This window comes from Apteryx mantelli, chromosome 14, assembly GCF_036417845.1.
Source record: "Apteryx mantelli isolate bAptMan1 chromosome 14, bAptMan1.hap1, whole genome shotgun sequence".
Taxonomy (NCBI): domain Eukaryota; kingdom Metazoa; phylum Chordata; class Aves; order Apterygiformes; family Apterygidae; genus Apteryx; species Apteryx mantelli.
In genome coordinates, this window is record NC_089991.1 from 14,006,939 (window position 1) to 14,295,296 (window position 288,358).

A 288,358-nucleotide genomic window follows, 5' to 3' on the forward strand; every position below is an offset into this window, starting at 1 on the left:
CGAGTTGATATGAGAAATTAAGCAAGTCTGAACAGCCTAGGATTGCTGACAGGCTTCAGAGGACTTTACGCTGTGCAAGTTTTATGCGCTCATAGCTGACAGCTTGCTGGGAAGATGAGTTCTCAATCTAAAACTGGCCGGGGCTTCACAGCAACTTATTGGGTAGAGAGATAACTTTCAACTGAACTCAGACCGTCTGTGTGTTGTACAAGGAATCCAATCATAACTTGCTATGGAGGATGATTTTTAAGATGAATACCTACTTTAGTGATAAATCCAATTCATCAACACCTGGATATCTGAAAGTGTCTGCACTAAGTAATGGCAATCTTTCTGCAAACAACTCCAATGAGACAGCAAGCAACCTGGATTCACCTGCCTTGGATATCAGTAGGGCTATAATTGTGGGGCTTATCCTAGGTGCCTTTATACTCTTTGCTATTATAGGTAATATCTTGGTAATTCTCTCTGTTGCTTGCAATAGACATTTAAGAATCCCTACAAACTATTTCATAATTAACCTCGCAATAGCAGATTTGTTGCTGAGTTTTACTGTCCTTCCATTCTCTGCAACACTGGAAATCCTTGGCTACTGGGTTTTAGGGAGGATATTTTGTGATATCTGGGCAGCAGTTGATGTGCTGTGCTGTACAGCTTCTATTTTAAGTCTGTGTGCAATTTCTATAGACAGATATATAGGGGTACGTTATTCTCTCCAGTATCCAACTTTAGTAACAAGAAAAAGGGCAATTTTGGCTCTGCTGGGTGTCTGGGTCCTTTCCATGGTAATCTCTGTTGGGCCTCTTTTGGGCTGGAAAGAACCAGCACCCAAGGATGATAAGGAGTGCCGTATCACTGAAGAACCGTTCTACGCTTTGTTTTCTTCCTTGGGGTCATTTTACATTCCTTTGATTGTCATCCTCGTGATGTACTGTCGGGTCTACATAGTGGCCAAAAGGACTACTAAAAACCTGGAAGCCGGGGTTATGAAAGAAATGTCCAACTCCAAGGAGCTGACTTTACGGATTCATTACAAGAACATTCATGAGGACACGTTAAACAACACCAAATCCAAGGGTCACAATCCCAGGAACTCCTTAGCTTTCAAACTTTTTAAATTCTCTAGAGAAAAAAAGGCAGCCAAGACACTGGGAATTGTGGTTGGCATGTTTATCTTGTGCTGGCTACCTTTCTTCATAGTTCTGCCACTAGGTAAGTTGGTAATCAAGGGATGATGCGGGAGGGGAAGAGGGTTAAATTTTACTACAAAAATATCGCAGAAAAAAATCAGGTGAATGATAAGTAGATATCATTTTGAGAACTGTAGTGAACAGATGAGTGAACAGGGAGAGAAATTAAAGTAATTTATTTTTGATGTTGGTTCTTTCAAAGAGTCATGCTGAAACTTTGCAAAGTCTGCAGTCTGCAGAAAGTCTGCTCATTTGTCAGTCATTCTCAGGGATGGAACAGGTGTCAAATCAGGGGATAGCATCTTCAGAGTTTATATATTTAATCCCTGTTTATAGGCTTTGCTTAATTTGAATTAGCTTTCAGAAACATTTTTATGGGATATTATAACAGAAATCCTAGACAGAAACACAAAAAGAGTTTCAGCATTGAAATGTTCTTATTTTATTTTACTGTTAGATGTTCAGACTATAATACAGAAGGTCTTCTGGCATTTTTAGGTGTCTTAAATGGAAATGGGCCTGATCTAAAGATGAGGTGCAAAATTCCCCTGAGCTTTGGGAAGCTGAAAAAAATCTAGTTCTCAGCTTGAACTTCACTGATCAAATCCCCAAAAGAAACGTGCAAAGCCCATTGATCCCACCAGAAATGTTCTCATTGATTTTGGTAGGTCTTAGGTGTTTCAGGAGATTGTCATGTGAGCTTGTGGCAGCCACTTTGTCACTTTCAATTTAAAATATTACTAAAGCATACAGTAGAGCCTCTGCACAGGGCTCTGTATACTCCTTGTGAAGTTTGCCTTTGTCTTTAATACTAGCACCAGCTCTAAAGTGGAACATCTCAAGACCTGTTAGCATTGAGTTACTAAGCTCTCAGAAATATCTGTCCAAAATTCACTCTTCCAAGGCACAGACAATCTGGCAGTCTAAATATGGAAAGAGGTGGAAAACAAAAGGGGGAAAAAAAGCCTTTGTTAATATTCTGTATTCATGTTTACTTAGTTACCCTACCTAAACATTTCTAATCAAGTGGTAAGCTAATATTTTTAGACACAGTCACAGAGAAAACTAAACTGAGTTCAACAACCCGGTACTGGTAAAGTGTTTTTTAAAATAATTTCAGTGAATGTGTAATGTCATTTGGACTAGAATCTCTATTACAAGACAACTACCACAACTACTGCAGGACAACTTCATCATCTCTAGTTTATTGCATCTAAAACAGAAAAATCATTATAATTCAAGACCTACATAAAGCTAATGTTAAGGATGTGACAAATTCCCAATAGAAGGAAAATTATGAGCAAAGTTCTCTTTGGCTACTGAATTTTAAGTCCTTATGGTAGCTCCTAAAGAAAGTCTACAACATTGAACAAGTTGCCTGTTCTTGCAGAAATGCATACCCACATGGATAGAAACATATTTACATTACATAGTATCAGTAATAACACTAGATGTGTAGTTAGTGGGTCAGTATCCCATGATAAAGTAGGTTAGCACTCCCTCAATGCTTTTAAATTATTGAAGGAACTTAGGAGAAAAAAAAGCAAACATGAACACAGTAGAATAGATCCTTATCTAGCAAAGCCAGTGTAGCTACTGATGCTACTCAATGAATACCTGATGCAGACCAGTCCATTAAAAACCTTATGGTCCCAAGGCAAAACCCACTTAAAAGAAACAATCTTCAGCTTGGAACAGTCTTGAAAGAGGGTTTGAATTCCCCTTGAGAAGTTATTGCAGAACTCCTAGTACTCCCCACGAGGTTTAATGGGTTATTGCTTAAGACACCTGCGTGGAGAATTTCTCTCTTGTCACAATATGATTTTCTCTCTCACCTCAATCGTGTCCAAGGCCTAAATGAGGTGACCGGCTGAGAGCCTCCACCACAGCATGCTGTGCGCTGGCAGCGGTGCCAGAGGGCTTCAGCCTGGAGGGCTGCAGGGTTAAACCCTCTGCTCTGGCATGCCACACACCGAGCACCTGTAACTCCCAACACGCTCACCAAGGAGCTGCCAACACCTAGTGCCTCGCAGAGCTGAGCTTCAGAGAGGGTGGCTGTTGTGTCAGTTAATATCCCTCCCTGTTAGAAGAAAATATCACCAGTGAAAATGTCTTGGCACCGCAATACAGACTGCTGGCTCTGCAGCTCTCTCTGTCTAGAAATCCTTTCAAGGGCCCAACTCTTTATTGACAACTCTTTATTGATCTCTTTAGGCTAAGAAAGAAAAAAAGAAAGAGGAGAAATATAGTATCCAAATCCGTTTAAATAGTAGGTGCTTTTCCTTTGTTTTGCTCACCAGGAACAGGGCTGGTTTTGTTCCTTGTCCCTGATCTCTCTCTTTAATTTGTTCAGCCCACTCCAGAATCTTTTGCAGTATTTGTCTCTGTATATCAGTGCAAAGCAAATTAATAATGTGAGGGATGAGAGCATTGCTGACTAAAGCAGGTGGGGAAAACAAAACAATTATAAAATAGAAATCTCTTCCTGACATGCACAGTCCAGCAATTCTTAACTGAGAAGGACGAGGAGAAAGACTTTTTAAGGCAGCACTTGCTGTGTGCTGTATTTTTCATATCAGAGATCTTTTGCTTCTGTGTCCTGAAGTCATAAACTTAAATGAAAGGCTATTAAGAACTCATAGAAAAAGCTTACAGTGGTAAGAAATTAATTTCAGTGACAGAGAAACTGCAGAATTCAAAGAGCTACCAGTGATTTATGAAATGTTCCATAGGTGCCCTGGGCTACCTAAGGACATGCTGTAATCACACAGGCCACTCTCTTGTCAGTGCAGGACAGCAAACTACACCACCTTTTCTACTACTGAGTCCAAACTAGGCATTCAAGCCACTTCCTTCACTATCCTAGAAGGATGGGCTGCTCCTTCAACCTATATTATTCTTGCGTTATATCTGCACCACTAACCCCGGTCATACCTTCACAGCCTCATCTTTACTATCTATTTTCATTCCCTGTTTCACTCAGTAATGTGATGACTCTACAGAATGGTGTTAGCAGAGCAGCTTTGGATTTCAGAGGATCCAACACCACAGCACTTCACAGCTCAGTAATCCTTATTCCTGCAACAACCCAAAACCTTAACAAATCTGCTTACATACAGATGAACTTTCTTCATGTCAAAAGCATTTTCAGCTCTTCTGCTAGCTTCCTGAACAAAATTATAATTCTTTGGTTGTGACACTGCACTAAATTCCACAGCTACCTATTTTGATGTCCCAGACAAAGGAATATTGCACCAGGTGGCAGATACATACTGGGAACTGACTCAATGCTGAAAGCAGAGATGTTGCTTGAATAAATATTCCACAACAAAGGAAAAGATATAATAGCTAGTGCTTACAGGCTGTTTTTCAAGCAAGAATCAAAAGGCTTTGCAAGGAAAGCTCTGTATACACAGCTCTGTGTACAGCTACAGAGAGAGGAATTAGAGCACCGACACTATGATGCGTTGAGTGCCATGAAACTATTCGTATTAAGAACAACCCACAATCTCTTACTGTCCAGGGCTGATTGACTGAATCATGCAGCCTTCACTGTTAAGTACCTGATGATTCAGCAAAATATTGTCAAAGAGAATAATGTGAGGAATTTGTTTTTATTCCAATAGCTACCAGTAGCGGATATTCTTTCCAGATAGGAATAGCGCTATAGCATATCCCTGTTATGCAAGTTCAGAAATGCTCCGGGGCTTTCCAAGCAGTTGTTTTGCCATTTGAAATCACTTATGGTACTGTGTAATGAATAAAGTGAAGACATACATGCCTTTGAGACAACTCATTGTGCTGTTAATTCAGTAACTCTGTTTTGAAGAGTAAATATCTTGCGTCCTTTAAAATTAACGTTCCCCCCCCCCCCCATACAAACACATTCTTAGGCATCAGGACTGTCTTAAAAATCTATTGCTGAAAAATGCTGAGTAAAATAGATGATTTTTATATCAAGACTGGAGCACTGCAGAAATAAGGTAACAGTCATGAAAATTCCCTCCTTTAAACAAAAGATGATCAAATTTTATGCCAATACCTCTATTATGAAAATTAATCCTGAATGAAGGGTCATATATTTCCCCCTGGCTATTAGGTTACAGTTCAGTCTCATTCCTGTTAAGCAAGACATTAAACTGGGCTTGCAAATCCTAGCCTTAGACCTCACTCCACACACACACACGCACGCACACACACACACACTCAGAGTAAGGGAAAAACTCACAACCTCCACTACTATGACCAGAGCATATTAACCTTCACAGCCTATCATCTAACTCCAGTGAAGATCCACAGAGCATCCAAGGAGTTCCTGGTTCAGAGGCTAACTCCCTCTGCTCCCACAAAACCTCCAAACTTATCTGCTAAAGTCAGAAGCAAAATTCTTGTAACTTCACTGGCAGTGGCATAAGGTCCCAAGAGCCTCATAATGATGATGCAACTGTTTTGACTATCCTAAGATATTAAGATTTTGAAACCCTTCTATAAAATAATAAAAAATAATATAAAATAAAAATATTCTGCATGCCACAGGTCATCCAATAGAAAATGATTCCTAAAATAAAATGTTATTCAAGTACAGTATGCAGATTTATGTTACGTCAGGCCAACCTCTGTATCCCTGCACCAAGAACACCAAAATAGGACGCTTAGTTTCCCATGGGAACCACACTTCAGGGCATTAGGCCCAGTGCTGTCAACGCTATTGGGTTCTACTTTCTGCAAGACTTTAAGCCTGGTTTGCCTACCATCTCATTTTGGTCTTGCCTCATATTCTCCTCCTGAACCTAGCTATCTAGATTTGATGTCAAAGTTAATGGTTAAACAGAATTTGGGCAATTTACTGATCTATGTGGCAATCTGATCCTCTGCCCACTTACAGCCCAATCTCTGGTACAACGTTCAATTGTACAGGTGACAGGAGAAACCTGCTTCTGTTTTCTACCCAATGCCTGTAAGACTAAAGACCATAAGGGCACTTCTTGACCAGTACAGCATATTTTGTCACATGTAGAAGTTTAGCATATTTCAAAATGATTCATTTTACTACTGAAATAGCCTCCCTTAAGCTCTGGTTTGAGCCTTCTGCGCAAAAGTAAATTGCATCCAAAGGACTCCAGTTATCAGTTTCTTACAGAGTTCTACTTCTTAGAACAAAGCTTTTTTATCAAAACAGATGAAACTACAAATCTCTGAGGGACTGGGCACTTCTTATGTTGGCTTAGGTTGCCACTGGACAATAGGAAGTCTCAAAACTATTGAAATCAAAGACAGGAGAGAAGTGATACTTTCAGAAAGAATACTGCTAACAGCATCCAGCAGGGCAGTGGACGCAGGGTCTTTACGTCTCAGGCGTCTGCAAGCACGTGTACCTTTGCTCAGGTTGGTAGTCTTGAAAGGACTGAGTAAAGTTACATGTGTGCATATGCTTCTAAAACATCTAGGCCATACCTCAGGATCTCAGCTGCCGGGTCTTCAGTGTCCCAATCTGTGAAATACAGACCATGAACAAAAAGTGAAGGCCTTTTTAGTATCTTCAGTAGGTTCTGCTTCGTAGCTCATTACAAGATTTTGCACTATTTTGATGGGCTTTCAAATGATACCTAGAGACTGAAAAGCAAAAATCATTAGCCTCTAAGTAACAAAAGAGAAAATATAATGGAAGTTAAGGCAATATCTCTGTAGCTGTGCTATTCAATTCCCTCTTAAAACCTTATTGTTAAAACCCTATTGTTTACCAAAGGTGTCCAAGACAGATCACCTCAGTTGTAAGTCAGAAGCAAGAAGGGGAGAAAAAGAGACTAAAGAATACCCAGTAACTGAAGATTTTTGAGTATAACAAATGAAATGTCAGCAAACTTAGATTAGCTTTTCTTGACTCCTTAATCAGCTAATTCTTTGCAAAACAAGCACAAGCTTGGCCATATTCTTTCTATTTAGCAAGCTGCAAAAGTTTGTAACTCTTTTCGACAAAATAATAATAATAATAATAATAATAATAATATCATATTTCTATCCCTATTTAAATCAATTTTAGAGTACTGCACAAGGTTCTTACTAAAATTGTTATTGATTTTTATCTTATTTATATGAGGGAAACACTATGTAAACACAAATTAATTCTCTCCCCAGTATAATTCATCATAGCTATTCTGGATCGAGGGGCGGTAGACTACTATATACCAGGATATATGCAGTTTGTGTAAAAATTTTAAATGATTGGTTGAACCTTTCCATATCTCCTTTTAAAAGACTGTTCTTTAAGTTTGTAAATAAAGGAGAGAAATGAACTTGAAAGAATTTTTTTTATCCAAGAAATGTCCCAAATTTTTGCCAACTATTATGACACTATAAATGGGGCATAAGAAAACCTAAAACTTGTTGCTTTTTTGATGTTTTTTTAAACTACAGCTTTCCTCTTTCTTTCTCTTTTGGGCTGGGGAAAGAAAGCTCCTGTTTGTCTTCTTCATCACTCTCTAAATACCAACTTGCAAATGGTCTGTTGTACCATAACCTCTTTAAAAATCATTTTCCAATCTTAAAGTTTTGCATTTCAACAGCATCTTTTGTATGAAGCTGTATAAAGGACACTCATGGACTGCAGAAGAGAGGATTTCTGGAAATGATAGATTTATCTCGTACCATCTGCCAACCAGAAACAATCTTGCTATGCCAGGAGTGCCAATATTGGTACACAGAGAGACACTGTCCCTTAAAAACGTAAATATAGCTGCTTTACTTTGCAGTTGCCTGTAATAGAAAAAGCTGTAACAATTCCGGCTTGTGGTAAAAAGATTGGATCTATACTACCCTATCTATACTACAACTTCCACCAGCAAAGCTTCAAAGAAGGCAAAGTCCTGGCTTTATTTTGGCCACTATAGGTTAGTCTCTAGTTTTGGGCCTTTAAAAGTACCTCAAGTTTGAGCCACTGTGCATGAAGTTCATGCAAGTCTTGTAGAAGTGATTTGTTCACCTGAAACATGAGGCAGAGATAGATAGCGGGCATGATAAGAAATTGTGGATTTTAATTAGGATAAGAAGATAGAAACAATAACCTCTCCCAGTTTACAAGAGAGCAAGGAAAATCTTTGCCTGAGCTTTTGCTCTTATTCATCAACACATCTGTATGGGGAGGAACTTTTGTTGTCACATTCTGCATTCATGCACATCTCTTAGTTTCACTTACCTGCACAGAAGGAGCAGGATCAGGCCTTAGATCTGCAGGGGCTGTTGAGTATAGTCAATACCAATAATGTATTTGTTTGCAGACATTTAGTTCCCTGTTTGGATGGGATGGAGGAGTGAGTATAACGCACTTACAACCTATCAAGACAGATGGTGAGATTTCTTTGTGCAACTCCATTGACTGAATTGGAAAACATAGAAATGAAAGCCTCAAGAGTCCTGAGGACTAGATGAATGGTATTTTCATCACGCATCACAAGTGTTTGTTCACCCTGGGCTCAGAAGCCTCCAGCAAGAGAATCTCACAACTGGCTATAGGTAGCCAGTTCTAGGACATAAATACTGCACAATCGGGGCTTTTTTCTTAATATCTGGCCTAGAGCCTCTGACATATAAATAACAAACATATTAATACATTGAAGAATGAGATTGCTGTATTTGCAACAGCATCGTATTTCTATTTCTCCCACATTATTTTCTGCGGTATCATTGCCTAGTCAGTTATTGCTTATTTGATATTTCTCCTTGCTCAGTGTATGGCAAGTTGCTCCCCCCGCACACACCCAAGTTACCCCCAAAGACGGGAGTGCGGCTCCGCAGCCCAGTGGTGACTGTGGGGTGGCTGCCGATGCCAGTGCTCTCACCCAGCCCGGCAGCCTGCGCCCAGCCGGGACACGCACACCTAGACTTCCCTGGAAAAGCCACCGTGCTGCAAAGCCACACCCAAATGCTACCACTGTAACTGGTTTGTGTAGTTATAATTTAATTAACTTCCTTTTAGTTTTCTTTACTGAATTTAATTCTGTTGCTTTTGGATGCTCTTCCCATTCCTCAAGATCTTCTTCTCACTGTTATTCTAACCCTCTCCTCCAGTAGGCTTGCAGTCTCTCCCAGCTTGATCAGTTCTTAATTTTATAAGCGTCCTCTCTATTTCGTTCTCTACTGTTTGTAAACTGTGGGGGTTTTTGCTATATTAAATAAGTCCAGGGGAATGTAAACAAACACTGAATGCTGGATGGAAAAAAATCAGGAGCTTTAGAAATCCAATTAGCTTTAAAACCCTGGCATGCTGACTTGGCTAAGCATGTGGTAAAAAGGACCGCAGAAAGCTTAAATAAAAGTCTAACACATCCTTTCTGCATTCTCTAAATTCAAACTCATAACAGTTCTGGTCAGAGGCAGCCTATTATTTTTGCAGGCAGAATTTTACTAGCTATACACATGTAGCACTTGAGATATGCCTGTTCCCGAAGAAGCGGTTAGCACTCAGCCCGTAGCTCCCAGCACCCGCGGCTGCAGCAGGACTCACAGCATGAACTGCAGAAAGGTGGAGGTTCCCGGTCAGGCCATCAGCAGCCGTCTGCTGACTGGCGCAGGGCAAAGTCTCTCACTGATCAAATCACAACTTTGATCGAATCACTTTTCATTGGAAGATCGAGTTCCAGCATCATATCAACTTCTTGCAAAATGATCCTCATTTCTGCTAAAGTTGCCTTCTCGAAAACAGATCGAGAGAAAAGGTTTGATATTGTTGAAGCCTCCTGTTTTTCATGTTTCAGAACTCATTTGTTGTCATTTTGTATTTTGACATGCTTTTCATTGTAAAAGTGATTTTTAAAATGTTGGAATTTTCACTTACGGAGAATGTTCAAATGGTCAGATTTAACCCCATTCACTGCACAAAAATGGAATAACTCTTTCCTGAGTAGGAAGGAGGATATGTCTGCAGGTTACATAAATCTGTAAAATTTGACCAGTTTCTATAACAAAACTTCCAAACATTTATTATCCAATTGTCTGACTACTTCTGTTTTATAGCATTCAGACAAGCAGGTGGTGTTCTCTTAAGAAAACCTCCCATTTGGTGTGTTAAGTTTTGGAACACTTCATTTTCTATTTGCTATGAATAGCGACAAGCAGTTTCAAATTATATTGTTATTTTTTTAATCTTAAAACAATGATAAAAACCTGTCCAGTGAAGCTCTTTCTCCCCAGTTATTGTTTCATGCCATATTTTACTGTAGCCAGTTTGTTATTACTGGTATATCAACTGACACACAGCAAAGCACTGAAACAACTCCAGACTATTCTATTTCAATAAAAACAAGTGTTGTATTTGTTCCAGTAAATAGGAACGTACACTCACCATAGGCTGGCTCTCATCTAAGCAAAACTGGATTTAGAAGATTTTCAAATGTGATTTTTTGTAACCGGTAGAAAACATAACATATGGCATCCCAAAAATCATCCATCAACCCTTTTTTTCCCTTAAATCTAGGAAATTCACAGTACTTCTGCTAAAATGCACAACAGTTGTCCAATCTAAGTCTCAAATACTTCTTTCTAAAAAGATCCAATGATACTATGAGTATATACTTAAGTGGTATTGAATACACAAGTTATTAAAAATAGATGTTTGATAAACAGAAAATCTATTACCACAAGAGAAAATTATTAGAAGAGAGATTAGGAGTTGGAGATAGAACTAAAGAAGATATAAGGAAAGTAGAAATAAGTATGTAGAGTGAAGAGGAAGAAAAATGAAATAAAGGTAACTGGAAAGAGAACATGCCTAGATGAAAAAAGAAAAACCAGAAGAGTTAAAGAAAAGGTGGACAGGAAAGGAGAATGCAGGGAATTTTAGATTAAAAAAATCATTTATAGTTTAAAATTTTCCTTCCACAGGGCACAAATAGTAAATATATGGCATTCTTGAAAACTCACATGCAGAGAATACCCCCTCCCATGAAGAGGACTCACACAAACATTAATGTAGGATGTGTACCTATTCAAATTCCCTATCAGTGAAGAAGGCTGACAGCAGAGTGGGCTGTATCAACAGGAATGTGGCTTATAGATCAAGGGAAGTGATTATTCCCTTTTACTCGACACTCATGGCTGGAGTCCTGCATCCATGGGGGATGCCCTACTATACAAGAAAGATATTGATAAACTGGATGGTGAGGGGGCTGGAGCCCATGCTGTGTGAGGACAGGCTGAAGACATGGGGCTTCTTCAGCCTGGAGAAGGGAAGTCTTGGGGGGAGCTTAATGCAGAGCTGAGCCTGCTTGGAGCAGGAAGCAGGACTAGTGACCCCGTACAGTCCCTTCCCACTGCAATAACTCTGTAATTTTATCACCTTCTTGGCTTCCAATCCCATCAAATATATATGTGTGTGTATGTGTGTATACATATACATATACATACATATGCATACATATATTCCTTGTATGAAGGACGAAGGAAGGGAATATAAGCACACAGTCAGAACCTAGTGATATTTCACAAATGTCTGACTGTCCACTGTATGTTGGCCTTTCATGCACAGCTGTTTATTTCCTCTGTGTGAATGGAAATAGCATACAGGGCTGAATGACACAGGGATATCACAGGCAATTTCAAAAGTTTTCTTTAACTCATAAATAGTCTTGCATCTTACTTTTCAGATTTAAACTCTTGCTAATCCCTGCAGTATCTGATCACCTTGCATATACACACAATTGGATAGCAAGTTTTCTCCCTTCTCCTGGAAGCAGCCTGAGGGTTTTGGTTGGCTGGTGGGTGCTTTGGCTGGTCCAGTTTTGATGCTAAGTTCTTTCTTGCATAAAGTAGAAGAGGAAACTGAAACATGTCCTGTATGCTACACTTCCATCAAGAAGCTCGCCAGCTATTACATTAAGGCTCCTTAAATAGAAGGTCTTAACTTTCCCACCCTCCTTCTGTTCGAATATAGCAGCTACTGGAGAGAAGTAACAAAGCAGTAGATATTCAGATGGAAAAAAAAAAAGAGCAGGAAAAAATATGAGAGAGCAATGCGTGTGCATGTGTATGTGTGTGCCTCCTCTGTAGGAAGCTACATCAAAACTTCCTTCAGTGAAGAGTTTTCCTTAATTAAGAGCATTGGGATTAAGCCAGTCCAGACAATTTTCCTGTTGCTCACCCTGCTATTTTAGGGGTTGTTCCAAAGTCCACTGAGTCATTATGAGCCTTTACAAAGGCTTTTAAGGGCTCCCACTGACTCCAATGGACTCTGAAATTTAATGGCTCCATGACATTCTGGCCAAATATTCTGCAGAATATGTAATGACAACTAATATAGCAAAATCTTTCCCGTAATCTTCCCTAATTTCATTGAGAATGCTTTACATACTTTTAGTGTAATAAAGCATTCATTACAAAACACTAATCAGACCCTAAATGAAATTAGCTTTTACTAGAAAAAGTATGTGTTAATTCCTTATTATGATATTTGCTGTTGCTCACTACATTTCCAAACTGAATAGCTCTATCATGTCTGGTAAGCACAGTTGGTTGAACTAATGTTCAAAATACAATCCAAACTGGTCAAGTTGATGAGTTTCCGAAGTATTTCATGCTCTGCATTTTTGCCAGACACATGCTTTGCAAAATCTTCATGGGTGTCAAAGCTGCAATCAGCAGTAAGCATGTGGTGCTATGTTTAATTAATCACAGAGTTTAACTCAGAGAAGTAAGAGAGGATGAAAACTATGCATTCCCTCAGAGGAAAGCTGTAAAACATGAGCATCAGGAGAGAGATCTTTTGGAGTGGGGAAGTCATTGTGGCTACCCCCATCACAAATAAATCACCGAGGAGATAATTATAGGCAACATTTTCCAGCCATTTTGAAATGCAGTCTAAATCAGTACAGGGAAATATTTAATCTGTTTATCAGACTGCGATGGGAAAATAGCTGGAGATTAGAGGAGGAAATATTAGTTTGATGTTTGGCGAGTGTATCTGGTAGGCTTAGCTTTATCATTTTATCAAGGTACCAAAATAGCCCGCAGTTGTTTGCTCCTGACAGGTTAGTTATGCGGTAAAGCATGTGTACAGTTAAATAAAAGGTATTGTTAATTCCAAGAACAATGTAAGGAAAAGTGTAATGTTAAAAATATATGAGATAATCAAAATATTCTTCATATCTTTATACAGCAAGAGGCAGTGGAGCTTTGTACAACAGTCACCAAATTAAACTATATTTATAAGTATGTGGCATGTATAGGGACGTCCATCTAAACCACCTTCTGGATAATAAAGATCTTTTCTTCCCTCGCTGTAGAAGACTCAGGCTGGCATTCCATCCAGTCAGGAGGAACTGAACACAAAAAATCAGGAACTTCTTAACGCCCTGAAGAGAATAAGTGCCCAAATAAGTATCTGCCTTGTACATTCCATTTTTCTAACAGTTAATCCTCACCCTAAATAACGGATATATTTACCAAGGGCATCTAAGACTACAGTGTCAAGTGAGATTCCAGTTCTGCAAACGTAGGACTCTGCTAGGTTGCCAAAACTTAAGCTATAAAGTTTTCCTAATGAATAAAGTTATATTCTGCAGAGTTAATCAGAGAAAGCAGGACTAGAAGGGATCTGAAGACGTCACTCAGAGCACCCTCCAACCCAAAGGCAGGATCAGCTATACATAAATCAGTAAATGTGCATCTACTGTGTTCTTAAAAGCCTTCAGTGTTGTGTTTTTACACCCTTCTTAGGCAATATATTCCAGAACAGAAAGCATTTCCTAATCTGTACGCTTGATTGCTCTTGCTGCAATTCAAATCAGTGTGTTTCATATACCAGCCACAGTGGACATGGAAAACAATTTCATTCTTTTCCTCTTTGCTGATAACTTTTACGCTTTTCAAGACTAATTGACATGTCTCTCCTCAGCCCTCTTCTTCCATGATGAGAGTTTTATTATGAATATTATTTTTCAGACGATCTGTGGCTTTCACCAGTAGTCCTTTTCATTAGCCATGAACTGCATCATAGGTGGGGTTTTGCTAAGGTCACAAAAGTGACCACATATGCCCACAGCCTCTGCAGTGCCAGCAAGGTATCTGCTCGTGTGGATCAGTTTCAGTTCTTTTGCTAATTTCAGAAAATATTCTTGAATTCTGCTTTTCTTTTGTGGGGAGCAGGGGCAGTAGGACCCACCAAACACATTATTGCAAAGCACCGTACTACCCACAGTGTGTTCTAGCAGTTAAGAGAGTTGTCCTAGGTCTCATGGTTCTATTCCTAGTAAAACAAGGACTTTCTCCCAGGTGAAAATGATTTAGCATGTGACCTTCTGCTGCTCACTTTTACCTTTCCCTGGGTCACATTGCCCACTGGTAAAATCAGGAGGATGGTGTAAAGTATTGCAAGATGGCCAACAGCTGGAAAGTGCTAAGAGCAAATGAGTCATGCTCCTACATAGGAACTTATTTGCACTGGGATTGCAGTGACCTCTCTTTTTGCTAGGGCCTTCTTGAAATAATTGTCCTACCACTGTATTTTTAAAACAATTAGGCAGTAATAGTGCATTATACCATAACTAAATGAAATTAATCTCCCTTCAAAACAGCTGTATATATATATTAGGAAGGACAGAGGAGTTAAGAAGAATTCTATTCAGTTTGAATACATCAGCCAGAAATAAGAGCTATTAGCACAACAGTCTATAAAACAATGGATTATTTATCAAATTAGTATTTCTTGTTGCAAAAAACATACTTCTTCCCCACCTTCTTGTGAAAAATTAATCTTATACCTTGTGTATAATTTCAAAGAGTCTAAGCAACATTCTGATTGTGCTGTTTGCAGAACTGAGAAAAAATGGAGAACAAAGAAGTATCATTAGTGTTGTAATTAACTATCTTGCATATTGTTCTTGAATTTCTTAGACTTTCAAAACCTTTCTACTATCGTAGCTAAATAGTGATCTGTCCTTTATTTTTAAATCACACCACCACATAGCTTTCCAAACTGATATATTTCTGGATTTTCTCTGTTAATCACTCAGCTAGGGAAAGTAAGGATGCACTGTTGGAGTGAGGGAGGGGACCCCGGAGTAACGATGAGTCTCAATATGAGTATGGTCGTTCTCCCTTTATTAGAGCTTACACAAAGTATATATATCGACAAGCAATACGCATGCGCTAGCAATAGTTACATGATTGGTTACAGTTTCTGTCCATAACTATAAAGCGGATACATGATTGGTGCAAGGTTGCTGACCGCGCTCCATCGACATGTATGGAACCTAGTTCCGTCCAGACTTGTTTACCAGTTTTGTGAATACCCTCTTTTGTAGTGCTCAAGGCCGCTATACGGCCACGTTCAGCAGGCCTCAGCAGGTTCACTTGCCTTGGCCTAGATAAGGCCGCTTTCAGCAGGTTCGCTTGCCTTGGCCTAGATTCCTTCCTCTACCCCGAAGACGGGATTGCTCATCCCAATCAGAGCATGCCCGCTCTCAGTTAACCGTTCCTCCACAATGCACCATATCATGGCTTTTAAATGATCGATCGGGGCTCAGTGATATTTCTAGAATCAGGACTCAACACAAGGTGCCTCTCTCAGTCATGTTGTTACTAATAAATTCTCTGCTCTTTTGTGTAGCTGTCCTTTAATATAAAAAAGCTTTAAAAATGCTTGCTGCAACTGCTGAAAATGATCTGCTGTCATTTTTTTCAAATGACATTTAAAAAATAGATTATCCTAAAAGTATAAGATAGACATAAGCTCCTTACCTTCTTTTCTTAAGCAACACACATTTCTTTAAGCACTTAACAAAGATTATCCATTTTTTAACACTTGGCTTTTTACCTTTTTCCCTAGTTGGTCTCTTAGTTTTTACAGTATGTGTTTAAATTCTGTTCATGTGCAATATAGCTTCAGCAAGCACAGCCCATTTATCTGCATTGGTTCCCAGTGTTTTTCTCTATAGCTTAGCTTATTTTATTTGTCCTTAGGGAATTTCACAAAATCTGTCAGTAAGCTTTCTTAATGAATTATTTTTTAATTTTATTGAAAACTGTAAACTGTGCCCTAATATTTACTATGCCCACATTTAACCTGCCTAAAAATATTAAAATCTTGTAGAATAAAGTCCTAAAGTCCTATTTAAAGAATAAAGATTTTCAGTTATTACATAAGGAGAGAGAAGCAAACCCACTGATCTGGAAGAACTCACGACTGCCCATTCAGGACTTGCACATAAGAAAAACTGGGAGCTCTTCAGCCACTCAGTGAACTTTACTGGGCTGTAAGAGATCATCTATATTTTAAAGGAGTTCCAGAAAACAATTTAAGAAATTTAACAATTTGAGCTCCAAAAAGTTGCTCTTTGTACATTATCACATTTTTACTTGTTGTACAGTCACAGAGCTTCTCTTTTCCCTAAATTCAATGGAAAAAAAAGTAATTATTACTTATAAAACTAATCCTGACAAAGTTTGCAACTGTGCATGTGGGGACTTTTGGAGCATCTTCCTCATTTCATCTGCAGTTATAAATTTAAAAAACTTTTAGTAAAGCTTTATAAGAATCTGACACCCAATTAATGGCTTATTCATTAGAATCACATAAATTGTTGCTGAATCTTTCATCGAAGAGTATTTAACACTAACAAAACAGTTTAAGTACTTGTATTGTTTTGATTTGTCTGTTGCAAATTTACTGGATACAATTCATAGTTTCCCCAGTGTTAGATATGTTGTACTCAGTACTTTCTGCAATATCAAATCAGGACCAAGACTTAGGACCTGCATCAAATGGAGAGAAGAGGCATTTGTGAAAACCTGCAAGCTAAGTGCAGCGACAAAGCAATACGGGATGTGGGGTCAACTTACAAGGGTCTTGCACACGGAGAAGTTAGTCAAGTGCAGGAGTTGTGAAAGAAGTACTACGAACCTTGAAATTTAACACCTCCACTTCAAGCTAAGGGCAGGAGTGTTGCTTAGCTTCGAGGCAATAGGCAGAACCGGTGCTAGCCTGCACCACCCCAGTAAACTGCCGAGGGAAGGAAATCTTCCTCTGGATTCACATTATCCCTCCTGGCTCCTACTGCCCAAGTGAGGGGGAGGATGAGACTCTCCAGATGGCCAACACAACAGCATGTTATTTTCTCTTCTGAGCCCACTCAGGGACTAGCTGAGACACAGAGGAGGGCAGGCAGACGCGTGAGGAATGGCACGTACTTACCTCCCTTTGGCTTCCTTGTGAGCTAAGCAGACTCCGACCCCCATAGCCAGCACCAGGCCAGCTGTGTCATCCAGAAAAACAGCAGTATCTGCTGCTGCACATCAGAGCTATTTACCCAAGTAGCTGGGAAGTGCTTTTGCATAGTTTTGAGGCCCAAGCCATGGCCTCTACATTGCTACGAGAGGTGGGAAATATGCCTAGAATGATATCCCTCCCCGCTAAGGCGTACTGACCCCGCTGCTTTCACAGCCCGGGGCATCTGAAACCACTCCAGCGTATCAGGTCGCTGCTCCCAGAGACGTGACTCTCAGGTTTGAGTGTACACTTCCTCTTGAAAAATTCTTAAAATCTAACCCCTGTTCTTGAAATGAGGCTCCTTTCCTAAACCCCTTGTCTTTTATTACTTTAGCCAGGCACAAAGGTGATTTCCCAAATGAGTAACTGTTGAATTCTTCTTTTGCTTAAAAAATTTCAGACATCCTTTTAAAAAGCTACATTTGCTAAATTTAGCTGACCAATTGCATGTTTTTAATGCTAAAAGTACACTAAATGGATTTCCCAGTATGAGTTTTTCATTTGGACAGCTTCTGTAGGGAAATTATTTAGTTGTAAATGAAAGAGGAAGTATTCATGAAATAATCTCATTGTTTGGGTTACGCCATTTCTATGAATGGCTATGTGGACTACCAGAATTAACCTCAGGTTTCAAGAGGTTTGTACTATTTTAATAATCTAGATAAGATGTGGTGATGTTTATGAGCTGCTAGAGAATGTATTAGAAGTGATGAACTATGTCTGAGCACACTCCTTCCCAAGATAAGGGCAAATGAAAAGCCTGGGAATAGTTAGATCTTTTTCTTCAAAAATGATATTCAAAAGCTCTTTGCAGAAAGCACAGCCTTATTCCATGTGTGTATCATGTAGCACCTTGGACAATGGAGGTTTGGTTTTTCTTTGGGATCCACAGATGTTAGTGCAACAGACATGTACATATAAACACAAAGACTGCTCTTTATTTTAAATCTACATTAAGTATGTACTCCTTTAGCTTTTGTATGGTGGATAGAGCATTTCCTTATTAGCTTTAAAAATAAAAATGACATATTATCACCAAAAGACTTTAACAAAAGCAGCAGGCATGAGGGATATCTAACAAAGAGATTCTACTAGTTATCTGAAGAGACATCTGCCTTTCCTAAAGACAGGAAACCAATCACCTCAGGTATTGTCTCTGCTTGTTTCTTCTGGACAGGCTCTGTGTTTTCTGCTCTGAAGCCCCCTGAAACGATCTTCAAGGTGATTTTTTGGCTTGGCTACTTTAACAGCTGCTTGAATCCAATCATCTACCCTTGCTCAAGCAAAGAGTTCAAGAGGGCTTTTATACAAATCCTAAAATGCCATTGCCACCGTCGGAAGCAGCTGGGGTGGTGGGCCTACAGCTACAGAAACTGGAATCGATGCTCCTTTGAACACCCTAGGAAGGACTCTCTGGAAGACAGCAGGAGTTTCCTAAGTGGCAGTCAGAGGACATTATCTTCAGCATCTCCCAGCCCAGGCTACCTGAGCAGAATCACTCACCCGCATATGGAGATGTGCACATTCCAGGAGTGGAGAAACTCCAGCTCCTTCCTGAGCCCCTTACAGGAAGGCAACAGGCAAAAGGACCCGTGCCAGTTCTTTACCTTCAATCTCTTACCAGAGCGCAATGGACACATTGCTGCTGGCAGCCAGGCTTCCAGCAGTAGGGACCGTGAGGCCATGTGTGACACACTGAATGGCAAAACCAACTGCAGAGCAAACATGACGCTGGAATGAACAAATTCAAAGCACTGTCTGCCCGGACTCTGTTCTCCTCTTCATACACTAACTCACTGGATGTTAGCCCAGGTGAAGAAATGGACCTACGCACAGTTTCTCAGTATGGCAATAGCAGAAAGCCAGCGAGGGACAGGCAGGCTCCCGTCACACGAGTGGCAGAGTCTGGGGAATAACCATATTTCAAGTCAATTGCCAGAGAGGCTACAGAATGCAGGGAAGGGGCCAGATAAAGCGAGGGACGAGCAGAGCCAATTATTTAGATATCGTGGAAGTGCTGTAGAACAGCCAAACACATATGTGTATAGAAAGAATGTATAAATATGGGGGTGGGCGGGGGGGATGCGTATGAATGTGTGTGTGTGTACATGTGTGCTAGCCGCATATTTGGATGCCTGAGAGCGGTCGTGAGCAATGCAGTTGTGCAGTATTGTTTGTACCTCTCCAGGGTACTAGTTACCGCTGATTTCGCCTGTAAAATTCTTATTGTTGTTGTACTTCACTGTACATTAGCACTTTAGAAATGGAAAACAATGTCAAAGATTAAAGTAATTTTACAAGAATTTAAACACTTGCACCTATTAATACAGAACTGGAATTCAGCCAGGTTCCCTCATCACATGATTTTCACTTCAAAACAAAACCCTCATAGAGGTCAAGCTGGCCATTGTAACTCCTAGTATGCTCTTGAAGCTCTCTACAGTTGCTTCTCTTCCATGTTTCCCTTATCACCAACAGATGTAAACTCCTCTATCCTTCACCATGTTCTTTTTTGAAAGCTTGAAAATACCAGCACTGATAAAAGCTCACAATCCACATTTCAGCACATTAATAAGTGTCCTGTAAACATGCAGGCTACCAGAAGATCTGATTTCTAAAAGCAACGTTCATAAATCACTCCAAATCCCTCATAAACAGTGCTGTGGACACAGCACAAAAGAGCACTGACCGTTGGAGGCCCAAAACCTAACCTTAAAACAGCTATGCGGAGCCCTTTGTTCTTTCAGCACACTTTGAAAATAGCATTGCATTTTTAGCGGCTTTTACTTTGCCACTTACATCAGAAAAGAAACAGTCAAAAACATGCACTAGAGTAAGAGGTTCACTTCCATTAATATTTTTCACTTCGATACTACACTACTTTAACAGAATTCCTGAGAATATCTTCTAGGACATTTTAGGTCATGTTTGGAAGTTGTTTTCATCTCTTGCAATTAAGTGTGAATCATGAAACTAATGACTGAATTTTTACATGAAGTGGTACAAACCATGAAAATTGGTATTTACCCTTGCCTTTAACTGAGGCTTTTATTATTAGGAGTTTTAGTGACATTTTTGAAAAGCCTGAAACAGAGAATGAGCCATAAACAGATGTATTGAAAATACTTAGGGTCAGTTTAACAATGCTAGATCCCAAGGGAGAGCCATTTCCTTTTGTGTCCTTGAATGTGTATTCTCTCATTAAGTTGACAGGGAGGGATGTGGCTTGTGGTTAGATCAAATATCCCCCAGCTCAGTGAGCAAAGATAGGAAAGTCATGTTCTAAGGTCTTCCCATGGTCATATGTTATAGTGAGACCCACATAAGTACATTTTGAGTCTAATCCTGATCCCATAGGCCAATCTCCTATTTAAGCAATTCCGTTTTGATCATGGGGAAGGCTGTAATTTCCTCTTAAAAGGCCAACGCTTATAAAATTTAAAAGTATTATAGAACAGATAAATTCTTTTTGCTCATTTATTGCAACTCTTTATGGTTACAATAAATCAAGAATTTGTTATTTGGCTGTGATGTACTAGCATGAAATGATCATCTTTGGGCTTCTAAGTGGCAGAGAAATATCTTTCAACCTATTGCTATAATTTTTGGAGTGACCTTACAGAGTGTGCCAAGCATTTTTACTCACATTGGGCTTTGCGAAGCCTCTTAAAAACTACTGTAAATTGGAAGTCAACTTTTTTAATCTAACCAACTGATGGCACACTTCAGCTAAATTTTGAATCACACATGACTTGTACAGAATAAAGTAAATCCAAGTAACATTATCCATATTTGAGAATCCCTAAATGATATGGTAGGTTTCACAATAACTAGCATTCCATTACTCTAAAGCTTTTAACAATGTGGCTTTCAGAGATCGATCATTCTCTTAATTAGTTTCTAGTTCTAACAAAGTTTCTAGTGGTCTCTGATATCATTTAAGCTCCTTAAACAATATGATGTAATTCTCTAGTTATCTATGAAAGCTGACAGGTTACTACCCCATATCAGAGTGACCTATAGGTAGCTGTCATCTCTGTATATTTTTACATGTAATGGTACAAACACTGCAAGGGAATATCCCTCACTGCTTTTTAGAATCTACAAAAAAACAAAAAAACCACACTGATTTCATACTAACTGAAAAAACACCTTTCTCTAAATACCCTAACTGATCAGAGGAGAAGATATATATTAACAAAGGTACAGATCAACATTATGCTAGCCTATGCCATTTAGAATAGCCAGTGCCTCTAACTCTACGAATTACATGCAAAAATCTTCCCAGCACCAAAACCCCAAGACACATGTCCTGTATGCCTCAGAGAGCTGAGGGGGAGAAGGCGTTCCACAGGCAGACGGTAATGTTTTTCCCCAAGAGATCCATCGCTCTTCTGCAGGTTTGGGCTGGGAAGGCTGCTGGGCTCTGCAGGGACTCAGCACCAGGGACGCATCCGCCCTCGCTAGCTTGGTTCCTCTCACAGCCAGCCACAGGCTCGCTGCTCTTCATGTGATAAAGTCATAGCCTGGGAGGCACATTTGAACTGCATGCAAACATATGCGGCTCCATAGCCACAGAATTGCTACCCTCTAGTGCTTCCCTAAGCCCAAGTTCTGCAAGTATGTTAAGGGCAACCTCCTTGGGGACATGACGGGGTTATTCTGCCTTGCCAAGAAAACAGGAAACTGAGAGAGGCTCTGCTTCAGGATCTCTGATAGTAAGGAAAACAAGAGGGGGAAAAAGTTTCTTCAGCATGTTAAAGCTGGTAAATAAGAACCTGGAAATAATCATATGCAATCAAAATAAATACATTCTGCCATTTCTAAGACAGGCATTTCCACCAGGCCCATTTTTCTTGGCATATTCATTAGGCCACATCCTGAGGCTTCATCTCATACCTCCCTGGCATCAGATATATGAGGGAGTGAAAAACTACAGGGTCCAGCACAGCAAACAGTATTAATCACTACCCAATACAATTTTAAGATTGAAGAGTCTGCAGCTTACAATCATAACAGATATAAGATGGAGGGATTCTTAATTTCTCCCCACAATACATTTCTCAACTGGATTTTTTTTTTCCTGGTCATGTACTTATCTTGCCATGCTGGGCTCTTCATGGCCATCCACTAGATATTACATGACTTACCCAGACAAATAGATTACTGCTCTTCCTCTAAGCTCTTTACCTTTAATCTCATAAATTTCCATTTCGTAGGGTCCCATACAGCCAGTTCTCCTTACACTAAGCAGCACTGGTACCAGCAAGGACCAATCCGTGTGAACATGCTAAACTGTATAAAGCTCCAAAAAGGTCGCATCACATCTCCTCATAAGCTACCAACAACGGCTTCTTCACCTCCAGCCACAGCCTCAGTGAAGGTACAGGCAACCAGCTGATTGTAAAATCAGGGAAAAAACTAATATGTGGGCTTGAATGAAGGAACAGAAGGATTAAAGAGGAGAAAGTCTGACATGCCAACTTAAAATATGAATCCCTTTCAGAGTCACTTGGTTTCTCTGGATAAATCTATTCTAAATGTCTTTATTTTTACCACTGGAATCTTCTAAGACTGCCATCAGGCAAAGCCAGTCCAAATGAGCCCCAGGTCTCCCCTATTCCCTTTGTTAGTCCTTCCTCTGTTGTAATGCTTTTCTTTAAACAAGAAACTATTTGGTTCAGGGCATCATCATCAAACCTCATGGAACCAACACATATCAGCCCAATTTTTTAGGATAGCCAAAATTCATCTGAGAAGCAGAATATCCGCAGTCTAGTGAAATGGCAGTTGGCACGCTATGGCAGTCTGTGAGACGCAACTATACTCTATTGTGCATGCTTTTTTTCTGCATTACTAACAGGCCTTCTGATGAACCCATTTGGTGGGCAAATAGATTTGTCTCCAAAGAGGAGTTGCTGCCATTTAGCACAGAAGGTGCTCATAAAACACCATGAATTTCTCCAGGTTAAGCTACTATGTGGAGTTTAATCACTAACTAGGGGCTAGTACAAAGCCATTCAGTTGAGAGGCACAGCTGTAATGGCTCACAGAGTATTGTTACAACCCAGCTGCACATAAATTAAACCCATTAGGCTTCAATGCACTCAGCTATCACAGAAGTGCTTCTTATTTTTTAAAGGGGTTATGGTAAAATCAATCCAACTAAATGAGACTGAAACTCTGGATCATTTTGCATTCTTTATTCTTTGGAAATGCGACATTCTATTATCTTTCCAAATGGGACAGGAAGAGAAGAGGGCACATTAATATTATAAAGTATAGTTCTTGTCTGGAATATGTAAAAATAGCAACTTTCTATTCAACAGATGTGCTCCCTGTTCTCAGTCACTGTGCTTGACTTTCACCTGATACAAATGAGCATAAAATTGCACAATGCAAGAGATGGTAATTCACAGCAGCTATGGTATGAAAGTAGTGGTATACAACAACTGGTCATTCCTATTAGTGGCCCCAAACTAACAAGCTCAGTCTCAAGAGAATAGACCAGATCCTGTTTTGATATGTTCAACAACAGAACTGCTTACCTTTTTTCCAAACCACCATGCTATGGCTTACACATTTAATAGGGCAGACTGTGGCCTCGTGGGGACAATGCATCAGACAAAGAAATGCCACTTGGGTCCTGAAATGGTCATAAGGAAATATTTCAGCTACAACTAATATGAGGACAGGTCATGCTAGTTCTAATCGCTTTAATGGAACCAAAAAATGTTTCCATCTACTAAGACTTTTGGGGGACTGGAAGGGGTACTCGGCATCCTCCTTGTGAAGCATGCTATTGTGTAAAGTGTTAAGTCAAGATTCCCAAGGCCAGGAAAAGCACTTGAACCAGTAACATAGTGGTCAGGGCACCAGCCTAGGAAAATTCCAGTCTCTGCCTTAACAACTGTTTTTATGTTTTCTCTCCAGGCTGTATAATAAAATCTTCATAGACAGTGCAGGGAGAAGAGAACAGTACTCCTCCCTTCCAGATGGCTGGGCACAACACTGTGGCACGGCATTCCCTCCCCGGCACAATGCATCGTGAGGTCCTAGCTATACAGTGGCATGGCTTTTACAGGACACATCCACCAAAACTTGTTCTCTAGGATTTAAGGCACTCCCCAAAGTGAAGAGAAAATTGAGCCCAGGAGTCCTTCATATAGAATGACTATTATGCCAATTGCCATCATATAAATTTTGGGCTTCCTCTAACTTATTTTTTAAAAGGGAGAGTTTTACTTTTCCTTTCAAAGAAGAGCTGAAAGTGCCTACCCTCCGTAGAGACATCAAGACTGTGGATTCTAAGTGTTTGGAGATAACTTCCTGTAGCATACAGGAAGGTCCCTGGAGAAGACAGGATTTCAGGTATGCCCTGTGTCCTCCCAGAATATCCCACTTCCTACCAGTAAACAGCTTTCAGCTCATATTTACTCAGATAGTCTGTATTAGATCCCATTGTCAAACACCTCTGCATGCATTGTACAGGAATCACAGACAACAGCATTTTGTTGTCTTTTGTTTTTCTCCTAGAGAACACTTATTTATCCAGGCTTAATTTTTCCTTTATCAAATGTTTTTCCATATATTTGTCTTACAAGAGTTTAATACTTTCCAGAAGACCTATGTATAGCATTGAGTAAGTATGTTAAGTATGAAAGAAAACCTCCAAAGACTCACATAAGTAAGAGAGGCAGCTATTTCACATATAAGTGGTTCATTAGAGCCATCTGCTCAGCTGACATTACAAATAGACAGAAATGATGCATCTTCCTAAGTTCTCTCTATCCATTACTTCCTATTTCAGGTTTGTATACATATATATCCAAAAAATTCTAAACTCCACCATTATTCTCTTGGGATGTGTAATTAGTGGTTTGTCTATGCACTGGGGGAGATGCTTCTCTCTGAACACATACTAATCAAAGTATCATGAACAATGATTTTTGTGGTAAAAGTATATGGAAATCTTTTACCCCATTCTCCTGCCTATGTAGATATATTTGTGCCAGCCAGCTGAGAAAGTATGATGTTTCAAAGGCACCAACAAAGTTCATATATACTGGACAGTGTGTAACTTTAATATTTTCTGGGAAACAGAGAATGAAATCTAGATATAAAAATAGATGTGGTTTAGCCTGTTCATAGAAAATTCTGGATTCAGGAACAAACTGAGTCCTTATTCTAATATATTATGCAAAGCTGCTTTCACCTTCAGTTATAGATGAATACATGAATATATATGGATGTGAGTAAAACGGCTCATTAACTTGCATGAATCTTTACCCTGGTATTTTAAAGAACTGAGGCTCCCACAATCACACTCTCTGTCCATCCATCAGGTTTCTTCCCCATTCTCTTCTTAATAACCTGGAACCTCTTCACTAATTTCAACCAAATTGAACCGAAAGTTAAATTAAGCAAGAAAATCAATTACAAAACTATTAGGAAAACTGGTGGTTGAGTATGGGGAAGGGACACAAATTAGAGTCTCCTCTCAGGAGAAGACCTTTAGAAGTCTGTCCCTCAACCATTTCCAGAGCCTGCTGGCTACTAAGCTTGTTCATGCTGACTGGCTAGACAGCACACAGGTAGCCCAGAAGCAGCTACACAGCATGTTCCCATTTGCCCATTAAACAGGGATGAGAGGAAGAGGACATGTGGGAGGGAGCTAGAAAAGGGGCCATGTGACAGTCAGATGAGGGTGCTGGAAATACTAAGTGAAAAGGAATGGTGTTAAAGAGACAAAGGTCACAAACCCATAGGAGATCAGCCTTCATTCATTCTGTTGATCACAGGACAACTTTTTATGCCATGCTTATCTGATTGGTTTATAACTACAATGTGGAGACAAGCAAAGCCTCCCTGTAGACAAAAGCAAGACTGATGTCAATTTATGTCCCTGTGGCATGGGCAGATGTATCTACATTTCTCTGTTCTCCCTCCTTGGCTGTAGAAGCATAAGGTTAGGTTCAACTTTATATTCAGTTGTAATCTATGGTTTGGCTTTTTCTTAAAATACCCATAATCTTAGGAACTTTAGATTCAATTTGAGTATACAGTTCTAATAAAGCTTTTATCTGAAACATATTTTTTCTACTTTTCTGGTCATTCACAATGGTATGCTTACTGCTGATTTTGATCAAGCACTGGCTTAAAGTTAAAGCTGCATTTTTGGTTTATTCACGTAACCAATGAACTCCATACAGATTACAAATATGTCTTGGTCACTTCACTTTCCCATTAGCATCATCAAAGGTATAAGCCTAAAACCAACAGAAAAAAGCAGCATGCCCTGAATCAAAGTCATTCCCTGCAAGATGAAATTGAATTAACAGAAACCTATAACATTTACTGTGGCATACTTTACCTGAGACAAATATTTTACTACCAATTTTAATAATTGAAAATATAGATAATTTTACAACTGTCTAATAGTCTTTGTAATGTGCAACCTAAACATACTCAGATTTCATGTGTCAGGATAAACAGGCTGTCTAAGGGGTCCAGTGAAACTTTTTCTCCCAGTGTAGAACATTGAAATTCTACCTAGTTTAGAAATCATTAATCCAAAATTTCCATAATGCAAAGAATATCTGCGAAGAGACAATTCAGTGATGAATACTACCATCTGCCATTCTGCCATCTCTTCTCCAAGGTAGGATTATATAGCATCCTTTTTGTAATTGCTTACATAGAGAATTCATAGCAAAATGTACTTTATCTGTTATTAATGTAGTCAGTCTTTTCTGTTTTTACCTTTGAGAAAATTGTTAATCATATTATGTACTTCTGTTCCTTTTCATATGGGCTCCCTTTTTTTTCAGCAGTAGCATCACATGGCCAGCCAGCTGCTGACCACCTGTGAGAGCGAAAGACTGGAGTCTGGGAATTCTTGAATTAAGTGTACTCTGGGGTTTGTTTATATTAGTCTGAATCCCTCCATCTTCTGGTGTCTAGTATTGTCACTGGGAGGGCTTGCAATCCCACTAGATGAATCAGTGACTCCACCATGGCAAATTCTGGTCTAGATACTCCACAACTGTGTATTGGCATAGTTTTGAGCTCAACAGAGACAAGCTCATTTACACCTGCTGAGCAATGAGCATCCTGTTTCTACAAAACAGCGATAAAGGTAAAGGATAGTCTTAATTAACATAGACTGGACTCTTATTTTATACCTTGTGAACTTGAGTCAAATTGATGAAAACAACGGGAAGCTTGCAAAAATACTGGTTTAGGGTCTTTCAGATAACTGGAAGGTGACAGGGAGAGGAAATCCAGTGCTGTTACTGGAAATTTCTTATTTCAAAATATATTAGCTTGACCAGCGAATAACATGCTCCCTTTTAATTCCCATGCTCTTTATAAGGCTCCAGCCAAGATCCACAGAAAAAGAGAATAGATGTTTAAAATTAATAAGAAGCCTTCCCAATTGCTTTGATAAGTCAAACTGAAAAGTGGATGTGGTAAAACTTTAATTTATAGCTCTGATTAAATAGTCTTTAATTGCCTATTTCACAATTTCCTTTAAAATGTTCTTTGGGAAGCACAATAATTTGATTCCACTGAGACTTGTGTGCAAATGTTTAATTCTAGCAAAGAATCTGAACTTTACATGACCTCTGGAAAATGGTAATTATTTTTTCTTTGCTTGATTTGTTGAGCTTTTGGGTTGTTCACTTTGAAGATCAGAAAAAAATCTCCCCAAAAACTAAATTTAGCATATGCTCTGGAGCCTGAGGTAATTATGGAACAGTTCATCCCTCTTCTTTTAGATAGCTAAGAGTCAAATCCTGCACTATTGTACTAAGTGGGAGCTTCAGCACTGATTTCAGTAAGAACTGGATTAGATTTATAAGGAAAGGAATGGGGACCCTGGCATTGAAGATCCAACATCGCCATCTATTGGACTCACATTCAGGTGAGAGTTACAAATACTTCAACCCATCTGAATTTGGTGGATTTTACACACTACAAATTCAGCCTCTTTAACAGTAAGTCAGGAAGACTTTTCTTTTAAGGCAGCAAAAGGATTTAGATTTCCAATCTTCCATTTCAATTAAGTCCCTCTCAGAAATTATGCATTCCTGATGCTGAGTTGGTTTTGTCTAAACAAGATATTCCTTTTCACAGTAAAATCCATGAAGAAAAGTTCAGATGTAAGCTTACAGACAAAGTCAGGTAACGAAATTCTGCAGGTGCCTTTAAAAATCCCCTTCTCAAATTTCATGAAGTGGCAATTTGGTTTCCATACAAATTCTTATGTCTTAAAGTTTTATTCTGTTCTATTGTAAAAAAGAGAAAACACTGCTCGGGTAACTCAGGACTAGAACCAATAAAAAGTAATGCTGTGAAAAAGCATTCCTTTGATTCACAGCTTCCTGACACTACATGCATTCTTTTGGTAGAAGCTGTTCAGTTTTCATTTCTGAAATAACTCACCTTCCTACTTAAAACACATGAGTTGGCTACAGTAATAATCAAAAAATAAAAGAAAAGCTATTTTCCAGAATGCTGAATAGCAGCAGCACATACTGTACTCCACTGCAGTACGCCCCAAACAGCCCATCTGTAGCCTGTGCCATCAGCTGTGGGTGCAGGATGTATCTTTCCAATGTTGGTATTGTACCAGTATTGTAGCCAATGTGGCTTGACAATCCTTATGGCCTTAACAGCCACACTAATGCACTGTTGCTGTATGGCTGCTGATTTACATTATTCATGTCTCAAGCAGCACAAGTCTGATTTTTTCTCAGGGATGCATGCTTTTAAAATATATTAGAAGTTACCAGCAGCAGATATACTTTATAAACTTGGGTGTAAATTGGCCGTTTTCAACCAATGACAAAGGCTCCAGCTTTCATTACTGTATAAAAATCCAGAGTCCAGCTAAGGGATCCTAATGAAACACTGAATTAAGAGGAGCTGCAGTAAGGTGGGGTGACAGGGCAAGCCTGAAACAGGTTACAGGTAAAAGACCCTTTTAATGTGCAGAATTCATAACCCTCACTTGCACTAGTGCTTCTCCTGCAAAGTCCATGTGTTCTGTGAAAAACGTGAAGCATGTATATATATTGCTCAGATGGTGGGCCTCACATTGGCTCTACCAGGTGAATCATCTGCTGTAAATATTAGTACCTGAAAATGTCTAAAAACTAAAAAATTCAAATGCCTACCTTCATAGCCTCTAGCTGTTTGAATCCAGGGTTTTGGTTCAGTTTACAGGCAAAATTTAAACACCATAACATCATTTATATTGTATGAAACTGAAATGGTGAGAATGAACAATTTTAGGATCACCTCAACATTTCAGGAAAATAAAAATATTTTTGAGATACAAATGTGAAATGTTCACTGGATAAGGGAGCTCAAAACTGGAATAACTCACAGTTCATGGAAACATTTAAAGAAATAATGCAACTTTCTGGAATGAAATACTAGCAAATTATTATTCACAAAGTCAAATGTAATACACGGATGGATATCAGAAGTCTTTAGGAGAGAATGCAAGCTGTAGCAGGAAGAGCTGCTCTTACCACAAAAAACTCAGAATATTGTGTTTCAAGGGTGATTTTTCAAAACACAGGAACAGCTGTTTTGCATGCTCAGCTTTCATGTTTATGCATATAAATCAAGCAAAAGAACAAACAAATGAAATCCAGCAGTTTAGTCGCCCAGTGCGTTCCTGAGGTCACTGTAATTATGCATGTAGATTAGATGCCTCCTTGTGTGCATAGCAGGCTGTCTTGAAATTCTGTCCATAGATATTGAAGCTAGACTCTCCTGGTATGAGAATTAGTTGCCAGGTATTGTTCTTATGAGATTGTTCAACAGAAAACCACCTGATTTGCAAAATTTAAAACTATTTTATGCCTATTATTTTATTTTGTGAACATTTTAACCTTTGAAATATCAGAAATATCAGTTCTGGTTGTCTCTGGTCTTGTCAGAAGACATTTTAGTGAACTCAAGGATATGGGCTATGAATTTCAATAACTTCACTTAAAGAGCAGAGACATTTTACAAAATGCCAAGTAGACAAAATAGAGAGTAACTGATATGAATTTTAAAAATACGTCGTTTTAACAATCTGACTAAAATGCCCTACTCTGCCAGTTTCCTTCTTGTCTTCTGTAATAGTATTAACAGTTGTAAAAGGTAGACAAAAATCCAAGTTCTGAATCTTAAAAGCAGTGAGAAAAAAGTATTTGTATACAACCTAGCAGAAAACTTTCATGTCAAAAAGAAACAAAAGAATATAAATATTTTTTCACATTACTTTTTTCTGTTTCTTTCAGCACTAGTGAGAAAGTTATGAGTCAACCCAACATTCTTCAGTTACTGCAGTTTTTCTTTTGGTAGGTACACTACACTGTACTTGCACGTTGATCATGCCAGATATCATCATCATCAGGCTGTGGATTAATGAAGAAACAGGAAAAATTTTGAAAGAGTAAAGAAGGTCTTGCTGGAGGAGAGTATGGAGATGCAGAATCTTTCTCTGACTTTACCTCTTCAGCTTACGCTTGGCTCAAGAAAAGATACACAGTGACCCTGGATTCTGCTGCATGCTTACCCCGAGAGGTAAACTCTGTCAAGACAGTGAGTAAATCTCACCAATACAAGCTAAGGCTTCCATAACCAAATTCTTATCCAAACATGTCTGCTTATTCAGGATTTTATGTTCTTGATTTTTTCAACAGGTGTTCTGTTAAATAAACATTGCTGCTCTAAAAAATCCCTTAGCACGAAGAAGATTAAACAAATGACACTGAGATTTCATTTTTTGTATATATACAAGCTTCAGCTATTCATACACTTCCACTTAGAGCAATGAATTAGAGGTTCTAAAAGACTGATTAAAGCTGTAACATGTTCTGTGTTGGAACAAGTGACATTTTTTGGTAAAAGCTGACAAGTGCCCTATAACCTCTGGGGTAAGTGATTCTTACTAAAAAGTTTACATTTGAAAATCCTGTAAGAGAGCCTGTTTATATCTTTTTCAAACATTAAGTAACCTATGTACAAAACACTTCCATGAGGAAAGTTAGAGTGTAAAGAAGGGAAAGTGAGACATACAGTGCTAAGTGAGCACTTGGGAACCTTAAAGGCTGAAGTTACACACATTAGCTACATGGATAGCTAATGGAGGTTATAGTCTCTGGCTCTTCATTTGCTGGGTGGAGGATTGGTCTCCCAATGGTGGCGAGAGAGCTCTTTGGTTCTTCTGGTGGGTGTTTAATCCCTGAATAACAGTAAAGTCTTTGGGCTTTTAACTCCTGTTGGCACTCACAGGCATTTCCACAGGAAGGATATTTTATTCAGAGACTTTCACTGAGCTGCAGCTTGCTCAGGGCTAACCTCAGGACAAACCAACAGTACTAAACAGCAGCCATGAGGCTCAAAGGTCACTCTGCTAAAAAGGGTTCCTGGGGACGCCCCAATTTTCAATGGAGTAGGACCATGGGAAAGCTTGCCCTTCTTGCTAGCTCTAGAGAAAAACATTCCCTAAATGAAATTCCTAATGCATTCCCTAAATGAAATCAGGGAATTGAGCTTCTGGTGAGCTGCAGCATGTTCCCCGTTTTGTGTTGGGAGAAACATAATGCTGACTAGATTCCAATTAAATAGTTCATGGAGCCCCGAAGTGTTTCCACACCAGAGGAGATGCTGGCAGAAAATTTTGTTGGTAAAATCTGCTATTTTTTCACACACTTCTTCATGTGAAGCGTCAATGAGATGCTATGTTTCATCAAAAGTGAGGAACCGTAATTATAACTGTGTTGATTAGGAAAAACTGCCGGTCATTTGGGGTCAGCAGCCCCATGGCATGTGTGCCAAAGGTGGCAGACAGATTTTGGATAGTGCTCAGCAGGGCTGGCTAGGGACTGGAGTTGTGAGCCACAGCGTTTCTGAAAAGCAAACTGAGTTTGGGGCTCCGTGGAAGCTAGAAACCCCTGCCTTACACAGAGGCAAGATAATACCTTGCCACTGAGCAAGGTATTTTGAGCAGCAGTTCAAAATTTTAAGGAGTGCCGGTTCCTGTTGAGTTTTTACTGGCAAACAAACTCTTGTTTGGAAAAGGGAAATACAGGCTGGCACACCACCCTGTTGTGCCTACGATTCTTCTTAGGGATGAAACCTCTTATCTTTCTCTTTGCACAGCCAGAGGAGTTTTAAATAACATTTTAGCCAATTCAAAACTGCATGGCCTGATTTTGTACCATGGCTGTAATCTCTTCCTCTCTTTCCAAATGAAATTATATTGAACAGGACAGTGTGAGTGTTCAGAAATATTTTCCATATGTCAAAATAAATTACACAGTCCTAGCAGAAAAACAGCAGAAAAGCACATTTTTGTGGGCTAAATCATTGCAGCTGGGATATTGCAGAACACTGAATCCACTTTTTTATCCAGAGAGGGGAAAAAAAATCAGTTCTAGGCCTCCTGTTTGCTTTCACTATAACTAGCCATTCTCTTGCCAACTTACTATAAAGTGTTTCAGCATCTAATACCCACATCCATCACTGGCACCAACAGACATTTAAAAGATTGTCATTTAGCTTGACGTTAAAACCGTTGAGGTATTATGGATTATATAGTAAGAAATGTTTATTTAGAAACATTGATCAAACAAATTAAGATCAAAAATGAACCTGGCTCTTCAATTTCTACCTCAGCTTTGAAATGCTGAACATCCCACAAGCCCTTCAGGCTTGAATTGAAGCCTGATGATGTCACTGAGTGGATTTTATTTGGAATGAGCCAGCAATGTGCCCTTGTGGCCAAGAAGGCCAATGGCATCCTGGGGTGCATCAGGAAGAGTGTTGCCAGCAGGTCGAGGGAGGTGATCCTCCCCCTCTACTCAGCCCTGGTGAGGCCACATCTGGAGTACTGCGTCCAGTTCTGGGCTCCCCAGTACAAGAGGGATGTGGCACTACTGGAGCCAGTCCAGCGAAGGGCCACTAAGATGATGAAGGGACTGGAGCATCTCTCTTATGAGGAAAGGCTGAGAGAGCTGGGCCTGTTTAGCCTAGAGAAGAGAAGGCTGAGAGGGGATCTTATTAATGTGTACAAGTATCTTAAGGGAGGGTGTCAAGAGGATGGAGCCAGACTCTTTCAGTGGTGCCCAGTAACAGGACACGAGGCAACGGGCACAAGCTGAAACACAGACAGTTCCATCTGAATATGAGGAAAAACATCTTCACTGTGAGGGTGACAGAGCACTGGAACAGGTTGCCCAGAGAGGTGGTGGAGTCTCCTTCTCTGGAGATATTCAAAACCCTCCTGGACATGATCCTGGGCAACGTGCTCTAGGTGACCCTGCTTGAGCAGGGGGGTTGGACTTAGACGATCTCCAGAGGTCCCTTCCAACCTCAACCATTCTCTGTGTGTCTGTGTGAATACAGGACAGATTTCAAAATATTTCTAAAGATCCAACCCTTCCCCAAGATTCTCATATGGGCTAAATACATTTAAATACAGTCCACCAGTGGAGTTTTGCCAGAGGTATTACTTTTGTGATATTTTAGTAATGGTGGCTGGTAACTCCTGAAAGCTGACATGCTTTTAATAGTCTGTCAGTGTATTTCCCCACAGCATGAGGGGGAAAGAAGGGGACTCTCCCTCTGAATAAAAGATGTATTACTGTCAGTTTTTAAGAACCCATATTCTCTCAGGATAATCCCTGACCATTTCCTACTGTCCAAATAGATTCTGCCTAACCAGTATCTAGAGCAGCCTATATAGCAGAGGGGCTTTTTGAATTTGTTGTTAAATTAGCTCTACGTACAATATTTTGAGCAACATTTGAAACTTGATTATCTTTCATCAGAACTTGCTTACTGAAAAACTTCTCAGTATTTGTGAACCTTTTAGAGCAATGGAAACCTCTTAAGATTATTCCTCAACTGTCTCATGGTTTGATGTAGCGATTTACAATAAAAATGCACTGCTTCGTGTGATTTTAACTCCAAAACTTCAGAAAATTCAGTTTCATTTTGAGATTTGGGGTTTAACAATTGTGAGGTACAGAATGAATAAATACAAATCAAAATGAAAGGGAGTTTTATTCCAGTACTTAGCTACATACATCACTACAATTGAGAAACCAAATCTAAGGTCCATACTGGGAACGACCAGCTCAAGATGCCTTCCAAGTGTCATGCGCACTAGAGAGTCACTCCCACTGGGTAAAGGAATCACTAGATAAAGGACAGACCACAGAAGTAGCAACCTGCACTCAGGTCACAGATATGTCACTATACATACAATACCCCTTTTTGCCCATCTACCAAGATTTGCTTCTTTATTATTTTCTCACGTTCTCACCCTCATGTACCTTCCCAAGCCAGGCGGCAGTTGCGTGGGGACAGTGTCCACCTGCGCCACTCTCAGCTGTGCCCTGTTATTTCTCCCCACACGCCCCATCCCTCACCCACCTCCTGTCACGGCTGAGCCGCGCCCTGGCCACAGACGAAACCTCCTCTCCCTTTAACACTTGATCGCTTGAGCTGCCTCTGGGAAGGCAGCACCCAAATGCCCCGCAGGCGGGACGGCCCCTCTCTGCCTCAGGCGACGCCGCGCCTCAGCGGCGCGACAGACCCGCCCCGCCCCGCGCGTGCGCGCGCGCGCCCGTGCCCAACGGTCCTAACGGCGCCTTCCCGCCGCGCGCCAAACGCACCGCCCTGCGGCTGGGCCGTGGCGTCGCTCGCTACGTCACGCATCCCTGCGAGACTACAAACCCCAGCAGCCCGCGCGTGGCTTTCCGCAATTGGCCGGCGCAGGCAGGAAGCGACCTGCGGGGTCAGAGGGCAGCGGGCAGCCGGAAGGGAAGGAGCAGGTCTCTGCCGGCGGCTGTGGGGGGCCGCCGTGGGGTGGGCCCGGCGCGGCGGCGGGGCCATGGCCGCGGCGGGGCGCTCGCGCCAGGCCCCTCGTCTCCCCCGCTGGGGCGGGGGGCGGCTGAGACGGCCGCGGGGCTCTGCCAGGAAAGGCTGCCCGGGGGGCGGGGGCCAGGCCGGGGGGAGCGCGGGGCGGGCGGGGCCCGGGGGCCGCGGGCGGAGCTGGCGGCGCGGCAGCCCCGGCGGGGCAGAGGGCGAGGCACGGGCGGGCGAGGTGGTGCCGAGGGCCATGGGAGCGTGTGACTTTAGGCCCTGCACCAAGTAAAGGCCGCAGCGTGGAGCTGTGCTGTGCTAGTCCGGGGAATCCTCGAGTGAACAAATTGCTTGTGGAATAGCGCAGGGGCCCCGTTCAGCTCTAGAGCGAGTTAGAGAGTCACGCACTAGTTTCTTCATCCCCTGAAGGGATAACAGTCTGCCTGACGTGATGTTGAGAGTAAAATTTTAAGTACCTCGATATTCATTAACTGACAGTGCTTTTATATTAGGCTTATTGAAGGTTATTTCTCTCTTATTTCTAAAAACCTAACCCCTCCAAGGAGTCCAACATGGAAGAATTTAAAGATTCAAGGCCACCTGAGGAATTACTCCATAACTTAAAGCTTTCTGATCAGAAGTCTTCAGAGAGCACCAGTTCTTTGGCAGCTGGCCCCAAAGATGCGCAGAATCTGAAAAACACAGAAAGTGGGTACATACCATCTTCAGCCAAGGAGCCCACAACAGCAGATGAGTGCTTCCATGACTGTCATGACTCCTTTGAGGCAACAGAATCCAAAGTGGATGATGAAGGGAATTTACAGAATGATGAGAATAGCTCAAGGAAGCAGACAGAGCTAGATGAAGAATACTTACTAGAACTAGAAAAAGATATGCCAGAGGAAGAAAAACAGGTAATACAAAGTACCAAAGTTGAATGCAAAAAGATACATTTTCAATGTCACTTTTTTGAATGGTCTCTGACCTTTCTGGCATAAAATTCAGCATGTAACTGGACCTTTAAAACTTCTTTATATGTCTAGTTTTACTGTTCTTAATTTCTTGGTTTTGGTAACAAATATTTTTGTTGGTTTTTCTTATTGTTCTTAATAATCACATTCCTTTGGAGATTTTTTTATGTGGTGCTGGGCTCACCAGTGCATACAGTTACTGTGATTGAAAGAGATTATAAGAAACAAAAATCACCTTGTTTCATGTTAGTTTCTGTGCATTCATTATTTTCCCCTGATTAGCTGCAAGGTGCTTTACAAAAACTCAGAGGAGGTTTCAGGATAGTTTTGATATCTGAAAGGCTAGTTTATGTAATACTTTCAAGTTTAACCCCAATTAGCTGTATCTTTTTAAGATTACTAAGGATTTAAACAAACACAACACTTCAAACATTTGGTTTTTTGCTTACTTTCAGTGCAGTTACATTGGAAAAACATTTGGGTAACAAACTGGATATTGTGATGGGGAGGAATGGAGTAGCTCTGAGGGGAGGTCCAACAGCCTCCTTAATCCTTATTACTTCCCTGTAAGTCTTTGAGTGAATTAGTTTGGGGGGGTTTTAACCCTCAGTCAGTAATGCCATGTGACTAGTTTGTTTTCAGAGTTCTAAGATAGGTATGGTCATCTCGTATTTAAGAAATAGAACATTTTTTCTAACTTTGAGAAAACTTGTAAATCAGTTTCAGGATTCCACTCTGTTCACTTGAGTAATATGGTGAATTTTTGCCAGAAATTATGCTCTCATAGTAAATGATCAGATGCTTTCTGCAGGTATATGATTCCTTTTTTCTAATTTTTTGCAACTTGTGTTCACAAGTGTGGGGGGAGTAAAGGGCATTAAACTAAAACACATGTCCCAATATACAACTCTTATAAAAAATAGTTTTTTCCTAACTTTTGAGCACCCTGCTTCTGGTAAGTTAGGAGGAACAGAATTATGTAGCTTGGCCTCTCAAACAGATCATGCTTCAAAGAACTGATCCCCCCTTTTAGAATCTGATTGGATTATCTAAACAAGCAGCTAATGGTACTGAAAACTGAAATATTGATGAAAGGTGCTACTATCTATCTGTATCTATTCTTGAGCAGTTGGGGAAAGGGGGAATTCTGACCTTTTGTAGCTTATGTAACAGAAGACGTCAGCGAATTTTATTATGTTATACTCTATTATAGCCCTAGAGGTATGAATTAGATCTTATTTAAATAAAAGAAATAGAGTCCTTATTGGAAGCCTGGCTGCATAATTTGGATCACAGGTAACACACTGAATAATTGATTATGATGAGTGAAGGAGAGAGTTGGGTAAGGAATGGCAGCTGACAAAAAGGTAAACAGGTTCTTAGGAAAGTATTACCTCACAGGGAAAGGCAGTGTATTGTATAGCTTTATAGGTTTTTCTTCTGGAAACTCTTAAATTATCAGGAACAGTAGCGGAAATAACAGCTGTAGTGGACAATGGACAAAAACTACTAAAATGAAGAATTTGGTAAAAGATAAAAATGAAGGGTCATATGAAATTATTTTTTTAAAATGTATAAAATACTATGAATGTTGCTAGTGATTCTTTAGTTAAGTTTCAGTAGATTTTTCGGGTTTTATTAGGTTTTTTTGTACAGGCAAGAGGATCCTTTCTTATTTGTCTGACCTGGAAAAGCTGTACTGTTCTTTTATAACTGTTGGCTAGCCCAGTCTATGTTGTAGAAGTAAATAAATGCTGGCTATCCATTGCACCAGAAAGCTGGAAAGAGCGAGAGGCTTGGCAGTAACTTTGCGATGCCATGATCTTATTGTCAGCTGCCGTAAATCGAGCATGATGAGCCAGAAATATGCAGAGCTTAGATCCAAGAGGCAACTGAACAACAAAATTGTTGGTTACAAATCAGTGCAAAGAAGCTTAATCAAGTTGTTGCTCAAGTAGTTCCCTTGCTGGTAGAGTGCTCTTTTGGTCAAAATACATCAGTGAAGGAAAAGGGAATTTTTCACCTGTGTTATGGATATTTCCACATTAACGTGGAAATTCCTTGAGGTGGAAAAGTAATATGGCATTGGGAGAAGGAGGGGAACATGTTAAATCCTTGAAATAGGAATGAAACTAAATGTAACACTTGCCTGCTGCTTGACCGCATGGAAATCACTTCATCCATCTCTCTCTCTCTCCATCTGTAAAATGGGCATAATGACACTTGCCAGTTGTAGTGCTTTGATATCTAATAATGAATAACTGGGAAAAAAATCTCAAGAGGTTATCTGGTTCATCCTTTGCCTCAAGGCAGAATCAGCCATACCCATGTCATTTCTGACACGTTTGTATCTTGTTATTAAGGACCTCCAATGAATGACTGCTTAGACAAGTTATTCAAGTATTTTGCCATTCTTACTGTTATAAAGCCTTAACTTGTCCTGTTCATTCATCATGTGTATGGGCAAAGCACATCTTGTTTGCTTGGGGTTTTTTTGCAACCTTTTACATAAGTGGAATCATAGAATAATTTAAGTTGAAAGAGTCGTCTAGCCCAGTCCTCTGCTCAGAGGCAGGTGAGCTGGATCAGGTTGCCCAGTCCGTTTGAGTGCTGAGTGTCTCCAAGCCCAGAGATTCCACAGCCTCTCTAGGGCCCTGTTCTGGTGCTTAACTACCCTCATAGTGAAAACCTTTTTCCTTGTTTCTAATCTGAATTTCCTTTATTGCAACTTGTGACAGTTGGCCCTTATCCTTTTTCTGCATGCCTAGAGGAAGTCTGGCTCAGTTTTCTCTAGCTATAATATCTCCCCTGAGCCACCTTTTCTCAAGTCTGACAAACTCAGTTCTCCTAGGCCTGTCTGCCCAGGTTATGGCCTCCAACCCCCTGGCCATCTTGGTGGCCCTCCACTGGACTTCCTCTGATAAGTCAATGTCTTTTTTTTTTTTTTTTTTTTGGGGGGGGGGGGGGAACTGAGGAGACAGACTGGACACAGTTCTCCAAACGCAGTTTCCCAAATGCTGAACAGAGGGGAATAGTCACATCCCTTGACCTACTGGCTACCCAGTAAAACCATTATCGCATTGTCCTTGCATCTTCTCCTATTTAGACTAAACAGTTCTTTTTTCCAACTCGTATTTGTTGCTTGTACAACAAAGAAGCATTGAGGTCATGGGTCATGATTAGGCTGCTGCAGCAGTATAACTGTAACTTGCAGGCAGCTTTAGAGTTTCATAGACAAAATGCTAGACTTCCAGGGTAAAAATTGTCATAGAATTAAGAACTAAAAAGAGGGGAACAGGCCTGGAAATGGGGGTGCCTTAACTCTGTGCTTCTCTTGTTTCTCGTATATCATTAGGTAATCATTTAATTTTTCACATCAATCTTTGTCTTTGGTAGAATTAGCAAAAGAACTGTGAATGTTGAATATTTGCTTTCTGCTTTTTGGTATTGCATTGAAAGATGCTATACAAGTACATCTTTCCTTAGTTTCATTTTCAGTGGTGTTGAGAGATTATGCCCTTCAGATTGGTTTATGACTAAAGAAGTAGAGGGAATCTGTGGGTTAGTGTCACCATAACTATTATACTGGCAATATTTTTACTGTGAGCTTTGTAGTTCACAAAGTTCATATAGTTTTCTGAGCTGAGTGTATATATACTGTCTTAAAATATAGCTATTTTCTCTCTAATGAAATATTGTTGGTGTCTGTTATAAGCAGAGCTTGAGAAATCTACAAATGAAGGCTGAATAAGAAGCTCACAGCAGTTGTTATAACTATTGAAATAACCCATATGCCTGTTCTTACTTTGCATCACCTTACATTCTCTGTTTAGTAAAACCAGGGTGATAAGTTAGTGCGAATTCAGGAATGACCTACCTTGAAATTGATGTCTACAAATTTTTTATTTCATTTTTAAAAGTGAAAATTTCTATATCTGATTATGAAGATAATCTGATAATTGATACAGGTTCTAAGGAAATGTACTGCAGTTATGTTCTGAGAACAGCTTCTGTTGCATCCATTTATCCAGAGTTCTTCAGACACTTTTAACCTCCTTCCTGTTACTCAAGAGGTCATTTCTGAGATGAAGGGCAACGTGAATTTTTTGCAGCTGGAGAAAATGAGGCAGAAATATTCAGAGCTTGTTTATTTGACTATTTAGGTTGTGACTAGACACTCAGCAGCAGTGCTGCGTTTGCTGCTTAGGTGGTGCTTGTTCAGTCATTCTCGGCCCCCTGCTGCCTCCTTAATTGTGCTAGCACACCTGTCTGCGTGAATGTGCAGTGGACCGGCTATGGGGACTGATTCAAATGAAAAATAATGCTGTCTTTTTAGATCAAGGACACTGTTGCCTGAAGTAGGCATCAAATGGCAGCCTCATGATGGCATTTATTTATGGGGTAGATGCATTTTCTTCAATTAGATTACTTGCCCAAGTAAGAAAAACTTCATGTGAGCTGTGGTTGCAGCATCAACCATAAATTATGTACTTGGGTCATACAGAGAGTTCAATGTTAGCCCTACTCTATCCAAATTATGGAGCCACACCTCTACTGTATTTTTTAACTAAGGCCACTGTTGTGTTTTAACAGCTTTATTAAATTAGTGCTTTTGAGTTATGTTCTCAGATAGCTAGGCTGTAGAAAAGAATTTTTTTAATTTATTCTGAAGGTGCAGGGACAGATTTTAGTCCTTGCTCTGTGTATTTGTGTATCCATGCACAGGCTTGCACAGCAGAAATTTTCACCCACACAGAAGCTGCTACAGAGATCAAAGGGAAGGAGCAAGTGGTTGTGTATTTTCTTTCAATTATATTTTCATAGCCCTGTATTACAGTGAGATTTCTGATTTTTAACCAGCAGGAATTACTTCCAGGGAAACACTACTGATGCCATAAGAAATCAAGTCTTCTCTGTCCAAAGAAGTAAAATGAGAACTTGAAGGGAAGAGTTTATTAAGACACAGACATGCAATAAATATTCTGAAGAAACAAATGTAGCATAGACAAGAGCCAGGTTACTTGCCTGGACTTACAGCTCTGAGCTTTTTGAGAATAATGCAGCTTGAAACAAAATTCACTTTAAGATTTTTTTTCTTTAAAGCATGCTGATTGCTGCTTCAGCAGAGGCACTGAGAAGTAAATTGCTTTTGATGCATTACAAACAGATTTTCTGGTTAGTTGTCATTGACAGTGATGGCTTTGACGTTGCTCTAGTCTGCAGAATTAATCAGAAGACACCCAACAGCTGTTACATGGTAATTGTTTCAGTCTGACCCAGCCCTCTTCTGGAGGGACACCCATTAATTATGAGTTTATCCAGCAACAAGATTCTGAACCCCTCATGCTCTTCCATCATGACAGATGTTGTCTTGTTCTTTGGGCCTTGTAGGGCAAAGACTTAAGCACCAGACCAAGAAAGCTCTTATGTTTGATATAGAGCCCTCCTTTCTAGCTGCTGAAAGACCCTGGAATAAATATCTAATACTTCTCAAAAGCAGTTCCCTTGGTCTGTTGCATGTGCTTTTAGAGCTACAACTGGCTGTAATCATGCTGAACTTCTATCTTAGCTCTGGGAAACGTGTCAGCAAGAGAAGGAACACGAGTCTAGGAGTTTCTTTGTTAGTGTCTTTTTAGTACTCTTAAAAAAATAAGTGAAACTGACTATTGAGAAATAGCAACCATTTCTGAGTTATGCCTGAGATTTTGTTATTTCTGGACTAAACAGAGTAAATCTTCCTATTTCTTCAGAGGTTCTAGGATGTGTTGGAGAACATCCTTGTCCTCATCAAGAAACTTCTTTTATAGTGTTCCCCTCCTCAAGCTTCCCCCACCCCCATGCTTCAGGCTGATCCCATTGTTATTCCACAGATTGCATCTTCTGTGTAGAATTTGCCTTTCCAAGGTTTGAAGCCAGAAGATTTGACCCTGGGTTTTTCTGAAATGGCTTCTCAGGTGTAGTCATTCATTTCAGCATTTGGTGTTTTCCTAGTTCCAGGCATCTGTCCAGAATATAGTGTAGTAACCTTGACTCCATCCAAGTTCAACTGGTTTCTCTGCAGAGATTACAAAATAAAAGCTAAGGTACAAAATGGAAGGCAGGATATAAAGAAGCTAGTTATAATTTGGAGCAGATTTCAGGTATTGGTCACTAGGAGATGGTCTCAGAACTCTTCTGAGAAAGAATGAAGTGGGAGGACCAGAAAACATAGTTTTAACACATGAGACAAAATGCAGCTGACTGTACAGCAGTGAAACGTACTACATAAAGCATTGACAAATACAAATAAGGAATATCTTTTGTTAACTTTCTCATCAACGTTCAAAATTATTTTGTGTAGCAATGAAATCTGCAAGACAACTGAGTTTTGAAGGGGTCACAATGTAGTCTTGTGAAATATAAAAGGTGATTCCATTATTAAAATGACCTACTTTAATAACCTGAATCTGGTATACAGTATAGCAGCAACATTAAGTAAGTTATTTTGGTCAAATCAGAGGAAAAGATGGATTGTTAGGCTGAAACTGCCTTGTCTTACATCTTGAAAAATAGAACAAAAGATGGCTGGTTTATTTCCTGATTTAAAGCTTAGAGAAGTACATCTGAGAGGTATATCCATATCTGCCAGAGTAATTAATTCCTTATGATGGTGGGAAGAACCTGGATAAAAGCTGGTGTTATAATCTCCCCCTGTGATTTATAATTCTTTGAGTTGCATTTATAAACTAAAAAAATATATTTCTTTTGTTGGATGACTCTTTACCAGAAAGTGTGATAAACTATTCATTTTTCTTTCAGTGCTGCTATCTAATTTTAGTCTTATGTTCAGTTTTACATTTCTCTGGAAGAGGCTGATGCTGTCAAATTGAGCTCTTTGTTTTACAAAACTCGGAGCTTATCTGTGACTAAAGGTTTTGACTCATGTGGTGATGGATTAAGTGGTCAGCCCCACTTTTGTGCCTGAGGCTATTGCATCTCAAGCAGGGATGGCTAAATGGCATATATTGTGACTCAGGAATAGTCAAGTTTTCAGTCTGGCATGTTAACTTAAACTGACTGTCAAGAATGAATGTGACCTATTATCTCTGAAAGCACTGCTTACAATTTCAGGAAAAGGTAGTGATTTGGCAATGGAAAGGTTAATGCATCTTTCCTGGGGACTTGCAATGAGCAGAAGTCTCCAGAGTCTAGCACTGCTTATTGCTCAACATCTCGAGTGTAGAGGGCGGATTTGGCACAGTTTTGAAGCGACAGCTCTAGCCAATTTTGCAAAGATTTCTGAGTGTCTGCAACCTTAAGCTGAAGTTCAAATCATTGAGTGCATGATATAGCAATAACTTCACAAAACTGCAGGGGGAAGCAGACAACTGCAATTGACGTCTTACAAATAGAATTGGTATTTGAATCTGGAAAATATACTCCTTACCTATTTAAATTCTTTGCTTCTGTACACCTTTTGAACCTCAGTAGGTTTAAATGACTGCTGTTTGACCATACAAAAGGGTATACAAGATGCAGATGTGCGTTGCCACACTGTAGGAATAGCCTCGGAGAGAGGAGAGCATGTTTTCTGCTCTTGACAAAACTGGAGCCAAGAACAGTTCCCTAGCAAAGTTAAATCAATTGGTCAAATAAAATGCCTAGGAACAGCCAGAGGAAGCATTGGAAGCATTGCAAGCTGTGATAGTGTTTGACCTCCAGCTCCTACCATCTATATCGGAGGATTTCACTTCCAGCCATTTTATTATATTGGTTACTTCCAAAATAAGCAGTTAAAATGTATAGGTTGCTTTCTTCTCTAATAGTAGAACAAACCTCATTTTAATGCTTTTATTTTTAACCTTGAGCTTTTTGGCAGAGGAGCAGCGGTCAATGACTGTATTTGATGGCCCCTTTTTTTTTTTTTTTTTGAGTTGTTTTACTTCATTGACAGAAGGTTAAGCTGTCTTTTTTCATCACCTCAGACTACTCCTTAATCTTCAGCACCTCTTGCATGCCAGACAGATTTATGTTAAAATCTAATTTCTTCAGAATATGAATGATTTAATTCAGTATCCAAATCTGTGAACCTTTCTAATCAGATGGTTTCTTTAAGAATCGTAGTACCAGTTAAATGAAGTTATTTCTACTAGACTTAAAAAAAACAAAAAAAACCAAAAACACCTGTGCATTAAAAGCAAATGCCTACCACTTGGAATTTGTCATCTTCATGTTAAGAAACTTTGCAAAAAAAGACCTTTAGATCTTGCTTATTTTGGACAGCATTATGCAGTGTGAGTTGGGGAGATTATGACCCAGTGCTCATATATGAGCAGCCTCAGGGAACACAGTGGGTCAAGATGTTTTTTCTTTAGGCAGAGCATTCTAGGAGTTCAGTCTGACCTACTTCCCTTGCTGAGGAATGGGTAGCATGCCCTGCAGCTACTTGCATCTTTTTCTGAAAAACGAGCGGGTGGAGACACTGAAATGACATTGTGCAAAATTTGTCCCAAGGACAAGTCACTTGCAATTTTTTCACTCTGGGCTGATACAATCATAGTAAACTGATGACCAGTCAATTTGCAGTTGGCCATCAAAGCTAGAAGTGCAGCATACTGGGTAAGGACATTATGTCTTCTAACAGTGCTTTATTCTATTTAACCCTTAATTTGAATAGAAAGCAGATTCTGGCAGTGTCTGTGTGTGGATGCAGTGTATGCTTCAACAATCCTTTCAGAATAAATGTAAATTAATCCAAAATAGTTGACTTCCCTCTGCTTTTGTATCAGGACGTGCCTATTAAAGAATTGCACATATATGCAAGAATAAATTATGCATTTATTTCACATATATGTAATGGGCTTTAGAGTCCAGCGCACTTAGGAGTGAACTTCTAACACATGCTTTGACATTCCTCTGGGACAGCCAGGGGAATTTGCTTTTGGGGGTAGTCTGCTGCTCTGCATTGCTAATGGGTGATCCTCCAGATTCAAAACCAGAATGATGCTTGAGGTACTTTCTAAACTTTATCTATTTGAAAAGTACTGCCAGAACTGGTACAGTCTGAATGTTAAGGGACAGCCTGAAACCCATAATACAGGGATGTCTTGAACATGTTGGTCAAGCTAAAACAGAAATTCTCGTTTTGAACCCAGACTGCATTGCTTGCATAGCTGTTTTTCAGAGAGTTGAGTAAGTTGCAAAGCCGTATAAGGTGTTCTTAACAATGCGTCTGGCTTCTGAAACACGCTTAGACAACACCTTTTCTGGTCAAATAGTCAGAAATGACAGCGGGACTGTTACTGACATTTGTATGTCTTTAACAATTATGTGAATAATAGTCCTCCTCTATCCTTCCGGTTTGTGAAGCTTGACTTGACGGCAAGAGGGCATATCAAAGAACAGGCTTAGCGGGGAGGAGAGTTATATGAATTATCAGCCTCCAAGTGCAACAGCCCCTAAACTCGCAGTTGCTCAGAACTTCCATCTCTCTGTGTTTCCACAATAAACATGGCCAAACAGCTGCCTTGGTCTATCTTCTGGGCTGTTGCCACTCTAGCTCACTGTTTTGGATATCTGAGGAGGACACACAATTTTATTTTATTTTATTCTTTTAACTCTTTTTCTTTAATGTAAAGCTTATTCTTCCAAAGCATTCTCACTTCAAAACTCTGTTTTTATATTAGTAATTAATGCTCAACTGGGTCAAGCATATAATTTTTTGCGATGTTTTTAATAAAATGAAACCAAATGATAATCCAGGTGAAACTTGTCATCCAGTGTTCCTTGATTTTTGTGGTTTCTGTGTCAGGAACACTGCAACCATGCCATAGTTCTCGCTTCATAGTGAAACAACCTTTTTTTGTATATATTTTGCACATAACTCTACCTTATGCAACAGTGAATCAGTTAATGGCACTTAAAGGCCAATTCTAAATAGGTCATGAGCAATGAAGTCAGAGGTAGTGTTACAAGCCCCTCTTATGTTGTGAGGGTCGTGTATGTAGATCTTTTATGTTTTCCAGAAGAATCATCATCTCTCTAACCTGTTCTGTGCTGAAATCCAACTTTGTTCACTGGTATGAGACTGACTTCTGTTGTACTTTTACTCTCTATGCATTAAAGATGTTTAAAAATTTTTTTTTTCTATGGAGTGACAAGTGTGTGTGAGGCAGTGACCCAGTTCCAAAGTTTGGGTGCAGCTTTCAAATGTATTTATGTAATCCCTGTACTGAACACCTAAATCCCACATATATGCAAAGAATTTGTCTGTATCTTTAATATAGTTTCTCTGAGGTGCTGAAATTTTGTTTTTGTGCTCATATTTAGACAGCACTACCGGGCTGATGTACATTGGAGGAAATGGCATTGTTGAAGAACTTGTGATGATTTGTCAGTCCACCCTGGAGGAAGCCAATTGCTAAATGGTGGTGCATGTTTTGACCACAATATGTTGGGTTTTTTAAATGTAAGGAGCAATAAGTATTAGGAAGCATATTTAACAGGTGATAGGAAAATTATATTGACATAAGCACATATCCAAAGGGTCAGATGAGATTTTACTGAGTAGTTTTGTGTGTGACAACTGAATGCCATTCCCCTGAGCTTAGTTTTTAGCACACTGTGGTTTCTTATTACTAAGATGGTGACAGTGGTTCATGAATTACTTTCCAAAAGCAATAAGAGCAAGAGGAGAGAACCTCTGATTTTGTATTGTTTGTCAGCTACTTGGCATAGCTGTGAGATGGTGCAGTGCTCTACAAAGAGTACTATATTTAGCTGTTTCCAAGGAGATGTTCTGTGCGATATTGATAATTGCATTAATCCTTGATTTACACAATCTGCAGGAAAGGAAACTGCTCCTTTTCTTACTGTTGGCTTTTTAATTGCTCAATGATCTGCAATATATGGACACCTTGATTTTAAGTCCTTTGTGTGTGCATGTGTGTTGGGGGCAAAATGAGTGGTCAAATGATCATTTTCTACAATAGAAATGATTCAGGAACATGAGTATTGCTTCTTGCTGATGCTGTCTTACCTATACTGCTTTGTTTTTGTTTGTGTGAGGTATGTCTGCATGTGAAAGACTGAAATACGCTGAAGAGATGGCTTGATGACATCCTGTATTTTCAGTGTCAGAGGCTGAGAGCGTTCGTGTCAACTTAGCTTGTGCCAGGAGTACTGTTCGGATATTCACGGCTGAAAAGACACCCTTGCTCAGTGTGTGCAATTTTCACTGTCTAATAGAACAATCTTCCTGCCTCTGGGTTTGATGGTTTAGTCATCAATGAGCAATACTAAGTGTTACAGCAAGGAGAAAGATGAGCTTACTAATGAGAAGAAATACATGTTTGTGCTTTCAACTTCCAGTCACTCAAAGCCTGATAACTATGTTACTTATTGGGGGATGGGGGGGAGTATTCTATATACCAGTCACTTTTTACATAAGAAATCTTTCAGAGCAGTGTTACCTGTGAATGTGATTCTAATGCAGTAAGCACATTATGTTTCCCTGTGTCTCTGGAGGTGACTATAAACTTCTGAGGTGGAATTACTTCAAACAAAACTTTTGAGACTTTACATCTAAAATATGTTCTATGTAGTTGATTTGCGCTGATTGATTTAAATGGAGTTAGAAAGGAAATAAGATGCAAACTGCTAAAAAGCTAATAGTTTAAACCATGTAATTCACTATGAATGTTCTTTGTGCATACTGTTGTCCATGAAGCGGAGCTTCAAATGTCTTGCTAGTATCTTCTAGTGCTTTATGAATCTATAAGGCACATCGTGTCACAGTGACCGCAAGCAAGTGATCATGGTACTGGTTAAAATTCTTCAGGTTATATTTTATTGTGATTTCCATTCATAGTTTATTCAGAACTGCAGCTGACCTACTTGTTCATTTCAGTTAAATACTTTGAGACATTGTCTTTCCTTTTGCAGAAGAGAAGAAAGGAGAGCACAACGCTGAAGGAGAAAGGAAATGAGCAGTTCAAGAAAGGAGGTAGGTTGATAATCTTCTAACTTCACATGGATAAGTCAAATAAACTTGAATTAATACTTAGTCATCATTGTGATGTTGTAGAAAACCCATAGGATGATCTTTCTTTTATCTTCTGTATTATTTTCCATCCAGTTCTAGGGAACAGAAGGAGATAGCAGCATGCCTAAAGAGTTAAGTTTAGATCAGCAAAGACTTGAATTCCTAAAACAGGATTCTCATGAAAGCTAGGTGTTTAAATCCAAAAACATGATACAGAATTGACTGCTTCCGAGTGCCAGGATTTCTTTTACTAATCCAAACAGGCTTTTACTAGGCTCTGAGTTCTTTAATGCACATGCTTAGAAACTTGGATTCATGCTCCCCTCTGGCAGTAGTGCTGAAAACAGCCAGTTTCCACTTCGCAGAAGTATACCTTGATCACTAGACAGTGGCCTTCCTGTTGAAGGCCTTTTTTTATACCCCCCCCCTTTGGCCCCTAACAAGGAAGGGTGCTTGTTTTGTGGAGTTTTAATCCCTGGACTATAAGTTATTTTACAGTCCTTGCATTTTATGTGGTGGCAATTTTATGTAAAAAGTCCGCTGTCTCTTCAGGGCTTACTAGTGTTGTCTTAAATAATACTCTGTTCAGGTGGCTGAAAAATGTTGGTAAGTAAGTCTGCCAGATACTTTATAGTGGATTTAGGTACTTGTTCAGAAGTCACTAAATGTATTTCTATACTTAGTAGCAGATACCATAATACCATTTTGTCTAGCCCCAAAAGGGCAGACTGTATTACAGTAAGTATATTAATTAATGACTCCATGGAAGTAAAAACCTGTGAATAATTAAATAGTAGCCTGCTTTCTAAACTAACTTCTAATGTTATATTAGAAGCATCTTAATTCTGTGATAACCTGAAGACCCTACTGTGCTGCCTGTTTTTTAACCTGACATAAAATTAATAACATGTATCCCTTCCTTTCCATACATATTTTGTTCTAGTTATTAGTACAGGTATATTCTTGAGCATGATCTAGACAAGAACTGCACTCATCTTCGAAGACTTCTGTGCCTACTAGACTTGAAGGGTCTCCTCTTCAGCTTGTTCATTGGTATTTTACAGGAAAACTTTCTGGCAATCAAGATATTGTTAGGAGTATTTCTTGCATAGAAACTCCCTGTACTACTACTTATCCCAGCCCATACAGCCTAATGGAAAAGTACCCATGCTTGATGCCCTTGAAAACAATATCATTATGCTTGGTATTGCAAGCACCAGTGAAGACAACAATGTACAGAAGAGTGGAATACCAAGTCAGAGTAAAAATGAATTCTTTATTTTGGAGGGGAGAAATTCCAGCCAGAAACACAATTGCAAACCTTTCAAGATAGGAGTCTGACAAAAATATCTTTACCTGTCCAAGGCAACTCCAAGAGACTACTCAGTAGGTCTGTTTCCCTTCATCCAAGTTGATGATTCCTAACCAAATGTTTGAGAATCCAGTTCTCTTGCAAGCTTATTACATCTTGCACGTTGTTGTACATAAAGAAGAAACAAAATACTGGGGGGAGGAGGGGGATGTGTGACTTCTCATACTCAGAGCTTCTTCCACAGCTCTATTTAAATCCAGCTTTCTTCCTGTTACATTTGCCTGGATTTTTTTAATAGTAACAGTGGATTTGGTTTCATTTCATGCCTAGGCTGATCTACTGGCAACTGCTGATGAGATGGATGACCTTGTTTCTGTATGCACTTCCCACTACTCCTGCATTCACTGTGTTATATGTAGCAATTGAGTAAATGAAGTCAGCTGACAAATCTGGCAGAAATTCTGCAACACACAAACAAAAGGAATATTTTGTCCATCATCGGCCAATTAAGTTGGTTCATTCAGTGCTATGTGGTCACTAGATGTAACACGAGTGTGCAGGAGTAGTGTCACAGGCTATTTGTTGGGGAGCTGACTGTTAGACAAGCTTAGGTATAATGGAAAATCACATCCTCTGAGAGTGATTTAGATGAGACCGAGTTCTTCCTTTTGGTTGTAGAGCCCTGCTTCCTCCCTTTAGCCAACTCTGGCACTTGTATAAACTTTTGAGCCATTTCAGCTAGCAGAACTAGCAGAAAGTGATTCACCACCTAGGTTTGGGTTTTGTTTTGTTTTGTTTTTTTACTGCCTTATCAATTCAGGCAAGCATCAGAGCAGGCAGAAAGGATCTGCTGGGAGCATATGAGGGTAGCAAGCCTGTAATGTTGGCCTAGCCATTTTGTGAAATCTCATCCATAGGCTCTTCCTGACAGATTCTTTGGTAGATCTCTTCAGTGTGCCTGAGATGCTGGTGCCTGCTGAAGTGCTTCCTAATCGGAAATAAACAGACCCTTTGAAGCACCTGGATGGTTGTTAGCTGGTGTGTGCAGAAAGAATTGCTCGTTTTGAGGAGAATGCACTTGTCAGCTGGCAGGGCGGTGTTCAGAGTCTTTATAGGGCTTCTTCATTCTTTGACTCTACCTTCATTAGAAAACAAATAACTTGATAATCCCATGTGGTTTATCAGTGGTCCTTGTTTCAGGCCAGGCATGATGACTGATGACCTTAGGGTGACAGTGGCTTTGTGGTGACTGACCTTAAGTCAGTCATTGAAGATATTGTGACAAATGAAATATCTTCCTAGCAGCTGTGAGCAGGTGTCAGTGCAATAACATGTTTCAGTACATGTTTTCTTTCAGATCAAAATATGCTGCTTCTTTAAAAAAAAAAAAAAAAAAAAAAAAAAACCTACCTCTCAGGCTGGTATTCTCTTAATGAATAGAATGAAACAATTTCAGGGATGAGAATTATATGCAAGGCATGCTGCACTTGGTACACTAAGCTCAGGACTATATTTCTGCTATTACAAGGGTGTTGATTTTAAAATAATTAATTGTCATTGGTATATGTACTACTCAGTAATGCACTTCATCTGAGAGCAGCTACTGAGTCTTACCACTGGTTTAATATTGCATCTTATATTGGGAAATGTTTCCAAAGAAATCTTAGCCATGTGATTCACTGACTCTACTGCCAGTTGAAATAAATGGTCTGTTTTGTTTTTTTCTTATTGCATCTGCAGACTATGGAGAGGCAGAAGACTCTTATACGAGGGCTCTGCAGATTTGTCCAGCCTGCTTCCAAAAAGATAGGGCTGTTTTGTTTTCAAACAGAGCTGCTGCAAAAATGAAACAGGTGAATATTCTTTTATTTTATTAAACACCATGTATTGATTATATGACAAATCCAATCATAAAGTCAAGTACTAGTGATGCGTAAATGATGGCAAAGGAATTAAGCTGTTTGCAGGTTTTGCTGTTTGCTTGATCTCTCATGTTCCCAGTAGAAATGCTGGTACACTTAGTTTTACTGAGGAGAAATACAAAACTGAAGGTTTCAGTTGGAGCAGCTGTTCAAAATTCCTGTGTTGCATTACGTTTAAAATGCTTTGATTTTTTTCCCCATTCTATTTGTTTTAACTAGATTCAAAGTCTGTGTTGCAACAGCTGTCTTTAAGCATGTTTAGTATATTCAGACCATGCAGTGATTGTTTAGATTTATAGCTAGTCAGTGTTTTGCTAAAAAACTGGATAGTCATATACTTGTCTTCAAATAATTGGCTCAAGCATTTTGAGGCATAAACTGGACTTCCTAACTAGGGCTTTATCAATTCAATTAGTCTGCTTCCTTCACAGTTGCTGTATAGCAGGACAGATCTATATAGTAGGACACTATCTCAATAGAACGAATACTGCTTGCTTTGTGTTTTCTTCTGCCTGACCAGGGATAGGTGCCCAAATGTCAACAGAAGTCAGTGATACACTGACAGCATGGAAGGCATAGAACACAAAATCTGTGCGAACAGAAACTGAACAATTTAACTTGTAAGCTAATAATGAATTTTAAAAAATAACAGTTGAAAGTTCTTGATATAAGTGAGGATTCCATCTTTATAAACAAGCTGTTAGACTGCCCAGTGACTGGAGGATTGGGAGAACCTTTATGCCTCTTTCAGCTCGTGTAGCCTGTGGACATCCTGCTAGTTGGCCTCAGCAGGAGCGAGGAGGACCTAGCAACAAGCATTCAGTGCAAGCATTCATATGCTTTTCTGGCGCGCAAGAGTGTTGGGAGTCTAAATTTAGTTTTCGGAGGCACTTATAGCTTTTCTGTCATGCTTATTATCATGCTTTCAAAACTATTTCTCTTCAGGCTATAAACATGGTGCTAAGTTACCTCTTCTTCCTAAAATAAAACAAAGAATTTGGGAGAAATTGCTCTTTAATTTTGCTTTTGCTTTTAAGATTAAATTATTATAGGAAAAAACAGACAGTAGTTCCTGTTCTCAGGTTACCTCCTGCAAAACGAAGTTCCTCGCACTTTTACTCCAATATTGAGACAGATGCAGCTCTGGAGCAATGTACCTTACAGCCATATTTAGGTGTAAAGAAATAAACTCTGGTAGTGTTGGAGTATTCTTGCTCAGCTAGAATTATCTAACTCACTCTTGGGCTGTTGACTTGTTTGAGCAGACTAGGAAAAATGGGATTCTGTAACAGCAGATGCTGCAACCTTTCAAATATGAAAGCTGTAAACTGAAAAACCTCCTTATAATCCAGATGTTAGCTATTCATTTTACTGGGCAACTAATCCAATAGTTCTAAGGGAGACAAAGATGATAAAAAAAAATGTACGTGAGGTAGTATAGCTCACCTGTATAGATCAGTAGAACCTGATAGACAGATACATTGCCCTGAAATTAAAAAAATTAATAACATCATTATGTCTTTTCTTTTATGCCTGCTGTACCCATTTGCTTTGCACTACAATAGAAGCTTGTCAGGCGTTGTTCTGAGATAGTTTCTGTTTTAGGGACAAGAAAACCTTCCTTTGGTGTAGAAAGGAAGGAACCCTCTACCTTTATCAATACCCTTATCAATACTACTTAGATCATGAATATAAGCACAGAACAGTTTTTTCTCAGCTTTTTTTTTTTTATTCTTAGTTTGAATGAAAACAGGATCTGTGTCTCAGCTCCTTTACTTCTTTTTGTTCCATTATAAACAGATTGCCTGAATTTCATCTTCATTGTCTGAGTGCTCAAAAATCTTGTCCCTGCCACTTCTGGAAGTCCCTCACATTGTCCCTTGTAGAGAAAGTTGTATCAGTGCTAAAGGCAGGATCTGCTTTCAAAATGTCTTGTCTCATACAGACAAGAATTTACCCAGGAGTCCTGGGAACCAGCTATTCCAACCCCTTAATTGACGAAGGTAGAAAGGCTGTAGCTCGGTTAAGCCAAGGCCTGCAGATGTGACTCAGCCTTTTGACTGTAGCTTGCTGCCGGCTGTTCTGTGCAGACTGATTAGTGGGGCAGCCGTGCAATCTGCACGCTGGCAGCCTTCACAGAGGAAGCTAATCACTGGTAAAGAGCTCTGAATCAGAAGCAATGTTATGAAAAGCCTTGATTAGATGAACATCCAAGTTTCTTGGAATGTCTGACAAACCTTTTTGTTTGCAACAGTAAATCAGTTTCTCAAGAAATGACTTAAATATAACTATTTTGTGTTCTAGGACAAGACGGAAGCTGCCCTAAGTGACTGCAGCAAAGGTATGACTTTTTTCCTGTGTCCTACTCTTGTGCCAGATCTTTCATACATAAATCATGCCAGTCAGTGCCTTTCTGCAGAGCTGTAATTTTTGGCATGACAATCTTTAAAGAATTTGTAGAAAAGTTGTGGTGGAAGAGACCTGTTCCTAGGACTTACTTATTTTGTAAAATGTCTAGCAAGCTTTTACTGCCTAAAATAATTTATTTTCTGTTCTCTTGTACCAATAAGACTGCTGTTTGTACTTTTTTAACAGGAAAGTCTTTTTTTTTTAAGGAGGATGTTTCCTTGCACTTGTTATTTTAAACCCTCTTCTACCTGCCATTCCCCCCCAGATCTTGAGTTTAATTCCAGTTTCCAAAGAATTATGTGGCTTCATGGAATTAAAGGCATTATCAAGTCCCATCTATGCAAGGCTTTTGCTTTGTCACAAGGGCTTATGCTCTCCAGTTCTTGTCCTGCTTCATTTTATCTTTGCAGTTCCTGGTGAAATCATTTCAGCTGTGCATTGCTTTATTGCTTCCACCCACTCACCCATGCTTTGAATATTTGTTGAACTCCCCATGACAGCTGGGAAAAAAGTCCAATTTACCAATCAGAAAACTAATCCAATGGCTGAGTGCCAGTGCTGCTTGTACAGTAAATATGAGTTTGTACATGCTGAAAGTATTCTCAAAGGTAGCAAATTCTAGCTGACCTCTGTCATTTTGGGGTTTTGTCTTGCTTTGGTGGTGGTGCATTTTGAAAAAATGCTTCTGTTAGTTTTATAGCGGCTGAAAGGAAATCGGTCCGCTTTCCAGCGCTGAGACTTAAACCGACCATCACTTGACACTCCCCAGGGATTTGGCTTACAAACTGCAATGCAACACTTAAGAGCGCAGCAGAGCAATTCACACTAACCTGCAATTTGCTGACTGTAGCATTGTCTTTGTCCTTCCTAAAGAAATAAGCTAGAATGTTTAGCTGGAGAATCCTAGATTTAATTGTCCTGAGAACAATTTTAATGATTTAGCAGTTATAAAATGGGCAGTCTTTCATACTGCCTCTTTCTATGATGAAAACTGAAGAAATTCTTGAGAAATTACCATGAGCAAGTTACTGTTAAATTTAGTGTTCAGTCCTGCACCAGCAAACATGGTCATGCCTGCCAAGGGAATAAGGAGAGGATAAGCTTAAATTCAGTCAGTGTGCCTCTCTACTAACTCGTAGAGCTAATACAGCCATTTATGGATTCCCAACCCGATTTTGACTGTTTGATATTACAGTAGATTCAGAAGAACACCAATAGTTTTCCTGGAGTTTGTCTCAATTTGCTCTGAGATGAGCAGGGAACTGCTTATTTTCCCTGCTACATCTATCTTTAGGTGTATATATAACTCTAGATATAGCCAATAATGTATCCTTACTATATATACAAAAGGTAGACAAATATATCTTGTGAAGCTTCAGAAATTTGCAGGACACTTCTAATCTATGCATATATATTATTGCAAAATTAAACACTTTTGTGCATTTTAAATCCACTATATGTAGTGGTAGATTATAGGTATTAAATCAAACAGGATTGTTAGTATTAGACTTTCACATGCAGGTGCAAGATATGCCTTTCTGAGTTATGCCTTATCTTTTAAACTGCTACTCTGCTTGATTCTAAGCTGTGTTACAAAGACGATAACTATAAACATCAAGAATTTAATAAGCACTGGTGTTTAGTGGGGTGTAGAAATGTTTCAAGTAAAATATTGTGCTTTGCTTTTGTTTTCTAGCAGTGGAATTAGATCCTAACTATATTAGAGCTTTGCTGCGAAGAGCAGAACTATATGAAAAAACAGAAAAACTAGATGAAGCTCTGGAAGATTATAAAACAATCCTAGAAAAAGATCCATCAATTCATCAAGCCAGAGAAGCTTGCATGGTAAGCTTTTTCAGCATACCTTGGGCTAACTTTAAAACAAGGCCTTTTCTAATCTAAATATTCACTGCTGTTTATGCAAACTGCTTCATTGGCAGTGGGGACAACTTTAGTTTAAGTCAAAAAGTGTACTGGTTTTCTCTTCTGGTTTTATACAAGGAAGATATCTGAACTGCCGCAACTTCCGTGATCGTTCTGAGGTCTATAAAGCATAGTTCTTTTTTTAACCTTTGTAAAATGTGTGTGAAAGTAAATATGGGTGTTCTGAGCTGTTAACATAAAATTACAACTTTACCTGTTGAATAGCCCTTCCCAACCATCCACCTACCAAGTTTATCACTGAATATACTACGGTTCTTTGCTCTAATTTGATTCTCCCCCAAGAATATCATGGAACAGTTTCAGTGCAGTAATCTCTTTAAAATAATTAAATTCCTTTCAAAACATGGTTTGTTAAATAACATTCTGATAAACCTCTAACAAACCTTAGATTTCTGATTCTCCTGGTATTTGCATCTGTGCATGTGCTAGAAATGTAATTAGGCCAGAAGCTATGAGATACTGGCTGTTTTCAGTCCTTGCCTGATCCTAAACCACTGCTGCATTTTAGCAGCCATCACTTCAAAGAGGATCTGCAATTTGGAGATCAGAATATGGGTACTCCATAATACAGTTTTTGCTGGCTATGTAATTGGTTAGTCTGCCTATCCTTCAGTAGGGTTAACTTTCTGATTGGTGAATTTGCAGTCAAATGTCTTTATGGCATAATTTTAAAATAATTACTTTTCTGATGAGTTGATTATATAACATTGGGGGTGGCAAAGAGGTTTCTATCAAAGTCGGTAGCTATGTTTGAATTTTCTGTAAGCCTACTTCAAAACCTTGATATTTATTTTTTTGTTTCTCGATTTGACTGTTTTCTCTTGTCTTTTTGCTATGCCTTGAGTGTGTATTGGCAGCTTTGAGCTGTTTTACTAACACTGGTTTAAATCTGCTATTAATCTTTAAGAACTTAGTCTCTCACTTGAATAAAATGGCACCTTGTGGTCACAAACAGCAGTGTGTCCCGATTCAGCTACTTTCTTCATTACCAAACAAAATGAGTTTTGCAGATTAATACTGTGCTCCAATGTCCGCTTTCAATCAACATTACAAATACTTCAGGATTAAAGGTTTTTTGAGGAATCTTTGTCCTATCTCTAAGTGTAGGAAAATGCTTTAAGAGTTTCCTTGGGTTTTTGGACAGAGCGACTTGGATGAACAAAGTGAAACCCCCATCTGACACGTAAATAAGCCCTGCTCAATGGGGATTTAATCATTCCCACAGCCTGTTGATTTGAGGTTTTTAAGCAACTCTTTGTGTAAAATACCGTCAGGAAGTGATTTTTTTTTTTTCCTAGTGGTATTTAGGATGTTAATACGTAATGTGAAAAAAATAATGGTGGATTTGACAAGTTCAGAGGGCCTTTACACAAGGGAAGGGGTGGCAGGTAGGGAGAGCTCTTCTGGGCAGAAAGCTCCTCTTAAAGGCTGCTTGGTGTTCTTATTTTTAGAAACAGGTTGTAAAGGCGTGTTGACAGGATAAATGGGGTAGAGATAAGGCCAGACAGCCTGTGGTTTTGAAGGAACACGTGTTAATGAAGCTGCTATCAAGAATACAGTGGTGGTCACTTTCTGTGGAAGTGGGAGCTTCAGGTCGTGGTGGGTGAATGGCTTAGCAAGAGCCTGTAAAGAGCTGCCTATCTTCTGCAGGGAAAAATGGAAGTGAAGACAGTTCAGTTTTTGTTTAAAGTAAATGGATATAATTTTAAAACAATGCTTAGCTGGGCACCTGAATCCATATGATGGTGTTTGGTGGTTTTTTGGGGGTTGTTTTTTGAATTGGTTAAACTTTCAGAGGGCACAATTACTTGAGGTTCATCTTCCCATCAGTGAACCTGCAACATATTCTGCACCAGGGAGGAAACAAAAAAATCATGTGTTTCATCCCCAGAATCTTCTCTAAAAGCTCTTTGTATACATTAATGATGAAATCTGTTTGAAAGCCTTAGTTTTAGTTGTTTTAATTCTCCATTGGAGAAAATAAATCATTAGTATGGACTCCCCCCCGGCCAATAATAGTGTTGTAGGTGTCAGACTAGAAACTGCTTTGATAGCATATTAGACAAGAAACCTTGCCCGAAATTATTTTCTTCGGGACTGCATCAGTTACACTGATGGCAGAAAAATATTCTGCTTAACTGTGTAACTCCTATTAGTGCTGTTTGTGCTAAGGGTGTGGTTTCAGAAAACAGCTAAGCTGATCTGCCAGCTGCCTGCCGCTCCAGATGCTGCGCGGGTGCTGGCACTGGTGCTGGTACTAGCCGTTGTCCGACCCTTTGGGGACGGCTGGTCCTGAGTGTCAGTCTGGCAGACAGCTAGCCCTGCCAAGAGGAAAAACAGCAACAGACAAAAAAAACAGCAACCAAAAAGCTCCAAAGTGAATAGCTTTCTACAGCATTGGCTTTCTGGCGTCAGGCAAGTCCTAGTGCAAGTGCCAGGGAGAAGGAAAGAACACGTGGTCAAGGCAGTGCAGGAATCGGGGCCATCCCTTTCGGCGGCAGCCCGTGACAAGGTCAGTGTACTGTACTGTGAAACAACCCCCTGATGCTTGTTGCATGCATGTGGCTGAGAGCAGGGGAGCACTTTAGCACCTAGCTCTTGGCGATGGCCTAGTAAATGACAAGCTTGTCAAGCATCGTTACTGCATGGGTAGTGAATGTGATGGGTCTGTCACAGTCTAGACAAGTGTATATGTGTTGGCCTCATTCAGTCTTCTAGCTGAGACTGTCACTTAACTGATCCAGTAATTCAACCAAGGAGTCTGCTGACATTTGTAAAGGAAATGATAGGGTTTAGTTTTTGTGGCTTCCAGAGTATTCTGTAGTCTCTTAACATCACCCTAAGCCTCCTTCTGGATCTAGCCTAATCTGGTCAGTTACTTGGTAAAATAGTATTAGTGCATAGGGGTGCATGCTCTTAGTGCGTTTTAGCAGCTCCATACAAAGAACAGCTGTGAAGACCAGATGGATTGTCAGGAACCACCAGCCGTCAACTCCACAGATCAAGAGCAGTGTCAGGAGGTGGTGTGAAATGTAAGGGGTTTAAAATATATATGTTTTGGCTGACTGGAAACCTCTATAGTTATAGATACTGGTCCTTCATGCCTCTTGTCACACCATGATCTTCCTTCAGTGAGTATGCCTCATCTCTTTAAGAATCTCGCAAATAAGCCCGTGCTCAGGAACCAGTGGAGATTTGTGCTAGAAGAGAATGTTCTTCCTGGCAATCTTTCAAGAATGTTTTAGAATGATCAGTAATTTGTTCTTATTTTTTGTAGCTGGGAAGTACAGAGGTCGACTTACATATACCTCCTGCTCCTTGGCCTCATTTTATTAGGCAGAGACTTTAGGCTGACATGTGGTACAGAACACATTGTACAAAACGCCCTCAATTTACACCTCAATGGGATTTAGGGCATTCTGCTCTGAGTTGCTCCTGTTCTATGTCAAGTTTCAGGGTAGAGGCAGTCTTTTGAAACTGAAGCTTAAAACTCTTCTCTTAAAGATTTGTTAATGAAATGCTGATGGACAGCTAGTTCTACATTCTTCTAACTATAATGAAATTTCACAATAGAAAACAATCCACTATAATGTTAATTCCATGTATGTAATTAATTGTAATATGCAGGGGACTAAGACTCTGCTTTATTTTAATCTGAAGTCCACTCTTCTCTGCAGAAATAGTGTAGCACTTTCTCCCCCACCCCCACCACTAATAATAAAAATGATGCATCAAGACTATTTGCAAATAATTAGCTTCATTTGTTGTTAGAACCAATCCTTCTTCTTCCTATATATAGAAAATATTTGGCATACTGCTTTCCTGGATATAATTGTGTTAAATGACTTTAAAAAATCTTTACCATACAGTATTTCCCTGCTTTGGTTCTGGTGTACCTGCTCTGTAATTTCAGTGCTGCTTATATTTCAGGAGTTCAGCACTAGTGTTTTGACTCTAAAGCCCTGTGTGGCACACTTTAATTACTTTTGACATCTTCAATGCCAGATTAAAGCATTTGAAATTAGTGTTTTGTGGCCAAATAATCCCTATTGATGCTTTCCCAGAAAGTGTTTAATTATGTGGTATCAATCTTTAGGTTTTGTTTTTAGCAGGTGCATAACAGTGTTGTGTGAATTTTAGCTTCCACACAGCTTCTGAGGGACTGGCAAGCCAGATAAACAGTGTTAATTACCAAAAGAAGCTGTACTTTGAAAGGAGTGTCATAAACACACAGTAAACAGCTGTGCTTATGGACACCTTTCTATAGATAACTAACCTTGCAAGCATTTTGGGGGGAGGTGAGAAATAGCGAGTTTTCAGAATATTAATATTCAGATGGACAAAACATAGAATATGTATTTCAGATCTAGTATTTGTGCCTTCATTTCCTGCTAAAGAGAGATGCTGTATATGCCAAACCAAGATTCAGCTAATCTCACAGCCACAACCTAAACTGTAGTTAGAGCCTGGGGATATCCACACATGTTTTCATGCAGCCAGCTCAGGTCCAGATCTCACCCAACTTAATAAGCCCCTCTGGGTCTGCAGAAGTCAGATGGGGTCTGACTGGGCTAATTAGACCTGGCTCACTGGTGGTGATACCAGGCCTGGGCTGCTTTCAGGCTTAGCTATCCATGTGTCTCTGCATTATATTCCTTAGTATTCATTTATCTGGTTTTCTGGGATATACCACTTCTCTTCCCCATTACTGCAGAAAATGGACTGTATTTGCCAGTCTTCACCAGTACATACTGCTTTGAAAAGAAAGAATAATCAGGCTGTCTTGTCAAGGTGCTTTTTCTTGAGGTGAACATCTTATTTCACTGTAGCAATATCATCAGAATGACAAACCCATACATGATGACTGGAGCTATAAATTACAGGAAGGAACAAGATCAGGAAATTGAGTTCTTTAACTGTGTTCAGAAGCCAATTATCACAAGGGGAGTGTGTGTGGAGTGAATCCCACACCTGTTACCACAGTCAGCAACTGTAATTAATTTACTGATAGCACCATTAGAGCAGATCTGTCTCATTTGCTCTGACCTCCACAAGAAGAGAGAGCAGAGTTACGACTATAATTGCATCCTCAAATGGCAGGATTATATGGTGATAAGCATAGTATTAAAGCTTGAAATAGTTACTTATGAAAGTATGAAAAAGACCTACAAAAAGTGACTGTCATTCATGCTATGTTTTGTTTCAATACTGTATTTAACTGATGTACAGTAAACTGCCACATAATTTAAATGATGCAGTAGTAACTTTAGTTGTAGTGAATGTAAAATTCTAATTAAAAGTGGTCATAGCATTCATTTAGCAAAACACCATTACTGTGTAAAGATGGAAGATGAGTCACAGCTGTTTTAGGCATAAATGGGAATCTAATTATTAGGAATGCACAGACCATGCAGTTACTTAATGCTCATTAGAAGCATTTGCAAGCTTTTTGTTTGTGATGATACAGCAGATCTTAACACTGGTACCTGTTCCAAAGCTCTAAAGAGGAAAAACATGTTCCTGAACTGTTACTCGGAGCTCAAGATTAACTGCTGGACTTTCCTTCGTACAATGAAAATTGCCAGATCAAGGCCCTCATTTGTAATGCTCTCTCCTCTTTAGAAATGTGACATAGATTGCATAACAAGATGCTGCTCATTAAACTACGTCCTGAAGTTCATAGACAACTAATTCCGTGATGTTCTGATAAAATATTCATATTTACATCTTTCTTCATCTTTTCATAATACAGATTTCCTTGAAGTGTCATGCCAGCAAGAGCTGAATTCATGGCTGTGTCTCTCCATACACCTCTGTGTTTATGTTCAGAAGTCAAACGTTGTGCTTGCTAGTTCCTTCAGTCTCTCTTACCAAATGAAATGCATGCAGCACAGGAGATAGGGCTAAAAATATTCTTTAATTCTAAGTCTCTTAAATTCCATAAACTTGTCAATTAAAATACCAGGAAAACATCAGATTTGTTTTTCAGCAGTAAAAATATATGCCTATATGAAACCTGCACTTACAAATTACAGCTTACTGTTTGTATGAACTGAGGTAATAGGGTGAATATAGGTTTCCCAAATAAGATGAAAGGGTCAGTTTGACATAAGGATTTCTTTTAAGCCATGAACAGTGCATCCTGGGTATGGGTATGCAAATCGCCCACAGTAACCCACAGCATTGTTGAAAGCATGCATCTGATTCCAATTTTTCCTCTTGCTTCCCACAGCGATTACCTAGACAAATCGAAGAGCGGAATGAAAAATTAAAGAAAGAAATGTTAGGTGAGTAGCTTGTACATATAAATTGCTTCCATAATAATCTTAATGCTCAACTAGAAAAATAAAAATGCATGACTACACAGATCTCTTGTATAAAACTTAAAGTAAGTCTTAAAGGAATGCTTGTTCTGTATTAAACAAAACTTTCCAGTTCTATATTGCTTAATTTTACCAATAATAAGGTGTAGCCAGATAATGCTCTCTTACTGAGAAAACTATTAGTTAAATTTAAAGAAAAATGCTCAAACTTCCTAAAAACAATTTAATTTTGATGCACGAAAAAGAGAAGAAAGAATTATTTGAAACAGAACTATTATGTCTCCATTCTTTCCTGCCCTGCAAGTAAACCTTTAAAGGAAACATTCCCCTAAAAAAGGCAAAGACAGGGTTTTCATCAAACCTTTAACAAAAAGTCACCCATATTTGATCTTGAGCAGCTATATTTGATCTTGTGTCTGAAGAAATAAATTTGGTTCTTTATGTAGCATTTTCCACCTATAGACTTCCAAGCCTTCATATCTATTCATTTTTCTGTAGTATCTCAATTTTGTTTGTGTGGAGGCTGAAGCAAACCTACCTAGCGCTGCAAACAGGCCTTAGGCATTGCTGGGAATAGAATCAGATCTCCAAACTACATTGTTCATTGTCTGGTTAGTTTTGACCTTTACAATTTTGTACTAAAGCACACTGCTGACTGGAGCTGTTTATCGAAGACAATTTAATTAATATAACTAATTTCAATATGCCCCCCCCATTGTGTTGTATGGTATTGCTTGGATAATATTTGAAATGGAGTGATATATTTCAAAAGGATAACTACTTAAAGCCGATTGTCCAAGCAAGATTGGTTTTAATGCATAATATTAATAAGAATAAAGCACTTCCTTACATGAGTCTGAGCTTCATGGTTAAACTAAGCATTCATCATAATAGTTTGGGGGAGAACCTACCCCCTTGGGGGGGGGGGGGGGAGACGACCCACCTGCAGAAAACTTCTGCCAGCATTGCCTACTGCCTCCTAGTTAAAAAGGATTTATACTTTATTTTAGGTTCAGACACTGCACAAGCCATCCAGACATAATGGTGCTTTTTAAAATCAGTTTTTATTTCTTTTTGTATTGTTTAGAAAATCCACACAAAAGAGCAAGAACAAATGACTATTACTTAAAAAGAGAAACTGACTGTACCTGTCCTGTTTCAGAAATAGCTTTCGGCAGTTATCTGTTGCTAATTCTAGGTGTGACAAGTCATGGCTGAAATACTGTTTTAAGATGAGTAGGCTTGAGGGTTTGTGTTGGGAAAGGGGAAGAGGGTGTCTTTGGAGAATTGGATTAAATAAACTCAGCGTCTTTCATACTATAACACTAATTCTTAAAATACTTGAGCAGACTGTTTCAAGGGCTTCTGCTGAAGTCAGGGTTTTTCTTTAATTGAATGTTTTTTGAATGCAGTGCAGTGAGTCTGATTTGCTCTTGTTTTCTACCTATCTTGCCCTGGTAAATTTAAGTAAAGTTGCAGTAAGGCTTTCTAGAGCTGCTGTCAGGAGCTACTTAGAATAAGCCAGAGGTAAACAAGGTTGTGTGATAGGGGTATAAATAAATGACAAATGCAGAAAACTGTCAAAAGGATGATGCCCATTTGTAGGAGATGAGATTGGTTTCAACACTGAGTGATATGAAAGCAGTTCTTGAAATTCTTTGAATTCTCCCTTTGTGCTATTTTTATCAATGTCTAAAGGACCTCACAAATCACAAGGGACTATACTGAAACAATAAACCTAGCATTATAAACTGTCATTACAGCCCAATCCTAGATTGCTAATTTTTGCCTAGATTTCCAATTAGATCTGATCTTTTTATAAGCTATTACACCAGGGGCAGTTAGAATTTCAGGTTTAGACTGGTCTTTTGGAGAACCAGCTCGGGCTGTCTCTGTTGTGATTCTGGAGAAGGAAATCCTTTCTCTTAAATCCCTTCTTAATGATGTTAAGTATGTGCAAGGAGATGCAGTGATGTGAACAGCCAGGAAGGACAACCAGAGCAAGAGTGAGGTAATACAGCATCTAACCTTATGTGTATCCTTGGCTCTTGTGTGTGAAAGGATTCACAAATTGTCACATCTGTTTTCAAAATTACATGATGTCATTTGGCCGGGTGATGTTTTATTCTTAGCTGTGCTTGCAATCACTAGTGTAACACACAAATTGAGGAATTTTTCCGCAATACATTCTCTTAATAGTACATTTGAAATTAAATTTGGAATATGGTGGTAACCAGACTCATTTTTTAAGTGTTATTAAATTCCCTGTATCCTGTCTGCAAGAGAGGAAATAGTGACATCATGGGTCTAATGATGCAGGCCTGGGAGGGAAGTACTTCCCAGGACTTTCAAAATGCTGCTGTTCTACATGAGGTCAAAGACAGACCCTTACAGCTGCAGGCTAGGTGGGAGCTCTGGAAGGAGTGAAAGATGACAAACTCAAAATAGCTTGGTGGTTGAGACATTTGTATGGATCATTTCTGCTGTACCATGTATTTGTTTTAAGCTGCTTCAACTTTTCTTTTTCAAGCACTTGGTTAATGGCATTTACCCACTGAGTACTGTGGCAGAATAGAAAATTGCTTGCTGTAATCTGTTAGGAGATTATCCGGCTATTGGTAAACAGTGCCAAGGTGTGCGAGCATTCCTCTGCTTTCTCTCAGGGAAGCCAGCACCGCCTGGGCTGTACCCCAGGTTTCCTGGCTCCTGGAGAGCAAGTTGGACACATCCAATAGTTCCAGGCAGAGCCAGGCCTGCCCCGGGAGCACTGGCACTAAGCTTAAATAAATAACAATATCTTTCAAAAAGAATGTCACACTTCATGCTTTGACTTCTTTGAAGTTTGGGATTGCACTGAACTCCTATTGTAGTCAATGAATCAGCCAGTAACATTGTTTTTTTCAGGCTTTTGTTCTTTCAACTAAAAATAAGCCCTGGTATACCCAGTTAAATAACCTGTCATGAAAACTAGAACTGTGTACAAAAAAAAAAGCCAAAAAAACAAACACAAAAAGTGCCTCTTCTTCCTTCTCCAAGTGTTCCTGTTTTCCTGTGCTACAGCTTGTTATCACATAGTCTGTAAGAAGCTGAAACCACAACTTCTTAAGTGATTGTGTGTAAATAAATCGGAGTACACATTCTTGGCTGGATTTTCCTTCCAGACTACCTAACTATGAATTCTCGCATGCAAATGGTAGCACATGTGATTAATGAAGTTGATGACATTTAAATATGTTATTTATATATTTATATATATATATATGTTTTATTGCCAAACCAAGTTCATTCCTACTGTATATTCTGCAAAGGTTTAACTTTTCCAAAGCTGGTGTTGCCACTTAAATTATTTTCATATTTTCCATTCAGTCTTTGCAGGTGAGTGCTGCCGCTTGTCAGTGAAGTTTGCTCAGTAGCAGCTAACCTTGGTTTATTGGAGTTTCACAACGTAGTGAAAGCTTAATTTATAGCACATTTTTTAAAAGTAGTTTTTAAATTCATGTGTCTTTCCCTTTATGCTTTCACAACACGAGCATCCTTTGCCTCAGTAATTGCCCAGGATGTGAACCCATACTAACCATTTTCAGTGTTTGTTTTTTATTTTTCTTCTGACTTTAAAACTGAAAATTTCCAGCATTGTGCAACAAGCTAGTCTTGTTTAGAAAAAAATATCATTTTTGTGATAATGAGGAGCAGCTCCTTTGAGGAGAGCATGGGAGAACAGGGGAAGTCTGGAATTCAGTTTTAGAAAGGTTTAGCAGCCTGGGGTTTGTGATGGCGGTAGAGTTTTCTGCATGGCTACATGGAAGTTAAGTATGTTAGTTATTTAAAAAAAAAAAGAAAAAAAAAGGTATGGAACATATGTCATCTATGTAACCCAGCTTATGCACATGGAATTCATCAAATCCAATTAAAAACTATTGAGACTTTCAATGTAAGTTATAAATGAGTGCATTACAGAAAACAGTAAAATGTATGCGGTTATTATTGTGAATAACAGGAAGGCCCATCAAAACTTATCGCCTAGGTCTTTCTATCAATATGAGCTTTTTCCAGCTACTTGAGATCAGCAAACATATTTACTAGGCTTAGTGCCTCAAGAATAAGGTGGTTGTTTGTTTTTGCATGTGTGGGTTTGTTTTTTGTTTTTTTGTTTTTTGTTTTTTTAATACTGAAGGCCATGCTGTATTTTAAACTAAGAGGCAAAGCCTTGATACTGTATGTAGGGAGAATTGAGGTCACTTGAAATAGTGTAAACAAGAACTGATACAGTTACTTTTAGTTCAGTCCTCACATACAGTTTAGGGAAGGGTAGAAGATTTGCCCTGGCTCTTTCAATTGCTTCAGAAATGTTGCTGGAAATACAGTAAGTTCTCCAAAGATGAAACCTCATTGAGAAATTTCTTAGCCATAATATTTTGTATTCAGCATAAACAATACCTAGCTTTTCAGCTTCCAAACAACACATTAACACTAGCAACTATACTAGAAGAATTACAAAAAAGACTCAATTTTGGTTGTTTCATTACGAACAAATAGTGAGAAACCTTGTGCATCTCCCTTTTGCCAAAGGAAGTTTAGGTGAATAATGAATTACAGATTTCTGAGCCCTATACTAATTTTACAGGTTAGTTTCCCTGTTAACCTGTGAATATTGTTTTGATGAGTTAACTTAATATGTTAGAGTTCCAGGTTAAAAGTAGATGTGTTTTAAAACATCAAGAACAAGAAGATCTCTCAAAATACCATCTCAAAGAGGAGACTGACGCTGCTCCAGGACAAATGAGCGTCCGGCTGCTGAGAACTCCTTGCAGCCAGGTCACAGCTCCACAAACTTGCTTGTTCCTCCCCCCCCCCCCCCCCCAAGCACAATCTCTCTTTTAAGAGAGCTTTTTTTGGGGGGGGGGGAGAAGGGAGGGGAGTGGACTAACTACAAATCTTAATTTAGAGATGAAAGGAGAGTGGGGGAGGACAAATGGTGCTTTCCTACAATGATGGGTTTATGTGCTCAAAGCAGCAGGAGCAGTGCTTTGGGCTCTTGTTCCTGGAAAAGGCAAGGCTTGCTTCTGCTTCATTAACAATTTAATAAATGTGGCTGCACCAAAAGATATTGCTGTATGTGGATTTAAATGATTGAATAGGAAGGTGACCTATGACTGTATTGTTTAATTATTCAATCAAAGCTGGGTGAGATGAAGAATATAGTATTAAATATAACATATAGTCTTTAGCCTCCCCCAAAGAACTGGCTTAGCTACAAGCAAGAATACCAAGACAGTTGTTCTGTGTTTATTGGCTCTAGTATGACCGGAAAGGAGCCATCGTACTAACTCTGATTAGAAAAGACCTTTCACTGTTTCCTGAAACAGGCAAACTCGGCTGCCTGCTCCTGAGCCAGCTGCAAGGCTTGGATAACTTGTAAACTGTTTACAACTGGCTCTAGGAATGCCAGACTATGCCAGGATTCTTCCACTAGCAGACAAAGATGCATCTCAACCCCCAAACTTGAAGCTAAGCAATGACCAATCGTTTGTCTAAAAGTACATAGCAACTATTCATCTCAGTGCTAGAGATGCTCTGAAGAGCTTTACAGTTCTATAACCAAAATGCTTATTGGATGAAATGTAAAAATTATCAGCTTGGCTTAATACTTCATTTATCTTAAATATAGTGTAGCTTTAAAAAAAAAAAAAAAAAAAAAAGACTGGTACAACAAAGCTAGTTTTAGCTGAGCCACTCACTGGAATGACCTTGTCCAAATCACTTGACCACCTCATCTGTTAATCCAAACAGGAAAAAATCTAACTGAAGAAAAATACTGTTCCACCAACTGATCGCTTTTGTAGATTAAGGTGTTTTTTTGTTTGTTTGCTTGTTTCTTGCATAAAACTGCAAAATTTCCATTTTGATCCCCAAAGATTACTCTTGTTTTAAAATAATTACACAAATTTCAAAACTATCCAGTTGTGAATCAGCACTTTGACACAAGCTCTTAATTACATTGGCATACTTAGGAGTGTGGTAGTAATGATAACTGGTAGTTTCTTTATGCAGTATTGCATAAAGATAAAAATGTTTTAGATAAAAATGTTTACATTTTTTCATCTGTCTTTTGTATTTTCTGTGAATCTTTATTCAAAAAAGTTGCCCTGTCCCAATTAAATCTTGCAGAGGTGATGGAAAAAATGGTATATTTTGGTTTATTGTGGTGGTGTTCAAATCAGGTTAAGCTGTTGCCAAGCAGTATGCCCCTTATCTCTTGCATCGATTGGATAAGTTAAGACTTTGATACGATTTCTGTTCTGAGCATGGGCGCAGGCCTGCCGTGTCATGCAAGGCAAATCACTTGATCCCTTTATACTCCGTTTGTATAGCATAAATACTGCTTGTCTCTTTTCGTACAGGACTTGTGTAGGACTTTGCTCCTTATGTTTCTGTACTTCTACATCATTATTGTGAAGTTATTGCTTCAGTATGGCTTAGCAACAAAGCCCTAATTAAATTGAGTGTTCTGTGTGTTGCAGTGAGGAAACCTAGTAAATGGCAGTAGTGATGATTGCACTGCGGGGCAGAAACAAGCAGCTTCAAGGGAGAATTTTTCTTGGATGCTTTAAAAAAAACCCAAAAAACTATATATGGTAGGAGTTCGTATTAGTTTGCAGTTAGATTCCAATATGTCAAATGCGGCTGCTCTTTGAATATATTCAGAGACTTTAGAAATAGAAATAAAGGAGAAGATGCCTAAAATAACGTAGAACACGTGTTTCATAACTGAGGTGGTCTACAGAAAGCATACGTATAGAAGTAGGAATAGGTGTGGCATCTGCACATTTCTCAGTTACGTGATTGTGACCGCTTCAGCGGCTTGACTGGTCTTGCTCCGTGCTGACTTTTGTTGTTGTCACTCTTCCCCCTCCATGTGCACACACAAAACTCCCTACAAAACAAAATCTGTTGTCTTGAAGATCTAGTAACAGTAGAAGACTTTTTGGAAAATGGTAGGTAGCCTGTGGATGCCAACCTAGGGTTGGCTTCAACTTGTACAAACTTCTCTTGGTCCTTGGGAATTAGTCTACAATTCTGCATCAAAGCCAGGAGGAAAATAATGTTTTTCTTTGAAAACCAGCCATCTTCCTTCATCTTTGCTGTGTCATGCCAGCAGCTCAGCTAGCCAGTGTTCAGCCAACATTGAAGCTTCTTGTTTAATTTCTTGTTTAGAGCAACCTCTGCTTCTTGTTTAATTTCATGCATTTTTATCTATTCTGTTTATCTATTCTATCATCTCTATATAGAGATGACTAAAAAAGGGATGTCCCTTTTTTGTCCTCCTTATTTAGGTGGTAGTGAGACTCGTATTCAAAGAGTCTGAAAGCTTTTATAGTATATATCAATAGAAGCCTTTAGATTTTATTAACTATCATACCCTGTATAAATTTAACAATGCTTGTTAAATAATGGTTGCTTAGAGCTCTTAACAGTGATAAATTAACTAGAGAGCTGCAGTTTTGGAGGTGAATTCATGATGTCATGTCTTTAAACACATGCCAAGTTTTTTGCAAGCAAAATGGTTGTAACATTACTGTATGCTTCAAATGTAACTGCAGGTGCAAATGCATTTGCATGGAAGATTTGATTTCATTTTTCTTTATATCAATATACACATGTATAAAGGAGGTTTTAATAATTACAAACAAGCAGAGTTTGGAGCTTGTCTTTCTCTGTTTCTTTTGGAAGTCTAGGAAACTGGGCAGTTAAGTTGAATGTTTACAGAGCTATAGCTACACTGAAAATGGCAGGACCTGAAAACTTTGTATTTAAAAATTGAGTGTTGGCAGTTATCAGAGGTTAAATCCACGGTTAAGCACGGAGGAGAGCAATGCCTTGTTATGAGTTATGAAACTCATGACAAGAGCCTATGATTGAGGAAATTGGACACTTCAGTCCCCGAGTCTTCAGCAGGGCTGCCTGATAGACCGTTCAGGATTGGAGAAGTGATCTGTTTTCAACTGCGAAGTTACTGTATCAGAGTTAGAATTTATTTTTAATTCATTTGAGAGCCTGAATATTTAACAAACTGGAGACACTTCCACAGCGCTCACCTTAAACTTGTACAGTTGGACTGTGTAGTCAGGCATAATTCAGTGGGAGTTTTCCCCTCTGCTTATTTACTTACATATTATTTCTCTTTTTCATTGTAGGCAAACTGAAGGATCTTGGGAATTTGGTTCTCCGCCCATTTGGCCTATCAACAGAAAATTTCCAGATAAAACAGGATTCATCAACTGGTTCATACTCCATTAATTTTGTTCAAAATCCCAATAACAACAGATAACATGAATTCAGTCTAGTTCTGCTGGCTTTCAGGCTTCATGACCAGGTGCTTGCATGTACCAATGAAAGGATTCTGCAAACATTTATCATTCTATCCAAGCAAAGATAGACTCGAGCATATTCATTTCCCTGCTTGTGAAATTACTTACAATGTGGATGTAAAGCAAGTCATTTGACTTCTCTTAGTGATAACTTTGTGTCCAGTGTGTGATTTTTTTTTTCTAATTATTATTTATTATTTTTTCCCCCCCCGTTGTGGTGTTTGGCTTGCCTGACAGCCAGGTTCGTTCCTTGGCTCATTCAATGCTGGCAACAAAATTCTAGCAAGCAATTCAGTTGAATCAAAATGCCCACGCACCTGTAGCCATATACAAAGCCTAATGGTGTCTTGGGGAATTAATGAATCTAGCAGAAGCACTTCTTCACACTCAGCAGGTGAATATGACTGACAGCATGCATGCAAGCCAGCCAGCCTCTTCTGTGGAATAGTTTTTCTTTGTAATAAAGGCTTGCTATTTCTGTTGGTTTGGTTTGTGAAGTTCTTGCCTCATACAAATCCTTCCTATGGTGGCATTGTTGTTAAAAATGCTTATAACTACTCACAAATAACAAATTTGCAAGACGCTATTTTGAGGCATTTGATTTTTTTTTTTTGTCTTGTTTATAGCACTCTCAGTAAATCGACCTTGGGGCCACCCTTACACAAGAGCTTTTCTACTTTTTATTGATTCTTCTGAAGATGACAGACAAGCTACATACCAAGTACATATACTTTGTAATGGTACCATAAAGTTACTGGAATTTGCTTGTCTGAGATTCATTCATATTGCAGATATTCATAATAGCAAATAAATAAGTGACATTAAAGTTGATTGCAAAAGATCTTCATAGTGTACTAGACCCTGAGAATTTTGAAATATCTTTATATATGTGCTGTTCAAGTAGTTCACTGAGATTTTGGAGAAGCAGTATCTTTTGTAACTGCTAGCTACTATTTTTTTTTATATCAATGCTGAAATGTTTATATTGGAGGCAGATTTTTTCAGTTGTCTCTGGGTAGATTTCAAAACATGATTTAATTAAATAATTAGTGGTAGCTGCCTGTTGGCTATTAGTTGTCATCTTATATTTATTTCAGGAACTTTTTTTTTTTTTTGCATGTACTTAAGGGCTGAAATTTTAGCAGTTGCGTGCCTTGAGCCCCAGTCTTTACACTGACCTGCCTGAAAGGGCCATCTCAAGCTAAGGTGTGTTTCAGGGGAACAGTTCTTCATGCTGCTGTTTTTCCTTTTGTCTGGGCAGACATGGGGGGGGGGGGTGATTGCTGTTGTTTAACTCTTGTCCTGCTGCATTTAGTTTTTACTCTATAGTTGCCTGATAGTTTGTAAACTATATCAAGTCTGCAGTGAATATGTTTAAAGGGTTAAAGGAATTCAAATGCCAGTGCTGAAAGGAGAGAGAGGGCCTTATTCACAGCAGGGCCTGCGCAGACTTTCACATCTGCATAATTGAAGTGTCATTTAACTAAACAACAGAAAACAGCCTCTCTGATTTCCACGCGCTGAGACTGTAACTGTGTCATGCTTTACTGGACTGAGGCTTCTACCATGCGAGGCCAAATTTTCTTTACTAGTAAAGACTGGGCAAGCTGGTAGGTGTGTGGAGGGGAGGTTTCTAAGACATTTTGCTCCTCAGCCCAGCAGTTGCTGCAGAGCTGCTTCCCAGCCAGCAGCTGGGTGTGTCGACTCCCAGGGCCAAGGCGGAGGGCTGAGCTGCCTGGGCAATGTGGGGGTGAGGGAAGGTGCGGGCGAGGAGCCTGCTCACACCCAAGAGGCCATGCAGGTCCAGGTAGGCTCATTAGCAGGCTCTGAGCTGGCAGCTACGCAACCACTCTGCTCTTCAGATGCAGAGTGGTTCTTAGGCTTTTTAGGTCAGGCAGAGTGTTGGGACTAGTGTAAATGTGAATAATCTCCCCTGAAACCTGGAGCACTAGGGAGCAGAGATGTCCAAGCTGCTGCAAAGGAGCCCTGGGCAGAAGCAGTGCTGAGCTGGAGCTCGTAAGCCTGGCCAGAGCCCAAAGTGAGGAGCTGCTCAGGTATGTCTGAATCATACTTGCCTAGAGCTCCTAGTTCAGCATGTGATGGGTAGAGATGTCGTGGTTCTTGCTGTTGCAGGCTCCTGCTGCCTGGAAGTGAGCAAGTGGCTGGCCCTGGAAGAAATACAGTGTCTGCACCGGGAGCAGCATGAGCCACTGACTCTTCGTTAGCCAACTCTCCACCTGGCCTGAAGGGCAGGGAGAGGAGCTCGGGTAGGCTTGTGTCTTGTTCACCAGCACTCACAGTAGTCCTCCTGCAGCACTGAATGTGAGGCCGCTTAGGTCTGAGCCCTGCCAAATTCACTGCAGTACTCAACTGCAGTGTACACACCCACAGAACATGTGTAAACGGAACCACTTTGAAGCTACTGTACATACTTTTAATTTTCTATATGCCTTGGTTATTACCAGTTAATTGCTATCTTTACTCACAACGTGTGTGTGTGTTTACCAAAGCAGGGCTGCTGTGCAAAATTACAGCCAGTGACTTAGCAACCTGCTGCTTTGTCTTACAAATGAGTTCAGTGGCAAGTTTTCCTCCTGTTCCAGTCCTGCTTTGAACCTTTAAAGGCCTGGAGGACTGCAGATGTGCCTTCTTAAGTGGAGGCTGGTTAGCTTATTCTAGAAAACACAGGCACAATGAAACTTTTGAAATTACTGACTGATATGCAAACATGCTGTCGAGAAAGGGTGCAACTTTCCTTCATTTTAAAGCCAAAGGTACACAGCAGGCATCCAGCAGGGAAGAAAAAATGAAGCTGAGGGACTGCAGCTGATTTGCTTTTCACACTTGTATTTGTAATTTAATTACGTTGTGTGAAAGAGGCAGGTTAGTGTCACTGAAAATTGGACATACCATTACTGAGGACTCAAATCTATAGGTCATATCTACTCTAAGTGCCACTCTGGCTAGAACAGAAAGCTCTGAAATGTGTTATCCGTCATTATAGCAAGTTCTGTTCTACTTTAAAATTCCAATTAATTGCCTGAAAGAAGTTCTTTTGCGTTGTCCAAATCCTGAGCAATTGCATTTATTTTGCTTTTTTTTAAGAGTATTTTTTTAAATCAGTCTAAACTAGTTGTCGCAGCTGTCTACAGAAAGGTAATTGGTACTTCCTCCTGTTGTAATTGGCCACAAATCCACCATGTTGCTAGGGTGCTTTGAACCACACGTGCTCAGTGTACAACCTCTAATAGGAAAAAACGTTTTATGAAACTTAATCTTTTAAATGTGAGTGCTCTCAACTGACCACTTCCCTTGTTAATTTGTTCCAATGGTTACTCACCCTTATTGTTTTTAACAAACATGTGCCTTTTTTCCACTTTGAGTTGTCCGTTTTCAGCTCCCAGCCTTTGTTCCTTCTTATTCCTTCTCTGTAAAATTAAAAAATTTTTAGTATCTGGCATTTTATCTCCATGGATATACTTACATAGTAATAGCCTGTTGGTCCTTTTTGTAAGCTGAACAGACAGGGTGGCTTTAAGTCTCTCCCTATGAAGAGCTTTCTCCAGGATTGCCACACTGTTTGCGGCTTAGACTTTCCATTTTTTTGACATTTAGAAAAGGACATCAGAACTGGGGCTGAGGTTTGCCCGCCTGCTGCTACGCAGAAGTCATGACATGCTCACTTACTCCTTCATTTATGGAGTATGCAAAGACTGTGTTAAGCCTTTCGGCAACAGATGTGCCATGTTTTGGATCTCCCCAAAGCCTTTTCTAGGTTACCTGTTTCCAGAGATGAAATACCCCTCTTTCCTGTAGCTACAGACCATATTTCTTGCTTGTGTTAATGCAGCTAAATGCAAAATTAAGTTGCATTTGATTGGCCCACCTTACTGAGCAATATATGTTGTTCAGTGTGATTGCCCACCACGCTGTTTTCCAGCCATGTTTTGTTAGCCATGTCTCCCCCCACCCCCTCTTAAGCATTATCAATATTGTATTCTCTTGCATCAAGTTTATAGCAACTACCTATTTTGTCTTTTTTTCTCCATATACATTGCTTTTATTTTTTTAATTGCTCACTAATATCACTGTTGTACTTCCTGGGTTTTTAGCCAAATTTTTCCTCTTTTTGTAATTTTTTAAATTTTCTTTTGTGTTTAGTTTCTTAGAAATTACATTTTTCTTTGTCAATTTCTTAGAAATAAGAGATTGTCTTAGAAATAAGAGTCAAGTTTACCCAATTTTTCCTTCTAGTTTTAGGATTTTTTTTAAAGCAGGGGTAGGAATGGAAAAAAAGTGTGTGTGTGTATATGTGGGTAGATATGCACGTACACTAACCCCAGACTGTCTGTGTGTAACCACCAGCTTGCAGGACACTAGTTGACTTTTGTCTTTAGCCATTATAATGTAGCCCAAAGTAACATATCCAGGATCCCATCTAGGGAATGATTTCTAGAAATAATTTTAGAAAAGTCAGTATCTTTTCATTACAAATGCACTTAAAAAGTAGCTCATCTGTTTCCTGGTATGCCAGGTAGTACTCTTTCCTTAGCTTTATTACTGTGTTCATTGGTACACATTTAGTAGCCTTTTTATTCTAAGCTATTTAATTCTAAAATTGCTGTTTGTTCTTTCTCCTACCTACTCCACCCTTTCTGAATAGGTAATACCCGGTAATTGCCAGTCCAGTCACTTAAGTCATTCTACTACACTACCCTATTCCAAAGCTTGTATTTCTTCTCAGTAGGAGACTGTGCAAACCCTTGTATTGTGCAGGAACGTTAAGAGTATGAAAAGGAACCACAAACCTCTTTGTATTCTCTCATAATTCGGTGCAAGTTATTTGCAACACGCTACATTTCAGATTATATTGCTTTTGCTACCTCATCACTCTTCATGTGTGATGGGAGCAGGGTACCCACAAGAGAAGTCTTCACCCTCTGTTTCTCCACCACCCCTCAAGCCAGCTCCATCCCCCCTGTCAGACCTGGACGCACAGCGCAAGTTCACAGCATGGGGTTTGGGTTAGAATAAAACCTACAACACTGAGAAGCTGGAGCCCTGCCACCAGCAGGATCACTCCCTCCAGCAGGGCTCGCGGCAGGGGGGGAGGGAGGAGGTTCATGCTGCTGACCACAGCGAACCCAGGCAAGACGGCTTTCCGTAGGACGTAGCTTTGCAGGCCATAAATCTGAAGCGTACGGTGAAATATATGGTCATGTCCAGATCTGTCTTTGTTTATTCAAGGGATCAGAAGAATCACGGCGGTATTAGAGATTTCTATACACGATCCTTGTAGTCTCCCATACTTAGTAATTCAATGCGTGTTCATTCCTGCATTGATCCCCAGCCGCAGACGCTTGCCAGGGCTCTGTAACTCACCCAGCCTCCTGGTCGCAGCTTGCGTTTTTGCTCTCGCAACCCAGCGCACAGCCCTGAGCCTTCTTGTGCTACATGCTGCGGTGATGAATATGCTCTGTGCTGGCAGACCGGCAGGGCTGCCGAAATTAATGTTTCAGAAAGCTCTAAGGTGTATACACAGGTTCTTGAAAAGGCAAACACTGTCACTTTATTTATCCCCAGAAAAAGCCCTGTTTTACAGGCTCCTCAACAAAGTGCAGATGTCCAAACAGCTACGTGGAAGGTCTCCACAAACCTTGGCCAATTCCTGTTTGTTTTTAGTTGAAGTTCTACGTTGCAGTGCGCTGCCGTGGGCCTTGGGGCGCCCCAGGAGGTCTCGCCTCCTGCCACATGCCCCGGCAGCGATTTTGACGGCCCACCCTGCAGAGGAACCACACTGCTGGCATGTCAGATACCGCCCAGTGAGTACCCTGGCCCTTCTTGCACTTTCTGCCTTGGTCAATGCACAGGGCACCATCCCCTCTCCCTGCCACCCACCCACATGTGCTCTCATGTCCCTTGAGACCTGCTATTCAAACTACAGCTCAACAGGAGCTACTTAGCCCTAAGGGAGCACCAATCCTGTTATTCAAGTAGCAGGACCTTACCTGCACCCATCCTGTCAAACCATTTTCTCATCTTCCCTCATGCAGAGACGCTCTTGTCATTGCCAAGCATCTTGGGCAGCAGAGCCACGTTCCTGCCTTGCCTCCTGCTTCTCCTCCTCCCCCTTTTCCCTGTTCCTCTAGGACTGGTTCCTCAGCCAGCAAATTAACACAGCTTTACTGAGCAAGGAGCTATCTATTTAGACCAGCTGCAGATGTGACTGTTAGACAGTGGTTGCTGCAGTGAGCAGCAGACTCCCAGGCAGCTCAGCTGCACCTGCATCAGACCCAGCTGCCTCCCCACTAACCTTGACTACCTAAGGGCTGATGGCCAAGGCAGGTACTATAAGTTGGTCCACAGCACAGAGGGGAAGAGGTACAAAGAAAAGGAGGATATCCCATGCAGTTGCAAATTAGGAGTAACCAGAAAAGCCAAGTCCATCATTTTCCCCTAGCAGAGAACAAAATCAGGTCTACAAGATCAGCTCAGCCTGCAAGGCATCTAAAACCGAGGCACCCTGAATCTCATGAGCTTTGCCAAATTCACGGGAACACAGTGTTTCTGGGAAAGACTGCTTGGGTGAAAGCATTTTTTTTCAACTAATTTTGGATTCTGACTGCAAGCGTCCTAAGGCCTGGCCTTCAGAGGAGCTGAGCACCTGCTGTTCCCTCGACTTCACCAAGGATCTGGGGGATTTAGCATCTCTGAAAACAAACACACACCACCTCCCCCCAAACTCTCCATTCGTGTCATGAGACTTGTCTTCTACAACGCCAGTCCTAAGCAACACAGCAGCAGGCAAGACTCTACCGTCAGGAGCAGCAGTCCTAGTACTCACATACTCTGCCCTTGACTTACCCTGCAATGCTGCCAGTCCCCTGTCTCACATCTATTAAGCAGGAATCTGAAATATCTCTCAGCTCATTTCACAGGAATATTTAGGATTTCATAAAGCACCGAGCTTTGAAGCTGAATCCTTCCTTCCCCGATTAGCACATTTCAACACAAAACTTCCTTGAGATCTACCTTCTGCTGACTAGCACAGACAGTACAGAAAGGAGAAGCTGCTAGTCACCAGTTCTTATGTTTTAATTAGCTGTGTTATTCCTAAAGGATTACTGCAACAGCCAAGCTCTGTTGCAGGCTGCTGCAGCCAAGAACCAATTATATTAGCGTACTAGCTCTTTTGAAAAATAGGTAAGAAAGATGTGTATGGGCACATTTAATGTACAGCATTAATACACTGGTCATTCACATGCTTTCCCTGTTTGGAAGAACCCAGCATTTTCTTGTTCAGCAAGAACAAGTCGTGCAGCCTCCTGCTCGAAAGGATGTAATTGCTAGGGAGTATCTTTTATCAGCAGAGGCTCTGGTTAGCCTGTTTGTCAAAGAAACAGTCTCCCGAGGCACAGTAAATTGTCAGGCTCTCGGCTGCTGTGGCATTAAGCCAGAGTCATTACAGCCTACCCTGACAGAGCAAAGTCATTTATAGATTAAACATCTTAAAACAACTGAAAGCTATTAACCACTTTTTTCTGATTCTGCATGTTCAGTGGTAATCTTTCCAATTGGAAGCTTCACCATTTGCAGCTATGACTCAACCCTGGACTCAGCAAGGAGTATCAACACTTGACCATTTCTCGTTAGCAGGTGGTCCTCGAGGAGGAGATCTACAAAGCCAGTATTCCTTAAGTGAACAGAGTGGAATAGCCTTTCCTAGCTCTACGGAGACTGTTAATCACCTGATGTGTTCTTAGCCTAAAAAAACCAGGATTCTGGTATTCCTGCCTGCACCACATCTTTCAGCTGCATTTTAGTGACTGGATCAGCACTGGTATTTGGTTGCCTGTGCGTGGTTCTCGCACTACTGCTGACCAAGAACATGACCATTCAGCAGCAGCCAGCTACAGTAAGAGACTTCTAAGCCCTCAGACATCAGGCATGCCCATTAATCTGGTATAAATATTGATACATTGTTGGGCAGGTTTTTTCTTTTCCAGTTCTAACTTTGGAATGTAAACTACAGCCTGTCCTTCAGGTACGGCCCTGCGCGCAGAAACGCTGGAGGTGTCACCAGACAACACCCTTGCTGCAGATAGACTGATGCATCAGTTATGTGAGGTGTGAGGAAGACGGGGGGGGTGGGGAACAGTATTATCTAGTCTAGTCAGCAGCTTTGTGCCTGGCTGCTGGTGTAGCTTCCTAAATGTATTCCTGGAGTGGTGCTGGCACAGGCCAAGTGCCAAGACGGGCCCCTGGAGAGGCAGCAGGGCTGCTGGGCTCTGCTCGGCTAATTGCGTTTGAGCACAGCTTTTGACCATTGCATCTTTCTCGATCTCTGTGAAGACTGACACATTTCCATTAGCTCGTGTGGGTGTGGCGTTTCCTGCTGAGGCACTTTTCTATGCAAAAATGGAGGAACTGGAATATTTGGAAACTTTGGGGAAAAAAGGAGGCTGGAAGCGCTACTGCAGCACTGAATACCGCTGCAGACACTGTCCCCTAGCCCTTCAAGCAGCTGTTCTCTCTGGGACCCAATGTGCTTGTGCATTCCCAGTCCATGCAAAAATACAGCTGAGGCTATGACACATGGAGCCAGTAGCAAGTTTAATAAGCCAAATGCAACTAATGGCTCTTGATATTGTTTCAGCGTATTAATAAAAAGGTATGGTTCAGGCAGTCCCTGTTCTCAGAGCTCATTTGCAATGTGTTATCTTTTTAAAAGTAAACAGAGCAAACCCAGTAAATCACAAGAGGATTACCCATATCTATCTGAACAGTATTAGTATTTCTTGGATCTTATATTTAGCATGGTCCTTTTACACTCTGGAAACAACAGTCCCAGTGCCTTTCTCTGATGGCTCAAAGTACTTAAGTGTTTGAATGAAGCAGCAAGTAGATACAGCCTTTAGATCAGTTTAATATTTAATGAGCAAGACAACCACATTTAGAAATTCAAGTCCCTAAGCTGTTAGACTGAGAGCTCTTAGCTGAAATTCTGGATTTCAAAGTTAGTGGTATCCCTGCTTGACTTTGAAAAACTCCCAAATTCAGAATTTTCCCCCAAACTACGCACTGGTGTACAGTCTGCCCACCTCAGCCCCTGGCTTGTGCTCCAAATGCAGTGAGTAAATAAAAACAAAAACCACAGAAACGCAAGGGAGAAGCATGAACAGAACCATAAAAACAGGCTGCAGAATGCAAATAAAAAATGCTGCTAGCACTGCATGAATGAGAAAATACAGTGTTTATTTTTCTACCGCCACCCAGTATGCACTGAACCTCAAGGAGCGCTTCCTTTCTAAAGCTACGACTCCACTCAGCCTTTCCTGCACGGAGCCGCAGAGTGACAAATCCATTTACAAGCACGTGAGTGAGGACAAGTGAACAACAGGAAAAAATGACAACAGTGAGTGGCAGTTGATACCAAAGCAATATTCACATTGGCTTGTTACCATCCCTGCAGTTGCTTAGAGGCCTGCTGATATTACTTTGTCATTCTGTTGACAGTCTCCTTGCACGCTCATTAGCATTTGGCAGTTTGAGCATTACTTTGCCATTGATTGAGCAGAGGGACGAGCTGCTTTTTTAAATGGTCCAGATTCTCTGCTGCCTTATGGACGCTCCCTGCAAAGCACAGCTACAGCCATTTTATGCATCGGAGAATCACTCCAACCTTGTTGTGTCCCCAACTGTCCAGTCAGCACAAAAGCATGAAAAGGACCTCGCCACGTAAGCCTCGGCAGCCCCTCATATTCTTACTAGCTCTGGAGGATACTGCCAGTCAGGAGAATGAGCCCAGCCCGACACTCGGGAGCACGAAGGCAGCGTGAGAGCAGCCCCTTGCACGACTTCCTTACTCACAGCCGAGGCTCTGGGCAGATCGCTGCTCTCGGCCTCGCGCTACGCTCCTCACCGCGCGATGCCGAATAACAACGAGCAGGTGGCAATGGCTGAATTTACTGCCTCATCTCTCTGTTACTGATTTACCTACTTCCTGAAGGAATCTGCCCATTGCTCTCACCCCGAAAAGCAGCCTTACTCGGCCATACGTGTCCCTCGTGTTCTGGCTGGCAAGTCATCACGCAACCTCCCTGCGCCAGCAGCTGCAGTAAGCAGCCGCTCCGTGCACTTTTGCCCTCATTAAGTATCACCCTCTGATGCTTCAGGGAAGCAGTAAACACCATTACTGAGCGGTATTGTGCAGGACTGGCTTCACCGCCGAAGGCTGGATTACTGTTTCATCACCCAGCTACTGGAGGGGAGATTAATCAATGGAGTAATTGCAGCCCTCTGAAATCTGTATGGTTAAGGGCCGTGTGGGTGCCATAGTCATGCGGCAAATCCAGCAGGCTCCCACAGCGAGCTGCCACCAGCACAATGTCACAAAGGAGAAGCCATTAGCGAGCAATTACAGTTCAGCAGGATTTCCCCTCTTCACCAAACCCTAATGAGAATAACCGATTCACAGGGAACTGCTGCAAGAGTGAACGAATAATGAGAGAAAGAAAGCGGCAGTTCCTGTAATCTGGACAGGATAAGAAGCAACCCTCTAAAGCAAAAGAAAAAAGCAATATGCTGGATCTCTGTTCCAAGCAAAAGACAGATATGGAGATTCTGCTCACAGTTATAGTAGGCATCAAACTGATTTTAAAAGCATGAAAGCACCAAGATAATAGTTGCTACAGACTGTATACATGCACTATGCCACTTCACTCCAGAAGTTAATTCAATTTTTGGGAAAGACTTTTGACTATTGCCGACAGGTCACTGCAACAAAACACCTTACTTACAAAAGGGCTGGTATTTTTGTATCACCTGCTAGTTCCTGGCTACCGTGAGCCTCAAAAAAAAAAAAAAAAAGACAAATATTTCCTTGAAATAAGAACTTCCTCAAAGTCAGATTTATCTAAGCAGCTTATTTGATGTTTAACCTAAGGGCTCAAGTAAAATTAGGATACCTTTTCTTTAAAGTAATAAAAATGTAAGTGGAAGTAATCTGTATAAATGCTATTTTATATTTCCTAGGAGCACGCAACTCCTATAGATTCTGCCACGTGAAGAAACACTCCCCGACTCGGCCCTGCTGCAGCGCAGTGCTGGAGACCGAAGGCTGGGCCGGGTGAGCCGGCTGTTACAGTGACTCGCTCCCGCTTACGGCGCACCGTGCCCTAAAGCGCTAGCAGGAGATAATGGCACTCGGCGCAAGGCATTTCTTCCCTAAACGGAGAAGTATCCTATTACACTTACCTGCAATGGACAGACTTGTCTGAAACCGCTACTATAACAAGTAAAAACTAGTCAAAGAGGAGATCAGCAGGCAGAGCGCGGGTACTCCAAGGCCCGACGCTTTTGCTGTGCTCCAGCTGCATTGCGCCTTCCCGCCGGAGCGACGGCACAGGCTGCGGCTGGCAGCGATCAGATTCCCTCCGCGCGGCAGCGCCGGGGGACGGGCGCTCGCGCCCAGCGCTCAGCACGCTCGGCACCCCTGGACGGGGCTGCAAGCACCTCTGAAGGGGCAGCAACCTCTTACCATGGCATCCACTTGCCTCCTTTTAACCCGGACTTAGCGCTTCTCAGTCGCAGCTGTGCATCAGAGCCATCATGGTTTCTTTGTACCTGCCTTTACAGAGCACATGTAATCTCTTGTTGCTATTTACACAAGAAGAAAAAGGAAAGCTTCTTCCTATTCCGTGTGGAAAATATCTGGCTGGTTGAGGACTTGATGTGTTTTAGCCACTGTGGTGAAATGCAGGGCTGGATAGAGATTTGTTCAGATGATACACTTCCAACAGTGGATTAGTAGCCTCAGTTTAATCTCTGTTTAATTAAAAACAAAACAAAACAAAAAAAACTTTAAACATAAACCACAGGCTTGTGGGTCAAGGACTAATAAAACAAGGAAGTTATGACATAAAAACATTATCCAACATTATTTCCCTTTAAAAGAGCACTGAAAAAAATCAAGGCTTTATTTGAATAAATGTTACACAACATTCTTTATCATTTACTTCTCAGCAAACCTTAAAAGGTGAATCATATTTTCCTCATTCAAGTCTACAAAATGAAAGAGGCATAGTGACCATTCAATATACAGACAAGAAGGTAGCACGGAGCAAAGCTTAAATATTAAGCAACTAAAGCAAAAAAGTGAAAAGCAATACATTACTGTAATTCTCTATCATTAGAATATCCCTGACAATTTCATTTCAAAATGAAAATCTGGTTTCAAACAAAATGGCTGCAATACTTTCTTGGAAAACAAATGCAAATACAGTTAGCTACCTTGTCTATTTTTATGCTATTTGCTTATATACCCATATTCTCCAATGCAGAGACCTGCATCTCTCTTAAGTGTTTTTTATATTTCAGCTGCTGTGCACAAGTGCTCGTGCAGGTGAGGGAATAAGAGCACTGGTCAAGAGTCAGATGTCACAGGCAGGCACTACTGGCTTCTACTTACAGCATCAATCACTTTTCAATCCCAATGTGCAATAACCCTGCTATTACAGTCTTGGGCCTTTTTCCTGAGCAGAAACGGTTTTGTGCCATGTTGTTTGGTGGCTTCTTTTTTTGTTTTTTCTTTTTATGTGTGGATAAAAAGCACTATTTATTAGGCCAAGACCCTAATTCATTATCCATACAATTGGGGTTTGGTCTCCAGAGGTAAAAGGCGAGCACACCAACTCACTACACCAGCTTATCTCCCCTTTTTTCAAATCCGATGTCTCAATCTTCCTAAATTCTAGTCAAATCTCAGGCCATGGACAGGACCAGACTGCTGATCCTCCTCTTACTATAGTGAGAAGGAAGAGCACTGTAGAACAAATATTAATCTCAAATTAAAAAAGAAATATATTTGTAGTTTATTACAAAAAATGGTACAATTTGAACCTACTGTACAGCATTAAATTTGTTAATTTGTTCTTTAAAAAAAATTTTTTAAGAAATAGGCAGTATGTATTCAATTTCTGATTTTATAAATAAAGAAAATACCTCTAAAAAAAGAACTTGAATAAATACTAAGGCTGAACTGCGTCAGTGTGTGTGCATCATTGATACGCATTTCCTGGACTTGGATCACTGTCCCACCACCTTCCAGCCTCTCACTTCCCTCCTCTCCCATAGTTTAAAAAGTATGAACCTGTTGCCAGTTTCAAAGCCAAACAACAGACTCATCCTAACTTCAAATTCGATGTTTCTTAATTCTGGCTCCATACCTGAAGGGCGTGAAATTGTCTTTGTGCTGGCACAGACACCTCCAGAAAGGTATCTTTGTTTTACATGATCTGGACAAAGACACTTTATTTTCTCCAGTTGAATCAGGATATTACTAAGGACAAAAAGAGTTTAGTACAAGTCTTTCCACTTCTATAGAAACAAAAACTTGACTTTTATTAGATTATGTGCACATTTTCCTTTCTTTCAAACAAATACTTATTTTCCCAGGTTATATAATGATCTTAGCAGGGTATTTATTGTAAGAAGTGATACTGCTGAGAAAGTGTGCACACAATGTCAAATAATCAGTGGCAAATAAATTAATAGTTAATAACTCAGTATTTCAACAGTGTGTCCAGCATTTACCAGGTCCACTGAAATAAGTATTACCAAACACCTTTTGGGGGAGGGCAATAATATGGATAAAACCCACTGGCTTTCTTATTTTGATTTACAGCTTATTCAAAGAAGTCAATGCAACTCAGATCAACAACCATCAGAAACACTAATAAAACCTTTGTTCTACTAGTTACCTATCTGAAAAATATTTATGTCCAAAGGAAAAATTAACCCATGATTGGAAATAGAAATGCCATTCCACTTAATCGCTGTCCATTCATGATTCCCATCTTGTTATAGTATCATAAGCAAAATGCTACTCTCTGTGTTGTAGCCCTTCTTAATGTTTTTCCACAGTCCTCAATTCCCTAAGTGTTACAATAGCATAAATAAAATGCAACCATATTCACACAAGGAGCTTTCCCGTAATACAGAGATATATGGAGTTTGTGGTCACCGTCCTTTCCATCACCTCTGTGGGAAATATTGGTCTCATATAGCAGGACTGTTCATATTTTACAATACAATTGGTTTTGGACATGCTTTTGATCACAGGTCACAGCTCTTCTAACACCTGCACTAAATACTAACTAAGCCTCATAGAATGGAAAATTGCAATGCTAAAGTTAAGAATTAAAATAAAAGTTCAAAAGTTACAGTCAGCTTCCCAGGCAATTGGCTCCACACTGGCACCTATCAAAACATACAAACGTGACTGTCACATTACAAAAAAACCCCAGTTATTTGCAGTGATTCTTCATACTAATAATTCAAGTGGTTCCTTGCATGTAAGTGTCATATAGTCTTTAATAATTTCATGCGTCATTTATTGCAAAAAAGTTTTATAAAATATTTCCTAACATCTTTTTAAATTTTAAAGAAAATGTACATTAGGTACAGGTGACCTAACAGGGTATGAGGGGGTGCTTTAACATATTTCCCCCCTGTCCCCTTCAAAAAATGTTTACTGCTTGGTGAAGATTTCAGAGGAAAAATAGGACAAGTTCAGTCTCAGATTTCTTTCAGTCCTGATGAGCTGGTGCTCTTCGTGGCAGTGTAGTGAGGTTCCATAAAAACAGCAGTTGACTAGTGTCTCTGAGCTGAAAAGGGGAGAGAAAGGGAAAATGGTTAAATGTCTTCCAGCATATATTGCAAAATAGGAAAACAAAATCTGAGATGGCCAAAAAAGCTACCAGTTCACCTGTTCAGTTTTGTGCACTGTGTGCAAAAGACAAAAGAAAAAAATATTTACATTATTATAAGACATATACAAGTGAACAAACTCCTCAGTTGACTGGAGTTTTTGGAGAAGCTACCATACTGATCTATGCTATGTCTCACCCCGTTTCAGCATCAAGAGAATTTTTAAAGTAGTTTAGAGATAGTTAAGGAAGGAGGGAGATTAATATACAAAGTCTCTACAATGACGTACAGTTTATAATATAAAACTAAAGCTGTCAGGGTAGCGGCACTCTGAATGTGTCCTACAGCTACCGAGACCTAAAGAATGCAAGGGAGCACCCAAGCATAAAGCTGCTAATCATGTTTCTTTTCAATTATTGCTTATGTTTCCCCATTTTCCCCATACAACTCTAATAAAATAATGATCAAGCAGATAAAAACAGTCCAAGTAATAAGTACTGCATGGGACCACCAACAGTCAGTAACCATTTAGCATAGTACAGAGTTAGTATAGTCTGCACTGACTTGCCACTTCTGTAACATTGAAAACCAGAGTTAAAGAATAATATAAGTTGGAAGAGACCACCAGAGGTCACCTGGTCCAACCCCTTGCTCAAAAAACATACAAGGAAGGGTACAAAAAAGTTCCAACAGAAGCAGGCCGGCCACATTGATTCCTTTTACAATTCTGTTGAGCCTCAAACTGCCAACATTACTTTAGCTGTATATATACATTTTTCAGCACTGCCAACAGCATTGTGAACAACAGAGCACAGTGCAAATAAGAGACTCAGAACATTGGCATGAAAATCCCAAAGTTCCTTCTAAACAGACAACTCTCCTGAATAATAACCAAAAGAGATATAAAAAATGAGCAGAAGAGAGGAATTGGTGAAAACAGTCCTAACGCAAGAGGAGGCAAGGAAGAGAAGGAGCATAACTGCAATTTCTCGATCGCTGAGCTGCTCATTGTGCCCAGAAAGGACAACATAAAACACAGAAAAAACAATTCATTTTATATCCTATATAATGCAGTAGAAAGAATTAAAACAGGAATGAAATTTTGGGAAACTTGATACAGAAAGGAGGAAATGAGTAATTATGAAATTTAACAGATCCAGACAAAGATGTGTCTGGTTGCTACACATAGACAGTCAAGTTAACCACATAGGCATTTGTTCTAATGCCCAATAGATCCTCATTTGGGTCTGCTATTCAGAATTATTTTACAATGAAGTCCATTTTTAACTACGTGCCACTCCAAGATGCACGATATAAATGTGCAGAGAAGGAGGTTAGATAAAGTTAGGAAGAACTACTGTATTTTTCCCTCTGTACTAGACAGCACTTACTGTTGGTGCAGGTAACTAAACACCACAGTATTCCAGGTTGCAAAACATCTGATATTGGTCATTAAATCATATGGTCAATATGAAATTCTCCAAAATAAGACTAATATTAAATTAGTGCCGTGTATCCAAGAAGCCTTGCAAAGCGAAGCTTTTCTGGCATGTCACAGAACCTAACTCTACTCAGAAATATCAGAAATCCTATAAAAGGTAGGATGACAGTTCGGGCAATATGTTCAAACACATGCACTTCCAAATTCAAGCCTCAGTGACACTATTTTTAGCTAGCAAACTTCTGTGATCTGCAAAGGAATAAACAAGACAAGAATTTGGTTCAATTGTCTGAACATGTATACAATTACTAGCTTGTCTGAATAAATGAGCAGGTAGCTAACGCAAGTGTTTACTCATTCTGACGTATGCGGTTTTACTTTTTACACCTCATCTACCAACATAGCAACTGACAGAGCCACAGCGCTTTCCAGAATCAATAGCTGGCAAAATCTGATCATTACAAACATGGCACTCGTGTTACTAAACAAGCCAGTTCCTACAGTTTGCTGCTACTTTTTGATTCTTTTCATTGAAAGATTCCAGAATACCCTTATTTACTACCAGCTTCTCCTGTTGAAGTTTATACACCCGCTCTAGTGACTCCAGGAACATTACTAGTCTCACATCCTCAGTGATAGTCAAGTCTTATGTTTTACCAGCAACAAATCTCAGATTATAAAAACCAAACCCAAAACATATCTAATATCTAATCCCAAACCTAATGCAATAGGATAGTACTGGATCCAATTCTTTTACATTCATACAGCATGAATTCTTCATGTAAATCAAACTCCATTTACAATAAATATAAGTTCTCCTCGCTGTCCTATTTCCTCTCCATCTCAAAAAAAATGTAAAGACATGCATGCACCCATATGAAATCTAAGTAGTAAATACACATCTAGGCTCAAATTCCCAATAATCTTAAGTATCTTCTTGTGCTTTGAATTCCATTACATTTGGCATACATTTAAAGTTAACCATTTATATTAAGTCTTAACCTAAATACAGGTACTCCCCTCAAATCAGGGCTTTGGAAAGAAAAAAGGGGGGGGGGGAGAAGAAAAACAACTTCATTTTCCCAGAACAGGGGCTCCCTAACTACAGTCCATACACCACTTGTGAGTTTCTCATCCAGAACTTGCTGCTCATGTTTTCAGTTCTCCTCCTTGTTTTATCTACTAAGTTTCATTAGAAGGACTAAAATGTCAGCACATATAATCACAGATAACGGAAGAACTGCCCACAAGGTGGTTCCTACTAGGATGTGATCCACACAAAAATGTTTGAGAACTGCTGGTTTAAGGGATACAATCTTATTTTTAAATCATTCTTTTTTGCCTTTACATTTTAACTGCCATGGTATTTAATCTGATCATGCAATGCAAAATTTAATAAGCAAGTCTAAAGAGAAACTTAGTGTGGATCTTTTCAAGAAAATACATGTCAATCCTGACATCGGGTTAGGTCAGGGAGAACAAGCTGTATTTGAAGTATTCAAAAAGAAGAGGGAAATAAAATAACAGGTAGTTCATTACCTCTCTCCTAACCTGCTTTGCATATGATTAGTTGACAACATAGTGCCCCCTTCTTTAAGGCAGGGCTTAAAACAGACAGACCTGCCAATTTCACTGATAACTTCAGTGCCCCCAATCTGAATCCACAGTGGTCTGTCAGACACTGCAAGGGAGCAGCAGGACTCGTCAGTCTGATGTAAAATGCTGCCATTTGTTGAGACCTATGGTAGAAAAAATCCAGTTAAAAGAAGTAAAGAATTCATTCATGATGGTTTAAAAAAAAAAAAAAAAAAAAACACAGTAAACCCGCTTGCCTCCCTGAATTCCTACTGGGTAGACTTCTTTTGCTTTCCAGAAAACACTGTACCACGAAAAGACGCTAAAAACTCACAGAAAAACTAGATATCAACTTTTTCAAGCTTAAATTGGACTTGACCCGCATGAGTTTATCTTATGCGGAAATAACACAGCATTTAGCAAACAAAACCAGCAGACAGCAAAACAAAGTATATGCCATACGCAGAGACACACTGTACTGCCCACAAAAGAACCGGTGCTCAAAGCCACAGTGATCCTAGGAAATTCTGCTGGACAAAGTAACTGTCTCGAATAAGTGAAACTTAAGTAATGGATTTCAATTCATGGTGACCATTACCTTTCCAGCATCTAAACAGTAAAAAAAAAAATTTAGAGCACCGTCTATTCTAAATTGGTAGCATCTGCATCCATTCTGCAGTGCAGCCAGTGATAAAACAGATTTTTTTCATATACTGAAAAATGAAAAGACAAGGGTGGCAGCTAGGCAGACTACTCGCCATTGCAACAATTCGACTGTTAGCCAAATCTCTAGTCAACCATTACTTTCTTCCATGTCTTAGAGTTGTCTTGCTTTCTAAGAATGGGCTTGAAGAATACCAGCTATTCCTTTCCCTTGTAAAACATGACTCCCAGATGAGACACCATTTTTTCCCTCTAACTAAAAAAGACAGGAGTTGAAACTGTGTCTTCTTTTGGCTTTGTATGTTCACACAAAACAACGCACAGTAGCGCACACTACATTAGTTCTGGACAAACTACCAAGAACTTCTTTATTGCAGCAATTAATTTGCTTAAAAGAGAAGCAGACGGCTCATAGTATATAAAGTATACTGTGGTTTCTTTCAATTTGGCTTCTTGTTCCTTAAAACTTAACAATAAATAAATAAATAAATCCCCCTTTGGTCCCTTGCACAATCTACAAACTGAAGTTCAAAGCCTTTTTCCCAGTGATGTTATATTTACTGAAGTGACTGAAGTACTGAAGAAAACTAAGACAACAAAAGATGAAAAAGCAAATAGTCCAGTTGCTCTCAGGGATATTACAATTCTGAAGCCAAAATTCTTAGAAAAAGAAGTTGACTAAAAATAGATTTATTTCAAGAGAAGGTTTCTAACTATTGCAGAAACTTGCCATTCCAATACATACCAAACATGCACTTGTTATTTGCACGCTTGTCAAAATTAATGAATATAGAATATTTTGTGATGGAATCTTTGTATAGTTACCATTAGGTTGGCTTGAGTGTGCTATATATGGATTTAGCACAGACCAGGGAGGAATAAGCTTGGACTGGATCCAAGCTGCCCAATTAAGATGTAATAGTTTTTATGTTTTATTTGGATCAATAGCAGTGTTTTGTATAGAAAAGGTTTAACGTAGGAATACACAGAAGTAGGCTCCTCAGATAAGGTGACTGAAAAATGGAACGGCGCACGTGCAGTCACCGGTCCGTTAGACTCCTTGAAGCCCACGAAGCGCAGCGCAGAGGAGCCCTTCTCAGCGTGAGGATCTCCCTGGCCGACCGACGCGGAGCCCCGACAAGGCGCAGAGCACAAAGGGCACCAAGAGCCCAGTTGCCACAGAGAACGACGCGTCCCCGGAGAACAAAGCTTCGCCGCGTCCAAGCGCCCGTGTCAGCTTGGTACCGGCGTCGCTGAACGCCCCGGCCCCGGGGAGAGCAGCGGTTCGTCTGTTTTAGCGATCATTCATTCCCTGAGCTCGCTCGCTCCGTTGTGCAATCCTTGATTTGCAGATCAGCCACTGCCGAACCTTCGTTCCGAGGGCTCGGCTCCCGGGTGACGCCAGCACACCTACAGCTCTCTAGACAGCACTTCAAAGTAGTTTTTTCCAACTCCTGGAGGCTATGGATTCACCATAAAAATTACCACCAGCAATAAAGGCAAGCATGGGTGTTAGGACAAGCATCGACAGGGCTTATGGCCTGATATCACGAAAATCTGCCTCACTGAACTCCAGTTTACACAGCTGCTTTCCTGGGAGTTATCACTGTAATACAGATTCTGGGTTTTTAATGGGAAAACTCTCCAGGTGCCTTTGTATTCACCCATGGCCAGAGAGCTGCACAGCCTTTCAAAGCACTTGCTTTCCCTCTTCAAGGGAAGAGCAGAAAGACAACAGCCAAGTCACGGGGAGAAGAAAAGGCAGCCCAGAAGGACAAGGAAAGTAAAACCAGCAAATCTCCCATCACATACTTTAAATGAAAGACACAGTTTTAAAAGTAGATATCCCCAAATTTAAGAATACGTACAGTAACACAGATGCAACTTCTTTAGGAGGCTAACACTTTTGCTATATACAAAACTATGCAACAGAAGAAGCAGCAAATATTGCATAACTGCTACAAATCCAAATCCTACCTAGTTATAAGGAGTGATCATCTTCCAGGTAATGAATTACTAAAAGAAAGCAGAGCCGCTGCGCTCCTCTACAGCCTAAGAGGATCCTTAACAATAGCGTCTTAATTGCCAGGAAAACCAATAGTAATAATACAATCCTCAGTTAACGTGCCTAATTCTCTGAAACCTGTAACACAGTATCAATAATTTCTAAAAACCTGCCCAAACCAGCATCTTTATATAAACTTATCTGAAGAGATTGGGTCCCCAAATCCCTCAATATTCTTGGAAAATCTCACAGAAAGGCTTATTTTTTTCCTAAAATAATTAAATACTGCCAGTATGTATTCCAATCAAAAAATAATCAACATTTAAAACCTTCAGATATAATTATTAATGGCAACTTATAAAGAAAAATCTTTTTTTTTTTCTACTAGCAGAAATACAGGAAAACATTTTTGATTTCTCTCTTTTCTGGGGAGGAGGCTATTTTTAGTAGTAGGACTTGTCTCTTGGCTTTGTTGAAGGACTTGTTGGGAATCAGGAGTGATTTGAGAGCTTTCACAAACATCTTCCCAGTGTCTTTCAAGGCATCCAAGTCAAATGCACATCATAAAACCAGTAACAGTAATCTGATAAAAATTACCTCCTCTTATTGCTCATGCTTCAGCCACTTAATATTACAGTATTACAATCCCTAGCAAAAAAACTTCCCTGGTATTTTTTTTTAACAAAAAAGGAAAAGGAAGAAGCACAAAGGAGACGCAAAATTTATGCCTATTAGGAAAACATTAGAGAGGGCTAAAAGAAAATGATTTTGTTGTCAGTCACCTTCCAATTAAGGTTCCACCTGTGTCATCAACAGAAGAGCATATGATCTGCGAGCAAAAAGCAACTAGACCATTTCCAGTTCTAGCAACACAACGAACTATTCATCTACACCTCAGCACACTCACCTACATCCCTGTAAAAAGTACTAACTGATTTTAGGTCTGATTTTAGTGCTGATGTCTTAGAAAAGTTGATATGATACGCCTTAGTAAAATCAGTATCAAAATGACTTCAGTTTTAAAGATGATCAAACAACCAGCCTACACGAAACAGCCTACCAGTATTTACGAAATGCCCATGCATACAGATAGCTGGCTGCATAGCACCAGGAGTATGTTTTCAGGTCATGCAGAACAGCTAGAGGTTCTTACCCTAACTAAACTTATTTTAGAAATCCAGTTATTTATGGGTTTAGTTCCTTTTCATGAGCTACTATTACCAAAACTTTTACTATATGCTTTGAAATTCTGAACCACTGCAGCAGTGTTAAACACCAGTTACATACCTAATGCTTTCTAGAGCTGAACAAAATCCTTAAGTGTTATTAAAGTTTAAAAAAAAACAACATAAATCTTGCATTACTTAGTAAATATTTGTTTGGAATTGTATCTGCTTACTTTCCTGACAAAGCAAGTACCTTCTTCCCCTTTACGCACCTGTTAGAACAGCAAAGCAAACAGGCAAGGACAGGGGGGCAGCGTCTGTCACCGGAATTGCACTCCGCTTCCATTGCGGCATCTCTCCCCGATAGCACCACGCAAGCCCATAAGAACACAGCTTGCCTTCCCAATCACAGATTCAGAGCACATGGCTGGCCCACATAAGAACATTTCTTATTCATATTGCATATTTGACATCAAAACCATTAGCAATCAAACATGAAAACTGACCAAAACGCTTTATTAAAAAAGGAAAAGCTCATTTAAAGTTGACATTTTAGATAAACAGTGTCATCATCATTTTATATAGAAGCAGCCCCTTGGCAGGAGATAGAGTGCAGTTGTACTGCACATGGAAGCTAAGGACGTATTTTCCGAGGGCCATATTCCCATTACGCCCAGTGAGATTCCTGTGTGGCTGAGAACAGGACCACATGGGGCAGAATACCTCAGCATGTGCACATTGATACAAACATTCGTTTTTTCCAAAGTCAGAATTGTTAATTTACAGAAAGCAGAACCGCAACAGGGTCTGGATAGGTCATCTGTTCGATCTCATACCTGAAGCAGGATGAACCTACCCGACCCATGCCCACCAGAGGTTTGTCTCACCTATTGATTTTAAAAGCTTCTAGTTATATAAATAACGCAACTCCCCAAATGACCTCCAGGGTTTCACTCTTATAACTGGAAGAAATATATATTCTAGTGCCTAATCTTACTTCCCCTTCTTGTATTTTTAACTATTATTTCTTGTCCTAGTTCCAACTAAATGGAAACATATTTCCCCTTTGCCTCTGCACCTATCCTTCAGTTATTTGCAGACTTCCAATATTTGCAGCTCCAATAGCCTTTTCTTCTCTGGACTGAGGAATAAAATCATTGGCATAGAAATCACATTACAGTTGTTCAAAATACATGTAGCCCTGATCTTGAAAATAACTAGTCTAACACGTAGCCCAAATAAACTCCACAGAGCCATTGGTCTTCATGAACTGTTTGGAAGAGCAAAGCCTGAATTTAAACTTGGAACAGGGGATCGTTTGTTCCCTGCTCCAACTTATACCTGCAGCCTGTTTTCTGAACATTATCCTCTTGGACCTTGGGTTAGTAGATAGGAAAAAACAAGACTGTTCATCTCCATCAGCACGAGCACAGGAAATAATAGCAATTTACATCACTGTGCATATGCAGACTATCTGAGAAAGTTATGCAGACACGCAAGACAACCTCTTACTCCCATTTGCCTTCCTGCTGGAAGTGCAAGGTGGCTCAGATCTTCCAACGTACAGAAGACCTTTTCTTATGAATGACATTTATTTTCCATGTCGTTTATCCTACTTCATACCAAGAACATCAATGTTTTTCCTTGAAATAAGTGGTGGCATTGACCTGAGCTCATTTCAAATGTCAATAAATGGGGCTAAGCTAGCCAATGCTGCAATTCTGCCCCAAATACAGCCCAAATACTGTCCCAGCTGCTGAACTTGATACCACCAACAAAATTGTGCATAGATAAAGCATGCTATTAAGCCAGTCTGTAAGCCATTGCCTCCTTAACTATGCCTCAGAACTGCTGTTTTTCTTCCTGTTCTTTTCATAGAGGGCAGTTGGGTCATAGTTTAACTTAAAAAAAAAAAAAAAAGTATGAATTAGTCTAAGTTAGAGTATAGATTAGCATATATTTCACAGCTAATATAGGAAAAAAGACTGCAATGTTCCAGTAAATCATAGGTTAACTATGAGTTACTATTAGAAAGCAACAGTTAAACCAAACCAAACACAGTCTTCAGAGATACTTCTGAGTTAGGGAAGAATCACTGTCATTCTAGAATACTTTTGTAAAACTCCCCTTAAAGTACTGTATACAGTTCTTACCACTGATAGCCAAGAAAGATGAGTTCAAACCAGAACAGGTGCAAAGAAATGCCAGTAAGATGAGCAGGGAAGAGAAAATCCATCTTACAACAGGACGTTATTTTGCCTAGTTAAATGGCTGCACTCTATAAATACACTAGAAGGATAAACACCACAGTAATGGAACTATTTAAACTAAAATATAAAGTTGTCTCAAAGAACAGCAACTGAGGTATTTTAAATGCTGTATAGGAAATTGTCATCATGATTGTTAATGACCATATATCCAAACAGAGGTTCTTCTCACTACTAATTAAAAATGCTTTGAAGCTGAATACTTGCATCCACATCTCACATAACAGGATTTAATGGATCTTTATACAGCTTGACAGCTACTACAAAGGTCGTCAATACACAGGCTTCTAACTGCCTTTACATTAAATGTGGACAATCTCTGATCAATACAGCCATATCGGAAGAAATCCGTAAGTTAGTTATGCTACTGTATAGCTATGTTGCTACTGATAAAACTTGCTTTATTCATAGGGATGATTTTACTGTACTATTGCAGGCATAGCCTGTGTATACCCACAAAAGGAGATCTTTATCGAAAGGTATGCTACTACATCCTATGCTAAAAATAAGTCACACAATTAATATAAGCATAGCCTAAAGTGACATACAATCCTGTAACAAGCCACTCAACTTCCACAGGCTTGATTTAAATTCTGGAAAAAGGTTAAGTTTGAACAGTTGACTTATGTGACAATGACACACATTTCACTAGAATTTTTCTGCAGGCTCTTCCCTCCTACTGAACATGCAGAGTAACGTTATTCTCAGGCAACCAACTCATATTTCTCCTCCTTACAGTATCTCCTCTCTTTTCCTTCAGGTTCCATAAGACTTTTCTATCTACATCCCTACAAAACTAAACTGGAGATAAAAATGGAAAGATACAGCATCTCAACTCTGTACTGAAAGATCACTTTCACTTTTGTTTGTACATAGGATACCTACACTCTTACCAAATGGCTTATGACAAAAATTTTGTCATCTTGCTATCCTTGTAATTATAAGCTTACTATACTTTTCTTCCAATTCACAGTCATATCTATAATAGTTAGAATGAAGTGATTCCACTGCATTGACTGAATTTGCTTATTCTTGTACCTGTTAGAATGCAATTCCAAAGAAAGAGATGAACTGAAACTGCTTTGCCCTGATTATTAGCTTCTGTCTTTCCTGAACTCTCCAGCCAAGCAGCCAGTTCCATTTCCCCACTGTACTGCACAGAGCACTCCTGAGAACAGGCAGTAATGCTACTGAGGACTAGCTACTGAGATTTGTTTGCCAAGGTTCATGTTCCTATTCTACAATGACAACTTACGCAAAAGTTTATGGACAACAAGAATGGAAGTTAGTTTCAGGTTAGCTAGAAAAGAACCTGAGGCTAGCAATGCAAAAAGCAATTCGTATTGCTTCCACTGATATGATCCTTCTTAAATCTAATCACATTTAGGAACTGCTTCTTTTTTTGATATCCAAAACAGGCTGAAAAACAAATCTGCTAGGCCTTGCACAGTTGGCCTAAATTAAAAGCTAAGATCCTTGTGTCTCCCCCCTAAACAGCCCTCTTGGTGAAATAGTTCTCAATTATCTAGCTTCCAAACTAATGGTAACACTACACTGTGTAAAACAAAACACAGTATGATCAGAGATGCTTGGCTTATTTAAGTGTTGCCATATAAAATTGTAACTCTGATTAGAAAAATAAAAAAATGTTCAGTTTCCCACAGAATTCTCTTTAAGAGAAATGTAAGCATGTAACATTTACTTCTAGCTTCATTCATGAAGTTATCATGCTTTCAAACACTCCTTTTAAAGGACACGTTTGTAAGTATTGGAATAACTATTCCCCTGAACATTTAACTGAATTTAAAGATCTTCAAAGGCAAAGTATGCTTGTATTAAAAACTCATCACCATCCCTCACTCTCCCCCCCCCCCCAAACTGAAATACCGGGCATATTCAGCAACTACTCAGAGGAATTTCATTAATTCAAAAACATATCGTCTGCAATTTATTATATTAAACTGATAGAAAACTTACAGAGTCAGTCTTTATATTGATGCTTGTCTTCACAAGACACAGGCTGCTTGCAACAGTTGCACAGCTTAATTACACAGATGAGCTATCCTGGCACTGTAAAGACATGCTCCTGTCATCAGTTATCTGATAAATCATTTATACTGCCAATCTAATTCAGAGATGGTAGACATGTACCAAACTGTAAGAACAGTAGTCCACGCTCAAATGGTTAATATCACTGGGATCAGATGGGTGCATAAGTTGGTGGGTTTTGCAGTTAAAGAACACCAAGCTTTGGCCTAGCTTTAAGATCTTTAAAGCTATATGCAGTATCCATACCACTATAACCACAGTTACTTAGTATAACAACCAGACTTCATGCTAAGCCCAGTATTTACTCAACCAGACTTCATGTCAAGCCCAGTATTTACTCCACTGTCAACTATGTCATATCTAGACATTCAGCTACTCTTCAGTGAAAACAAGGGAGAAAAAAAAATAGGACAGTATGAATAGGATATTTTTGACCTAACAATGTGGTGTTATGTGAAAAAAAATTAGTCTATCAGTTTTGAGACCAGTTAAGCCTAAAGTGATGATGCACATTCACTCACTACAGACTATGAAGCTTAATAACGACTCCCTAAAAGACTGATCAACCAAGTGTCATAACTAAGACTCAAAAGTGCCTTTTCTAACAGTTCTTTTGAACATGAAACAATCTAAAGAAACCTCCCCCCAATACTTGTTTCTCTCCTATCTCAGCTGTGACCACCTGAGCAAACCTTGACTATGTATGCTCTAGCACTATTCTAACTATAGGATAAAGTTAAGTGTACAAAGCCTTCGTGTCTTCAAAAAAGAAAACAAAACAAAGTAAATATTTTTACCACTATTTGGCTCAGAACAACTGTAACATAACCAGTTTGTTTGAGCTTCTGAACCTGAAGAAGCTAGCATCGACATCTAAACCATGTTGTATGGGTTCTCAGCTTCAAAAAGCAGTCTGCTTTAGTAACAAAGGCTTATTTACTTAAATAGAGTAACTGTTTCTGTTTGCAGGAAAGAATACATAGGAGTGAAACAGGATTTTTCACATTATGAAATTTGTGTGTTTATCACATTCAAAAAGCATTGATTTTTTAATTTTTTTTGTAACAGTTAGAATGCCAAGGAAAAGCTAATATATTTGGAAGCTCAATTAGCACCTAACAGAGATTACCATATATTTCTCAGGAAATTTGATCTGCCATGTGTTCAACACTTTAGAGTTCAGATAGTTCTGTGGGCACAACAGAAAAATTTAAAAGGGTTGAAAGAAAGACCACACAGTAGCATGAATGTATAAAATTTAGGATTAAGTTAAAAAGATTTTAAGGGTTTGATGATTTAATCCTTGCCCTCATTTTCATGTCTGTTTAAAATCTAATTTCAGTCTAAGCTTAAATTTTTACATCTGTCATGATTGCCTACATGGGCAATTACAGAAAAAATACTGGATGAAAACTGCTCTAGGATGAAGGTTGACAAATTCTTCACAAGACAGTGCAAGGCTGAAACAGGAGTGGGTGGGAGAAGACAGGGTAATTCATACGGTCAGATAAGGACCAAAACTAGAAGTGGGGAGGGGAAAAAGAAAACAAAAAAAAAAAAAGTGAAGTCAACTGCATGAAATTGCCCAACATTGAGCAACAGACATGCAAGAAAAGCTGAAGTAACAGTGGAGAGTGGGCCTGACTAGCTTTTGACAGATGGAAAAAATTGAAAACATTTCCCCACTGCACAAGTAACATTATCCACAGTCTTTATTCAAATATATGGAATCAAACCTACTTAAGGGAAAATTTTGATGAACCTCAGCTAAAACAGAAAGCCCTCTGCAGAGCTAGTTTTGAAACAAAAGGGACAGATAATTGCTTAATCTCAAAATTAAGGCTTAAGTATACCAATAGTACTTTATATCAAGCAGTTATCTAAGAATGAGTGGAAAAAGGACAATTTACTTTTTAAAAGGGTGTCCTCTATACACGGCATACATATAAAATACTCTAACATCCTGAAATTTTTTCAAAGCTTTTTGAGAAACACACACAAATAATTCAGATTTAGTCAATTTTATTTACAGTTTGTTTTTTTTACATTTCAGAGCATTACACAATTACATATTCTCATTTTCTGACCTGCAAACAGATACCTTAAACGGAAATATTAAAAAAAAAAAGTTAGATACATCCAAAATGCAACAATTACACATCTGACAATTCACAAAGTGTAATTTACTAGGACGTATCCTAAGAATTTAGGAACAACCAGTCAGGAGAAAATCTGACCAATTTAAGCAATCAATTATTTACACATTCAAAACAAAGCCTCTCTTAATCTAAACCTCCAGGCAAATGGCCTGAAAGATTTCTTCAGGAAGAAAGACCAGAAGTTATGATTCACACCTATGCAGCATTAACAGCCCTTGATCCCAAATACTGAGCAACTTCTCAGCTTTGTCTTAGAGCTACAGGCATCCCTCTCAGCTTCTCAGACCCTGAAGTGTTATGTTTGTGCCCCCATGTGCATAGAAAGGCTGAGTGTTTAAGAAGTGGTCACTAAGATAAAACCCCATTTAATCTGGTCTTTAAATTACATGAATTTTTCTTCCTTAAAATTTTTAAGTTTTCTAATGTCATTTAAACTGGCCCTCGCGGTCTTAAGATGTCTACACATGCTTTGGACCCACTTGCTCCAGCCAGACTAAATACATTAGAAACTATTTGAAATAACGTTTAAAGACCATTTAGACAAGGCTTACGTTTCTATACTTCCCTGATGGGCCACAAAAAAATAAAAATAAAATAAAATAAAAATCACAGCTACTACTTTCATCCCTTGTGTTAACCCTTTGCCACACAGCAACTAGGTACATACTGGGTAGAAACTACTAAAAAATTCCCTGCAAATAAGCTGCCTTTCAGCTGAGGCTATGGCTCCTATGCATTGGGTGTTTGAGGAGTTAAAAAAAAACAAACAAAAAAAAACAAACAAAAAACCAAAAAACTCACTTGAAAAATACTGAAATTCTTACTTTAGGCTAATTATGATTGCATGTTCAATTTGTTTAACTTTCAAGAAACTGCTACAAATGGAACAATTTTAGTATAAAAAGAGCAGTCAACCGAGTGCAACTTCTGACTTGGTAAGTCCTTCATGGTAGTTCTTTAACTAGGCTATGAATTTTGTGGAGCCTTCAGATTTCTTGCCTACCTTACTTTCCATGTTCACGTTTCAAACTGTGTCAGCAGGGCCCGAACTTCGGGAGTCAGCTGCTTAGCAGCCTTAGCTGCCTCTGTGATGGCCTTGCGGTAAAGGCCCTTTCTCTTCTTATTAAAGCGCAACTGGAAGTTTTCTAAAAAGGGGGATAGTTGTGAAAGAGCAAGAAAAGATGTTGTTGGGGACCCAAACCACGATATACGAGCCTCCTGTCGAACTAAAAGGCCATTATCTTTCCGGCTCACAGTTATGGTAAGAATACGGGCTGGCCACCAAGGGAAGCCATAAATCTTGGCCCAAACAATGTCCCCTACACATATGGTCCTGCCATCTGGTGTGACACATTTAGAGACGTTTTTGGAAAAGACTTTCATTTTCAAGGAATTACTGAGCTTTTTCTCTTCCTTTGAGGAGGAGGAGGAGGAGGAGGAGGAGGAAGGTGCATGCATGCTGCCTGGAGGAAAATCAAAGCTTTCAGTAGAGCTACACTCAGAGTTGGTAGATTTCAAATCATCTGTGCTATCACTACTACAAACTGATGCACTGGAAGAGTCAGATTTCTTTTGATTAAGGGTCATATAAACCGTTATATTGCTTTTGCTGCCTCTCTTGCCCAATGTCTGGTGTTCATCCTGATCAACAGTTACATGCACTTCACTTGTGTCCTGAACCTCACTGCTGGCCTCTTCAGGGCCTTTTGAGGGGCTCTGATTTTCTGAAGGGGCCTCACCTGCTGAGCGGGTGGAGGAGCAGCGAGACTGGGGCTTGGTTGCCATCTTGCCACTCCGTATTTTCTCAAGTCCTGTCTTGAGAGAAGAGTCATTTTCTTCATTTCGATATCTTTGTGGCTTTAAACGCAATCGGGGTGGGAGGGAACCTGAGCTGGTGTTCTGAAGACGCCGTGTGAAGTGGACCTTTGAATGTGCATTTTTGGAAGAGGAGGTTGCACTCTGCTTCTTTTGTGCCTTTTCTTTGGCCATTTTCAAGACTTCCCGAGCTTTTGCATGATCCATGTTTTTGCTCTGGAGAACTTTTTTTGTATTTAACTGCGCTTTTGAAGTATTTGCTTGTGCAGAAACTTTAACTACTCTGCTTCTGCTGTGGGCAATATTTGAAACCTTGACCACAGCGTTCCTTTTCTGGCTTTCATTTTGGCTTTTTCCATCCACTTTATGGTCAGTCTTAAGTTTTTTATTCACAGTAGTCACACTCTCATTTCTTCGTTTTTTATTATCCTCATATTTTGAAGAGTCACTTGCATTGCCACCTTTTTTAATTTCCTTTTTTTCTGCAACAACACTGTTTTTGCACTTGTCACATAAGACCTGCCTGGGTCGTAGCTTGATAGCATTCATAATAGAAGTGGGTTCCTCCCTGTACATTTTACGCTTGGGCCGCTTAATTTTCCGGGGTGGAGGCTGAGGTATTGACTGGTTATAGGTGTCCCTGATAAACAAAGGAGGAGGATATGGCGCTCCCTCATGAAAGAGAGGAGGTGGTTTAGAAGTCCATAGGCTTTTAGCTAGGCTAGGTTCTGATGGCTGCGTGGGAGAAGAGTCATCAGGGACTGCAGCATTAGATTCACACTTCACTTGTGCCTCATCTTGGAATGGTTTACTTTGGAGCTGCATGGCTTCAGGTTTATCCTTGTATTCCCTTTTAGGAAATATGGTCACAGGGATTCCATGGGGTCCAAACCTTAAAGAGAAAAAGAAAGAACATATTAAAGGTTTTGATGGATTTTTTGCTGTATAAAAAAAAAAGTTTGAGAAGCTGTCTACATTACAAAACTACCATTTGAGAGAGACAGGTGCTGGGCAAAGTCAAAGCATCATATCTGGACTTACTTTAAGTTTTCAAAAAGCAGGATACCAAAACCAAGTCAGCAGAGAATGTGAAATACACAACTTCACTTGCATCAAATCCTGTTGTATCAAAAATACATAACTATAGTAAAGAAGTGCTGAACATGTTACACAAAAAAACCCTCTAGAGACCGCATTAAAAGATCTCTATATTTTTAGAAAATGCTTAAAAACACACAAACTACACACTCAGCAAGACATGCCCTCAACTCCAAACCTGCACAAGATTTCTATATTAAGTCAATTTAAGTGAAGAAGGCATCTTCATTGTTTTATATAATTCTTCAATTTTTGGCATAGCACAAAACACTGAATTTGTTCTAGATTTAATCATGGCAAATATACAATGAATAAATACTAGCATTTTAGAGATAGTGCTGTCATTCCTCATATACAAGAAACATCCATGAAAGAACAGCAGTTGATTATCTGATGCATTACAGCATAAGCCTTTCTAGACCGTTTAAGTTTATTCCAGCAAAAATATCCTTACCATTTCAGTCTGGTACAAATCATTTTCCCCCCTGTTCTGCAAGCAGATTACCACCTCAAACTACTGCCTACTTTTCTCCCGAAAGCTCTAGGCACTTCAAGATCTGTACTGCTCTGTTTGAGACATATACAGGACCTTTAACCACCCTGGCTAGTTCTAAGAGAGTAGAATGAAAAATCCCTTTAAGACTTAAGCATTAGTTCAACTTTCCTGTAGTAACAGAAGTAGTACGTTGCTCACCAGGAAACCAGCGGTTCTTGCAAAGTTTTATGCAGAGGGAAACATTTTATCAGTTTACAAGGCTTCCCTTCTCCACAGAGGGAATCAAACAATAAATACACTCATTTTTCAACGTTATCCTTCTGTCCTTAGGACATGTAAGGAGGGATTATAAAAGCCAGTTTACCCTTTCTTCTGTTCCACATTAGTATTGACCATTTGACACTACACAGAGCTTTAACTATACCATTCAGCATTCTTGAGCTTTGCCTGAATCCAGCTCCCATACACTCAACAGTGTTTGGCTTATATTAGGTGATATTATAATCAGTATGAGCTTAATGCAGCAAGAACATGCAATTCAAGGCTGCAAATCAAATGCCAACCCAACCATTTTGAATCACTAAACGGTGTTTGCACTGTAGGTACTCATATCCCACCTGACAAGAGAGTGGAGTAATTATCAAAGACTTGTCTTCAGGTTAATGCTAGTCCATTTGGCACTGCAGCTGCTTAACTGCAACATCCTCCTCATTGATTAAACTGAAATTTATTTACAGTCTATGGTTGCCTCTTAACTAAGTATAAATGCCAAATTCTTGTCTATTTTCCCCTAACACTTGTGGCTTATACAAGTACCTAGATTTTGGCTTTTATTTCTTGAAAATTTATTTTGAAACAGGTCAGCCTATGTGCTAGCAGAGTCTTTACACCTGGTGAGCAGAGTCACCAAGTCTTCACTTATTTGTGCTTCCACAAACCTGTTAAGTCTCTGTTTACACTTAAAGTTGTAATTGAAGCAAACAAACCATCCAAGATTGAGCTATCCAATCAGTATGCACTTCATAATAAGAGGGGAATAGAAGGAGCAAGCAAGCTACTCGAGGGGCAATCCAATCAATTTTGTTTTCATTAAAAAAAAAAAAAAAAAAAAAGGAAGGAAGGAAGGAAGTTGAACACTTGACAATTTACCCATAAAAAGTATCAACATACACCTAGTTACTCATGCACTCATACATTTGAGCTCTGGAGACAGACACAGGAGACCACAAACAGTTTAAGCACTATTCTGGCATTACACATGGGCTGATGTGTGTGCTCTTTACCACAAAATACTCTATCATCCCAGTAAAATTCATTTCACAGGGTGGGCCCACTTCAGTTGAACTTAGATGTTCCCCAATTAAGAACACTGCCTGTTTATGAAGCACGGTCTACTTGACTACTGAAGGCCACAATGAATTACAAACATTTAGCAGCAGATGCAAGTATTTTTCCAGCCTTCTGAAAAAACAGCAAGTCTGGCATTAATCCATAAAGAATCATAACTAAGTTTTAAAATTGCCTTAAAGTTCCAAAGGTCCACCAAGTGTAAGAAAGTTTATTTTCCACACTTTCCCTTTCATTAACGATTACAAATAAGTAATTCAACTCCAAATAAGGTTTTAAAAGAAAGTATCAACTGATAATAAACTAGCAGTATTTAGAATGTTACTGGCATCCAGATGTTCACCTTTTCCATAGCAATAAAACCTGGATCCCATCCTTTACCACCTGAATAAAAATTACAGGATTAAAAAAAAAAAAAAAAAAGAGTTAACTTACTGCAAGAGTTAAGAACAAGAATTCCTAGACAAGGCAAGAACTCCATTGCATAAATTTCAGTCCCAAACATCAGACCAGAAAAGAAAGAATAGGATTGTAATATGAAGAAGGACAAAACCCATGCAGAAACACATCACACCTTCATTGTTTCAGGAACTGTATTTTCTAGTCCACCCCAAGACATTTCCAGGGACCAGTGCACAAGAATCTCTTCTAGAGAACATTTATGCCGACTCAATATTAGTAAGTTAACCACTACGATCAGTAACCTGGGAAGAAGCAGATCATAGAGACTGCAAAGAGGTCTCCAGTGGTATCCTGTTCTAATGCTTCATTTCTCCTTCCCTAGATTTCTTTTCTCAGCTTCTACTGCCCCACAAGCAAAGCCAGCATGATTAGCACTCCAAGTACATAAAATAGACTAGTGGGAAGTGCAGCATACAACTGATACCATGAAGGAAGCAGAGATTACTACTGTACCTTAGACTGTAATCTTTTCTTTCAAGCATCTGTGTAACACAGGTCAAAGAGCTGATGAACAGGACTGTTGAAGTGCAATTTTTTATACAAGATGCAAACCTGCTTCAGAGTCTTTTTTAGTAAGACAACAGCAACCCATACTGAATCTCTGAAGCTGGGACCTGTATCACAAGAGGTACTGTTCTAAAGGAATGTGCTAGAATTTGCTGTCCCTGTCTACTTAAAAATTAATGAAGTCTAGAATTAGAGAACATTCACAATTATTATCTATCACCAGTTATGCCAAGAGCAAATGAAGACATTATTCCTATAGATTGCGTGTTAATATATAAACACATCATCAGTCAAGACATAGTTCACGTGACCTACAAGATAAATTTCACAAATCAAGAGAGGGAATATTACTTCCAAAAGCTGAATGTACGGCTGCTTTTCTCCAGTTATAAAGCTTGGAAGAATGATACAAAAAATAAGAAGAGAAAACAAGCACAGATTTAGGAATGAAACAGAGTAAATGATACAGGAGAAAACATGAAGACAAAGGAGAAAGGTAAGAAGAAAAGACAAAACAGAGCATGGCATCTCTTCCTTACCACAAAAGATATGATCAGAACAAACCTATCAAAGATAAGACATGGTAGAACATCTAATGAATTTAATAGCTAACTCATTTTCAAGTATTTATTGCACATACTAGAATTTCAAAGCCCATTTTTTGTACCACTGGTTGGTGGACCTTGAAGGCAAATGCTTCTTACAGAATCCCAGTAATTGTTTCTGTTATGCCAACTACACATTAGCTAAGAGTATCACGTTTGTAGTTTAGATATTAAAGTTTCAAAAGCTAGCATCTGGGTCATCTACTGTAGAGACGAAAATGGTCTAAAAGGCTACCATAAAAAGTTTTAAAAATCCAAGCAACACAACTCAGATGTACCATGACATAAATAACACTTACCAATCTACACAGTGTTGAATAGAGACTATATCATCGAAATCTAGCAGATCTGCATTAAAACAAACCATTTCAGTTATGCCACATCAGTAAGACTACCCAAGCATTTCATATGTATCATGCTGCATGTTTAAGTACTACAAGAAGTTGTCTTTAGAGATTACATTCTTGTGGAAAATACTCATCCTGAAATATCACCTGTCCTCACTATATTACTTTCCTCCAGAAAAATCAATTCTTGGAAGACGCATACTGCATTTACTGTTTGGAGAGAGAGAAAAGTGTATATAGATAAAGAAATCTCCGTCTGTGCATAAGTTCAATCTGGTTATTATATATTATGCAAGAGTGGACTATACATAGTTCTTCCTCAGAACATCACTTGAAGGACTGGAAAGGTGCTTTGATAACAGCTCGTTTTCAGACCCCCTAGGAAAACCAAAATAAGAAACAGGTACTAGAAAAATAATGTAATGCTGTTCCAGAAAGCAGTGCATCACTACTTCAAATCTACTCTAAATTAGAATGATTTTTCTGTCTTGCCAAGCTTCCTCTTTCAAAAGATGTCCAGGTTCTTTTTGCTTTGAAAAGGCACCTCTAAGAGAGAAGACTGACAACACTCTTTGTAAGAAATATACCTCCAAGACTGTTAACAAGTAACCAGTGCAATCAGCAGGATCTAATCACATTTCTGCTGTATATATCACTTTAATATACATATGCATTAAAGACAGATACGATAAATATCAACAGGAATAGCAGGAACTATTTCTAAATAAAAAAGTAATGAGGTATATGAGATCCCTTCTGATGGAACCAAGTCCAGTTAGCTTTACACTGGGAAGTGCTTTCAATTGACTAGGATATGCAAGGGCAGAAATATGATAGAAGCAGTCAGGTTTTATTTACACAGTTTGTCAACTGAAAGCAATGAATAGGTAGCCATATCATCTTTTGTAATTATGCAAAAGCTAGTTTTGGTGTCAAACCTAGAAGCCTGACACTTAAAGCAATATAGAATTGTATTATAGATATGTAAACTTGGTTACTTCAGACAAAAGAACGCTTTTGTACACATTAATTCCTATAGCAGGACTATTACAATGAATATATATTACTATTTAAATTGTACGCAAAACAGAGCACAGGGGTGCACGTGCACACGTGTGCGTGTGTGTGCATTTAAAATATGAGATAAGGAACAAGCCTTGATTAAATTTGTAACAATGTGCACATAAAGATTTAAACAATACATCCTGGGGCAGGGGGTTAAGATGCTCTGTGAAGTGTTACACTCTCATCTTTGGCCTGCAATGTCTTAAGTTTTGTTTCTCTAATAAAAGAAAAGCAAAATTGAAAGCACTTTGTTCTACCAAAAAGAACCAAAGAAAAGAACGCAGTGAATCGGTTCAGAAGTATTTCACGTTTGTCTGCAAACACTTCGAATCAGTGTCAATGAAGCACAGTAACTCCCTGTGTTGTGGTGTTAAATCAAGTCTGCTGTAAATGACTATAAACAAAACTGATCTTCACCACCAAGTTGGCCTACAGTAATCTCAGATTACCTTTTTATGCATTGTTCTTGTTTACTCAATAACATCCGTATGTGTTTTTTAGAAGTCAAAACAGGAAATAATTTAAGTGATTTTTATCACCTGGATCGAGGTTCAAAGACTCTAAATACTAGGAATATAACAATATACTCATACACTATAGGGCTAAGTATATTTATTTCACGCATGTATCTAAATTGCATTAGGGATTAAGTTATGATATATAATGTACTATATAATTGGATGATAGCTATTTGAACACAACGTATTTGGGAATTCCTTAAATACCCTGTATCCCAAACACAGATTATGTAATAACCTATTTTTAATATAGAATTTAGTTGGTGTGATAAAGTATAAATATGGAACACGTTGCTTTAAATGGCAGGCACCTTACAGAAAAAAGCATACACAGAAGCCAAACTATCAGCTCAGCAGTTGCTCACCTCCCGAGTAATGTAACACTAGGCTAAATTGACTAGGAAATGCCCATTTCATTTAGAGCTCTAAAAGCATGGCAGAAGACTGCAGTTTAAGTGACTCTCCCAGCACATGTCATCAAGAACACCAGTTGCCTCACCACCACAAAAGTCTGTGCACCAAGAGAAATTTGGCTGAAATAATGACATGTGAAAATCCATATCTAAGAAAACTAGTAGGAAGCTTATGTACTGAAAGATTTTTACTGATCAGTGTTGAGCCTGGTGTTTTCAAGCAGGTACACTTGCCTGGCACCAAAGCTTTGGTTTTTGGCATACTTTCAATGCAGAGGAAAGACAAGAGCAGGCTGTGGGTATAATCGAGTTGGAAACAGTATCTTGAGAAGGCTAGTTAGAATTCCAAGAGAGCAGCTGTTTTTAATCATTCCTAACCACTGTCACCCAGGTCTCCTTCTGCAACAACTATACAAATGGAAAGCTATGATACCAAATAATATGCAAATATACCAAAGAATGTATTAACTTACAGTACATGATCCCATTAAGTTAAAGTCCTTCTTTGAAGGACTTGGACTTCCATGAAACTGAATCACAGAAGTCCACATAGTCCGGATGCTGAAGTAAACTTCGAAGAATTAGCCAATGTAGAGACTGAACACTCTAAGTTGATAAGCCTGAAGGGCACTTACATGGTTCCAAATACCTGCTTTTTCCTCACAGATGTGGGAAGGTATCCCTCACCTTTTCATCACAAAGAATTTACGTGCGAACTCTCAGAATTTCCTTCAGTTTTCTGCAACTGCACCTCCATATTAGTAGGCCTAAATATCAAGAGTTTTATCAAAGATACAAACAAGTAAGCTTATTTAGAAGATAGAATGTATTTTAAAACTTTAGGCCCCCTACTAAGAACAGCAATTTTACTCTGACATAACCACAATGCTGAAGGACCATTTAAACTGTAGCCCTCTAAATCCATCAGCGTTACTAGTTACAAACACCCATTTGGAAGTGTTACACAATTGCAAGGTTTTAAGATAGGATACCTTGAAGATACATTTAAAGAACATCCACATACCAGCCAAAACCAAGAAACTTGGAAGAGAATGGTATTAACAGATGAACTTTAAGCACTTCAGTGTCAAGAGGTACAAGATTCAGTTCCACAGCAGTGGAAAAAACAAACAAACAAACAAACACACACAGTGGCTGACAGCATACTGAAAATTTCACCTCCATCCTTTGTGTCTCAGCACTTCAAGCTAAAATAAGTCATGCTACTCTCAAGAAACAATGGCAGCTCACGCTGTCAGAAGACATAAAGGCATACCATAAGAAGAAGGGACAATTTTACCATCACCCATTACATCTCAGTCCAAGAACAGTGAAATACTGCCATTTTAGGAAAGAGTAGTTTGTGGCACAACCACAGAGATGCCTCATCTACCAGCAAGACTAGAGCTTATTGATTTGAGGAGGAAAAGTCACACTTAGCACAGTATCAGAAACAGAAGCAATTTAGCCTACTGTGTCCGAGTTCAGTATAAGCCGCAGTTATAAAAGGTCTTCTTCCTGTACTAGCAAAATCCTAAAAGCTAGTCCAGTTTTATTAGCCACTTTGGAATAGAAAGTTGAAAAGAGTTAGTCTTTCAAAAAGCATTTGATAAGGGACAACAAATAAATCTCAATAAAGTTTTGGATGTAGGTAGAGGCACAAGAGAAACTATTTTCATATATAGGAGCTTAAATATTATAGAATCATAGAATAATTTAGGCTGGACAGGACCTCAGAAGGTCCTCTGATCCAACCCTCTGCTCTAAGCAGGGCTAACTTTCACACTAGATCATTCGTTATAACTTCTAAGTCAGTCACAAAGCAAGCATATGTAATTTGCTCTTCTAGCCAAACATACTCGCATCACATCTATGTTTCCAGTGTCTTGGAGAGAAAAGTAAGTATCAAAAAGTTATGGCTATTCCTTAAATGCTAGCATTCCATCAAGCTCCTTCACATGTCCAAGAAACAGCTAAAGGAAAGAGGTGATAATTTTAGAAATACCTTGCAAATTTGGCAGAAGTTTCAAAAAAAAAAAAAAGTAACATATACATTTCTTTATCACTGAAAATGTGTATTGTAGAATATTGGTAGTTCTACAGTAGTTAAACTTTCCCCAGACAAGGAAGAACAAATGTCCATATTTATTAAATTAAGTTAGTAGTAAAAGAAAAGAGTCAGGCAGGGAGAAACATGCCGTATCTTTTTCAATAAGAGAGCAAGACTTCTGCTGTTTCCTCCTTTACATCAGCTATACCACCCTTCAACAGCAGATCCTGAACCTTTCGCAATTTGGAATACCTTGTTTCTTTACCTTTCTTGGCACACAGAGTAACAATACAATAGATTCACTCCTCACAGATCATATTAGCAAAATGCTGGCATATATAGACCACAAGCTTCAAGAAGCATTAAATGTAAGTGATTTAAAAATTTAACAGATGTTCTGCAGATTAAGGTGACATAAACTAGGGAAGGGCTGCAACAGTTCATTTATCCTTACACTTTTGCAGTAGAAAGTTCAATGAATAAATCAGGAAAAGCATAGGATTCAGGAGTCTCCAAGTTTTAGCTGAAAAATGATACTAGGATTATAGGAATGTGAAGCTGTCTATACGAGTGTACTTCCATTATATAGTTCATGCATACCTTACTGCAAGAAGTCTTTTCCCTTATCTTTCACAATGAAAGCCCAATTTAGATATAATTTTCAAACACCTGTCTGCTAGCAATCCACTAAATATCTTTTGGTTGCCTAAGATTTTTAAGCCACAAAGCAACTCTCCTCACTAAGAGCTATTATGATCATACACAAGTCAGAAGGGAAGCAGCTTAGAGAAAAAGACAAGAGGAAGACACAAGAATCCATCATATCTGTAGAATTAGAAACAAAAGTTTGGACAAATGATAAAGAGGTAGAAAGTCTGAATCCTGCCTGTCAGCAAAAACAACAAAATATAAATCTATTCCCCTCCCTGCCCATACACTTAACCTTTGGAAAAGGAGGGGAAAATTAATTATCCTCTCTCCAGAAGAGCATTCGAACAGGCTAAAAGCAGGATTTTCTAATCCTACATTAAAACTTGCAAATGCTATGCTCATCAGGTATTTCCTTACTGTCTGCTTCCTCCAGGTGCAGAGCAAGCTTTACAGTAATTCTGAGCCAGCAGGTGGCATTAACATCTCACAGACCCTAAGCACACAGTGTTTGTCAAATGCTGGACACACACAAGCTTAAAAGCCCTGTATCCAACTAATAGTTTTTAATGACCGTTTCAAGAATGGCATGGAAAGTTAGCTACAGTCTTGTTTGAAGCGTTCCACTATCCACTCTGACAAAATAAGATGCGCTTGCCTTCTCCTGCTTGATGGTTGGCTGCACTTCCTGGCTCTCGTATCAGCAGCACTCCATCAGCTACACGTCGAGGAACTCACATCAGAACCTTATCCTAGCCTGCAACAGGGCACTTAAAAGATAATGGCAAGACTAATAGCAAAGTTTAGCATCAGGATCACATTTTTAATCTGTACAATAAGCCCTCAGAGTAACAAAAGTGGAGATATGTCCTTCTTTAAAGGACATACACTCAACACGGAAAAAGAATGTTCTACTGCGTAAGATAACGGCTCAGGAATTGGTAGATGTGGCTCCCAATTTTCAGCCCATTTTCAAAGCTTCCTGTGCAACTGCTGACAGGCTGATGTGTAGTACATCAGGCTGCCATCAGTAGCCATGGAGAAAACATTTCCTTACCTCAAACAAATGCGGGAATAAAGTCCACTGAACACTGAGGTACTTGTATAAATGAAGTGAATTATAAACTCCCAAATGGACATCCTATTTACAGAGCATCACTGGGGGGGTGGGGGTGGGGAGTGGAAATCAAGCCTTTAATACATACACCATCAACTTCACAAAGTCTGCAAGAACAAAATGCAAAGTCAGTAGTGCATCACTGCAACAATGGAAACAGAATGGGGGCGAGAGGAAAGAAACTTTAAAAATGGGAATATATAGGGATATTTTAGCTTCTCTTCCAGCCTGAAGTTTAAGTAATTTAGAACATGACTTTAACAGACTGTAAAAAGTTCCAGTAGACAGAATTTCAAAACAGCCATTAAAATTTACTCTTCTTAGTACTGTATAGAAGTAGGACTTTCATTGCCCTGGAGGGGAAAGCAGAAAGTAAAACCCAAAAAGGACCAGGAATTATTTTCTTCAGAGTATACGATGAAAGCAGTATTAGCACCTGCAATGAACACATCAGCCACTTTCTGAAGCAAGTGAATAAGTTAATCTTAATAAAAAAATTCATTAATGGAATTCTTTCACAAAGTCTTAAGATAGTGATCTACAGGAAACAAAATTTGCATTAGGAAAGTTTTTTGATTATTCCCATGCATCTGGGATGGGCTAAAGGAGACAGCTTCCATAACCATCCCTCTTCTATACTAGAAATCCCACTGTTTTCATGTAAATCCATGCTGAAACTGAGGTAGTTTTGATTTAACCCTCACCCTTCCATTTTATTCTTAGTAATACCAAAGTCTGCTAGGCTCCATTATAGAGGCAGACTCAGAAGGAAGTTAATGAAAAATGTTAATATCCAACAAATCAAGTGCTGCAACACAATATAAAAAAAGAACACATAAAAAGTATAAACTGACACCTGACCAGTTCTATTGCAAGCCACTTACCAACAAAATCTGAAAATCTAGAATAAAACTTAAATATCTTGGGCACTCCTGTAACACCTGTTTTCTGATAAACACTTGAATTTCTTATAGGTAGCAAGTTCTTAGACTATTTCTAGAGTTCACTTACCACTGCATTCCTTTCTTTGGGATATTTGAACACAGACTTCTATTCAACCACAAATATTTACTCATCACCAGCCAAATATAATACCAATAATACCAACCTTATATCTAGAAACTCAATCCTCATTGTCCAGGCACTCTAAAGAGCTTGGTTTTCAGAATTTAAACTTTATCTCTTGGATTCACATATAACAAGGGCCCCTGAAGCAAGTCCAGGATCATATGGATGGAGAGGAGAGTATAAGTGGTCCCTCAACTACGTAAGAGTACCTGAGAGAAATAATACAAGCCTTCATGTATCACTTTTGCACCATTCTTACGATGAAAACTTGCTCCATGGAGTGTGTTTAAAACCAGGGGAAACCGAGATGCGTGCTTCCACTGAAGCCACAATGCAAAAGAACCAGACAGTCTGACTGCCACAGATGACCTTTACTGCACAGGGCTGCATTAGGTCTGCTGTGCAAGAAAAGGATCCTCAGTGCACAAGGAAACCTCAGGCAATGAGGGGATGTTTGTGGTCAATATGCATTTTATAAGATATGATCTTTTTCAGCATGGAGAAGTTGGCATTTTCCTTGTTCACACACACAGACCTCTAGCAGTACTAGTAGCATGTGCTTTGTCACCCTGCTAACCATTAGGGACCAGAGCAATAATACAATTTTGCCGATACAGACTTCAGACCTACAAAAGAACAGATGTTAACCAGCATTATAATTCAACATCTCCTGGCCTGGTTTAAAGCATTTAATATTTCACACTAGAAGTGAATACTGTATGCAGATTTTAGTGCTTGACTTTTAAAGATAAATTGATAACTTTTTATTTCAAACCCTAACAACTTATAAATTTAGAACTTACTTCCATGACATTATCCAGAACTTGGTTTCAGAAAAGGCCTTCTGTTTCAAAACATAAACAAGAAGCTAGGCCCAGACCAAAAATGCAGGTCACTAATACCCTTCTTTTAGAAGGCGTTGACAATATTGATATTACAAAAGAGCTATTAAACAGCTGCTAGTAACCTGAACAGTAGCGAATAGGACATAAGAATACACATGCAGTTTAAACTATGAAAAAAATGCACTTTTTGCATTCCATCTATCTTAAACAGTAAAAAAACCTGGTCAAATTTCACTTTTTTCTCATGTAGTTGCATAGTGCTTATATGTTCAGAATACAAACAGTAAGGGCAAAAGATATTTTCACCTGTAAATGGTAGTTGAATGTTTATCAACATACACTCAGATGAGTTCTTGCCTTCCTATAGCAAGGGGTTCTTGGAAGGCTATGAGAAAAGAAAACCCAAACCTCACAGTGTGAAAAAGCTTAACTTACTTTGTGATAGATATCAGTTCCTGAAATAAAAACCTGGTATTTAAGAACCATTATACTTCACCCCATACATTACATGCAAGGAGCAATTAGTACCAATAACCATACTTCAGGGCTGCAATAACCCGGCTTGAAAACCATTATTCTGAAAAAAATAACATGTACCAAAATATAAGGTTACCTAGGCAATGCACAACACAAGGCAACAGGAAAAAACAATCTCCGGGTCTGAATATACAGAGACTGGAACAGATGTCAACGTCTGCAGCCCAGGTCTTTCTGCCCAGCAGCCAGGAGCCGTGGAGGCCCGACGTGAGCCGCAACCGAGTTAAAAGGAAGCGTCCATGTGCTCGTCCCTCCCCCGGCCCCCGCTTCCCAGGTCCCATTCCGCACCGCTTTTGCGCTACGAAAGGCGCGGGCCAGGCAGCCGCTGCCCCCGTCTATGCCGCTTTGGGGGGGGGGGGGGGGGAAGCGCCTTGCTCCCCCTTCCGACCCGTTTTGCGGGCGAGGCCGGGCGGCAGGGCCGGGGCAGGGGCCCGGCAGGCCCCAGGGCTGCGCGCCCTCCCCGCGGCTAAAGGGGGCCGAGGCAGGAGGCGGCGGCGAGCTCCGGCCCCGAGGGGGCAGAGGCCGCCCGGCCCCCGGGCGGGCGTCCCGGCTGCGGCCTCCCGGGGCCGGGGCTCGGGCTCGGCACGGCTCCGCCGTGAGGTCTCACCTTTTAGAGAGGTCCATGAGGACCCCCGAGAAAAGCTTCTCTCCCAGCCGGAACGAGACCACCAGAGCGTCCTCGATGATGTGATCCAGGGTGACCCGCACCTCGGAGCCCGGCAGCAGCGGAGCCGCCGCCGCCGCCGCCTCCCCTCCGGCCGGAGCCACGGGCACCGGGCACTCCGGCTCGGCAGCGGCGGCATCAGCAGCATCCGGCTCCTCCTCCTCCGGCCGGGACGGCTCCTCCCCGGGCTCCGGCTTCACGGAGCCCCCAGTAGCCGGCGGGCAGGGCTGCGGCTCCTCCTCGGGAAGTTCAGGGTGCCCAGCAGGCGGCGGGCAGGGCTGCGGCTCCTCCTCGCGCTCCGGGCTCGGCGCTCGCCGGTGCTCGGCCTGGGGCGAGCCCACCTCCGGGGTGAAGGACGGCAACTTCTCCGCCGCCGTCCCCTCGGCTTCCGGCTCCCGCGTCCCGGCCGGGCTGCGGGAGAGCTGCACGGGCGGCGGCGGCGGCTGCTCGGCCTCGCCGGGAGCGACCTTCCCCCCGTCGGCCTCCTCCCCATCAGGCACCACCGACTCGACGGCCTCGGTGACGGCAGGGAGAGGGTCCGCGCCGGCCTCGCTGCCTGGGATAGGCTCCATCTCGGGCTCAGCTTCGCCGGCCCCCCCATCGCCCGGCACCGCTGCAGTCGCTGCCGCCTCCGCAGCCATGGCCGCCATTTTCTCTGCTGCTTCACCGCCGCCTCCCTCCAGCAGCGGGATCGATAACCGCGGCCTTCCCCGCCCGCCTGGGAGGGAGGGCCCGCCCCCTAGGGCAGCATCTGGCAGCCTATTGGCGAGCGCGGCTCGATTCTCTACTGCTAATGGAGAGAGGAGCAGTCCGTCAAGCCCAGCGGGAACTTCCCGTTGGCCAGCGGGGACTTCATTCAATGGAGAGTCGGGAAGAGGAAGAAGGGGTGTGGCTTGAAGCTCTACACGCCGTTACAGACTAAAGGGGTGGGGCCTTTGGTGCTATTCCGCCACCCCATTGGCGGAGGGAGGAGCCGCTCCCCTGAGAGGCCGGTAATTGGTGGGGGCTGGCGTCCGTCAGGGAGCGCGAGGCGGGAGCCGCGCGGGGGACGGCATGCGCGCTGCGGGCGGCGGGGCGAGGGCGCGGGGGAAGATGGCGAGGGCAGGAGGGCGGCCGGGGAGGGGGGGGTCGGTCCGCGGGGCGGGCAGCCTCTCTCTCCCCGCTCGGGCCGTGCCGGTTCCGTTACCGTGCGGCCTGTGGGGCGGAGCGGTGCGTGCCCCGCGCTGCGGGGGCGAGCAGGGCCCTTACGGGGGGGGGGGGTGAAAAACCGCGAAGCGCTGAATGTGGCAAACGGGCAGCTCCCTCGGGAGAGGAGAAGCGCGAGGGAGACAGAGGGTTTGGTGTCTTGCGTAGAGTAAATCAGCACTTTACAAGATGAAGCTGCCTACATTAGGTACATGGGGTAAAAACAAGAACCGTAGAGATAAGGGGAGGAAAAAGAAACGACGTTTCCCCTCAAGATGTTTTGAGTCAGTGGTTTTCTTCCTGTGGGTTCAATAGTTCCTACTGTGTTGGGCGTTTTTTTCCACCCATCTAGGAAATCTTGTTTTTCCTAAGCAAAAAGGAAATGTTTTAGGATGTTATATATGTGATTTTACGTTTTTCCTGAAGCTAATGTGTTTGGAGAAAGAAGAGAAGTGTTTAAAAAACAGAAGGAGGGAAGGATGAGAAAGAAAAGTATGAACAACTGGGGAGAGAAAGAGACAAAAGCGATCTTAAAGCATGGATGGTTTTATTCTTCCCTGTGCTATTACCAGAGATACACTGTTTAGTTGCAATTGAAACTTGCTGAAAAGTAATAAACCGAGTCTATAAGACTTTTTAAAAATAAACTATATTAGTGTTTCTTTCAAGTTAGTGACTTTTATTGGCAGATTTCAAAGTTGCTACCAACCATATGCTTACAGTACCCTTGAAACAGCTACACCCCAGGTTGTTAAGTAAAAAAAACCCCAAACTTATAAGTAATGAACCTGAAGAACTAATGAAATTATTAGATACATCCTTGAACAGATTAATGGCCTAGTAGTATACTCACCTTTTTCTTACTTCGTTGTAGGAAAACTGATTTACATGCATTTAAAGGACTATGGTAATACAAACAATAAACTTCTCAATGAGAATGATAAACAACGACTTGGACTAAATCGTCTTCTATAACAACAAAAAAGCTACATATAACTATGCAAATAAAACATGATCTTGCAAGCTGCTAGCTGTAGGATTTTAGCAGGTAGTAAAGGCAAGGCATGAGTAACCTACTCTGTTGCCCTGAACATTGTGTTTTGACTTGTGTTATGGACATGAAGACTCTTTCCCTTTTTGATTTTATACTGCTTTACCTTGCATGATGGATATAATGTATGCATTATCATTGTCGTGAAGTATATAAGGGACATAAGCGAACATCAGGAAGAACAGAGCTAGACACATTTCTTGAGACAAATGCATTAGAAATACAGTCAAGTGAACTTGCTAAAGATAAAACTGCTTATTAGATTTTTTTTTTTTCTTTTACCACCATATTTGTTAAATCAATGGCTTGGTAGTGTGAGTGGGTAGAATAAAATGTTTGTTGGGAGAGGGAGTAGTGGATAGAGAATTACAATTTTTTTTAATTATTTTTTTTCCAGCCATGCTTGCAGCTTCATCAGTCTGTATCGCAGAGAAACAGCAGATGGATTCAGCGTATCATCTGTGGGTTAAAAGAAATCAGATTTGGTAAGCTTTTCCAAAATTACTGACCATTAATTTTACTGCCTAAATCATTCTGAAACAATTTTGTTAGACCATATTTGTAAAAGATCTGTATTCTATATCCTAAGGCCTTAGTGCTTTGAAAGATGGCAACTATGTAGGAGCCCCCAAGGCTGAATATTTCCATTGCCAGAATTGCAGAGAATAGTGAGGAGATCTGTGTTGCTACTGAGTTACCTTAATTTCAAACCTGTCCTTGTGCAAAGATCTCAGTTTTACATCAGATGTGAGATGTCAGTTTTACAAGTCAGGGTTGTTTTGTATATTCTGCCAAGGAAAAGGCAACAGTGGCTTGGGAAGGTTTACAGAAATTTTGAATGATTCATGGAGTTTTCATCTTGAAGGAGCCTGGTATAAAATAAGTGATCATAGGACTGGCGGAAGGACTCTGCTCTTCTTTCCTGTCTTATTTTTGGTCTGTGCAATTGTGACAATGGATGGCACGCATCTAGAAAATACAAATTTGCTTTCTGGGAACTTTTAACGTTATTCGGTTGAGTCCCAGGATAGGTAAAAATGTATTAGTGAAGATAGCTTATATGTAACACCAGAGCTCTTTTTACATTGGACTCTCTTATGCAGAGAATGCTTGGAGATACCCCAGCCGTATTTCAACAGCAAACCAAATCTTACCCTGCATGCGGAGGACTGCTCTGCATGTTAGAGGTATGTTCATCTGCTCTAATACTGTTTTCCCTATACTGCCTCACACTAGTAGTAATCTATCTGTTCATCTCAAATCTAATGTTGGAAGGAAAAGGCACCAGGTTAGCCAGAGGGGTGAGCAGTGTGCAATAATATGTACTGTCATACTGTATATTCTATCTTGCTTTTACTCAGGAAAGGTAGTACTGTATTTCAAAAGTTTACAAACGCTAGCACTCCAGGTGTCAGTAAACTCTGAGAAACTCTCTTCAGGACAGATTTCGTGTGTGTGTGGGGGGGAACTCTCATGTTCCTTACTATAAAACAGCATGGCTTGTGTAGATACTTTGTACCTCTGTGATTCTAATTGTGCTATCCGGTCAGTTCAGTTGCCACAGTTCATTTCTCTAGTCCTGCCATGGGGTGGTATAGAAGGATGGCAGTAAATTCTGAGCCTACAAGAAATTACCAACTAATACAAAGAGACTGCTTAGCCCTTGAGCTAATGGGACATTGAAATCCAATAGCTCAGCCCAGCAGGCTTTTTGTTATGCTAAATTCGGACTTTTCTGAAAGATGGGTGTAAAATGGAAGATTTCCTCTTCCAAAACTGCAGTGAGATTAATGCTTTCTGAAATCCACTCTGCTTTTCAGCAGGTGTTGCTTATGGCAGACAGTAGCCATTAAAATGCTAACTGTCATCTTTTACATCTACTGGAGTCCCCAGCAGTCCTTATGCTAAGCGTAAGAAACAAACCTGGGTGTATGGCTTGTTAACACTCTGTTTGAATTGTTTCATTGTAATAACAGAGGAGATAATGTGCTTCACCCAGTCAGTTTAAAATACTAAGGGGGTCTTAAAAATAGAATGTAAACAGCTTTGTTACGGTATCATTTACATGTTGAAAGGTGTTATATGTGCTTTTAAAAAGAGAGAAATGAAGATATTTATACACCATTCTAATCTAATGTCCAGCAGAAACATGATATGATGGGTTACTTTTAAATGGGAGCATGTTAACAGTAGGTATGTTGACAAAGGATGAAATTTGTTCATTGAATAAAAAAGTGCTTTCTATATAATTTTTCCCATCCCAAACTCCTTTGATCACCCTGTAATTTCTGTTTATTTAAATCTGGCCTGTAATCTCTTTAGGATAGGATTTGTCTTTCTGTGGCTGGTTTGCATAGTGATTAGCATAGTTGGGGCCTTGTTTCTATCCTGGAGCCTTTAGAAACTGCCAAAATAAAATGAATGATGTTAATGAAACAAATTGCACTCGCGCACCCTTTCTGTAGATTAAAATGAGTCTGTGTGTGTTCAGCAATTGGCAGAAAGGACAAAAGTAGAAAAAAGAAACTGTGAATTCAAGAGAGAGGAACTGATAAATTTTCACACGGGGAGAGGAGAGAGAATAATTTGGCATAAGAAAATAGATACAACTGGAGGGGATTAAAAAAACTGATGAATTTGAAGGCAGGAAAAATGCAAAGCTGTATGAAGATGCGTTTAACAGCATGTTGGCAGACTGGGTGGCAAAAGAAGTTGTAGTGAACTTGAGTGAGTGAACGGATGTGATGTGGTTGAGTGGTGCCTGTAAGAAGTAGATATGATTGTATCTGTATGTGTGGGTATACATGAGTGAAAGAATAGTTTCTGTGTGTGTAAGCTGGGACGCGATAAAGATCGAGTCTTGAAGTCTCCCTGTTTGCAGGCCTGTGTACCCACATACATGTATGCTTCAGTGATACTGATTTGTTTTGTCATGACAAAAACATATCACTCCACTGAACTAATTGCAAATAGAAAATCTTGAAGTATGTGAATAGTTGCGGCATGTATGTGTATTTCAGTTTATACAAGCGCTTCCAGTTAGGGTCTGTATAGTATAAGAAAATGCGTAGTGGTAACAACATAATTCTGTGGGCATGAGGTTCCATAGAAGTGCACTACCATGAAAGAGCTGACGCAAAGTACAAGCACATCTACACTTTAAGGTTACAATGGGACAGTACAAATAAATATTGTATAATCGAGGTTACACTGAAGCTGAAATGGATGATTGCAGCATATCTAGAAATAATCAGCTTCGTTTAAACTAACAAATTTAGCTGTCAGTAACAGTGAAACAGTGATAACAGACTCCAGAATGGACTGCACCGAGGTAATTGCCTAGTAGCTGGAATTTGTGTTGTTACTGGTATCCAAGCTAGCTGGATACATCTGTGTTTGCTGTCTGTTCATGCTGCAGTCCATCTGACTCAGTGTAGGCATACAAAAGCCCTAAGCAAGTGTATGGATTTATAGGGAGTGTTTATGAGGGAATAGGTGATAATGTCTCAGTAGGATAGTAGATATTGGGAAAAATATCTAGACTGGGATGTAAGGATTTTAGGTCAAGAGGTTTATGATTTGAAGCTCTGAGTCACTTGCTGAGATTCTGACCACATACGTTAAAGGGATTGTATTTTATGTACACCAATAGCCCCCAGTTTTTGCTGGTCCTTCGGCAGTAACATTGAGAAATAGTTTACTGCAGGAAGCACCATACTTATTTCTTCCTGTCGAACTGGATCATAGTGGCAATAGCTTCCTGTGACTGCCATAGTGACAGTAATTTCCTGTGACCCTGAACAAGGTCTGTCTGTCTCACAAGAGCCTCCCATGAATCATGGTTTATGGACCACAGTTTTATGTTGTGTTAATAAATTCATTTTAACATTATTCAGTGTTTGTCTAGGCAAGGCATGGTCTGCTATTGTTTTGAAATAATTTTTCAAGGCTTTCTCATTTAAAAAGGAAAAGTGTAGCCAATAAAAGCAAACATGCACAAGTAATGCATAGGAATACAAGCAAGCAAGCAAAGTAAAGGTTGAGACTTGATTGTATGCTGCAAATTTACTGCTTCTAGAACAATTTAGGAAAGTAGTCTGCTTAAAACAGTTGTTAATTACTTTACAGTTAAACTGTTTTGAAACATCATATTGATTTATTACAGAAAATTTGTATGGGTGGAGAAAAATAATCAGTCATTCCCAGAATATTTGGCAACTGATTTTCCTGGCCATAAGAATGTAGAACTTATTTTGTTAGGTTTGTGAATGATCCTTAAAGGATTTGTAAAATCTGACTGTATGCACACATGCCCCAGAAGTCTACCCTGGAATCTGAAAAGTTAATTATACACTAAATTTCTTGTGAAGAAGAGATGAAGTCAAGGATTGGGACTTCATCTAATGTCCATATGGAAAATTGATTTAAATCCATTATTCACTTCATCTAAAGCTACTACTATAGTATAGGTTGCTTAAAAAAAAAAAAAAAAAAAAAGCCAAATATAAGTGAGCCCTTGGGATGAAGTGCTGGTATTAGCTCTGTGCTGACAAGTCTTATGCTTATTTTATAAGTTAAAGAACTGTGGGTCCAAAACTACTTCCTGCCTTATCTTAAAATCTGAGTAATTTCTGCTTTCTTCTTAAATTTTTGCATCTGTAGGTACCAGTGGTATCCATATTACATCTCCACATATTTGTGTGTAAGAATAAAATAAAACATTTTCCAAGATGCAGAATTGCTAATATTGTCTCATATTTTAGGGTCAAAAACTTTTCTAGTTTGGGGTGCATACATTATAACTTCCTTTTTAATAAAAGATCTTTGTTATTTTAGTATCAATTAAAAAAATAAATTCAACATGCCATGAAAATGGGTCTACACAAAAAAAAAATAGTTGTTATTAAATGATTAAGTTATTGATTATGACTTATTCTTTGAAGATCAAGTTCCAGTCCTTTCCCCACACATACACACTAGTCCTCTTCCACAAATACTTACTATCAATATGAAAAGTTGTGGGTATGGAATGAATCCGTTCCTGTGTTTAAATTCTGTAGTGCCCAACCAGATTAAACAATTTTACTGAAGCTTGGAGACTCAGTGAAGCAAAATTAGTCTAAGATGTAGCCAGGACATCAAAGAGCAGAGGTTGTGGGGCATCATTTTCAAAAATATTATCAGGGTAGTCTAGCCTTCACAGTGCTGCGGGCTGGAGCTGTATCGCTGTACCTCCAGGCAGCTGCGGGGCTAGCACTCCCCTCCGTCAGCCCGGAGCTGCCTTGTGTGTGTAAGGGGTGGAATACTGCAGTTCCTTCTTGCTGAAGCTGCAAGCGTGCAGCATGGGATGGCAGCCCATCCAACCACCTCGCCAGCAAGCAGGGCAGCCAGCGAAGTACTCCTTCCATTCCCCTGCTCCGATAGACCAGCTGGATTCAGTCTGCAAGATGCTAATTGGTTAGGGTGGTTTAGACATAGAGGGAGCTATTTGCACAATATAATTTAGGTGCCTAAATTAAATGGCTAGTTCAGGAGCTCAGTGTAGTCAATGGAGAAAGGAAGCGCTGTGATGGTGTGCTCCTTTCCCCCCCTCACTGATGTGCTCTCTCCCCCTCAACCTGACCTCCCTGCAAACAGCACGTATGTGGGAGCTAGTTGAGCATGCGCCAACTAAGGCCCATCTAGCATGCAAATATGACTATGAGTCAATCATCTCCCCCCCCCCCCCATAACTAGGGGGCAGCCCAGAGCCCATGGAGCTCTCCTGCACGGCAGCGGGCTGCACTGCAGAACCTCCCCTTAAGCAGGGACACCCCTCAAGGTTAGTCCTCAAGGTTGAGAGATTCCTTACCCATGACAGATCCTCGGTAAGTGATTAACAGCATGCTGAGCTTTTGCGAACTTCGTGAAACTTTGCTGAGTTATATCTCTGATTAATTGTGCACATAATCCCTTAGACATAAACCGTTGACCAAGTCTGGGACTAGGACTGGATCCAGTCGCACCCAGGCTCCTCTCCGAAGGAGTTTAGAAAGCAAGGGGGTCCTTTCTGAACCTCATGACTCAACAGGAGGGTTTCCTTCGCACATGCATCTGACCCTGTCCTTCATGCAGTAAATAACTGAGTGAACCTTGCCAATCAAACCTCATTAAATCGTTCTTATTTATGACTGAACTTTGTTAAGTCGCTGTCTTACTGCAATAAACGTAGTGCTGCTTCCCTCTTACGAGTGAAGTGCATCACTCCTTCGCGACAAGCGCTCTCCAGAGAGTGGTTCAGAAAGGAATGGTAAACTAGCTCTGAAATAGCCTCCTCAGAAGAACATTTCTCCTTTGACTATACAGTTATGCTAGCTTCCTAACTTAAACATCCAAATCATGATTATTACCTGTACCACCATATTCTCTGAGGGAAGGAAAGGTCTACAGATGTTAACAAGCATCTGTTTGGGAAATAAGTGACCAAGCTGTTAAGATATTCATCTGCATTTTGTCTTAACAATCTGTGTGCTGAGGCCACGTATTTTTGAAAGCAAAAAGGCCTTAGGCTCTCAGATTTATTTTGTAGCTAAAATGGTACTTACTTTATTTTCAGGGCTTACCTGGAATGTAATACAATTTCAGACTCTTTGTTCAGGAATGAAATTAATCAAATAGGTTCTTTAAGCAGACTTAAGTATTACTTACACAAGTGTTCTTCCTCAGCAAATTTTGATTAATTTTTCTCCATGGTTTTAGGGAAGTTTATGTTTTAGAACAGAAAATTAACAAAATGTGTTTTGCATTTTCTGTGTTCTGCAAAGAACAGACCTGTAGCTAGTATATTCTCTTTGGATGCGTCCCTTAGTATCAAGAGCAGCACGCTTAGGGGGCTGTGCTACTGAATTTAAGATCGTGGGGAATTAAGAATAGGTTCCCTTCAGATGTTAAATTCTTTTTTTTCCCTCTCTGCCTGCTTTAAGATCTCCCTGTCTATGATTTATCATGAACAGAATAGGATATGTTACTACTCAAATTTTAGATGATCTTTTAGCCAGAGTCTCACAGTGTTTTAGCATAAATATAAGGTCATAAAAAAAATCCACTATAAAGGAAACCGTTTGTTTCAAGCAGTCCAAACAGTGTTATTCTTTCCTGTGGAAATGCAAGCCTGTATATTTTGCCTTGGATACGATCTTCTGTTATTTTTAATTTTGTGACTGCACTGTACTGTATATTTAATTCTTCTTACTTGTCCTGAATATTTGTATATGCTCCTTTCTACCATATCTAGCTGCTGCTTTTGCACCTGCATCACACATCCGTTCACAATTACTGTTTTTTGCTAGTGAGAACTTACATTTCAGTTTCAAGATGATGGATTTGTAGGAAAGCTATGCATGTTCTCAAAGTATCTAAATATTTCTGATCAAGCTTCCTAGGTTTGATAGGGGATGGAAGAGCAACTGTGTCTGGTTAAGATCATTGTGTAGGTGTTTAATTATGAAGCTGTCCTGTAGATCTTTAGAGTCCTATATCTTTAGTCATAACCTCTTGCTCTAAAACACAGTCATGGCTTTTAGAGTCCACAGCATTGCCGAATGCTTAATTCATTGAAGATTGTTACAGTTTTGGATCCCATGTTTATTTAAGGATTTACCAGAAGCCTATCTCCCCTGTGTTTGTTAGATTCTCGCTCATTTCCTCCTTATTGACTCCTGATGATACCACCTCCTTCGAAGTTCTAACAGTAATTAGGTGATAGATACCTATACTGAATCCTCTGAATCTTTGCCACTTCAATTTTAGATTGGAGAGAAAACTTTTTGAGTGAAAATTAATCATCTCTCATTTATATGCTTTTGTAATGAAGTTTACAGCACAGTATGTGGCAGTTACTCATTGAAGTACTGTCCTGATACGGTAAGCAGGACTGGGCCTTACCCAAATTTGAGTAGGAGATCCCTACAAAATACCCAAGTGATTTCCTAAGAGAGTCAGTGACAGTCTTTCCCTGAATAAGTACTAAATCAGTGTCCTAACACTGAGTCACGGCTCATCCAGCAGAGGAGTTTGCTCACAGAAGCTATTATTTAACAGTTCCCTTTATGGATCCTCTGTTCTTGTGGAGTAAACCTTTCTGAAGTGAGACCTTGTCATGCAGCTTGTAATCTACACCAGTAAATAAAAAGGGACAAAAGACGTACATGTGCAACCTTATGTTTGGCATTGCCTGGCTCTTGAGTGTTTACCCATGCAACTTGCATCTTTTCTTATTTTTTTCTTTAGGGTACAAATACAATTATTTTATCTCCTGAATATGTCATCTTGCTCCATTAATATCTGGGAGGTTTTTCCCTCAATTTCCTTTAATTATTTAAGATGGCTGTTTGTGGAAGAGCTCCTTTGAATGTTTGCGGAGAATAAGCAAGGCAATAAATATTAGTCAAATATGTGGCAGGAATATGTTTAATTTGAATTTAAAAATATTAAAACTGTGAAAACTTGAATGAATATTCTAAGTCTTATATAAAGAGAACAGCAAGAAAATATATCGTACGAATATTTCCTGGAAATATGTAGATAGACCAAATCTTTATAATTCCTTGTAGCTTATCAATAGTTTTGCAATAGTTTATAGGTTTGGTTTACTCTGTAAAAATCACATCCAGCTTGATTTTCTTACAGGATGAATACAGCAATTTTCTGTTTCTGTGTACCAGAAAATGGGAGCTGGAAGTATTTGCTCACCACCTCCAAAAACTGTGTTCACTATTTACTGACACTTACCATTTTTTTGGCAGGAGAAATTGTATTGAATGTTATGGCTACCTTAAAAAAATAATAACCAAGTAATAGTTGGTATTTGGCTGAAACATTGGACTTTCAATTACAAGTACAGAATCCTATTATTTATCGGAGAGTTCTGCACAATATTATGGCACTCTTGTTTTAAAATATCTGACATTATCATATCTATTGTTTAGTATTCTTCATTGAATAATTTGGTTTAATATTAGTTGTTCACAGAGTGTTGGTTAATTACATTAAATAATTGAAATTGAAATCTGAAGTGGAGTGCATCTGTATGCAAATATGTATTTAAAGAAATAAAAAGGGGCAAAGATGGGGAAAAAATCTGTCCTATTTGAGGCAAGGAAGCCAAAACTTACTTCCAAGTTGGGTTATTTCTAATTTTGTGAAAAAGCAGGCAATCAGTCAATAACTTAGTATTGTATACAGGTCAGGGGGAGGATTTATACATGTGGAAGTGGAAAGCTTTTTCAGAGAGACATTACCATGCCTTTGTATTTCTTTGTTGTTCATTCATACTATCCTTTTTAAGCAATTCTTTTTAAATTTTAGTGCCATTAGTAATTATCTGTCCTCCTATAAATATTGTTTATGTTGAGCTGGCATTTAAATTGTTCATTACAGTCACTGGATCTTAAAGTGATTTGCAGAACAGTGACTTACATGATCTGCATTCTTTAAATAAATCCTCTACATCAACATAAAAGGAGAGAGAGAGAGAGAGAGAAAGAAGGAAGGGTAGGATGGTTGTCTTAAATTAATATTTTATTCAGTCTGCCAGCCCATCCTGTCCTTTCAGCAGAAGTGAAAAGTGTTCACACAGGCCTTCAGTTAAGAGCTAAGATCAAAGCAAAGTGATTTAATTGTAAGATCAGTGGGTAGCTACAGTAACATCAGTGTGAGAAAAATTTACATGAGAACATACATCTCATAATGGATAAAGAAACAGAGCTTTATAAATTGGACCAGACCTTAGATTATAAACTGTACACAATTGTGTTACCTGAATAGTTTTAAACATTTTGAAAGAGAAATGGATTTAGTTTGAAGGACAGTTTAAGGATCATCTTTGGATGATAGGTCTGAGTGCAGCCTAATTCTGTTAATCAGATATCAGATTTCATGGTTACAGAAACTGAGTTGAAGATCTCCATCTATTCCCTTTCAGATAACTGTCCATGTCTGAAAGATGCCCCTTCTTCATGACACAAGACCAGTCAGTAGTTGACTGTTGGCATTTTCAGATGGTGTCAAGATAGTTTAAACCATGAAGCTACATTACTTAAAGACTTTGCAGGGGGACAAGCCTTTCCCTGCAAAGGCAGTTATGTACCAACATGTCCAAAAGATCATGTATTGCCGTTGGTGTATGCCCCTCCACTGCCCAGTTCAGGAAGGCAGGGCAAATGTGCAGTTGCATCCATCTCAACATACGGATAGGCCCACAGATCCGTAAGTCTTCTGGCAGGGATGCAATGTATTAGTGCTATAAATAAACTTGTTTTGTGGATATACAGATGATTTGCTTTGCAGGACTGTGAAATTAGAATATTTTATCAGATGTTAAACGCACAAAAGATTGTAGATTAGAGCATGCACTTTAGGATCAGATACCTGCAACTATGAGTTGACTTACCGCAGCAAAGAGTTGAGTATAGATAGATATCTGAGCTTTCATACTGTACAGTTGTTCCTGACAGTATTACCACCCAGACTCTGTTTTCTGGGTGTTGTGTTGCTGAAGCAGTCAAGAAATCTCCTGGCTGCTGCAACATCAGAAATAACTTATGGGTATAGTGCTTCGAAAGTGGAAAGGACAAAAAATGCCTAAGGCAGGACTGGCATTTGTAGTAAAAGAGCCTATCTGGGCTTCTCTTTTTTCTTATTTTTTATGACTGGTTCCCCTTATTTCTAAGAATATATTAGCTATTTAATATTATCACTATTTGAATGAGAAGAAGCTTATACACCAGGCTTTGTTTTATCTGTAAAATGTTTCCTGAGTCTTTTCTTTCTGCAGTATTTTGTATATACCTGTATATGAATTCCAGGAACTGTATTAGCTCTTTGTCTTCCATGTAAATACACAGCACAAGCAGGCAGCAGCACTGCACTCTTCCCCAGCAATGTATGGCACTTGACCATTGAGCTCAAGGGCTGCTCCACAAAAGCATCTCACTCTGATCTGACATAAGCTACCAAACAGGGCTACAGATGATCGAAATTTTTGTTTGTGCAATATATTGCTGTGGTTGTTTTTAATTCTTCATCCAATGAAAGTACTTTCAGAAATGTAGATTACAAGGGGCAAGGGGGTCTCTCTTTATATGTTTGTACAAAGCACAGAACAATTGGGCCCAACCCTGGCTGCAACTACCGCCTGTGACCGTAATACAAATAAATAGCTACACGAATTGACAGGTTATGCAGTTTTTCCTGCAGCACCAAAAAGCTCATTTTGTATCATGTATGAGTATGTTGTATTTTATCCTCCTTGAACAGCTAGGCCAGATTTTAATTGTAGTGTTGTTCCTATCCTGATCCCTCCCCGCCATGCAAAATTACCTATCTCAAATTAATGGCTATACTGTTCAGGAACTAGTTGGCTTGACATAGATTGTGGGTTGAATTGCATCTGCTGATGACATTCAGGCCTGTAATGCATTGGTGACATGGTGTACATGACAACTCTTCTCATTGATCATGGTTTTGCAACATTATCACTAGAGCTAGGATAATTCAGGAGGACTAAACTCAAGTATAGGTGCACTCACATGGCAATGAATTTAATGTTTCATATAGAAGCCTTCTCAGTAAATTACAGAAGTCTCTTTTGCCTTCAGTAGCAATATACCAAAGCAACTGTTTCCTCCTTGGGTTATGGAAGCACAATAGTGTTTCTGAGGTTCTGTTCTGCATCTGTAGACAAGCTCTGTTGATCCTGAGATCAAGAGAACCTACACTGTTGACTATATTCACTGCAAGAGCTTGAGAGAAATATCATGAGGTATGGCTTTTCCTTGACTGTAGTCACTGAAGGTAACATCATGTTGGATGAGAATAACAGTGATGGTAAAATACTGACCTTTATTGCTTACATTAAGATGAACAGAATCCATAGTCTGTTCTCATTTAGGATTTTTTGCTGGCAGTTTAAGAAGATAGGACGATAACGGAAACAGAATTGACTAGCAATCATATATAACCATCATACTTCCCTAGCTGAAGCAAACATGAGCTGTAAGCACCTCTCTGACACTGTGTCCCCTTCTCTTTGTCACTTATTTGTAGCCTAAACTTTGCCATCTGTGAAATACAAACAATAACATTTCCTTCATAGAAGCATGATGTGGTTTAATTATAGTGAATGTTTATAAAACAACTTGAAGATGAAAAGTGCTGTGTAAGTGCTAAATATTATCCTTGACAAAGACACAGGAACCAGATAATTAGTCTTTCAGATGCATCTAGTTATTTCATAAATTACAAATTAATTTTTGTCCTTAAATTAAGAATTATTGACACATTCAGCTTTCTTGCTAATTACTTATATGACCATTTGGATGTATTTCAGTAAAACAGGGCTGGCCAATGTGTTTTCTGTCTAGACATTGCCTTACATGCAACAATTATATATGGATTGAGTATAAATCAGAGAGCTAGGCACAACAGTAAAGTTAGCAAAATAGAACAAAATTAATTGCATTGGGATTTTCTAGATAGTTTTCATGTGTGTCTATAATTGGCAGTCCACTTCGAAGTTCACTTTGACTTCACTGTTTGCCCAGATGAGTGAATAACTTTTGTCTTATATCCTTGACTTAGTGTCTGCGTGCCATTTTCAATAGATATGTTCTGTTATTGGATCTTCCTCTTAGTTTACCATCTACAAATTGTTTTGAATGTTTTGCAAGTCATTAAATGGAATCGCTGTGGAGCCTAGTATTCCACACTAATTTCATTCTTTCTGTCTCTTGTGATGGTTTGTCACAAAGGGAAGAGGAGTGTGGCATAAATAATAATGTGCCTAAGTTTTCAGGCCTTTCCCCTTCACTTAAAAAAAAAAGTAACGAAAGCTGTACAATACTATTTCTTAGCCATGCTATCCAGTTAAACTCTCAGTTTAAAAAAATAAAATAGCTTGTATTAAGGTCTGCTTCCCATACCATATAATCACATCAATATAAAGATATTCTGGGTAATATTCATTTTTGATGTAATTCCACTGACTTTTTAATCCAATTACACAAAGGATCAAGGATGAATTTCTCCCTCATGGTGTCTGCAAACACACAAAAAAAATGCACTAACAACAGTTGGAGGGGCCGTGGCCCATTTGTGTATGCTAATATCTCTGTGGCTGATGCACACATTTCATCCCTTTATCAGATGTTCTGTTCTCAGACTAAAATTAGAATAAAAACTTGCAGTTAGCAATTTTCAAAAAAAACTTTTTCTCTGGCACTTTTTTTTGGTAGCATTTTGCTAGTGGATTGGTTCTCATTTCTTCTTTGTCTGTCTGTTCTTTTCTTTCTGTCTTTCTTTCCACAGAGTTCCCTTTTATCCACCCCCTTACTTCCTCAGGCCTCATCTGACGTGCATGGTTTACCAAGCCAAGAAATGATATCATGACAGACAAGTATTTTCAGCTCTTTTGATGCTGAAAATTTACCTCAGACTTTGTGTGCCCTCTGTGACCTCTATTTATTTTTGTATTCTTGATAAAAATAATGAATGGTTCCTAGTGTTTAAGAAAAATGTCAATTTTATTAGTAGTCTTAACATATTACAGTTATTGAGGGGGCATGTGCATCACAGGAAAGTAAATTACAGAGATTGCTCTTAGTCATCCTTTTTTTGGGGAGGGTGGGTGGGAATAGTTTTTGTGCTTATGTCCTTACTTTCTTCCAAAGATAGTATAAATTTTTGGCTATTTAAATGAAGGTCTTTTTTCCCCTTCCATTCCCTCCCCTCCAAAAATGAGGACTAACTGAGGACATTGTTGGCATCTTGTCTGTAGCCTGAAGGGATGCACATAGTGTTCATCAGCTGGAACTGAATGCTATCATGCCACCCTGTCTTCAGCGGTGAAGTTAATCTTGCAAAACATCTTAATTTCTCTGCCATATGCTAAGCAGCTTTTCACTTGGATCAAGAAGTATGTGGGATTTGGAGCTTCAGGTGGGAAATACTTCCCTCCCCTAATAAAGAGGATGGCTGTGCTATAACACTGTGTTGTCAAATGCCTTAGTTCCATCAGCAGTTTTGTATTTGTGCCACTGTGTAACCGGGCTTGGGAGCTTCCCTAAATTTGTAGCGACCATTCTTGGCTAAAACCCTGTGAGTATTAAACCTCAGCAATAAATATGCAAGGGAGAAAACGCTGTGCTGCTTTCAGAACACAAACATTTCCCTGCACATTGACAGCAAAATATGTTTGGCATGCAGTGACTTTCAGTGCTGCCTGAAATAAGAGCACTTAAAGGATGCAGTCTGGCCGCAAGACTACAAAGTTCAATCATTAATACAGTGCAATGACAACATGAAAATTATGTCCTAGTTACTAAGATATTTCTGACCATGCCAGTTCTTTCTAGATCTTAAACCACTTTGCTTTTGTGAATATATCATACTGTGTTCTCTTGAAGATCTTTGCTGTTGTCGATGAATCACATTGTGTTCTCTTGTGGACCCTAAGTTGTAGAACCCTTCATGCTAAGTTTATTTCAAAATCAAGAAAAACCCACCACCTCAATTTTTAGCATATCTTCAAACAAATCTCTTGGTATGCATGCTTTCTTGCCGGATATCTAATCAGCTTCCAGATAGGATCATTTTATGGACTATTCTGGCTCAGCCTGTCTTCCTGTCAGGGCTCATCAACAATACCTGGCATGGCCCTTGGCAATTCGTTTCCTTTGATGAAGTCAGGTCACTTTTTAATTGCTCTTGCCATGTTATCTGATAACTTCTAACTTTGACAAAGCAAGATTTGCAGTTGGCTTGCAAATCAAGAGAAAGAATCCTTCAGGCTAAGAGCTTGCTCTGTTATCTTTCAAGGGTGTGCTTGGTGGTCAATGGTTGGGAAATTGTTGTGTTGCCTTCATTCATAGACTCCCTTTAACTCAAGCCTCATAGCTATAGAAGAAACATTCCATCATCCCCCAAATAAAATAGGCTGTGGTTCTTATGTTGTAGTAAACAAACCATTGTGGTTTGCTAGGCCAGGGTAAGTGGTTGGTAGCTGGTCCACAAAACCATATCAGATATTAATATAACAGTCTTCTTGATTAGATTCTTGATGAGAATACATGGTGCTAGTGGAAAAATATGCAAGGTAGTGAATGTTCCTTGTCCAAAAGTTTTGGGAACCGTAGATTTGGAGTGATACAGTCAAATAGGAAATTCTAAGAGCTTCTTTTCCTTGATCCAGTCACAAACAAGTCCATAAAATTGCAAATACCACAGTGTAATGACATCTCTCTGAGTGGTTCATTCAGCCTGCATTTAGCCATGACTTATGCATATCTATCCATTGGCAACTCTAAAGGCACACAAGAATGTAATTAGAACTAATCTGATAATCTTGCAAAAGTGATGTTTGTTCCTTTTAACTGAAGTCCGTAAGATAAGAGTGGCTGGATGTTGAATTTGGGCTGTTGTGTTTGTTATTTGTCAATCCTTTATCAATTTTGTATTCTACTTGACAGGTGAAGTCTGCGGAAGTCTTGCCTAAGCATGATGTGTAAAACTGGCTTCTTGTTGATGTTCGGAGAGGACTGTTTTCCTAGAAGGAATCACTGAAGGGTTTTGACAGGCTATTTTGGGACATTGAGCAGGGTTTCAAAGCATTTCAATGATATTTGAACTGTTGCATTAGAGAGGTGGGCATTATGAGGATCTGAGCAGGAAGGCTGCATTATCTCACAGCATGCTTTCACCCGTGCCATGCTGTTTTCCAGAGCCATGCACAATCCACAAAGTCTGACGGTAAGGCTGAATTCAGAACTTTGTGAATATGCATCTTTCAGCAAGTTGGAACAGGTTTGTTCAGATTTCTGCAAATCCTATTTTGGACAAGTGGCTTCTAAAGCTGCAGAAGCCACATTTTTATATTGCTGAGATCATCAGGAATGGTTGCGTTTTGTATCATGTCCCATCTTTTTCTGACTGCTCAATAGCAACTCTCAGCGTGTAGTCTACTGAGGCTGCATAGTACCTTCCACAGAATATCTTGCTTTATCCATAGGCCAGAAGTGTCAATAATTAAATAATAATTAATTTAAATAAGAATTAAAGCACATAGCATTGCATTTTTAGGCAAATGCTCAGTGTCATGACACTGGGTTTTTTAGACTTTGGATTTGCTACTGGCTAATTTAAATGCTAGAGAATGTGGTGTGAAGTAAATAATATGCCTGCCTTAGGGAAGGAAACATGAATAGTGGTGCCTGGTTGGTACGGCAGTAGGATGCGTGAAAATAGTGCAGAATGTTAAACATGTTACATTATTTCATTGGGGTAATAGCGGTATTTCTAATCTTGAGTTACATGTGAAGTACAATGCATTAGTAGTATCTTTTATAATATAAATTCTTGCTTCCAGAGTTGTCCAACTGAAGCTGTCCCCCCCCCCCCAACTCATAATAAAAGAAAAATGCAAGCCTTTGACAACTGTTTCATGATCCTCATGGGGAATTATACTGGTGTAACTACGCTGCGTTTCTCTATGATTACACTAATCTAATTCCCAATGTGGAGACTTATCACAGAATAAGGGCCAAGTCTGCATTACCAAGGATATGCTGATGTAGCTGTATAACAGTTTATTTTAACAGATGGCATTCTTTCCCCACTATAGTTAAAACCACCTTGCTGAATAATACATACTCTACCAGCAAAAGATACCTTTGCCAGCCTAAATTGATTTCTTTTCTATTCACTGGAATGGTTGGTTAGAAGTATGGTTGTTTTTCTTCATGCTTCTAATAGGCATAGTTATTCCTCAAAAACATTGAAAACTGACCTAAGAATGCATTTTTCCCAGCCTACTTTGTGCCACTTTGAAAAAATTGTAAATTAAACCATAAATGGGAGACTTCATTCTGGAGAGGAAGGACACATGAATGATGGCTTTTTGCACGATTATGGGATTCCTCTATTCAGGCTGAACCTAACTGGTGGAATAGAAAGGGAGGAATACAGTTAAACAAACTCTGCCTTGTCATTCTATTTATTATGTGAAAAGATTGAGATTGATTTTAAAAATGCAGGACGTGTCGCTTCCAAGCAATCCACATTTCATACAAGGTTCATATTTTGTGTTTGAAGTTGCAGTTTAGATAGTTAACATTTGGAGCACCACTACAATTTCAGTATTACTTTCATCCCCCTGTCACTGAATACCATGTAGGTCGGATGTTATGTTTACAGAATATTCCATCATACCAGTTCTTGTACTTCAGTCTGGTATATGTTAGAGTGGTCAGTTTGTTCTGCTTTGGCAGCCATTTGAATGGCAAAAATGTTTTCAAGTATAACTTGTATTTAATGATGTATCCTCTCAAGTGATACATTTCTGTAGCAAAAATGGTGTAGTGACTCATACAATGCAATGCAAGTGTATGTCTGTACCCCAAAATGATTAAGTTGGAATTAAATCAGGCTATCTCTGAATGATAATGGAGAAGTTGCAGTTAGGGAACTACATAGGAAAAACTAAAGTATCCAGACATCTTAGCAGTACGGAGGAAAGAAGGAAGGAGAAATTCTCTTATCTTCTCTGAGATGAAGAATGAAAGATTTAAAAATCAGTGTTGACTAAAGTTCAATAAGTCATCACAAAGAATCCTCCATACCTCCAGCATATATATATGTTTGTGAGCAATGTCTGCTTTGATATAATTTTATTATAACATGATTGCTATAGTTGTTCAGTTGCCTTGTGCTATGAAATTACTTTCACTGAGGCTGTCTTGAAAAAAGATAGGGATTCAGTATCAGAAACGTAGTTGCTCTTTTTTAGGCTAGACATCTAAACTATGGATGCCTTCAGAGAAGAGCTGCCTACTTAAACTTTTTTCCGCTTTGAGGGAAAAAAAAGGGGGGGGGTAGAAAGTTCTTAAAGTTCTGACAATGAGTGAAATGAGTGAAAGCAGCAATTGTCTGGCATCAACATGCTTAGCTGCTGAGGTGCTGCCATCAAATTACAGACAGATTAACTCTGGTTCCTTCAGGATTTGCATACTAAGTTTTTTACAGACCTAAATCTAATCCATTATTTCTTTAAATGTTTTATTTTTCAAAGGAAATTTTTTTTTCTTCTTTGGTAAAGAAATGCCTTCCTGTGATATTGATAGCCCACTCACCATACTAGCATCTTAGCAAATATGCCACAGAGTGGAACTAATTAAGAAGGAAAAAATATCACTTACTTTCACTACCTAAACCTAGAGATTTTATGTCTTATTAATTCTATAACCATGAAAAATACATTAAATTTGAATATTGTAGAATTTTTGTATTTTTAATAATTCAAAGTTTTGTAACAAATGAGTTTTTTTTTATTATTGTTTGCTTGGTTTTGAGTATAACATTCCTTGAGATCTTTGTTCAGGCAAAATTCCCATTGATTTTAACAGGAGTTTGCCCAGCAAAGAACTGAACCAAGTACACAGTGAAGTCCTTGGAATTTTGCCCAGTGGTTTTCACCTGACAGTGTCCCTTTATGCATATTTCATAACCTGGCCTACCTTGTACTTGCAGGCATAGAAGAACAGACTTTGCAACTGTCTCAGACATAAATATGAATGATTTAAATGCTAGTGTAAGGTAGTTAACCACTCTATAAAAATATAGTAGTATTTTATAGTTCAAAACACTGGTGTAACCTGTTGGCTATTTTAATACTTTTTATTTGGGAAGTTTGATACTCCTTTGTTTTTTTGTCATGGGTTGGAATTCAAAAATATGTATGAATGAACTTAATTTTTTACCACTGTGGTGTCTGAAATTTTTGCAATTGTAAGGGTTTTTCCCCCATGGCATAAATTTAGTATAAAAGGGCTTCATGTTACCTGTTATGTTTTTTCCCTCAGAATAAAATCAAGCTGGCTGACTGACCCAAGCTTGGACCAGTGAGAGGCCAGATAAATACTGCTTATACTTTTAGATCAGAGGCCAGGCAGTATTTGTCACATCGGTAGAGAGATTTTAATTAGAATTTGACTATAGCTTTGTTTTTTCTACACTAATCCCAATTTAATTCTAATTTCTGAAGTCACCCAGGGTGAGTCAGATCTGGTCAAGCCAAAATAAGCTCTTGAATTGTTCCCAGATGATGGAAAATATGAGTAAGTAAAATATAAGCAAGTAGAGACAGTCATCATAGGCATAAAGCAACCACAAAGCTTTATATGGCTCAATGGGAGAGAAGGTCCACCCAGTGAGTCAAGGTTGAGTGTAACTAGATTTCAGGGCTCTTCTGTTAGCAGGGTTGGTGAATAGTGAGAAAAGGCGGGAGAGCTATGAATCGTGATGAAAAATGGACTAATGCTTATGTTGTGTGATTTATTTTTGTTTTTTTTTTTCATTTTGTTTTACATTAATCTAAAAAACAAACTCAGCAAGGGAACAGATTTCAGCTGTGACTTGGATTTCAGTATTCTCTTGAGCAGAGACTAGGGTATTAACAACATGGGAACAGGCAACGAACAGACCTCTTTTGACTCTAACGGCAGGTGAAGCTGCCCTGATATCTTATGCAGTCATAGCACAATTCAGTGCATTCATTATCAACCATTCTTGCAGACTGTATCGGCTTGGGTATGCATATTGCAATTAATAACTGTGCTTTCCCAATAGTTCTGGGGAAAGCTGTGCTGCTGTCATACACCACAGAGAATAGTTACTATTTTTCACAAGCTGCAGTTGGCTGTGGGAAAACCGTTCATGCAGAGACCTAGGAAACAGAAGAACTTGCTGTAACACAGTAACACATCAGAAGAGTCATGTTTGAATCTGTTTTATTTTTTTAATAGTAATACTTTGTTGCTGTTCATGTTCACAGTCAGAATATAATGTATGTGCTGAGTCAAAAATCAAGAAGAATCTATAATATGGGGTTGACTCTAAGTGTGGATACTAAACTTGGTGAGAATTGCTTACATAATGATCATTTTAATTTTCAGTCAGATATGTACCAAGACAAAACCCTTTGCTTTTAGCCCTTTTCTCATTTGTAGCCTATTGCTGCTGCCTCATTACTGCACTGTTCTTTGCTAGCGCAGTAAATCTGGAGACCTAATGGTGCACAAGCCTCTCTGAGGACAGCACTGACTTTTAAAATATTCATTTCTATGCGGATCAGGGATATCCCAGTCTGGCTGTAATCAGAGGAAGAAGGAAGGAGACAAATAATCACTGAACATGACTGTTTAGGGAACAATTTCTGTCAAAAAACAATCAGCGGTGAAGGTGGATATGAGCTGGCCTTGCACCCCCAAGCACAAGTTAGAATGATGTGGGCTTGTTTGATACCCATAATAGTATAATTGCTTCTTTCTATTCCTTCATCCTCTAGCCAGCTGCTTTTCCTCTGCTGTGCTGACATGCCTGTTGTTTCTCTCTGTTAACTGCTGAGTAATGTAGGGGTAGTGGAAGGTGCCAGGCTGATGGCAGTGGCTTCTGCACTTCTTTATTTATACCCAGAGTGCAGGTATAGCACAAGCCCTGACGGTGCCCCTTGCTATGCTAGTGAGACTCAGCCCTGACCTGCAGGGGCAAATCACAAGACAGAGGAGCCTCCAGGGCAGTTCACTTCTTGGTTATTCTTTTGTTTGTCAAAATGGTGCCAGCTGTGGGAGTGAATTGCGAGTTCGGGAAAAATCAGTACATCTTTGCTTCCAGCCAGCGATCCACACAGAGATCAGTTCATCGCCTGGGTTATTCCAAATGGAATAGACCTTTGTGCTATGAAATCAGTTTGCAACAAGTTTCCAGCCACTGGGATTTGAATGGACTATGAAATTTGTCTTGCCCAGACTTAATGAACAGTCATCAGGTAGTAATGTTCCTACCAATCTTGATTTGAATACAACTTATAGCAGGGGATGGATTTCATATCCCGGGAGTAATTTCTTGTGCCATCCAAACTTCATCTAAGTGTCTTGGTGAAAATGATTTAAGCTAACATGTTGTACCTTATGGCAAGCAGCTAAGAGCACATGCATATCATTTACTGTGACTCTGTGGTAACATGTTAAGTCGCAGTAATTTTATTGTGTGCTTCAGTCCTGTATTTTATCCACACAGAGACATAACTCTTGCCTGCTTCTTCTTTTAACACTTCAGGATAACAATACTAGTAAAGCGTTATGTCCATCATACCACCTTAAGTGAGGAAGGTCTCTAGAATTTTTGAAGAGAAACATTTAAACATTCATTTTGATAGTGAAGGAAATGCAAACAAAAAACTGTATAAACTCGTATCTGACCCTGTGTCAAAAAAATAAAACAGAGGCCACAGCAACTCCAGAGCTAGCTCAGCCAAGCAATGTCACATAAAAAATTAAAGAGAAAGCTTTATTTGGATCGTGTCTGTATGTAGGTCACAATGACTTAAAAGAGAAGGCACTGACCAGACAAAAACATTTCAAAAATGCCGTTATTGTAAGAGAATGATTCTTTCTCAAACAAAAGACTGAAAATTGGTATTGAAAGGATTTCACTGTTCAGTGCTGTTTCAGTTTTCAGTGCTGGTGGTTTCAGTGTTTCCACTAGAGACTGAGCAGAGGAGGACCTGCACTGGTTGCGTTCTCAGCTTGCCTGTCTCCTGCTTGCAAGCTTATCCAGTGCACAGCAGCAAGACAGTACAAAGCTGGTTCAAGCCATCTCTCTTCCTGACTTCTTGTGCTGTGGCTATCCCATATAAATCAATTCCAGTTTGATCATCCCTCCTGAGGAATAGAGAGAGAGATGTGAGTCAGCTTCAGCTACCTTTCACCCCAGTGCCCCTAGCAGTCTACACTTCTGGTTTCCCTCAGTCCATAATTACAGCATCTGGACAAAAAAACTCTCCTGTTACTCTCCTGCCTTTGTGTACATCACGCTGAGCAGTCACTAGCCACTCTAGTGATTCTGTGCTCGTCTGCAAGAATTACTGCTTAAATCGGGGGTCTACATAGTCCATGCACCTTTTCTGAGCAAACTAGTTTTCAGTTTTGAGGAACCTGAACAGGAAGAAAAGGAAATCTTTTATCTAGTCCTCTGGTCTGCCTCTGTACAACAACCAGAATAGCAGCATGTAAGAATAATCTAATAAGCACTCCTTTCAGGAGAGGAAGCTGGAAGCAGTGATGCAGCTGGGAAGAGTTAGGGCACAAAAGGGTCTAAATGCCTGTAGCTGAAGAGCTGTTAGTGGCACTTGGGTTGCAAATAGTAATGCTGTGTGGCAACAGTGTGGAAAGAAAAATCAAAACAAGCAAACAAATAAAAGTATAAATAGGGCCTAAGTGTACAAATCACTTGTAGAAAAGCCATATAGGAAAGAGCAGATTGATGTTCTTGAAATCAACAACAGAAACCAATAGATTTTTCTTTTAATTTTGCTTGAAAATCTATATTATGTACCCAGATTCTGTATCACTGTCAAGGTATATTCATTTGTTTGATTAGCAAAATTTATCTTTTTTTTCTATAACGGTGCTTGGAAGCAGCAATGACTTTAAGACATTGTGTAGTATTGGAGGTGTTTTTCCAGTGAGTCATCTTTTCACAACCGGTTTAGACTTTTGAGAGAAATATGGTCTCAGAGGATGTTCCTCTTCAGGGGAATTTTTTTTTTAATGATCTTATATTTTTGTAAATTTTCTGCAGTGTTTTTAAAAGTTTGTTGTTTTATCATCTTATCAAATTACTGCTTTGAAGCCATTATATAATTACTATATTTGCCAAGAAGCTAAGAGTTTTGGTAAACTAACTTTTTCAAAGTTCATGTGCATAGTAGTAAACAAAAAAAATCAAGGTGATCAACTCCATTTTGAATCCCTGAAAACAGAATTCACTTTCTAAAGTTTAAAACATTTAAAAATTCTTTTCTCGTTTTGTGCCAAGTATTTTTTTAAAAGACATGGGGCAAAAAAGTTGCGTCTTTTTTATGCCTGGATTTCCCTGCTGTGTTGAGAGTTAGTCTCATTTGTGGACAAGGAAATTTTTCATTTGGCTTATGGGCCAAGGTAGAAATGCTTGATTCTATCATCATGTAGTCATACTCTAGGTTGGAAGGGACCTCCAGGGGTCATCTAGTCCAACCCCCAGTTCAAAACGTGTCTAATTAGATCAGATTGCTCAGGGCCACGTCCGGTCGAATCTTGAACACCTCCAAGGACAGAGATTCCACAGCCTCTCTGGGCAGCCTGTTCCAGTAACCAGCCTCACAGTAAAAAAAATTTCCTGGTATCTAATCAGAATCTCTTGTGTTCCCACTTGCGTCTGTTCCCTCTCCTCTTATCACTGTGCCGCTCTGAGTCTGACTCCATCTTCTCTCCATCCTCCAACTCCTCAGGTAATTGTAGACCACGATAAGGTCTCCCCTTTGCCTTCATTTCTCCAAGCTGAGCAGGCCCAGTTCTTTCAGCCTCTTCTTGTACGTCATCCCCTTAAGCACGTAGCATTTCCACAGCTGACAAGAAGAAAGCTAGGCATAAAAATATAGGCAAGACAGAGATTTAATTGTGTAAGAATAGCTTTAGTTGCTGTTATTTACAGAGTGCTTTATTGCTGATTCCACTATCACTCAGTGGGAGACATGCTCCGATTTTGGATGAGCTCTAATTTTTGCCATATGTTAGCCTTTCCCTATCTTCTTTTCTCTTTTTCTATCATAAGTCCACTTGGAGCAACTCTTGTCCCTCTTTTTTTGAGTTCATTTTGTTTCTCCCCTATCCCATCTGGCAAAGGGAAAGTCATGAAATACTTAACATATAAAACATTGCAGTAGACTTACATGAGCCTAAAAGCTCAAGAGATGAATGGAGTAGGAGAGCTGATATTTATATCTCTTCAAATAATTGTCCAAGCCTGCCTGTTTTATAGGCTCCAGAATACAGCAGAGTAGTGGTTTACATCTGACACACCCTTGCAGACTACACTGTAACTGCAGCTGCTCACAACAGAATCACAGCAATCACAGTTGAAAGTGAGAGCTAATTTTCAGGTGTGCTAAGCAGTAGTGGACCCCACAGACCTTACTCTATGACCTTGAGAAAACTATGAGCTTTATGCCTCTGGCCTTGGCAATGTGTCCTTCTTTGTAAAGGATATTGACAGCTTCAAGAGAAAGTGATGTTAGAACTATAAAGAATTAGTAATTAATAAACACAAAGGACTGAAGAAATTTATATTTCAATTCTCAAGGACAGATCTTGCAATACAAATCTGTATGAGGATGTCCTGAACACACTTTTCTTCGCATTAGCAAGTTGAGAGGGGTTTTTATGATATAGTCTGGACTTGCTGCTAGACTGTCTTTGCATGCAGGAGTCGTTATCATGTCTTACTCGGCATGAACCTTTTTTACCAAAAAACAAAATGAGAAAGTCAAGCACAGGGAAGGCAAGAGGCAGCTTTCCCTGAACTAGGGCGATATTGTATTGCAAGGCAGTCATTAGCAACCTGAAGCCAAACACAGCCCCTTGTCTGTGTTAGCAGTGAGTAAACTCAAGCAAAGATGACTTGTTTACAGAATCTCATCAGGTGCTCCTAGCAAAAGAAGAGCTTTAGAGGTGGGCTGGAGGCTTGCTTTTTATGGTAAGGACAGCATAATGTTGTCAATATATTTAATAATCTGTCTCGCAGTTTTATAAATGCTATAAAAATTCTAGTATTGTGCAAGAAGAGCTTACGCCTTTTGATCTCTTTAAATCTCCTGGCTTTCAGAACACAAGCTTTAACTAACCTTGTAAGCTACAGGTTTTTGCACAGAAGTCCATCTGTGGTGTATTTTAATGCTTTTTCAGTTAAGAAGCAGAATTAAAGCTTTATCACTAGATGGCAGTGTGGTTTATGGCACAAACTTCTCTACCTGATTTTCAGAGACTGCTCAGAAGGGCCATGCCTCTGGACCTCTGGAGAAACGTTCACGGGGGTTCAGGCAGGTTTTAGAACCCCTTCAGCACGCTCACTGGAGAAGCCACGACAATAATCCTGGCCTCTAGGGTCTTGCATGCACTGGGGATCCAGACGATTTTTAAAGCCATTTAAATTGTTGTGCAAGTTTTGTCAACACAGTTTGTCTGAGGAAACAGAGTATCAGGTAGTTGGCACTCTCTCTGGTTGTTGAAGTAAGCATCCAGATTTTTAAGCATCCTGAGAATGATTAGTGATCTGCACGCATTACCAAATTTTCCCTTTCAGAAATGCAAGTTTGGGTTAAAAATCAAGAGTGTTTTTTTTTTTAATGAAGTATTGTCATTATGTTTTCTTTATTTCCTAATGCTTTCTCATAATTTAGGAGGAGAACAGATTTTGTTTATCAAATGTTGTTTAAAACTACAAGATATAGAAACTTCCAAACGGAAGTTCAAATCTTCAAGCATCTTACAGATTTTCCTTCTGATTCCAGAAGGAAGCTTTAAGAAAAATATTGCTTATTCCAATAATTAAGAAAAAATCACAAGAGATAACAATACTGTCTCATTTTTTGAGTTTTATATCTGCATTGTTTGATTAATACCAGCAAATTTATTGCTGACTGACTCCAGAATAAATAAAACCAGGATAAAACTTTTGAAAGAGGGATACTACAGGCTAGGTCTAATAAAAGCAGTGAACAGAACAAACAGATGCAAAAATCTGATTTTTTGGAGCAGGTGAAGAAAAAACACATGATTTGTATATATTTTCTCCACTACAAAAATATATTTATTTCTCATATATATTGTATCTAAGCAAATATAAAGAATTTTAACTGTTTCAAAATATTTAGTGAGCTGTTACTGTGTATCATATACATCAAAGCATAGCTTACACCAAAAAAGTATTTAGATGCAAAGAAAATTGACTTTTGTTATACTTCAGGAAGAGAAATACATCCCTCTTTGCATCACACATTTTCACTTTCTCTGCTCTTGCACAATGAACCTGCATCAGTATTTTTAGTGTGACACAACATTATAAACACATTGTTAGCATAGGAAAAATATACTCAAATGTTGATTTTTCTTGTTTGTTTTTGAGATTTTTATTTCAAGACAGAATCCTGGTTGGCTTATTGGGGTAGCAAATAGCTTATTGTCATCACCAGGTAGCTGTCGGCTCCATCTAACTCTTCAGGTGGGCTGTGAGAGATTAGAATAGAGGAAAACTTGAGAGTAAAGGAGATAGTAGGTAGTAGACATGATTTTAAACTAAAAGAAAAATCAACTGCAAAACGGATACATCTTCAAAGAAAACAATATCTAATTTTTACATTCCCCTTAACTGAGATTCAAGAATTACAGCTGAAGGAGTCCTGTAGGACAGCAGAATTCAACTGGGAATGGGGCTTATGTGCACAAATAAAGCACCACGCTGTGCAAGTGCCATAGGTGGAGGTTAATATTCTTCAGTTCAGGAAAATTAGCGGAGACACGGGCAATGTGTTGGAGAAATTATAACAGCTAAAAGATGGATGGGTGTCTTGTGTTTGTAACAAACAGCAGTGAATCAGGATCTCTGGCTATTAAGCTGGCCTCTTATGACCTGAGGCAAACTTTATAATCTGTATTTAAAATAGAGTGCTATTTCTTTAATGATGGAGGGCTGGGGAACAGCAGTCTGGAAAGCAGGATGCATAATGCAGTATGCCCCGTTTATTCCATGTATACTGAACTCTGAGTAACCCTTGCATTGTGGAAGTTTTCCTGGCAGCCCAAGTGGAGAACTTGGCCTTTCTTTAGCTCTGCAACTTTGTGTATTTGCTTCAGTAACCACTGATGATCCAAATATAGAGATGTTGACGTTACAAAAGTAAACGTATGAAAATGAAGAAGTCATGAAATTTTGGTATCTTAAAAAAAATGAGATTTTGAAGTTTTCTATGTTGGAAATATGAAATTACTATGTGTAGGCATTTTTAACAGAAACAGTATGTTTCAAAATCAGTAGATTTTATTTCCATTTATTGGAATGACCTAGAGCATTTCTTCTTGAGACATTTAAACACAAACTATTTTTAAGTGGAGAGTTGTCTTATTGGAGCTATAAGTTAACCCCCTTTCTCAGCAGCCCTTGATAGCCTGTGTTATCATACATATTATAGAAAAAAACCCTGCAATGTATTAAAGAAAACGCTCTAGTTAGCCCAAGCTACAGGAAAAAAATGAAGAGAAGAACTGCTATCAAGGTAGAATTATTAAAGGGCACTTTATATAAATAGGCATTAATGGATTTGAAGTCAAAGATTTCACACAAATTTAAATGTGCTTGTTTTAAAGCAGATGAAAAATAAATATTTTTTTTCATTAGAAATTGGGAAATTTTATTTGAAAAGATTTATATTAATTTTGCAGAAGCAGCATTGTATCCAAAAATCATTCCAATAAAAAAAATCCTGAATAGCTTTATCAAGCTTGTATATTAGAGACAATAATGTAATTGAGAATCCACTTTAAATTGCAAATATTTTCTATGGGGGTGCCTATAGTTATACATTCTATTAAGCCAGGTTGGCCATGGATATAGGAGCAATTCAGACTAGCCAGTGAAGAGGTTATTGAGACCCTTGCATGTCTCTGGATGCCTGTCCCTCTCTTTTCAAGACACTGATGCCTCAAAATAAACAAAAGACAAGATAAATACAAAAGCTTTTAATATCTTTGTTCTTCCGCGAAACAGTAGTTAAAACTAATGAGTTTTCCTCTAAACAGTACAAGGCAGAAACAGAGACAAGCAGAAAAATCAAATGTCCCTATGCTTCAAAACGTGACCATCTTTATAAATGTCTCCTTGCCACTGTAAGTAAGTGTTTTGTATTAAATAAATGTGACACAATGGTAAATACTCTGGGACAAAGTCCTGCAAAATCCTAAACATCTCCAATTTCCATCAGATTCTCAATTAATACAAGGAAATACATTATCTTGTAAGACTGTCTAGTAGTCTAATGTTAATTAGATAATTTAATGTTTGTCATTAAAAATCATTTCATTATGCATACTTGTAGCCTATGGTTAATAAGTCAATAATGTGTTCAGAACGCTAGTAAACTGTATAAAAGGCCAATCATTTGTTTGTAATTTTTATTTAAGAACTTTTAATTTTCAGTGTTCATAATACTATGTCATTGTGGGTTTTGAAAGCCTGTCTTCTGTACAGCAGATAACATTTATATAGCATTTAAAGACTTGTATCATTTTATAACATGATTTGTTTGTGAGAATCAGAGCAACTTTTAACAGAATTCCTGTAGAAAGAACACATTAAAACATGCTGTTACATATTGTTCTTAACTTGAGCAAACTCAGTTAAAGGCAAGCTCTGTACAGTGTTTCTCCAAGAAAATCTAAGCCAGCATCACGTAGGATGACCTGCCAGTTGCTTGGTTGCTGAGCGGAGCAAAACACTGTGTGGTGGTTACAGTGCAGTGAGTGCTACATGCTGGAATGCAGTTGTAGGGCACTGCAGAAGAGGTGTGGGAGAAACAGGAATAACACTGTAAAATGTGCAGTCGGTTCAGTGTGTACGGAAATGCACGTGCTCTGGGAGTGGTTGCAGTAAGCTGTCCAGCTATCGTGACAGGCCTGCTGCCACCAACGTCCATGCAGAACTCAGGTTTATGCTGCAGAAGTGGGATTAGTCTCTGAACCGCATCTGCCCCTCTGCCTTCTGAGCCTCATTTGAATAGATTACTGATGTGATTGCACAAATCCCTTAGGTAGCTGTAGCTGTTGAGAGAAAGATCCTGGAGGCTGACATCTTCCCAACACATTGTGGCTAAGAAAGAATTGGATTTTTTTAATTGCTGTGTGGTGATGACAGCTTACAGCAGAAGCCTGCATTCCCTTCTCCCTGCCATCAAGTTACTACTCATGTTAACGGCAAACAGAGTACACATCCATTTCGTATGGGCATGTAGCTTTTTCTTCCCTTTTGGTGGTGACTGAGGGTTGCTTAGAAGACTGCAGCCATGTGACAGAGGTCTCCAAATTAGACTAGATTACCTTGAAGATAAGCCCCCATTTGAAGCTATGTTGTCCTGATGTGTCAACAAGTAGAATCATATAGATACTATCAAGTAATAAAATCTTTATAACACATCACATTTACTACATAGATAAAGGGGGAGATGACTGTTGGTTTAGTCAGAAGGGGCAGAAAGAACACTTGGAATGATTCCTGTCTTTAGGAATGTCAGATATTAACTTTAAACCATAGTTATTTTCTGTTAGGGACATCAAGTATTTTAGTATAAATATGTGGAACAAACACACATATATAGAGTCAGTGTCTTTCACTCAATGTGCTTTTGCCAGCAGAATATTCTGCAGATAAGCTTGAATTATATCTTCCATTTTAGTGACTCTTTAAAAATTGCCTCTATCTGTATTAAACAAAAACCATTTAAGGTTGAAAATGTTCCATAGTGATTCTTAGTCCAAAGATGATATTTCAAAGGAATCTGACAGTTTTGTGTGAGCCAAATTGACAGTAGCCAAAATGGTTGTTACTGTGTATTGCCAGATTACATGAGTCAAAAGTGGCATTACAAAAATCTTCACGTCGTCTCTTTTAGCCATTACTAAAACTAAAAAATCAAGATAACTACCTATTTCTACTATCAGTCCCTATTACCATTGAACTGAATGCAGTTGGTAAGATTAGTGTAAGGTGTGAGGGAACTAATTAAAGGGAAGAATCAAGGAGGGGGGACACGGCAGGGGGAGAACAATTATATTCAGCAGAAGTTGCTGGCATCGATCTTACTACAAAACTAAAATATTTTAGTATATCTATTAATGACCTTGATATAAAAAGTTGAAGTGTCCCAATGAAATTTGTTGTTGAGTTAGAAAAGATTATAGGTTCTGGTCACTTCTGTTCCAAAAAGATTGTCTGAAATTGGGGTACATGAAGAGGAGTACTAGGATGATAAGAGGATGACAAAATCTGCAATTTGAGAAGTGTCTAACAGAGTTTGGCCTAGTTTGTTTAAGCTAGCAAAACAAAGAGAGGAAACAAAGGGAGAAAACTCCTGAGAGAAAGGAGAAGTACTTCAGAGAAGGGGCAGTGCTGGCACAAGTACAAACAGGTTTAGAATAACTGTGAATTAATTTAAGCCAGAAATTAAAAGAAGATTTTTACTTGAGTGCTGTCAGTTCTAAAAGAAACTGAACTGATTACCAAGATGTCCCTCCCAGTTCTTTGTTTAGCTATTTTCTGAGTCCAAGGGTGCTCATTTGATTTATTTGGGTGTTGAATTCTGAAGAGCAAATAGAAAATACTGATTTGAGTTCAGAAAATTTGTACTGAGCCTTAAGCTTGTAGAAAATTCATTCAGTGAGCCTGAACTAGGCACACATTGCTAGCTCAATTAGCATGAGCATAATTCTGCTATTCTATTCCAGAACCATATTTACATTTACCAGTTTGGATTTCTTTACTCTCTTAATATAGATCATTAAATACAGCTCAGACCGTGATTACAAAGACCATTTTTCAGTGGCATAGCCACCTTGTGCAGATGCTACACCAGCTGCTTGTTCTCTTTTCCATGCCAGTACTTCCATTATGCCAGTACAAATGTCTGTGTGATCATGGGATGAACTGGATCAAAGTATTGATCCAGATGAAAATACCTTTTTATTTTATCCTGGGTATTTTTAATCCAAATCAGCCGCTTGATCTGGTTGCTACATAAATAGTTGTGCCAGCACAAAACGAGGTGACACAAGAACGAGCTCGAGTTCACTTGAGCAGTGTAAGCAGCGCTGTCGTACCCTCAGACCACTCTCGATCACTGTGTGGTTTGCAGTCACAGCTAGGCCAGTGATGTTGATGAAGGTGGTGCCATTCCAGTCTTCCCTTCCTCTTCCCTTGTACCTCCTGTTGCACTGGCATGGCCTGACATTCATTTAGCTAGTTCAGGGAACCAAATCAGCTGAAAACTAATGAAACCAGATGAAAAATAATCTTTTTTTTTTTTTGGGGGGGGTGGGGGGGAAGAGGGTTAGTTTTCCATCTTTTTAGCTGCCCGAACCGACCACAGCAATCCCATTGAGATGGCACTCAAAGATCGTAAACAGCAGGGGCAGCAGAACCACTTCTTGCAGAAGCTTAGTATGAATTATCCTGCTCTCTGGAAACAACCTTTCTGGAGATCCAAACAGACTAAAGGTTTTCCTGATAGGGAGCTTTGGCAGGAAATAAACATAGATTTCCTCGTAGGGAATACTGTATTTCTGGAGGATCTGTGCCTCCCTTCCCTGCTTATGTTCCCACCTGCCAGCTTCTGGTAGGATCATTTCCTTGCTGCTTTCTTTAAGCACATTCTGCCCTTCAGAGTGCCACATCCAAGGCAAGGACAGACTGTACTATGTCACCTGCAGAAGTCCTGTGGAGCTGGCGGGAGCGTTCTGTTACGTGTTCAGACTCTGTGCAAGCATTAGCTTCTCAGTAATTCAGCCACATGTTGTTGGTAATTACTTTTCTAGTGCTTATGAGTTTAGAGTAATAACACCTAGTACTAAATGGATACTTAATAAGGCAAAATTCTAATAGGACTCCCATGGAATTACACATCACATTAACACCAAATGAGTTCATTCTGAATTCATTATGAATGATTACTCTGAATACCAAAGGAATTAATAATCATTAGCCATTTACTATGGAGGATTGTTGAATAATTGCCAGATACAGCTGTATTAAGAATTTACAAGCTTTCCTGATAAAGTTTCGTTCCGAAAGAATCATTTAAGGGTAACTTTCTTTTCACTGGAGAGTGCCTACTTTTATTCTGAATCTGTACTCCTTTGTTCAATTGCATTCCAGTTTTAAAAGCACTTCAAAGATAGTCACTCATCCTAGTTCATTCACTAATGGAATTACTTTCCTTATCTCCATTTTGTCTCTGAGTGTCTCTCAGTTGGCTTTATACAACACATCTGAAAGGTTAATAAACTTTAAAGCATGTTGGGAGACATTCAAGGGCAGGGTGACTCCGACATGACAAAAAGAATGCAAAGGCGTTAAATTTATGACTTTGTGGCAAGTAAATTCTAAAAGTAAAGATATCCTAGGCCTTTGATACGGTTCTTGAAAGTTCCCTCTGTTCCTGCTGGCATTTGAAGACTCAGCTGTTTTGCATATCAGAGGTAGCTGACTTGAGAGACAGAGGGAGTAAAACTTTAGATGAACTTTTTCTTTGGGTATAAGCTTCCGCAAGAATTTTACTTCTCTGACAACTTAGTCATACTAAATGTCTACAATAGCCACGCAGTTTCCGCTCACAGGCTCTTTTTGGAAGATGAATTCAAACACAGTGGTGAACACTTCTGCATAATCTGTCATTTGAACTAGTAATTTGATTCCTGCCCACAGTTCTGACAATATACATCCAAATGTGTTTTGCTATGCACTAATGTTAGATCAGTGGCTCAGAAAGGTTTCAAAGGTAGGTAAGCACAATTGTGAATGCTTCCCCCACACACACACTCCACGGGACAAATTAAGGGACAATTTCAGTAGTAAAGGCCTGTGCACCTGAAGCCTCACAGAATAAGGCTGTGCATCTTCCTTGCACTCTATCTGCAGACAGTAATTTTTGGTCTAAGTATGCAAATCCGTATTTGCACTTCTCTCTGACCATTGAATCCATTTAGTGTTAGTGGGTTTCACAGATGGCACTCTGCTACATTTGTACATAAAGTTAGATTCATTAAATTGTGTTGAAATCCTAGCTATAGGTAATTCCTGCTGCATTCAGGGGAGCCAGCATTGGGCCTTTAATCCATAATGTTTAATTCAGTCTCTGTGAAGCAGCCCAGTGGTTCTACGTGTTGTTGATTGCCAGCGTAGCAATAAAAATACATTTGTTTTAAACAAATACTATTCAATACTTCAGTGATATCATAATCCAGTGTTTAGGACATCAGCACCTTGTTGAAATATGCCTCAAAATGAAACATAGGAAGATAGTTGCCTAAATACTGATACATTTAACATGACTCTTGTCAAGCCAATTACATCTAGCTCAGGTGGGAAATTGGTTACAGTCAGCCAGTGAGGAGACCGGAGCCTTAGCTTGGAGTTTCAGCTGTGGTACTAGGCTAATTACAAACCCTGGCACACTTTAGCTGAAGTCAGGGGGATTGTGCATGGGTGAAGGCAGTGCAGACTGTACCAACACGCTGAGTGCTAGAGTGGACGCGGATAGTTGGCCACCAGATGGCAGACACTGTCTCGTATGGCATAATGATGCTCTATTTGACCTACATAAAGAACAGCTGCATCTTCCTCTGTTAGAAAATAATAGATAGTGCCAAGTAAACTGAAGATAATGGCCACATTCTGAAAGCTGTTCTCAGCTTTTACACCTGAAGCTTTTTATTCTTTTGTCGTACTTCATTACAATTCTTATTTTGTGCCAGATAAGCAACTTTTATTTTTCCTCTGGTCTCAATTATAGTTGTTTAATTCAGTTGGATTTGAACTGAGTTCTGTTAAATAGAAGTATAACATAACTATGCGTATTTGCAACAGTGTGCAGATGCCTAGGTTATAATAGATGGAATGGATTAAATACATGTAATCCTGTGTATTTTGAAAGAGACATGGATAATTTTATTTTAATTTATTCCTTTTTTAGTGGCTAATTCTGGAGTTCCCTGCACTATTTAGTTCTGCGTCCAGCCCACCAAGGATGAAGCATTGCTTGGAAGGTATGCAAAAACAAAGCAAGCACAACATTACACACTCACAGCCCTGAAGAGGCAGGAAAATCACAAATACTGTAAATGCAAAGTGTAAAGTCATTAAGTGGATACAATTGTTTAGCTGAAACTGAAAAGGTAAGAAATTGGATGGCTAGCCTTAGCAATCATGCAAGTGACCATAACCTCAGTAGATTCAGAGGGCCTTCATCCATTTATTCTTGGAATAAACATTGTCCTGATTCAGTATTTGGAAGATTACTTAAATTCTTCATTCTCCAATACGCTATTGAATTTCCATACAGGAACAAAAATAAGGATTTGTTTCAGAATTAGTGAGCAGAAACATGGGTGCAAATTCACAGTGCACATTAAAAATCCATCTGCATGGACAGGTACACACGATGGCATGTTTGCTCAAAAGTTGTTCTAAACTGACTCTGTTCCCCAGAGCAAGCCCAGTTACCACCACCATGTAGTCATACCCTTATTCCTAAACTCCCTTGGAACTATCGTGTACGGAGTAGCTTTCAACTCCTTGAAGGTGAATAAACTCATATTTAGCATGTGTCAAGACTGACCCACCCAGTCAAGTAGCTATTCTTCTGTAATTTACTGTACTATACACTGGGTCTGTGCTCACCACATTCCCAGCGCAGACAAGCTCTAAGTATTGTGCAGTTGTGTAGATGTCAGCATTTTTATATCATGTTTCAAGAAAGCTGTCAATATAATTTGATCTTACAAAGAGAGATAACATCAAAAGTCAAGTACAGTTCCTATAATCTGGTTATCTCTTTCCTGTTTCAGAAAATGATGGTGTTTTCTTATCTACAGTTTGATCTATCTTCCAAGGTCCCTGTGGTATTACTACACCAGTGACATTGTCCCCCAATAAATTTTCTGTAAACAGAAGAGTTTATGGCTTGAGTTCAATTACCTTCTTTACAGGGTTATTCATGCAGGGCTTCTGTCTGGTACAGCCTACTGCAAGACAGAGGCCTTCAGCACTCAACTAACCTGAGGACAGCCTCATCGGTCACCCACTGCCCAGAAGCCCAGCTGGGACCCAACACTGGTTGCCTTTCTGTATATGAAACATACAGGGCCACACGGAGAAGGCAAGAATCTTAACCTTGAGGATTTGCTAGTAAGTTGTGCTAAACAGTAGTTAAGATTCTTCCAGTCTATCAGTGGAGCTGGTGTAAAACTCCCTTGGTGTCTGAGTGTATCAGAGCTCTCGTTGTTTGCTTCTGGAGAGGTGGGCGGAAAGGAACCTCATGAAGTTCAACAAAGGCAAGTGCAGGGTCCTGCACCTAGGGAGGAATAACCCCATGCACCAGGACATGTTGGGGGTTGACCTGCTGGAAAGCAGCTCTGCTGAGAAGGACCTGGGAGTGCTGGTGGACACCAAGTTAACCATGAGGCAGCAATGTGCCCTTGTGGCCAAGAAGGCCAGTGGTATCCTGGGGTGCATCAGGAAGAGTGTTGCCAGCAGGTCGAGGGATGTGATTCTCCCCCTCTACTCAGCCCTGGTGAGGCCACATCTAGAGTACTGCGTCCAGTTCTGGGCTCCCCAGTACAAGAGGGATGTGGCACTACTGGAGCAAGTCCAGCGAAGGGCTACAAAGATGATTAGGGGACTGGAACATCTCTCTTATGAGGAAAGGCTGAGAGAGCTTGGCCTGTTTAGCTTGGAGAAGAGAAGGCTGAGAGGAGATCTTGTCAATGTGTACAAGTATCTGAAGGGAGGGTGTCGAGAGGATGGGGCCAGACTCTTTTCAGTGGTGCCCAGTGACAGGACACGAGGCAACGGGCACAAGCTGAAACACAGGAAGTTCCATCTGAACATGAGGAAAAACTTTTTCATTGTGAGGGTGACAGAGCACTGGAACAGGTTGCCCAGAGAGGTGGTGGAGTCTCCTTCTCTGGAGATATTCAAAACCTGCCTGGATGCAATCCTGTGCAATGTGCTCTAGGTGACCCTGCTTGAGCAGGGGGGTTGGACTAGATGATCTCCAGAGGTCCCTTCCAACCTCAGCGATTCTGTGATTCTGTTGTTACTAAGGTCTTGTTTATTATAAGGATGCTTAAATTAACGTGCCATCCTTTGGACGATGGATTAATGCCTGGACCTAGGATTTATTTCTGGCTACACCACCCATTTACTATATTATAAGCTTTGACAAGTCACTTTTTCTTAGTGTTTCAGCTTTCTCATGTATAGAATGGGGTTGATGATACCTTCCTATAAATGGTGTTTTTGAATCTGAGAGAGTGAAATTACTAGGTTTTTGGCCTCTATTAATGACAAAGTAGAGTTTACACTGCTGTAGCTAAACTAGTCTCTATTTAGCCTCAGTATGGCACTAAGACCTGAGATTTCTCTGCATGTGCAATCACCTCATTATTTTCCATGCAAAAGCTATTTTTCTTCCTATGTACAGGGCCTAAGAATCTGAATCCAGCTGATAAAGGGTGTTTCCTTTCCAGTGGTCTGATTCTGCACAATTGTTCATTGAACTCAGCAAGCTTGGGATTAAGCTGAAGGAGTTTTAATTAAAAAATAAGTGTCAAATATGATTGCAAACAGACAGAATCATCTTACAGACTTTTTTAAAATTAAAGGGGCAAAGGAAATATTCAACAAATACGAATTTCAACAAATTTCTCTGTTTCTTCCCTGAATCTTAGGTATTTGTAACTGATACAGAAATCTCCGGTTATGTACTTTTCTCCCACATCCGTGTGTTTCGAATGCTAATCACAGCACACAGAGAATGTTCACAGAGGGAAGGGATATGGCTCTCTTCTATTTCCACTATGGAGACATCCTTTTAATTGCATTCAGAGAGCAGATGGCACGGCTTTTGTGGTGGCATAAACTCTAGCACAATCTAGTCAGCCACTGCCCAGCGTGGTACAATTTAAAGCTGAGTAAATATGGGGGGAGTGAAGGGTGAGGGGTGGGAAGGCAGTAATTCCTAGGACATTTGTTCCATTTTTATTTTACAAATTGACCGTGATTTTGTTATGCCTCCCTCATGTTCGCTTTCTGCATCTGTTCTAGAAAATTGCTTTACTGCCAAGAACACATACCAAAACCAATAATTTAAAAAGGTTGTTATCAACTTCAAAAATTACATCTTCATCCGAAAATTTTGTATCTTCTTTTATAAGAAGATGCAAGATTTTGAAGTTACTTTCTCTGTCAGGCTTCAGGAGGATAGTAGGTGGAAAAAGAACAGAAACAACATAAATTTCCGACTAATAAGCATGAGGCAAGATCTTTTCCAGTCCATAGATATAATCTCTCACAAAACTGACTCATGATTTTCTGAAGCTTTTTCTGGTCAGAAAATTCTTTTCCTTTAACAGTTCCCTTCCTGCCTGATTCAAAACTCTTCATCCACCAGTCAATATGTTATTCTGGGATCCCTCTCATGTTTCCCTCTGTAGGGAAAAATTTTGAAACTGCAGAAGTTTTTATAGTACAGGAAACATTTTCCTATTCAAACCTCATATGCATTCTGTAATTGGTTTAAAAGCTGTGTAACTTAGGGACAACACAGGCATTATATAAAAGAAAGCTGCTCCCTAACTAAAAACCATCCTTAAAGAACTTAGGGAGGATTTTCTCCTTTAGCTGCAGTATGCCCTGACAAGTAATATGCCATGTGCATATGTATATATAGCAAATCCATTTAGGAATAATAAAAAGCCTTAAAAACCAACTGACAGATCCTAATTTAAGGAGTTATTGTTCACACTGGTATGCTGATAGAATAGTGTGACAAAATGGTCAGTACAGGCTGTCTTATTTCTAGCTCCCCTTGAATTTAATGCTAGTATGACATAATCTTCAATATGTCATCAAGATGTAGCCAGTTGGTGCCCATTACTAGAAAGGACCTCTGGGAGGCAAGATTCACTAGACGGCACAGTTCTATCTTAACAAAGTGAAACACTTTGCAGACTGTATTTGGTTTACAACATGCAGAATTTAGAGCACCAACTGAGAGAGTGGACAATTGACTGTGTAAACTCAAAGACAATGTTATTGGTAATAAAACTTAGATGTAGCAATGTTTCGAATTCGTACAGTTTTACAGTAATGATGCAATACCATCATGACTTACGATATTTGACGTTTTCCTGAAGTTCCATCCCATGAAGTTATGCAGTTATTTGAGAATATTAAGGAATTTCATCCTGAGATTCACACAGGGTCATTAGACTTGTTGTATCTCCCCTTCTCTGACAAAGTGGAGTATGGATAAGTTTATTAGTTAAATATTTCTCCATACTTCTATACAACTGGGTAAAAGTAGATTTTCAGTTGTTTCCCAAATTTATTATTTTAATTAACAAAATAAAATTCCAATACTGTGACACTGTTTGCATGTAAATCCTAGGAAGGTTTTTATTCACATGAAAACTTGGTATATATCCTCAGCCAATGGAGCAATTTACAATATACAGCAGCTGGGAATTTCCTACCTGCTGTCTCTGTGTGGCAAATGATTTGTTCGGTACAGGACATCTCCTCTGTGCATTCTAAATTACCCAGCAGACTCCCTGACTTTTACTATACACTTACCTTACACAAATCAGAGCTCTGATTCTGCTTTTCCAAAATAAGTATATTTTTTGTGCTTTGTGCAAACATTTGCTGAAAATATGAAACGCTGTCTCTTGATACTAAATAAGATATGGGAAGATGGTGCCGTGCACTATTCTAACATACTTCATCCAACTAGTGTAAAATATTTCACAGTTGTTTTCCCCATGTAGAGATAAGATATATGCAGGTACAGTAATTTCCCCAGAACCTTGGTATTGCCTGGGTCCTCACAGGGTTACTTAGGAATCTGTGCACTTGCCTCTTATTTTCATATTTTAACTAATATAGGATCTCTTTACAAATATAGCAAGGTTGTGATATCAGGTCACTGCTTTGAAGCTGTTTTCTCCATACTTCTTTGTAACAGATTTTACCTTTATTCCATACTGTCTGCAAATCACTAGAATCTTTGAGTTATATATATAACACATTGTTTAAATATGCACTAAAACCAAAAACCAGCATTTGCCCTTGATTTCTGCTTATCTACAAATTACTGACAAGGATCTATAATTGAATTATAACCTTAACTTTCATACAGGTCAATGCCATCCATGTTAGTGACTCACATATTTAGATCATAAAAGTAATTTCCAGGAGGTGTGGAGTATAGGTGGGCTGAACAGCTTGGGCTGCTTTATAAAACGAGAGCCTTGGGCCATCTGCACTTACCTGTTCTTCTTTGTCCCAGCAGCTCTTCTGCTCTACCAGCCATATCACCAGGGCAACATGGCATTCACAGGCAAATATGAAGTAGAAAGCGATGAGAACTACGATGACTTCACGAGGAAGATTGGTAAGTATGTCCTGGAAAGCAAGTCTTAATGGTTATAAATTAGTTTAAAATACTTAAAAAAGAAGAAGGGCAGGGGTGGACTTTTTCCTAAAGTGTACTGGGATCAACAGGAGCTGAGACTGGTAAGAGTGTTCTGCACTTCAGCAAGGAGAGTCAGCCACACTGTCAGCCACAGGAAATGGCCTGTTCTGCAGCAATAGTACTCCTTTTCAGTGGCAGCAAAATGAAGGGTTAAGATATTTGCAGTATAATGATCATGAAGATCACTTTTTCTGTCCTAAGTATTCATCAGTGAAAGTATAAATTTGGATACGAAAATAGTTGTCGCTATCTTACACAGGAACAGATTTTTGTGAATGCTTTCAGAAGACTGACTCCGTAAGCCTGTTGCAGAGATTATCCCTGTAAAGTTTCTCAGGAAAACTAGAATCTGCAGCCATAACTTTGGAGCTTGCATTCATTTATTTAAACATTAATTACAAATAGTAAATAGGTATTTGTAGCTCTATAGCGCAGACACAAGTTCATACACATGACATTTCATGAATCTGCATATGTAGACTGAGCAAGCAGAAGTAAACATTTATCTTGTATATACCTTATATCTATATATGTATTCTGTATATAGTTTCTAAGGGAAATGGAAGCAAGACCAAAACCTATTATATTAGCAAATGTATCGATGTCCCTGTATCTTCCCGTATACCAGTATTTTAACCTCTGATCTTTGATAATGCTGTAAAAAAAAAAACAAAAAACTTCAATCATCAATTTCTGAGAAAAAATATACCATTAGTATGCTTCAATTCAAATATAGTTAGTATGGTATAGGATATTAGATTTGATAAATTGCATCTTTTTATTGATTAAGGTATCCCCAGTGACATCATTGAAAAGGGAAGGAATTTAAAAATAGTCACAGAGGTGGCACAGAATGGAAATGAATTCACCTGGTCGCAGCATTATCCAGGAGGCCACTCCATGACCAACAAATTCACAATTGGCAAGGAAGCAGATTTGGAGACAATGGGTGGTAAAAAGTTCAAGGTAAATTAATTTAGCTCAAGTTCTATACTGTCTCAGTTGTTATTTTTTAATTTAGAGTAAAAAAAAAAATCAAGGCACTCAGGGACTTCTTCCTTACCTTGTTTTTTTGTCTGTTTGCCATAGCTTTTTCTGTTCATCATAGCTTAGAAATGTATATATTTTTCTTTTCCTGAATGTCCCTAGCAAAATATATAAATCTGATTTTAGAGAGCTAGATCTTCAGAACTGTATGTAGTAATAAAGAATGAGGGTAGTGACAAGCATCTACTGGTGTCATGGCTCAAGCGAACATAATGCTCATTAAAATTCCAAAGAAGTGGTTGACAGCTGTCCTCTTTGTCCAGCACCATACAGCGAGTGGAGCATGCCTGTGCCTGACAGCAGTGCTCACATTTAAGTCACCTGTGCCTGAGTCTTAAGAAAAGGACTGTGGAAAGTGAAGAGAAAAATGTCTCTGTATCCTTCCTATTGGAAATAGGCAGCAATTTGCAACTTAAGGAGCCTCTAGCGCTGAGGAAACTTACCTAATGTTCTCATACGTAGGGTAATGAATCAGAAGATCTTGATTTTTTTCCTGGCCTGATCAAAAATTGCTTACAGGAGCAGTTGCCTAAAGGTTGCTTTACTACATTAAATCTGCTTAAAAGGATCAGACAGTTGGGAAAACTAAACTCAGTATTTGTGAGGTGTCTAGAACCCTACAAGATCACTGAATAGATGCTTATACATACTGAAGAGACAGGAAAACTAGCAATTGCAATAGGAACTATGGCAAACTGAGAAAAGCAATTGCACTTCATGATTCCCAGAGTGCTCTTTTAGTTATACCTTTCTGACTAAGAGAAGAAAAAAAAAAATCATGTATGTCTTTGGTCTTGAGAAATCTTTGTGAAACTTTACATACAGAACGAGATACAATTCTGCTTGGTCTACTGTATCAACTTATTACAAACTTTACATTTTAAAAATATTAAAAATTCCATCCTCTTCTTTGTGCCCCTGGATACTTCAGCAGTCTAAAGCATATTACACAGCCAAAGATAGAGGCAGAGTAAATGACTCTCAATAGAGAAAACACTGCCTTTTAGTGTGGTGCCACTGCACAGTACATAAATTAGTAGGGTGGTTTCCTTATATCTGGTAAAAATGTCCACTTTTCATTTTGTGAATTTTTTTCACAATATGACTGGCTAATCTCTTTATGACTGAAAGCATAGGCAAGACTGATTTTGTGATGGAACTGTGTAGCCTGTTTTGGCTGTCAGGTGAACTGCTGTATTATTTGTGAACTTTACATATTAGCATCCTGGCATACTCCTTCCATGCAAAAGTAGGTCTTACAGCAACTGGCACATACTATAATATAAAGATGTGACTGCAGGTTTTGCAGTTATGTTTGTCTATATTTGAATGAGCTGGGTGAACCCTAGGTTCTTTTCATACACATAGGTATGAAAGTGAGGATCTAAGCTAAAGATTGATGTTACTGGTCCACAGTGACTTTTGTGCTGCTGCAGGCATGTTATCAATATCTGAGAGTGCTACTTAAAAATTAACTCATAAAATTACACCTTTTACTTCACTGTCAAAACAAAAGAACCACATAAAACCTTGAGAACTTAACATGAGAAGCATAGTCTGTAGCCAGATCATTTGGGGGTTTATGAACAAAGATTGTCTGTGATTTACTGTGTAAATATGGAACTTGCATGTATTGTTAGTTCAATATTTTTCTATTTAAATTGTGAAAGTTTATTTTTAGGAACTAAAGCACAAGGATTTTTAGTCTTCTTCAGGAAGCTGTATCTGTAATATGCAAATTTTATAAGTTTTAAAGTAAGAACATTAAACATCAGATGTTTACAGTGCATCTGAGAATATATATACCAGTAAGCCCAAAGAACGTTAAACCTTTCTCTATTACAGGCAACTGTTAAAATGGAAGATGGCAAAATAGTAGCAGATTTTCCCAACTATCATCATACTGCAGAGATTTCTGGAGGAAAGCTGGTAGAGGTGAGTTCTCAAATATCCAGATTACTTTAAAGCATCTTAAGATCAGCAGCCCTGAACTTTGAGTGCATACCTTTAGAAAAAAACAAAGCAAGACTGTTAACTACCTTCAGTCTAGATAATCCTGTAAAATTTTGACTGGTTTAATCCAAAATGCAGTGAACAAACTTTTTATCATGTATTTATAGTGGCTTTGTAATGTATCGGGTATCTTAGGCACAGACACACAGTTTTACAGCTGTAAGAGACTGGAGTGTCTAGTCTGAAATATTGCCAAATGTCTACATCTTTGACTGCATTCATTATGCATATGCCTCAGGAATAGAAAAAAATAGATATAAAACTTTTAACCTGCTACTTAATAAGTAAGTACTTTTTATAGAACTTCATGAACTTTGTTTCATTTCTGGAAAACTATCTTGCTAACTCCTAACAGAATGTCTGTAATTTCTGTAGAACCCTATTGATTTCCTCAATCTTACCAAGGAAAGAATAAATTCAAAAGAGGTTGGATTTCAAATAGCAACCTATTTTATCAACAATAAACTCATATGGCATTGGAAGATTACCAGAACTACAACAATACTTACTAAAACTTGTAAAAGAGATGGAGTTCTGAAACATGCTGATTTCCAATTCTCAAATACCTTCCTGAGTTGTGATTTACGTGTGTGTTAGTGACATATGTCTGGGTATGTCTTCAGCAGAGACCACCCACAAGTAAACTACTCTGTGAATCAAGAAAGGATTCTCATCATCACTGAAAGTGACACTGTCAATCATTTGGTTGATCTTCAAAACCAGTATCTCACTTGGCTTAAAAAGAAGCATACCCAAAAATATCTTTGAGTTGGTGATAGCGAAGTCCAACACAGAATACATTTAAGTTATCCCTAAATCCTTGTTTAGAAATTGTGTTTCTTTGTCACGTAAGAATCTTCATGCACAGTATATTTCAGAGTAGATCAGGACACTCACCAAAAAGTAAGTCTGGCTTCACTAAAGGGTAGGTTCTGTGAGCTAGCTACCATGTCCTTTCATTTATGACACTGAAGCTCCAACTCTTTTCAACCATATTTTGGTTTGTTCTTTATTCCAGATTTCTACTGCTGGTGGTGTAACCTACAAAAGAATCAGCAAAAGGATTGCTTAAGGCAGTAAAGCCAGTCTTCCAGTGTACTGAGAAATAAGCAACAATACAAATTAATAAAATACAGTCTGATCTTTCTCTTTGCATTACAAACATGAAGAATTTTTTCAGAGTAATATTATTCCCAGCATTGGTACTTACTCAGTTCCTAAAGATCTGACAAAAAAGCCTCATAAAAATCATAAGACACAAAGAGCATTTAGTGATGGTTGCTCTAGTTCAAATGTTTCAGGATATAATTGATACTTGGCATACTCAAATGTTGTCTACCAACTACTTAATAGGTCTCTTCAGCTTCGGACTAGAGAATAGGACAGTACTCTGCCCAAGGCTTATATCAAAATACAAGACCTGAGGAAAGTCTTCTACCTCATTGCTGGTTGCATGGAAGAAATTCAGGAGCTTTAAAACAAATAAAATTGGTTAACCAATCATTAAAACGTGCTTTTATCAGTTCTAAAGCATTGATTTTCTCAGAATACTGCTATCATGGTTACTTTGTTCTCATCAGTACAGTCTCTTGACTCAAGTACTTGGGGGACATTTAAGGTTTTGCAGACTGGTTCTTGGGGAGAAGTTGGAGTCTGTTGCTTCTTTAATGCAATCTTGCTTATTTACAAAGAACGCTTATGAAAACCTCTTTTCTTGAATACAACAAGAACTAAATAGGCACACTTTTGGGGTTCACAGTTCCGAATCATTTTAATCAGTATCTGGTCCACAAAGCTTTCCCTTTCCAGAGACCCACTGTAAAGTGCTTTTTCCAGCTGTCTCTTGCCTTCTGGATACTTGATCTAGCTAATCGCAAACACCATTTGCTAATCGGTAACTAGCCCAGGGCATGTGTCCGGTGTACACAAAAGTTCATTTTCTGATAGGCCATGTACATGACTAATAATCCCAATCATTCTGGGTATCTTAATTTAAAAAAGGCTCTTAGCTGCTTTTTCCGTTTCTTCTCAATAGAAACACAGTTTCACACAGGCTCTATAAGTCACCAGTTTGCCAGAACAGGCTGCACATAGTTTATGACCAAGTGTTGCTCAATGTTTTATTTTGTTTCCAAGTACTCTGTTAGAAAGCATGGTGCTGAACCCTAACCTGGAGAAGCATGAATCCAATTTGAAACCTCTTCAATCTTAGAACATTCTTTTGATACATACAACAAATACATCTTCTAATTTAACAAAATTTTGTTGAAATTAAATCTCTTCAGTCATATTGGTGAACAACATAAGCACCACTAATTTTTTCTTCTTCCTCTTTCAACAAGAACACTCTCTTTGGATTCTACTTTCCCTACCTGTAGCCTTGATTTTGTTGAAAGCAACACTGAGCAAAACTGTCAAAATAAATCACCATCACAACATCCCAGGGCTGCAAAGTCAGCCCTTTAGCATGGGTCTTCTGGAGCGTACACTGAGACATTCTGCCAGCTGCAGAAACTTTTGCTTAATTTCACAGATAGCTGTCTGAAAACTTAAAACAATGCTGTAAATCCTAGTGAAAAGTCCTTTGGCAGACCATGCATAATGATTTTAGTTTTTCATGTGTTTCAGTGTCAGCTAACTCTCTGTTATCAGAGGGAAATAGAAAAGTCATCAGAACCACACAATAAAGCCCCCATTTTGAAGTTATTGAAGTTTGTGCAGGGAAGGGAAGCAACCCCTGTCATCATGACTCTGAATGACTAGAATGTGATCATAAGATACTTTGGGTAAAATATGGAACTTAGAATTACAAGAAATGCATTACATTTAGACACATGCTCAAAAATATATTTGCTAAGTGGAACAAGCTATGAAGAGGTGAGAAATTCTTACTACATCAAGCATCTCAATGGAAAATTGAATTGACACAGATTGCTCTTGTACTCATTGGTAAGTCAGTATGTTTTCTTCAGAGTAAAATTAACTTCAATGAATGTAAGATAAATAGGCTTTTCCAGTCATTTAAGGGATACAGATATATAGGTTTCTATGAAGATTAGTGGGGGGAAGGCAAATTTGTTATCAAAAGAACTTTTAAACCCCCAAAACTTCAATTATGGAAAAAATATTTGACCAAATTTTCGAAGGAAAAAAGCAACATATCAGACTACTCATGCTGGCCCTAAACAAACTAGTGTTAAGGAACAACATCAAGAGGGATATAGTTTTAAAAAGCGGGGGAGAGGGGAGGTAGTTTTGTTTTATCTGCTCATCCAATTAACAGGTCACAGCTAGCTGACTAGAGAGGTAACCACTCCTCATTCTCACTGTATTAGTCATAGCTTTCATCCACTTAATTTTTCATTAGTCTTCTCAAAGATTGGACTATTTTGTCTAAATCAAATGTACTCATAAGAATCTGCTCCAAAAGAGAAGATGATGATATCTGGTCATCCACTGCTTTGAAAACAAAATGGAAGCAGCCAAATGCCATTAATTCCAGTTCTAAACGTGATTATATTCACTGTTGTGTAACTTAACTGGCACTTTTTTCCTTTCACATTCTGCATCCAATAAAGTAGTTATTGCCATTAGACAGACACCAAAAACTTTAAAAGAAGAATGGGATTTTATCTAGACTTTCTAGAAAATTTTATACTTTGCTACAAATCCAGTTCTACAACTTTCAAATTCAAAAATAGGAAAGGAACACATTAACATGAAGGTCCTTTTACCGCCACCAAGCTTTCACTACTGAAAGCATTGGCAATTATTATGTTCTATTTTCTGGCAAAGCTATAAAAAAAGAGAACACTTTTAAAACCTGACAGTAACCTGTTGCAGGAAATACGTTTGTTGTGCACGGACTTTTATGCTGGTTTAGTTACTTGAAATCCACACATTTTGTTACCAAGCAATGACAGTAGCCAACATGAAAGTTTACAAATTCAGCACTACCGATGCTTTCATGGTTCCATCTAGACAGCTACTAAATGCAATAATCAATCCAGCAAAACCTCTGTGCATTTTGTGCTGCATGACAATTTCTTCTATTCCTAAACTAACTATTGTCCCTGACTACAGATCTGCTGCTGCTCTGAAAGGGCAAACAAAAGCTCTATGTGTTGTTGTGGGAGCTTGATGCTTACTGTCCAGGCATCCTAAGTGACCTTGATCTATGATATTCCGAAAGCTACAGTCTGCTATTTACTTTGCCTTCCAAAGAGTGCCCCTCTGTTGTCTCTTTTGGCCAATGAATAAGGCAGATATTGTAAAGTTTTTCACTGAGGAAGGCCAGTTCAGTTCCTAAATTCTGGATGAAGGCAGAAACATCAGAGACTACAAAGCCCTCTTACAGGTTTGTGAACCATTCAGGAACATGGGTAATAACACACAAGAGGAAGAAGGGGAGGAATCTGAATACATACTAGAAAAGCTTTGCTGCCACTCTGCCCTGCCCATTGGAAGTCTTGTGATGTGCTGAGCAAGAATAAGTAAAAGCTGTTGTCTGAACAGCATAATATATCCCACCAAAAATGCTAAATTAACTCTGTTATTTAACTTTGCGTGATTCCTTGATCCAGTTCACTTTCTGATCCACAAGCAGTGGTAGCAGCACAGCACAGGGAACAACTTTGAATGGAAATTAGAAGGAGCAAATGTTGTCTTTGTAGTCCTTCTAGTACACTTAAAACATTTGGTAGCCTCACAGAGCAGGCTTAGAAGAACAAGCACAAACTACTTCCCACTCCATTGGTCTGTGGGTATTTGTTGGTTGGTTTCTTTTGGGGGGTCGGGGGGAGGCAGAAGGGAAGGTGAGAAGCAGAGATGCTTTCACATGGGGAAAAAGTTCAGTTGAGGACATTTTTTAGGCTTGTCTTGAAATGGCGGCATAGAAAGCGAAATAAACAGCCCGAAGGGTGCTTGTCAAAATCATCAGTGTTTGGGAGACATTTACTAGTATCTAGAGACACTTCTCAGGAAGAACAACACTAAGCTACATTTTATTAAGCAACAATTTGCATGTGTGATTGATTGATGAGTTGATTAAACTGATCAAAGGGCATTATATCAACTTTAATGGAAATCATTCTCTACAGTACTTAAGACTTGATAAAACAGAAGGATCAAACTGTATTTGCAAAGTAGCCACAGCTACTAAGTTGTGACTCTCTCACAAAATGGAGGTTATACTTCTCCTTGTTTTAACCAGCAAGCTGCAGCTCTAAGATCTTTAAACAAGTTCATTTTAATCTTTGAAGTCTGATTAACATCAGAAGACCTTTTTCTATCTATATCCCTGCTGGGGCTCTTGTCAGGACTCATTAATACCTCTTTTTTATATTAATGTCAGCTTTCTCATTTGCTTGGTTACCTCTGCAACTCCCTCCCATCTAGGGAGGTTACTAATGCCATATCCTGTTTTGTAAATTAAGCTTCTCTCTTTCCATTCCCACCCAGATCTCTCTGAATTTGCTTTTGCAGCAGCTTTTATTACTTCATATGAAGTCTGCTAGGGAAGTACAAGTTAATCGGCTTGTAAAAGTTCTGATCTATGCACAGGCTGCAACTGACAGCATCAAACAGCACAAGCATGAGGTAGATGTTTTGCACCCATTCCTTTTTTTAAAAAGGAACTCGGCTTTGCATGCACCTCTGCAACTCCCTCCAAGACTAACTAACTAACTGTGGCAAAATAATGTTTAGAAAAATGTCTTTAGGTTGTCTGAACTCTTCCACATTTTCTCTTTCTGAAGAGGTGTGCCTTCACACAAGAAATGATAGTCACATGAAAAAATATTTGTCTGAAAATTAAATGAGTGGAATTCCCAGAAACATTAAAGCATTCTGCAGAGGATGTTCAATCAAAGCAATATTAGGTCAGCTCTAAATTCTCAGAAGTCTTGTCCATCCCTTTCAGAGGCTGCTATTGGACTTTATCTGCCTCAAGTCCATAGTTGATGCAAAGCCACAAGCACAACGTAGAGAAGTCAAGGGACAATTCCTGTGTAGAACGTGCAGTCGCTAGAAGAAGGTTGAATATACAAACGCACGCTCTCCTATTCAGTCTTTTCATCTCATGAAGTAAGATGACACCCTTTGAGAAATACTGGCCACATAAGCTGGAAAAATCAGTTCCTATATTATGTCCTACCATGTCCCTGCATATTTTCCACCTATCTTTAGCCATCACCCCAGCTCACTTTATACTTCCTTATATACCAACACTTTAAACTTGGAATAGGACCTCACTTCCTATGTAGTGACCAGCTTCCTGATATTACTAATCCTTCACAGTTTGGCAAAGCCTTTTCCTGACATTAATCCTATTACTCTTCTGTTCTGTAAAACACTGTGGATGCTCAAATGATGTATTTTTAAGGTGTAGACATATCTTCTTCGTTAGTTCTTAAAAGCTAAGGAAAAACACTATAAAATTAAGAAGGCCACTTCAGTTTTATGTTTGTTTATTGGAAATTTTCATTAGGAACTTCACAAGTATTTTCACAATTAAGTGTGATATCAGTCCAAAGTATAACATGGTGCATGACCTGCATTATAAAGGTGATAAAAAACAAAAGAAAAAACACGTAAAAGTACTGCAACATATATGTGGTTCTTTATGTCTGTTGAATGACAAATTATAACTAAAAATACACTAAAACCTTCTGAAAATAAAGTTTAGTATAAATATAAAACCAGCAGAATAAGCGATGAACTAAATTCTCTAAACTTCTTGACTCATTTCTGAAGAGCACTGCCTCTTCCCTTACAGTTCGCATTTTTTTAAAAAATGAAACTTTCAAAAAATTCTTCTAGCCTGCTGCTTGGAGGAAATGTATTACCACCATACCAAAAACTGCATTCTGGTAAGACAGTTACACAAGCACACATTAGCGTGCAGGCTAATTTTTCCCCTCCACCCTAAAACACCCTTAAAAACAGTTTTCTAAAATTACAATTCAAAACAGCACTGACTGACATGTGACTTTGAAAACCTGCCTCAAGTCAGTAAAACATATTGCACGTTACCTGTATTGCTGTCCTGAGAACCTTAAAACAAACAAACAATACTGCCTTCAAAGAAATTCACAATAGTGGTTGCATATCAAAACCAGAATTTCACATCTGCAGAAGTCTGTTCCTTGTAAATATCCACATTACTATAAAGGAAAAGGAAAAGGAAAAGGAAAAGGAAAAAAGGAAAAGGAAAAACTACAAAGAATTTTTTGAGCCAGCATCTCCGGTTTCAGCTAAAAAGGAAACCTTTGGATATGCAACAGTAGGTGTGTCCATTGCAAAGCAGCAATGTGATCTTTAGTTTACCAGCTATATTTTCAATAGAGTGCCAAGATGCTATTTGAAAAAATCATTATCTAGCTCTGTAATCAAACAAACTCTAATTTCAACTGTAAAGTTAGCCAGTTCCCTATCTCTGCCTCCATTAGCACAAATTCCTCTCTCCTGAGCTTGAACTTCTGCCACAAGACATTAAGCCCAAAAGATGAAATAACTGAAGGCAATGAACCTCTTTCAAGAGTTTTTTCCCAAGAGGATTTCTTCAAGTAATATTAAATCCCTGATAAAGCTTGTAAACAATTTTACTAACAATAGTCTCCAGTCTCAAAAAGCAGCAACATGTTAAAGATCTAAACGATGATTTAAGATTGAGGTTTTTTTGATAAGCGAAGACAGAGCAATGTTCTGTTCAGCAGCACCACATCTAGATTCCAAGTGGGTTTTTTAAGGCAAAAATGATTTCAGTGGTCTTCTGGCCTGTTTTTTCCCCCCTTTTTTTTCAAGTCTTACTCCTAAACTATCACTCCCGCTCAAAGAAAACGGAAAGTGTTCTACACATTGATTTCTGCAGAGAATAACAGTATTAACATCTAAGCGACATCCTTTTTCAGTATATTTTTAGTAGAAGCTTCTAGTAGTATAAGCTGCCATTGTTCAAGAGATGTGTCCCTAGGAAAGTGTGAGTACTACACGTCTTCCAAGAACATCCTCTAACTGCACGGCTCCTTAGCCAGAAATCTGACAAGCACTCCAGCCTGAAACAACTCTTCAGCACAAGCTTTCAGCAAACTCTGACAAGTCACTAACTGAAGACTAGCAGGAAGTAATTTCCATAGGGTTTCTATGCAGGTGACTTTCAAAGTGACATTAAGTGAGGTATGCTATTGCATTTCTATTTCTCTCTCTCATTAACAGCCAAAAGTACAATCCTTGACAGAAAGGCACCCATTTTCCAGTGATCAATGGATCCAGATCAACGTCATGCGAATGAGCAAGTTGTAAGGATTCTGTTCCTTTATGGTTTTCATTCAGATAAATATTTTGGCTCACACACAGGGTTGTTAGCTTCTGTTGATATCGCCTTTTTTTTCCCCACCATCAATACTTAACTGTCAAAACACCCAGCTGCATGAGAGTGATGACCACTGAAGTAGCTACTGCCATAAGCCATGGAGATGCAGTGTCTGGGCTCTGTTCCCATGGCCACCTGCATAGCAGTAGGCGTTTGGATGGGCAGAGTCTGGGCAGATGGCTGAAGGCTGGCCTGAAGAGCAGCGTAAGAGCACAGTGAGCTGTTAGCACTCCCAGCGAGCAGGCTGCTGGGCCTCTGCGCCTGTAAGGAGTCACGATAAGCAGAGCACAAATCTTGCACTGGTGACTGAAACTGGGGAAGAGTAGCTGAATGTTGGGCTAAAGGGTGATAGCTGGATTGCTGAAATAGGACTTGAGTAGTGGTTTGATGGCTCAGATTTCCCATTACTTGCTGTTGTTGTATTGTTACTTGCTTTTTTATGTTACTAGCTTCTTTGACATCATTCTTGTAATACCTGAAACAAATTATATTTACAATTATCAGAGAGAGAAGTTCTTAGATCTTGCATATATCCCAAAGTTTTCACCAGTGAGGCTACACCATCAGCTTTTTGGCCCTTGCTATATATAATAAATCTTGATTACTTTCATCTATGGGAACCCTTACTCCAGATCTCCAAGAATAAATTGCACGAGTCTCTACTGAGGAAGTTGTCATTGAACTATGGATCAGGCCCTTGATAGATTAACACCATCAGCAATAAACCCACGTTACTTTGCTATCACAATTCATTTCTAACTATCCTGGTGGGATCATCAGGCACTAACAACAGGTTTATAGATCATTTTGCATCATATTTATTTCAAGGATGGAATGAATCTTGGAACCTTAAGTCCACAATATAAAGAAATTCTAAAATACACTGCATAGGTATTGGCAGAGTATTAAGGTGAATAACTATGAGGGAACAAGGGAAATTTTAGTTAGATATTAGGAAAAAGCATTTTCACCATGAGGATGATCAAACACTGGAACAGATTGCCCAAAGAGGTTGGGAAAGCTTCATTCTCGGACAGAGTGAACACTTGGAAAAGGTCCTGAGCACTCTGATTTAACTTCAGAGTTGGCCCTGCTTTGAGTAAAAATTCTGGAAGTCACCTCCAGGGTCCAACATCCCTCCCAATCTAAATCAGTCTATATATATATATATATATATATATATAAAATATATATATAAAATATTTTTTACAATTATTATTTTCTGTTAGGACTTATATGTGCTCATATATCAGGCCAGTATTGAGGCACTGTAGGCATGTCCTTTGCTGGAGAAAGGAGCAAAGAATAGTGCTGGAATGTCTCTCCCTGCTGCATTCCTGATGTTAGGGATACACTGGTGTCTCTCTGCAGCAAGTTATTTTGCATGTACAATGAGAACACAAAGGCAAGAAAGCTTGCAGCAACCATCTGTAAAAGCTTCCAAACAATCACATAAGGAACTGGTACAAGAAGACCTAATGAACACTGAACTCTGCTCTCCTTCCCCCATTGCAAATATTGTTAAAATACAGAATTTAGTAAAATCACCTGCTCTTCTCCTTTTATTCCTCTCTCTAAAGATGGAGATGTACCAATATATTAATTATAGCTAAATAAACACCATACAGATATATATTTTTAAAACTATTATTAACATCTTACTAAGAGCATGACAGGTTACTCAAATTCTGATCTTACATGAGCATCATTTCAATGCATTGGGCAAGATGCTCCCAGGAGTAAGATGTTAGCAATTCAAGCTGTGTTGTCCAGGCAGGAGAAATCTGCATACAGATACGTGAGGCGCACACACAAGCTGCAGCAATCAAAGATGGACGAAAAAGAAGAAAAGTGTGATCTATAAAAAAAAAGCAGGGATTATACTCTTACTAATCACTGCAGTGAGCCTATTATGTATATAAATGGCAAAACAGGACAAAGTTAAATCCTCAACTTTGTTCCGCACATCTCAGAGCATTAACTCATTCCCAGAAAGTCTCTCAAAATTGGATGAAGCTTTCCTGAAGATCTCTGTACTACTTGTCTGTACTACTATAAAGGTTTCATTATAGTTTTTTAATTTCAGAAAAAGCCATAAAATACACTATGCTGAAAACTGTCATTTGGTCTCAACTGAACCAAAGTCAGGTATTGACATGCACACATACATTTACATTAGTGTTGAAACTGGCTTACAAGGACGCTGCAGTTCATTGCCTCTCATATGGACAGATATTGGAAGCTGTGCTGCAAACCAAATCCTTAAAAACCATCATTATTTCATGTCATACAGAATAGGACACAACCTTCCAAAATCAAGACTCCATACATGGAACTGCATGACAGATTGTGCCTGTAACTGACTGACAGTAGTTCACAGAGGTGGCAGGTCAAAAGTTGGTCCCTCTTTCTGACAGGCTCTCCAGTTAGAGTTCTAGGCTAAAGAGAAGAACAAACAAAAATACACCTCACCTAGAGATTTCTAAAAGGTGACGAGGTTTATCCTCAAAAAGAGGACAACATGCCACCTGCCATCTGTAACAACTCAAAAGTGAGATACTGTTCTGCACAGATAATTTTGTGCAATCCATATTATGACAAGTTTTTAAGCCCTTATTTCCCTTCAGATTTTTGCCTTTTGGCAAATGGAAGATCATTCTAGCATAAAATTAAGCCTTTTACCTTGCACTGAGAAATCAAGGAAGTAATATGCATATGTATCCATGAAAGGTTTGACTTTGGTCAGGGAGGTGATCGGCCAGCCATTGTGAAGGTCATTCTCACCAACGGAAGCAAAGAGGTAGTAGTCGATGTAGTGTGCTGGTGTGGGCAGGCAGAGGTTCCAGTTGAAGTTTTCCAAAAGCAGCAGTTCCATTCTGAGCAAATCTTTCTTGTTCAATACCACGTTCACGCTGTACATATACACCAGGTTGTTTAAGTGCTCCAGCTTTGGAACTCGATCTTCTTTTTCTTCAAATTTGCCTGCCGGAAAAGGTGCTTTTCAGATAAGGCTTATGGTTATGATCAAATGTCCAAAAACCAACAAAGAATACTTCTAAAACCAGAAAGTCTGATCATGAAAGGTGCTTTTTAAAGATGAGCAAAAGAGGGACAGAAAAGTACAGTGACACAAGTAGGAAAAAAGTCACCAGACTAGTCGGCATATTCCCCTATCTTTTTTATGATTTTTTAAATTGCTTATACAAAACCAAGACTAAGACAAACTTATTGGGATAGTTGAGCAGTGGGCCTGAAAGAGTCCAAGAAATGTAAGTTTCAGTAAGACCCATAATTTCATAAACATGAATCTATATACTTTAGTACTCTGAACACAGGTATATTTTTGAAACGGAGCAGCCCAAACAACTTATTGCAAGTTTAAGTATCCATCTGCTTTTTGCTCATTAAGCATTTCCTTTCTTCTTCAGGAAGGAGCATCTCCACTTTGCAGCCACCTTGAATTAGATCTATTGCATCTACTTAATGCTGATGTAGCTATTGAATGTTTGTTAAAAATTTTACAGAAACAGATGCTACAATTCATTAGCATTTTTATTCATAGCAAAAAGTTTGGCACCAGAATCTGAGAGATGCTAATACATTCCTATAGGAAAAGTATTTTAATATGAAAAGAAAGAAACTGTTCTCATTTCAAGATAGAGTTTTACACTATGCTGGGTTTTAGAAGCAAGTAGAAATCTATCATTAACCTGTATTTGAAGAGAGAGTTGTCTTTTAGGTTACAAATTGTCTGATACATAACTTTTCAGAATGAAAGTCTGTCATCATATACCCTGTTAAACCCTTTCATTACAATGATCTTAAATAAAATGTCCAAGTCTGAATTAAACATTCATTATTTAAACACAAAGAATAAAAATGCAAGTTGTAAGACTATCTTAGAATATACTGTAATTATAACTCAAGTTGAGCACTATGGATTTATATATGTGTACACAGAAGTTTTTTATTATGACCTCTTTAAGTTATGATACACAAGTCACACTCTTCTCCAAAGACCTTTTTGAATATATTACATGCTTAAACAATAAACAACACTAAACTTGATATATATCTTTGTTTAAAAAGTTTTTCTATGGGGAAGAGTTATCCTGTCTGCTGCTACTTCATCCTGGGGTGAAACCCACCATCTTTACAAGTGCAAACACCTTCCCACAACACCTTGCCTGCCTGCCCCCACATCATTCACCATTCTTTCACAGAAGCTCAAGGAAGAGTTCACTACTTTGCTGGACAGAGATAAGGAGGTAAAAATCCTTTAAAAAAAAAAAAAGGGGGGGGGGCTAATGCTTGCAGAGAAATGCCTTATTTTCTCTCTTTTTGTCTGTCCTCAGCTGGTAAAACCGGCACATACAGGCAGCAGCTCATTGCAGAAGGAGAGTAGTAGCTTTAGACCAGTGTAGAAGTAGGGTACACCCACATCATCACAGGCCTGTGAGTTGTGAGTGAAAATAGGGTGAGAAGTTCCATCCTCTACAGCTGTCTATCTTGTTCCTGCTACAGAAACATTGCAGCTACTTACATAACAGCTGGCAAACCAGTACAAATATACCCAAAGTGCATGGTGTGGAAAATCAAAATCAATGCTTGTCTCGCTACATTGGGCTTATGAACTGCGATGGCATTTTTGTTATCCCAGTTGAAACTGAGAGGTTGAAGACAAGTGAGGCAGCTTCCACCAGACAGTAGATGACACCGCAGCCATCCCAAATTAAGCCATGCCTGTTCAGGGATGAAAGGCCCCAGAAACACCCTAAAAACATTCCAATTGAGAGTCTTCATCTTCAGAGAATAGAGTAGTTCCCATAGGTGGAGAAGTTAAGAACTTATTACATTTTGGTGTATTAAACTAGGTTTGCTATGAAGTATTTTAAACTAAACACTCAAGGGACTTTTTTTTTTCTCTTCAGTTTTTGAAAACAGAATGCCAAATTCTTGCCAAAATGCCCAGTAATATGATGACTTAGAGAAAACATCTGTCAGATTGCAAACTTCCTTTTGGATACAGGGTCAGCTTGTCTTCTCTCAGCCCTTACATAGTCTTAACCCATGGCAGGAGAAGCCATTCCTGTCATTTCACAAGCATACAAATGAATGCAAGTTAAAAGATGACTACTTAGAGATAGAACCAGACTCTGCTATACTATAAGCAACTAGCATAACCTCAGATATCTCTGAAACAGAACTGTGATGACCAATTTGAATACTAGGCTATATAAAGCCTTTAGTTTTATTTTATACCTATGTCTTACAATAGACATACTCCAAGAGTATGTTACCTTCATACCAAGGTAACCTGGAAGTCACAGTTCCCTCACGCATTCCTTCATCAAAATTATTGGGGGGGGGGGGGGGAGGATAATAGGCAGCTTGAGAAGAAGTAGTTAAGTAAAGTTTTAAAACTAAAATCCCAGTAATTCCAAATCTGAGTTCTTTGCTTACCATAACAGTTCTCCTACACCATCTCTCCTTCTCAAGTCATTTTAAAAGCCAGTTTTCTGACAGAACCTGAAAGGGGTTTGCTAAAAGGCATTCAGTCAAGTGTGAAGAAAGAATGCCGTTTGGGGAATGCACAGCAGCAAAGGAAGATCTAATATTGAGAAAGAAAACTCCTTTGGGTATGTCGTTTGGAAGCTAAATGCACATTCTACAAAAAGGAAGACATTAAAAACCCTCAGGCAACGCCACCTTTGCCCTTGCTGCTTCAGAATTACTCTTTGTTCCTTCCTGTCTTGGAGGGCCTCATTAGCTAGGGTCACTGAGAGGCTAGGAGAAGTACACTGTAACCAAGTGATTAACATAAATAATTCCTATGGGATTAGGAGAAAATATACATTTTCAGGGTCAAGACAGCTGAGCAGAGGCCCCCCCCTCCCTTTTTTTTTTTAAGGCTGCATTTACCAGCCTATGGAACTGCAAGAGTCTCTAAAATAACTCAGATTTTCAAAGCAGTTGAAGTGTTGTCAGAAGAGGAAAAAAAAAAAAAAAAGGAGGAAGAAAAAGCAGCAATATCAGATTTGATTCCCAAGAGTAGACCTATCAGTAAGAAAGCAACAGTGTTACCTTGCTGCAAACCTAAGAAAGCACTTAAGTATTCTTAAATTCACAGTATTATCAAAGCAAAGATGACCTATCTACTACCCTTGCCTTGTTCAAGAGCTAGTGACAATCTAATAATAATAATAATAATAATAATAATAATGCATAATTCCAATACTGCTTAGATAACTTCCTTGCTACAAAATCCAAACCCACTATTCTGGAACATGGCTATTTAGTTATTGTTCCTCTTTGGTCTTGAAAGCATATATCCCACAACTAATTCATGCTTCAGGGGTCCTTCCATCCCTTCTACAAGGGTCCTCCTTTACCAAGAGAGAGTAATTGACCAAATATTAGCACATCACATAACTTCAGAGTATTCTTGTCAAATCTAAAAATAATTTAAAACAGTACAATACCAGAAAATTATTTTAAAAGGAAGTAAGTTCTTGCTATCCATTTAGGGTAGCAACTCCATCCAACAAAGTCTCCAGTGAATTAAAAACCCAACAGAATTTTCTGTACTATTACCAGCTTAACATTTTCTTAGCACATTAAAAGATGAAGTTTCTTTGAGCCAGTTCAGATATCACAGGTATGGAATGCATTAAAAGTCTATCAGAAGTGTGCATAGAGCAGTCACGCCACCATAAAGGAGCATAACAATAACAATGAAAAACAAAATCCAGCCATCACATGAAGTAAAACAAGAAAGGAGTACAGGGATGCTATCAATGAAAACCTTTAGAATTCAGGAGTCCATATACAGGTTCACGAATCTCCATCATCTGTATTTAAAACTGTTTAAGAAAAAAAAGCTTGAGAGAAAAATTAACCCTTTGTTTCTTTCACAGAATGATGTTACAGCCTGATACAGATCTTTAAAGAGGATACTGGCCAAAGTAGGAGAAACTGCCACATGCCCAGGAAACTAAGGATGAGATCTATCATTCTCACTTCCACAAGTTCTAGTTCCTTCTTTCTTTCCACTCAACCTTGGACATTTCCATAGGTCAGACAGTAGTCAGGAGATCAGACTCACCACAGTACTTCTGGGAAGGTATCGTGCCAACACAGGGCAAAGTTGTTTGCTTTAGTCAAGATAATTTTTCTGTTAAAGTTAAGACTAATTGACAAAATCAAAGTTTAGTGATTTAAGATTACTGAATATTTATTACTACCTTTCCCTTCTCCTTTTCAACACTCTTAGTTCCTAGCTTTGTTGTCAAATATAACAGTGGCCACTGCAGCAGACTGGAGATACTGAATATAAATGTATCTAGATATGTTGAAGACAGACTCTAAAATTCTGAGCTGGAGGGGGGTGAAGAGTAACCATGTCCGAAGTTTCATGTCAAATGAACTGTGAAATCTGAGGATATGAGCTACTTTACAAAGCAACGTACCAGCAATTTGATCACCTTTACTTTCTCTATTCAACTTTGATTTAAACACCTCACTTCTGAATTTACTGAGTACTTTGGATCTATTTTGAATTTGGAATCTGGAGAAGACAGGAAAAGTTACTTCATTGCATCAGACCAAAGAGATCTGAGGCAAACTGGGCAAGGGTAAATTTAACATGTTTTAAAATACAATTTGTCCTTTTCCAGTTCATTTTCTTCCATAATTTAAAAATATCAGAATATATTATTCCTAATTTTATTACTTTAGCATCATACCAGAAATTCAGATTCTATTTACAGAATGTTTATGCTCAGAAAACCAGGGTCTCCAGCACAATTACTTCAAGAATATTAAAGACTCAAACAAGATTGTTGCAAGTCTAGCACAGACCAAACAAATAACACTGACTGGTTTATCAACACCACCCTTTTTTTTTTTCTCTCTTTTTTTTTTTTGGCAGGGGGTGAGGGAAGGGGTGGGGATAAATAAATAAAAAAAATGTTTCAGCTCCATTTTCAGCTGGAGTTTATAAGAATTGTGTATTCATGTCATTTACATGCTTTTGAAATGCCACTGTAGATGCCTCAAATTATTTTTGCTGTTGTGTTGAGAGCTCCTGTTACTGATAAAGCCATTTAACTTGTCACTGTTGGCCTCAAAATTAGTTGTGTTTTAAAATGACAAAAATCTTAGGTCTTTAAAGGAATGTTTAATTTAAGAACTACCTGGATGCTGCAGGTGTTTTACACAAGTAGGCCTGAGGTTAGAAGATTGACTAAAACAAGATGAACATAATGGAGGTTAACTTTGCTTTGTGTCTCTGACCTTTTTGTAAAATCCAAATAGATGGGGACAGCACACTACCTGGGACATTTTTTAAAAGTCCGTGTAATGTTACTGTAAATAACAATACACACATTTTCAACTTACTGTAGCCCATGTTCTGTCCCACACTGAATTTTACAATCAGATCCCCATCTTCCCCGCCCCAGGAATGAAAAAGCATGCTCCAAGTTAGACAGAGACACTTTCTGTTTAGATGAATGAAAGCCTGAGCAAGTGCTGTTGCCAAGAGGAGTAGTCTTAAGTTATAAAGAGCACATTGCATCAGTTCATTTATCACAAGAGGATCAAAACAACCTATCCATCCATGCCAGCTTTTAACTAAGAAGAAATAAAGGTTTAAGAGGGGCATTACAGCTGTCAGAGGTACCTGGAAGTACTGATTCACCCACTGTAGGAAGCAGGAGCTGCTTGGCACACCTAGCTGCACAGCACGTGGTTCAGAGTGTTTACTGGCGTTTACTGGGTGGATGGCCTTCCCAGGGATTTATATGGGCGCCAAAATAAAAGCAGGACATGCAGGCAATTTGTTTTATTACATTTTCAGAGTCCTTGAAAAGGAGGAGGAACAAGGAGTGCCAATTTAAGGAGTCATTAAAATGTAAGTACTCTGTCCCACAAACAATTAAAATCAATCTAAAAGAAGCACAGACCAGTCAAACTCATCTAGCCCAGCACACAGGAAAGACCGAAAGGCTACATGTGGTACACAGCTGAAGGATTAGTTTTCTTTACTACTACGCTGTTCCAAAAGGTGTTAAAACAAACTTCTGAGATTCCTTCTCCTGCCACCTCCAAGTACAAACACAAGTTCTAACCGTCCTCTAAGCAAGGCAAAAAAGACACAGCCAGTATTTTAGAGATTCTCAGCTTAATTCCTTTTTCTGCAGTTTCTTGCTGAGTGAGCAGTCAGGGATTGTTCATTTGCCTGTACAATATCTAGCACACATGCAAATCACTCAGCTCAGGGCACCTTCATATAGTAAAGTTTAATTATTGCTAAAGAAAATATCCTGTCCATGTTACAGCACCAGAAAAATGAAAAATTTAAAACCACAAGCTGAACATGTGTTGCATTATTCTATCTCCTGGACTGTCTGCATCATTGTGTTTTTATTAAAAATAAGTAGCTCAGCTGCTTTTTCCAGAACAGTTCCTGCTGATGATAGTGGGAGCACAAACGGAGAATGGATCACCAAGCACAGTCCAATGGAAACACTCCTTGAGGGTTGACAACAGCTCCACATACTCAGTGGGGAATTACATTAGAAAGGATTATCCATGCCCTAAACTCAGCCCAGTTAGTACTACTGTCTTTCTCTCTCGCTCTAATTGCTTTTATTGTGCCCAGGTAGCTCAGCTACTGGAATATCCACTTCACTGGATTTTTAATCCACTGGAGGACTAAAACATTGGGCAAAATAAAGCCAAGCCACAAGAAAGTTAACAGAGTACTTTGTAAAGCAATGAAGCACTATATATACTGAACAGTGAATTAGCTTTGCTTAAAACAATACTGAAATATAAGAACTGTTGTGTCTCCATAGCAGCAGAACCCTCTTGAGGAAGAGCAGCCGTAAGAACTCGAATGGCAGGAACACACAAAGCAGCCCGAACGGCTCACAGATGGAGAGCCCTTGCTTTTATTCAGATATTGAAGCACCTGCAATTGAAGGGGGTTAGCTCTTCAGGGAAGAAAGGAGCAACTTTAAGAGCAAGGTAGGATTTTATGACAACTATCAAAAGCTGCATTGCTTCAACTATACTGATACACCATGAAGGTATAGCCCACCTGTACCACAGTTACAAAATTCACAGTAGAAATAGTTGTAGTAGTTTCAAACTTACTGCCCCCAGGTGCTTGCTGTCTCCTGAGAGTTAATTGCTCCTGCAGCTGGACCAGCTGAATAGATTGTGTCAATGCATCTCACCTACTTTGGGGCAGCTGGTTTGAACAGCTTTAGGGAGGCAATTCGAGCCAAGTAGCAGTACAGCAGATGGGAAGTCCTCACATAATCCCTTTTTCCAATGGAACAGTTAGGGCTAGGGCACCTTAAAATGCCACAACCATTTTTTTGTGATAATTGCCTGACCCAGATGCTGTTTACAACACTACAGCCTGCTGCTGCTCAGCAGTGCTCCTCTGCATAGGGCTGCCTTCCCCTCAGCTCTGTCAGCTCCTCAGTTCACTTCAGGCAAACCATTACCCAGACTAGCTCAATCCACTTATTGAAACCATTTAAACATCAGCTGATTTTGTCTGGAGAAGATCAGAAATTACTCAACACACAGCTGGAGTGGGAAAGAGGGGATGCTGGGGGGAAAGGAAGGCAGTAACATTTCCAGCCAGCATAGCTGTTTGCAAAGTGAACATTCATCCATGGCCTTGGTGCTCGAGACAGCTACTCTGGCCTCTGTGCAGGTGTACTAGTAACCATCCTGGTCTAGAGCCAGCCTGAAGATGACCAGTCTCTGCTGCCCATCGTTACCCCTCACCAAAAGCCACCATCTCCCTGACCTAACAGCAGAGCAGTCAACCTGAGTAATCACTATTCTGCTTCAGGCAAGGGCAGATGGATTGTCTAGAGGAGTTAAAACTCCTGGGCTTAGTTATGATCATCTCAAAGCAGCAGGGACTGACAACCTCTTCCATTAGCACAGCTGGACCTCAGAAGGAGGTCCTCTGATTGCATACCTAGCCAAAACGTGCATATGGACTAGATCTTACTGTATTACAAAAAAATGTATAGTTTACAATTCTGGTTTGGAGCAAGCTGTTTCCTTTAATGCAAATGAAGTCAAATGATTGCTCTAAATCCATTCCTAAAGTAACTTTGTGAAGCCAATTTTTTCAGCAAGATTCCCCCCAAGCCTCCAATGACTTTCAATTCACCTCTAGACTACCGTGAATGATTTTTAGCATTCACTTTCAGGACTGATTCAGAAGAATTAGTAACTATTGATGATATTAATGAACTTCAGAGTTTTTACAGCGTAGCACCTCAGCACAGCTATCTGGCAGGAACTTCCAGAGGCCTTCTGCAAGGCCTACATTGCAAAAGAAACGTACATCTTCTGGCTAGTGAGCAACTAGATGATTTAAGGGACACACTCCCATGTTGCTCTCAACTGTAGCAAGTCCAGGCTGCAACATCACTTGGCTGCCAGCACAATTTGTTTGGCACAACATTATCTTCCCATTTCCTAATCTCTTTTGCAATTATTACTGAATTGGGAAGCAAAGACCCACTATCACAATCCCATTTCCCTGTCTGGGGAAACTGATGGGCCAGTTAAAATGCATTTTAGAAATCTGCAAGAGAAATTAGCTCTATCTAACTAAAAGACATCTAGGCAAATGCTATGAGCTGTATCATGAAAACTCTGCTGTTGCATGCTGATCTAAGACAGGCTAGGGCAATGTTGAGGTAGAAGGGGGAAAAAAAAAAAAAAGACAAGCCTTTGGGCACACTAGCTCTTCCTTTAGATCAGAAATAGAAGCAGTAAAATTAAAAGACAAACACAAGTTGACAACAATTTTGCTGAGCTTAAACAATTGTCCTCAATTCGCATTTAATTTTGAAGTTTCCTGCTTCCGTTTCAGAGCTAAGGGAAGGGTTTGTGTGCCCCAAAGCTTCTCTATCCCCCCCCACCACCACCACCCACACACTTAAGTGGTTAGTGGAAATAAGAAATCTTACCTCTAACTACACCTCATCTTGCTTGTGGTCTGCACACTACCCTTGAACTCTTGCTCAACTGCCTTTCTAAAGAAGTCAGCAGGAAAAAATCCCAAACAAAAAATTTCTCAAATGTGTTTATACTATTTATTGAAAGATGTTCTCCATTAAACATTTGTCATGATGAGGTAAACACCCCAAATTAAAAAAAAAAAAAAAAGCTAACAACTACTTTTTGTAAAGATTATTATTTTTTGTTTACAGTAAAGGTATCTTATTGTTTAGACATATAGGTGTCTTATTACAGAGACTGAAGAGTCCTTTTACTGCAATCTTCTGCTGAAAAGCTATGCAACTTCCTGCAGATGTAGCAATTAGAACATCCTCCAAAGCATTACTGTAGGAACACAAAAGGAGCAGTTGTATTCTCTTTGCTACAATGGCAAATTTCACGCTATTTTAGGTTAATTCTTCTTACCTACTCAGAATCTTTTACTACAAAATTCTGTGCTATGATTTTTCTCGTATTTATTTCATATAATTTTGAAAGTAACATAAGGTAAATCCAGGAAATCCCACTTACTGTAAAATGGCTTTTTCTGATTTGATTTACATCACTCCCACAGCTACACATAGCAAAAAAAGAATATTCCTAGTGCACATCAAGATGGTCTACACAGTAAACAGAGCTCACTATGGTCCCAAAATTCTCCAGACCGATCCCTAGGACTGTAGTAACATTTAAAGCCTTATCTACACAAGTTAGTTAGGCATTAATTTTGTACAAAACTGCTTTGGTACAATTCTTAATGTTTTGTTTCTACATATTGGTAGGAAAGCTGCCTTTATAATAGTAGACCCTTTTCCTGTAAGGGAATAGATGATTTAGTTCCAGACCAGGATGTGTGAATGTTGCTGTATTACTCAAATCTTAATTTTAGGAAGATTCTCATACCCATGAGCTTACTAAACTTGGGTTTGCAAAATATTTCCCTCTAGTGTTGTCATGAGGCAGCTTATGAACTTCCTTTTGCTTCCCAGTTGCTTAGAGGTGATTGAAGTTGCATTTGACATTAGCTGTTCACACAAGGACAGTCTCAAAAGGGTTTTTTTGCTTCCTTTTAAATCCTAGAAGCTACAGAAGTCAGCAGTTCAGCCCTCCCAATCTCCTACAGTAAACCTCTGCCTAAGATCTTATAAATACACCACTAGCTTTCACAAGTTATATGAAGTTTAAAGGTACCATTTTCATCCTATCCTATTTGCAAAGCAGTGGAAGCTTAAGTTATGGCTACAGATTCCCTCCTCTAAATTCAGATGAAGAATCATTACAAGAATTTTTGAGGCCAGGAAAAACGGAGGAGGCGTATACTTGAAAGCATCAGATTTAAAGAAAGTCCTGTGTTCTTTTCCTGAAGGTCACCTTCATTCAAATACTCGGAAGCCTTCCTCTCCCACCCTTCGCCCCCCCAACTTTAAGCAATGCTGTGGGGCATGTTGCAATTATGAAGTTACACAAGAAAGAAATTATAAGAGATGGGCCGCAAGCTGAGGAAGTTCACTTCTGAATAGACATTAGTGTCCAGGCTACCTGAACCTGATATATCAATTAGTCTGGTCTCTTTGAAATAAAGGGTGCAGTTTCACAACAATTTAAAAATCACCCCAAGTCCCCCCACCCTCTTCCCTCCCTGAAGCTTGTCTGATCCCTCAGAAAAATACCCTTCTGATAAATAGACACAGAACTAGTCCCTTCCTCAGCTGGGTTAGTTTTCTGCCAATTTACAGGCCTGAAGGAGCTCACCAAAGGGTCGGGACAGCAGAACTGCAACAGCACTAATTTAGATTCACTTAGGCTGCCGTGGAAGTGCACAGGCAGCAAGTGCTTAGATTCCACTTTGTTCTGGTTTTAATATTGACCTTTTCTGTAACATGAGCTAGAAACTTATCCATGTAATTGACCATCTTTTCTGGAATTAGAAAGACAGCAATGTTTAAATATAGTAACAGTAAAATCATGAAAAGCAATCATTTGTGTCTGCAGATTAAGCTGTTCAGAACACACCTAGCAAGAAAAAGCAGTAGCAATCCTTTGTTCTGCAAGGAAAACATATACTATCACCTTCTTTCCTAAACAAATACCTTCTAGCTCTCCACAGTATTTTATCTTAGCTAACATGACTACTTACATCTTTCAGCCATTAACACTAAGTTTACAGAAGTTTTGTTGCCCATAACAATAGTGTATTGCTCTACGTGGCTCCCATATGGCAAGGTGACTTCTTCATTATCTGGGAACTGAGTTCAAGTCTGCAAGGGTAGACTGCAAGTCCTTGAGGCACCAGCCTTGCTCTCCTCCACTTGCACAGCACTGACTGCTGAAAGGTTTCAGGAAAGTACTGATGACAAATGTTCAAGGTCATTTGCCAAAGGTATGTCGATACTGAGACTTTAATATTACATGGCAGTGAGGGGCTATTTGACAGGAGCCCAGAACAAGCAATACACATCCAAGCGTACATCAGCACATCCACTAAGCACCTCAGGAAGCAATTTTCCTTTGGACCATGTACAAGAAAGATCTGTTTTGCAAGGAATTGATTATACTCGGTGATCTCAACAGAGGCACAAACTGTCCAAGGATGGACCTCCAGGAGAGATTGTGTATTACCCAAATAGCATTCCTTACTACCAACTCTTCTCTGGAATGAAACTTCCTGGTCTTGCCACTTCCTTCCCACCCTGTCACCCCTTAAACCTCATTGACCCTTTCCTCTGACCCAGCTTCAGCTGCCAAAACCTCCTCTGCACCAGCACACACATGTGCAGCCCAAGCTATGAAGTCAAGCCGAGTTTTATTAACAGCCCATTTTATGCCTTTCCTTGGACTTCATTAGGCCTTACACCTAATATCTACAGCTAATGATACTGTAACACAGAGTAAACAGCACATCATACATAATGAAAACAACCACCTGCTCAGAAAAAAAAATGCATGCATTAATAGACAGCAGCCGACTTACTTGCTAGGAGAAGACAGGCAATCGAAATGACATACAGTTGCTTGACAGTGATATCATAGCGGTCCATAAAGACGTCCAATAAGTAGACAGCAAGATGTCGTGCAGTAGGACAGAGATTACAACGGTTGCTGAGGACAGCCAAGAGATCAATGAAGTAACGGCGCATCCCGATCTGTGGTGAATGGGCCTTATATATAGGCAGCTCAAGTTCCTATAGAAAAAAATAACAGGAGGAAAGAGAGGCACTGAAACAAATACCATGTCTGCCAGCATTTTCTGTACTAGCATATTTTACCAGTATAAAAGCTAACGATTGAGCTGACAGACCTTATTTCACATGTAATATAAAAATGTTCATTTGAAAGGCAGAATTATTGCAGATTTTGGTCCATCTGTGCTAGGAAAATAGATCACTTCAGCTGAAAGGTTTTTAAACACAAGTTTCCAGCCAGTATTCAATGAGTAGGCTAAGAGATGGATTAAAGAACTCTGGAATACCCACGACAAGCTAATGCTTTTTAAAAGCTGACACTTTCTTACTTTAGACATGGTCATATACTAATGCAGTTGTCCTGGCCATATTCAAATCAAAGCGGGATAAGTACATGTTGATAGACATGGATTAAAAAAAAAAAAAAAAAAGAAGCCATTTCAGCAAGGTACATCTCATAAGTGGAAGATTAATTACTATGCCATTTTGTATTACGTATGTTCAAAAATGAATTAAAAGTAGCACAGTGCTACAAAATAGACATGCTTTATATTGGAATACAAAGCAGTGTGTAGAGCAGTTAATTCTAACTAAACAAATCAGGCCTTTAAAAAAAAAAAAAAGCATTCGGGGAGGCATCTGCACTAGCTACACCACTTCCAGCGTTAAGAGACACCACTTTCTGCAGCGGGCGCAGTGGCTGCCCACGCTTCCCGTAGCCCTCCTGGAACCAGACATTCCCCACGGAGGTTCAACTTATCAGGAGAAAATAGCTACACAATCGCGCGCAGAGGGGCGCAGATAACTGGAAACCAGCGAGCCTCCGTCACCAAAAGCAGCTCACAAAGACAGCAAGCAGAGCACTGTTATGGATGATTGCTTCCCAGGCTTTTTTAAAAGAGTCAGTGAAAAAACACATTCTGGACTGAACAGACACATGCTGTGGACAGGCAAACAGCCCTTTGAAACCTGGGGCAGTCTTCACTGGGGGGATTATAGAAAAATCCCCCACCAGTAACAATTTATAAGAAGGGAGACAATAGAACATGTTCCCCCCTGTTGTTTTATACCCAGAAAAGTCCCATAAATTTGATTTTTTAATTGCCTTATGTGCTGAGATTTAAATGCGTCAATATAACTGACATACAGAGGTTCAGAGCATGAATTCATAGTACATACATAATGCAAATGTTTTGGCAGAAATGGTTTCAAGCTCGAGGTTTATAGCAAGGAAAATAGCTGTATTTCTTAACACATCAATACAAAGTCCAAGCTATTAGAACAGGTGGCATCTCTAGCTCTGACAAGTGTTGTTCTTGGTGACTAACAAAGAGTTCATTTTTTGAATTTCTTTCTTCTTTGAACACCTAAGTCTCCCAGCAAAATGTAGTACTAGGTATACTGAAGCTCAGCTTTTTTAAGATTAAATTTGCTTTTTAGACCACAACAAATGCAAGAAACCAACAGTAACTCCAATTACATGCCTAGACAACAAAACCCTACAGGTCTAAAAGTTACAGTTCAGCGGCTAAGAATGAGAGAGAGAGATCCGAGGTCCAGACACAAATATCCGGATCCTCAGAAGCCTTATTCCAGAATTAGCCCTGCTCAGCCTGGTCTGCTGGAAAATTGCAAGACCCCTTAAAGCCCCGAATTTAAACCAATAGGATTATTCTGCTACAGGCCTAACAGAGACATTTATTGCCATATAAAATCATCTGCTTTTTTTTAAATATATTTCTTCCTTTTTCTTTTTTTTAGTAAAGGTATAAGTGAAAATGAAAGGCATTGATTTTGTACACCAAAATAAAACCACATGAGAGTCCGTAACAGCACAGACAAGGCTCAACTACAGAAGCAATGTTAGGAGGAGCAACAGCAGAAGCACGAGAGCCATGTGCTGTGGCTTCATACAAGATCAAGTTCCTAGGTATTAATTGATCCAGAGTAATCATCCGTGTGCAGGCAAGGCAGGCAGGGACTTACCCTGCCGCGCACAGTCTGAAGCGGCTAATGACTATTTCAGCAGGAATGCTTTTACACTGGCAGACCAGCCTTACCTGATGAGATTGTTTCAAACAAATGGTGGTGGCACACAGCTAAACAATGTGGCTGGATAGCAGGCTTAGAGTTACGCTTGCAAAGCTAAATATCTACACAATGTGAGAAGTGCTAGAAATATGGCTGTGGACAAGCATGCCTTTCCATCAACTCCCCCCACCGCTCTTTAGTCTAAGTTCTTCAAGAAAAAAAAAATTACTCCTATAAATTCAAAAAACTGCCTTTGATACTTTGGGGATACTGATGCAGGATCAGCAACTGCAACTCAGTGGAAAATGTTTTGGGGAACAAGAATAAAATAAACCATCTCTCTCTCCAGTGCTTAAAACTTTCCCCATCTCCAGCAGAGGAAGAAAGAAGAAAGCGGGTGTTCGGCTGTCTGCTAGAATGGCCCTTTCATATGCTACTTCTCTGCATCTTTGACCTGTTCATTTATATCTACTTCAACAACTTTGCTTGGGGCTACTGAACAACTGCCACATTGAAATGCTAAAAGCAGCAGCATGTAAGAGGCTCACAGGTGTCTTGGAAATTACTTAACAAGCTTTGCTCAACATATTGATTAGTGTCTCTCCACAAAAACCCTTCAGAAAGTCAGAGCACAGCATTTAAAAGGATCACCTCAGTCTCAAAAACTGAAAAGGAAGGCTCATACAATTGTACATGGACTGCAAAAGAGAACTTAAGGACAAAGACAATTTATAAGCCATGTCCTACCATCCTCAAGACTTGATCTCCTAAAAGGCAGGAATCAATGTAAACATTTTAAAGTGGTGTTAAAGAAGACAAATCTTCCTCAGCAATCACATGCGAAGACAGCCGGGCTCCAGACATTAGCTATTCATTCATCACCGAGCCACAGCCCATCAGGAAGTTACCTGACCACTTCAGTGGGCACCATTCACTGCCTCTGCTCAAGGCATGAGATTTTGTCTGTGCTCAGCATGTTCCTGCAGCTGAGCGAGCAAAGACACTTCGGAATTCATCCCCAGAGAAACTATGCAACAAGATTTAATAAAAACCTAAAACCTTTGAGCAACCATGTGAAATTTAAGGCTTTCTCTGTCTGAACTAAACCAGCCAAAGATTGAAGACGATGAGGAAAACTTAACAGGATCCTCCAGCTCCCTTAAGGTAGCAGTTGTATTATACGCCAGTTTGTGGAGTGTTTATTTTGTTCGCATACAGTCTTAGGCAGTTTGGTGTTCAAAATGGCAATAAATTCCATAGAAGGATTTCTACTGTCCAGTTCCTTTTCAATAAGGCTCTTCCCCCATTGATATAAAGCCAGCAGTGAACTGACAAGCAGTAGAAAAATTAGCAAGTAATGTGACATTCAGTCATACTAATAACGATAAGTTCTGGGAACAAAAGTGGAATTCATCAAGGTATTTTAGAACAATTCACAGGCATCTTGACAAGAAAAATGAAGCTCTACATGACAAGTACTCCTGGGGTTCTGAAATTCAGGGAGATGTTCAGCGAAGCTGATTTTCTGCCACGTCAGAGCTCTCTGACACTAGTCAGGGTCTGGTCTATCGCAGGGCTCAAACATGCAACATCTCCTGACTGCCTGCAGCAGCTCTGTCCTGCCTGTCTCTCCCTGGGAGAGGCTGCAAGGCCGCACAGCCCAGCGGCCTCAGCCACAACACCCCGCTGCTGCACGCAGGCGTCTCCCACGAGCCACCGCTGTGCCGCGTCTTGCTGCCGAGACTCTGGCAAATGACCTTTCCATTTTCAGAACAAAATGAAGCATCTAAACCCAGAGCTGCTCAGTAACAGTGAAACCCACTCATCTAGAAATAGCTGTTGCAATACTTCCCTCCGTGGGCCCAAGCTCAATTTGCTAATAAAATTTCATCCTTATCTCATTTTTACTTTTTTTTAATCTTGTTACCCACTGGTGTTTCTAAACATTCAAACAGAATCCAGAAGGTGGCTCCTACTACTCCAGCTCAGGGTTGTTTATCACTGATCCTAGCCTGAAATCTGAAAAAAGATTCTGATTGATTAACAACAAAAAACAAGTACATAACAGCTGAAGTTTCAACAAGATCTCCGTGATCCTTCTTCATCCAAGAAGCACCTATAGATGAAAAATAAAGGGAAAACTTATCTAGGATGTTTTTATTTTAAGAGTTCTTCTCTGGAAAAAGTTATAGTCCTTTCTATTTTATATTCTAACCAACCAGTCCTCCAGCTGTGGAAGAAAAGTGCCAAACTAGTCTCCTAGGTATAATTTTTCCATGGTGCATGAGAAACCACTAAAAGCTAACTTCTCTAAGACAATATTTAGGCAGGTGAGAAGACTGTGCACAAGAATATTGAGAACACAAGGTTTGGGAGAGGGCTGGAAGTTTAACCTGTGTTATTTTTTATAGTGGCTTCAAAATTCAGAGCTTTTTGCATGCCTGTTTGCAGTAGGATATATAGCATGCTACCAGTTTAATTCTGCAACTAATGGCATGGTATCCTCTCTCCCACAGGACCAGTCCTCGTACCCCTGTGCAGACTGCAGTGCTGTGCCTTTAAGTAACAAAATCCCTTAGAGGAAACCTCCTGGTAAGTGTTTCTGTGGTGAGGCAGCTGACGGCAGTTTAATGAACAGGTCAAAAAGGTTAAGAGTTAGTATGTTTGTGAACAGTCCAGTAGTAGAGTACCGCTGATGCATTTGGCTTTTACTAATCTCAAAGCTGGCCATGCAAATTCAGCCTCAAAGGCAAAGGGAAAGATAACAGACAGGTAGCACTCCGCGGATGTGACCAGCAGGATGCCTTCCCTCACGGAGCAGAAACGGGTGGCCAAAATCTCCTGAAGAGCCACGCTTGCCTCCTCTATGCAAGCACAAGCCATGCTATCTTATAACACAGAAAGACCAATGATTGTAACTGTTATAACAAAGTGGTAAGAGACAGTCTAGGATTCACTGTGTGATCCATTGCTCTAATTTTTAGCCCTGCTGTAACTGTATCTGTCAGAGAGCGCCAAAAGTTACTGTTTCCCATTATTTAAGCAGCCCCTGCAGTTCTAACAGACAAATTTTATCAGACCCTAGGAGAAGTGTTGGTCTCTCACAGTGTCTGGATTCAATATGTAGGAGTAAGAGACATAAATCTGACAGAACCGTATTTTAAAAAGGGTGTCAAGACAATTCCTCTCATTATTTCCAGTGAAAATTAAAAATCCAGAGGATATTTTCTAATCAGGGCACTTGGGCAAAATTTCCTGTATTTTTTTTCCTATCGTTCAGTGGTGTAGAATCAGGTAGAGACAGAGCAACAGTTTAAACACAGTAGTTACACTGCATAGATTGGTGCTGCCAGTAGCTACCCTTACTGATTTATGATGCATTCCTTTGATGAATGAATGAAACACTATAAATTAAGATTTTCTTTTGTGTTACCGCTGTTCCTGCATGTTCAAAAGGAACATCAAATTCAAGTATGTCTCACACAAACAGACCAAAACTCCTGCCACAGCAAACAGGACCTGTCTCTCCAGTTCCAACCCACTCAGTCACATTGTCTTATACTAAGCTGTTTTGCTGACTCTTTCAGAGCACAGCAGCATCTTCAACAGTTTCCCCCCACCCTTTACCCAATAAAGGCCATCTCAGACTACCTGCTCTTCATGCATCTCCCCTACAGTCCAAGTCTACTTTTCAAAATACCCACAGATAAATGCAGACTGTTACTTAAACACACTAAGCTTCCAGCTTACTACTAAAACACAAAAACCGTGAGGCCGACCACAACAGTATTTCAACAGTACTTAAAAGCTTTTGTGCTTGAATCCACTCTACTCAGCATCCTCCCAACAGTTGCAGGCATTCTAAGTTTGAGAGAACATTTAATTACTATTGTTCTGAAAATCCATCACCTCACGTGTTCCACTGTGGTATTTTATCAAGCATTTCATTAATTCCTTCTTACACAATTCAAAGTGTTCGGAAGTTCAGCAGCTAATCTGAGAAGGATCAGAGAAAGGAGTGTGAAAATTGAAATTCCAACTTTGAAGAAAAAAAGAAAAGAGATCACATGAATAACCATGTACTTTATTAGGACACCTGTTCCTTTCAGCTCCATACATATGCTGCCATCTATAACGTAAGCAAATTAAAGCTAGCAACCAGTAATGCTATTGTTACTGATTTTCAAAAGCTAGAGTGATTTTTTTTTTTTTTTAAGTGAACAGATTATGTTTCTGTTGCTGGGCTGCCAGTCTTGGAAAGAGCCTGATATTAGTACTACTCAATGCCTGCTACGCCTACGTTCTTTTTACAGCTGATTCAAACTGGAGGAGCACATCGGAATGAAAGGTTAATGTTTTATCCTCGTGATGAGGAAAACAAAACAAACAAACAAAGAAAATCCATTTGCATTTCCTTATATATCCTGAACCCCAAAAGTTCTCATCCAGATTTTCCTGTTTAAAATAAAAACAAAAGCACCACCTACACAATGCCCTAAAGCCTTCCCTCTGCTCAAACATAGCATATGCAGTTGTCTGGTTTGCACTAATCTGAATTCCAGTTTGTGCCAGGCAGATATATCAAATTTACCATCAATACTAGTTAAGTGTTGAAGGAGTGAAGAGTTTTTAAATAACAGGGACGAGAGCAGACTTACATGCTAAAAGGTAGAACAGCAGCTGTTACAGCAAGAAGTTCATGCTATCAATAGGTTCGGTAAACCAGATGCTTTGGCAGAACTATGGTAAAGACAGGGACATACGCTGGGGGCAGGGAGAGGAGGAGGTTGTATTTTTACTCAAGAATGGGAGCATAAACGTAATTAATAACAGGATCCCACATTACTTCTAACAACATGTTTTATAACTGCAAGAAATGTGTTTATAATGACAGTACTCTCAGACCAGTGAGGAACAGGGCCCCTCACACCAAGCTCTGTACGGATGGCAATCCTCCTTCAGAGAAGGCAGTCTGAATTGACACTATGGACATAACTCGAGGGAAAAGTTGCACGTCAGCCAACTGAAACACATCATGGTGGTAAACAGCATTTCCTCTTTAGATGTTTGAACTTAGATAGCGGACAATCCTTGTGGAATGCCAAGTGGAAGGACTTGGCCTAGGAGCAGGTCGAAGACAGGAGTGGAGGAGCTTTCACCTAGAGGAAATCGCTCACAGACATTTTTACTGCTTAAAAGACAAAGGACTGTTTGCTTTTAGCAGAAAAAGGATCAGCTTCTCTCACCTGGCTGAAAGTAACTGCAGACCATGCAGTAATTCAGTAATTCAGGCTGCCTTTAAAAGATCAGGTTACAATATTAACCTTTAAAGCTCACACACAGAGTCCTGTAAAATTTGGCCCTGTTTTGAGAAGCTATGCAAGAGATGAGTAGAAGATGAAGTGCAGGCAGATCTAGTAATTCTCATTAATTGCAGGAAATGAACATATCCTGGAAGGAAACAGCCCAACATACCCACAGAAACGGGGGAAGAATGAGAAGCAACCAGCTATCTCTCAGACCTTCAGGACACTCAGACTGCCTTCTAAAGTAAAGAATTTCAACTTTTTTTTTTGGGGGGGGGGGCGAGGGGGAGACAATTGACTTGCTAGTCCGCTTTACACACTCCTAGAGTATTCAGGGCTACTGAGGCAGAGAATTTTGCATAGGTGTTGGCCATATGATACAGTAGTTGCATCTCCATTCAGAGAGGTCTCCAGTCTTTGACCTGGAAGTCAGCTGTCTAGCACAATCAGTACCTTCCCATTATCATTTGCTTCTGCAGTAACCCTCCACTATTAAAGTATCAGAAGAACACACGCTCACCTTTCTTGGCTCAGCACTCCTAATGCACGCTCATATGGCAGGCTCTGCCCCTCCCCCTTTTTTCTTTTCCCTCCTTCCTGGCTCAGTCTTACGACAGGTTAATGTTCTGGCCTAATCCAGAGAAATACTTATATTCGCATTTAACTTCTAAGGACATGTGTAGTACTGCTGGAATTTAATCATTTTGCTCCATTTGGTCAGCACTCTTAATACCTTGCAGACTACAACCCTGCTAAGCTAAACACTACATCCCATTAATCACAACACTGATATTTTACTAGTCAGGCGATTCACAGGCTTTTCGTTTCCTCTGCACTGAGCTAGAGTATTTGGGAAGTCACAAAGCCTCTCAGCATCTTTCAGCCCTCTCTGCATTAGAAGCCAGGTATACCACATGCATTCATTATCTGCCCTCATGCAGAACACATCTATCAGATACAGCACAGGCCATCTGTCATAGCAAAATGCCAACTTCCAATGAGATTCAGAAGAACTCATAATTCCAATTTTGTGGAGAAAAAAAAAGCGTAGCATAATATTTTTTCATTTGTTAACATAAAACCTGAGTTGTTGCATAGTAGGCATACATCTCCTATATTTGTATGTCTTAACTACCTTGGAAAAAAAGTGTTTCTAATGAGCCTTCACTTGTTTTAAGAAAAAAGTTATGTTGCTTAAAAGGAACACTTAGTCCCCTGCATTAAACATAGACGTGTTCTTCAAAAAAGTAGGATAGCCTGCAAGACAAATTTCAACCTCCTGGATAAGCATCTTACAAAGTAGCTTTCCTGTCACATTCATCCACTTAAGCTAAGACCTGTTTATGTTTCTCACTCAAGACCATAGAAGCATATTGTTCTAAACTAAGATTCCTCAGCAAGCATCTTAAATCAGAGAGGTCACCATTGTGTGAATTTTCTGTATGCCAGTATTAACACTCTAATACACTAATAATGCAGTAACACACTCTAATACACTACAGAGGAAGCCACTAGTCAAGTTTATTTTCTCCTGTGCAGTTGCCATAGGCTTCCCCAAAACTGATTCATGTTCACAAAACTGGCTTCAGCGGCTTCAGACCTACCCAGCCCCAGCAGTTACCAACCTACAGCAGAACTCAGGGTGCAAACTCCTTCACAGCATCCAGCTCCTGACCGAGCCAAAGAGGCTGAGGCTCAGATACACACTCCTTTCCGCCACCTGCACCCAGAGCAGCATTCACCAGAGCTCAGCTGTTACAAGCCCCAAGTTCATGGCATGGTTTTCCCCCTAAAACATATCAGTGGTCCATTTCCTCTTTTTTGGTTACTAGCATACCAAGGCTGTGTATAAAAATGATGGAAAATGATTATGATTTTTTAGATTAGTTGATCAAACTGGGGGGGGGGGGAAGCCTTTCAAGAACAATATTAGCTATAGGTCACAACATTTTTTTGTTTTTAAAGGACAAAACCTGTGCTAGCCTAAGGAAATAATAGAAGACAGGTATTACAGTTACTCAACCACTGATCTCAGTATTACCACTTTCTCAAACTCCTATCCACTCCATGAAAGATTTTGTACAGTTTCTTTAAAACCAAAAGTGTGCCCTTCCTCTCTCACCTCCGCTTTTTTTCTTTAAACTTCCAGACTTTTCTTGTGGGTAATTTATTAAGAAGTTTAACACTTGATGGTCAAGTAGCTCAAAACTTACCTTCCCAAACTCTGCTGAAGCATCCTGTGGAGGAGTTTCACAATGTCCTACTGTAAATTCTGACACTTTGGACATCAAAGAAAGAACCTCATAAGTATACTTAAGATTCCTTTCTGTGGAGTATTAGTAGCAAATCACAGAAAGTGAACCAAAAGGTCTTAGGCAGCAGCAATTATGATTATTTTCCCTCAACATACTTGCACTCTGGATTTTTAAATAGTATTTCCAGTCCCTGCCCTCCCCCCACAAAGAAACCAAAACCTCCAACCAAACAAGAAAACTACACCACAGAACCCACTGTACATCCTTACAAAGTAGGCAGAAAAAGCATAAAACTTGTCCAAGCAGAAAAAGTTGTAGACCTTCCTCAGAGCAGAAAGAGAAGAGCAGCCCAGGGACCCTTTTCTCTCTCTGCAGGTTTCTGTAAATTCGGATAATCCAATTCTTGTCACTTCAGCCGGCCTCGGTTTAGCACTCATAAACAAAGAACAGTTGCAAGCAATCTAGTCAAATACTTCCAAAAAGCAGGCTGAAGAGTGAAATAGTTTATTAAAAAGGTACTTCTTGGAGACTGACAAAACAAAAGCAAAGTTTCCCCCACCTTTTTATACCCTATCAATTGGGCTCTCAGTTATTTCCCCCCACCCTGTCGAATCAGGGAGACCTGCTTCAACCAGAAGGCATGAGAACAAAACAGCCCGATCGCACAGACCTGGTAACAATTAAATCACCTCACATAATTAATTGCTGCATGTCTGTAAGGAAGACAGAGGAAGCAGAATGTGCAGAGTGTTATTTTTGTGAGCAGTAACTTCGGCAACTTAAAAACTGGGCCAGGTACAGCTGGTCAGTCTTTGCTGGGGGCTCTTTCATCTTACCCAACTAATTGCATTTAGAGTTTCTTTAAAGCTGGCAGTCTACCTAAAGAAATGCAGAAACTCAATGGACAGCCCTAGCTCTACCTGCTCTCAGTACACTCGTTCATCAGCAAGTGCCCGGATTATTTTGCTTATTGCAAGACATTTCCCCGGGGTTTTCTACCCCATAGGTAAATGACATATTAGCTTCTAGCAAAGCAATGACAAGCCATGTCTGCACATCTTTCAGCTTTCCTACGGTCTGTCAGGGAACAAGATCCAACTGTTAACTCAAATCTCAGCATTCATCTCCCTGAAAACAAGCAAGGCTATTTCTCCAGCCTCTGAGATATGCTGATTTTATGCAGGGCAACATCAGCATCCTCTTGACATTTAATGCACTGAGTCATCAACAACTCGGTTAATTAAAGTTACTGAAAAGTAACAGGCAGGCATTTTTAGCAGCACTTTTTACAGGTTTGCTTTTGAACAAGTCTCGATTAAAGTGCAGAGAGCAAGGGAAAGAGCGCCAAGCAAACCTGCTCCCTTGAGAGAGCTGCTGAAGGTGAGGTTTCCGACACCAATCGGAAAACCTCAGCCCGGGCATTTTAAAAGCCTTTCGTACTACATAGTGATGTCCGGGCATTTCTGCGGAGGAGGAAAGCGTGCAGGGGGGGAGCGAAAGCGGGGAGGGAAAGGAACAAAGTGCGACCCAACCTTCGTCCTCAAGGTCTGGTGGATGTCTGCTGCCAGCTCCCCTTTCCACCACTGCTCCTCCATCCTTTTTCTTCCCATCCAGACAAAGGTCCGGCAGAGAGACGGGGCCGCTCTGCGGGGAGGGGAAGGAACCGCACAAGTGACCCGAAACCCTGCGGCTGTTGCCGGCGGCAGCCGCCGCCGCCCCGCACTCCCCTCCCTGCTCACCGACTTTATATATATAAATACATATATATATATTTACCTTTAAGGCTCTGAAGAACGCCCCCTCCGCGGCCGCCCCGCTCCCCCCGCAGCCTTGGGGCTGCCGCCCCGTCCCGGCGCGCCGGCCCGGGCAGCGCCCGCTCCCCAGGGGCCGCGCAGAGCCGCGCCGCCGCCGCCGCCCGCCGCGCATGGAAGCCGCGGGGAAGCGCCGCAGCCCCCGGCAGCCCCCGGCAGCCCCCGGCCGGCCCCGCCGCGCTCCCCGCCGCGCGCTCTTGTCAGCCGCGAACTCGCCCGACTCGCGACAGCGGCAGCACAGGGGCCCGGCGGGGGAGGCAGGGAGAGAGGGCGGGCGGCGAGCGCGGCCCCGGCGCCCCGCGGCTGCGGCCCCCTGCGCGCTGCCGCCGCCTCCGCGGCCGAGAACTGACCGCACAGGAACCGCCCCCCCCCCCCCAAAAAAAGCCCTCAAACTCGTGGCAGGGAGCTGCATCCTTTGTCACCGCAGCTGCGGCGCGAGACCCTTCGGGGGCAGCGGGCAGCGCCCCGCGCTGGGTCCGAAACGCCGGGTTACGGCTCGCTCGGAGAGCGGAGGGCGAGGGCAGCGGAGGGGGGCGGAAAAGCAGTGCTAGAGACGTGACAAATCCCCTGCTGAGCCGCGAGCTGCGGTTCGCTTGGCTCTGCTGTGTTTGGTTTGCTCCCTAGCCGGACTGCAGAGTGCAATGCAAACAAAACTGGCCGCCTGAGGCGGTGGAATATCAAGTTTTTCCCAGTAATAAAGATTATGGATACTCAGTAACTATCCACAGTATTAACAGAAGAGAGGAACTTTGAACTTGTTTTATGGTTCCCAGTACAGGATGCCTTGTCTTTAGCTGCCAGCTGCTTGTGGATAGAAACGTTAACCCATGTCCGGCTGCCTGCGAGCTGCTCGGACCGGGCCCCTGGGAGCAGGCCGCCTCGCAGCCCGCACTGCACGGCACCGGCAGGCAGCTCTGCCCTGTTCTGCCACCGAGCTGGGACACCGGGAACGCGCTTGCCTCCGGGAGCCGGCCACGTGCCCCATACTCCACACACAACCTGGGGCTGCTTCTCGTCGGGACAGAGGCACGATCACATCCTTGTTACACAGAGGTGCGCGGTGCCAGATATAAAGGGAGCCTGACACACTGCCACAGTATTTGTGAATTGGTGGTTTGCCTTTAGCCTAGCCTGGGGGAGCTGTAAAATTTCAGGCTAAATGTCAATCCTTGCTTTGCACTTGTGATCCACTCCAAGCTTCATATCAAATGAGCCCTTATCTTTATTCCCAGACTCCTGGGGTCCATATTGATAGTCTACAGGATATTTCAGTAGGTTGAATTAAAATGCTCCAACAAGTCTTTCTTAGCAATCTGCTTCAGCAATTCCAGGAGCCAAAAATCACCACACAACCTGTTTTAGAGCCAAATCTCGCTGTTGATCCATTCAGGATAAAGAACTTCCATGCAAAAATTTACCCAGGCCTGTCAGCAACTTTCCCATTTAAGGAACTACACACCATTTTTAGAATCAGTTTTAGAATTAGGGGGGGGGGTTGTTTTTTTTTTTTTTTTGCAAATTGCCAGTCATTCTGCACAGGAATCTTTAAAAGAATCTCATGAAATGCTTGTTTCTTAGTTATTTTCCAAAAGGAAAGGAACAACAAAACCCATTGTGTTTCAATCAAAATAAATATTTGTGTTCATTTTAGTGTTCTTGGGAAAATATTTTTTGGCCAACGAAGAAAATTGTTGACCAGTTCCTCTGGGGAAAACACACCCAGTTGTTTATATTCTAAGTTTGGTGGCTTGTCCCCGCTATAAAAGAGAATCAGTGAAGATGAGTGGACGCAGCCATTAGGCCTTTAGCTAAAAGCTGCCGCTAACTGTCCATCAGAAATCATTCTCCCCTTTAAGTATGTCTACTTTGCTTAATGGGATACCAGGATGCTTACTTTTTTCTTTGCTTAAATTAAGGCATGCATCTATATTGTCTTTTTGCTTAAAACTGAGCACAGGCTTCAGTTTGCTGTTGAGTAACAGCCTGAGCACTTCCTTACAAGAAATAGCAGTAATCCATTTATAATTTATACAATGATATATTCATTTTCTACAACAAACATTATATATGTATTTGCATCATCTCAATATAGTTCTCAAATTTATTAGTGTTAATATGAAAGAAAGAATAACTTCTATAACTTCCTTCAAATCAAGCTTCAATAATATGACCATGGTATGGATTTTCAGATGTTCTTTACATCCATATCATCTACTGTTTCAGAGCTCTTGTATTTTTTAATCTGAATTTTTAAAAAAATCTTGAGAGATTCCATATGAAATAGAAAACTGTTCCATATAATGTTGGTTTTAATTTTCTAGACAAAAGTCTTCTTTTTTTTTTTCCTCCAGAATATGGCCCATGTGTTTCACTTGTTCCATTTGGAAATGAGGTAAGGATGATCTACAGAAAGACTCCTTTTGTGGATCAGACTGATCTCAGGCTGCATTAATATTTTAAAAAATGGAAACAGACAAGGAAAAAGCCTGCTGCCCTAGTTAATTGAGGTAGTTCTCCTTTCTATAGCATACCTCTGTTACTAGTGCTCAAACAGAATGCCATACTGGTTTTTTTATACATATATATATATATATATATATATACACACACACAGTGTCTTTGGCATCATAAAATATTTACAGTAACAAATTAGACTTGATAAGAGCTCAGGCTTAGCCTTGAACCTTGGAATTATTTATTTTGAAAGTGGGAGTGCCAGCAAGGCCTCTTGCATAAAACAGGGACTCCAGTAACTATTCCATCTAACGACTGAATAAACGATACCCAGACATTGTATCGGTCTAAGTCTCTGGTATTACAAAAGTTGACTGCAGCTACAGTATATATTTGCCTTACAAACTGGATCATTCAAGTTATCATCATCATCAAGTTCTGATATAGCAGATAAAGTTTGAGTTAAAATATAGGTTTTATCCACATCAGAACTGTATTGATTTAGTTTTCAGGTGTTTTAAAAAAACCAGACTGAGTTAGATCAAAGTAAAATCCCATGGGGATTCCAAAAGTAAATAGCTTTGCACAGAGTTTATATTAATTTAGGGAAGTTTTATGTTAGTCTATCATCATTGATAAATCATGGTTGGGTAAAACATATGTGCAGTCAGTTAAACTTCATTGAAATAAGCCTCATTTCAAATCAATAAAATCTATGTTGAGGGATTGATTAAAGATTACATCTTTGCTATTAGTGCTACACTTCCAAGTGCTGGAATAATAACATTGCTTTTAGGCTGAGCAAAACTATCTGAAAATAGCTAAGGACAAAGACCTCAGAGTGACCAGAAAGTGGCTCAGGCAACCCGTATCTTACCCACAAGTATAACAGGATCAGACAGGGCAGAGGCTCAGCTAGGGAAGCAAGTGGTGGAAACCCAGTGCTGAGAGCAGCCACAGCAATGCCAGCAAGGAGCTGAGACTCTCCTGGCTGAGCCTAGGTGGTGGTGGGGGCGGGGGGGGAAGGGCTTTTTAGTCAAGTCTCAAGCACAATACCAGAATCTGCTGCTGACTGAGCTCCTACCAGGGAGGCTGCACGTGCCCAGAGGACCATTTGGGTCAGTTTTTCACCTCCTTGGCTGCTGAAGGTGGCATAAGGTCCTCCTGCACCCAACGAGGAGGCCAGCACAACCTGGGAACACATCACACCTACACTCCCCCTTCCCAGGTGGGCTACCTGTCTTGCTCACGTCCCAGGTGCCTCCCATTTAGCCAGGATCCCAAAGTTAGATTGGTTTAGCAAGATGTTGAGTGCTAGTTTAAGCTGTTTTGAGTATTTTCACAGTGCTTGAGCTTCCTGCTGAGGAGACAGGAGATGGTCCTCTGACCCTCTATGCCTTGCCCTACTTTCCACTGCCCTGCTTGCATGGTTCCCCCATTCACCTTGCACCAGCTTTATTGTTCATCACATGTTTTCATTACCTGATCTACTTCACTGAACCCATTTTTTTCTATAAGGTTAGTTTTCTGTCATTTTAGAGAGTTAAATCAACTCATGGAGTGATCTGGAGCTAGTAGAAAAGAAGCAGTGAGAAGGGACAGCCGGGAGCAGCAAGAGGTAAGCAGCACCTCTTCCTTATGTTGCATTGGAGTAGTGCATTTTGTGGAGTTGTGCCCCAAATCCAGGTTGTCACATCCTCTCCCAGAATGAGCACAGGTAGGGCTATGTAAGGAGGAGCAAAAAACAAGCCTAGGGGAGAAAAACTCCTTGAGCTGCATGGAGCTGTGCCCCCACTTTGCTGGTTTAGCTTGGTTAGTGCTAACATGGAGCTGGTTCATGCTGGGGAAGACCTCTGTGCTGCCCTAGCAGAAGGACCTGAGGGAGGGGAGAGAGCAGGGCTGCCCCATTCCCTGGGGGGTTCAAGTGTTCAGAGAAGTGCAGTCTGTTTTCACCTGCTGTTGGCAGAGACAAGGTGTGAGTGATTTGCTGAAAAAGGGGCAATGTTACAGGATTAGGACTGTGCTCAAGAACTGCAGTTCTTAAGCCCGTTTGGTATGAGGTGCTTTGTTAGCCTCAGCGAGTCCCTGTTGGATGTGTGTCTGTGCCAGACTAAAAAACCCCTGGCAATGCAAGGCAAGAGCAGCAACATTGCAGACATTGTTCTAGGGCTTAGAAGAATTGTACTGAAGATATTTCATGCAGATTGAGGAGTCTGTTGTATTTAAAGGCTTGAAAATAGTTGCAGCCTGCATTTTCCTCATTTTCTATCGATGCAGAACGGGTTAGGTGGGGATTTTGCTTTGCTTGCCCCTTGCTGTGGGGTGCTGCGGGCTGTGGCTCCATGGGCATGGCAGTGGCCATAAGAAGAGGCTGAGGGGGAGGCTTCTGGGTCCTTTTCTTCGTAACAGCTTGAAACATCTGAGGTTTTTGTTTGAGAAATGGCACGATGCACAAGAGCCCCTGTGAAGTTCCCCTTCAAACACGCTGTCTTTTCATTCCCGCTCCTTCCCTGGTCTAAGCACGGTGTATTCCCTTGCTCCTCTCAGCCGGTGGTTTCTGTGGAAACTAGAAACTCTGTGAACGTATCCCTCCTTATGGAGGTCTTTCATTTCTTGACCTATCAAACACCCATGGGGTATGGCCTCCTCCCAACACATTAGTTGAAAAATGCAGTGAAGAATGACAGGGTAATAATTAGATTTATAATAGTAGCAGAAAGGGTAGTGGTGGGGAAACCTCCCTTATTAATTTTTCCCCAGTAAGATGTTATGTGCTATAAGCTGAGGGGCAGGCATGGATCTGCTGGGGGTCCGTGGCACTGCTGCGGTCCTGGAGGGCTCTGCCAGGGGCTCCTGGGACCCGACAGCCGTAAACCGGGGAGTAGAGGCAGGGGTCTGGCGTGGGAAGGGTCAGGGGCCCGGGGCAGTGCTGTCCGGCTGCAATGAGCCAGTTTCCACTGCTAGAGCTGGCTTGTTTCGAGGGTGGAAGTGGCTCTGGGCGGTGGGAAGGGAAGGCACATGGGGCTGCTGCCGTCGGGAAGCAGGGCAGCGGGGGCCGTGCTGAGAGCTGCAGCAGCCCCCAGCAAAGTTGTGGCAGGCCTGTGACAACTGGCATCGTTAGGGATGTGATGTTAATTAGCAAGGCAGTTGACTAAGCAGCATGTGGTGCATTGACAAAACCTGGAAGAAGGGAAAAACAGATTTTTCTTGTCTTAGCACTGGGTGTTAACTGACATAACTAAGGATGCACTAATCTGGGGTGCGGTGGAAACCGTGGTGACTGGTAAATGCTCCCTTAGGCACCTCCTGTGGAAACGTGGGTCCTCCTTTATGCAGTGTCCCTGAAGACAAGAGGTGATAAAGGTTCAAAGGTACCAGTGCCAGCAGTCTGGGTGTGTGAGGAAGCCCGGCAGCGTGCCGCCTGGGCAGCACTTGGGGTGGCGCGGGGCCGGCTGCTTTGCTCCAGCACCAGCACTTCCTTTCCAGCTATGACATTGCACATGCTATTTTTCCACAGTGAAGATTTTTTTTCCCCCCATGTTTATTCCATTCATTGTTAGGGTTGAACTGCATATAACAGACACATACAAAACTAACCTCAGGGTGCTTTTATGAAGAATGTCCCTTAATGGGGGGGGAGGTCTTTAGGAGGCTGCGTTAGAGGTGGTGAGCCATGGCCAGGTGGTGGTCTGTTAAGAAACACCAGAGGAACCGGCTGGGACAGGAAAGATCCTTAGGGAGGCAAAAGCTGAACTAAATAATGAATGTGGGTGCACCTGGCTTTCCTTGCATCCCTGCTGCTGGTGTGTTAACACGCAGGAGGGACCTCATGCCAGGACTCGGAGCAGAAGGCAGCAAAGGGCAGCTCTGACGCTCACGGCTGGGACCAGCCGTTTGCACCGAGGGTGGAAGCGGCACTTGCTCAGGACAGCATGGCTGCAAAAGCCAGAGCCTGGTAGAGTTGCGCTCTGGTTTGGTGTTCTTCCAGAAATGTCATATTCCTGGAATAAAGAGATTCCGTGCAAATCTCCATCTTCAGTTTAAAAAATTAGCCTGCTTGGCTGGAGGAAAAAGTGAGCACAAAATGAATGCAGCCTGAAGATGCAGGAGCAAGCCAGAATGCGTAATTCTCCTGGGTCTGAGCCAGTCATTTGGTTTTGGGGCCTGGGGAAGGGATTTCTCTTGCTCCCCCCCCCCCTTCTTTTTTTTGAGTTTGGCTTTTAATGTTTGGCCCTGCAGTGACCCAGTATACTTCTTACCTTGCCCACTGCCTTTTCCCTCCCCCACCTCCTGGGTGAGGAAGGAGGAAGCCCACAGTTTCTTGAAATGATTCTTTTTGCAGGATCAAGCTATGCAGAGACACTTTGGTCACCATGCAAATTACCTTGTTTGTTCTTAAGGCATCATGAGAGGAAATTCGTCTTCAGAGGAACACATGCAAAAGCAACCCACATGTATCACCTCAGACATTCATGCCTCGTTCAGAGAAATACTTACATGATGCACAGTATCTTTTGGTCCAAGGGGAGGTTTAATCCTCCGTGAAGAAACAGTCCCTCTCCCTTTTGCTGGCTCCACCCTGTTTGGTTTCTGAGTTTTCACTTCCTTCTGGTAACTGAGTTGTTGACTGGCAGCAGACCCTCGGGCTGGGACTTGACTCGAGCTGTGTGCCGTACAGTGGCTAGCACAGTGACCTGGCACGGCGCCTGGGGCTGCTGCTCCTTGAGGAAGGACCTCACGGCCCCAAGCTGAAAGCAAACCCTAGAGTAGCGAGCACTCAGCAGGGGTCAGCATTTCTGATGATTTGTGTTTTGGTATTCCAGACTTAAAGACTAATTTTCAGGTTTGCCATTTCACTAGACCAAAAAAGATGCTTTGCCAGACAGGTAACTTCCCACAGCTTCTCATCTGGGGAAACCAGCTCGAGTCCCTTGGAGAGGACCGACCTGTGGAGGAAACGCTCCCTGCTAGGGCCCCTCTGCTGGGTAGCAGGAGGGCTGCAAAGTTCATGGTGGAGCTGAGCTGACCAAACTGCTCACCGTGCTTCCCCTCAGCCCTCTGCTTCTCACTGTTGTTTCTAGTACTGCTCTCCGGCTTCTCCCAGCTCTGGCACCTGCTTTGCTGAGTGGATTCTGCTCACAGAATTAGCAGAAAACTAACCTGAGTCCAAACCAAAAAAATTGAATCAATTTTTGGGGGGGTTAGGTAATGAGTTGAATTGAGAGGAAGGGTCTGAGGATGGGAGCAAGGTCTCTCCCTTTTGGTAGCAGTGGTCCATGAGTGCTGCTGGATTAATTAAAGCAGTTTCATGTGACTTCCCTTGTGGGTATAGCACAGCTGGGTGGTGTTGCAGCGAGGCAATCCTGCCTGTCCTCCCCGTACCTCCTGCTGCCTCCCTGGGGCTGCCCCCAGCATTGCTCTGCTGCGGGGAGCAAAGTGGTTTTGTCCCAGGAGGGCTCACGGCTGTCACGGCACTGTGGGAGTGCGCGGCTGGGAGTCGAGGAAGAAAGGTGATGGCCTGAACTGCTGCTCCCTCTGGGAAGCTGCTTGTGAAATGCAACCTAGGACAGCTCACATGAAAGAGGCTTGGAAAGCAAAAGAGATTATCTGAGCAGCCACTGTCAAGGAAAGGACACCTGCCCTTTAGGTCAGCAGCTTCATTGCAACAAACGAATCATGTTCTTCCACCTTGCAAATATTCCTGCACAGAGAACAGAAAATGCTGTGCACTTTGCTTACCTGGCTGGGAGGAAATGTTCCTGTTCTACCTGGTCCTACAAAATCCACCATTAAAACCAAGTGTCTTTGAAAAATGCAAGACAGTTTAGAAATACCTTCTGAGAAAATACTTTACAAATAGCAAGACCATTCCAGTAGTATTTTAGTTCAGTTTTATTTTATAAAATGTATTTGAAATGATTTTGCAGGTTACAACACAATTACTATAGTTCACAAAAATCATGCAAACATTTTGACTTGTAAAATGTAAAAAAATTCTTATTTGTTCATAAGGAATCTCCCTTCAATGTCTAAATATGAGGCTTAGAAGAACTGGAACTTCATATGAGTTTTCATATGGAGATGAGAAATGGCTGTGGAATTGACTGTGGAAACCAAGACAACACATCTGATAACAAGGAAGAGAGGCTTCTCCCATCTGGCTACTGAGACAGAGACCTCTGTATCACAGTGTGTGTTTGGGCATCCTGGAGCAAGGCAGCCAGATTTGGCAGCTTTATAGCAGGAGAATTTCCTTTGATATTGTAATAATGAACCATTTTGCAGCATGCCCCTGTTTTAGCTGATACAGGGGAAAAAAATACTCAATACCTCAGCTTTTGACTTTTCTGTTTTTTCATACAACATAAATATTGTTAATTTCTGGAGCATCTGTAATATTTGTTTTGGGGGGGTGAGGGGGAAGAGCCTATCATCAGTAAGATAGGGTCTATTTGTAGTATTAAGCCCTTGAAGAGCATCTCAACAGCACCACAAGTATCTCCTTACAGCAAAAGCTGGCAGGGATGAAGGGAACGTGGAATTAAGAAACTTTTTTCTGGAGTAAAGGTTCATGTTCTCAAATGAGTCTTATCTGCAGTGTTCACACTCTGATCTGGATCCGAGTCCTGCAGGTATTTGGCTTGCACAGTCCAGGCCACGCTCTGGTCACAGCTTTACCAGTGCCTGCCTGAAAGCAAATGCAGTACTCCAGGGCAATCGACCCACGGTCATTGATATTGAGGACGAAATCTGAGAAATGGTGGTAGTGCTCAGTAGAACAGCTTGCATCCTACAAACTTTACCTTTAGCCTTAAAAAAAGATGAGATCATTCCTTTGTGTCATTTCCCATTTAGACTGGACACCTTTGCTTATTAGTAGTGCTTTAATAAGGCTGAGTTATGGTTACTTCTATAATGTTAGCTGACAACTTCCTGACTTCTAAGTAGCTGGGGAAGCTTAACTTTGTGTTAATACGGATTATTATTATTGGAGAGGTAGGGGCACCGATACAGTCTGCGACGTCAATGACCCTTCCAAATAGGCTTTCAGGAAATGGATTTTTGTCTGCATGCTTTATAAGAATAAAATAATCAAAACATTCTGCACCAGTGTTAAAGTTGCATGTCCATGGCACGTTTGAATGGCCATGGAAAAACATGAGGCGCCTCGGAGATTTAGAGACTCATAAGGCTACTTTAAAGCCAGTCCTAATTGATCCTAGCACCCTGTGGAATATGTGATGACATCAAGTAAATATCCAAATAGCCAATACAGGCTGTTAGCTCCAAGAATGTGGAATCGTGATAATCCCACTCATGTCTGTGTACAGGCTATGCCTTGCTAGAATGAGCTCTCGTATGCATTTCCTACTTTCCGCCCACAGGATAGTCTCTCATCCTATATTTCATTGAGATAATCTTGATCAGGGTATATCAGGAAGCCAGTAAATAAGCTGTCTGTCCAGTAAGGATCATAAAAGAGCCCATTTTGTTCCGAGTAAAAGATCTGCAGCCATACCTCATCCTCCTGCTTCAGAGAAAGAATAGTTGATCCTGAGGCAACGTCATGGTTACCGGTGTTGGCATCAAAGGTCTTGATTCGGTACTGCCCGTTGTGGACCAAGCCAATGGCCAGATGTTTGTTGGCCAAAGTGATATCATAAGTGAAGTAGTAAATACCGGGAATGCTGCATATAAATTTCCCACTGGAAGCATTGTAATGTCCTCCCTCATTCATCAGGATCCTGTCAAATTTGATGGGCAGCCTTTCCCTTGGGTAACTTTTTGAGACAGCCACAGAGAAGGCGGATTTGGCTGCTCTGGCATTGCAGGTGCAGGGTCCTGGCATCCCCGTCTCACCCTTGTTCCCTTTGGGCCCTTTCTTTCCTGGTGCTCCATTTTTTCCGGGATTACCCTTTAAACCCTTTGGCCCTCGTGGGCCTGCCTTGCCAACAGCTCCTGCTTTCCCCTTCTGTCCTGGTTTGCCTGGGTTTCCTGTTCTGCCTTGTGGGCCTAGAAGACAAAGGACACTGTAAACTTTTTCAGAGAAAGACATGATATAGTGAGTGGAAAGTTGTATCATAGCAGTTTATTTTCATGTGGGAGGAAAACATCTCTGGTGAGACGCCTATGAAATACCACCTGGGGCTGGAAGTATGTCAGGACTGGTTGACCATGTTGCATAGAGAGGAAGCATTATAACAACGGGGATCTGGAGCAGGATAGCCTACCCCTTCTAAGGACTAAGAGGCCAGTTTAATTGTTTGACTCGGCTAAGAAAGGAGTAATTAGTTATGAAGTTAGCTACGAGCAGGCTCTAAACCTTTGGATTTTGAAGGAGTGGGATGGATTTGGAAAGCTTTTGGAAACTGTAGCCTAGAGCAGACAGGATTTTTAATCTCCTGTCTAATTTTTACATTTAACATAATTATCTGTTATAATCTATTGTAAGAGAAGATTCCAGGTGTGGTAAAAGGCCCTTCCTAGCTGGGAGATGGGCCAGATGTAAACTGGGACACATTCATTGCAAAGATGGCCTTGAGATGGGAATCAAGTTGGGTGCTGTCCCAGTGATGCTGCAACTGCTGATAAGCATCAGTTGTGCTAGAGTCTGATACAAAAGAAATTAATGAGGACTTATCCTGCTTCTCAACCTGCTGTAGCAAGATTAGATTTAAATGCAGCTGTGGGTGGAAACCTGTTCTCCAGATTCCCTTTTGGAGGGTGAAACAAGAGAAGATGCAGCATTTGCATGCTGGTATTACGCTGAACCAGGAGTGCACTCTAGTGTGGCAATGGGAAATCACTTTTTTTTTTTTTTTTTAACTATAATTGGTTCTGATGCTTAGAATAAGCATTTATCTAAGTGAGAGAGCCCCACCTCAGTATTAGAAAAAGGTGTGTGTGGGGGAGAAGTGTTGATGTATCTTTTTAGATTGAACATGGTCAGCGGAGTGCTTGTTACCCTGTTAGAGCACTCTAGAAAGTCCCTGCTTCCCTCACGCCAACGGGAGGGTGGCTGCAGCTCAGGCGCACTCCCATGGCCTGTGTCCCTGCAAATGGGGCCATACTGCTGGAGGCACCTCTGGCTCCTATGCAGAGGGATGGGGTTGGTCACCACCATTTCAGGGTGACCGAGTGGCTCCTGGCCAAGAGGCTCTTGGGCCCTCCAACAGGGCTGCAAGTGCTCAGCAAAATGACATTGCTGGTTTGGGAATATCGAGTACTTTTTTTTTTTCCTTCTGACTTTATTTCCCTGGAGGCCCTGAATCAAAGACCAATGCTGTCTCTTCTGGAGGTGTATGCCAGAATAGGGAAAATCTCACTCTGGGGGAAAAAGGACAAATAACAAAATCAAGACAATAGGAATTGTGTATGGCATTAAGACTCCATCCACAAATAATACTTTTTAACAGTTTTTGGCACAGCATTTGGAATGATGTTTGAAATATTTTCCTTTCAGTTACTACTTTAAATTAATTAGACCTTCAAGAATTTGACTCTATGCAAACATAAAAGGTCCCGTCCACTGCTCTGACCGGCTGTGATTGAGCTAAGTGGAGGTGCCCAGATGCAATGGGTGAGTCTGAAACCCACTGGCAGGAGCTGATGAGCGGGAGATGTTGGAAAGAGGGGAGCAAGTCTCTGGTCTGTCCTGGGACTCAGATTTGGGATGATGGCTTGCATATAGGCTTGGTGTTAACCGGACTGTCACACTATTACTTTTATATTTTACTCACGTGTTCTTCCAAGAAGCACTTTCCTCTTACCTTCATCACCATGCTCTCCCTTGTCCCCGTCCTTGCCGTCTTTGCCATCTTTGCCAGGGAAGCCCATTCTGCCGACTGTCCCCGGAGAGCCAGGGGCTCCGGGGGGACCTGGGGGACCGGGAGGCCCTGGCACACTGCACGCCAGCTGCTGGGGGCCTTCCTGCAGCCCTCCCTTGACAGAGCCACTGAGGATGTGGTTTGCCACACAGGGCACAGTCCAGAGGAGAAGGACAGCAGAGATCATGGTGCAGCCTGTAAAAATGAAATGGGGGCTTTACTGGTACTTGCAGTAGCTGGCATGCATGTGTGCAGCAGTATTCCCTCCGCTGTGGACTGAATGCTGCGGACTTTCATGAAAATGGGAACTAATTAGGCCTTTTGGGGGGGCAGGATAGGGGAGCTGTTTTGGCATGACATAAATCAAGGAATTTAGCTCATGTAGTTTTTCAGGTCTGAGCAATATTTCTGTTTTACAAACTTGCTCTTCCCTTAACAAGTGTCTGTGGCCATCCCTTCTTTGTTTTGTTTTTTTTTCCTCTCTTTCTCACAGAAATGCACCTGGCAGCTCCTTCTCTTATCCAAAGTCAGTCTGTCTGGGGCTATTTGGTCTCCCAACCAGCAATGAGGGGTGAGGGTGCGGGGAGAGACAAAAAAGGCCCTTGTCTATCAGCCTGTTCTCCTCTTTCCTAGCCCCACATCCCTCCTGTGACTGCCTTCCCACCCTTACCACTGACCTCCTTGTCCTGCCCTCTCCCTCGCCTCCTTTTCCCCGTAAAAGCTGAACACCTAGTAGGGGTGACAGAGGGACGAGGAGAAGAGCTGCTCCAGGCTAGCAGAGCCCCAGCCTGCACTGCCATCGTCTTTAAAAACAGCCTGATGTAAAGCCAAGGAGACAGAAGCCTGAAGCTCCCTGGGCAGGGCACCAGGTGAAGCAGCTCTGGGGATGTCTGAGGCAGAAGAACTATATGGGGAGGAAGGAGAAAGGGTTTTGGTGTAAACTTATAACACCTGCGTGGCTACTGGATCACTGGGGTTTCTTGCAGAATCCAAGCACAAAACCAGCAGGTTAATACAAGGCTGAAATTAAAAAGTGGGCTTGGGGAGGCTTTGTGCCAAGTTCCCAGTTGAGCCAGCCTTGATGTGTTTTGCCCAAGTATGAATTCAGGCTGTTCGCTAGGTGAGGATATCTGTCTGGCCTTCCTGTTCCCTATCACAGCTCCATCGCGGCTCAGCTGCAGGCCGCTTCGCAGCTGAATCGCCTGCAAAGTCTCTTGCGCCACGGCTAGGCTGCACCGTGTCCTTGCATGGAGACCACGACCATCCTTGGGTGCTCTCCTCCCCTCCCCTCCCCTCTCTCCCCCCTCCCGGATCCTCCAGCCTGCCTTGCCTCCCCTGATGCCTCCTTCACCAATGGTTTTCTACCCTCTCACCGTGCGGACCTGTCTTTCTCTCCTGTGGCGGTAGCTGAGCCTTCACGTTTTGTTACTAATGCTCAACCTGGAAATACAGATAACTGGTAAAAACAAACAAACAAAAAACAGTTGTTGTATGTCTCCCACCTTTGTAAAGTAAGCCATTGCTTTAAATGTAACCAACGGTGGTAAACGGTGTTTACCAATGGTTTTCTTGGAGCGTCTCAGGCTCTGTCTCCCTTCCCAGAGGGAATCTCAGCTTCCTGGTGTCACCGAAATTGCGATTTCGGTGACACTGGGCTTGTCTGACTGCACTGCTGTGCAGGGAGGCAGTGCCCTGGTAGGATATCATTTCTGGAAAATGCCTATTCCCACATAACTGCTAGTGAAACAGAGCAGTTACTATACAATAAAATCTCCCTCTGGATGTCTGCGCGTGGGGCTGTTTGCGAATAGTTACACTGCACATGCAAGTGCTGAGTAATCCTCTTTGCGATATCTTGAAATAGTGCTCAGATGCACCAGCAGCTTAGAGAAGGTGCTCAGACTCAGGCTGATTCACAGCTAATTCACAAGAGGTCATCCCTGTGCGCAACCCACCCGAATATCTGAAAGAAGAGTTTAAAGAAGAGTTTGGGTTCTGCACACAGTGAGGGATATAGTAAAAAGTTTCCCTATGGTGTCAGTTTTTGTCTATCCATGGGCCGTAACCCTCCCCAGAACTGAAGGCCTCCTCATGCGTAAGCTGGTGCCTGAACTGAAGATTTTCTTCTTCCCTTTGCTGTTAGTCAGGGAGGTGTTACGATCACAGGCTCCCCAGTAGTGATGGCACAGACACCTTATTCTTTAAATAGAACCAAACTCTCTTGTTTTGGGTGCTAACCACAGGCAGAGGGAAGGTGCTAATGGACTATTGTCTGGTTGTATGACTGTGGAAGCAAGCTGGTAGGGGGAGGGAAAGGGATCCCTTGGCCTGGATTTCTTTCTTTCAGCTTCTATGTCTGCAGTAGCCTTGGAGAAATAGGATACAAAGCATAAAACTGCCCCATACAAACTTGTGGATGTTTCATTTTTAGCTTGGTAGCTCATTGATTAGGAGAGATGAAGTTAAAGACAAAGAAATTAAGAGTTTTTGTTTATTTGTTTTTACGGGATTAGTCATGTATCACTTTGATACAACTCCTATCCACGGGGGTAAGAGGTGCTCACTCTTAATTCACGGAAAAGACTAGTGTGAAACATTTTTTTTCCCATATTACAGCTACCCTTGGCTGTAGGGGTTAAATATTTTGCAAGAGTCTTCTGCTTGCTTGGGCTTTCTTATCATATCCTTAAATCCTGCAACTAAATACTCTAAATATGTAATACAAGCAGGGATGAAAAAGTAAGCAAACTGTCTTTCAGATATTTTTTTCATGCTTTGGTGCTCAAACAAATTTGGAGTAGTTTAACACAGATGCAGTAGAAACATAAGCTGCGATATCCCAGACCTTTTAATCTGTCATAGGTCTTCTGTTTGGGCAAGGAAAGATATTGATATATTGATATTAAGTCAAATAATGGGAGCTTTTGGCTTCTCCCCAGTAGTGTTATGCTTCGCTCTTGAACTGGAAGTGAGACATTCAAAGTATTCTATAAATTCCATGTTGGGCTTATCTCTGTCATTCTGGTATCGGCTCCTGAAGGGGATCGAAATGCACGTTACATGCTCCAAATCGAGCAGAACAATATGCTACATATTAATGTGGAATTGGGAGCCCCCCAGTTCTGCGGTATGCATAATTAGGAACATGCAGAGGAGTGGGAAATGCAAAACAGATCTCTGGGCTGGATTTGGCTGCTAAGCCATTTTGTTCTTCTGGTCTTTTTTGTTTTTCTTAAGTTTACTTGCTGCTGGTGAAAGGTGTCACTTTAATGGCCTTATGAGACTGAAACCACAAACCAGTATTAGCTAGGACAGCTGAATAAAGACTGCTCAGTGCACAGAAAGGGAAACAAAATGCTAGAATGCCTAAGGAAAGGATAGAGAATAGTTATCAACATTTTTCTTAAGCCTCTCTTAGTAACCCTTCACAATGGGGCAGAAGAGAAGTGAAAGGTGTTTGGAGGAGGGTGACACTAATAAGCTGTGGCAAGAAAAAAATTCATTGTGGAGCAAAACTTGAAAAAAGGGTGGGACTGCTTCATTTAGAGAAGAAATGAGTAAGAGGAACACAAGGCAGGGAAGGGGATTTCTTCTCTTAATATTTCTTAGGTTAAGTACTTCTATTTATCTCCAAACAACCAGTTGACATGAAGACATAAAAAGTGTCAAACAAAATACCCTGAGCTTGGGCAACTCATTACCACAGGAGGGCCCTGAGGCTGTGGTTGGTAGCACTGGACACCTGAACAGACGATAACACCCCGTTCGTTCATGTTTTTAAATGAACAAGACTTTTGGAAGTGATAATGCTCCTCAGATTTCGGGATATGAGCCAGCCTCTGTCAGAAGGAATCTGAACAGAAGTTTTCCCTGAGGGTAAAACAGCCCATAACTCTCTGCTCCCCACAGGGTTTCGTGCACCTACATCTGAACTGGTGCTGCCTCTCCTTGGGGAGAGAATACTGGAGTACATGGAGCACTTGTCTGATGTGGTTCTCAAGTCGGTGTTAATTAGAAGGCTCTACAAGAACGTTTCATGCCACATCACAGTAATGCACGTGGGATGAGAAGCACAGTCACGTTCATGAGAGAATCTATAAATAACCTTTTAAAGAAATCTCTTTAAAAGAAAACAAGCCTCATGCTGTTCCACCTTAAAAGAAAAATTGCTCCTCAATGTAGAACATATGATGAGCTCCAAAAGGCAAATTGGAAACAGATCAACATCTGCCCTCTCCTAAGTACAGGCGGTGGACCTGACAGCAAAGGTCATGCAGTGGGGTTTCATTTGAGTTCTTACGTTTCTAATGACACTTCAATTAAAATGTCTTTTGTAATTGGGTTTTGGAGACACTTCACTCATGACAAATTCCTGTTACAAATTCCTGTTCTGTGAGAATGTGCTCAGTGGGCTATAAGAGGTAACTGATGATGGTAGACTGCTTAGGGAGGGGAAGAGTCCTCCCACCCTCCTGACTGAGCACAGGGGGACCCAGGTGATGGCTGTAGTTTGTATGCGCTACTGAAGCGCAAATGTTCAGCTCCTCAGCACCCAGGGGAAAGTATGCTGCTATCAATGCACCGATTTTAACATGGGAAAAGAAGGTAGACCAGCTTGACTTAAAAAAGCTATCTCACGTCTCAAAATCCTAGTCATGGCAGGCCAGACTTCAGCCAGGGCTAGTCTAGTAAACCATGCTGGTTTGTGCTGGCCACATCCCCAGAGGAGCCCATAGCAGCACTGGTGCAGGCTACACCCAGCGACTTGCTTGAGGTTTTCGAGCGTGCTGGTGGGAGAGCTTGCGTCAGAACAGAGGTACTTCTGCCCTTTGCTTGTGGAGTGCATCTCCCTCAGCTACGGCACATCTGTGACGTGCAAGATCTCATTCATGCAGAAAGTGCTGTTACTCCCAACAACTAAAAATATTCCATCTGTCCATTGATTCACTCTGAAATGATGTCTTTTGAAATATTTATAAGCAATGGTGTTTTCTTTGTTGCTCAGTCAGAGAAAAAGGGAAGGGAAAATCTCCATAGGATTCCTAATGACACAAGCCTGTTATGCCTTCAGCACAGCCCTCGGGAGTCTCTTTACCTTCTGGTTCATGCAGCTTGGTGCATCTCATGGTGGACAGATGATGGTCAAGGACTACAGCACTAACTCTGGAGTATGAATCTTTAAAGAAAGCCCCTTTTTGCTCCCAGATGCTTGTCAGAGCTTCAGTTTATAAGCCTATGTTCTCATCAGAGCTGGGTCATACCTCTTCCAGCCTCTGGCATCCAAGAGAAGGAGAGAGGCTCTAAAATGTGCTGTAAATATCTGCGCCCTGAGGTGGAAGGATGAAACACAGACAGGCAGAGTTTGAGATGTCCATTAGCTAGGTTTTAGATACAGTGATTCCCTGGGTCCTTCAGCTGAACCTATGGGGACTGCTGATGTGGAGTTCAGGGCATTTTCTGGGATCCATGCAATCTGGAAAACAGTGTAGTGGATCACTATGGGATAATTTAGGGAAATCTTTGTCAGGAAGCAAAGTAGAAAGATGATTTTGCCAAAAAGTCATCACTCCTGAATAGAGCATCTCTGATTTGCAAATGTGTTACAAACATGAGTGTTCACTGGATTCTCACTTCCTAATGAACTTTCTAATGAGTTTAGGGGCCTTCGCTATAGTTACATAATGAAATGTAACGAATGCTTCCATTAAAGTAATCATGTCTCTGAAAATGGGGATGTTCTCTGACTCTGTTCCAGTGCTCCTCTTGCCTTTACGTGGCAACCTCTTTCTATTTTAGAGCATTTTGTTTTCTTCCTTATTGCTTTGCTGGGTCCTTTGCTTCCTGATGGATCTCTGAAGCCTTCCACAGAATGTGCCGCTTGCCCTGGCTCTCCCTGCCGCAGGAGATCTGGGAGAGGGGAGTAGAGGTGTGGCTTTCCTTAGGGTCTAGAAATAGTGGGAATGGGTGGACTGTCTGTCTCTCCCCCCAAATGCCATAATAAAACTGTTTTTAAACAGTCACTTGTGCATTCATCAGGATTTGAACTCAGCTTCTCTGTGCTGAAACCTTAGTATCCCATGAGCTTCCTTATCATGTGAGGCACCTGCATGACAGGACTGTAGATCCATGCTCTCTTACAGCTTTTCCGTACATGTCTCCTTGTCACCAGAGCTGTAGTGCGTCATTCTGACACCTGGCACCCACGATCCCTCGGAGCTGCATCCCCATGGGGCTCCTTGCAACAACCACTCCTGACCAGCTGATTGCAGCTGGCAGAGGCAGCTGGCAGGGCTTGGGATAGGCTCGCCTCTGCCAGATGCCCTTCTCGGACAAGCTCTTGTGGGGGATGCAGCTCTTGCCATGTTCCCCCCACAGCTTTGGCTGCCACAAAATACCTGCCTTGAGTAGCCTTCCTTCTGCTTGGCTCCTACAAGCTCCTGCACTAGCCCCCTCTGTCCCAGCCCTGTTCCTGGCGACTTCCCCAATTCATTGTACAGTTAAAAGTTGGATCTATTTCTCTGAATATATACATTAAAAAGAAGGGGTTTCTGTAAGAAAAGATTTGCCCATAAGAGTGAGCCCCAGACAAGCAGGATCAACTATTTTTCCTGTTGCTCACAGGGCAGCTGGGCTGTAATCAAGTCAGAGGGAAAATCCAAAAAATGGTAGTTGCCAAACCTGATGGTTCTTTGGCAGCGCACGCTCAGACTGGACGGTGATTTTCAGCCAGGGAAGCTGCCCTGTGCAGCGTGGTGGTGGTGTGTGCCTGTGCATGGAGAGGAAATGGGGGGGGGGGGAGAAAAGCTGGGAGGGAACTTGCTGAACATGGGGAAAACAAGAGCAGGATGGTCTGTATAACCCAAATAGAGATGGCAAGATGTGACCCAGGCAGTGAACAAACTAGTGTGGCTTTCTACTCTATTTTCTTTAAGTATTTGAGGCTTTATTAAACAAAACAACTGTCTTCATGCTTCAGAATTTTACAGAGTAGCTCAAGGAGTCTTGGTTAGTCTTCAAAATAATCCGTTTCCCCATGAGCATAATTCTGACCTTGGGTGATTATTTGCAGTGTCTCTGGGGTGGAAGCAGCAAGGCAGTCTTGGGCATGCAGACCTAAACAGCGGTTTAGACAAAACAAGGTGCACTGCTGGTGTCAGCAGCGGCACAGTTAAAATGGATGCATTTAATTTTTGATATAACCCCATGAAGAAGTTATACCAGATATGAATTTGCTCTGTTATCTGTTATTGCACAAAATAATGTCAAAAGAGATCAAGGAGAGTGATATATCTTCTGTGCCTGACACTGTATCACCTTCTCAGCTTTAAGCAGCCGGGGTTGCCTGTGGCAAACCTCTCCTAGATCTGTGAATAAAATCGTGTTACAAAAGTTAGCAGTCAGTACCAGAATGAAGGGGAGAGGCTGCAGTTTAAATGGTACGAGCTGGCTGCTCCCAGCAAAAGTGTACGAGGACTGTTTCCCTGCTGGAGTATTTCTTTTAACTTAAGACTGTTGTCATTACGGATTCCTTTGCATGCACTGGAAACCTGAGTGCTCAGTGATTTAGACCTTATTTGGTAAGTTTTTCAAAGTTAAGGTTAAGAGAGGAGAGAGAAGGAAGAAAAAAAAAAAAAGGAAAAGGGAATGTACTCACCAAGACAGAACTCTTCAGTGAGATCTTGGCGTGCGCTGGAAACCTACAGAGTTTTAAGCAGATGTTCTCGCTGCAAATCACTGTCATGCAGCAGAGCACGACCCCACCCTGGTCCTGCTGCAACAGCTTCCTTCTGAGGGGGCATGCAGTTTTGACTTCTTCTATCTTTTTTGTTTATGTTTTGCTCCTTTTCGCGTGTATTCCTAGCTTCCTGCAGCAGCTCCAAGTTCTGGCTCAACTTTGCCAATGGCATATTTTTATTATTGTGTAATGGGTCTGAGCCGCTTCCTTCTGTCACGTGGCAGGGGAAGAAATTTTTACATGCATATGGCTGGAAAACTCTTGATGCTTGGGGAGCTTTTTCCTTTCTCTCCCTTACTTTGCGGTCTAGTGTGAAACACTCAGTTTTCCTGGATCGTTTCTGACTGGTTCAGGCTTTGTCTGATGTAGTTGCTGCTTGTACAAACAGAGTTTGTACAGGGATGGGTAACACAGATAAATCTAGGGAATAACATTGACACTTGATCTGTAGAACATTAGCAAGGGAAGCAAATCTTAACCTAAGGGTAGAAACTCAACTCTCACTTCCAAAACAGTTTTAGACAAAAGGGTAAAAGAAGTTTGCCCCAAGGCTTGAAGTAAAATGAGATGCTCCACTAGTGTTGTTACTCATAGACATCGTCATAAAGCAGAGAGCTTTGCAAATGGGAATTTCAAAAGGAACACGCCTCACAGTGCTCCTTCAGGTGAAGGCACGAAGGGGCAAAACACAGTGGCTTTGACATAAAGATGATAGGGCAGAAATGCTTCTGTCTTTGGAAAGGGCTGGGACTTTGCTTTTTTGCTTTTAAGCTGCAAAGTAGTGACAAGGAATAGCAAGTATAGCAGTTATTTAAGATAAGGCAGGAACACTAGAAGCAGTGATTGAATGGGAATTCAGCAGTCCTGGGATGAACAGTTAGCTGTATCGATATAGAAGTGATGAAGCCCAGGAAATCCCTGCCCCTTCTCATTTCTCCTCTGTGGCAAGTCACGGTGTTATATTTCTCAGGAATGTTATGTCCTGGCTTGTACTGATCCATTAAACCCAGAATTTGCAAATGCCTTACAACTCTCAAAACACACAGGAAGTTACGGGACACGTTGCCCTGCCAGACAGAGCTGTCTGTGTCCGCTCCTGTGCCAGGCCAGATGCTGGGACACAAGCCAGCCTTAATCTCATTCAGGATGGATGAAAATAGCGTTTTGGGGGCAGAGGGGTATAGCTTTGGTAAAATCTATGGGGACTCTTAAGCAAATCACCCTAATATTTTGATTAATTCCTTGATTCTCCATTGTCCAGAGGAAGAAAAAAGATCCTTCAGCTCTCGCATAGAGGCAGGTTTTGCCACCGCTGAACCTGGTGGGAGTGTTGCTGCTGTAACGATTTACCGGCGTTGGCGAATCTCCTAGAGCATCCCCTCCAAATCGAGTCCCCACCACGCTGGGCGACGTGCGGACCCAGCACGACGGGCCTCCCTGTGCCCCGAGCTGGGGCTGGCCGTGCCACGGCGCTTCCCGCTGCGTGGTGGGGCCGGCGCTGGGGGCAGCAGTGGTGCAGGTGCCCCGCAGTCCCCATGGTGGCATGCCCGGGGAGCCCATTCCCGGGTGGACAACTCCTTAAGTAAGCATAATTCCCTATCACCCCAGAAGCTGTCCTTATCACAGCTCTTATTATTATTATTATTTTAAGCTTTCCTCTGCAGTTGTTCTTGGAACATGGCAAGAACGGATATAGCTGCACTTATTTATGTTAGAGAAATACAGTGAAAAAGTGTGTGTGTGTATATGTATGTATATATATATATATATATATATAGTTTGCTTTGTAAGCTGCAATCAGGTGAACAGCCCCTGGCAGGGGTGGCTGTGTTTCGCAGACGAGGCGCAGGGCTGGAGGTCTCGGGGAGCCAACTCGGACCGGGGGTGTCCTGGCTCCCAGCTCTCTTCCCAGCTCAGTGATGACCCTTGCATTAAAAAGAACAAAACGAAACAAAACCATAATCTTAAATGTAAATGGAGTATTGCCTGCTTTAGGAAAGCCGCTGCAGGACCGTGGAGGTCTCGCGTCCCGTCCCGTCCCCGAGCCCGGCGCCCCGCGCTCCTGCCGCGGCCGAGCTGCTCCCGCCGCCAGCCCGGCTGGATCCGGCCCTCGCAGCCGGCAGCGGCCGGCGCGGGAAGGGGGTTTCCGTGGTGGCCGGACGCTCCCGCTGACGGCAGCTCCCGCGTGCGCTGGCTGGCGAGGTGAGGGGCGGCCGGGCGGCCTCCCGGCCCCGGCGGGAAGGATTCCCGACAGCGGCGGTGGTCGCGCGGGCAGCTCGCCGGCAACGGGGGCGCAACGCGTCGGGGGCTGCCGGGACGGTCCGCGCACGGGCAGCGCCTCGGGGAGCGCCTCCCCGGCCGGGCTGCTCCTCCCGGCAGCGCGGCCCTCCCGCCGCCGCGGCAGCCGGCTCCGGGCCGGCGGGATGCCCTCTGGGCGCTCGTATCCCGCCTCCGAGCCCGGGCGGCCACGCGGGTCGCGGGAGTAATCCTGCGAGAAGCAACCCCCACGGGGGCGTTCTTAATTTGGGCGAGGTCTGCGGTCGGGGCGGCCGCCCGGAGCACGCGAGCGGGAGCGCGGGGCCTGGTGCCCACGGCGGCCGTGGCCTCGTGGCCCTGCTGCGGCAGCCGGGCCCGGGCGGCGCCTCGCCCCGCCGGGCTCCGGGCCTGGCTCGCGCTGCGCCCGCGCCTCCGCCGCGAAACTGAGAGCCTTTAGCAGCGGCCGAGGGGCACGCGTGGATCCTGCGGCGAGGGAAGGGGGCGTTATGCGGTGCCCGCGGGATGAAAAGTGTAATTTTAGCTCAGCTATCTGCTGTGCGCCTACTTTGGGCAAGAAGTGCCTAGATGCAAGCTAGTGCTGGCTCCCTCCCCTGGGACAGCAGGGCTGGATTGCCTCCCAGCAGGGAAGGGTTTTCCCTTATTTACTGCCTTAAGTGTTAATGCATTTCACCTTATAGACACTAACCTTGTAGAAATGACTTTGTAACCAAATAAAGTAACTCAGCACATGCAAAAATAGCTGCAGCTAACAAAGAGGCTGGAAACGGCTTGAAATACAGGCTTCAAGGCCAAGCTGGGAAATGGCAATGCAAGTGTACCTGTTTTCAAAGATGGGTGTAGGTGCTTTGATTTTTTTTTTTCTTTTTTTCTGAAGATACTAATGGAACGGGAAAAGCATTTTCTACCCAACAGGTCTGCTTGGTTTAGTGTGGAATGGTGTTTTGAGCAATTTTTATTGCCCTAACTAAAAGGAGTTTGGAAGTCTCTGAGCAGTCTCTAGAGCATGATTGTCCCTCTCCAAAAAAAGCCCCCATAAAATGAGTCTCTGTTTAAACTTAAAGGATGCCCTTGAGACCATTAGCTCTGCTTGAGAACTGCAATCCTAACCCATTAAGATAAAAATAAATGGAGCATATTTTGGGAAGAGGGAAGTGGGAGCCACCCCAAACATCAGTGAGCTACAGCAAACAGAGAATGCAGAAGATGTGTTAAGTTTGGTTTTGGTTTTCATTTCTTTTGTCTCATGTACCTTCTAATTCAAAGTGAAGTTCAACAGTGTCTTGTACTTGCCACAGTTGGCTCCTGCCTAGGCATCTAATAAATTTAGACAAGAGAAGACTCTTATGAAAATGCCTTGTATTTCCCAGCAAAACTTTAAAAAAGAGTGTGGAAAATTATGGAGTTCTGGAAAGAACTACAGGAGTCAAAGCCTATAGAATAGGCCTTTAAACGAGCAATAGTGAAATGTAATGATTGTAGTTTATCCAAGAAAAGGTTAAACAGAATTGGTTAACATCCAAAGCTACCTCAGAGAAGAGGGTGGATAGCAGATGACTATAATTTACTAGACTTGGACAAGAAACAATGCACAAGAGCTGATCCAGAAACCTTGCAAATTCTCCCTGACTCACAGTCCTAGTGTCCTGATGCTGGTGGGTGCCAGACCTTGGATTAGCAAAAATGCCAGCCTCGCTCTTGGAGTCTGCAGCAGCAGCCAGCAACCCCAGCACACATTTGCCCAGGCCAGGAAACCCAGTGACTGAGTGTCACTTCTCCGCATCATGGTATGGTGTCTCTGCCCTTCAGGGACAAGCAGCATCCCCAGAGACGTGTGACAAATCACTTGCATTGCACTGCAGCAGTGAAAGTCTGAACAGCTAATAATAGCTGCAAATGAAATTCCTTCTTCCTCTGCTGCTCTCCAACTAGAGTATTTCACATTTTAGCTTTTTTTTTTCCTCAGAGAATTGTTAATTTGCTAAAAATGGACTTTCAGCCATTCCTAAAATATTTAGAAAATACAGGTATAACATCAGCAGAATATACTGAGGGGCTGTGCTGTACCTATGGCTCCCCAATAGCTCAGAGCACTTGGGGGATGTGAGAGGTCCAGGCACCTCCTCTCCTTTGCCTGCGGGGCCTTGAACCTGCAGCGAGGAGAGCCGAATGTAATTCCTGTTTCAGGGAATTTTCGTTTATCCTTAACTGAAAATACCAACAACAGAGATTGGAGGTACCTGCTCCCTTCTCCTGCTCCTCCTCACCCACAACACGGGAGCTGGGAGCTGGAAGTTTAAATACCCCCAAGGAGATAGTGGAGGTGAAGCTAGGTCTTCACAGCCTGGATGAGTAACCACAGTCTCTCTGGTGTTAAAACCAGGCCATTCAGTTCTTTTGCTTTTGCACGTGCTCAACATGAGACTTCTTAAAGCAAGAAGAGAGAGCTGAGCAAAATCAGAAACCAATGGAAGACACCATTCTCCTTGCCCTAGTAAATCTCAGCTGTGGTCTTATGGTAACCAAGAGGCTGATGGCCTAACGCTTTCCAAACCAAGATATGCAGAAAACTAAGATATGCAGAATCAGGTTAAATGCTAACACTAGGAAACTAGGAAACACCTCCTTCACCTGCAGCCTTTCTGCCAGCTGGCCCTGGGCCAGGACATGCATATAGTGGGTGACTTCAATCTTGGGCCTTGCACTTCAGTGTCCAGTGGATGTTGATTGCTTCCCCAATGCAATGTTAGCAAACACTGTGGTAGCTTCTGAATAAAAAGCAGTGACTGATTAAAACCCTGTTGTGAGGTGTTGTTGGAGCCAAGTTTGTTAGCCAAGTTACTAGCTTTATATTAAAAATCTAGAACAAATGCATACATGTACAAACGTGATATGGAGATAATTCGATCTGAAAAATGTTCCACTCTTAAGAGATATAGTGGGAGGTTATAGAGTAACAGGCCAAGGACTGTGCTTAGATCCAAATGCAGTGCAAATAAGTGGCTGGGTGGTGGCTATTTCTAAAATACATTGGAGTTATTGGAATATTCTTTTAAGACTCTGTTGCTAGGAGGGTTGGGTTTGTTAGTCTGTCCACAGAGCGAAGTATCATTAGGCAAAGTGAAAGCTTTTTCCATTCCTCTGAGGTCCGAAATGAACTTGTATTTTGCACAAGCAAGATAACATCATTGCTTAATATCCCTGGTGGGCTTTCAGTTGGGTCACCTAAGAGATGGAAACAAATTTATTTTGTGTAAAAGTTAGAATATGTCTATTTCTTTGTGTTACATTCAGTAAAATTAATCCAAACAGAAGTGCTAATAGAACGATGGGGAGTTGCCTGCTCATAGTTCAGGCCAAAATGTTTTGGCCTGAATGGAATAATTAAAATCATACCCAAAAGTGGTACGGAAAACTGCAGCTGTTGGGTTTCACTAGGCACAGTCCTTGTTTTAGTGGGCAGAGAAAATCCTGTCTCTTCAGCTGGCTTTTCTTTTTCCTAAAGGACCAACTCCATTCCATCTTTAACTCTTGCCAACATCCCTGCTTCTTCTGATCCCTCAACAGCCTAAACCGATTACACATATGTAGAACAGTGCATCTCTTTCATTAACCCACTCAAGGAAAGCCATAAAGATCCAATTACAAAGCAACAGGGAGACAGTAAAAGCACTACCTTCTGGCATGCCTTGAAGGCTTTGAAAGATTACACAGAATGCGAAACTTTTCCTTCAACAAAATTTAAACAAGAATGTTTTCACCTACAACAATGAAAACATCTTTGCATCAGCTGGCTGGTTTACAGTATGCAGATCAAGCATGCCACAAATAACTAGAATTGAACAGGAAGAAAAATGAGGCAATGTTTGAGAAGGGAGTTGAGAAATTAAGTTTAAAGCTTTGGCAAGGGTCAGATTCAGAGAAAAGATCTGTCTTGTATTAAAATTTCAGAATCTGACTAGTCTGTATCAACAGGTTAAGGCATCTCCTACCTCACTTCTACTGTATTTGTGTGTGCAAGAAACAGTACTCAATTCCTGCTGTCTCTGCTGGAGTAGGCTCATTTTCACTGTATGTTCATTTTTGTCCAAGCTAATTTACAAACTTGTTTCAAATTCATTTTAGAAAGGAAAAAATTCTTCTTGTGCAATAGGAAGCTGTCTTTGGATATGCACAATCATATTGCCTGCCAACTCCAGAGAGAAGCAGATGGAGGAAAATTAATCCCCATGCTCAGATTCACAATGTTCTTTAACATTTAACCCCTATGCTTTAAATAGAACAACACATTTTAATCCCTCTTTTAGTTGTCCTTAACTGTTGAGACTGATCCAGAAGAGATCGATTCTGCATCGTGCACAAGCTCAAAGGACTGCATGTTGAATAAAACATTACTAATCCCTTTAAGCTGTCTTTCTGCTTTACCGGAGAGGAAACTGGCCCATCTTCCTTGTAGCCTCTCTTTTAGAAGGCAGGGTATACCAAAAGAAAATTAGTCATATCTTCAAGTTTTGAAAAGAAAATCCATCCACACAAGTGTGCTGTAAGATGGAATTCAGTATGTTTATTTGTAAAAACCATATCTTCCTATAATCATTTTTTCAATCTGACATTTGAACTGACAGTTTAATAGCACAGAACATGTTCTATGGGCTTCTAAAATATACATATCTTCAACTCTCTCCCCATTTTTCTCTTGCACAGAAGAAAAATAATCACCAGCCAGAGTTTAAATCTGAACTTACAGGCTGCCAAGATTGGCGAGTTATTTGTTCCTCATTCTAAATTGCTCTTTTCAGTGTAATTTCTGAACTGCCTCCTTTACCCTAAAAAGGATTCTGTCTCTAGCTACTTTTAGAAACGTATCCAAATAGCTCAAAGAACTGTTAACATGGATTCTTCTGACATATCTTCTTCCCTCAAATTGAACTTGGCACTAAGACAACAACAGTTAGCGTTTGTGAGGCGAGAGGTACTGCTAGCTAGTACTTCGGATGTCACAGGCCTTAGAAGGGTAATAGTTCACAGTTAAAATCAGCTAATTCAGAAAATCTTTTGAAGACAGTTTGCATTCAGATCACAAAAGAGGATCTCCAAAGTACTGTAAATACTTAACCTAAAAATTTTGTCATCCCTGAGAATTTCATGGATAGTTTCAGTACAGAACTACATTGAAGACTAAAGCAAAATTTCTGTTATCAGCATTTCTGTATACTAAATTATACACAATCACAAGAAAGCAGCTCTACAGTCATACACAAGACAGGTAAATGTATGTTTATTGTATGCAATTACTTGTTGAAAAAAAGCAGCTTCCTCTTTGGAATTATCCATAACCAAGAAAGGTCAAGAGATGAGCTGATACGGAAACTTAGTGAGGCACTGGGGAAGTGGAAGAAAAACTGTTTCCCTAGTATTTTCTCCTCTGATTTTCTAAATGCATGTTGTTTGTGAAAATATAAAAACATCCTCTGCAAAAGCTGATTTTAACTATTTAAAGTTTTTCCTTTCTGGCACTTAGTTATATTAACAATACCACTCCCAGATCTTTGATCTCACTAGTTGGTTATATTTTTGCAAGAGTTAGGAGGATTTTAAAATGAAGTTTTTAAACACACAAAGCATTACATTCAAAATTAGTACTTTTATAGCAAAAATAATCACAGGAGAAGAAGACTAGGAGAAAAATGTAATAAAATGAAATCAGCTTTACAGGTAGAAATAGATAAAATGTATTTTTTTTTTCTTCTGGTAACTTTAACTTCCTTCATTGTTTACAAAATGGGAATTATAACCAGATTTTTCATTCTAAGAAGAAAGGACAGGATTACAGAATGGAGTTTTCTTTGTCCTACCATTATATTATAATATATATATTATATAACTGTGATTATATTAATATAATCACAGTTAACATGGTTATAAAGCCATATTTAATAAAACAGTTTAAGCTACAACAGAAGTAATTCTTAATTCTTCCAACTCTAAAGCCATGTCAACGGTGTCAAGTTTTTCACTCATTTCTTTAACTTTTAGTAGTCATAGTAGAAAATTCATAGTTTTAAGGACTAATATTGCCAAATATGTATCAGATGCTGCATGACACTATCATAAGGTAATTACAGCTCGACTTTCAGTATTACACCACATAACAGGATTTTGGAAGTTATAAAGGGTAAGACGTATACTGTTAAACATCAAACAGAACAAAGAATTCAGATGTTTGCAATTGAAATTTATATGTCAACATCTACAGAAACACCACAGATAAGACCACCAACTTTTTGGATAAACTACACTTATAGTGATGTCAGCATCACAGGAAGTGTGGAAGTATGGATGAAGAGACAGCTTTTTATTTAAGCAGAAATAGAATTTAAAAGCTCTGTAGAGTCAGCTTCTCCTATCCTCTTCATTCCAAAGACCGTATAGCATTTAAGACCTTTATATTAATTTAACCAACACTGTACAAAGCAATCAATTTTTACATTTCCAAAATACTTACTACAAAGTGATCAAGAAAAACTACTTTTCCTTTCAAAGCCATGTGACAGGCAAGTCTCTTTAGAAATAAAGGTTAGGCTTCAAAAGCTGTATCAAGTTTATTTTCAACAACTTTTGCTCTATATTAACAGTGACACCTGCTGACCACTTCTTTTGGTTAGTCAGTTATACTGAATTTGTCATGTCTCCATGCGTATATTAGGTGTCCCAATGAATCTGGAATTCCAGCCACTGTCAGATCCTTTCTCTTCCAGTAGAGAATTTACTGAGTAGGTGAATGCATTATATACATATATATAAAATATATATGGTGTGTGTGCGTGTATATATACACACACACACACTCTCTAGAGTTGCTGTACATATTGTACTGCTTATGTCTGTTGTAAGAAGTTTTCACCAGCTTCTGTGGCACAAGAAAAGAAACTCTCTGCCATTTCTGGCATCCATTACACACATGGAAGGTAAGCAAGCATCTAGAGACCTGTGAACAAGTATGAAAAAAAGTCTTGTGTATTGGAATGATTTTCACCAGGATTACTGTCCAAGGAAAGAGGCCATGGGATCATCAGGTCTCTGACGTTTCATTCTATAGGCTTCCATTTCCTCCTCTGTTGGCTCCCTGGTTTCATATACGCTGTTATATGGCCTCTTCCTCTCATCTAACTGCATGATTTCTTTGACATGGAGGAGACGAGCCTCTTCTGCATTTAATGCCTGAAGTGGAAGCAAAAAAAAAAAAAGAAAAACCACACCCAAACAATGAAAGTTTGTAGTAGATTCTAGTGCAATGAACAAGCAGGAAGCAGAATGGTGGGATGCAGCAATGCACACTTGTCTGGCCCACCTACAGCATACTTCATCTAATGCTTATTTTTGAGATCTAATGCTTATTTTTGAGTGTTTAGCTTAAAATGAGCTAAGGTGATATTTAGCAAACAAGATATTTTAATCCCCTTCCAGTTGCCAAAATCAAGTAAGAAACTCCTAGGTTTTACCTAAAATGTAATTGTGATCCAGAAAGTACAAAAGCAGATAAGAAAGCATGTGATTTTAGTGTTTTTCAGTCAGGGTGCAATGTTAAAAAAATGCTTTCTGAACACACAAACTACCTCATTTCTCAAACTACTGCTACTCCTTGCTATTCAAAAGAAGTCATATTTCCACCATGTTTGGAATAACTGTAGTTTAACATTAGGTATCCAGAGGTAGGCTGCTGTGCTTGTGTAGGGTTCCATTCAGCAAGACTCTGTACATAGCTTGTGGATGGATTTATTGCATCAACTGCAAGACTGGGCCCAAGTCTGGGATAGAAAGTGTTAAGTCAAGCTTTGATCTCTCCATCTTTCTTCAATAGCCAAAGCCCTGTGTTCTGAAATGCCTTTCATTACAGATCTACAGCTGTAATAGGGGCCTACGAAGTATTCCAAATCCTCTAAACTTAAATCTTCTAAACTAAATATTTATTGCATGTTTGCCTAAAGTCAAAGCTTGCACCAACAGAGTACATATGAGCAGAAATAGGGAGTAACAGCTATGTACTTTAGAATATCTAGTGCTTCAACTCAAAATTAGCATCAAAGAACATCCCACAGAATACAAGAACTATATTACAGTTTTCATAAAACATTGTTCTAAAAATGTGTTTGAAGAATATACTGCACCTTTTTAAGTTTTTCTTGCTTCTTTTTCTCTTCACCCTCACTATCTGAATTTGAGCTCTTCTTGTGTTTCTTCTTTTTCTTGTCTTTCTGTTTTTCTTGGTGGATCTGTAAAGTGGAAAAACAGCTGCAGTTAAGACTCAACTAGCAAACATTAGAATTTAATGTCTTGAACATTACTAAGTGTCTATTAATGCTATTTCAGAGCTTAGTTTTGAATACAGAAGAGATGTTAATGATCGAATGATGCAGTCTGATAATTTTCAGATTCATTAGAATGACATAACACAATTTTGTAGTTACATATATGTTTCCATCTCTTAAAATGCTGGAGAAAAGTATCTCCTCCCTTAGAAAGGGAAACAGCCTACCTCCATCAGAGTTTTGGGTTTTGTCATGTGCTCTTCCTCCCTGGGTTGGTCTTCTGGTAAGCTTGCTTCAGTATTCTATACAACAGACAATAGGAAGGATACCCGTTTACAAAGCACATTTGAAAATGAATGGACAAGTTAAATTTTAACTTTATTATTATTTTTTAGTAAGTATACAGATGGATGCTTTATTTAATAACTTGGAAACAACTCTAGGGCAATACTTACAGCAATTTCTTTCCCAACTTCTCCTGTACAGTAAGAGAACTTGACAAACGAGTGGCAGCATTTGTAACCCCACTTGCCTTCTTTCCAGTATGAACCCCAAATGCACTGCAAGAGGAAACACCATAGCAGTTACACCCATACAGATACTCCCATGAGAGGCAAACTGCAATTTATTGCTGAGATTCTTTCCTGATAAGGAGTAACCTACTCAAACAGTTTAGAAGGGGAAGTTATGAGAAATATATCTGCAATTTTATACTAGTCTTACAGGAATGGTTTCAAAAAGAGAAGAGCAACAGCACAGGGCCAACCCATACTCAAGGCAAGGGGAAACAGAACAATAACTCCCCTTCAGTTTCTTTCAAGAGCTCCATCACAGCTCCTCAAACTAACACTGCACCTATGAGAAGTTAAAATTCCTGCTTAGTGGAAAAGGGAGTGTGCCACACTTCAGAAAGAAGTTACTTATTTGCTGTTTTAAATATATTACACTGTCTCTACACCTCACTCCCTCTTAAAGGGAAGAAATTGAATTTAAGTTTAAATTAGGTGCTTACTGTGTGGTTGTTGATCTTTACATCCTCTTCATATTTAGAGCAAGCAATAGCTTTCTCTTGTCCTTTGATGACTGTTCCATGCCTAGAATATTCCACGTAATCTTCTGTTTGAGCTAAAAGCAATTCAGCAGGTGGGGCATCTAGATGTTCTTGTCCTCCATACTATAATGCAAATAGAAATGACACTTAAAGAACTTGGAAAAAAACCTTATATGTAGTCAAGCACATGTTTCAAAAACTTCACTTTCAGTGTCTTCTCTATCCAGGCTATATGACCTCCAGGACAAAACACTACACAAGAGAAGCGGGTGGAGGCAGTTTAATCTTTAGCCAATAGCTAAGAGAGAAGCACATCTCCTACTGCGGCCATAGTATTTTTTTTCCCTGGCTGAAGGATTATAATAGTGCTATTCCTCACTTTAGAGATCTTTCAGATCAGCAAGTGTTCAGAGCAAAGCAAAAGTTGGAAAAACAACTTGAATGTTGAAAAGGTTAGAATCTACATGGGTGATTTAGCTTTTATTCCATTGTCCAAGAAACTGGTAACAAAATATAAAACAAGTATTTATCCAGAAGCCTGTACCCAAAACCAGAGTCTGAAAATTCTGATTTCTGAAAGCTTTTCACACTTTTTAAGAGGAAAGAAACATTTAGAAATAGTTTTTGAAGACAGTTTTTAGAAAAGATGCCACTTCTAAATAGTGTAAGTTTTTTTAACGACTTCTATTATTTTTAAAATAAAATATCTAGATTCCCACTCCACCTACATACTGCTGTCAGATTTTTCAATAGAGAAATTCTGACAGCTAAGGAAAGCCTTCCCGAGACTCCAGAGAAATCCCAGCAGATCTTCAAATATACTGTTCCTATATTAAATAATTTACTGAATCCAATAGATCGGATAGTTTATTATACACACACACACACACACACATCATAGAGCTGATCAGAACAGCTGACATGTTCTGACATAGCATTAATAATGTAATTTGTTCCTTAAGACCCAAACTCAACAAAACGCCTTATTAAATAAAACCAAATGTCTATTACCTTCTCCAGGATGCTTTCTTTCTGCTGTGCCTTGAAATCTTCTTTTTTCACTTTGAAGGACTTATAAAGTAGCTCTAATTTTGTAGGGTCTGCTTGAAGATGAACTTCAGAGCCTTTGTCATAAGCCTCCCAAGCAAACACTGTGTACACAAGAGGTGTCACTCAATATTTACTCTAACACTGACATATGTATTCAAATTACCACCTATAGTTTTGTGATGGTTTTTAAAAAAATGAAACTAAATCCACAAGGATTTTTTTCTCCTTTTCAAAAAAGCAGTATTGGTAACTTAAACATTTTCCCTTCCCTTAAAAAACAAAAAAACAAAAAAAACCACTTACACTGAGTCTGTGCCATTGAAATGGTATCTCCAGTGTAACGGACAAAGTTGTCACCTGCGTAACCAACTCTGCAGAAAAGAACAATATGATTTTTAGCATGCAAGTAACACATCATTTCCATAATTATCCCTTTTAAAACACATTCACAGAACACCAACAGGAAGGTAAAAACTCTCCTTTGTGCCCTGATAATTAAGATGGAGGGAGAGGAAGGTGCCTTCAACTCAGTAAATGAATTAAAAGTCTAGGCTCCCATAGTCATGAAAGCATTAGATAGCAAAACGTGATGCCTGTGTTTATACGGATACATTTTAAGATGCAGAACAGGAGCTCTGTCTGGGCATGGGATACCAAGCACCATGAAGCCAAGCTTGGACCTAACTGCACAATAAATATATATGAATGGCCAGTCATATTCTAGCACAGTGATTTCAGGTTTTGGATTTGTGGATCCCTTCTCCCCCTGGGTATTGTAGAGAGTTAAAGCCTGATAATAGCTTTGCTTGCTTTAGGTACCTTTTGCACACCCCTTTGAAGTGACTCACAAAGAGTATATGAACCACAGGTTGAAAATCAAATAATGTTAACAGTCCAGTTTCCCCCTCTTTTCATCTCCACAAAAACCACTCAAACATTTACAGTCTGCAATGCTGTTGCAGAAACATGGATTCGACAAAGGTCAAATTATGACTCTAGAGAGAAGTGAAAGTCTCTGTATCTGAAATAAAATGGACTGACCGGCATTATTCTAGCTGGGGGCAAGGAGAGGTGGAAAGAGCATTATTTGCCAGCATTTAGCCACCGCCATTCTATTTCAGGCAGCAAGCTGATCCAATTACTGTACTCTGAATAAATGTTTCTAGTCACAGCCTGCCTACTCTGCATGTCTGCTGCACTACATGGGTCAAGGCTGGGTCACAGCTCAAGTGCTTGACTTGGGTTTTTAAGTGAGACAGTCTTGTGTGTATCCAAAAGCCAGCTTAAGGCATTCTTTTTTAAATTAAATTGTCCATCTAAACAAAGCTAAAGCTTTCAGACCTTCCCTATGCAGACTCCATTGATATATGAGGAAGTTTCGCTCCTAATTCAGGCATTTAGTTAGACATCACAGATACACCATGCTAGGTATCCACTGCTGAATGCCTCTCAACAAGTAAGGGATGAAGTTTTAGATTCTGTTACTGAAATACTTTTCATAAACATCATTTTTGTTTATAGATATAATCTCTAGATGCAGCAAACTGTTCCATATACACACCAGTACACTAAGTGGTGGCCCTCGTGTCCCTGAGGATCACTAAAATACTACTTGAAATACCAAAACAAATCAAAAACCATTTTTTTCATGTTTATCATGAAATATTACTAAAAGATTTTTCTATCCATAATGGACTAGGGATTCATTAATAAAAAGAGACACAGATATGCAAGAAAATACAAAGTTACTGAAGTCATCTCATTTTTTAACAGAGTTTTGTTGGATACATGAGCATTCCCCTGTTTTAACTTACTCATCTGGATTCTTGCCTGTATTGGCATAGGGGTTCTCCCTCATTGCTCTTGTTTTGGGATCATAATAAGCAGAGTTTGGATCTAGATTCCTCAGGTACTAGGGGAAGAAAACAACATACAAGATATTTGATTAAAAAATTATGATTTTAAAAGAACTGAAATTAGTACCGTAACCCCCAACTTAAGACACTTTAAAAGGGGAAATCTGTGCAAGGGGATGACCTTTGAGAAACCATAACACGAGCAGCAGTAGAACTGAGAATAGACCTTAATCTCTAAACACCAAATTCATTAATAATAGTGCAATTTTTGAAATATGAATAAAAAAGATAAACAGTAATAGAATTCTATACTCACTTTTGCAATATCTTCCCGAATACGTAGATTTCGAACTGTGATACGTCTTTTAGAGTCAAAGTTCTGTCCAGGCATATCAATATCATCTGCATATTTATCTTCATCTTCATCTTCGCTGTTATGATCTCTTTCCTGAGGAGAGAGATAGGAAACGTCTAAATAAAATGAACATTCACTCTAGAAACAAGTAAAAGAATCTGATTTTAATGGTTTGATTAAAAAATCTGAAAACCCTTTAGTTAAAAGTTAGCATCATTTACTTGGGCTTACGTGTGCTAATCTATCATGCAGTTACATTCCACTGTTCAGAAATACCCTTGTTACAGGATTTCCACTATGGAAACAGTTACAAAAAACACAACTGTGATAACGTTAAGAAAACAGTTATATTAAACAAAATATAAAACATGTTAAAAATCAGTTATTCTCTTGCATCTCTAAGGTTTGACAACACACAGGAGTTATTAGCTATGAAATCCAGCATCCTCTGCCCCCCCCCCAAAAAGGCAGCATGAAGCCAATATTGAAACTCTTCTGCCACCCCCATTTCACTGCTTCACTAACTACAGGTCCTTTTTTTCTCCCCATGGTGTGATACAGTGATAATCATCTTACTGTCTGTGAATTTGGTTCCTCTTCTCCCCATTGGTGTCTTGGGGAGTTCTGCAGCAAACAAAGAGCACATCAGCAGAGAACACAAGACGGTGGAGAGAAGGAAGAAGACAGGGAGATAAAGAACAACCAAAGCAGAGCTTATGCCTATGGCATAGACTTACTGGAAGCAAAAATACAATAATTGTCACAAAATGCACAAAGACCACTACCATCTAAATGTTTTAAGACTGAGCTTGTAAGTGTCTCTGTTGCTGAAACATGTTGGAGACCTTTTCACTGTATTCCCAATCGAATTTCTAAGCCCTTGCAAGAATGGCAAATTCTAGAACTGTCAGTTGTATGTAAAGTCTGTTATGCCTTTGAACACTAATGCTTTAGACTAGAATAACTCATCATGTCAAAAAAAATACAATTCAGCTCTGAAACCCTAAGAAACCCATAACTATATATTAACAAATATATTTGTGAGTATTTAATTAGGAATGACAGGAATACCAAGCATAAATCAGGAGCCATAACTTCAACTGGAGAAATGTAGCCAAACTTTTTTTTTTTTTTTAAAAAACCTGTTTCGCCTCTAATGTGACAATCCTTGGGATAGTAAAGATCAAAACAACTGGAGTCCTGGAAGACCAGCACTCTTATGAGAAGAGGCACCAGACTTGCTTCTCTGTTTATCAGAAATGATTCTTTATGTTCAAATATTCTTTTCTTCTACCAAATCTATTTTGTAAGGAATAAATATATGAAGGCTAAAAATCCTGCCCTGTGGTGACAAAAAGAGTAAGAACCTTATCCATTTGGAAGGAAGTTCAGGATTACGATGTATTTTGTGCTGGGTTGGAGATTAAGTTTACTCTGCCATCTAGTGACAAAACGCAAGGTGACAACATATGGAAAATGGAGGCCAAATTGCAGGTACTCTATTGGTTGGTGTGTTTTTTCTTACAATGTAATATTTTGATTAAGAAAATCCCCCCAAATACTTCTCACCAGTAATGATCTCTACTCTCCCCCATTTTATAAACTTGGAAAATCATCACAGATAGATACCTCTTAAATTAGAATTTTATATTAAAGACTATCAAAAGCCTTGACTATAATCTAAGAGGAGATGCAAACTCTGTGGAGTTGCAAACCAGAGGGAAATACATACCCTCAGCCTTCAAACAACCAGAGACACTGCAAACAGTGAAACAACAACAGAAGAAGATACAAGCTCAGTTCTAAGAAAAAGAAAAAAGCTTCCTATTCCTATTTATACAAAGCATTAATCAAGCAATCCATAGTCACGTAATGGTCATAATCATATTAGTCAGACAAAACAATCTTTAAATTCAAAAATTCATTATAGTGCATGAATAAAAGTTTTACCAGGAAAACAATTCTTTTCTGACCCACAATTCCATATAATTCATTTTAGCAAGATTACTAATTGCCAGAACTGAAGCAAGAAAATCTTGCCCATGAGGGGAAAGCAAAGGCACTCTCATTTGAAAGGACGTACTTTGAATTCTTCTAAGGGACACAGAATATGCTTGTATTAGGAAGAAACCTGCATTACTGAAGGGCATAGAAAGCAATAGGAAACTCAGTCTGCAGAGTAAGAACATCAGAGAGCAGAAGTGACCCTTCTATCTTTATTCAGTGTAAACAAAAATGAATTAGGGTTTAGTTTACTTACCACTTGCTCCAGCTTTCCTGATGCTAACTCTTCCTGAAGCTTCTGGGCTTTCAGCGTACGTTTGGCCTGCATATCATGAACTTGTTTTAATACTTTCTTTTAATAGCAAGTGTGTAGTAAAAGTCATCACAAGCATCTCTTATGACCACTATCATTTAGAAAGTATTAGTTATTACAAAAACTGAGCTGCTAATTCTCTGTCTGCTTGTCAAAAATCAGCAGCCCAGTTTGCCTACCCTACTCTTACATCTACCACATTTTTTGAGTTATCAAGGAAAGAAAATGTGTACATACTAACCATTTTGCTATTTTCTATTATAGAGTTACATAAACCAGTTTATTGGAGATTATGCAGCTATAACATCCCTATGTACTTCCTAAAAATACTCCCTAGCCATCCGTTTTTTGATTTTTTAGATTAAGAAAAAGACAGCTTACAGTAGTTCAGTACAGTTTAAGAACAAACATTTTATTCTTGTGTTCTCGTATGATGAATCTAGCTAGGAACTTCAATGCTTAAGGTAGGTCATGAATGACACTGCAAGCATTTACGGTTCATCCATGAAGCGCCAAAGTCTAAAGTGAGACTCTAAAGTAGCATGTAGTGAATTGCTGCATATCTGACATCACAGAACCACAGAATGGCTGAGGCTGGAGAGGACCTCTGGAGATCCTCTAGTCCAACCGCCCTGCTCAAAGTGGGGTCAGCTACAACAGGTTGCCCAGGACCACGACCAGCTGGGTTTTGAATATCTCCAAGATGGAGACTCCACAACCTCTCTGGGCAACCTGTTCCAGTTCAATCACCCTTACAGTACAAGAAGTTTTTTCTTATGTTTAAATGGAGTTTCTTGTGCTTCAATTTCTGTCCATTGACTCTTGTCCTGTCACTGGATACCACTGAGAAGAGTCTGGCTCTGTTTTCTTTATACTCTCCCATCAGATCACTAAAATCCAGAATATCTTCAGCTGGCATTAGCTTTCCTGTGCACTACAGAAAAACACTGAGAGCCTCAGATCAGGCCCACAAAGGTTCTTAGGCATCTAACTGCCTTTTGGAACATCCAGTCAAGGTGGTGAATTACTTTTTTTCTAAGAAGGTAATAGTGTCCACATGGATTTGGTACACACAGCTAGATTAACTGCAACAGGTGCTGATCTGCACAGAGACATTTACAGTTAGTCCACTGCTCCATATATATGTAAATAAACGTATAAATGTTATATATATAAATAAATATAGATGCTAGCTCTGATCATTACAGCCAGCTTATAAATTCCTTTCTGTAGTTCAGTCTTCATTTTGGGCAATGAATTCTAGGGCTTGCCTAGTGAAAGGTAGGCAACCTGGAGAGACCACTCATTTATTGTGCGGACCCATCCTCAGCTGCCAGTTCTGATCCGAGTTTGCAGTTCAAGCTAAGTTTGTTATCAAATACAGAATCCCTCTCTGTTTTTCATTACGAATATAGCACAAGATCTAGTATCAGAGTGCACAGAGCAAAGACGTCTTCCCCCATTCCCCAGTCAAACACAGAATCTTTCCCCAGCAAACTACAGCACCTACCAAGTCAACTTTGGAATATTCCTCTACAATCTTCATGTGCTCTTCTGGGTTATAACCATTCCAACGATCTCGCTTTCCATCATAATCAAACATTAGCTGAGGCTGCACGTGTTCATCTGGTGCAATGTTCATGCCTGTGTATTTTGCTCCAACTTTCCTGGGTCTCTGAAAGGAAAAAAACTGGTTGGATCAGTTCATTAGACTGAAGTATGTTATTCACCTTAAAAATATGTATTAACTGAGCTCCTCTAAAGCTGGTTTAATCCAGCACTAGAAAGCTATGAATTTTAAGTGTACATAGTTCGTTTTTAGATTTTTATAGTAATGCAACTGTCTAAAACCCATCAATTTATTGCAGCCCCACATAACTCTATCTTCCACAGTTAAGGAAGGAATTAAAATACAATTCCTGGAAAGTACTCTTAACTGACACGAAACAAAAAAGGTTAGCCTCAGCAGCACTTGAGCAAAAGCAAATTAATGCAAAGAATTAAGTGACAAACATTTTCACCTACTGTTGCATCTCTTTTCACATATAGAGTTGATAGACAACATCCTGAATGGTAGGGTTTTTTTTTCCAACATAAGAGTTGCTTTAGAAATTTTCAAGCAACATTTCAATATTTGAGAAACTAGTAACTTTCCTTTTATTTATAACCAGCTACTTTCCACTAAAGTAGAATTTGCACTGTTTTCAAAAACATTAAAACAAAAGTCAAATTTACCTCCATGCAGTCTTTCTTTTTGTGTGTCAATGCACCACAGTTCTCACAAGCTCCTTTACGATATTTAGTTGCTACAGCATGCTAAACAAAAACAACAAAAACAGTATTGTACAAGCTTCCACCAAGATTCATATACACATTCCTAATAACTACCTCATTTTTTTCAATGCAAGTAAAAAAGTATGTATGCTCTCCACAAAGCCGTAACACGTATTTGAGTTATCACCAAACACTATGAAATGCCTGCTGAGTAAAAATTCCCAGTTCCTGTCCTCTTTAAAACACATAACCAGAAAACACAGAAAATTACAGGAATCAATGTTTCTATTCTTCCTTTCTCATGGAATCAAATATTACCTTTATAGCCAAAATATTTTGCATACCTCTTGAACTCCTCGTTTGTACCAATCTCCAGAGGAGCTATACTGTTTCTGCTTCTCTGGCTGAGGTCTCTGGTGCTTTAGAGTGGGTCTTTTAGAAGGATCTATGTACCATGGTACTGAGGATATGTACTGTGGAATATGAGGATTGATATCTCTGTAAAAGATGTCATGTAATAAATATATGGCACAGGAAAAGAACTGCAACTTAACCTAAAGACTTACTCTTACATTCAACTTCAGTGTTTTAGGACTGATCATAAAATAATCACTGAAGTTGTTACAATGCATTCTAAAATAAGTTATAACAAACAGACTTTTTTAGATGTTTTGTTGCAGTCAGTTCACCTAATCTTTCCCACTCCAAATCAAAAGTTTTGTCTTATTACAAAAATAGTAATATCCCCCCTCCTCAGAGACAATAAGAAGAGCAATAAGATGGTGAACAGTCTTGCAGAAACCACAGAGAGAAGGAAAGAAATTGATAAGCTGCACAGTAAAGTTCCCCAGCATTACCTTTGGCTCACTTTTAAAATACCACTTGTAAGGATCTGCACAGGGCAGGGCTTTTTAGCAGCACCCCAACAGATCAGACCAACAGTGAGCATACATTATTTTTTTGTAAAAAGAAAAGTCTATACACCTGAGAAAGGCTGGGATGTTTTAACAAATTCACAAAGTACAGTAATTCAGTTCTGCATTCACCTTTTGTGCTGCCCCCCACAATTCTGTAATCACAATAAGCAAAAAACTTGCTTTTTAAAACTAATACTTTAGAATAACCGTAGCTTTAATAAAACTTACTTTCCTTCTTCATCCACTTCAGCAGGCGCGTTGCCCAGTTTTCTCTGTTCTTCCAATTCCTTCTTTTTTCTCCAGTCTTCCCTCGTCATCTTCTTCGGTTCCTCCAGGCTGACATCATTTGATCCTCCCGAAGGAGTTGCGTTCACTACTGTCCCGGACGCCATTGTCTTTTCCCCTGCAATAAAAGATAAATAAAAGTATCCTCCCGCGCACCGAGCAGCACCCCGCCGGGGCAGGGCCGCGGCTCGCCGCCCCCCGAAGGCCCAGGCGCTTTCTCAGGCCTAAAGCAGCTGCCTGCAGGGAAAAGAGACCGCCCGGCACGGCACGGCACGGCACGGCGGCCCCTCCGCCCCCGGCCTGTCACGGGGAGCTCGGTGCGGCGGCGGCGGCGGCCCCGGCCTCGCTCACCGTCCGCGCCGGGCTCCGCCGCCCTTGTTTACCGGCTAGGCCGCTCTACTGCCCCGCGCCCCACAATGCACCACGCTCCATCCCAGGCCCCGCCCCCCAACGGAACTCGCGCCTGCTGGGGCGGCGTCAAGCAGTCACCACAGCAACGCCGCGCCCCGCCCGCCGCCACCACTGCTGCTGCGGCTGGCCGCGCCACGCCCCTCCGTACGCGAGCCTAGCGGCAGCCAATCGGCAGCCTGAGCGTTAGTCTAATCGGCCAATGGGAGGTGCGGCGGGGGTTTAAAAGCCGCCGGCGGGCGGGGCGCGGGGCGCTGCTAGGGAGACGAACGGCCGGGCGGCATTTCGAGGTGAGCGGGGTCCTGGCGGGCCGCCCGGGGGCCGCTTGTGCGCCCCTTGCCGTGCCCCGGGGAGGCCTTGCGTGGCCCGAAACGCGTGTGCCTCTCTTCGCTGTAGGTGCTGCTGTTCCGCTCTGTAACGCAGGTCTGTTAGCAGCTCTTGAGGAGGGGGCCTTCCCCAGGTAAGTGCGGTTGGGCTGGGAAGGCGGTTAGGGTTGGTTTTGCTTGGCTAAATCTGAGGCTGCTTCTTGGTGTGTGGAGGAGATGGCTTCTGGGGCCCTGGCCAGAAGATGTCATGAGCAAGGAAAGTATTGAGGTTTGTAGCTGTGACTCTTAAGTCACTGCTTAAAGTCTAAATTCTAAGCTCTACCCAAAGGCAGCTTTTTCTGGAGGCTCCTCTTCTCCTTGAATGATGAATAGCCTGTCTAAGCAATGAAAGTGATAAGGTCAAGGTGAGATCTGCTGAGCTCTTAGCTGTGCAGGGGAGTGCCCTGGATTGCTAGTGACACCTTGCTGTTTTCCCAAACTCTTGCAAGTTGCACTGGGACTACTGTGAAACTAACATGTACACCGATAATACCTTCCACTGCAAGGGTCTGTACTTAAATTATTCTGAAATGGAGAGAAGTAGGTGTTGGTTCCTCCTCTAGGAAGCAGCCCAGGGCAGCTGTGTAGTCTCTGATGTAGCTTGTTAAAATGTGCTATGGTAGAAGAGACAGCAGAAGCTGTGATTTCCTCTTTCTCCTTGTGGACTTCCCAGAGTGGTCTCATCAGCCTGAAGATGGCAACACTAATCTTCATTGATAAAGAGAACGGTGATGTTAGTGCTGCTAAGAATCAGTTAAGACGGCCTTCAGCATCTTGTGAGTATATGCCACACTGAGTAAAACAGTAGTGGGATGGTGTAAAGTGCATAAAAGTAAGGTTCCATTATTCACTGTTTTGAACACTAATACAGTTTTATTTTGCATACCTACATCTGACCAGTTCTGCTAAGCAAATCAGTTACTATAAAAGTGAAAATCACTATGTGCTTTCATGCTAGATAAGACTTATGCTTTTAAGTTATAAGTAGAGAGCAGTGTTTTTATGGCACCCAGTTTTCTAGCATATGCACATAGTGAAGCAAACTTTATGCTTGATAAAGTGCTAAAACTTGCTTTTCTTTTCTCTAGCAAAAGTCTTATCTGAAAGAACACAAGTCCATACTCCACTTCCCAAAAAAATAATCAGTACATCTCCAGCCACATCTCTCTCTGTCAGAAAGGCTCTTGGAAATGTGAACAGAACTCTAGAAGTGCCAAGCAAGAAAGAGCAGTTGAAACAGAAAAATCAGCCTTGTACTGCAAAGAAGGTGAGTATAATGTTTCTGCAGGAAAATAGTGCAAAACTTACTTACATAGGTACAGGGGATACCACAGCTTGAGTAATACTCAAGGGTAGAGAAGTGACTCTAGAGAAGACATAGCCTGATTTATTGTCTTGCTGGCATTCTAAGCACTAGGAGCTAATACTAGGAACCCAAATGTTCTAGTGCAGTGAACTGTTGCTACTGTGTATAGTTTATCACTACACTAACTCAGCTGAAGCATTTGCCCTTCTGCAGCTTATTTGCATTGAAGGTGTTAGAACTTAGCTGTAACTCTAAGGACTTTATTGCAGGCATTCTTGTCTGTAGACCTATACAGTACAGAAAAGCCACTACTACAGGTCCTAAAAGGAAGAATTACAGTAGCTCAGATGAATAATGTGACTCTTTCCTTAAGATTACTGAAAAGACTGCTGGATTAGAAAGCTGTGATGCAGTAGCTGAAGAAGCCTATCCAGAAATGGAAAATATGTTTCCCTATGATCCTCTAGGTAAGAAACTATTGATGTAGTTATCAAAATGAACAATCAGGCTTTTGTTTGAATGTTGACTCTGACTTAAGACTTTGGTTAAGCTATTGTGGCAACCAACCTGGCACTGCATTTCTGGAATCCTTCCTTAAACATAAGGATGCTCACTACTTATGAAGCACCCACTCATTCTTGTTTGAATGTTTCTGACTGCAGTAGCTACACTTAAGACATGTAGTCTTTGGAGGCCATTGCTGTGGTTCCAAATACTAAAGTATAGTCTCTTAACTCATTAAATGGCATCTAGAAGACAAGTACTTAGAAGGCCATACTCAAGCAGTACTGAAGTATAGACTTTTCATAAGTGTACACTTATGGTAATATGTAACTAGACAGATTTCTACTGCTGAAGTAGGAATCCTACTCCTGTAGTTGTATAGTAAAATCTAAAATTTCTAAAGCTGTTAGAATCTGTGCAGACAGCTTTGGACCTGGTCATACTTAATTAAATCTGGACGGACTTGCTGCTTCCAGGGCTACTGTTACTGTTAGCGTACACTGTTAATAAACTACAGTGCTTTCTGTAAACAGACTTTGAGAGCTTTGATGTTCCTGAAGAGCACAGACTAAGTCATCTGACCCTGAGTGGTGTTCCCCTCATGATATTTGAAAGTACATCTGACAGACTTGTAAACATGGTTCCTTCTCCTGTGAAGCTTCCACAAATGTCATGGGAGTGTGGTAAGTGGAGACTTACATGAAGTTCAGTGTGTGTAAGTGCTTATTAGTGGTTTGGGAGGGAAGCTATTGGGCTGTTGCAATAATGAAACTGTCATTGCTGTCCTAAACTACCAGAATAGGAGTCTGGTCTCAAACAACTGCTGGCATATAACTAAGGTGATTTTCACTGGCCAACTCTTAGTAAAGGTAATAGTCATGTTGCAGAGTAGTCAGTTGCAGTGTGTTGCTAACCAATCAGTTAGACTGAAGTGGTTTATGCAATCCAACTGTATCTGCCTGAGTCATTCAAGAGACTTATGCTAATCAGTTAGGATCTAGTTTGTGTTTTAAAGTGTAAAATTCTCAGTTTCTTGAACTGACTTGCTCTATTTCTAACTCTTTCAGACTTGCTACAATCAACTACTGATTTCCTTTCTACTCTGGATGAGATCATTGATATGCCACCTCTGAATCATGACCTTTAAAGTGTATTCTGAAACTTTTACTCAGTTAACTTCTTGTAGTTTTGTATCTTTAATAAAGGCTAGTCTAACTTGTGTAATAGTGGACTTGTCTATTTTCAGTAGACCCTATATACCAAGTCAGTAAGATGTGGTAGTAACATAATGTTTTGAAAGGGAGATTGTCTTGCAAGCTATTAAGAGAGCCTGGATAGGTTTTAAGCAAAACTCCATCTGGGAGTCAGTGCCTGCTGATTAGACTGCATGGTCATGATAGACTAACAGGCTCTTCAGCCCTTCTGATGCAGTGTCTTGTATTGCTTCATCTTTTGTCCATCCTACATGCTAGGATGAAAAACTAATCTGTTTTGGGGGGGGGGGGTGAGTACCAGCAGTAGCACTTCTGGGCTTTTTACTTTCTTGAACTTGTGAGCTGCTGAAGAAAATCCAGTCTAGGATGGTATATCTTAGATCCTCATGTGGCTTGATTAGAGTGGAAGTCTACGCTGCATAACTGTCACTGCAGTGTGGCCCTCACTACTGTTACTGTATCCATGAACTGAGGAATCCCATCTGTCACAAGAGCAGCAGGTCTGTTTTTCTTCTCACCTTGTCACTGTCCTTTTCATCTTTATACAGGAAAGTTGTACAATGTACAGGTTGTGCTTGGTTGCTGTGCAGCACTGGATAAAAGTTGAATTAACTTGGCTTTGCTACATTAGGGGTGGCAGATGATTGTATTACCATCAGTTTTATGAAGTTTGTAAGTATGTGATACTCCTGATATTCACTATTTTAAACAGTTGCTCAGAAGTTCTGGAAAGAAAGAAGAGCAGTATGACTGCAGTGGTTGTCTAAACTGATATATTAGAGATCAGGCTAAAAATTAATAGTAGATGAAGCTACTTAATACATACAGTTGAACTTCTAATCTTATTTTACCCCAAAAAACATTGGGTGTTTTTTCCATTAATCAGCAAGAAGTCTCAGTTCAGAAATGAAGTTCCTAGTGAAAGGAAGTCAGGAATCCTAGCAATTACCAACAACTGGCTACACTTCCAATTTTGTGGAAAAATTAGCAGTCAGCTTTTGAAGTAAAAAGCTGCTCTTATAGTTGCTAGGCAGTACTCTGATCTACTCAGATTGCAGTGGTCTGAGCTGCCTTCAGGTATTAGCTTATCTTTACCATGAATCACATTACTGTGACATGATGTTTTCTGGCCATCCACTAAGATAAGGCCTTTATGTTCTTCTGTAATGAACCTGAGCTCTAGTACCCTATTTTACTCTGAAGAGCAATTGCTGTGTCAATTTACCTTAATTTTGACTGGAAAATAAGGGATGGAAATTCTCAACTTGCAGTTATATTTTTGCTTGCATTTTGTAATTAATGGATATGTAGTTTGGATGACTTGCTGCAAGGTTGAAGACCAAGGTAAGTATTTAAGGAATCAGTGTACAGAAACCAGATTGGTGGCTTTAGACTATCGCTGCCATCTTACTGGGTAGGATTACTGTCTTTTACTAGACCCCTTTCTTCCCATCTCCTGTATATAAAAACTGGCTTGTTTTGAACAGGTGCTGTTCACTTCCACAGCAGTGCACAAATCCCTGCATGACTGCTGTAGTATGTGGGACCCTAGCCATGATAGCCTTTGTGCTGGTACAAAAACCTCTTACTATTGAGCCATGTCTAAAACAGTTTTTCTAAGCAAAGCTGAATAAAAAGATGCACCACTATTCAGCATTCATGGCAGTGGTTTCAGTGTCACCTACATGCTCTTAAGAGGTTTGTGTGGGAGGGGTTATGTCACAAATCTGATATATGCTGAGGTGGTTCTGTGCATGTTTATAGGGTTTTCAGAGAGCAGTAAGGGAGAAAGTACAAAGGAGTGTATTTGAAAAACTGCTGGTAACATCTGCTTTTGTCCATAGCTTTGACTTGACATGTGTCACTGGAACCTACATTCCCCCCTTCCTGCCCTGTGGCTATCTCTCCCTAATCTTCTGAGGCATTTTAGTACCCTTTGCCTGGACAAGTATTCCTCAGTATCTCACTTCCAGTCTGGAAAATAATACAGTTAAATAGAACACTTAATATTTTTGTGTTTTTACATTACAGCTGAAAGCTGAAAGTGGGTCAGTGCTTCCCATGTTTGTAATTAGAATCCCTATGTTCTGTAGGCTACTCTTTCAATAGTGTTGCTTTTTCATCCAGCTACCTTAAGGAGTAGTATTGGTATTCCCACTCAACAGATGCAAAGATTCTGAGCAACCTCTGCAACTTATTAAACTTAAAATGGGTTGGCACAAGTATGGGTGAGATTATAGATTAATTTGCAGAATATTACTGATGACAGTGTGTAAGGATGGATGGAAAGTGTTTTGACCTATAGATCCCATCAAAAGCAGCTGAGGAAATAGATAACATGAAGACCCTTCAGCAAAAAGTTTTTAATCTGTTTCTTAAAAACAGACGTTTGTCAGATGATCTATGGATGACTTTACTGTGCTTTATTGAATCTTTTAAAATGGGCTTGGAAACCAACAGACTGTAGTGCCTTTTTCAGAACTGTTAGGCAGCTTGTTACAACTTTGAAGTGTAATGGTCTTTGGATTTGTAAAGTGAGATAGTCTGGTCATGTTATAACTACAAGCCATAGCAAGACCAGCTTTTTAGCGCATTTGTTACTTTAGATGCTACATAGATACACATACGAGATACATGCTTTAATGATTGCAAGCTGACTAAAAGATGAAAATATTCTAGATAAGTGTGATTAATTTGGCATAGATCAGTAGTGTACCCTGTAGTCCTGCTCCTCAGAGGCAAACCATGTCTTCATCCTGGCTTCACATGAAGATGCAATGCAGATGTGCAACCATCCTCCTTTCATCCTGTGGTTTCTAGGAAACCTAAAGTTGGGGGCAGGCATCAAGGGACCCTCTGTTTATTCAACAGGCTGGTCTGTGGGTGCTGACAGGAATGTTTGCCATTTTATGCTGCTGGCATGGGTAATCAAAGCTCTTGGTTTTGAAAAGGGTAGCAGGCAGAGCTAAATCTTGCTGTTCTGTAGTTGTGGATGCTTCATTAGAACATGTTTAATCTCCTTAATATTTATTTCTCAGGAGGTAGATGAGCCTTTTGGGAATAATCCTGTTGCAAATTCTGATCTTCAATTTGGTAGGGCTAGAAACTTGCTGTTGCATTTGTTTTTAGTTCTTTACATATTGGATTCAGACACTCATTCTGTTTCTCCCTGAAACCTCTCAGGGTAACAGTCAAGTTTTAAATTGCAAAGAATTTTTAATAGCTGTTCTTCATCTATTTTATCTCTAGTTTCTTTTGCTAGAAACCTCAAATATCAAAAGCCAGAATCCAGAAAAATAGATATGGTTAAGACAGTTCTGTACAAAAACTTCATATTTCTATTGATCCTTAATTGTATTTTAATATATCTTGATACTGCATAACAGCTCATCTCAGCTGAGATCTAAGTCTGGGTCTAGTCCACCAGCTGCCACAGTTAGGCTATAGGCCCTATAAAAGAATGGAAGGAACAGAAACATCTTCAACTTTTGTCTTTTACCAGCCCAAATGAGTGTGGGGGGGAAGTATCCAAGCCCATTTTTACAAAAAAATACTTGCAACTGAGGCACTGAAATTGGTTACACAGTGCCATCATGTGGCCTCTTATGCAGCCATCCAGATAAAGTTTCATATGATTTGAAACACCAGACACTGATATGCCATAATGGTCTGACATTAAATCAACATGAATGTCTCATTATTAAAGGGTGTAACTTTTTGCATGTCCAAACAATTTCTCTTCTAGAGAGAAATACCAGTGCTTTGTATATGTCAGGGAAATTTATCATCATGACAAAACAATCATTTGTTTTAGCATGAGCTAAAAGGCTCAGTGATTGAGCACCTAGCTATTTTTGGCATCTCTAGAAACCAGCTTTCTGTGCTAGGTCCACACATTGTATGTGTATGCACACCCATCAGACCATTTAGTTCATGCTTGGTACTTGTAAGGTTCCATACCATTGACTGAACACCTGTGTAATGTTTTTAAGAGTGATAATTAAATGATTCAGATGGGTCTCTTGCTGCTGGTAGTCTTTGATCTTGAAGCTTGAAGTTTGTTACCTGTGGGGACAGTGGAATAGGTATGCAGAAAGGGTAGTGTGAGTCAGAGGCTTAGAAATCCGGCTGGTCTGTATGTATGAGAGAACACTGCTGCAGTTCAGAGCAGAAGCTAATGACACTAGAAAAAACTTCATGCTAGTGTAAACTTTTTAATTAGCAGGGATTTAGTCATTTTTATAAGCATATAGAAAGAGAAATGGTCTGCTCCCTGCCCCCAATTTTCTAGATTTTTTTCTGCCTAAAATTTTACAAAGAGGTATATTTGCAGTGCAGGGGAATTCCTTCTATATGATTCTTTTCTGGGTATTTCATCTGGTTTTCTACATGTACAATCTCTTGTAGCTGCTGTCAAGTGGCACAAGCCAGTCAAAGTAAAGTCTGAGTAAGAAGCAACCAAGGATTTTGAGGTTTTGTCTGTGGATAACTGAGATTCAAAAGATACATTTCATGTAGCCTATTTTTGAGGCAAACAGGAGTGTTGCTAGGAATCTCAGGTATGGGGTATAAACTGCAGCTAATATTTAGTGCTTAAAGACTGATCAGCTTTTTAAAATGTTGGCCATGAACATCTTGGTTTAAAAGGGTTTTTAAAAAAAATCGTGGTCAATTTCAGACACAAATGATGAAAAGTGGAGTTAAGACAGCTTTTAGATGAATGATGAAGCTACCTTCAATATTGCTTAGACATTATCAGCACCAAATTCCAGGTAGCTGGGAATACTTGTCCTACAGTAGTGTATCTCCTGTGAGGCTTCTTGCTCTCACTGAGGTTTCTCATAAATGCAGGCCAAGGCCTTTGCTTTTGCAAAGCTTTGTTTTGGAAACATTCATCAAGAAGATTCATTTGTTTTAGCTGCCTTCTACTCTCCATGCTTCATGTAGTTTTCAATTCAGTTGGCTGAGGTTAAAGGAAAACAATTGATTTGCACAAGAACAAAGCTGTGATGAGACCTGATCATTTTGTGGATTGAGCTTCCTGTTTGCAGTGACTTGAGATCAGTCAGTCTTATATTTAGAAAATGTAAATGCTAACCCTCAGAGGTGCAAAGCTAACCTATATAGGCTCATAAGTAGCTGGCTTCCTGGGTCTGCAAGGGAGCCTTGTCTCTGAGAAATTTGCACTGCTCCATGGCATGTCAGTTGTTAATACTGATGCCTACTGGTGACTGAAATTCAACTTCCTTAACTGTTTTGCAGTGGATACAAGCATGAACTGCTTAGTTACAAAGCTTTATTACTCTGTTGGGTTGCTGTCAGAAATAGATGGAACTAGAGTTTGAAATGGTGTCAGTGCATTACCCTGCACAACAACAGTCCTACTTTAGTAGCTTTCTTGATCAGGCTTATGCTTTCTGCATGGAAGTATAATTCCACAACTCTAAAATCATAGCTTTGAGATATCCAGAATTTCAAATGTACAGCTCTGATGAAACCTAATGCTTGTTGGAGTTGTTTTCAGTGTGGGTGATCCTTAATAGGCCAGTGTAGTTGTGTAATGTGATCAGGAAATCTGGATTGCCACAAAGTACATAGGGGTAGGTACATTTTTAGTTATCAGGGTACAAAGTGTCATCTTTGACAGTATTCTGACAGCAAGAATCACTAAATCCTTATCAGAATTTCTGTGAGGAGAACCTGGAGATTCATACAAAAATAATCTTTTAGCATGCTGAGTAGAATTACATCAGTGCACATCAGATAATTCATCCTATTAGTAATGTTCTGGCAGCGGGTGGCACCATAGTAACAGCATGTGCTACCTCTTCTTGCTCCCACAGCCTGACAGCTGTGGTATGATGTTTGCCTTCGGTGCCTCATGCACAGTGCAGGCATCTGTAATGGCTTCATTGCTTCGTTAATGTGAAATGGAGGATAAATGTCAGCACTAGGAATTCAGCATGCCTCTACCCTGGCTGCAGGGAATAGTATGTCAGCCAAGGGCATTCTCCTCTTTCATTGTTTAAAAAGGACACAAATTAGAAGCCTGGAGGCAATTGGTCTCTCTAGGGTTAGCAAAGCCATGAATCTTGTAATGTTTAGTTTCACTGTAATAGTACTTTGCTAGCGCTAATACTACATCGAAATACAATAATGTCCCTATAACTAGCCCCAAAGTGGTACTCGCGGTGCTCCAAAAGATACAGGCGCTGATCAGATCAGCACCATGTCTGTAACTAAATATTGTACTTATATTTAGCAGCTGACTGTGCATGTGTGGTTCTTCCATATGAATTTCTTTGTGTAAAGCATGTAAGATAAGGATGATTGATATAAATTTACATCTTAACTGCAATTTAGGAGAAGTAAAAGCATGGTGGGGCCCATTGTACTTGAGAGATCTACAAAATTAGAGGGAAAAGTTATTAAATGGCCCCAATGTGTATTTTTCACAGTCAAATTACAAAGAGCACCAGGCTGAAAAAAGCAGTGTGCAAATAACTTACTGGCATGGGTATTTGATCTTCTGACATGGTGAATTATAAACCTCTCCCAGTTAAAGTTGGAGGGAGGTCTGTAGAGGTATAGTATACTTCTGGTTCTAGAAATCATATTGAATTTCCTGAGCTAGCCAAATTATTCCCATATTCCTTATGGGAGGTGGAGCCTTTGGAGACCTTCCAGTGTGGGTCTTCAGAGACTCAGGGTGGACTTTCTCTGAGCAGAAGATATGTAGCCAATAGGTAAGTGTCTTACAAGCCCCTCTGTACCACATTACCAAGTGTATCATTACAGGCTTCAGAGTAGTTATTCATGCTTTAAGCACTGCAGATCCAGTCCTTTCTCTGTCAAGAGACAAATGTGAGGCCATTGTCCATAGGGAGAACTCATAAAGACTGGAAGCAGGGGATGAGAGCTCAGTCTCAGATGTCTGTTTCAAAAAATTGCTTTGTCAGTGTTTTTCCTGCAGATCTGAATTCTTCATTGGGGGAGTATGAGATGTCTTTTGATATGTCTGTTTGAAATAATCTGAATCAAAATCCCAGATATTAACTTTGGAAAAGTTTAAACCAGGATAAAGACCAGACGTTAACAGTTTGATCTCATTACAACAAGTAATTATGATTTATGTAGCACTGAAACAGATCCGAGATCCTTTCTGCAAGGATATCACCAAGTAAAATGCTGAACATTTCTTAAGGGGTGCTGAAGACCTTTAAGGCCAAATAAGATGGAGGTACCATTCTAGTGATGGGGATTGTAGTGTTATTTCCTCTATTATATTTATTAAGACTTTAAAGCAGAATTTGAGTTGCATCCTGTAAAATGACATAATGATGGGTGTAGCTACACACAAATAATTTTGCTGGGGTTTAGAATGAGGGGAAGGAAAGCCTTTCTGCATGGTATACTGAAGGTGTGAAGAAGAGCTGGAGTGTTGCGGAGCAGGAGATGATGTGTATGGAGTCATATTCTTCCTGGTGACAGTGTTTCCCTCATTGCATCTCTAACTCAGGTTCTTCTGTAAGCTTTATAGATTTTAAAACTGCTAAGGGCACATCCCATAAAACACTGACTTCTGACCTAACTGAGCACACTTAAACTTTACCTTGATCATAACATTCAGAGGAGCATTCTGGCAGCAATGACCAGCTAAGATGGCACTTATGCTTCAGGTCATAACTCTGGTTTTTAGGGGTTGAATTTTTTTCCCCAGGGAACCAACTCCTGAAGAAAATCCCTGACAAGCTTGTGACTATTTGAGCTATTCAAACATCTAGGAAAGTCTTTTGCATTTCTTTTCAGGTGCTTGGTTTGGCTTCAGGCATACACATTTAGCTTCAATTAACCATGGGCTCCTTGCCAAGAGCATCTTTTGGAACTGTACTGTCAGAGCTGTGGCAAGAGGGTGTTCCCAATTTGAGATAAGGTCTTGCAGGAAAATAAAGGTATAGTTGGGGCAGCTCTGAAGACAAATCTGATCTACCTTCCTCTGCCCAGCAGACTGTAAGTCACCAGCATGATGAAAAATGGCAGTCTGGGCACATGCTGCAAACCCAGGCTTCTCTAGCACCTGGCAACCTCAGCAAGTCCTTCCACCTTCATATGGGTGCTCAACAACTTTGTGGTGTCTGCTCCATGTTATTTGCTAGAGACTAGATCGTGAGTCTTCTGCTCTTTCCAATTCAGACAAGATTTCCATAAGCAAAGCTTTCAGAGCACTGAGCAAAAACAGTCAAGAATTTAAAAAGTGCCTGGGGGTACAGCTATGCTGAAGTCAGGAGGAGATAATTGCAGCTTGTGTAGACATATCCAAACTCCCTTTGCCTTGTCTTAGACCTGTTGAGCCTCATGGGTTACACAATATACTTTTTGGATCTCCTGCTGCAGAGCCTGTACCGTCTGTCTTACCCCTTAGTGACTGGAAGAGCTTGAGTTCAGAGCTGCTGGCTTGCTGCTCTGGCAAGGTCTCTAGGAGAGAGCCCATTGGCAGCTCCTGTCTCTCTGCTGGCTCTTCCTGATTGCGGCTTCAAAACTGCACACAGAGCTGGGGAGGAGCTGAGAGGCCTGTAGTGGAGGTCTCAATGGCTGTGCACCAGCAACAATGCAGACTTTGGGATGTTTCTACTGGGACTGTGGCTTCAGTATTATCAGTGCCCAAGAGGTGTGTTGTGCTGCATGAAACTTTGAAATCTCTTGGGAACCACGTGCTAAAATTGCTTTGGGAAGCCTGCCTTTGGCCCTGACATTTCATTTGTAAAGTGGTGAAACTGGCACATTGCAAACCAAGTCCTGGATGAAGTCTGTTCAGATGAGTGCAGCTGGGGGTTACCTGCTGGGGTTGAAAACTAGTTGAAATTCTGTTTTAATACTGCTTTTGTGTGGGGAAAACTCACAGGGGTATGTAAACTTCTGCATATTAGATTTCTCAGTAGTGCAGGCAGAACTGAATCTGCCACCCCTTGGTGAGGGCTCATGCTAGGCCTGGAGGAGGCAGCCCCTCACCCTGCCTGAGAAGGGGGCAGAGCTGGGGAGGAGAGACTGGGAGAACTGGGCTTTGTTACCTGAGAGGCTGGAAAATAGGTGCATGTATTGCTGTTAGAGACAGACCCTCATCCTTTCTGCATATGTGGTCTTCTGCCTTGGTGGTGGCAGCAACAAGGCTGCCTTTCCATATACAAGCCTGCCCCTGCCAGTCTGCTGCCTTCTGAGAAAGCCAGGCCCTCTCTTTTGATGTTGATAATGTGCTCAGCCTAGCGTAAGATGAGTCTTTGCCCATGAATATAGAAGCTAATATGGATTTAAATATGGGCATGTTTGCATGCATTTATAGTGAATATAACTGCTTATTATCTGTGAATATGTGCATTGATATAAGTCACAAGGCAGGGCATTTGCTGTCTCCGGCAAGGGGTTGAGCTCACCACATTTCCATTAAAATGCGTTTCCAGCAGCCTGCAATGCCAGGCCCTGAGTATGGGGAAGGATTTGGAGACCACAGTAACAGCATCTGAAGGACTTCAGTGTTGGCACTGTGATGAGATGAGAGAGGAGGACATGGCTGGCAGGTCTTGGTGTGAGGAGGGCCCTAGAGGTGTTGCCTGTGGCCCTGGGTGAAGGGAGCCGTAGGAGCCAGCGGTGCCAAGTGCCACTGATGTACTGAGGCCAGCGGGCAAGCGGGATGGCAGGGAGGGAAATGCAGGGAGAAATAATTGAGACTTTTGCCTGTCGGGGTTTTCTGGCTCTGTCAGACAGCTACTTCTGGCAAGCAAAGCCACGAGAGGGAGCTCCTGCTGCTAGATAGCCTCAGAAAAGGAGGGGCATAAATGAGCTTTTCCCAATTTTCTGTTTTCTGTGGGAATGTCACTGAGGTCTCGACTCCCTGTTTCACTACAGGATACAGCTGTACTGCAGGGATCAGCCCTAAAAAAAGGGGAGGGCAGAGGAGGCTCTGTCTTATGACTTCTGTACGTATTATTGCTCAGTGCATTTTACCAGCTTGACAGTAACAGATGTCACCAAGGCTTCCCTGTGTTTCCCTGTTATCATTTCTATGGCTGCAGCAGTCTGTAACATGGATCCTGCTAAGAAGGAAGTCTCCTTGACCCTGAATTGTAGACCCTTGTCTTCCCAGAGGGCGGAGGTCGACCCTTCCTTCAGAAAGCAACCTTCTCGTGTGAACTGCAACGGTGCTGGCTGTGCAGCAGCTGAGAAGCCTTTTAATATATCCTTAACTCGTCTTTCCAGTGCTGTTGCTCAAATTTCTTCTGATGTCCAGACAAGACACTGCTGTTAATCTTCTGTAAATAGCCAGCTGGGGTACCAGACATCAGTGAGCTTAAGCGAAAATCCCTGGAGTCGCTCATATTCCCAGCAGTGACTCTCTCCAGCCCCGTGGTCTGAGTGTGCACCTGGGGAGAACCCACAAGTGGTGCTTTGGTGGGAGTGCAGGAGAGAGCAGAGCTCCTGGGGACCTTAAAGTGCATGTCATCCTGCTCGTCCTCTTCTGGTAAACTCGCGGCCGAGCAGAGATGCACAAACAGCATGTGCCTGTCCTACAGCCAGGGATGTCCCTGGGAGTGTTGTAGGGAAACTCCGACCGGGGGCTCCGCAGGCCCTTCCCGCTGCCCGGAGCAGTGTGCAGGGCGAGCAGCGCGGCCAGCCATCGCTTTGAAGAGGCTGGGGCAGCCTTGGTGAGCGGGTCCCTGGTCGGGGCCGAGAGCAGCGCGAACCACCCTTGCAGGACGGCGAGCCGCCCCGCGTGCTGGGCAGCCGTGGTCGGGCGGCAGGCTGCGGCGCGAGGCAGAGCTACGCGGGCACAGGCGTCTCTGCTGGACGTCCCGTGAGGGCATGCCAGTGTTCAGCTGAGTTGTTTTCTCAACAGGAATAACTTTGGCTTCTGTTCCAGCTGAGGTTCTGCAAAGTCTCTGTGACTCAGTTCTGGAATGAGGGGGAGAAAAACCAGCTTGAATCTGTTATTGTTTGTCTTCAGTTTACTGTAAGCCAAGTAAGCAAAAACATTGCAACTTAAGGAATCGATAAACTGTCATGTTTAGCTAACCTGTCATCTTGTTCCTTGATCAGATATAGAGGTGCTGCCAAAATTCAGTAATTCAGAGGGTGTTCAATTTCTCTCAGCGTGGTAGCAACCTCTTTTTAAAAACCTGTTTAGTCAAAAGAGGGGTTCTCCTTACCAGCTGCTTGTGGAAACTTCTGGAAGGAGAAATAGGTTGTGAGTCGAGTATCTCTGCTGGTGTGTTTAATCTCAGGGTAGGTTCCAACTTCTATTGGCATAGACGTACCAAACAATAAACAGTACAGGACAGCTTCTTCGCCTTCAGTCTGTTTTCAAATTGAAAACTATGCCCCTACAGTGTGTTTTGTAGGGCTGTTTGTCTAGTCCCATTCTGTCACCTTTTTGCTTGAAAATGCACAAACCTTCACAAAACAAGATCCAACACTACTCTGCTATAGGCAGGCTGGACTCATATCAGACCCCAGAAGAGCTTTTGGTTGTTGCATGATCCTGTGCTTGGAGTAGAGCCTACTATGTTTCTGCTCCTGGATTTTGTGAAGGAGCTTAAATGTTCCTTTTAGGTGTTTTAAATTATCAATTAGTGTGTTCCGTTCTCATAAAATCAAGACTTCTACTTCCACTTCCAGAGCTGACTTGTAAAATCTTAGTCTATAAAATTTAGAAATGAAACTTCATTTTGAAAATGAATATTCACTGGTTCCAGATACATTTTGGCCTATCACAGCCCTTCTAAAATAAAAAGAAATGGACATGAAAATGGAAACATTCCTGTGGGAAGTATTTGATTGCAGCAACACAGCACTTTCCAGTGGATAATTATTCCACTGGAAAATGTTCAAAAGCTGCAAGTTGCAACCAGGTGCTGGATTCCAGTTTTTACCTTCTACCTAGTCTTGCCCCAGCCTTTTCAGAAAAGGAGTTGTCTATAATTGCTTTCAGTGTTAGTAAACCTTCCTTCAAGGCGTTGTTCTTCCATGCTCATCTTCCCACACCTTATTCTGTTTCTTTTGAAAGCAGTAAGGCTCTGGAAATTGTTTGTTCTGAAATCAGATCACCCTGAGGAAGTTCAGGCTCTAATTCTGTTGTGTCCTGGTTCCCCAGCCAGGATTACATGACCGTGCTCTCACTGAGCCTTTTGCTATAGTGGTTTTCTGCCATCTCAGGAGGAAGAAGCAGAGGGGGAAGGGCCTTTGCTAGCATTAGGATGCAGCCTGTTCTGTCTGTCCTTCTCTGGATCTTTTTTTTTTTTTCAGCCAGAACTAGCATCCTATTTTTCTGCTTAATAGAGCAAAGCAGAGTTTGTCCTCCTGACAGCTGCAACAGTGTGCTTGAAGCAGGGACCAAGATATTGGGAACCTGATGCATTACCTGTGGCAATACCTAATTCTTTACCTATTTTTTCCTATTTAGAAGCCTACAAAAGTTGGTAGGAATTTATTAGTAATTTTGGGTCTCAGTGTTTGTGTGACTGCTAGGCTTAAGGGCTAGGTGTCATTTAGTGGTATTATAAAGGAAATGCAATAGCTTTGTGTGATGGGCAATATTGTTAAATATCTAATGTATAATTTTCAAAGTGTCTGTGTGACTTCAGAACCTAGTCTCTATTTTTAAATGTAATTTGCATGTCTAGAAATACTTCTACAAAAGGACTTGGGCCTCTTCTACCTGTCCCCAAAATGCAGGTACTCAGAGCTCCTTCCTTAATACTGCTGAACTGTGGTAGCACTGATGTCTTATGGCTCTTCAGTTTACTCCAGGGGAGTTCTCTGGAAAACATCTGTTTCTAGGCAAGCAGCTAGGGTCCAGTTTATGCTGAAGCTCTGCTGAGATGTTCCTTGACCTCCTTATTCAGTAGAAGCTGAGGTGACAGTGTTCTTGGAGCAAATTTTCTAGTCTTGGGCTCAGAACTGGACAGTGCCTGAGGAGGAGGTGTTACTGTTCCCGTTTCCAGCAGCACGGTACTTGCTCCTCTGCAAGTGCAAGGCCTCTGTTTGGGTTCGGTGATGGCTGAGGGGACAGGAAAACTCAGTCCCCGGTGAGTTATTCCAGAGTGTCCCTGCTTCTGAACAGAGCTGTGCTGCAAGCTTTGTGTCCTGGCCGGGGGAGGATGATCCAGTGGCCCAGAAGTTTGGTTGCTCAGATGGGGAGAAGGAAACTGTTGATTCACAAGACATTGTCCTCTGCTTGCAGAAAATCCTCTCCTTTAGGCTGCGGTGAGTGAAAAGAGCCTTCTTCCTCTGTTTCTTCCCCACTGGCACACTCTTGTCTCAGATGTGTGTAGTCCAGTTTGGATGCCCAGGTCCATGTCCCTCGCCTGGCTCTCTGCAGCTGCTGGGGTTGCTGTTAGCTGCCCCTTCGGCTTCAGGCTGCTCCACTGACTCACTTCCTGCCTTCGTAACTCATTGAAACCTTCCTGTTTTCTTTAACTTCTGACTGTAAAGCAACTAGTGAAGCCATGTATGAAGGATGTTAGAGACTGTACTGTGCTGCTTGATATTACTTTGCACTGTTTCGTTTCACTTCAGCTGGCTGATAGGACAGCTGTAGGTTCCTGTATCCATCAAAACACTGCATTCATCTCCTTAGAACTGTTTGTCACAGGCTCAGCGTGCACGCAAGCCCAGTGCTTAAGATACGTAGCAGCTTTCAGGCAGGAGTGAAGCAGCAGAGGTGCTGCAGGCCAGAGCTGAGATGCGGTGGCAGATCTGTGGGTGCGCAGTAGCTTGTGTTGGATCCGACTGCATTATGGCTTGTTCTCCTAGTCTTTCTTTCCAGATGTTAAAGCTACTCAGAGCAAAATAAGAGAATGGTAAACCTGAGTAGAATAGCTCTGGCAGGGTTTAAGACAATAGGTCAGATAGTCTGTCCTTCTGTGGGACCCTGAGCACATCTATAGGGGTTGCAGGCCACTCTGGAAACACCCAAGCCCTCTGTGCAACTGCAGAGCACAATTTCTCCTTTAGGATAAGAAATATGGGCATGTACATGCACTCATGTATGCACAAACAAACTCTGGGGGAAAGTTGATACTGCTTCTGTATGAATCTCTGCAGGCATTTCCTACTGGGAACACTTCCCAGCTTAGGAAAACGTGTCATGGAGGGTAGCTACATCTCTCCTGTCTTGGCATGTTCCTCTCGTTTGCAAACTCTGTCCGTGTGCAGTGCTCTGTGACTTTTGGAAGCTGCAGAGATTACAAGGAGTAAGCAAAGGCTATTTCTACCATGCCCACTCTACTCTGCTACCCAAGCATGCCTGATGTAGCTCTTCTCTGCTTGCATAAGAGATGGGAGCATTATATCCTAATTTATACATCTGTCTCAGTGCAAAATAAGAACTTGCTAATCAAATCTTATCTGGTTTGTGATATGACTGTAGCTTTTGTAAATGTGCAAGGTGATCTGAAAGGTGCATGATTTATAAAGAATTTCCTAGGTTTCTTTATCAGCCAAATCTCCTTTGAATCAGACAATTGTACTGGATGTTAAAGCAATGACAGAAATCAGTAGGATAGCTCATAAAATTTGTAAGTCAAAAGGAATAAATTAATCTTAAACCTGACTACTAGATACACAGAAGTTAAAAAAAAGGGGGGGGGCACAAAAAACACCCCCCCCACACACACACCTTATGAAGTTCTGTATCACAGGAAAAACAACACAACTCATGTTGCCTGGAGAGAAACCAAGGGAAAGCTTTCTTGTAACAATATTGAGGGAGAAATTCCAGTTGCTTCAAGTGATGTGAATTTTGACAGTGATTTCAATGCGACCAAGCTTCAGCTCTTCTTGGAATTCATAACTCAGTATTATCTCATGGTCTGTCACAAATAGTATAGGCAGGAATGGAAGATTTATGAAATCATGCAAGAAATGACTATGCCTACTGTTTTCTGAAGACTTTTTTGAAAAATATCTTATGTACTGGACCTGATTTATCTGACTCCTGCATGTTTTATACTGCTGTAAAGCTTTTGCTTAAGTAGCTTTACTCATGAGATATCTGCCCGCCTTTGGAGGGGGCCTTTCTCTTCAGTCAAAGAAAATCAACCCTTTTATTTATACAAAATACAGTGTACAGCGATGAAGTAGCAAAGCTGGAACTAGCTGGTGGTGGCATGATGGGGCACCTGGGCTGTGATTTGATGCCTCTGCAAGTACTGCATGACTGTGCATTGTATTTCTGATAGTGTTGCACACTGGGCTATGTTGTTATCTTGTTTGGCATAATAGCATGTTGCCTCAAGAAATTCCAGCCACTGAATTAGGGTAAGATCTAGACTTCCTGTCAAAGTAAATTCTGTTAGTCAAAACTTTCCAGATGAGATGCTAAGATGATGATAACCATCCTGACTGATGTCAGCTGTTGAGAGCAATGTACAGCATATTATCTTTTTTCTTCTCAGTCACTATGTATGCACAATCCTTTTTTTTCCATTCATCTTTGCTTCTGCTTCACAAAGCAAATTGGAGAACCTGTACCATCATCTTTATTTTCTAAAAGCCTATGTAAATGTTTAGGCTTTACCAGTCGCTTTTCAGCTGGTGCCTGGAAGGACATGTCAAGGACAGAGGAATTCTGATTTTCAGCTGGTCTTGCTGTGGGCTCGCGGCCCCTGGTTAGGTGCTTCCTGCTTCAGGTTATCCAACAGACCGAATAAAACCTGCCTTTGGAGAGTCAGGAAACTTGAATGATCTCTACTTAAAGAACCAGCAAGAATATACTGTTCAATAGGGAGCAAATAAATTTAGTTCAGTGTCTTTTGCAAAGGAGTTTTTAGATGTGGGGCTGGGGCAAGGATGCATTTTGGAAGCTGCACAACTGAGCGCTGCAAATGCGGTTGAACCCCAGCCTAAAATACAGCTGCTAGTCTCTTCTTGTGCAATGACTCAAGCACGTTCATTTAGGCATCCTTATTGATAGACCTTCACCAGCACCGTTGTTTTACCTGTGCTTCCCTATGCCCAAACGCAACCCAGCAGAAACCCTATACCGGAAACTTCAGGGCAGCATCTGACAGGTCAAACCTGGTATTTTATTAGCCAACATCAGGTCTATCATGCTGCTGAGAGACAAAATCCCAGTTCCAGATGCTTTCTAAACTTTGGAGCATTTCCTTTCTGGATCTGGACTCAGTGTCTAGGGATCCACCTTCCAGTATCATTAATTACTGTTATTAAATAGTGCATTAAAGTTATGACTGGTTTTGGGTCTGAAATCTCTGCTCTGACCCTGTGAAATATATCTTGTGTAAGTGTATTAGCTTAGTTGAAGATCTCTAAACCAGACCTAGGATGGAAACAAAAGGCAGTAAAAGCTTTCTGAGTATGGACAACCTGAGCCTTTGCACAGACTTGGAGGAACGGGCTTATTAAAAATTATATATATCCTATTTTTCTTTTCTCCAAAGTGGTCCATAGATGAGCTTGTTTTTGTGGTAGCCTTTAGGGTGAGTGCAGTGGAAAAGAACAGAGATCTTGTGAAAAGCCTTTGGAATGTTTTGTGACCTGGGAGCTGAAACAAGTCTAAGCCATTACTGCTTGAAGACCTGCGATAGTTCAGAAAATGTCCCCAGTTGCTTCCAAACTTATAGGTGGAGATGGTTTTTCAAAGTTCTTCAAAACTTGTATGTGAATGAGTGCATCCTGAAATATACCCTAGAAAAGTTCCCTGGCATAACTGAGACAAGGGACCACTGGCGGTGGAGTTGGGAGTGATTTCCTGTGGCTGAGCCCTGATTCAGGACCAATCTGAATTAGGAAATGTTGGGGATTCAAACTGGTGGTCGAGATTTAATCTTCCAGGTCTTAATCCACAGATCAAAGTGAGTAGAGCCTGGCCCTACCAAATTTGTGCTGTTGCCCTTTGATAACTGGGTGTGAAATGGGTTTGGAAGTGCATGTCTAATGCCCAGTAGATGAGCATCTACATCAAACAAAGCAAGACTTACCACAGTTGTTAGCTTCACCAGTGAAGCTTGTGAGATGACTGGGTACCAGTTTCAAACAATCCCTCTCTCTAAGAAACAGTCTCTCTCAAGTCAATAATAAACAGTGTCAGGATGAAGTAAGCAATCTATGCTTCTGCTTCCTCTGTATTATTTATTTGTGGATAAAGAAAGGCATTTAATTAACAAGATATGTAATTCCATACCTGTTTAATGAGCTTCAGTTGCACACACTGAGCATCTTGATGCTTGTACGGAGAAATAGACTTGTTTATGCCAGTTATGCAAATCGAGCAAATTATTTTGGGTATCAGTGATGTTAGATTGCAAGTCTAATCTCTTCTTTGTTAGGGTCTCACTTTTTATTTAGATTTTAAAACTGTATTCAAATGAGATCTTGACCGAAACTGAATCACTATGTACTTGAAAGCTAAAGCGCTTATCAGGCATCTGATAATGTTTTCAGGATTTCCCCAGATTAGACCGCGGAGTGTACAGACAGGAAGCTGAAGTATTGAGCGCCTGACCAGAGCTTCCTCCTGTGCAAAATTGGGGGTTTCTCTAACGTTGAGCTTTAGCTCTAAATGCATGGTCTGAGCCTTGAAATCTGAAGGATAAAAAGCACCCAAATCTCCCAGCTGAGTCCTCAGAGCGAGGAGAACGGAGTGCTTCGTGTAAACCCCGCGTGCAAGGTCAGCAAAACAGTCCTCACCTCTCCCCACTGTTGCGTTACCTTCCTGGCGCTTTATCAACTAGGGAATCAAAAAGGGACTTTCCAGAGCTATAAACATGTGAGCTGAATAGATGGAATGAACCCTTATGCAAATGAGTTTTGATTCCCTCCCTTTATAAAGTTAAAATGTTTTTGAAGAGAAACAGATCCTCCAGAACGTGGGTGTCCGAGATTACTGCCTTGGACCGACTGTATCTCTCGCCTTTCTGTCTGTCTGTCTTTCTGCCCTTCTGTCTTTCCATTGTAGAGAACAAAGCGGAATGATGTTGTAAAATAGAAAATGAGAAATGCAAACCTGTGGTGATTGAAGAGGAGGAAGGAAAATGAAAGAGAAAAAGCTGAAGAGTGGGAAAAAGATAAAATAAAATGACTTTTGGGGATTCCACTGTGAGTAAGAGCTGAAAAAATTGTAAGCTGATTTATTACGTGCTTATCTTCTGCCTGAGAGCCAGTTTGCATTGTACATATGACAGGTAAACTGCACATTAAAGATTGAATCAAAGAGCCAAATTCTTCCTCAACTGCACCAGCTTTAAAGCAGCGTAATTCTGCCAGCTTCAGTGGATTTACATTCTGTAAACAGCAGCAGAATCGAGATCAAGTGTTTTAAGCCATCTTGAGTTAAATTTATATTAAAGCAATAAGAAACTTAGAACAACTTTTAAATACTGTTGTGTCAGGGAAGCTGCATATTTTCTAATGCTTCTGTCCAGCAGACATGAATTTGCTGCTATTGTCACTACAGTGCTGTTATGACAATGGCAATTTCATAAGTTAAGGACTGGTGCTATGCAGTAATATTTTTCTTGCATTATGATTTATTCATACTCAATTTTATATTTAAAAACTGTATCTTAACCCACTTATCTGCTGTTTAAACAGGCACATAACATGAGTTAGTTGATAAATGTATTTTTTTATTTTCTCTTTCCATTAAATGCCATTGATTTGCAAGTGCAATGTTTGATTGCAGCCAAGGGCTTTAACTGACTGTACTTGGTTTTCTTTCACCTTGCTCCTTTTCTTTTTTGAAGATTGTTTATTTGCTTGTTCCTCTGCGTGCTCTGAGCTTGCCTAGGCATCTAAAAGTTTATTTTATGGCATGTAGGAAAAGGGACAGAGGAAATCTCACAGGTTTCCTTGATGGAATTTCCAACAAATTCCCTACTGGGTTGGAAAGGTGCAGAGATGGGCTCCTGGAGTCTGCAGGGTAAGGCAGCTCCCCTCCCTCCCTCTATTAGACCGATTAGAGTCAGATAGTTACTCTTTTCTTTTTTTAGAATAGTTTGCTTGCTGAAACTTAGTTCTGAATGAATTAAATTTTTTACAAAGCTGAGCTGAGCGCAGGAAATAGTATTAGGTAAATAATGAAAAGTAAAAATACTCTATTTTTACATTTTCAGAATTAAACCTAACTTTCTTCTTTGAATATACTATTTTAATTTACTTTAATAGTCCTCATGTAATAATAATAGCAAAAAAGAAATGAAGTATTTTGTTTTAGGCCACAGTACTTTGTGGCAAGCCCAAAATATTTTTTTTTCCTTAAGAATATATATATAAAATCATTCTGGGCTGAGCCAAATGGCATTTTTCTTTTGCCTCATTTTCTTCTTTTTGGCTAGCGGATGAGAAAATTGCTAATTGCTACAGCTTTTGTCCAAACTGTTATGGGCATCACATATTTTCCACAGTCATCTAGGAGCTGATGAAGAATGCTCATTTTTTATTTTCTGTGGGTGAAAATGTGAATTATTTTGATAGTAAAAAAGCATACTTTTTATGTGTTTTTATTGGTCAAATTAAATATTTACATCCATTACTAATCTTTTCTCACAAGTGGAAAAAAAAGAAAGGAGAAAAGCCACTTATCATTAAAATAGATTTTGTGGACTCTTTTTGAGCCCATTCCCTGATTTCACGAGCAAGGCTTCAGCTGCTCTCCATCCTTTCTGCAGCTTTTTGGATGTCCCCGCGGAGCCGGCGCTGCGGGGCGGCGGGAGCGGAGGGCCCCTCCGGCGCCCGCGGCTGCAGCCAGGCTCTGTGCGCAGCGGGACGTGGGGGTTCGAATGCCTCAGTGGCCACCTGCGGCCTTAATGGGGAGCTCGCTAGGGACAAGTCGGAAAAACGTGGAGCTACTAAAAATCCTTTCAAAGCTGCGTGTGGGATTTGGTGTCTTTGCTCCTTTGGTAGATACCAGGTGGCCGAATCCCACCGGCAACTTCAGAGATTGTGTCTTAGAAGCTTGTCTGGGTGCGCATCCGAGAACGTCCTTGCTTTTCCTTGGACTCAGCAGTAGTCAACCTACTTGACTAGATATTCTAAATCTGACCATGCTGAATCCAAATGTTATCTAAAATGTTTTCCTTTAAAATCAGATCTGGTGAGCTCAAGGGGATCAGATTTAAAATTCTTAGTATCAGGCAAGCGCATCCGAGAGGAAGGCAGCTTCAGGCTCCCAGAGACTGTCTGTATCAGCATTTCCCAGCCTTTTTTAATGGAAGGATCACCCATCCTTTCTGGAAAAAAAAATCCTGGACCGTTTCACATACACAAAAGGGAGCCGCCTACACCTGCAGGCAGTCGCTGGCAGCATCCAGGAACGGGCTCCCAACTCCGTCTGCCAGCACCGGCGCACCTCTGCCAGCAGTGTGGGAATGCCTGTGCACTTTCTTTTTTTTATCTTTTAAATGAGATTGTTCATGGACCAGTTTCTGGGTTTTGACAGAACAGCGGGGGTCTGCAGCCCACAGGCTGAGTAATACTGATCTAAACAGCCTGCAGTGGTTAGGGTGCCTTAACCGGCTCACAATTCACTACTCTCATACTGTTTTATTAACTGTCATCTGTCTTTATCTAAATTGACTATGGCCAGTTTCCACAGTACTTGGGCTGTTTCATTGTTCTAAAATTATGCTGGCTGATTTCAATGAATTAATATTGAAACAAGCCATGTACATGTGTGTGTTGAATACATGCTTGCTAAACATAAACTACTTTATTTTCAGTAACCATAGTATAGTTACAGCATCTGATATAAACACAGTAATTGTATTTTAAGCATTTATATATTGAACCTGTTTGAAGAAAAAACCTCTCTGGCCTCTAACGGCTTACTAACATTACAATTATTTATTCTAATGTGCTCTTTGAAATAAACTGCTTGCTGGGTTATGATCACATTCCTTTTCTAAATAATGGGAGAGCTACTAAAAGATGATTAATCAATGTTTGCCAGTTTGTTTTTAACTGCTTTTACACAGCATAATCACTTTAGGTTAGTGATATATAGTGCAGTAATTATACAGTGACAAATAGTGTAAATATCTGTGTAATTTCAGCAATTGAAACACTGCCAGTTCTCCTGAATTATTAAAAACGTGGAATTTGGAAGGGAGCAAGAAACAGCTATCTACTCTTTCCCACTTACTTTTTTTCCCTCCTCCTATGTTTTTGTACGTTTAGATCATGTCTGATATGTATGGATTAAGCAGTCATTTCAGGCTTGCTCAGCTCGCTAACATTTATCAGGAGTTGGGTCAGGATCAACAGTTACGGTGCCGTGCTGCCCGCCTTTCCGCGCCCTGGGAGAGAGCCCGCGTGGCGCTGGCAGCCTCTGCAGCGTGCGCGGCGAGCCGACCGAGGGAGACGGGCGCGCGGGGTCTGGACACGCTCCCCGCTCTCGGAGGTAGGCCGCCTTCTTTATCCTCGTGAGCAGGGCCAGCTGATGGGAAACTCTTTTAGAGTCAAAAGTTATCGCTGAAATTCAAAAGAGAAAACAGAGCTGGAGTTTCACAGAGCAGCAAGGGCTTCGAACATCTCAATTTTCAGTACCTTTAATGGCACTTACTTTCAGAGTCCCTTATTAGCACTCTGAAAATCAGCTTTCCAACTATACTCGCTGTTTTTTACATTTGGGCACTGTTAACGCAGCTGTTACTGCAGTCGTGTCAATATGCAAAATACGTGCTCTAGACTGTTTACATTCCTCTACGCTGTGTTACATCCTGTCATCTGAGAATATATAAAAAAAATTTTGGAGCCCGAAGGTATTTTTATATTTCAGTACGAAAAGCATGCTGAGGTTGTTTCCAGGGCTGTAACATATTGTGGTTTGCTATACCTATACTAAACTATACGATAACGATTACTAAGAATAATACTATTACAAGCCTTTGCTATTATTCCTGACAGTTAGAATGTTTTAATAATGCAAGACTAAATATATAAAATAAGTTTTTCATTATACAGTTTTCCATATTACTGTTTTAACCAGCTGCAGTGTACATACATGGCTGTCTAGGTGTAAATATGTTTTTCCTAGTAAATTATGCATGGTAGGCATTTTATCATCTTTTTTAATTAGTAAAAACATCCAAAAACCATCAGTAAGTCAAAAAATGAAATGAAATATGCAATTGTTTTTATCTTTCATGAAGGAAAATGGTCTGTTGCACAAAGTACCTTGGTGTTGGAAAATGTGATTAAAAAGGAGACAACAGAATTGAGCATCCAGATAAGCAGAGTGGAATAATTCTGCAGGAGAGGAAATTGAATGTTTGCGATTCGTGACTGACATTGGCAGCAGAACTAGAGCTACCCCTTGAAATTAAAAATGCATCCAGGAAATAACTGGGAGTTTCAGAAAGCATACTGGGAGCAAATGCAGTTGCTTCTGCCAAGCCCAGAATATGCACATGGGCTAATACTGATTCATCATGAAATATGCTGCCCCAACCCCCCAAGACAAATTAACCATTCCAGGGTTTTTTTTTTTGAGGGGGGGAGGGAGGGTGGTGGAGTAGGGGGACAATGAAAGTGTCTGTGTAGTTTCTGGGCTGACGGTGTTATGGCCCTGACAACTTTGTCGTCTTGGAGGGTTCAGGGCAAGAAACACCTACGGGCTGCTCCTGCTCTGACGTTGCTGATACCCTTCAGCGATGTGGTGAGAGCCCAGGGTAACCTTCCTGGAGCGGGGTGTGCTTAGCACCAGCCTGCCCAGGTCTGGTGTGAACTCCCCCGTATTAGTAGAGCTTAGCTAAGAGCAAAGCTTGGCTGCACTTTTCCTTCTGTGCCTGCACCGAAGCCTCGCTCTTGGATGTTTCCGTGATTTTTATAAAATAGGGAAAGATTAACAGTGTCTCTGCATGTGAGCACTCTTTGCCTGTAACGTGGACGTTGGCTTTACTTAAAGGGAATATCAATACTTTGGGTGTGTTAAGGTGTAGCTGCATCAGGGCTCCCTTGTAGATGCTTCATGATCTGAGCAGCTTCACTGTCAGCATGTGTGGTGGAAGGAGACATGGTTCGTGTCGAAAGGGCTTGGTTTGAGTGCAGTGTCGTGTAGTCCGGAGCGGGCACAAGTAAAGGCCAGCGCTCCCTAAGGCCTGGCACTGGGTGCGCCTGCACCAGGGCAGCGAGCTGGGGAGGGGATGAGCACTGCGGGGAGCACCGGCGGCCGTGTGGCTCCGGGCCGGCGGGAGCCGCCGGGCTGGGCCAGCGAGCGGCAGGTTCAAGAAATGGGTCTGTGGGGATGTGGAGACGGTGGGAAGAGCCAGGCAGAGGCCTGGCAGGTGCTGGGCAGCAGCTCTGGATTCAGCCCCGCGTAGAGGTTCCTCACGGCCAAGGGCGCCGCAGCAGCTGTGCGGACGCGCGTGGTGGTGCTGTCCGTAGCTCCGCTGGGCAGTGCAGTCCTGCTGAATGAATGAGGCTTGCCTGGCGAGGAAAATACCTGATCTGCTCGCGAAAGCTTGCAGCCCAGACCCCCCTTTCCTCTCGGCAGGCGGGCGCTCGGCGCCCTGCCGCGCGGCATCGCCATCCGGTTTTCACCTCGCAAGCTTAAGCATACGGCTGCCTCTGGCGTCACGGTGGTCCTGGCTGGCTGCTAGTTTTCCTTTTTTTATTCTCAAGCTCTCTCAAATGACTTCGTCTTCTATTTTGCCCTCCTGTTTCCACTAACCAGATGTCATTATAGCTGTACGATATTTATTTTTCCACTTGCTATGGGGAAAATGTATTCAACTAAATAAGGGTGAGGAAGATGCATTATGTTCCTAATGAAATGTGAACACATTCATATTTTATTTCAAGGTCCCCATCAGTGCTAATTAATTACCACCCATGAACTTGTTTGAATGGTATCTGGATTTCACATGAAGTTGCAGTAGATCATTGACTGGTTAAGAAGCATTAAAATCTCACTCTTCAGTGTATATTCAGACAAACCTAGATGTTCTTTTAAACAGAAAGGTACTAATGGCAACATAGAGAATAAAAGTAGGGGATGGAAAGAAAAATGCAGAGAATTTACACATTCCATTAACTTGATAGCTTTAGGATCATTATGTTCATTTCCTGTTAAAACATATTTAATTCAAAAGGAAACTTATGGAAGAATAGTCTTCAGGCACTTAACATTACTTAATCACTCTAAAAAGATTTGCCTTTTGGTGTAGCAGTAAAACTTTATATGATGATTGCCTGTTAAGTATCTGTCCTGTAGGGATACTTTTTTCTAGTGTAATAAGATCCCCAAGCTGGTGAGGTACTAAGTGACCCTGCCAGAATATGAAAAAATAATGTTTTGTCAAAAAGTAGATTTATGGTTTCATGACCTGTTGAAAAGATTCACTTCCTTACTGCTTTTGCAAATGCAGAGCAATATTATTTTATGGACTTTCTTCGTGTTTGCAAATGCATGAGTTCAATTCTTGAATAAATGAGCTCTCAGAGGGAAGGGGAGACAGGCAAGGAATTATACAATATATATTGCAAGTGAAGCTGATAATGGGTCAAAACATAACGTGGCTGTAGCTAACATCATGTATTTTTAAGATCAAAGAGAACTAATGTACTGAGATGGCAAATTCAGAGAGGTAGTTTGACCTTTTCTTCTACTTAGTTAAAAAAAACCTCTACAGTCAACTTACCTTGAAAATGACTGTGGTGTTATGGAGACAAACCAGACAGTATCTGCCCTTTCGGCCTTTCCCTCAAGCACCAGCTGTACCTGCAGAAAGCCCAGCTGTGCTGCCTGCCCCAGTGAGACCTCTGGGACAGGTCCGTTCCCAGCACTTTGGGTTGGGGGCAGCAGCAGTGGAGGCTCCTCCATCTGAGATGACAATCTTAAAACACATATTCGTCTGTGGCTCTGCCTTGGGGCTGTTAAGTGTCTCCCTAGCACCAGGCGTGCTCCCAGAAGTGCCCCCCTCTCAACAGGGCTGGACACCCGGAGCCGGCCGGGGATGTCCTCCACCTCCGTCCCTGAGGAACTCGGTGCGGGAGGTGCTCTCAGGGCACGTGTTGTCGCCCGATGGGGATTTTGTCTTCCACGACACGTGCAGAAGCGGCTGTCGCTTTCTTTTAAGGCAGAGGAGGCAGCAGTACAGCGAGCCGTGGCTGAGTGCTCGCCCAGGAAGTGGGAGACCTGGTTTCTGCTGCCTCCCAGGGCGGCGGCGGGGAGGCTGGCGAGCGCCCGGCCGGCGCCTGGGGCTGAGCAGCGCCTCCGGGACACGGTGCTATGGGTCCAGGTTTCCAGAAGCTGAGCTGGGATTTGCATTTTCCAAGCAAGGGCTCTAACAGCTTGGATGCCACCTAGTAGGCCCTGGCATGAGCTGGAGCTCTCCTTGTTTCTACTCACAGAGCAGGCACGAAAGCGCTTATTTCTGCGGCTGTGGTTTGCAGCTGGATGCCGGCATCCTCCTCTCCGTCCCCCCTCCCCTGGGCTCCTGCCCCTGCGTGGGGAGCTGGTTCGGGGAGTTGATCACAGCACAGCACTTAATGAACGTGCCCTTCCAGCACGGGTCGGGGCTGCCATGCTCAGGCTGAACTAGCAAGCTTCGAGCTACCTCGGGTGTATTTACTGTGTTCAGAGGGGGGGGAATTAATATTTTTCCTTATTATTAGGTCTTATTGCTTAGTGCAAGGTAAATGAGTGCCAAAGTTGGGGGTCCCCCTGCTCTGTGTGCTGACCATGCTGGTGCCCATATAGCACCTATCTCTGCCAGGTACGCTATAGAAATGCCGTGCACTTAAGGTAGGGCCCGGACTCTGCCGCAAGGGCCAGGCACTTTAACCCTTTATTCTTCTTGATCCTTTCTTTGTTTTACCATATCATGCTTTTGCTGATGATCATTTGATTTTTTTTTTTTTCCTTCCCTGCTTGAGATCAGGAAAGTTATTACCTTAGAGGGACTGGGCTCCTGGCATATACGTTGTTTAATGTAAACAGTGATCTTAGCAATACTGCAGTGATCAACCAGAAAATCAGAAAAGCAAAATGTAATGTTATCCTGTTTCAAAGCTGCAGATAAAGCTGCATGTTATTTGAGAGCCTTAACAAGAAATTTCTTTTATTAATTTTTTTTTCCTGTAATAGAAGTCTTAGGGAATCGGCAGACAGATCAGTGGGACTGAGCTGTCTGTGGGTACCACAAGACAGTTACTTTGCAAAAATGTTTGCTCAGAGGTTTCCTTCTCAGCAAGAAGAATAGTTAAAGAAGCATATTTTTAATTTCTGTTGTTTGGTTGACTGGTTCAGTAGCCTAAGAAAACAATTACAGCCTAAAGGCGCGGGTGCGCTGCTGGACGCCACGGGAGCTGAGCTGCCCGGTGCGGCGCCGAGCAACGCTCTGCGCCCAGCGCTCCCCTCGTTAGGCTGCGTCGCTAATTTAGCTGAAAAAGTGACACTGGGTGATATCGCACATTGTTTATTTTAATTTTCTTAGACGTTTGTTGTTGATTGAAGTGCAGGTTTTAGAGAGGAATTTTCAGAGCTGTTCCCAGTTAAATTATCTGATTTAGAAAACTAGATAGTAATTGCTTTAGGACAGGCCGTATAGAGGATATGTTTTTCATATCCACGGCATAACTGCTGCATAGGTAGTAAAATGACATTCGCAGATACCACTGTTATCAGCTTCACTAGTGAACTTTAATAGTGGCGCTTTGAATTTCTGCCAGGGAATTGCTGGGCAATTTTTTTTTGTTTGGAATAGGTTGGGCATTTTTTAATCCAAAAAATTTCAAATTTGCAATGGTGGAAATATTTTGCCACTGTGAGTCAAATTGTTTTCTCAGGGAAAAGCTAAAAACTCTTAATTTTAAATATTTTTTTTTCCCAACACTTATTTCAAAGATAGACTTTTCAAGCATTTAGTTTGCTATAATTTAACTTAAGAAAAACAGCAATAAAACAAAAGACTTTATGCTCTTTGAACTATTCTATTAAGTACATTTACTTAAATTTAGTTTTTAAAAGTAACATAAAAGATGTAATCTGAATCCTCTCCCCCCCCCCCCCAAACCTCCAAATATTTTATTTCAGATCAAGTGTTTCTTTTCATTGAACCTGAAGGAATTTTTGTGATACCCCATCTCACTGGAACATGCACAAATATACTTAAAATGTTCCAAATAAATCCAAAGTGATTTGTTTGGTAATTGGAACCACGGTGTTTGTACTTGGTGCTATGAAGACATAACATCTAACTTACAGATTTTGAAATGATGAACATACCATCTAACATATCCAACCTATTTTTACTCAAAAATTCTGGGGTTTGGGGCATGAAGTTTTGAAACCAGTGACTTCTCCTAGGTTTGTAAATGATGAGCTGTTTCCTGCTGAGACATCAACTTTGCTCATCAGTGCTTTTGAACGGTATTTTATCTTTAGCCCAAAACTCCCGTCTTTGGATGAGCTTGCCGCTCTGGGACTAGGCTGGCGCATCAGACCAAGCTGGGGCACGGGCACAACTGTGCAGCTCGAACGCCGATGGCTTCTGCTCGCCTCTTTGCCATTTAGGCCCTGACGACTCTGAAGGGCTGGGTCAGTGCCAGGTTTCCTCCTTTTGAACTTCTGGATGGATTATTTCTGTTAACAAAGACTGCTGTGTGCCTCCGGAAGATACTTTACCTCTTTGTCTTCCTATTTAAAAAAAAAAAAAAAAGAAGGAAATCTATAATCTACCTCTTTGAAATTCTCAGACAAAAGCTTCCAGAAAAGCACAAAGTATTACAATGCTTTGCTCCTTTGCTCTAAGTTTCATTTTTATTACTAGGAACTCTGTTTTGTGTTAGGGCACCTTCTGTCTATGTCTGTGGCCACCTCTGGCGCCAAAGCGAAGTGTAAAATAGCCTATTTCTCAATATACATGTCCTCAAGCTGTTAGTCTGCCTCTGACCTACAACTGGATAGAGTTACTCTGGCTGCAGTGAAGGTTTCATGCTTTTATTTTACAGCACCTGGAAGAATGCCAGGCAGTGGAGAGCGAGAGCAGGAGTACGAGATGCTACTGTGCGTCAGAACAGCCTTAAAAAGAATATTGTGTATTCTCGGCTTTGAGAACTGAATTCCATGGGTTGTAATTGAATGCTCTGTCAGACCCATGGGGCTCAGTTCTTCAGCTTGGATATTTCTGTCTTCATATACACAAGAGATCAAAGAAGCACTTGATCATTCGCTGACTCTTCTGGATGGTGAGAGCAGCAAATAGGAAAGAGAAAGAATAACTGATTATGAATCATTTTGACAGGGAGGTTTCACTGCAAAGGCCAGGTTCTCTTATGTTAAATAGCTATATAGTGATTGAATCTTTCCGTAGCTGATAGGCTCTGTGTTGCTGTTCACGGTTTAATTCTCTCTGCTGTTTCCTCTCAGTTTTATCAAGGTTATATACAGGTCCCTAAGATATTGTTGATTGAATTATGGTCCCTAACTATTGTAAAGTGGTGCAGCGATAATGAGCTGCACTGAACTGGTGAAACCCTGGCACTCCCCAGCCTGAAGGCCAAGTTTGGTGGCTGCTGCTCAGCCGTGACCTCTCTGTGCTGCCCTGAGACTCCTCCTTTTGGGTTTGCGTGCTGTTTGTTTGGTTTTGTCTTACGTCAAAGACCCATTTTCCGTGAAAAAGATCTCAGTTGTGACTCAAGTATATGCATTTGCACCAGCCAGCAGCATCTCGCATAAACACAGACTTTCTTTGCTGAAGAGGGTAATATACTCCCAGAGTGTTTGGATTAGGGAGGTTCTGTTGTAAGCAGCAATGGCAATGAGTGTGCACTGTTGAAAGGCTTGGCAGTGCAGGCTTCCCCTTATAGGTGGATTCACTCAAGTCACAGGCTGATAAAGTTCATGTTGTTTCCATGGAAGAACCATATTCACATTTTTCTTTTGGCATCAGGAAAATAAAATTTGGGGTCTTCTCTGAGCATATGAAGCGCTAACCTTGCCAATGAACTTCCTACCTCTTTTCTGCAATAACAACACCTTTCCCAATTACTGTTTTCCAATTCAGTAAAGTGGATTATACACTGATTTTATCACTGTGGTGCAATGCTCTTAAAAGCATAGGACTGTTAAAAAAAAAAAAAAAATCCCACAGGTGCAGGAGGAGCACATTCAGCTAAGTAGCTTAAAACAGTCATGTGCCTTTTATTCTGAGAAAAGTATTTACATTAAAGATAATCAGATATAATCACTGCTGCCTGTGGATACAGATGTACCTTCATATTGATGTGCTTTTCATATAAATTTGTATTCTAGGGGTTGAAGAAATTCTTTGACTGTCTAAAATGTATCATGATCACCAGCTTAAAGATTATAGTACTTGGAAGAGTTCACCAGTTCCACCAGTTTGTGCAGTGGGAATACCCATTATCTATATCCATTGAGAAGGAGAAACACACCAAGGAAAAGAAAACTTTGAAGTTTTATTTCCTCTATCTTTCCTGTCAGGCAGAGGAGCTGAAATTTGAGTTCAGAGTTAGTAAAACCTGCAAAAGAAGAGAAAAAGAGGGCACAGTTTTAACCGAGTGTCTAGCAGATGCAACACCGTGGATATTAGGTCGCTGAAGGCACAAAGTGGGTCAGCTTCCTTCACTAAGAGCTCAAGCTCCAGGCAATGATGCAGTAAAGAAGATGATGTTTTGTATGATGGTAAGCACACAAGGCAACTGAGGAAATCAAGATGGTCTTTCATATGGGAGTTATTGCAGTCCTATCTCTTCAAGGACAGTCCTCAAAGTGGTGTAAGTAATGCTATTTTTGCTCAAGAGTCTATGCTATGCTGACCAAGTAGTAAATTCTAGCATGATTGGCCCTACCTCAAATTAACCTTAAGTCATTAGGACATGAAGGAGTGAACGAGTTACCGTCAAATCAGCAAGGAAGCAGATACAGAGCAGTAGCTACTCTGTGATTAATTGCTCCTGACTACGAGCTTGCTTGCAGGAAAGGAGAGGTAGATTCCCATGTCAGAGCCCTGCCTGTGTACCATTGCTAACTCACTGCAAAATCACAAGCCAGCTTACCGCACATTTAGGGTATTGTAAATGGGATATTGCTATCAAATATCATGCTTAGGTTATGGCAGTAGCTCTGTCTAGGCAGCTCTGAACCTCCCAGCTGCCATGAACTGCCCGTGTCTAGATGTGAAAGTCTTGAAACTTCTGTCTTGAACTCTAGTCCTCCATGAACACTGGGCTTGGGTGTAGGAAGAGAGTCCTGCCAGCCCATGTGTGCTTAAAAAAAGTAGTTGGTATTTGCGTCCTGAGCAGGAACATTGCCTGATCTTATTCATGTGAAAAATGGTCAGGCAAAGAGCTGTTCCCAGAGTTTATCATCTTCAAGCCTGTTTCTACCAAAAGTATCTAGGTGTTTTCTATGGTCTATGATTGCTACTGGATAAGCAAGCACAGATTAAAATGATCTGGCACAGAGCTATTTTGACAGCAGAAGTGGCCTTCCAGCTCCAGATGACCATTCAGTGTGATCTGCCTTTGTTGCAGGCTGCTGTGTTTACTTTCCAGCTTTGCTTGTCCTGGGTGACAAAGTATCTTTTCAGATATTCTTGGGATTGTTTAGCTTATGTTTGTTGGTAGCAATCTTATCTTTAAACCACATAACTGAGATTTCAAGTCCTAAACTGGAGTATAAATATATATTTTATCCTACTGACAGTCCTATGGCTTTGCAGCAGAGTTAAAAGTATTTTTGACATGAGGTTTCAAACCAATGTACCTTCTGTCTGTCTAATTATGCTGCCTTGCAGTGCACTCTTTTGTTCTGCATCACTGAAACCAAAGCAGTCGTCAGGATGCCCCAGCCTGCCGGACACCCCGGGCTCGGTCTGCCGGGGTATGCAGCCTTCGGCACGCTGCGGTCCTGCAGGATGTATCGCAGCGCAGACCGTAACATCACTCAGCGATGTGTTTCCCGATGTTTTGTCAGGCGCAGTGTGTTATGGATATCAACTGATTTGTATCCTTACCTTATGGCTCTCATGGCTACAACTCTCATGAAGAATTTTATCATCTTCTCCTTTTCTCTGATTTAGGAAACAGATCTCTTTAATCCTCTAAATGTTTCATTTTGGAGTAAAATTTTGATTTTTTTTTTTTTCCTCCCCCTTGGCAGAATCATTCAGGTGAATCCAGTCATATTTGTTACTACTGCTATAGATTTGAAACTTGATTTTGGGACAAGTAAAGTATTTGCTAAAAGAAAACACTGTTTCTCACTATATGTCTCTTCCAAGCTGATCTATGCCACCTTTTGATGCTTGTTCACAGAGTTATTCTGCATGCTTTCTTCTGAATAAAGCAATGGGCCAGCGTGCCAGACCAGCGTGGCATTTTGCAGACGGATAAACGGAGGGCTGTGCGAGAGCCCAGACCCTTAAAGTGGAGCAGCAGCCCTGAAGTTCGTGTGCTTGCTGTTCTCTGCTTGTGGCTTTGTGCTTGCTGTACCCCACAAATAAATGAGGACAGACACCTGCGTCCTTCGGTGTCTTCTGCGACGATGTCCCCGGGTCCCTCGGAGCTGCGGCTTGTTGCCTCCCACTCCCTGCCTCCCTCCGCGCCTCTCCCGGGTGCTTCCTCGCCCCTCTGTCTTGGGCGTCCGGCTCTTCTTTTTTGCAGCCCACCCCTGGGAGACTTTTCTCCCTGCCTCAAGACAGCGTGTGAATTGAGCAATAAACCTCCCCAGGGCCTGGAGGGGCTCACATGCCACGCTAAAGGCAGAAGGGCGGCAAGCGGGAGCCGAAGCAGCGTGGATGGGAGTGGACGGAGCCGGCCGGCCGAGAGCAGGCGGACGCCCTGGTCTGCAGGCGCCCGGGTGCTTTGCGCTGCAGGTAAGGTGAGGAAACGCCTCTGGCACTAGCCGCTGCTCCCTTGCTGCCTCCCACCCCCTTGCCTTCTCCTTAAGCCTCCGCCTGTCCCGCGAGACGGTGCCCGTGCGCCCCGCGAGCGCCGAGGAGACGCGCCAGCGCAGGCGGCCGGCGGGCGTTTGTCCTGCGCGCGCGGTCTCGGGCCTTTCCGAACGAGCGACGGCGCGTTTCGCGCTCCTCAGCCGTGGCTGCGTGTTTGCTACCCTCTGGTAGCCCACGACGGCGTAGCTGTTGCCAGCTGCGGCTCGTCTTTTTGGCTAATGTCCCTTTCTGCTTCCAGGAAAACAATGAGTTGTGTTGGGCTCAGTAAGCCTGATGCCTGCCCAGCTGAGACGAGCAGCACTTGAACGCGTGCATGAGTGTGCGTGTGTGTATGGAAACCGCAGCTTTGACAAGCCTGCACGTCTGCCTTGGAAAAGAAACAGCGGGGCTTAAAAGCCGTGGAGTCGCAATATGCCCAATATGACTAAGGTCACGAGTTTTCGGTGACTCACAATCTGTCTTTCTGGCAACCCAACCATAAGGCAGGCTGTGCTTTTTTATATTCTGTATTTTTTTTCTTTTTTTCTTTTTTTGGAAAAAAGTCTACATCAGAAAAAGTTACTGCTTACACATATCCTGGAAGATCTTTCTCTTTGGCAAGTTGTGGGTACTCAAGGAGAGAAATCCCTGTTAGCTGCAGCCCTCCCTCGCTCTGCTGTGCTAGCCTATCTCTGCACTCACAAAGAGGCACCCTTTTAATTTACATTAAGTTGAAGTTGTTCTGAAAAAATATTTGCTCAGTCACCACTCTGGATGCTGGGAGTCATCCTCATTTTCTGTTTTCTGGATGCTCACTGCCCACCTCCTGGCAGGGAGCGCTAGGCACAGCCAGCTGCAATGGGCTGTATCATCATCTCACTTGGGCACTGGGATATTTTTGGCTGCCATTAAGTATCTAGTTTCTATAGTGAGGGATAAACTGTGTTCACATTTTCCCTTTCTGTGCTGAAGGTACGAATGATGCTGCTTCAGCTTTTAAGAACAATGGCTGGAACTGGTCAAAGAATGTTGCTTGTTAAGAGAACCTGAAAAGATAGGATTTTTTGACTTTCATTTTTCATAATTTTTTTTCAGACTTTCACTGACTCTCCTCACGTTTATTTTGCTCTTTCTTCCACCCCTCAAAACTTTATTTTCTGCTACTTGTTGAAAAATTATAGATTTTTGGAATGAACAAACATAATGTCACTGGAAAAGAAGGTCGCTTCATTTTGAGATGTGAAGGATACTTTATAATCAGAATTGATACAAAAATAAGCTGCTAAGTGGATCTGTCTGTAGGGGTTACTATCTGCTGCTTACCTGTAAGCGCTCAGCTCAGCGGCTGTGCGGGTGCCGGGCAGACCGTGGTGGGCCCTCGCGCCTCCCTGCCAAAAAACAGGTGGGCAGCACATTCGCCCCGGGAAAGTACCTCGTAGAAGCAGGTCAGAGAAAAACGAACCAGTTTGTATAAGAATAATCATTGCTAGAATGATTCATCCAGATTCACAATGATGTTTTTAATACTGATCATCAATTTGTTGTTTAGAGGAAAAAAAAAAAAAAAAAAAAGCCAACCCGACCAAACATTTTCAGCCTCTGCAGAGAGTTTCCTACAGTGTTTCTATTACCGTTGTGCTTGGGTTAAATCTCCTGGTATCCTGTGAGAAATTTTATTTTTTATTTATTCTCATTTTATAGACTGGGCAGCAGGGACATACTTGGCTGAGGACACAGAATGAATCTATTTGAAGTTTTCTAGGAATTTTGCCATGGTTAATAGCACTGGTTGAAAGGCTTAAGCAGAAAGGAGGCCTTTGGTGCTTTCTGTAGTCCGGCCTTCTCCTGAACAGATGTCCACAGTGCAAGAACGTCCGCTGTTTGGCTGGCACCGTCGCTCAGGGAGTTGCTTCCACTGCTCCGGCCCGTGAGAGATGTTACGGGAGGGAGGAGGGATGTCACTTGTTTCTCACATTTCCTCCTTTCTGTGTTTTCTTGCGCAAACTAGGAAGAGATTTTCCCGGACGTGGATATCTGTGGCTCTTGTGGTATTTTTTGGCACGTTGCTGCCAATCAGCTGATTCCCACAGAAAGCCCCCAAGAGGAGACCTGAGGCCAGGGAGCAGCCTTGAGTGTTTGGGCATTTGCACTGTGGTAGGGGCTTAGCAGTGAAAACTTTTATGTTTCCCAGCATGAAAACAAAGCTATTCTGTTGACTTAGATTTCACGCAGTGCTGACAGCATTTACTGGGGTGCTGCAAAAAAACAAAGGGCCATTTTTCTTAAAAAAGCAGAAAGCATACTAAAAGTTTCTAAGCCATGTTTGTGAAGGTTGCACAGTCACTTGATTAGGAGCGTGGAGTTGGTCGGACTCCTTCCAGCTTCCCCACTTCACCCTTGTTTGTGCCTGATATTGCAGCTGTTCTGATGAAAAACAGTTATTTAAAAATTTGCTCGTAGCTATGGCAACCTGCATGCACTGTATTTCAATTGAAACTCTCAAACAGCAGCAGAAGTTTCTTAATAGGATATTTATGAAGATTTTAGTCTTTGTACATTTTTAAATGGAAATATTCCATTTTTAAAGGAAGTTATCAAAATCACATTAATTTTGGAACTGGATTTTTGTTGTGAGAGCTGCTGCTTAAGCTCTCTTTTTGTGGGGCTTTTGTTTAAGATTCCTCTAGGTGCTTTAACTCTCCGAGAGCCTAAGACCTAGGGTGCTTTCCAAATGTCTGCTCCTCCTAGTGTCCAGACCTGGCCTCCCCTTCTCTCTGGTAGGCGTCCGTTTTTACAAGGGCATGGTGCAGTGGCAGGAAACCAGCTGTGTTTGGGTCGGGCCAGCTGGCGTGCAGATTGACAGGGATCGCCAACTTTGCATTTACACGGTGAATAAGCCGGGCAGTTTCTGTAGTCCTGCGCCCATGCAGTTGCCCGTTCTGCGAGCAGTGGGCAGATGTGCTTGCAGCTGGATTGTCCGGTCCCTCAATAATATTTCAGCACAGCTTCTCAGGGGGACAAACTTCCAGCATGTGCTCACAGCTTGTCTAGGCACAGCCACAATATGTTGTAGCCGCACAGACAGCCCCGGGTGCTAGCTGCACCCTGGAATGGTTAAATTTGTAAAGCTACTATTTTCTTTTGTTTTCTTTCATCTTCCTTTTCCCTGCACATACACTCCTTCAAAACCAGCAGGATAAAATTAAGGAAGCCTAGCAGAGACGTACACTCTGCTGCACTAAACCACCCCGAGCTGTGATGATACGTACTGGTGCCTCCGTAGTGTGGGACTAGGTCTAATTTATACTGTTTCTTGACCAGTGGTTTTGACATAAGCTTGTCAACGGGGATTTACCTAAATGTGTCTGAAACAGTAAGGGTTTTTTGCCAGCAAGCTCCCAGAGCCGAGGCGGGGAAGTTTGCTCTTAGTGTGGGACAGGCTGTTGGCCCTCAGCTGCTGTAGATGCATGACTGATCACTCTTGCTTTTCTTCACCAGGGCAGGGTTGAAGCTGCTGGTTTGCACTGGAAGACATCTGAGGTGTGGACAGGCATGTTCCTCAGTTAACACAAGTTTGTTTAACTGCAAATTGGCTCCTTGTGTCCATAACAATGGGATTACTCTTGACCCATATGGTAAAATGTTCCTTTTGGACATACCTTAAAATAGATTATAATGAGCCAGGAGCCAGCTGAGGAGGTGCTATCAAGGTATTCAAAGAGGATTGTTGTTTCTTTATTCCATTCTGTAGAAAAAGGGTTGAATTGATCACATTTCTCACACTACATCTAAGAGAAACCATGCAAGGCATGTTAAATGTTAAACACCCTCTTGCCCTCCCTTTCTGCTTTTCAGGTTGCCGTTCTCTCCACCCTTGCACTAGCACAATGAGCATCAAGTGTCTCATCCGTATGCCACATCTATTTCTGTGATCAAATGAGACAGGAACAGGGCACACAAAAAAGAATATATTCCTATTAGATAGGCAGGGCTCTAGAAGGGGAATTGTACTATTGTGAAAAAGATTAAAATAAAATGATGAATCTTTGCAATCCATTGACTGTACTAAATCAGCCATACTTTGTTCAGGGTTGTGAAGCTCTGAACGTGGAAAAGCTGACAAATGGGCTGGAATTATGTTATCTGTGTTGGGGTGGGAAGTTTCTCCTACTATAAGAAATTAGAGGAATCAAAGAAAATAAGACTGTGTGGGAGCTTAAGGAATCATCTAGTCTAGATCGTACCGTGGTCCACAAAGCATTAAGAGACACCAAGGAGATGCAGGGCATGCTTCAGAGCTGGGTCTAGGCTTGAGCAGTTTTGTGTTGTAAAAGTTCCCCATCACAGTACAACCACACGGCTACGGATCTGCAGAGCCCTGAGCCTCCGACACGGAGCCAGCCTGCAGGACTGAGCAGAGCCGAAGGGCAGCGTGACCGAGGCCTGAGGCGCAGGGGAGGCTCTCCAGGCGTGTGCGTCTTCTCCTCCGCTGGGTCACATGCTGAGAACAGCTTGGCCGACCCCCAGGATTAAAGCTCTTCGGCTTTTGCTGGCGCTTGCATCATGCAGCACAGCCACGCTGGTGCACCCACGCGGGCCCCCACTGCACTGCTGCCCGTACGCCATGACCGTGACACGATTAATGCCAAACTGCGCATTAACACAGCGTTAACACCAGCTACTTCGGGACTTTGTGGTCAGGCAAGCATATCAAATCTTTCTGGCTTAAGAAAAAACATTATCTTCAATTGGCAGAGGCTGTCAGGAAGCTGTGTTACCAGCTGTAGCCTTCCTTGCTATGTTATTCTGATTTGTTAGGTGGCTTTAAAGTCATATTGGCTTCTTCTACTGGTTGAAGAAAGCAAGCGCAACTAGAAGGCTAACAACAGGGAAAATTCGCTTCAGTAGGATTTGTGTCTTATTAGTTAACTTGCAAGCGGCAATTCACCTTTGCTTAGATTTTATTTTAATAGGAATTTTCTCAGTCTCTTTTTATGACTAGAAGGTGTAGATGGGTCTAAATCTTTTTATCAATTCAGTGTTTTTAGCTGCAAAACCATAATAGACTGAAAAATGCAATTTGGAAATGAACCAAGAAGGCTTATTTTGTTCTGAGTTCCCCACTGAAAAACCAGGAGCTTTTCCCCTCCTTATTCAAAATGTTGACCCCAATTCTAACAGCAGTTCACAACTGGATGGTGTTAATCGAGTAAATGTGTGAGCTGCCACCTGCGAGAGCCGTTTGCAGAAACTGCTCTGAGGAGCCCGTGGCGCCTGGCAGCTCAGCAACGCTGCTCGGACCAGCCCTGGCAGGGTATTTTGCATTCAAACAAACGTACAAATATTTATGGGAGCCTTTTAAAATCTGTCGATCACCATCTGGCTTCCCTGTTTCAGACGTAATGCAGTGTTTCCAACGTGTCTGGTCTTTTTCTAATCAAAGAGGTTGTGAATTTTAGGAGCTGCTGCTCTCCATAATTTCATAGGAGCTCTCCAGCTAAATCTGATGGATGGATAGCTTTGAAATTCCTCTCCGTGACTTTTTTAGCCTTTAAAGTTTCATTACTCCATCCTGGCTGGACACATGGAAAGTTCTGGCACCATGTTTCCACTGTCTTTGTTTTACTTTCCTTCAGAGATTTTTTTTCCCTTAACCTTACAGCTTGCATCCTCGGGGGGGGGGGGGGGGGGCGGAATCTCCAAACTTCTAGTTAAATAAAATCAGCTCATATAAACCCTTTTCAAGGTTCAAGAAATCTTGTGCTAAAGCCTGGTTCTGTAATGTGAACTCCTCAAAATTGGCAGAGAAACTGAGGACGTGCATATTTATTTGAGCAGAACAAATATTTAAGGAGCCTATTAAGATATGTCCATCACCATCTGAATCATCTGCTTCAGAAGTAATGAAATAGTGCCAGCGTGTTTGGCCCTTTTCTAAATATGGGGGTGGAAGTGGGGGGATATCCATAACTAGACTGAAAAGTATTAAATGCATTTAATATTTAATTGAATGCATTTAATATTTAATATTTAATTGAATGCATTTAATATTAAATGCATTTAATATTTTGGGGCTTTTCCTACCTTTCCTCAGAATAGCAAGAAAATTTGTGTGGCTCATTTTACCCATTAGAGGGCAGAAATGTAACAGCAAAGAGTCTGGGAAGTGTCGCTGGTGAGTGCCTGCGCGAATGTAAATCAGTGGCAGAGGTAATTATGGCTGGGCAGAACACCATGACAGCAGCCTGCTCCAGCTAGATCAGGCAAATCTGGGCGCTGAAAGCAAAAGACTGTATATTCTGGATTTGGATCCATGTTGATGCACTTTTTTTTTTTTTTTCCAAATAAGGTTCTGACTGAGTTTCGGAAGGGGGATGTGTATTAGAATGTGGGCATCTTGAAAAATATGATGCTAAATATCCATCAAGCATTTTTAAGGGAAAATATCAGAGAGTGATTGTTAGCCAGTTAATTCTATAGGTAGAAAGTGTGAAAGGGGAAAGCGGTTTGCTTTAAGAATATTAGTTTTAGTGGGGAATTTACAGGCGGCATTGGATCAAGGGGCACAGACAGTGCCCAAAACCATCCCTTCCACTGACCAGCGCTGGGGATTTGTTCCATGCCTTTTCTGGATGCAGCAGGAGCAGGAATTCGGCTATCCCCGCTTGTTTAATCAAAGCAGCTCTGCAGTTGCCTTTGCTCCAGGGACTGGCTGTTTGCACAGAAGATTGCTCACCTGAACCTCTGAAACCTTTCCTCCATCTCCTTCCCCTGTCTCCAAAACGGCCTGCGTTGCAGCAGCATGCCGCTCGCTCTCGTCGAGCTGACTGCAGAGCTACTTGGGAAGCCAAACGGCTCTCCGGATTTATTAAAATGCACTGCTTGCTGTGCTTCAGCAGCGCTGGTGTTGGTGGGAACAGCAGGGCAGACACCTTCGCAGGCGAGCCGAGCACCTGCGCGGGGTTTATCTACCTCGCGTGCTCCCCGAGGCTGAGCGTGGCTCGGCTATCGCACGACGGGCAGCGGCGATGCCAGCTTTGGACGGCGCTGGGAGTCCCTGAAACTAGGCCTGGCCCGTTAGGAAAACTGGACGCCTGGGTAGCTGGTGAGCTTAATGCCAAGCTGCGTTCCCAGCTGATGCTCCGGGGTTGCTTCCGGCAGAAGCTTTTCCCCGGCTCGGCCGGAGCCCCCCTCGGCCGTGGAGGCGCGGGGGGCGTGCGGGGTGCACGGCCACCGCTGCCCGGCCGGGCTGTGGGATGAGAAAGGAGGAGGCGGCTCGCCGGGCGGTGAGGGTACGTTGCGTTAACAGGAGCAATTCACCCAGCGCTGCCCTCCTGGGGGTGGAACAGCCTTTACGCGGGCCCAGAAACACCCCAAAATACTGCTTGTCCACGCACAGGAGAGAGGAGTCTCCTCTACTGCCTGTTCTGCAGAACCACGCCAATCGGTTAGTAATTTTAATGGTAGGGACCTGTGTTTTGGGGGTTGGAAAAGCTATGACTGCTGTCCAACACATTCAGGGTTTTTTTTTTTTTGGGGGGGGGGAAACAAGGGTATCTAAATACTGCGAGTGTGCAACAGGGAGCTAAAGAGCATCACCGAGCAGCCCCACAAACAGGCCGAAGGATAGCACTGAGCTGCCAAAATAAAAATGCACCAGTGGACTCGGACCGATCTCCCCTGTGAGAACCAAAGTCCCTGTCGTCTGAATGACCAGGTGCGACCAGCTGGGGTTTGCATCCCACCTCGCGGGATAGAGGCATTTGTTCAAAACGCTCAGCCTTCGCTGGAGAGGTGCCTCAGCACCGCCGCCCGGAGGGGCTGCGGTGGAGGCCTGCTCGCGCTGCCTGCCGCGCGGAGCCTCTCCTTGCGGAGCGCAGGCGAGCGAAAACCCGGCGAGGGCAGAGGAGATCGCCCCCCGAACTGCCGTAATCGCTTTAGCTTGATAACTGCTGCAGTCCGGGCTCGGCCTCGCTGCTGATGGCATTTTCCACTGCAAGGTTGTTCTCCTGCTTTTCTTTGGATTATACTGGTATCCAAATATAGACTAAGTCAGTGTTTCCATTCAGTGCTTTTGTATGTGCAATGCGCTAATCTGTTCGAAGCGGCGGAGCATCTTCTATAAGCTGATGCGCTGGCACCGCCTTTAGCCTGTCGCCATTCGACTTTTCGGGCTGTTTAAAGGGGAAGCGGGTGCTCCGCGGCAGGGAGCAGAGCTGCAGCGTCCAGCCGCCCCAGGGCGCCGAGGCGTCTCCAGCCCACCGTGCTCTCCTCTCCGCGGCGCCCATGGAGGGCACCAGCCGGTGCACCACTGCAGACCTAGCCTGCTCCGAAAGCAAGCCCTTGGGTCCTAGCTGGTCAAAGGCTGAAGCAGAGAAGTGGGGCTTTCTGAGTGGGCTGATAAATCTTTAAGGATAGCAGCTATGTACGGAGAGGCTGTGCTTAAGGGTGATTAGTGTGAAGGATAAAATCTAACCGGGGATGCACGTGAGCGGCCTCAGCAGAGAGTTTCCAAGACAGAGGTGACTCCAATAAGCCATACGGACAGTCCTGCTTCTTTCTGCCCTGTTGAGTGAGCCGGCTCTAAGCTGTCTGCTCAGCAGGAGTTACAGACAACGCCGCCGCCAGCAGCGGAGCAAACAGCCCCCAGCACCTCTATTTATATCCAGAGAGCTGCTGCCTTGGAGTTTGTGAGGGAAAAAGAGACTCAGCAGCTGGCTCTGTTTGCCATAAGCAACGTTTCCCTTGTACAACCCACGTCGCTGCAATCGTCGCCAGCTTGTACCAACCCACGGCTGTTGGAAGGACCCTGCTCACAAGGCAGAGCGCCTTGCTATCACATTTCATAACATTTCCTGGCTCGTAACTGACTGAACGTTGGACATCTGGTCTTGAGTCAAGGCAGGGAGAGCTGTGCAGCTCCGGAGTAACTAAGCGGAGAGAAGTGTCAACCTGTTGGCGGGGAGGGACCTCAACTTTCCACCATGAGCGAGCGACAAAATAATTACATCATAGCAGGCAGCGTTACTCCTTTAAGAGGATAAACTTCTCAAAGGCAAGACTGAGCCGAGCAGCGTTTGCTCTGACGAGCCGTTGGCTCTGCCTTGTGCTGATTTCGCTGTGGTTTCTGTAGAGCAAGAGCCTGTGCAGCCAAGTTTACGTGGCAAAATCAGACCCTCAGGTGGGGTCACAAATTTCATCGCTGAGCTTTTCACATATTTTTGTAACATGATATTAATGTTAGGAGAAACCATTTACCAATTACTGAAAAATTTGCTTCCCAGCCCACACCATGAATATTTGACACAGGGTTTCTTGCACTACTCCCAGTCACTATGGGAAGCCACTGGCCCTAAAGCAGAGAGACAATTTGCTGTGCCTGAAGTTCAAAAAACCCTCTCTCTCCTTTCTAATAGGGATTATCTGTGAAGGCACAAGACTCCTCCAAGGACAGAGAGGGCTAGGCTATAAGCCCAACAACTTATACCCGGCCATCCTTAATGACTTTGCATATGCAGGCTCTTTGCTCTGCAGCCCAGGAGAGTGGCTTAACATTTCTTTTAAAGAGCTAATGTTTGTGTTGGGGTTCCTGTAAATTCATAGTGTTTCATTTTCTGCCAAATTGCAACAAAACCACCATAACGATTAGGAAGCTTTGCACGTAGATACAGAAAATGCAGTCACAAGATTGCTAAATAGAAATTGCTCTATCTTTAAATGATCATGAGCTGTCAGCTGTTCCTTTGTTCAGACTATTATGGACAAATATAAAACATCTGATTGAATGTTCAAGTTTTCACCATCTAGCATCCAGACGGATGTCTGATAAAATAACAAACCCACCCTCCTCCACCCCTCCTCAAAAAGCCCCTTCCTGCAGTGGCTGGATTTCTCCCCATATTAAAGCCAGTATTTCATGGACTAAATTGGACAAAGAAAGCAAACAATCTCCCTTACATTGATTTCCAAATCAAATCATTGTTAATCGCATCAATATTCCCAGCTGATTCGACAGCCTCCGAGTCCAGCTTTCCGCCCCAAACAAGCTGCTCCGCGCGGACACCCCGGTGCGCTCCGCGTGGGCTGCTGAGCTTTGCTGGTAATTACTGCTGGCGGCATTTGAGTCTGATTCTCTCAGCTCGTCTTCTCCCCTCCCACCCTTCCCCCTTGCACAGGAAGGGGAAAAAAAAGTCATTTTTCACCTTGCATTAGATTTCTAACCTCTCTCAGTCATGCCAAGGGGGCAGCCAGGATCTAGTGCACCCTGGCTTGCCTGTAAACGTCCAGAAAACCTCTGCCTCTGTGAAGCTGGGCAGACACTTTGGTGAAGCGAGCTGTGCGTTTCTGGGGTGAAACTCTGCTGTTTTGTGGTACGACCCTCAGGGCCTCTTGTGGGGATGAGGGGTGGTGTGGAGCACACTTGTGGCCACTGGCGCCTGCTGCCTCCGCTTGTGCTGCCTGTGGGCCAGGAGCCCAGCCCTGCCTGCGTTCGGCCAAGGGACTCGTTGCAAACCCATGTGCATCTCCCTGAGGTCAGGGAGATGCTTTAAGGTGAGCAAGTGCCTGTCCTTTTGGGGACAGGACACCAGGACAGGGGTAGCAGAGTCAGCCCAGGTCAAAAGACAACACGGACTGAGACTGAATTGACCCTGGGTTCGCTCCTGGCTCCTGGGGCATTGGGGGACCGAGCTCCCCTTTGCCTAACGAGCCCATCGACAGGCTGGCGGTGGTTTTTGTCAAAGTGTTTCCCCCAGTGCCTTTTCTGAGATCGTCTGCAGACTGGCTGTAATCCAGCTTCAGGCCATGCTCTCGGATGTAGCATAGACGTTGAGACTGGGACAGGTTTTGGGGGGCTCCTTGCCTTGGAAATGGAGAGCCTGGTGGGGCCAAGAGGTTGCTAGAAAGAGCCATGCCGTCCTGGCGAGACGCTGGAGCTGAACGTGGGGAGGACTGGTGTGACTGTCCTGAGGGCCCCCTGAACCGTCCCGAGAGGTCTTGCATCAGCTGTAGGGGAGCTTTAGCCAAAGGTGAGGACGTTGGGGCTAACTTCATCTCCACCATGGTTATGCTGCTATGGACCACTGTTTGCTCTACAAGTGGCAGGGGCTACGCGCAAGGCAGCGGACACGTCGGGAGACCCTGCCATGGCTACACAATCAAACCCATCTGCTCTGCGGGTGGCTTCACCCCCTAAAGACCTACTCTTCACTGCTGTCATGTTTTCCTGTCTGTTCAGCTGTAAATCAAATCGCCATGGTCTTTGAAGATAATGTTTTCCTCCTCCAAAAGTCACTGTTTGCAGAGTGGCATCCTATTTTCCCCTCTGAATAATCATTTTTGTAATCTAAAACTGATGAAGAAAACCCAAACAACTAACATCATAGAAGAAAAGAAAATTATCATGGAATAAATCTCCACTGACCCAGCTCGAGTTTCCCATAAATAAGTATTACTTCTGGAGCTTCCTGTGAAGGCAGCAATGAGGAGAGTTATTCTGCGCAGTTTTTACCTACTGACCATAGCAAACATTTTCCTCAGCACGCTATCAAAAGGTGCTAGAGAGCTGACGTATTCACAGTTTTCTGTTTAATAGAGCTGATATTCAAATCAAGCGATGTCCCTTGTCACAAATATAATTTCATCCTTCTACAGCACTTGCCAGGAACAATGCAGTGGCATCGTTGCTAGATACTGTGCTTGGTTCATTACTTTAAAAATGTTAGCATTTGGTTCATAATAGGTTTGATGGCTTGAACAATATAGGTGCTGAATTTTTAATGGTAGCAATAAGGTATTTATTTTATTTGTATTTGAAAAAGCAGCAGGAACCACAAACACCTTTTGAGAAAGCTTTTTTCTGCAAAACCGAGTCCAGTTTTTCAGCCTTGACTGATGCCAATACCCTTTTTTGAGGTGGTACTGAAAATAAGCCACAATTGCTGCAGGTGACTTGTCATTTGGGGGTGACCTGGAAAGTACTTTGGGGGCTCCAGCAGCGGGTCAGGAGTTTTATCTGCATCCTCGCAGCCCAGTGCAAAGCTTCTGGCCAGCGCTAGGATCTCGTCTGTATCTACGGGGAGAAAACTTTGTCTGTGCTCGAAACACCTTTAAACTGGTGTCAATGATGCCATGCTGGCTCCTTAGAGGAGCTAAAACCTGTGATCGATAGTGTTATGGGAGGAAACCCTTCGTGATGCAGCACCTTGCCAGCAGTCACCTGCTTTGTGTGCGGCCGTCTATGTGTTTAGCTAATTGCAGCGATGCACAAGCTACTCCTTTCCCCAGAAACAGGTTAAAAGGTTGTATGAAGTTCATATATGTGTGCGCAGGGGGCAGGTCCCTGTGCGGGTGTTTGCATGTGAGCAGGAGAAAACACATGGGACTTGGGGCTCTCCCTGGCCAGGAACCCCTAACCACATGGGGGAAGAAAGGTGAAATTTCGAGGGAGGAGCATTTGAGAGTGTCTCCTCTGCAAAGCATAGCACAGATCTTATTTTTAAAGTTGTAGACACAAAAATGCAGCTTTCTATGAAACTGGAAATTGTCTCTCATGTAAAATATGCTAATGTATGAGTTGAATTTCATTCATGGAAATGTGAACTAGGGTAATTTCTTCCTATTTTTGAATGCAAATTGCAATTCAGCCTTAACTATGGTAGTATGCCCATAACGCAGGGCTGAAGAATGTCTATCAAATTTATTTTATTCTTGTTTTTAACTTGACAAAGTCTTTTTTCAATAAGCTTCGTCTCATCCATCCCACAACAGCCTCTTGTACTGCACGTCACATTTTGTTTTTGAATAGAGGGCTCAGCTCATGCAGTCAGTGTCACAACACGGTTTAGGGCTGCAAGTCTCCCTAACCTGCCTTGTCTGGGATGGCAGCACTTCAGTCCCGGCCTTTAGAGCCCGATGACCAACGGCCTTGGCAGTCTGCTAAAACACAGACGTTGGAAAACCAGGCCCTTTCTGATCTGTTGGATAAGTCCCTATTGCTGCCAAAGGAGTCGGGGTAGACATGCCCCATATAGTTTTAAATAACAGCTAGTTTCCCATGGACTAACCGGGCTGCATATCTGCCCAGCTCTTTGGGAGCATTTTGCAGCCCCTACTTTGCTGCAACCCAGTGGATGGAGTTGCGGATGGTGAAGCTGCTTTTTAGTTGGCTAAACCTTCCTTTTCTTTCCTGACGACCCATGCGCAAATGTGACCGTGCACCATCCCCGGGTCTCCGTGTGCTGTGCCCCTTTTCCTGTAAAAATAAACTACCCCGGCGACAGCGCACTTTGGTGCTGTCATAGCCGCCAGGCTTCTCTTTGGCCTGCTCATGAAAAAGCTGCACAACCACCACCAGACCTGAGCGCGTACTGAGCGCCATAGGCACTGAGAGGAAGAAGAAGAATGGGGAGAGGGAGAGAGAGAGGACTGAAGTTTGCTTCCCCTCGCATATCAAATTGATTTCCAAAAATTGTTTTGATAACTTTTATCTGCTCACAATAGCGCTGCCTGCATATTTATGTGTTGTTCGCTCTGTATGAGTCTAACGACTGCCTGAAATCATTCGCTGGAAGCAATCGTTTGGACGTCCCTCTGAATACTTTAAAAGGTGATAATGTCTGCGGTTCTAGTTATTGTTCAGCTCACATCTGAATCGACTCCAGCCCCGTGCCTGGCACGGCGAGTCGATAGCCTCGCTCTATATTCCACTGGCATCTTTTGCTTTCCTTGGCTTATGCTTTCTCACCCGGCGTTGCTGGGTGGTTTTGTAACAGGGGGAATTGTGTGCAAGAGGCAAAAAGTGCACTGTTTTGTGGTACATAGCTGGTGTGAGGCAAAAACTCCTCAAAGCTCCTGTTGCGACAGAGGTGGCAACAACAGCAGAAGCCTTCCTGGTGCGGAGGGGACGGCCGTCCCTGCGACAACTGGCACTCAGGCATGATACCTGGGTATCGAGCGATGGGCTTCACACCAATTTCCAAAGTGCTGTCAGCCTGCTTCAGGTCTTGAAACTTGTCTGCCAAAGATGGCACGATGTTGTTGCTTCCCACTGCTGCTGCTGTCAGAGGTGATTTGTTCCCACCTACGCTTTAGCGCAATGGACACATAAAGTACCGCATGGAGAAAATAAATCTGCCCCCCACTCCCATTTCAAAATTCTCTCTCTCTCTCCCTCTCTCCCTCTCTCTCTCTCTCTCTCTCTCTCTCTCTCTCTCTCTCTCTTTTTTTTTTAATCATACAGAAAGGGTGAAAATATTGTTGATTGCACTTAACAGGGAAACGAAGGCAGGTTGCCTCCTTGCAGAGGCTGCCTGTGTTTTACAGTATGTCAGGCAGCAGGAGATGCATGTTAAACGATGTTAAGTCCCCTGCCACAGAAAGTCATCGCTACGCCCTCCCGTGGTGTCGTGGGAAGCTCTCACAGCCTGTCTTGGAACGGTCTGCAGATACTTAGGACAGGCAGACATCCCAAACATCCCAAGTTCATGAACTGAAGTCTGGTATTGGTAAATTATGAGAAAAACCCTCAGCCTTAAAATCGCTTATGGTAAAACACCCCAGTTAGTAGCTATCACCATCTAACAGACCAAACCATCTCATGAGTTTAATAAACTCGATGTACACTGGTATGACTGGCTGCGAGTGGGAGGAGGAAGCCTAGGACAAAATAAGAAGAAGCTGTGATTAAAGGAAAGACATCTTAAAAAACAGTCTTACTCTTCATGTTTCAGTACTCAAGTCACAGTGCAGTTTTCTGCTATTATTAGAGCAATTAAAATGCAGTTACTTTTTCATCTTTATTTCAGTTCTTGAATAATTAAAGGCACTTTACATCAAGGGTGACCCATAAATGAAGGCATTTCACATATGAAAAGCTGCAAAGGGTGGAAGACACCAGGGTATCAGCAGTGAGCAGAGTGCAACTGAGATATTGTTAATGCTACAGTAAGCTCCCTCCTTTGCGCAGCTCTACAGGATCATGGAAAGAGGCCAACTGCTGCATTTCTGTGCTTTATCTTGATTAAACGGCTGTTTCAATTTGGTATTCACTCCTTTCATATTTGTAATCACTATAAGATTTTCATTTCATAGTATTCACTTATTTAACTGCTTGTTTCCTGCCAAGTCTAAAAAAAGAAAGGCTTTCCCCTCCCTTCTCCTTTTGGAGCTGTAATAAAGGCAGAAGAGTTTACACAAAATTACTTCTATATTTAAAGTCTCCTGATGTAAATCTCTGATTGCTTTAAATAACCGGAGCTGGTAGATTTTGCAAATAAGTATTAGTGTGAGAGAGAACAAGCTGCTGAGGGAGACTGACAGCAGCTGCAAGGGTGGAGGCAAGCCGAGGTGGAGGGGAGGGCAGTGGTGGGCTCACCTGCAGGGATGCCTCCCCTGCCCAGGTCCTCCAGAGGATTTTGGGGATTGCCATGACTCCTTTACAGCTGTGTGTTGCCTACCTGTTAAGGGGCCACGCTCATCAAGCGCGTGTGCAGCGTTGCGGGGTTGGGAAAAGGCCCACAGAGTCTCTCAGAGGCACCGAGGCTTGGTCACTTCTCCGGAGACTTAGGAAGAAGAAAGATCACACTGCTGGGCTGAAGTGATTGCCAAACTGCCAGCAGTGGGGGAAAAAAAAACAAAAAAAACACCTCCTTTTGGTTTCTCATCATCTTGATTGAATATCATCCACCTTGTATCTCAGCCAAGGTGATGGGAAGAGAAATACTTTGGAAAGGAAGAAACCATTTTAGGTCTTATTTTATTATTAATATGCATGAGAATGAGAAATCAGCATATTCTCAGCCATCATCTGGACTAGTTATCTTTATGACATTCATTTGCCAACATACTTTTGTTGATGTTGAGCAATGTAGTTTAAAAAACTGAGTGTCTGGAAAGTTAGAAATCATTAGAGAGGAGCTGGTTTGGGGAGGACATCAAAAGTGCCTGGTACATGCCTGTGGCATTCCTGTTAACAAATGATGATCGCCACTGTTGTGCCCTTAGCAAAACCAGGGAAATGCTTTGGCCTCTTCAGCAGTGGAGGCGTTGCAGCCTTTTGAAAAAGCCGTATCAAAGGCTTGACGAGCAGCTGCATGTGACAAGCCTTCACAACAACCGCCCAGCCAGGGTAAACTCAAGAGTCACCACTGGAACTGACTCCTGCATGCACAAATGCCATCTCCCAGCTCACACAGGACATCATAGGTTTCAGATTATAGCCTAACAGCTGGGTCAAAGCCATCTAGCTAGTCTTTCCCCTTCCAAGAATTGCTCCATGCTGTAAACTGGGTTTAATTATTGTATTTTAGGGACAAGTAGTATTCGAACAGCTAACAGACTGTGTAACCAGGTTGTGCATCCAGTCCTGGAGAAACCTGTTATGAAACACTTTTGCTTCTTTGCTCTCCAGTGCTAATTGGCTTTAGCACATACCTTACAGAGGGCAGAGGGAAGGGCAAGACTGGCCAAATAATGTGCTTGCAGAAAATTAAATTGCTCCTAAAACTTGGCTGGCTGCAAAAACTTATCAAAAGAAAAGGTAGTTGTGGCGCAACTCTGCTGTAGCCAATGCACACACAGTGGAGGCTAAAGTCTCCTTTTGCTTGCACTCATTTGCAGCGTTGTAGCATGGGTTTTGCTGGACCAATTCCTTGTGGTTATGAGAGTCTAACAGGGTGCTAGGAGATGACTAGCCAAAGGAAACTGATTTCTTGCTACATATGCGATGCCAAAAATGAGAGGCACTAGCACAACCGAGAGTAAAGATCTGAGCCTGTGGGACATTTGAATTTAAAATTGGATCTGGCCAGGACTTTGGATGCCTCAAGAGACTGATGATAGACTGTCAGGAATTGGTCAATCCTTGGGACAAATCTGGCATAGGTAATGGGACTGTATAACTGTAGAGACTGTGTGTTCTAGATCATACTGACTATCGAAAATCTCTTTTTCTCTTTCTCTAACTACATATACCCAGTAGTTGTTACAAAGAGCAATGAGCAGCAGGACTGTAAGTTGTGAGTTTCCAACTTCTTGCTTTTCTTAAACTGTAGTGAAAACAATGACCAAATGAGGGACAGATACTAGGAGGGGAAAGCTAAAATCTGCAATAAAAGTAGTTCAGCTAAAAAACACTGGAGTCCAAGAGGGTCTTTAAAATTCCTGGGTTTTTCAATTTCAGAAAGCAGTAGTGCTTTTATGGCCTTGATGGTCTGCCTCTGAGATCTGAACCCTCCCCACCCTTTGTATGGATTTTCTTTAGCCTTCTAAATCTCAGTGATATGAATCAATCATTACTGAGCTTCTCTGCAAAAATCTCACATCCTTTCCACTATGAGTTTCACCCATCATTCCTTTTTCTAGTCAACAGAACAAAAGCCAACTTCAATCTTCATTCATAATTGGTAGAAAAAACAAGTCCGAGGTTTGAAAAGAAAGTTCTGTTCATTTCTCCTTACCTTCTTCTTCTTCTTCTTCTTTTTTTTTTTAAGTATATCTCTTTCTGGTTTCTGATCAGATTTGGTCAGAGGGGCCTGGTTTGAAGGCGTGAGGTCTTACGGTATTTCTGATATATCTGGAAGCTGCAGTGTACTTGCCTTTTGTCATAACCCAAAAATCTTCTGAAGACATGCGTGATCAGAAAGCCTTTCAAGAGTTATTGAGTCTGAAGAATTGAATGCTCAAGCAAAACTTGGCCATTCATCTGAACTGTCTCCTCAGTGACATAGTCACACCTTGACCAGATCAGACTTACTCTCTTTAGCACTCTGCTTCATATTACTCTGCTCGCTTCCAATTTTTTTCCAGTTGTATAGCATGCCACAAAGCCTGGTCACATCAGACCCCAGGGCGTACATAGCCTAAGCCTTAACAATATATATGCTAGCTGCTCAGAAAGTTTCGTGGACATCACTAGTGAGAACATCAATGTTTAAAGGTTCTGTAAAGTGGAGATTTGACCTTGTTACAATTTTCAGAGATTTGCATTTGCCTTAGCTACAGAGTGATCTGAGTCAAACTCTGTCTCAAAGAAGGAAACGTCTCCTGTAACCATGCATGCTAAGAAAGGGAGACAGCAGAAAAGGAGAAAGCATGAGTAAGGGCAATATGGGAATGCTGGGAGATTTAGGTGAAAATTAGAGTAGAGATGTGGTGGGGTCACACGCTCTAAAGGTGAGGACCAAGAGCTCTGATTTTTCCTGCATATTAAAATTAAG

The 288,358-nt window shown here is 41.0% G+C and overlaps 8 protein-coding genes across 24 annotated transcripts; 4 read left to right on the forward strand and 4 right to left on the reverse strand.

The window, feature by feature from the left end:
- Nucleotides 1-251: 251 nt before the first annotated feature.
- Nucleotides 252-19,506, forward strand: ADRA1B (adrenoceptor alpha 1B). The gene is made up of 2 exons (XM_013953665.2): nucleotides 252-1,212; nucleotides 18,623-19,506. Exons 1-2 carry the CDS (start codon nucleotides 252-254, stop codon nucleotides 19,183-19,185), a joined length of 1,524 nt encoding a protein of 507 aa, XP_013809119.2. The 3' UTR covers nucleotides 19,186-19,506.
- A 15,760-nt stretch (nucleotides 19,507-35,266) lies between these two features.
- On the forward strand, nucleotides 35,267-71,080 carry TTC1 (tetratricopeptide repeat domain 1). Of its 2 annotated transcripts, XM_067304961.1 has the most exons (8): nucleotides 35,267-35,294; nucleotides 35,889-36,239; nucleotides 48,219-48,279; nucleotides 51,371-51,483; nucleotides 53,857-53,893; nucleotides 55,658-55,806; nucleotides 62,138-62,192; nucleotides 70,424-71,080. In XM_067304961.1, the coding sequence occupies exons 2-8, from the start codon at nucleotides 35,898-35,900 to the stop codon at nucleotides 70,555-70,557; spliced, it is 891 nt and encodes a 296-aa protein (XP_067161062.1). In that variant the 5' UTR covers nucleotides 35,267-35,294; nucleotides 35,889-35,897; the 3' UTR covers nucleotides 70,558-71,080. The 2 variants fall into 2 exon arrangements, with proteins under 2 accessions (XP_067161062.1, XP_013809145.2); XM_013953691.2 differs by lacking the exon at nucleotides 35,267-35,294 and having other exon boundaries at nucleotides 35,522-36,239.
- On the reverse strand, nucleotides 60,214-114,890 carry PWWP2A (PWWP domain containing 2A). Of its 6 annotated transcripts, none has more exons than XR_010885651.1 (4): nucleotides 114,177-114,890; nucleotides 100,371-101,338; nucleotides 73,938-74,025; nucleotides 60,214-62,144 (listed from the first exon to the last, which is right to left on the reverse strand). XR_010885651.1 is itself a non-coding variant. In XM_067304960.1 (3 exons), the coding sequence occupies exons 1-3, from the start codon at nucleotides 114,881-114,883 to the stop codon at nucleotides 85,250-85,252; spliced, it is 1,689 nt and encodes a 562-aa protein (XP_067161061.1). In that variant the 5' UTR covers nucleotides 114,884-114,890; the 3' UTR covers nucleotides 85,167-85,249. The 6 variants fall into 6 exon arrangements, 3 of the variants coding, with proteins under 3 accessions (XP_067161061.1, XP_067161060.1, XP_067161058.1); XR_010885652.1 differs by lacking the exon at nucleotides 60,214-62,144 and adding an exon at nucleotides 72,019-72,765; XR_010885650.1 differs by lacking the exons at nucleotides 60,214-62,144; nucleotides 73,938-74,025 and adding exons at nucleotides 85,184-85,263; nucleotides 88,368-88,486.
- A 31-nt stretch (nucleotides 114,891-114,921) lies between these two features.
- FABP6 (fatty acid binding protein 6) lies at nucleotides 114,922-159,878 on the forward strand. 10 transcript variants are annotated; one of them, XM_067304966.1, is made up of 9 exons: nucleotides 114,922-115,232; nucleotides 116,867-116,954; nucleotides 117,573-117,656; nucleotides 144,168-144,254; nucleotides 150,107-150,179; nucleotides 155,486-155,590; nucleotides 156,462-156,637; nucleotides 158,564-158,653; nucleotides 159,750-159,878. In XM_067304966.1, the coding sequence occupies exons 3-9, from the start codon at nucleotides 117,576-117,578 to the stop codon at nucleotides 159,801-159,803; spliced, it is 666 nt and encodes a 221-aa protein (XP_067161067.1). In that variant the 5' UTR covers nucleotides 114,922-115,232; nucleotides 116,867-116,954; nucleotides 117,573-117,575; the 3' UTR covers nucleotides 159,804-159,878. The 10 variants fall into 10 exon arrangements, with proteins under 10 accessions (XP_067161067.1, XP_067161063.1, XP_067161068.1 ...); XM_067304962.1 differs by having other exon boundaries at nucleotides 114,922-115,225; XM_067304967.1 differs by lacking the exon at nucleotides 114,922-115,232 and adding an exon at nucleotides 115,427-115,442.
- A 5,303-nt stretch (nucleotides 159,879-165,181) lies between these two features.
- CCNJL (cyclin J like) lies at nucleotides 165,182-193,744 on the reverse strand. The gene is made up of 6 exons (XM_013953660.2): nucleotides 193,698-193,744; nucleotides 193,454-193,565; nucleotides 182,119-182,329; nucleotides 169,785-170,084; nucleotides 168,801-168,960; nucleotides 165,182-167,577 (listed from the first exon to the last, which is right to left on the reverse strand). Exons 2-6 carry the CDS (start codon nucleotides 193,529-193,531, stop codon nucleotides 167,136-167,138), a joined length of 1,191 nt encoding a protein of 396 aa, XP_013809114.2. The 5' UTR covers nucleotides 193,532-193,565; nucleotides 193,698-193,744; the 3' UTR covers nucleotides 165,182-167,135.
- An 8,316-nt stretch (nucleotides 193,745-202,060) lies between these two features.
- Nucleotides 202,061-213,893, reverse strand: C1QTNF2 (C1q and TNF related 2). The gene is made up of 3 exons (XM_013953747.1): nucleotides 213,668-213,893; nucleotides 205,957-206,208; nucleotides 202,061-204,199 (listed from the first exon to the last, which is right to left on the reverse strand). Exons 2-3 carry the CDS (start codon nucleotides 206,198-206,200, stop codon nucleotides 203,586-203,588), a joined length of 858 nt encoding a protein of 285 aa, XP_013809201.1. The 5' UTR covers nucleotides 206,201-206,208; nucleotides 213,668-213,893; the 3' UTR covers nucleotides 202,061-203,585.
- A 7,385-nt stretch (nucleotides 213,894-221,278) lies between these two features.
- On the reverse strand, nucleotides 221,279-234,835 carry SLU7 (SLU7 homolog, splicing factor). Its single transcript, XM_067304728.1, has 16 exons — nucleotides 234,788-234,835; nucleotides 234,380-234,554; nucleotides 233,579-233,732; nucleotides 233,196-233,276; nucleotides 232,471-232,635; nucleotides 230,904-230,969; nucleotides 229,220-229,267; nucleotides 228,605-228,736; nucleotides 228,247-228,344; nucleotides 226,736-226,803; nucleotides 226,394-226,533; nucleotides 225,344-225,505; nucleotides 224,787-224,891; nucleotides 224,559-224,633; nucleotides 224,191-224,295; nucleotides 221,279-223,243 (listed from the first exon to the last, which is right to left on the reverse strand). The coding sequence occupies exons 2-16, from the start codon at nucleotides 234,541-234,543 to the stop codon at nucleotides 223,064-223,066; spliced, it is 1,743 nt and encodes a 580-aa protein (XP_067160829.1). The 5' UTR covers nucleotides 234,544-234,554; nucleotides 234,788-234,835; the 3' UTR covers nucleotides 221,279-223,063.
- A 247-nt stretch (nucleotides 234,836-235,082) lies between these two features.
- Nucleotides 235,083-238,238, forward strand: PTTG1 (PTTG1 regulator of sister chromatid separation, securin). 2 transcript variants are annotated; one of them, XM_013953669.2, is made up of 7 exons: nucleotides 235,083-235,134; nucleotides 235,241-235,304; nucleotides 235,883-235,985; nucleotides 236,298-236,476; nucleotides 236,889-236,982; nucleotides 237,553-237,702; nucleotides 238,087-238,238. In XM_013953669.2, the coding sequence occupies exons 3-7, from the start codon at nucleotides 235,904-235,906 to the stop codon at nucleotides 238,164-238,166; spliced, it is 585 nt and encodes a 194-aa protein (XP_013809123.1). In that variant the 5' UTR covers nucleotides 235,083-235,134; nucleotides 235,241-235,304; nucleotides 235,883-235,903; the 3' UTR covers nucleotides 238,167-238,238. The 2 variants fall into 2 exon arrangements, with proteins under 2 accessions (XP_013809123.1, XP_013809122.1); XM_013953668.2 differs by having other exon boundaries at nucleotides 235,092-235,304.
- Nucleotides 238,239-288,358: the final 50,120 nt, after the last annotated feature.

Coding starts and splice junctions, on each gene's coding strand:
- ADRA1B (XM_013953665.2), top strand. CDS start 252: ATGAATACCTACTTTAGTGATAAATCCAATTCATCAACACCTGGATAT. Junction 1,213..18,622: donor CTTCATAGTTCTGCCACTAG/GTAAGTTGGTAA, acceptor TCTTCTGGACAG/GCTCTGTGTTTTCTGCTCTG.
- TTC1 (XM_067304961.1), top strand. CDS start 35,898: ATGGAAGAATTTAAAGATTCAAGGCCACCTGAGGAATTACTCCATAAC. Junction 51,484..53,856: donor CTGCTGCAAAAATGAAACAG/GTGAATATTCTT, acceptor TTTGTGTTCTAG/GACAAGACGGAAGCTGCCCT. Junction 55,807..62,137: donor AAGCCAGAGAAGCTTGCATG/GTAAGCTTTTTC, acceptor TGCTTCCCACAG/CGATTACCTAGACAAATCGA.
- PWWP2A (XM_067304959.1), bottom strand. CDS start 114,883: ATGGCGGCCATGGCTGCGGAGGCGGCAGCGACTGCAGCGGTGCCGGGC. Junction 101,339..114,176: donor CTCATGGACCTCTCTAAAAG/GTGAGACCTCAC, acceptor TTTCTCTTTAAG/GTTTGGACCCCATGGAATCC.
- FABP6 (XM_067304966.1), top strand. CDS start 117,576: ATGCTTGGAGATACCCCAGCCGTATTTCAACAGCAAACCAAATCTTAC. Junction 117,657..144,167: donor GACTGCTCTGCATGTTAGAG/GTATGTTCATCT, acceptor TCCTCTAAACAG/TACAAGGCAGAAACAGAGAC. Junction 150,180..155,485: donor GATGAAGCATTGCTTGGAAG/GTATGCAAAAAC, acceptor TCTTTGTCCCAG/CAGCTCTTCTGCTCTACCAG.
- CCNJL (XM_013953660.2), bottom strand. CDS start 193,531: ATGGGAAGAAAAAGGATGGAGGAGCAGTGGTGGAAAGGGGAGCTGGCA. Junction 182,330..193,453: donor ACCAGACCTTGAGGACGAAG/GTTGGGTCGCAC, acceptor TTTTTTCTATAG/GAACTTGAGCTGCCTATATA. Junction 168,961..169,784: donor CCTTGATTTCTCAGTGCAAG/GTAAAAGGCTTA, acceptor TTTTTTTTATAG/ATCACACTTTTCTTCTTTTT.
- C1QTNF2 (XM_013953747.1), bottom strand. CDS start 206,200: ATGATCTCTGCTGTCCTTCTCCTCTGGACTGTGCCCTGTGTGGCAAAC. Junction 204,200..205,956: donor GGGAGAGCATGGTGATGAAG/GTAAGAGGAAAG, acceptor TTTGTCTTCTAG/GCCCACAAGGCAGAACAGGA.
- SLU7 (XM_067304728.1), bottom strand. CDS start 234,543: ATGGCGTCCGGGACAGTAGTGAACGCAACTCCTTCGGGAGGATCAAAT. Junction 233,277..233,578: donor ACAAACGAGGAGTTCAAGAG/GTATGCAAAATA, acceptor GTTTTTGTTTAG/CATGCTGTAGCAACTAAATA. Junction 228,737..229,219: donor AGGAACCAAATTCACAGACA/GTAAGATGATTA, acceptor CTCTCTCCTCAG/GAAAGAGATCATAACAGCGA.
- PTTG1 (XM_013953669.2), top strand. CDS start 235,904: ATGGCAACACTAATCTTCATTGATAAAGAGAACGGTGATGTTAGTGCT. Junction 235,986..236,297: donor AAGACGGCCTTCAGCATCTT/GTGAGTATATGC, acceptor TCTTTTCTCTAG/CAAAAGTCTTATCTGAAAGA. Junction 236,477..236,888: donor AGCCTTGTACTGCAAAGAAG/GTGAGTATAATG, acceptor TCTTTCCTTAAG/ATTACTGAAAAGACTGCTGG.